The following is a 247,808-nucleotide window of genomic DNA, read 5'->3' as shown; positions in this document are numbered from 1 at the left end:
ATGTCACTTAATATGTAAGAGTGATGCACCTATATACCTGTACATGGAAGGAAATGAAGTGTGTTTCTGTGTGAGGCGGCTAGGAGTGGGTGAAATCTATAATCATTTCTGTAAACTGTTATGTTTGGTCTCAGTGGGGAACAGGAAAGCTGGATGTCAGAGAATTTTCTGCTGCAGTGGTGTGATATTAACTTTCAGAATCAGTGTAGTTCTCAGACACTGTCTCCATCTACACACACACGCACAACAAAGTCTCTTTATGCTGTTTTTTATTTTCCTGTTAGTTTAAATTAAAGTAGATAACAATTAAATAAAAAGGTTAATCTAACTTGTTTCCTGTATCAGACGAATAAGGTTTTTTAAATTATGAAAGCGTCAGTGTTTGAAACGGTGTCATAAAGAAAGGAATGTGGTGCTCTGTTTGGGTTTTGGTGGTTTAGTGCAGGCTGTAGTCTGGTAAGAGTGAGCATGGCTGACCATTAGCAGCCTTTTACATTCCTACTCTGTGTGTGTCTCTGTGTGTGTGTGTGTGTCTCCGTCTGTGCATCTGTGTGTGTGTGTGTGTTTGTCTGTCTGTCTGTCTGTCTGTCTGTGTGTCTGTCTGTCTGTGTGTCTGTCTTGTCTGTGTGTCTGTCTGTCTCTCTCTTCTCACTGTCAGAGCAATTAATATTAAGTGTTACCTCTGGAAAATATGACTTGGAATTTTCTTATAGCTTCTATACGTTTTCCAAATAACCATAATGTCTAATGGTAAGAATGAACACCACATTCCTTTCTTTATGACATGATTTCAAACACTAATGCTTTTGACATGGAAAAAAAATAACTGATAAAGATTTGTCTGATAAAGGAAATGAGTCAACACTTAATTCAATTAGATATCAAAGTGAAAACATTCAACTAAATGAAAAATCACACTACACAGTTGATATAATTAGTGGAATAAATGTCAATAGTGCATGTAGTTTAATAGTTTGTTAGCGTTTCTACTTTTTGTTCTGTTTTATTCAGCTTTTAGATCTTAGGGGACACGCACACACACACACCTCCCTGCTGTTTCTTAATGATTATCTTCTAGTGATACATACAGTAACATTTACTGGGTAAGATTGTGTATATTCATGTGATAAATTTCTAAGTCTCAAGCCATTTGATTTGTCCTGCTGTGTGTAAATAATTGTTTTTACAGGGTAACACTTTTTAGGCAAGTTGATTTGTTTTTAGTGTCCATTATGAGAGAGGTGAGATGGGCAGACACTAACAGAGTATCCAGCAAGTGTTAGCTAGCTAGATTTTATTTTTGTTCAGTTTCTCTTCTTTTTCAATAAACTAGATAATATTAATCAGCGAGCTTGTTACTTTTGGCTCTGGGAGCTGCAGAGCTCCTATGCAGCAGTGATGAAGCTAAAAACTGTGTCATGAACCATAAAACCCCCCACAGCTCTAAGAAGTTTTAAATATCAGTTTGGCTTTCAATTTGACTTGACGAGCAAAAGCAAACAATGTTTGCATTCATTGTCTCTCCCTGAGCTCAGTTTACACCTCTGACCAGTCGACTGCTGTCTGCGCAATACAGCAGAATGTCGTGCAATCTTGCTGAGCTTTTGTTCCACTCAACACCTAGTTTACGTTTAGAAAAGCAAAATCTGATGTTCATTGTGGCTTGCTTTGGAATTGAACGTTTGTGAAAACAGCACAGTGAACAATGATAAATTAATAACATCTGACTTTCTTTACTACAAGCTCCGCCCAAAATTCTGCCTACTTATCAACATATATTTTTTTAAATTTATTATTCAAATTGTGCTGTGTTTGTGAGTAGCACAGACTGTTAGGTGTTTATCAGTTTCATAAGGCTGTGTTAGAACATGTACAATCGTGATTAAGACATTTTTAAAAATTGCTTTATAAAACATGAACCAAATTAATTGTGAAAAGTGAAAAATCACCCAGCGGTGATGTTTATTATGGAGCTCAGTGGGTTTCCAGCAGAAACATTGCACAGAACCTAGAATAATGAAAATCATTAAAGAACTTTAGCTCTTAATTAGAAAATAGTGACGATGTGACTCATCTCTAGCAGTAAGCAAGTGAAGATATTATCAGTTGCTTTGTAGCCTGTGTATCTGAAACATCTTGTTTGGCCAGTCCAGTGTTCAAGCCTAAAGGAAAGGATCGGTAAGTAATGAGGTGTCTTTTGTCTTGTTTGAGCAGGAGGTCTGTGACAGAGCACAGATTGTAGCTAATCTCTAATCCTTCAGCTAACTTCTCTGGTCTGGATGATGTAGTTTTGGCTGCTGTTCTATGATGGTCGGGCCAAAGCAAACAATAATAGATACAGGGTTTAGAAAAACCTCCATTAGGTTTGAAAGTTTATTCTAATGCATCCTGTGTGAGAAGCCTGATAAATTTAGCTGTTTGAAGTTGTATCTATTAAATTCTGATGTATAGCGTAGAACTGCATGAGAGATCAGTACACTGTTGAAATACAAGATTTAAAGACAGTAAGAAAATACAAATTGCAACAACTGAACTAGTTAACCACCTGATAATTATGCTTTATGCTTATTCCCCTGAGGCAATATGAGCACATTATTGTGTATCATTGTTAGAGGATAGTGTTTATTCTAAATGCGATGATTGCTTGAAACATAATTTCAATAAAAATCCAAACTTGAAACTTTTTGTTTAGGAACACACCAGCTGAAATTGTTGAAATATTAGACATTAAAATGTAAACCCACACCTTCTATATTAGCAACCAAGGACACTAATTTGACTTTGGGCTAACCCTGCATTCGCACGAGCAGGCAAAGCAACCAATAACCACAACGTGCTACACAAAGCAATTTCAGAGCCAACAGCAAAACAGCAGCTCAACAGCAGTTACTTTTTTCAGTCATGTACAACTCATTAAATGTGTATCGTGTCATGAAGAAAAATAAGTTTTGAAGGACAGTGCACACTCTCTACAAGCGAGATGAACCGCTTGTTAGTGGAAATGTTGGGTGTTTCTGCACATCACTAGGGAATTTCTCCAACAGTCTCATAACAGAAACAGCACCACAAAGAAAAGCTCAGTGTGTATTCCTCTACTGTGACATAGCTACATTTGAAAATAACCAGCATTAATTGCACACCAAATAGAATAACAACAAAACATACAGATCATGTCAGAAATTCCAAAACACTACATATAAGCTTTAGATATCTGTTACTGTGAGAGATTAGCAATCATTTGTGCTGTCAGTCTAAGTAGTCGGAGCACTCTTTAACTTGATCTCATGCTTGTGAGAGCTCTTCATGGCAAGGCTCCGGTTTCTTGCAGGGGGTTGTGTAAAAGCAGTCCTGAAAAGCCTTTGAGCATGCCTTTTTATAACCCTGTTCTAGTGACTCTATTTCCCTGTGCTGCTCTTTTTTAACCATTTTCATGTGCACTGCTCTTTGATACAGAATCTGGCAGACCATACTTTAAACAAACCGAACTCTGAAGGAACCAAGAACCTAATCCATCTGGTATGAGAGTATTTCCCTGAAACGGTTTTCTCTGACGGATTTGGTCCTCCGAGAGGAATGTGGAATGGTCAACACATTGAGGACGACTCTCTGTAGATTGATGCCTACACACACTCCCAGATAGAGAACCTACTTCTGTCTGTCAAGCTATCATTTCACATTAGATTGAAAATTTAAAAAATACATTTATTGGCTTACGTGGCTGCAAATATGTCCCACGTGTACTAAATGTAATAAATACCATATTTAGAGGCAATTTCTATGAATTTTTAGCCGTTTGGATTTTATTAGTTTATTATTTCCCAGACTCGGAAGCTAGACCCTGAGCTTTGTTGGAGAGTCTGGTGTGTTTCATCTATAAATGTCGCCAAGAACTGCATGCTTTCACAGGAAGGGGCAATTTGACCAACATGGGAAATGACTAACCACAGACCTTTTCCTGCAGCCCTTTGGCAAAAATGCAAGTTTATCTCATTTACGAACCAGCGCTTCATGCATATCCTTTGAAACCCTTTTAAATACTGCATTTTGTGATTTGATTTTTTTATTTTAAATTTTTTTTTTGAGCATGTCTTGCTCTATAAAGCTTGCTCTATAAAGCTTGCTACGGTGCAGTGTTCAGAGGTTTATTCTACAGCTGAAAACTGGTGAACAGAAGTGTTTTGACCTGTGTACAAAAAAATAGTAGTGAATTATTTTTTTCAGCCACCTTTACCTCTTTAAAAGTCATGTGCATAGAGATGATGTCTCTGTAGGTATTAGGCATATGTTTGCATTAATCACCTGAACATCTAATTGTGTTAAAGATGACGATAATACTTAAGTACTAAATATGTTCCACCAGAGCCCTTTATAAAGTCTCATGATGTTGTGCTTCAGTGATTCAGCCTGTGAATTGTTTATTCATGAACTGGATTTATAGACACTTTAATGCAAAGCGATTCAGAAAACCTAGACTGAAGTCAATGTAGGGAATGTTTTGGTGAACATTCTGAATAATTCTGCTCTACAAGGTGATATCCAGGAGAACCCCTAACCACCGGTTTCACCAAGCTGCTTATAGGATAAGGAAACTTTTCTGTCTACTGCTGTCAGGTTCTACAACAAGGAAACCTTCCAGGGCTCAATCCTGCCACCTGTCCATAAATTGGCAGAATGTAGCTGTAAAATTATTTACTTGCAGTACACCATCAGATACAGCTTTTTCTTTGGACAAAAAAAGTCAATTTTTCTTCACACTAAACCTATTGCCTCACATCCCCCACCACACCAAATGTCAGTTGTGTGAGCATGTTTCTGCAGTCTGTTTGAGTAAATGGGTGTATTTATTCTCTAGTTTATGTCCTGTTTTCAACTACTGTAGTTTAGTTCCTCTTTTTCCATGTGAGTGAAGTATTTCATTCTGTCTCTATCTGTTTAACTCCTGTTTTACAGGCTAGCTGTGGAAACCTACAGTTATCTTCTGCTAAAATCTATTTTGACCACTTGTAGATTCTCAGTCCAAGATTGTGGATTGTGTCCGGATTAAAACCAGATTGAATTTCAGATTTCTTTCTAAATTGCTGAATAGAGCTCTGGAAAGAGGTATGCAGCTGGAGCAAGACTCTCTGTAGATACTGGGTCTATAGGGCTATACATGCATATGTACATGCTGGAATTCTGTGTGCCAACAAACCAGCTGATTTTGTTTGGCCTCTGATGAACAGCCAATGAGGTCATGTACATGGGTAGCTGCCTCTCTATGTGCGTGTGCATGTGTGTGTTTGAATGTAAGCATATGCGTGCAAGAGTGAGTCAAAGAGCGTCTGATTCCAATTCAGAGGATTTCCTCTCAAGTGCTCTCTGATCTCATAGTTCTATAGTTTGGGATGAAGAGTGCTTTCATCTAATATATTTGACTTCAATATTCCATGTAAAAAGAAAAACAGTCCTTAATTCTGTAGGCTTCCAGACAAGGTGTTTGTATAGTCAAGCAATGCAAATTGACCTCAGTAAAGCAGCAGGCATGTGGTTTTGTCTTTTGGTTTGCGCCCAGGCCTGTGTGTGAGTGTGAGTGTGTGTGTGTGACTGGGTGGGGGAGTGTTTGCTTTGGAGTGTATTAAAGTGCAGTCATGTATTTTGTTGATTTGTATGATTTGCCACAGAACATCTGAGGAACAGCGATTCATATTTCTATAAAGAACATGTTGCATCTGTCAATATGTATTAAAGATAATATTAAATACGCTTAAATGAGTTTAACCTAAAAGGTCAACCCTGAACCCTGTGGTAAATTTGTACCATGCCAAAAATAATAATGTTAAGTAATAGGAGAAAGTTACAGTGTTTGTTTTGAGTTTAAAACCGACGTGGTGCCACTGGCATGGAGAATGGATAACATTTACCAGTTCAGGAAAGTGGACATTCTGAGTTGAATGGAAGAGAAAGCTTTTTACAAGCTGTGCATCAGGACCCTAGTTTTCTTTCATTCATCACTAACTGCTTTATACTCTTCAGGCCCAGGGTAGATTAGATTGCCTATAGTTTATATACTGTTGCACATGCCAGTAGTGTCATTTTATGTTTGAACGCAGCATCAATTTGTTCTTCCTTCAGCCTGTTTCTTAATTCTTCTTTCAACTAGGATGATTATCTATCGAGTTATCTGTTTGTCAATTGTCTTTTACTGCTTTTTACTTAAATTTACTTAAATTTACAGAGTGGATATATTTTTCTTCTGCAGTAAGTGTTTATAGGTTATGTTTTATAGTACAACATAGATCAGGCTTGCAGACCTTAATATTAACATCGTAGTTGGACTTTGTGCTGGAAATAATTTTATAAAACTGTTTAGGTTGAACTATTAATAATTAAACAGTTTTAAGTTGATGGTATCCTAAATAATAAACCTGGTGTCAGGATGTTGATTTTCTTCAACATGTACAGTATAGGTTCATCACGTATAGATTAATGATGTGAAAATTAAGCTATAATAATTATATAGCATATATACACCATATACAAACTGAAGGCTCTACCATCATCTGTCTTTAGTTTGTTGGAATGTCTCCCAGACTTTCCTTCCATCCTTAAAGCATGAGGGGATTTCCTCCATCAGGAACTTTAGACAAGAGCCAAGACTACCATTTCCCACATCCCTGCTTCTGGCCTTTTGCTCAAGAGACAGTAATATAGCACAAGATTTGCAGTGAATAAAGTGCTTGTTGACATTGTGTGGAATTGTAACCCAACACTCTTGAACCACTTTCTCTCGCCTGGGATGTTAGAATCAGTCTGTGTAACTCCTACAGCTGGAGAGCTCTTCAATTGAAGCCTGGGCTGTTGGTCCTGTCTTGGCTTGTTATGTTGGGTCTGTCAGAAACACTTTCCACTACATCAGTAATGCTCTTTTAGTTTTTCCTATGACAGTAAAGTTACTCATCCAATTACTGTGTCTGCAGCAGTCTTAGCTTTTCCTTTATCTGACCCAGCTGATAGTTAAAGTCCAAATACATTAAGCCCAACTGCCCTAGTTCTGCATTGTCCAGCAGACATTATGTACATTAGTTATGATGTTTATTTCTGCAGGTAGGTAACTGGACGTAGCTGAATATTTACACACATCTGTGATATAGAATGTACAAAACATTTACACAACACCACCCTGTAAAATCGCAATAAATGTAACTCGTCCTACCTGTACAATTAAATCACAACAGTACCCTACTGACTTGCATAACTTGTCACAACCGAAAATTGTATCTTCAAAAATACATGGAGATAAATGACAAATTAAAGAGCCATGTGTCCATTTCAGAATGAAATGCACTACAATCTACAGGATTATGAAAGTGCAGTGAACAACTTGAGTATGAAAATAATTTCAGCCATATCATGGAAATTTGATCAATAGGAAATTTTGGACTGTGGTGTTGGACTGAGTTCCAAAACCATTAAAATGTGAACTGGCATAATATTTTTTGGAAGAGTGGTGGTGATATCTCCAGTACAGTTCTTATGTGGTGCATCAAAGCTGTTCTGATGGTTGGTGGTGGCCTCATCAGAACACCTTTATGTGTATATAGATGTGTTTTATGTAGCTAGCATTCTATGTAATCTGTGGAAACGAAGAAGCATCAACATAATTTCTGTATGAAGGTCATAATTTACTGTGAAGCACTTTATAACATTACTAATTTCATTTCCCTGTAAAGGTGGCATGAAGTTAAATTACAAGCTGTGTGTGTGTCTTTAAACAATTGTCAGTGTTGGTTTTTCAGCACTGGATTTCTGTGTTTGCCTTTTATAAGCACTAAAGATCAGGGAGGAGAGAAAATGCCTTGGGAAAGAGGCTTTAATAAAACTGCAAGGAGGAACGTGTAAATATAACCAAGCAGACCTTCATTTGCTTCAGTATTAACCAAGCAGAAGAGTTAAAAATGAGTTACACATGATGTAGAGATACATGCCCTCAATTTACTGCTCCTAATGTACTGCTCTTAGATGTGTTTATAAGTGTGTGTCCTTGTACTTGTTTAATGCTCTGAATAGATCCACGTGCCATTTTGTCAAAGAATGAGTGGAAATGTCAACAATGTAGAGCTATTTAACTGTTTGATTAGATTCACTTTAATTTGATATTCCACCTTTAACACTCTACAGGGAACCCGTCGTCTTCTGGGTGATGCCGGATTGTAAAGATTCTCTGTTAAGACCTGGTCTGGGCTAGACAATAACATACAGTCAAAAACAAAAATAATTATTAAAAAATAATAAAAGACGGCTTCCGACTTATATAATAATAAATAAAAATCTCTGTAACTCAACATAAATACAACTCAGTTAACCTGACACAAAGAAAAGAAACATGCATACATTTTCCTCACTCCTTTCAACCAAACCTGACACAAAGAAAAGAAAAATACATACATTTTCCTCACGCCTTTCAACCAAACCTGACACAAAGAAAAGAAAAATACATACATTTTCCTCACGCCTTTCAACCAAAAACAACAAACAGAATAAACAAAACCTGGCTCCGACTTCCTACAAACCACCAAACAGGGTGTATTTACAATATTTACAGGGAAGCATATACAACAGAGCAAGAAAACACGAACGGCTTGGCACTCACCATCTCTATAACAAGCAGTGAATTAAGTCAACACGCAAGCCGAAGCCCTCAACATTTCAAAACACGGCACCAGCTCCAGGAATTAAACCGACGAGTACAATGTATTGAATGTGAGTGAATTAAAATGATGTTCATTATGAGCATATTGAAAATTAGTCCTGGGGTGAGCACAGGGAAAACTGTATGATTACAGCCACAGTCTTAAGTTCAATAGCATTTAGTACAAAAGTAAGATGTGTATGTACAGGTGCATCAATAAATTAGAATGTCATGGAAAAGTTCATTTATTTCAGTAATTCAACTGAAATAGTGAAACTTGTGTATTATATAAATTCAGTACACACAGAATGAAGTACTTTAAGTCATTGGTACTTTTAATTGTGATGATTGTGACTATGTATGTATGAAGTATGTTCATTTACTGTATATATACTCAATACTTGGTAGTGGCTCCTTTTGCTTTAATTAATGCCTCAATTCTGCATGGCATGGAGGTGATCAGTCTGTGGCACTGCTGAGGTGGTATGGAAGCCCAGGTCCTTCAGCTCATCTGCATTGTTTGGTCTCTTGTTTCCCCATTTTCTCTTGACCATACTGGTTCAGGTCTGGTGAGTTTGCTGGCCAGTCAAGCAACACCAACACCATGGTCATTTAACCAGCTTTTGGTGCTTTGGGTAGTGTGGGCAGGTGCCAAATCCTGCTGGAAAACGAAATCAGCATCTTTAAAGAGCTGATCAGCAAAAGGAAGCATGAAGTGGTCTAAAATTTCTTGGTAAACGCATGCAGTTACTTTGGTTTTCAAAAAACACAGTGGACCAACACCAGCAGATGACATTGCTCCCTAAAATTGTCACAGACTGTGGAAACTTAACACTGGACTTATAGCAACTTGGGCTATGAGCTTCTCCACCCTTTCTCCAGACTCTAGGACCTTGGTTTCCAAATGAAATACAAAACTTGCTCTCATCTGAAAAGAGGACTTTGGACCACTGGGCAACAGTCCAGTGCTTCTTCTCCTTAGCCCAGCTAAGATGCCTCTAACATTGTCTGTGGTTCAGGTGCGGCTTAACAAGAGGAATACGAAAACTGTAGACAAACTGACATGTCTGTGTGTGGTGGCTCTTGATGCCTTGACCCCAGCCTCAGTTCATTCCTTATGAAGTTCACCCAAATTCTTGAGTCGATTTTGCTTGACAAGCCTCTAAATGCTGCGGTTCTCTCTGTTGTTTGTGCATCTTTTTCTTCCACACTTTTTGGACTTTTCCATTACATTCTAATTTATTGACATGCACATGTGTGTGTGTGTGTGTGTGTGTGTGTATATAATATAATAACATGTACACACACATGTGCAGGTCAATAAATTAGAATGTAACAGTGTGACTCCACCGTCAGCAAACTCGAGTGAACCGGAAATCGCTGTGCCCATGAACTCCCTGGATATCACTGTTAATCAACAATTGTGTGTTAGAGATATAATTAATAGATTTTTTCATGCATATTCAAACATCCTGTACAGTCTTAGGCACATTGTTTGCTACCTAACATGTGCCTGTTTGCTTCATGTTTAGCAGGTAATGAACAGAGAATTATCTAATCATATAACAGCACATGGCTCCTATGTATTTCTGTAAAGAGTACTGTACAAGTTCTGTTCATTTTAATTTGACCTCTATAGCACTTTTAACAATGGACATGGACAATGGTGAAGGTGTAAGGGAAAAACTCCCCGAGATGACATGAAATCTTGATAGGAAACAATGCTCCAAAGCTCCATTCTCTAATTTTGTACTATATAGTCAAAAAGTGCAATTATTTAACTAGAAAATTTGTTGTAGTTTTAACATAAAGGCTATTTTGTTGAACTTGTTCGATCAGCTGTTCACTGATAGAGACGCAAATGGAGATGCAGCTGCAATTGCAGTCCCAACGCTATCATAGCAATTATAGTCCTAATCCATTGTCACAAAATCAATTGTTCAATGCGCATGCAATTGATTTCCTTTAAATTGCTTAAATACATTCTAAGGAATATTTCTCATTTCATTGAACAGTGCCTGAAATTATTATTGACACACATTGTTATTATTATCAATAAATCTAAAAATCTGTATTTAGGCAAATGATTAACTGGTAGATAACAACAACTAGAGCACTCAACATTTCTCTAATTAAGATATAGCCTGCAAAGACCAGGAGGTGAATCAAAGCATAGACTCCCAGATACCCAACCAACCAAAGGACACTAAGTGTTCTTTAAAAAAAAACCACATCTTTAAAAAATAAATAAATAAAAGCCCGAAAGCTTTTCAAAAATTGAAAGCTTTCTGTCAGTCTCTCTATGTGCTTGTTTGTCTACCTAAGGTACATTTGTCAATCTAGGAAACCCCATAACAGTTCTCTGTAGAAGTAGCGCTGTGAATGTGACCATAATATTCTGTGACATTGGTATAAGTGACAGATTTCATATTGGCATTGGCCTGATATTTACCAAAGAATCTATTTAGTTCTTACTGCCTAAAGCTCTCATTTTAAAAAGGTGAAACAGTCCTTCCATAACTGTCATGACTCTACGGTGTGCGACGATGTATGTGGCTCTGCATGGAAGAAAGAGATAGGATGAGTAAATGAGAGACACAAATACAGGGAACATGAATGCTTTGGCAATGATTTATATTGACTGAGAGATTATTGGCTTTAGTGTTAGGTTGAAAGGGTCAGCTGGAAAGGAAAAGGAGTCTATAGTAAAAACCATCAGTCACTCAGAGATGTACATAACATACATGAGTACATAAAGAGCAGTTCTATGTTGCTGTACATCACTTACAACGTTAATTGTTGTATGCTGTAATTTCTCTCTATTTTTTGTTCACTGTTTAGATTTATTGCTGGCTATAATGGGCTTCATTTTGTTATTCAGCATTTAAATGCATTCTGTTCTCCAGCAGCAGAGCGTGGCACTTTTGTGGCCTCCCTTTGTCTTTCATGTTGTATTGTTCTGAGGCTTTGTCGTGGTTTCAACCAGACGGACAGTAATTCAGGGTTTGTTATAGTTCCCACTCCAAGATCTCTGGAGGTCTTCCTGCTTTCTATGTCCTTCCAGAAGGCTTTTTCCCCTCCAGGATACACTTCCAGATGAACTCTGCCACAGTGAGGCCATCTGGTCCACAGGGAGAGGGCCAACTTTTACGAGCAGGTAACTTGAGTGCAATCACAGATCTAAGTTTACTGGCAGCTGCTGCAGCTTGCAGACAGTGGAGACGTAATTAGCGTTTGATCGGGCCTTTGATAAAGATATTACAGTCAGACGCAAGTGTGTGGCATCAAAGAGAATGTTTTGTAGGATAGAGAAATATAGGTGCATGCGAGTGGTGCTGTAATTGAAATGCATATTTTATTTTATTTTATTTTATTTATTTATTTTTAAGTATGAGGATTCTGTGAACTTGCTCTGTAAAATGTTGGTCCAGAGGTTAAAGGACTGAAAGCTTTAATAGGTTCAATCTTACAGTCTAATCTTTTGATGGATGGACATTCTTTAAAGAACAATGAAATAATTCTTAAAAGGCGTGGATGAATGGCAGGACAATAGGTCTTGAGCAATCCATCACCAGGCCATCAGAACACAGGAAACTGAGAGCAGGAATGACTTTGATTTGTGCTTGAAAGAAGTTGGACCTCCTCTTTGTGGCACATTAGGCACTCTCTGAGCTCTGCTGAGCTCAAATCTGTCTTTGTAAAATAAGCATTACCACATACAACATAGCATAGTAGTAATTTTAATTTTTTGTACATAATTTGTATATATGATCCATATATTTTCATATATTTTTTTTAGTAGATTTATTTATATATATATACTGTAGTTGTCACAAGCTCACATTTCAGACAGCATTATTCAGATGATCTGTATCAGAATATCTTCATTTCACATCTCTATTTTCCTTTCCCCCACTCCTTCTCTTCTGACTGATACCAGAGAAAATTTTGACATGAACTGAAGTTAAGAACATCACTATATATTAAACGTGGCATATATATATCCCACATTCCTTTGGTTTTGTGATTTGTCGATTTTTGCTGTTATCTTTTTAAAATAATGTTTTGTTTTTTGCCTGTTTGGTGATAAGTGCTTTAATACAGGCAAATCAACTTTCTACCTTTGTATTCCCAGGCACAGAAATCCATTTCTTTTCAGTGTAAATGTTGTTCTGATTGCAGGCTGGTTTCATGTAAATATTGTAGGAGTTGTGCTGATGGTCTGTCTTTCTGTCTTCTCACAGGTGCTGCGATTTTTCTGTGAGAGTTGCTCTGTGCCTATCTGTAGGGAATGCAGTGTGGGAAGACACGTGGGCCACAGTGTGTCCTACCTGCAGGACGTGCTGCATGACTCCAGAGCGCTCACCATTCAGCTGCTCGCAGATGCACAGCAGGGACGACAGGCCGTGCAGGTTAGTCAGCATACGCTTACAGCTAGGGATGGCTATTATTATTCTTATGTTCCTTGTTTTTTCCTCTATAATGTTCATTCAGTATCAAATTATCATCATTGTTCGATTTACTGTATAGAGTTGATGAGCATTTCTGTTTTACATTTTTAGACCCTCGTCGGACCCATTTGTAGCAGAAAAAATATGTTTTAAAGTTAATACACCCACTGACTGAGTCTTTAATCTATAGACTTAACTGACTTACCCTGCCTTTAATAAAGCACTCATTCAGTGGTATACTGGGTCTGAGAGTGACCAGTTAATGTCATACAAAGATTTAGGTTTCCAGGCTTCCCTATTTAATTGCTGTTCTGTATCATTTGGTTTGTGTGGCTGAAATAGTGTTTAAACAGTACTAATCTTCTGGAGTTTTTAATTTTTATACTTACATTAATGTCTGATTGGCAAGGCCTGATAAATTACAACGGGAACAACTTGGCGTTATTCACACAGATAGCTGGATTGTTGTGGAGTAATGCTAATGCTGAACTGAACAAAATCTTCCTCTTCAGTATTAATTTATTCATCTTTAGTAAGCCCTGGTCAAGGTGGTGTTGGATAGAGAGTCTGCCTGTAACACTTGTGTGAGATGGGAATACACACTGGATGGGTTACAGTTCATTGCAGGGCATCACCTACGGCAATTTTTTTAGTAAAAAAAATATTTTAAAAGATGGAGAAAAAAAAAAATCTCTCATATACTTATTTTATTTTTTTTTTCTAACGGCTGAAAAAAGTCTTTTAAAAGAAAGCAGTGGATCAGTGTTGCTCTTTTAGCAGGCTCTTGACCCCCAACTCTCATTTCCCCTCTGGCCCTGAATAAAGCAGGGCTGAGCGCCCTGCCTACCTGCCTCCTGCCTGCCTGCCCATATTCACAGCCCTGATGGCCTGAACAGGATCATTAGTCCAACACAGTGAAAATGTTTCCATCACTCACGCTTTTGCTATTAAACAAAAAAAAGCACAGTGGGGGGTTGAAGGCTTGGGGGTGGGGCTGTGTCTCTGTTCACATGCTGTGTGGTGACACTGAGCAGAGCTGATGGGCAGGAAGACAGCAGAGACAATTTAAGTGAAAGGCTGAATACAGTGATCCGGTTTGAGTGGCGATTCCCTTCTGCAACCTCTATCTGGTTCACTTAGCTCCTTTACATAGTACACAATGTTTCAAATGTTTTGGGATAATTTAATATGAATATAACATTCAATAATAATAATGTTTTAATATAATGTTTTTGCTATTGCTCATGCACAGATAATTAATTGACTACATCTAAAATGTCTTTTTAGCACTTAAATTGAAAGGTTAGCTAGAAAATCACTGCACAACTTCATCCCTGGCGTCTCAGAGCAGAGACCAGCCTTGCAGCTGTATGCGGTCAACTGGGCTGTTATATTTTGTCCTAATCCTATTACTACATGGTGTTAAATAGGAAGCCTCTAAGCATTTATGGACTTAAAAGCTCCAGGAGTGTTTTACATCATATTAAATGTGTTTTGACCATGAAGAGCTAGGGCCACCACAAACCCCTGGTCACTGTGACTAAATCAGCCCTATTTAATCCCATTTACCGGTTTTATGCAGTTCAGTTTGCAGACACATTTCCCACATAATTTCAAGGAGCAGTTAGGGGTCTCTGAAACTGTTTAGTTGCAACAAGGAAAATGTAGGAGGTGAAAATTTTGTTTTCTAATGCTTTTATTAACAGAGAATTTTATTTATTTGCTTATTTCTTTATTAATTTATTTGCTTAGCTTAATATTGGAAATGCACCAACTCTGTGAATCCGCTATTGTTCATGTACACTTGTGCGTTTATAATGTGCAGAATCTTTTTTAGGTTATTTATTATAAAACACTTCAAAGGCCTCAGGCAGCTTTTATGTGAAATGTAGAAATAATGAAAGTGCATATTTATGTCTTTGGGCAGAGAACTGAGTTGTTCAGATCCCCTGTCCCAGAGCATTGTACTGTTTGGACAGGGGTTAAGGGTCATGATGCTTCAATTTGACCTTGTTTTTCTCCTCTGTGTAACATCACAAAGGGAACTCTCATGCTTTCTTACATTTATTCCTGTTTACTGGGAGATATCCGCACGCATGTGTTTATGCTTGTAGAAGGTCTTAATATTGTGTCGTCTTATCCCAGATAACGCACTTACTGAACATGAATGAATGAATGAATGTATATTGGGGACCGCATTAGTATTCACCATCATGTAAACATATTCTGGTTGTGCGTAGGTTTGATTTTTGTTCTTATGTTTTTTGCTGTGTTACATTTTTCAAGTATCTCTGTATTATATCATTTACACATGCAAGTCACTGTATATCTAGTTTAATAAAGCTATTTTAATCAGATATTTGCTATAGATCTTTTTAAATTATAAACCATATGACTGAATGTTTTTCTCAGCTAAGCATTGAGAAAGCGCAAACAATTGCTGAGCAGGTGGAACTGAAGGCCAAGGTGGTGCAGTCAGAGGTGAAGACCACCACACTGCGTCACAAGAAAGCCCTGGAGGAGCGTGAGTGTGAGCTGCTGTGGAAGGTAAACAGGCACTTGGCTTTACCACTCTGTGAAGAAGGCTGATCACATAACAATTAGCATTAGCAACAGCGGCTTTGTTCACTTAATGGAAATTCTGCCTTGCCACTAAGGTTACACTAGTGCCAGGGCAGAACATTTTCTTATTTACACAAGCAATTCTTGGATATTAAGGATTGCCACTCTGCATATCACACATTCTTTGGGCATATAATGATATACAGATGATATACTTAGACCCTCAGTATTCATTCATCCAAACCATTGCATAACAATGTCATACATCATTTATAAATTGTATGGCTTTATGAGAATGGCATGCCATTTGTCTTTATAATAAATGCTGAAATACCAGTAAAGCCCAAAGTTCACTGGCTCTTACAGTGCAGTCCTAAATATCTGATGACCAACATTATGACCATTACCCATTTTAGTCATTGTAAAAATAACTTGAAATAATGTAGCTTTTTAAATTTGTTACTTAAAGGAACAATAGCATACAGTTTTTCCCCTTCACTGTTCCAACTGGTGCCATTTCCTTCCTGTCTGTATACAGTTGGAAAAGATCCGCCAAGTGAAGGCCAAGTCCCTGTACCTTCAGGTTGAGAAGCTTCACCAGAACCTCACCAAGCTGGACAGCACCATTGCCACAGTGACAAAAGTGCTGGAGGAAGGTCGCAACATAGACATCCTACTAGCACGTGAGCACATGCTGAATCAGCTGCAGGAGCTTAAAGCACTGCGCTGCATTCTGCAGCCCCAGGAGGATGACCGAATCATGTTCACACAGCCAGATCAGGCGCTTCTGATTGCCATCCAGTCCATGGGTCTGATAAGTAGTGGAGCCTTTGCATCAGCCACCAAAGCCAATGGAGAAGGTCTCAAGAGAGCGTTACAGGGAAAAGTAGCTTCCTTCACAGTAGTCGCATATGACCATGATGGAGAACCGAGGTTGTCTGGTGGAGATGGTGTATCAGTGGTCTTGATGAGTCCAGAGGGAAACCTCTCTAGTGCCGATGTGTCTGACCACCAAGATGGAACCTACACAGTTAGCTATTTGCCTAAGAGTGAAGGTGAGCATATTCTTTCTGTGCTCATCTGCAACCAGCACATTGAAGGAAGTCCTTTCAAAGTAGTGGTCAAATCTGGCCGCAGTTATGGAGGTATTGGGCTGCCTGTTGCATCCTTTGGTGCAGAGGGTGATGGGGATGGACAGCTATGTCGACCCTGGGGCATCTGTGTTGATAAGGAAGGATATGTAATTGTGGCTGACCGAAGCAACAATCGCATACAGATCTTTAAGCCATGTGGCACCTTTCACCACAAATTTGGCACTTTGGGTTCTCGACCTGGCCAGTTTGACCGACCTGCCGGGGTTGCCTGTGACAGCCAGAGAAGAATCATTGTGGCTGACAAGGACAATCACCGCATCCAGATCTTCACCTTTGATGGCCATTTCCTCCTAAAGTTTGGTGAAAAGGGAACCAAAAATGGGCAGTTCAACTACCCCTGGGATGTAGCTGTCAATTCAGAGGGAAAGATTCTGGTCTCAGACACGCGCAACCATCGAGTACAGCTGTTTGGCCCTGACGGGGTGTTCATCAACAAATATGGGTTCGAAGGTGCCCTATGGAAGCATTTTGACTCACCTCGAGGAGTCGCCTTCAACCAGGAAGGTCACCTAGTGGTGACTGACTTCAACAATCATCGGCTGCTTGTCATTAGGCCGGACTGCCAGTCTGCACGCTTTCTTGGCTCTGAGGGAACAGGTAACGGGCAGTTCTTGCGTCCACAAGGCGTAGCCGTGGACCAGGAGGATCGCATTATCGTGGCTGACTCCCGTAACCATCGTATTCAGGTGTTTGAACCCAATGGCAACTTCTTATGCAAGTTTGGGACTCAGGGTAGTGGCTTTGGGCAGATGGATCGCCCATCAGGTATAGCTGTTACCCCTGACGGAATGATTGTAGCTGTAGACTTTGGAAACAATCGAATCCTCATCTTTTGAGCTAGGGTTCAATGTTAGAAATATATGTTGGCTGAGGAGGAAAAAAGAAGGTTTAGGTACACGATTATCAGGAGCAAACATGGCTAAATGTGGCAGCAATGTGTAGATTCTTTTGTACTCATCTATATCTATTTATCCTGATTGTAGTATGATTTGCGCTGCTGGCGGAAGTGTTCATCTCGTGCACACGCCATTTATCAAAGAGAAGAGTAGAGCAAAAAGACTGGTTGCTAGGGGTGTTGCTATTTTGCTCTTGAGCGGAGTTTTGAAATCTTTATTTGTCCGATTTTTTTTCTCAGGGAATTTCCAGCATTCTTGAAACATTTCTCTCTCTCTCTCTGCATTATACCTACCTCATCTAGCTTGTGTATGAATGTATTCTCTTGTGTGTTGCAGTGTCTGTGAAGTTTTATAAAGATGTCTACCTCAGTGCTATTTTTATTTGTCAGAGTACATAACATAAGAAATGAAGCAATGTTTGGTTGATATTTGCACAGCTCGCACAAATTTCTCCTGATTGTTACTGTGCACATAACACCGGTAGGAATGTTTGATTACAGTGATGCAGTAAGGCCAGGACTGCATGTCTGCGAAAACATTTGGATAATGTTTGGATAAATCTACTGTTTTGTGTTATGATTTGGAATCTGTTTTCATTTGTCGTACCTCATCTAAACTTCTTACCTCATAACCTAAATGTACCTATGTGTACAAATGCCTCATTGTACATACCTCACTTTGTTGATTTCCTTTAAAGTTATGTAATTTTCTCAAAAATGTGTGTTGGCTTATAGGATGGCTAGTTTTTTCTGAATTACTGGTAGGTCTGTTAGTATAGATTCAAGCCAAGAGTTTGCGCAATGCAAGAATATATTGCTCCCTTTTCTGAAAATGTTTTACAAAGGATCTAGAAAAAGGGCAGAGATAGGTGTGTAAAGATTTGAATCTTTTTGGGGGACCTGGGATTGAATTGAATCGTCCCATTTTTGGTTATTTCTGTATGTCTTTGTATTTTTTTTTTTTCTATTATCATCTAGCACCATTCAAGATGAAGTGTTTATCAGAATGATTGGTTGGCATGTTGGTTTGTTGACTGGCTGTTGCTGCAAGCTTGGATGTAATCCAGACCCTAGAGGATGACATAGTTTACTTTGATAAAAAAAAAAAAAGAAGTCCTTTCTGAATGTCTGAAATCTATTTATTGGCCAAGAAAGAGCTCTAAAAGCACGAGCTGAATTAGATCTCCTCAAAGACCGTTTGCTCAGTCAAAGGAACACAGTTTGAAAACCTCAATAATCAACTGAGTATGGTCTAAAATAAGAGATTTTTTTTCTTAATTTGTGGGGGAACCACTTTAATTAATGGTTTTAATTGTTAGCTGCTTTTCCTGAATGTTGCTCAAAAAGATAGCATTTGCAAGCAACAAAAAAGATGAGCACTGACATCCTGACACGTAAATACCTTGTATCTACAGAGACATCATGTAATGAAAAACCCTTCTGAAACTACAAGGAAAGTTTTGAGAGACAGTAAAGAATGTACATTCTAGTCCCTGCCATATCCTGACTACATGCCCTGTTCAGGGCCTAAATCCCAAAGCTGATCTGTCAGGTGTTGCTCTTGTTTAGCTCCTCGTCTGGATGAAAATTTTCTATTTTTAAGCTGCTTCTGCAGGTGCAAACATTGAGAGCTCTTTTTTCCTGATTGTGTGTACATGTCCCAGGTAAAGACAGGTACACTCACAAGTTCGATGCTATGTGGCTTTACTTTATTATAGAGGCTCCGCTTGTGCATTCCATTTCACAGCAGAACATTCAAATTCAAAAATAACCCCAAATTAAAGCACAGCAACATTTTAACAACCATTTTAGTAATATTTTGCACCTGTTTGCTCAGTCAGATTTGTCTTTAAGCAGCACAGGAGTCTACAACTTGCCAAAAAGTAACCATTGGGAATGGTCAAGTGCCAAAAGCGAGTGTATCTGGGACACTTGCTCTGAGGCTGCTCATAAGATTGGTTTCTTATCGAATCAGTTCCTTAGTGCGACCTCACTTCTGTTTTACACTGCAGTACCTTAACATGTATATCAGCAGAGTCAAAGTATAACATTAACTGTGCTGTTGTATGTGAAGGGCCGTGTTTGGAAAGCAACATTTTCCAGCTTATGCATTGGTCCAAATGCAGTGATTGAGATCAGAGCAGAACCTGATTCAGCTGGTTGCAAGTTACAAAAAAACATTTACCAAGGAAAAAAAAACAAAAAATAAAATATTGAGTGCTAGGCCTGTTGTGGAACATGAACCATGTGAGCATTGGGCAGTAATGAAAGAATTTGCTGCTTCGAAATCTTCACACTAATTTCAGTATTAATGTCAGCTGTTTGATTTGTGTTTGACGTTTAGCTGCAACTCTGTCACCAGAGAACCAAAGAAATCTCTATAAGAGAAACATTTGCATGCTTTAAAAGCCCTTGTAGGTAATTTTATTTGAAATGGGGTGATGAAGAAGAAGCAGACACTTATTATTATATACCAAAAATGTTCCAATGTTGTGGTGGACGTCTTTGACTACAAGTTTTCTATTAGTCGTTGATGGATAGCTTTACAGAGCAAGGTACGAGAACGAGAAGGGAGAAAGGTTTAAATTCATATGCCTTAACACTGCTGCATTGTATTACAACTATTACTTTTCTTGTTTGGAATTTAATCAGACTGGAAACTGCCAAAGAGTTTGCTCTATTGCCTTTTATGTTCGTCGCCTTTTTTTTTTTTTTTAAATATATATATAAATCTCATCTCAAATCCCTCACTGATGATGTACTCACAGTTTGATATAACAATTAGACTGAGCTTCACTAAAATGAAATATGCGTAGTAACATCCCAGTACAGTTGAAATAGCAGTTGTGTTGAGTTGTGCTTGAGAAGAAATCTTTTCAGTCCTACCGAGGAGCCATCACATGTATAGGCCTCAACCGAGCAGCCACACAGAACTTGAGCATCCAGTATCTCATCAGTGTATTTACTATGTGTTTTGGTTATTAGGGAAATAAAGAAATCTAGTTTATATTAGAAGGATAGTTCCACTTCTTAGACAATATGGTGCCAGAACAATGCAGTAAATGGGTGCACATGTCTATAAGTTATTAATCAGACTCGAACATTGTTCATCAGAATGTCTAATCACAGCATTCTGTCTCATGTTTGGACTTCTGGTCAGTGTCTCTACGGGTTTCCCACCAGTTGTGGTGTATTCCAGCTTTTGATCTGTTTCCTAATCTTGGAAAAGCAGAAGGAATGTGTAAACAGTTCAGAAGTGCATGGTCTTTTTTATGATTGTATTACCTAAGAAGAAGAAAAATCCCAAATACTCAGGTAGCTTTATAGAGATTTGATTCAAAGTCAATATTTGTTTCTTACAATTGGATAGTAAATCCTTTGTTAGTACTCCATAGGATTTAGTATCTATTTTTTTGTGTGTGCTTTATTGTATTTATCTACAAAAATATCTTTGCTGTGTGTAAATTCAACAGGATCCTTTACAGCCAAATTTCACTATTTGTGTTCATTTTCAGACCCAGATTAAAAAAAAAAAACAAAACATTAAAATGTTCAGAAAAATGTTATTAAATCAGACAAATGGCACTAATGCAACAATGTGGAGATATTTTTGATAAGTGTAAGATTACATTGCTTACTTTATTAATGAAAGATATATAAATAATGTTCAATATATTACAAATATGACCTCTTTTCAAAATGTTTTGTTTGTTTGTTTTCGATAGCAACAATCCAACCATATATACTGTAGTTTTCATTACACTTACATTACAGTCATTATTCCCTGATCACATATTTGGCTGCGAGACAAATGGAAAGGGACATGTGGAGCGATTGCTGCCTGAACTCAGACCTGGCATCAGTTTTATCCTGTAAAAAGCTAATTATTAGTGTCGGATCTAAAATTGCATACGCAGATTCCAGGTCTGATGTCTTTTTAGGTGGATGTAACATTTAGTATCCTCCAAGATAAGCAGTATTTTCCATTCATAAAATCTGTCATAAATACTCCTGGATTTTGGTCTGATGCTGTACACAGAGGAGGCTGAATGTATTATTTGGTGATCTACAGTCTTGTGCTTTTGTCTTTGTTGACTTTAAACATTTTCCTATGCAGATTTCTTTGTTTTATGTTCAGCTCTTTATGCTTAAATAAACTTGTTGGGATCCTGAATTTATGGCTGATGTCTTTTGTGTTCGATTTTGCAGTTCAGTCGAAACATTTTGCTCACGCTGTTGGTGGTAGTGCTGTTTTTCCAGTTTTTTACATAGTAATTATCCTAATCTCATCTTTAGTAACGAATAAAAGAATGAACGAATGACATGCCTTACCATATTAAATCTAATTTTCTCATTTAACAAAACCCAGCAAACTTCCAGTGTAGCAGGAGGAACTGGTGTCCCTGCATACCAAAGGGTCAGAGGTCGTGGCAGAGCCCTGCCCAAAAGGTCAACAAAGCCCAGCTTCAAATTGCAGGATGGCCAGAATGACCAAGCAGATGGCCTCTTAAAATAACTGATTTAAACCACATATACTCTCACACACTTTTTTGCACCGTATTTTTTTTATGATTTAGGTGCTAAGAGCTTACTTGTTTAAAATATTTATTTAAATTTAAACAATGAGATACATACCTGATTAAAGAATTCTGTTGTATACGGGACAGAAAAAACCCTCAAAAACATCAAATCACATATAGCTGGTCTGGGTTTTTAAAACAGCCTTTATTTATAACCAGGTGTAGATTCTGGAGATTATAACTCCAAAATATCCTACTGCTGTTAGATATTGTGTTCACAAAGCAGTCACAAGCTCTAATGTTAAGTCAAATAATGAATCGGTGAATTTAGCAGTTTTATTGCTACATCGATTAGCTACTTCCCTCTACATGGGTCAATGCAAAGAAATTAAGGAATACGTTTGTGCTTTATATTTAATAGAAACATCTAGAGTTACAGTATGAGCACAGGCATTGTGCCCTAAGTAGCTGAGCTCCTTTTAAAGGTTGAACAAAGCCCTCACCCTCTCACTTTCTCTGGAAGATCATTGACAGGGCTTGTCAGAGGAGAGAGCTGGGAAACAATGCAGGGTGTTGGGGGAGGAGAGGAATGAACACAGGGGAGGTAAAGGGATTTAGCATGAGAAAAGAGCTGCCTACAGGGAAATGGGAACTTGGCCACCCTAAAGAGGGACACAGGCGAAAGGGAGGGACCACACATGAAAGAGAGAGGTGGTTCACCCATGGTAGACAGGTCCCAGTGCACGTCACCAATCAGAGCACATTCCACAGTGGCATTTTAAGATGTTCTTTTATTTCTTGAATTGTATTTTCTGTGGGATGAGACTTCTGAAAGCAAAACAAATCTGAGAAAGACAGATGTGAGAAATACAGGTACTAACTGCAGCAGTGATCCACAAATTGGGTTCTGTGGACACTCAGGAGCCTGTTTTTTATTTATTTATTTATTTATAATCAAAAATCACCAGCCCATCATTTCTGAAATTATTATTCATAATTAACTCCTTACAGTAATTATTCTGCTTTTTAGGTCACTTGAATTTAATGTGTTTAATTCAAACTTCATTAACAAACATAGACTTAGATATAATATAATCTTGGAGCTGTCATGTAGTAAGTTCGGTTGGAAATAAAGTGCTATGGCTCAAATAAACAGCTACATTATTACTGTTGAACATTAAACGATATATCTAATATTTGTATAGTTGTCTTTTCATTATCAAATTAGTCTGTAGTGTCTTTCCAGCTAATTTATTTCACAGTTAAAGGGGTAAAGAGGAGAATAAAACATAGCTTACACTAATGAGGAGTTATGATCGAGTCAAATGTTAGTGGAAACAATATCACATTATTCAGGGTTATTGTATTTACACGGTTGTTAAATCGTTTCAAAAGAAATACCATATTGTTTAATAATACACCAGTCACTGAATTTCAGAGAATGTAAGAGCCTGATTAGTGCAGCTGCCTTGTGTTATTGTCAGAGCTGTTGTTATAGAGAAATAATCAAATCTTCTGACCAATCAGATTCGATAATTATTTAACACATTCTGACCAATCAGATTCGATTATTATTTAACACATTCTGACCAATCAGATTCGATTATTATTTTACACATTCTGACCAATCAGATTCGATAATTATTTAATACATTCTGACCAATCAGATTCGATAATTATTTTACACATTCTGACCAATCAGATTCGATAATTATTTAACACATTCTGACCAATCAGATTCGATAATTATTTTACACATTCTGACCAATCAGATTCGATAATTATTTAATACATTCTGACCAATCAGATTCGATAATTATTCAACAGCTTCTGACCAATCAGATTCGATAATTATTCAACAGCGTTAATAAACAGGAATAAACTACGACGGAAGGCGTGAGAGATATATATGTATGCAGATATATAAATATATATACAGATAAACTCCCATAACTAGGACAGTAGATGGTAGAAAGTTTTACTTAAAGCGTAAAATGGCCGCCGCGAGGATCGTGCATTGTTTTGACGCGTTAAAGCGTGTAAATAGTACAGGGTGTAGAGAGACGTGTCAAATCACACGTTGTTCTAAGCAGTTTTTGGTATTATCATGAGTGGATTTCTATATTATTATTATTATTATTAGTGTTTGAAATGCCTTTTAAGTAACAATTATGTGTTGTAAATATTGTTAAACACGTTACATTTTGACTCTGCCATATTTGACATGTAAAACATTGTTATTGTTATTTGCTAAACATTTTACTGTTGAAGGCGTAGATATATTTTGGCTCTGACGTGCCATCTAGTGGTCATTTTGTACAAACTGAACGCGGATCACACGAGTTCAGTAACAAATTAAAACAAGATGCACAAATATTTTAGTTTCACAAGCAAATATTGGTTCACACACGTTTGGAACGCACAAATACGTGTTTTTGTTAATGGGCCCATGTGCATTTCCTCATCACGTGACAGGTTTTAACCCTGTGTTGTTACTTGTGGACGTCTGAAACATCTCGCTTTAATTTGTAAATTAATTCCTGTGTTTTTATCCTAACTGGGTCTAAATAAGCCAATCAGATTCCCAAGCAATCAGTTTAAGATTTACTATAGACTTACATTGAAATTGGATAAATGATATCATAGTAAATGGGGCTCGCATACACTGGTTATAATTAGATTGTAGTGGAGAATGGACAGTTTTCCAAATGCTGAATATCAGTTTCCCCACTTGGGGTTTCAGCTTGACTCACCTGACTTTCTCAGCCATTCATGAACGAAATTAAAGCGCTAAACAATTACTTTGGACACTTGGCCGACTTTTCTAAGAGATACTGGAGACATTTCAGTGGATTCAGATCTACAACTCCACACATCCAATTGTGCTAGAGTACAGAGGAACACCACGAAGTACAAGATGAATGAACCAAACTAAACAGCTCTTTTCACCAATATGGTAAGGTCCTAAACAGAATCATGTTTTAAACAGTCCCATAGTTTATACTTACATTACAGCACTTAACAGATTTGCCCTTTTATTGTCTAGTTCTTTAAATTTGTAACTGTTTTCAGAAACATTGTACATTTTTAGTTCCTAAATGATTTATCCTATTAAAAGATAGCAAATGTTAATTTAATTATATTAAAATACCCAACATTCTGGATGTTCAATTGTTCTTGTGAATTTGGCAAAATAGCACAAAACGCCCACATATAACAGTGCAGCAGTAACAATACTTTAAGTAGAAACCAGGCTGAAACTGTCCCTAGGTATGAATGTGTGTTTGAAGGCCACCATGATGAGCATAGGGAAAACACTGACACTGAGGTTTGCATCAATAACACAACATATTGAACAGGTTGTTACAAAGGTGTCCTAATGACTACTATAGTAGAAACATCTTTACAGGGACCACTTACTAAAACCGTATTAGAACATTAAAAACACTGAAACCACATGCTAGTAGTTAGATGTTTTAAAAACAACACACCACATATTAATGTAAATAAAATTTATTTAAGATGTCATAGACCCCAGATGATGTGAATATACATTTGTAAGAGATGAGCCACTCAGGAAGCTTCCTTGAACCTTTTCCTCTACATCCTGTCCTCCTCACAGCTAATTCCTTCATCCATCCAGACTGATGCAGGCCGATAGGCTCATAAATAAGTGTTAAAACTGTGGTTATGATATTGTAGAGTGTGTGCGTATCATTTGCGTTGTACTTGTGTGAAGGACGAGGGCATTTGTATAGGCTGGATGGGCTGCACAGGCTGTAATGGCTGAGGCTTCTGGCGCAGGTCCGGAGAGGACGAGGGCTTCACTGATGGGAGTAACTGATTCCTTTTGATGATCTGGAGAGCCAGCTGTGTGTTACCTGCAATCACATAAATCATTTATTGAACTGTTGACATGCACTACTGATCGCAAAACTCGATTATAAAAATTCAGAAAAGGGGGACATTTTTCCTGTAGTTTAACACTGTTTTCCTATACAGCGTGGTTATTTTGAGTAACATTAAATCAAACATAGCTGAACGTACCATTCTGTAGTTCTAGGTAGACTGCCAGTAAAATGGCTTCTGGTGGAATCTCTTTTGCACTGACCATAGAGGCTGCCTACAGAGACAAATATAAGGCAGAAACCTTTGAATTAGAGGAACAGGACCTAGTCCACTAAGTAGATTGATTGTATGGGGATGTTCATTACCTGATGAAGGCACTTGCGTGCTTTGTCATATTCACTCCTCAGACAATAAGCACTGCCCAGATTAAACAGCATCATGGCCCTGGCAGAGCTCAGACTACTGGGGTAACACTGAGGAGTTTGTTTCCCTGCTACACAAACAAATACATAAGCATTCAGGCCACTTCTGAATAAGCAAACCACAGATACACAACTATTTGCTGTAGTGTCAAGAGAGTGATTTTAATAGGAAGCTAATAACAGTTAATAATACTCACAGGATTCAACAGGCTCTAAATCTCCTTTATCTGACCCTGCAAATTCAAAACATACTAAAAAAAGTCCACATAGTAGAAACCACATAGAAAAAAATTCTTAAACTGTGCTTGTCTTGTGTGTATGTTGATGTGAATATGAATGTGTTTACCCTGGTCTTGTTCACTGGGCGACACACCTAGTGAAACGTCAGTAACATTCTCTGGGTTGAGGTGAGTTATGGCATCAGAGATTCGATCCAGAGAGATCAGAGCTTCAGCAGCATATAAATGACCCAAGAACCTGAGGACATCAACACCAGTTACTGACTGTGAAAAGGAGCATATAATTCACTACAAGGAAATTAACAAGCTGAGAATGTATGATTGTTTTCAGATATTAGAAAATAATATAAATAATTTATAGAAAAAAGTTTACACACACAAAAAAAAAAGGACAATTGTTTGGACAATTTCCAAGACCATTTATAGTGTGTCATAGTAGCAACATTAGCAACATGCAAAATTCACTGAAATTCACAAAATTCACTAAAATCAGTCTTTTATACAATACGGCAGTACTACAAAACTATATAATTTCCAAAGCCGCACAGTATTGCTCTGTATTGTTGCTTTGGACTATTAACTGAGATATTAGCCGTTTCAGACCTTTATATAAGTAAAATCTAAAAAAATCCTTGCAATATTTATTCAATCTTTCACAAGCCATTAAAGTGACAATTATTAACCCATCATTTAAAGTGTATGAAGTACAATGAAGTATGAAGCAAATTACTTGAGGGATCCTGACAACTTGGGCTGATGTAAGAGTTTATCTGCATGATTAAGTGCAATCAAGTTGTCCCCAAGGGCCAAAGCCACATAAGCACTACAGGCTAAAATGCAGCACCTGTGAGAAAGACAGAATCAAACAAACGAGATTCAAATACACATTTAATCTTAAAGATGCACATTTCATGCACAACTGCAAAAAAAAAAAAAAACATTTCAAAAGATAACACTGTAATGTAATTCAAATGGCCATGCTGTAACCAAACCCTTAAACAAGGGTAAATGTATTTATTCCAGGAATAAATCAGGCATGAGTGGGGCCTAATTTACAGCCAATGAAAGAGCAGAGGTATGTGCCAGACATCTGTGACTCATGGATAGTCATAGATACCAGACATAGTCAAGTCACCCGCTCATAAACACCAAATACTTTACAGTTTGTATACAGTCTAATGTTTAGCTACAGCATGTAAACTCTTTAAAATGGTAAAGACACTGTAAACAGGTGTATTTATTTTCGATAAAAGAAAAGAGACTTCATTAAGTTAAAAAGGACTTGTTTTGTTAGAAGCTTTTGCCTGGGCACAAAATGACTTGCACATGTTCCTCTGTGTGTACAGGATGCTTAGAGCAGGGGCTCTATATAAACTCAATCAATGCAAATGACCAGACAAAGTGACTAATACCCAGAAGAACTCAATAATATATCAAATATCTCTGATTACTTATGGGTTGTGATTTCTACCACTGTGATTAAAAAAGTACTAGCATTTCCTAAGCCTAATCATTAGGGGAGGTATTTTCAATTAAACTCTTCATAACCCTCCATCCTTGTTCTGTTTCCTGTTAGTGCCAGATCTACTACAAGCCGATCATTAAAGGGGTTAAGGGGGGGGGGAAGTGGGGAGAAAATGGAGCTGCAGGCTTCACAGCAGTTGGCTAGAACACAAAAGGCTTGCCAGATTCCGGGAAGCGAAACCTGAGTAGGTGGCTTGTGTGCTCATAAACATGTCACTGTACCAGAGTGTCAATCCCAGGTCACCCCTCAACCTGCCCACTCTTTCCTCCCTGCAGCCCTGTGTCTGGACCAACAGATAATGAAAATAAATGAAAAAATGCCCCAGGTAGACAGGAAAAGGTGGAGAGAGGGAATAAGAGCAGAAGCGGGGTGCACAGTGGACACTTTTTGGAGGTCTGCCTTTGATCTCACCTGAGGTTCTCAACTTCCTGTTTTCTAAGAGGTGATGAGGGGGCAGCAGGAATGAACTTGTCCCCCTCTTGGCTCTTCCCACTGTAAATCAAATCACAGGTTGGAAAGGTTACTGAAACATCCCACTCAGATGTTCAAAAATAAGTAAAGCAGCAAGTTCAAGTGGGTTTTTCTTAAGGATGAATCCAGACAGGAGGTCACTTATTGTGCTTCTCTTACTGTCCTCAACATATGTGTAGGTACAGGGAGTGAATGACTATTATAACATTGCTGTTCAAGTGCCTGTAAATGTGTGGATATTTACACTGGACTACACATACCTGCAGGCATCGCTGTTCTCACTGCCGCTCTCTGTGCTTCCTGATTGGCTGGAGTTTTTAGAGCTATTCTCTGGTTTGCCCTCATGTTGCTGGTGCTCAGGCAGCAGGAGCAATGCATTTCTCAAACAGATTGCAGCAAACTCCATACTTGCTACAGGGATTGCTGCTGACTGACCCTCACTGCACACACAAACACACACTTTTTCACAAAATTAAAAAGGTAAAAGGTTAACAGTGCCACTTGCTGGACAAAATAAAATGGCTCACAGAGCCACAGGGCAAAAAGTGCTTTCAAAATAGCCAACTTAAACTTAATGTTTTGCAAAACTTAACTTTAGGTTACACTGAACAAGTGCATTTGTTTTTTCATTATTTTTCCATTTTGAAACGACTTGATAGTAAAGCACACTTCTGCTTATTAAGAGTGAAATTAAATTGTAATATTTATGTACACGTAAAAAAATAAAAAGGAGAGAACACAAGTAGACCATCACACACAACTTGCCTTTAAACCAGAAACAGATTAGAACGTGATGGTGTTGAATTATATATTAATAAAATAAATACAGTAGGACAGCACACCTGTAGGTTGTGTTCTGTGTAGAATGTGATGCCAGGACAATCTTGCGATGATAACCCTGTCCTACAATGGACTGAACTATTCCCTTCTTACTGGGCAGACCTTTAGTTTCCTGCTCTGAACTCTGAAGAGAGGAGGAAAAAAACCCAGATTTTTTAAAATCCATGAGAAAAAAAAAGTTGTTAGCCCAAAGTCCAGAAACTGGTTACATAATTAACATGTTAACCTATAAGTTAACCTGTCTCACCCCTTTGTTGGCAGCGATGCAGCACTCAGCAAGCCGCAGCCAGAGACGAGGGTTCGAATGGTATACTTGCACTGCTTCCATTAAACATTCAAAGGCGGCCAGTGGCCGGCCGAGGTGCAGAAGCTGAATGCCGCAATTATAAAGCAGCTCGTAGCGCTTATTTGCCAGCAGAGCACACATGGGAATACCTGTGAACTTCTTAGCTGCAGGAAAGGAAAACAGATTTGATGCTTAATTGCATGTCTGTCAAAACATTATTCAAGCCTTATATAGTTAGAAAAAAATCCTGAGTAAAATTATCTTGAGTGGACATAGGAAAGTTACAGCTAGAGCATGCATAAATGTGAAAAGGTGCAGTTTTGGGAATCCAGTGTTGTAATGGAGAACTTTAATCCACATTTAAACAGAGCAGATTTCAGATGAAGTACCTGGGATACAACAGTAACAAATCAAACTAAATTAAGGCTGAACAGTGTTTATTTCTGCTTGTCAAGGCAACCCATTATTAAGGGCTGTTTTTGGTTTTCACATCTATTTTAGATCATACAGACTTATAGACTTGGCCTGCTCCAAAATTTGCACTATTAGGCCATCCTTAAAAATATTTTGGTTTGCAGTAACAGTAAAAAAAAAAAAAAAAAAAAAAGGGTCGGTAGGTAGGTCTATATCTTTTTTTCAAGTTTCAATGTAAAAAAAAAAGTACAATTTTGGTGATGGTGATTACGTAGGTATGACTTTAAACTAGGGCTGGGCGATAAAACGATAGCGATATGTATCGCGATAGACACGTGATCGATAGCGATATAAAATGTGCTCGATAAGACGTTCGATATTTTTTATTCTTCGTCGGAAGAAAACAGGTTACGAAGCAAGTTTGGTTGCATTAATAAAGGCACTCACTCTCTGGTAACCTAGCAACTTGGGGAGTAACACTAACAGGCAATCATGTAACAGTATCATGTTTGCGTGCGCCATATCGTTGTCTCGTGCTGGATTCCTCTTCAGTAACCGGCGACTGATGAGCAGAAAATGAGCCGCAGCGAGCGAGGAAATTGTAAATAAAAGAGGAAAAGTCAGCTCGCCAGTACGGCAGTTTTTTTTGGATATAACTAGGGCTGAAACGATTCCTCGAGTAACTGGATTACAAAAATTGTTCGAGGCAAATTCCTCTGCCTCGAAGCCTCTTTTAATTCATTTTAAACCTCACGTCACGTTCTTGTGCAATTATTTTGTGTGTGTATGTGCGCGCGCGTGTGACAACGTGCTTACGTAAAAGCGGAAGGAGACGCGAGGAGTTAGCGGTCTTTTGATTTGAGGGCGTGTGCGGGCTACAAAATGTAAGGGCGCGATAATGTCAAAGAGTAGAAAAAATCTGGAGAAAACGACAAAAAAGTCCAAGTTTTGGGACACTAACAGAGCGTCTGTTTTCAGCAGCAGTAAACATTTCTTCAAAGCGCAGGGCAAGCCTCAGTTCTGAGCATGTTGATGTTTACCTTTTTTCGTTGCAATCACATGCTCCTTTAAAGACTTTTAAAGCACACACACGTTGAGAGAGAGAGACTTTTACATTCCGATTAATATATATACACAATATATACTTAAAGCACTCGATGTGAAACCATGCATGGCCTCTAGGTCCAAGTTCCTGTTCATGTTTTTTGCCTCTTAAATACCACAAAGCATTCCAAATTAGACAGTAAAGGTTTGTTATGCCTGAGCTGAAGATTTAGAATCTTAGTTCTGAAAGTTAAGTTGCATGACTTAAAGGCAGTATTTTTGTATTATTATTACTATTTATTTTAATGTATGCCTTAGTTTTGATACTTTTATAATTTATTTTTTTGTTTTTGCATCTCAGAAAAGGGTTAATTTAAAACCCAGAATGTTTGGCACTTAAATGTACTTAATTCTTCTCAGTCAACTTTGTCATTGTTCACAGTACAAGTACAGACAGAGAAACAATGGGTAATATCTAAATGTTTATTTTTTATAGAAAATATTGTATGCATACTATTCATTAAAAAAATAAAAGTTAATTTTTCTAAAAAAGGAAACCAATTAGTTATTCATTTTAAGAGACCCGTCTTATTTTCTCTTGCATATTTAATATTGCTCTTTAATTAAGCAAAAATACATTTTATCAGATTACTCAATTAATCAATGAAATTTTTGGTAGAATACGCGATTACTAAAATATTCGATAGCTACAGCCCTAATTATAAGTCTACGAAAATATACTTGAATAGTTCAACTTGAGTAAGAATAACTTGTTACTTTTTCATATTCCTGCAGGTTTTATATTTCAAACAATGTTACTGTACTGTATCAGGTTTGTTTTTTATATTACAGATATACCTCAGTCTACCTCAGTTTTATTTATGTTTACAAAACACTGCACATATTTTAAAACACTTTATTCACCAGAAGGTGAACAGCTAGTGAACTTCCTAGCACTAAACTTGCAGTAAATTCTTAGGTTTCTCTATGTTTATATTTAACACTTTGCACTATTTTATTACACTTTATTAAGCATTTCTTACATTTTCTTTCATTTTGCACCTTAAATGTTAAGAGATAATTGTTAAGTGTTCATTGTGACTTTAGACTTATGTTTACATTATAATTATTTGAGTTTTCCTGGTTGTTGACATTTCTGTCTTAATAACTGAAGGGATTATGATAAGAGGAAGGTTTAGCCTAAAATAAAAATGTTTAAATGTAATATATTTTTCTCCTGGTCCTTATTTTAAATGGGCCATAAAAAGTTTAATAATTATCGATATTGATCGATATGAAACACTGATATCGTGATACAGTTTTCAGCCATATCGCCCAGCACTACTTTAAACAAAGTAGCATATCATGACGTCACTGACGTCTTAACGCAAATTTATAACCGGCAAGTCGGTTGGACTTAAAGCAAAAAAAATTTTTGAAAAATTGAGTCGGCCCTAAATTGACAGGGCCGGTCGGGTTACGGCAAACAAGAATATTTTTAAGGATGGCCTTAAGCAAAGACATTTCTAATGAATAAACATCTCTATATGGTCAATAGTATGTGAGCATGACTAGACCACCATATAACCACTATGCATATGCACATTTGATTTTAACACCTGTACAACATGAGCTTTACCCCAATCTTTTGTCCACAGTCAGAAACACACAACTGTCTATAATGTTTTTCAATTATGTAATATTATGATACCTGTTCCAGGATTACAGCGCATTTAGGTACAGAGCAACATCCATGAAGACACAGTGTCAAAACTAGTGGAAGAGTTTGAGTGGCCTGCACAGAACCCTGACCTCAACCTCACTGAACACCTTTAGGATTAAGTGGATGGCATTAGCCATGTTCCAAAATGTAGCGTATTCTGATGCTCACCCTGGTCGTTCTTGCCATCTCCTAGCTGCGCACATGTATGGTCGTTCTCTTGCAGGGCTTTCTTAAAGTAGAAGACTCCCAGGTTGTGCTTCCCCATAGCAAAGTGAATACAGCCCAGATTATTCCAGAACATGCAGCGCACACATTCACCTACACAAAGAGGGAAATGTTTGATCAGAAATCCAGCTAACTTGACAGAAAAATCTCTTTAGCTTAACTGATGAAGTAAAGGAAATGTTAAAATGGAAAGTACTTTGTTACTTGAAGAAATGTTAATTAAGAAATGTTAATTGAAAAGTATTTTCAATATTTGAAAATATTGTTTTGAAGTAAATAACTGGTTAGCTAATAGACATTACTGAGAAGATAAACACTAAGCACTGTGTAGATCTTCTGAATTATGTACCTGTTTTGAGGGGTCCAGGATGTTCAGCAATGTTAGAGCTATTGAGGAGTTTCACTGCTTTACGGTAATTTCCCCTCAGATACTCAAAATTGCTCTTCAGAAAGAGAGATGTGGCAGACTGTGTGTGAGAGAGAGAGAGAGACAGAGACAGAGAGAGAGAGACAGAGAGAGAGAGGCAGTCAGCTCCCAAGGGTAAAATATGCATCTTTTTTTGTTTGTCTTTCTATTCTCTTATATTGAACAAAATATTCAACAAGATGTTTTTATACTTTAGACAATAAAAATGCATTCCTCCATGCATATTGTAAACTAAACCAGCTGACAGATACATACTTTATGTGCAACACCATGCCTGATACTGGCACTGAGTAATAACTCACATTTCCAGCTGTGTTCATAACAGACTTGATCTCTCTTTTACAAGCCTTCAGGGATTTCATCTGAATGTAAGCCCGCACTTTATACTGCAAAACACATATGGGGAAAATTAGGAAAAGACACAGAAAATGAAGGTCTGTAATTCAACTTAAAATGCTGACAGGTAAGTTACTTTTAAGCACACAGACAGAGGATTCTGAATAAGATCCACAAGCATATAGTAAAACTAGTTTAAACTAGTGTAGTTTTGGCAATTTCATTTTTAAACCCAATTTTCTCTCATATCCATCCCAGCACCTTTACCTGAATCCCACAGGAACCAGAAAAGTAGAGTTTTCAATAAGAACCTATGGCCCTGGAGGTACTGGAGTGATTTTCTATAGAGAAGTGGTTTTAAAAAATTTTTTGGTATTCTCTAATCTTATCCAGCATTACAGGAGAAAACTCAATGCTGTTATGTTGGCAAAAAGAAGGCTGTACAAAGTACTACAGACCAACAGTAATGCTTTACAGTAAAACAGAAGTGCCAATATTTATACAAGTAAGTGTATCTTTGTACTTGGAAGTACAAAGATTTTTCAATAACCTTTTTAAACCTTTACCAAGGGTGTACATAATTGTAGAGATGACGGTACAGAGCTTGAGTACAAAATAGTTTAATCTTTAGAATTGGTGAACACACTACCTGGTGCATGCGGGACTTGGCTGCCTCAATCATGGCTGCAAGTTCAGCTTTCTGAGCAGCAGATTCTCTGGCTGTGTTACTCAGATCCTGATCCAAATAAAACAAAACCATAAGCAAACGGAAGCGAATTAAGCCACCAGTACTACACATAGGCCATGTACACACTGCAGGTAAAAGTGGCCCAAATCCGATTTTTTTGGGGTCAAGTGACCAGGTCAGACTTCTTCAGGAGTAGTGTGAACACACAACTTCCATATGTGGTCCTGAATCAGACCCAAATCTGATCTTTCCCATGTGGCCGCAGTGTGAACAGCCAAGGCGGATTTGATGCGACTTTTACGTCAATCTACATCGACATTCGTCACAATTATGCGCCGGCAAAAACTTTTTTTTTTTTTTTTTGCGCCGGCGAAAACGTGACACAAACGTGACTGGTAACGTGTGTGTTAAGAGTGTTATATAAAATGGTTACGTGAACCAGCTCATAATGTTTGCATTGAATACATCACATTATAGCATTACATGATATGTTTGCTTGCACCAGATGATACAATACTTCCTCCATACCCTCGCCAACTTTTTAGCGCAACGGCGTGATGCGTGTGACGTCATTGTTATTGTTCGTTTGCGCATGCGGGTCAGTTCGAAACAGCAAACAGTTCACACTGGTATCTGATATAGGCCACATTTTAAAAGGTAATGTGAACAGCCAAACAAAAAAAATCAGATCTGAGCAAAATATCCGAATTGAGCATTAAGACTTGCAGTGTGAACGCGGCCATATAGTATTTTAATCATCCTGTTTTAGCTTTTAACAATTATACATAGTACAATTCTGCAAAACACAGTAAATGCGTAAGTTACTATCTGGAACTTTGCCAGACTAAAAACCAACAACTTGCAGTTATCACAACTCAAGACTGCAGCTTTAGATTTGTTTCATCATTTAAAAACTTTTTGGAAAACATGTTTTCCAAATACCCAAGTGAAACAATAAAAGCTTTGCCTGTACATCATTGTAACACCCAAGTACACCGTTACCAAATCTAGAGGCTACACAGTCATGCAACAGACTTAGAGGAACACCAAAGAACAAAGAGAAAATAAGGACAAATAAGCAAAAATGCTTAAAAAAAATGGCTATTGAAATATTGTTTCTTACCTCTCCTTTGCCATTTTTATTGTTGCCTTGTACAGAGTGTTTCTCAAGTACTGCAAGGAGCTGTAGTGCTTTCTCTGGCTGGAAGGTGAGCAAGTAAAGATCCACCAACAGGAAGCACACCGCCTGAGCAAACTTCTCTTCTAGTACAAAAGAACACCCATCAAGCCATGCCACTTGACTTCACAGCACCAGTGCACAGCAAAGTGGAAGCACTCAGAATTTCAAATGCCTACTAAATCATTTAAAATCTGTAAGACATAAACTACTATACACTACTGAAACCACCAAAAATAAAAAACAGGACAGTTTTAGAGGTCAGGTAGCAGTGAAAGGTTTACTAGTAGGCTATAAGGAAGAAACCCAGAAAATCAGTGGGGATTTGAAAGTTCTGTTTATCTTGTCATAGCAAACAACTACTAGGAAATTGTTGTACTTGTATTAATACATGATTTGTTGCAGAACGTCTGCACATGTAAACATCAATTACTGAACTCATAAATGCTGATATGAAAAAAACTGGGTTTCACCTTCATACTTTTTCTGAGTTTATTTAGTTTTCCTGAATGCAGCACACAAAGCCTGTAGTATATAGTGCACATCAAACACACATTTAACGTCAAGAGAATTTCCACACTGTACTGCTTTTTTCCCTCATTTATTTATTTTTCATTTAATCTTTGTTTAGTTCAGGCTTTTCGACTGGTCATGAAATCACAACCTATATTACATTAATTCTATGTTATACAACTAAGCAGTTGAGGGTTAAGGGCCTTGTTCAAGGGTCCAGCAGTGTCAGCGGCGGTCTGAACCAAACTGACACTTCTGAACAATGATAAATGTGTCAAGGCATTCATTAGCCAGTGATGCAGATGGTGATTATCTGCAGTAACTGAAGCAGCTAAAAATACTAAAAAAAAATATATGCATCTGCAGTTTGCTTTTTCTCAGATCCAAACTTTGACTGACATTCACCACCATATTAAGGAAAAGTGTGATGAGATCAGGGAACTCTTGAAACTGCAAGGCCCCTAGATCCTCCCTATATTTAGAGGAGTTTAAAAAACCGCAATATGCAGGGGAATGTGTTTATTTTATTATGATAAATCTGTCAACCTTTCTATAATACTGCAAATCATACCAAAAGGTTCCAGAAACTGGTAGAGCTTCTCTCCAATGGCTATTGCTTCGGAATACTGCCGCATGTGGTAGTGAATGACAGCTTGATTGTAATAGAGAATGCTGTTTTCAACGCCATCTAAACCATCAATATCCTCCACAGCCGAATGCACCTGCAAACCAAAAATGCATTAATAACACTTGCCATTTAGCTAGATGAGGAACAGATCACAGCTTATCACAGAATCTCACCTGATTTTTTATCATTATTAAAGTTTGCTTCAAGGTGCTTGATGTTGTCTGACCACTTTTGTAAAACTCAGCAACAGCTTTGTTCATAGCAATCTTGTAGTCTTCTTTGTTCAGCTCTTGGAGGCTTTCCAGCTGCTTTAGGGCATCGTCATACTTGCCAGACTAAAGAGAAATCAGATGTTTTTAGGTAGACAGGCAAGACGACTATTTAAAACAACATGGATTGTCCAGTGTTGTACACAGTTAACAGCACATACAACAAAAAGAGCATATGAAATTTGCTTTATAGCAAATAAATACATAGATAAAAAGAAGAAGAAGAAAAAAAAGACTCAGAGACAAAGCACTAAAGGAATAAAAATGATACAACCACACAGATGAATAAAATGATCATTTGGGCAAGTGTGTGTCAGTCTTGATTAAAAAAATCCGAAGAGAGTGAGCACATATGATGGGAGCAAGAGGCTGTTCCACAACATATACACAGAACTGCATGGTCACACCAGGCTTTCAGCTGAGATTGTGGAAAAGCCAATAAAAACAACAGGTCTGAACGTAAGATCTGTAAGTACAGCAAGACCGTTAGGAGCTTTTTAGTGTGGCAAGTGTTTAAGTGTGGCAAATCTTGAAAATTGACCTCAAAAAAATCACTCCAAGCTGCTACTTTTTATTACCGAATTGACTGATGGCTCAAACCAAAGGTCACAGAAAACACCAAAACTTTTTACCTGTTGTCAAACATACTGTGGCAGAGCTCCTATGTTATTTAACAGCATATTAATAGTTGTTGATGTGCCACTCTATAAGCATTTAGGTCTTATTGTCATCAGTGCACAAAATGTAAAACTTTATCGAGCACACATGACAGGGTTTTAAAGAGAAATCAAGCTGAGTAACAGGTGCAGCAAAGAGAAGAGGCATTATATTTTCACATAAGGTTTCCCAAAGACAGCATGTACAGTGAAGCAATGACTCGCCCTAATACAGATCCATAGAAGGCAATAAACAATGGAGAAATGTTGCTGATATCTGAGGTTAAGTCCTGTGACTTCAGTACCAGTTCAACACGTTCTCCAGCAGGTCAGTCAGACTCACAAGGAGTTAAATGAGGATATCATGATTAATTATCACTGCATTTATATCTGCACTAAATCAGGTACATACCGTAAAGGCTTCAAGGGCATTTGTAGCCATCTCTTTTTCCTTGTCTGAAATCCCTGAAGAAACAGTGTTGTGTTTCATGTCAGTTACTTGGTCTGTGGGAGAAAAAAAAAACATCTGCAGTGAACGAGCTGCTCTGTTGCAGTCCACACGTATTAAGTTAGTAAAACATAGTGTGCTAAAACATTAAGTCAGACGATTTGACCACAGTTTTAAGAAACGTGAAAACGTGATGTGGGCGTGTCGCTCAGACACAGGCTGCTCTGCTAAACAAGCAAGAAATCATACATCCTTCAGCCATACAATCTGGCTAACCATGTGTCTGGTCCAGTTTTATGCATTTTTCAAATAGAATATAAAACAGCGAATGAACGGTTTAAATCAGTGTCCCACACAACAGGACTAACGGATCCGTTGACGGTTAACAGTTTGAGCTAACGGCCGTTAGCTTACAGCCCGCTGCTGTTGCTGGACATGTTAGCTAGGATGCTAATTGTAGTTTCTATCCTAGCGTTCATGTTCAACATACACGACCCGAGAACCGAGTACAGTTTATACACGGCGAAAATAACAACACCATCATCACAGAGTCCACTTTATAACCAGCACCTTCAGACAACCGATATTAAGTAGCAGACAGAACGCTTAGCCTTTGGTCTACTTAGCTAATAGCTAACGGCTAATTAGCTAATGATAAAAACACAGCTTACCAGAGTTAGTTTCGGCCATTTCTCAAAAGTTAACGGCGTTTGAAATGTTTATATATTGCAGCAACTAGTTACAACTCAGTGACGAGTTACGTTCACGAATATATAACTAAACCACAAAGGAATCGCTGAACTGATTTCGCTATTAACAGATTTCGCTGTACGCAGGACTTCGCCATTAAAATTACCCAGAGTCTCCCGGTAACGAGCAACCCTCTTCTGTGAGCGCCTCATGTCGGTGTGGAGAGGATACAGCTTTCTTTAAAACTCAACTCAACAACAACCACTAGATGCCGACAGCTGCTAGTAAACGGCTCTACAAACACCACCACAGTAAATGCTCTCCAACCTGAGGATCACACAGAGCAAAGACAGATCAGAATGAGAATCAGAATCAGAAAGATCTATTTGTTTTAGTGACAGAAGCTCCACAGTGTAACAGGATGACATTGACAAGACACAAACACATATATAATATAGACAGTTTGTATGTACAGTGGAAAAAAAATGTGCAATTGAAATATAAATAAGTAATTATGTGCTTTAAGTATATATTATGTAAGAATAGTGTTGCGTGATTCGTGTATGTCAAGTGTTTATCAGATGTGCTGGATTCGAGTTTCCCCTGGATTTGAGCTGAGTTTCCAGCTGGGTGCTGGATTTGAGTTTCCCCAGTCGCACTAGCTGCTGCCTATCTGTCAGAAAGCTGGTGAAATCGACGCAGAATCAACGATTTATATCATGAACACCAAACAACATTTGAAATAGGCTTATTGTATGAATTTGCATAAAATAATGACATATATTTTCAGTCTTTCTATGGATCTTTTGAAATTTGAATTTGCATAAAAGTATTAAATAATGATATGTTTTTTATATAATTATATGCTGTATATATTTTCAGTCTTTCTATGGATCTTTTGAAATAGGCTTATTATTTGAATTTGCATTTAAATAATTATATATATTTTCAATCTTTTTATGGATCTTTTTCTTAAGGTTTGTTTCTGCTTACCATGGTATGATCATAAAGAATGATTATTTGAGTTACAGACTTCCTGAAGGTAGAGACCAGACTCTAAAGACTGCTGTGTATAAAACACAAGATCAGGAGTTTCTAAAAAAAAAAAAAAAACTCAAACAAGCCTGCTTGGCATCAACAGCCATATCATGGGAGAACACTGAGATCATTAAAAAAAAATAATTATGTGAAGCTCTTGACTTGTGTCTTGGTTTTTATTGAATTGTGCTGCTAACTGCTTAAATGGGAAAGTATGTTTAGGTATACTTGCTATGATCTGAGTTTGAATCATACACATTCAACTAGTTAAAAAGGCAAACACAGTAATACGACTGATAACAGTGGGCTGTAATTTCCTCACTAGCACCAAATTATTAATGTATGCATCATATCATCGCATTGCATTCATGTTTCTGTGACAGCCTACATCTCTATGCTTTGACACTTGGGAACTTTATGTCCCATTTTGCCTAATCAGAGCTTTAAGCTAGTGTAAGAAGATAATGCTAATCAGTCTGATCAGGCAAATTGCAAACAGGATATGTTTATATGTGCAGGTTTTCAAATACTTAAATATTCTAAAAAGGCCAGAGGATATTCTTATGCAGACTAATTCATCAAATGACAAATTTGTTTACTTTTGTTTACAGATTAATAGATTTTAGACCAACTATTATGACTTGAAAGACATTTGAGACATTGACATATTTGAAAAACTGCTACAAATATGGATACTGTTAAGGAATAATCTTGTAACTATTTGTCTTTAAATAGATCTTCAATTATTATGCAAACCACACAACTGTGATCCTATACGTTAAAGCTGTTACTAAATCATTAGACTTCTTTCTGTGATCGAAGGCTTAAACATTCCTGGAAAAAGATGTAATGTTTGCCATAGAATTTCAGTCATAAAGCATTACCAATGCTCTATTCATGTGGGTAAAAAAAAAACTGTGCTCAAGGCTTTCTAAGATTACCTTCAGATCAAATTCATGTTTGTTTGATTTTTATTTTTGGTAAAATACTGTAATTGTACTATTCAAAGGCTGGACTGATAAGTAATATGTTAATTAATGTTTACCAATTGTAAAAATTTAACAAAAAATCAAGTAAAGGTTTATTTCCGAATCATTTTAATTAATTATTAAACAAAATAAGCTGATACATTTTTGTAAACAAAGTCATCATCTCTGCAGTCTTCAGTTAAGTGGATTTATTTGTTTTATTGTATTTTTTTTCTGTCAAAATAGAAGCATAATTCAAGATCACTTTAGTTTAATAGCATGACAGACAGGAGCATGTTCAGTGACAGATAGAGCTGTGAAATACACATTGTGGTACAGATACATGGTATATGTAACCCTATATATAACCCTAACCCTAACCCATATATATATATATATATGTGTGTGTATATATATATATATATGTATGTATATATATATTTCACTAGTTTAAATTATTTTAATGTCAGCAGAAAGCAGAAATTTTGAATGTTTAATGATTTCAAATGTAATATTTGTTTAAATTCTGTATTTGTCATAACCAAAAGTGAGACTTGAACAGGCTCTTCCTGATGGCTCTCTCCATCTTCCTGATGGCCCTCCTGCAAACCTGCAACACCTCCCAGTGTTAATTTGCCACTGTGACTTACAGTAAATGAGTGTAATTGATCCAGCTTCCAAATGTCATAATAACTAACTGAAGAGAAACTGAAATTGAGAAGAAGAGAGCTGATTGACTGCCTGAGCAGTTCTGACTATTTCAATTCTGAACAACCATGATAGTGCAATCTCTTTATTTCTACTGGGAATTAGAGCATTTTGTTCAGATATAACCAGCTAACTTGGTCTGACCATGACAGAAATCGCAGACACAACGAAAGGATCTAAATGACCCCAAAAGACACAATTTGCTGAGTTTATTTGCTGAGATAACATGATGTATGAAATGCCTCAGGTGGTCCAATAAACACTTCCACTGTGATTAGGACCAGTTTACACATTTCTCTCTGTCAAGATTTCATTAGATGGAAAATGTGAAGCAGGCACCTGGGAGAAGAGAAGAGAAAGTGGCAGCTCTCTTAACAATTTAGTGTGCAGAGTTTAAAATAACGATTGAAAATGCACTGCAGGGAGCCAGATCCAGAGTCATCCATTTTTCGAGGACTGCAGTATTGCACAGTTTGATATCTTCTCTTCTTTAACACACACCATACAATTCATCAAGTCATCAAACCTCTGTTATTTGACATTTTTCTGATATTTACTGGCTTTAATGCTCTACCTTTATCTAATTTAAACAAGATCCATTGCAAAATACTTACTTTTATGTTAGATGTAGTTTTAAAAGATGTCTGATGATATTGAACACCACCCATCTGCTGTTTTAGACTTAATCTCTAACCTAGTTCTCATTTATGTTTGGGGGCTGTGCCTTCATAGCTTGTATTATATAGTTGAGGCAATTAAGCTGAATGATTGGTATTTGCAGTAGACAAGGATGTCTTAACTGAATAAATGCAAAGCCTTTATTGGGCTCAGAGGGCACAGTGAGAGCAAAAACAAATAAGCACAAAGAGATCAGACCTTAGCTGTGAGGAGAAATTGTTCTATTAAATACACAGCTGCTTGGAGACGAACAGAATCGCTCATGTGCCACAGCTACTGTCGGTGTGTAAATCATGTTCAGCTGAAGCATAGGGACAACAGAGATACGTAAACAGTTTGAACCGGATGTAACACATGGCTACACATGGGTAGTATTGATTATACTCTATATTTTTGTTTTCTTCTATATGCTCATAATTGAGAATTATAGCATTAAAAATTAGGCATGTAAAAGTTTATTACATAATCCATTTAGTTAGGATTAGTCAGAAATCTTAGACAGTACTTAATCAAATCTTATCAAATCCAACCTTGGTAGGAATAATATCAAATTAGAATATGGGACATACTTTATGTTTTTGACCATATCGCAAAAAAATGTTTCCTTTTCTGGACCATAAGCTCTGACAAGAGTGGCAGCTATAAATCAAATGACATGTTTATATTAATGCACATTTTACATTAATACCTTACTGTATCTAAAGTAATAGATCATTCACGATGACATGTGTGACAAACAGTCCACTATAAAATAATACTTATGCATAAGATTAAAAACTTGTTGCTGTTTAATGTAAAATAAAATAAAATAAAAAATACATATAGTCATTAATATGGTTAAGCTTTTTATAAGGACATGTTTGTTTACCATTTATGGATTGAGTCTCTGTGTTTATAACCATCAGTATATCAAATGCTGAAGGAATCTAACAACCTTTTCTACTTTATAACCTTTAATACAATTGGTTACAATTAATTATGAATGAAGCAATTCGAGTAAAAGAACTATTCTTTTACTCGAAATAAAATAATAAAAGAACTATTTTAGGTTAAATCATAAAATAGGATCACACAAATATACAGAATGTGAGGAAATGTATTTTCTCAATGATTAGAAGTCAATTTGATCAGCTCACTGTTGGTTAATTGGGTTTTGAGCCAATTATCAAAATAAACCAGCTCAATCAAGTAAAAATAAATCATAACTGTTTCAGCCATACTGACCCAAACCAGGAAACTTGAACATAGCAGTAATTCGCTCAGTAGGCAGATACATCTCCTGCTTCTATTTCTACTACACTCTTGTCCCTTGTGGTGACCTGACCAGTATATTGGAGATGGAAAACAAATCACTGGTTCTCAACTGTATTTATTCTCTTCTCTCAGACCTTCATGTCCTCCTCTTCACCCCTTCTTCAGTCTCCAAGATCTTTATGATGTTTCCCATGAATGAACCTTTCATGTTAATTCATTACATGAAATATTATACCAGATGAAGAGTAATATTGAATTATTGTGTTATATTGTGACAGTTTTTAATGTTGCCATTTATTGACAAACTAAATATTTACTGAACAGTGAATGTTAATAGGACTCTGAAGACTCCAAATTAATTGCAAGTGCAAAGGCGGGAAGAACAATTGAATGACAAGTGCTAGGTCTCTATATAAATTCCACCCACTGATAATGGCATGTTATGAATTATGTATTGACACTGGCTCATGAATCATAAGAGGAATGGCTACAGAACTTGCTCTAGGCACAAAAATATTCAGAAATGCTTCAGAAAAGTTACCCAAAGGAACATAGTCACACTTTAAAAAATATCGTAAACAGTTGAAAAAGCGTTGATGCTCTTCATCACACAAATCCACTGGTAGTTGAGAGTAGAGTTTCTGCATAATAGTTTTCAACATAAGTTTTTAACAGCATGATAAGTGATTCTGTTTCTGTGCATATCAATTTGACCTTTGCTCCCTAGTCAATTAGAGAACATTTTGCCATACGGAATGAAAATTGAGCCATATCCACATCACCCACACAGCTAAAACAACTGGTAGATTTCTTTTTACACTGTTAAAACAGACTACCAGCATCTCAGTCTAGTCCCAGAATAACACTGCATGGGTTATTGCATTTTAAGGGTAGAGTTATGCGAATGACTAATCAGTAATTACATGGCCTTTTCCAGTATTAGCATGAAATTTGTTTTATATTTCACTGACATTTTAATAACTTCTTTCTCACATACATTTCCTCCTAATAGGACAGTAGTCTGTAATGGTAAATGTCAAAATCTGAACACATAATGGCTTGAATTATCATAGGAGTTATTAATTGTGTAACGGTTTTTAGCAGGTGCCTGCAAAGTAAGACTTAGGAGATGGTACATTTTGCTTGCATACATTTTTTCATTTTAAAATAATACATATATAATTTAGAATCACTTTATTCATAAAGAGTTGTAAGAAAGTTAAAGTGTGGTATACAGTTTATAATCTGATAAACACAGGATTGAGCTGTGTTCAGCTAAAAAATGAACGGGTTTCATTTAGTTCCTACATAAAGTCTCGTCTCAAATGATTTCCATTACAGTAAAATACTACTAAAGTGCCATATTGTTTTACACTACTTAACTGTTTTGATATAATCTCATTTAGCTTTACATGTAGATATATAGTGTTTAGAATGTCTATTGCAACAATGCATCAAGACTACATTGGAAAAAACAAGTTTAGATACATGATTAATCAAAGTAACTCTAATTTGTGTAAGTGATCTATGTTATGCTGTGTGAAGAAGCAGTGTTCTTCTTGTAAACTTTCAAAAACAACCCTTGCTGTATAATATTAAAAAGTTTAAATGAGCCTTAGATGGTGATAAGTGGATTTTTTTTTGTTTGAACAAAACAAAGCAAACAAACAAATTAGCATTTAAAATGTTTGCAAATTAATTATTTATAAGTCATTATTTTCCAAGTCCTATTTCCTGTTGGGCCGCAAAACTATTATTAATCATGTGCTTACAAAAAGGTCGTAATTGATTTTTAAAAATAAGAATGGCCAAGAGGTGGTGTTAGGATGCCTAGGCTCTTTCCAATCTTTAGAATACCCAGATGTTCAGTCCTTGAATCTTCTTCAGCTGTGTACAATTCCATTTATGCAGGTGTGACTATAACATTACTTACATTGATATTTTAAGTAACTTTATACCCATGCTAATCTCCTGTTTAACCATATATGGATAAGGAACAGTAGTTGGCCCGCTGCAGCAGCTGCGTCTTGAAGAAGCCATCTCTCCAGTTTGATGTCACTGATTTGAATTGAATGTTGAGTGCAACATTATACTACTAATGGATGTCTGAATCACCAAGATAAAAAATAGGAGTGTGTGTCTTCATGTATAAGGAACTTTATGCAGTAAAGCTAGCTCATAATATCATAATGGTAATCAGTGACAGTCAGTCAAATAATTAGTTTCATTTTACATTTATTGCCATCTGGGATATACATTAAATAACAACAAAATACATAAAATTCAGCTGATCATTCATATCAATCATTTGGAAGCAGCACAGTGTATAAAACTATAGAAATAAAGCTCAAGAGCTTCACTCCTTTCCAAATACTATTATGGGGGAAAATGTGATTTCAGTGACACTGGTGAGGATTGCAAAACATTACATGGTCCTTTCTGAATCTTCACCTGACCAGTTTCAGTTAGTACGTGTCTGCTATAGTTCTAAGATTCCTGTTATTTTTTGGAAATCGTGGAACCCAATTAATCATTCACCTCAAAGTTTGATGTGTTGAACATTCTGAGATGCTTTTCTGCTCACCACAGTTGAAAAGAGTAGTGATTTGAGATACTGTAAATTTTATTTTTATTTTTTAAAATGTACTGTACATAAAGTTTTGTAGTCCATTTTGTTCAATTCAATTACAATTACAATTTTCATTTTTCAGTAGGTAAGCATTAAATTACAATCACAACTTGGTCTTTCCTTTAGGTCAGATACACAGATTGTATTGCATTGTAACTATTAATAGTAGCTAATGTATCATCTATCATTTGACATATCTATTTTTTTTAACAATTCACAGCTGTCTGCAGTTCAATCTAAAAGAAATAGTATTAAAGGAGATTACAGTCTAGTGTTAAATGTTTAAAATTATCCATAGTTGTATGAAGCCCTAATCCTGACATGTGAAGCACTAGGTAAAATAAATTCTTTATGTGTACTGTGTCCTGAAGTCCATGACCCATGAGCATCATGAACAAACAGCTATATTTGCTTTGAAGTTGTCATATCACTTAATGAGGTTAGCCAGCATCCATGAATCATAAAGTAAATATGTAACTTTGGGTCATTCAGCAGGCAGGGAATCACTCCTCTCAGAGAGCAGCTGTTAGTGTGTGATGCTTGATAGGCTACAGTGATGCAGATCTGCATTTGATTCCATTGCATAAATTGCCTTGTTAGAATGTTTAGAATAAACAACAGAAACATTTTCTATAATTTCAGAAAGTCATAATTTATTCATTCATTCATTTACAAGCCACCAATTATGTTTAAAACACCAGCCAGACATTTGGTTTTTAATCATATGTGCAAATCATATTAGAATACACAGTAGTATATTATAATATTGCAAAAATTGCATAAGGAAAAAGTCCAATAACATCATCATTTTCTTGGGAAAACGATTCTTACAACTAAAATAAGTCGAATTACATCCAGTGTCCAATTCTAGACAAAAAGTCTTATTCAATAGATGCAGCCTCTGTCTACTTTCATGCTATAAATGACCTGCTTCTCCGGGTTATATGCAAGATCTGTATGCAAGAGAGCTCACTGAATACTGTTGTTATATACTGTGGTCATAGGAGATATGAGATAAATACAGACATAAAGATCATGTATTATTCTTCCAAATGAAATTCATATATTTTTTCTCCAGGGTTGGTGGAATGTTGAACTTTTCATATTTCTTTTGTTATACATTATTATTGATACAAACCTCAAATATACTGGGCATAAAAGTATGATATATTCCAAAATATTTTAACATACTCTGAAATTCCAGACAAGTTCTTGGTTAAGAAGGTCAGATAGCTTAACCGAATTTCACACTGGCTATATAAAAGATAACAGGAAAAGCAAATACGTGCTAAGAAGTACAATAAAACAGACAGCGTAAAGATTTCATCATTGACCAGAAAATCGGATACTTCATTGTTAATCTAGAGATTTACATCCATAATCTTAGACATCAAAAGACATCAAAGTCCACCCTCTGCAGATCCCATGGGCTTTGCAGTGCAGACACGTTTGGATTCTTCCCTCTGATCTAAAAATTGAGTGAAGACTCTCAACTATCTTCTCTGTGACTTCTTTAAAATCCATCAAAAGCACTTTTTATTTATTTATTCATTTATTTACATCTGGTACACTCGTTTAATTAAAAAAAGCCATCTTTTAAACCATTACTTCAGTAGCTCCACAACAGTATTTTGCAAATTATTACTAAATGCCTTTAGTCATTAGTCTTCATCTTGCTTGACTTCCACATTGTGAATAATCATTTGAGCTGTTGAGCATGAAGAAGTGAGAATTCTTTTTGTTTTTATTCTTTTTCAAGGTCAGTTGTATTACATATAGTTAACTTTAAACTTCTTCAGCAGTCATTTCATTCTCATTCAATGATCCATTTACAAGGGCTCAATCTTTTTGACTAATCTTGACTGAGTATTTTACATCTACTGAGTGCCAGTCTATTTCTGACTAAATAGGCTGCCAACTTTGTTGAGCAAGTCTAATCATTTCCAAGTTTGAATGCTGCCACTTCTTATTATCTGCTCTTCTGATTAGTTATTATGAGCTGTTGTTTCTCTACAAAGCATCCATTAGCTCATTGTGCCTGTAAAGTAAAAAATATAGTAAGCACTCTGTTGTCCTTTCTTATTTCTACAACAAATCATGTTTCATATTGATTCTGAAATGTGAGTGAAAATTTGTCAGTGGAAAGTTAGATTGGTTAATTAACAATTCAAGATGAACACAAAGTTAGTAACAAATATGTTCATTGATCTGGTCCTACAACAAAATGTAGTATATCTACAGTGTTGTGGAAAATATGGGCACTCATTGTGTGCTCAGTGCTCTTCTATCTTTCTGTTGCTCTTTGTGGCTGTGTGAGAAATGAGTCTGGTGGTGCAGGTGTTAAATTGTGAGCAAAAGCACAGGGAGTAATCCAGTAGGTTTCAGTTTTACAGCTGCCCATGCAGATTTTTTTTTAAATCCTTTGCCTCATTAAGGTGACAAGTTTTCCTCAGAACCAAACAAATCAAGCAGAACCGGTGCGTATATAAGGCCAATTTGCTGAATTTATTCATTCTTTCAATGTGTGAAATCTAAAGGCTAGATCACAGACTACATTTTAAAGAATATCCACTTTTAAATTAGCTTTAGGAACATTAGCCACTTAACAGATTGAAATTCTATACGTGTAATCCTCCCTTAAATATTAGAAGACGCTTGTCCCAAAATGCAAGCAGAATCATAATGTCTAGACAAAAAAGGAAAAGAAAAGAAAACAGAATATTTTAACTTGAAACAATAGGATTTGAAAAGATTCATGACATGAAATACACACACCCATGTGTTTGACTTTTAAATCTATGGTGGGAATCCCTCATACAATATTTATTAGGGTTGGTCAGGACAGAGATGCCGTAATGACCCTTAATTGAATCTCTTTCAAAGGATCTCAGAAAAACTTCCCCTCCCTTGTGGGACAAAGAAAACGTGCTTGTTTTACCAGGAGCCTGTAATGTGTGTAATGTCAGTAAGATGCATGCACTCATATGTGGCGTGCCCGGTACTGTATTGATCTTGTAGATCCTGTTTGCAGTAATTGTGGGTGGTGATTAATATTTTATTGAATATTTACACCCCATTGTGCTCTCATCAACTTCCCTTTCAGAACCCACACTAGTGTTTTACTGCAGGTATTATTTGATATCATATCGCATAAAGAATGACATGTTCCAGTGATAGCTTCCTATCTGGACCTACATTGAGCTTTGGATTGATTTTAAATTGCTTATGGTAATGTGTAACAGAGATGGCTGCTTGTGTTGTTTGAACAGTGATACACAGGTGTTTACTTTCAGTGCTAAGAACATATGCATGTGGTTTATCACTGCCATGGTAAATTTACAAAGATAATTAGTTCAAGCTTCTACTACAATAGAGATTTTTTTAATATCAGTTAAAGGTATAAATTAAACGAATACTGTATAAAGATTATCATATCTTATACTTTACATGGAAAGTGCACTACACAAAATTGATATTGTTCTTCATTTTCTATATATTGATATGCTGCATTCTGTAGCTGTAATTGAGAGGCTTGCATCCCGTGGAAAAATCATTCTTCTTTAATTCATTCATCTTCTGGGTAACACTTGAGGTGAATCCAAAGACTATTCTAGGGACACTAGCCTTGAAGAGATCATATATCATGGGTGATAGGGCAAACACATATTTACTTACTTATTCACACATTTTAGTGCTAATCCCCCTAATAGCATGTTTTGGGAAGGTGGGGTGAAATTGGAGACCCTGAATGAAATCTACATGGATATTTGGGAGAACATGCAGAGAAACCCCACAGACACTTACCTCGAGTTCCGGATAACATTCTAAAGCTGTACGTTAAAGCTGTTGTTGGAGAAACACTGCCTGTTCCTCCACTGTGCTGCCCCAGTTTTTCTCTCTTTCCATTGTCTTAAAGTACATATGACAGCAGAATAGATTTTAGTGACATAATTCATACAGGCAGTGAGTGCTGTGATGCATTTGCTCTTCTGCATCATTCGGATGTAGTTATTTTGGGCCTCTAGTCAAAGGAATCTCATAAATGAGTGCTGAATGCACATAGTAATTCAAGACAAATTCTAGGATGAATTGATAATCAGCATTAATTATATCAGTCATACTCATGTATATAAATATGCATGCTATTGGTAGCTACAGTATGTATAAACTACCTGTGCGTGGTGTTTTATGAATCAAATTAAGAGTGTGTTTATTAGATCGAGGGGAACACAAAAGATCAATAACAACAAGCATCTTGACAGCTATTATGGATATTACCTGTTGCATTTCTAGTTAGTGAGTTCTAGTTAGTAAAGCCTATGCACCAGATTTAATTTCATAATAACTTGACCATTTATGTGTATAAATTCAAGCAGCTGCACGGCCAGCATCACTGTAACTGTGTGACAAAAAACAGCATTTCAGACATCAGGTTAAGCAAAGGGAATCTCAGGGTTAAAAATACACATTGGTTTATCCTCTGAACAAAAATACAGTTAAAATGACCTCCAGAAAAGTGCAATAATTATGATAGGAAAAGAGTCTCATTAAAGAGTATGTGGGTACAGAAGATTTTGTTGTGTATTACTGTGCCTTTGTGGCTGAGGTCTGTAAGCTAAAACACACACAGTGAATGACTCCTTTATAAGAATGGATACTTGTAGTTTTTGTTGAAGCCTAAATAAAACCATGTGACATATGTCACTGTGTAGTATCAGAGATCGCTGTGCCGTCATACGGCAGTCTCTTATTGTTGCTGACGTTTTGACGTTTGTATTCTAAATACACTCACGTTGACTGAAGCTCCTCAGTGACGTGTCAGTTTCTTGGCTATGACTATTCTCAGAGCATCAATCTATTCTCAGACAGACAAAGAACAATCTTAAAAGCAGTAGAAAACTCATCTTAATATCTCTGAACCTTTTTTTAGTATTGCGTATTAAGGACAGTATGTCCAGCTATAGACATTCTCTAAAAGCTGCTAGAGCTGAGCAAACTAATAAAAAAACCCAAAACAATCCCAGGTTCCTATTCAGCACAGTGGCGAGATTAACAAAAAAACAGAGATCTGAACACACTATTCCATCACAGTTCAGTAGTGAGGACTTCATAAGATTCTTCACTGATAAAATTGAAAGTATCAGGAACAAAATAGTCGAGGGTCAACATATGAGAGCACCTCATGACCCAGTCTCACCTAAAGCTCTACACTCACAACTACAGTGCTTTACAAGTAAAGGGCAGGAAGAGTTAGATAAGTCAACAACTTGTTCATTAGACCCCATTCCAACAAAATTACTGAAAGAAGTATTACATAAAGCTAATGAGCCTCTTCTTAATATTATTAACTCCAGTGTTGTAATGTAACGGAGTACAAATACTTCATTACTGTACTTAAGTAGAAATTTCACGTATCTGTACTTTACTATTCGCTATTTAAATTTATGTCAACTTTCACTTTTACTCCACTACATTTCCTAGATAAAATGTATACTTTTACTCCGTTATATTTCCACTAAGCATCTTTGTTACTCGTTACTACAAAATAAAATCAGAAGAAATGTGTACGACTGCAATAAGGGAGGTTTGGCGAATCACTGCTCCTAGATTGCATTACGCAGCTCCGCACGCTCTGTTTCAGCGTAATGTTGCTAAAGGAGGCGGAAGCACAACTGAAACCGCCATGGGAGCACCTACTGGAGGACCTCCTGTTATCGTAGACCAGGGGTGGCCACCAGTCAGAGACCAAGGGCCACATTTTTTTACTGTGCCACATCATACACATGGGCACACATGAACATCACCTTATTTTCCTGCCATTTTGAGAGCGAACTTGACACAAATTGTTTACTGAAATGAACTTGCTCCTACTGGGAAACTTTGAGGTATTTTCATCCCACTCACATGGGCGTTTGACAAAATTACCGTATTGAACTCAAGTGAAGCAAACACGCATATTAAAAAGACACAAATACAAACTTCGATATGAACGTAAGAGCCGAATGAAACCGGGCAAAGAGCCGCGGGTTGGTCACCCCGTCGTAGACAACCACCCCGACGATAGTGGTGAACAGGGTGAAGAAGATAACGTTCTACACCCATGGACGTATTTGCAAGAAATGCTTCTGTACATTGGAATGAAAGATTCTTCCTACCGGATGAAGTGCCTCCTATGCCTACCGAAAATCACAGAAATTTTACTTTTTACTTTTACTTCAAATACTTAAGTACATTAAATATCAGAAAATTACTTTTGATACTTAAGTACAGTATATATCAGATACTTTAAGACTTTTACTTGAGTAATATTCTAAAAGGTAACTTTCACTTCTACCAAAGTCTTTTTCTAGTACGATACTTGTATTTTTACAAGTATTGCTTTCTAGTACTTTATACAACACTGATTAACTCCCCGCTATCTTTAGGATACGTCCCTAAATCTTTCAAGTTGGCAGTTATTAGGCCGATCATTAAGAAACCTAATTTAGATCCCAATGAACTATCAAATTACAGACCTATTTCACACCTTCTGATTATGTCTTAAATACTAGAAAAGGTTGTGTCTGTTCAACTGAGCTCCTTCTTACAGGGGAACAATATCTTTGAAGAGTTTCAATCAAATTTCAAGCCCCATCATAGCACAGAAACTGCACTTGTGAAAGTTACAAATGTATTGTTGCTTTAGATCTTACCTGTCTGATCGATACCATTTTGTAGAATTAAATGGCAAATCCTCTAGTTTATTGCCAGTTAATTATGGGGTCCCTCCAGGATCAGTTCGAGGATCTCTGCTTTCTCGATATACATGCTTCCCTTTGGGAACATCATTAGAAGGCATGGGATTAGTTTCCACTGTTATGCTGACGATACACAGTTAGATATTTCATCAAAACCAGATGAAATAGCTAAATTGTCAAAACTAACTGAGTGTGTTAAAGAGATAAAAGACTGGATGACCTGTTAAACTCTAAGACAGAAATACTACTTATCGGTCCAAAAACCAGTACACAGAAGCTCTCACAATTCAACTTCCATTTAGAGGGATGTACTGTTACTAGTAGCTTGACAGTGAAAGACCTGGTGTTCTATTAGACAGCAACTTGTCTTTTGAAAATCATATCGCCCATATTACAAAAACAGCCTTCTTCCACCTTAGAAATATTGCCAAGCTAAGAATTATCCGATCTGTACCTGATGCTGAGAAGCTAGTTCGTGCATTCATGACCTCTAGACTGGATTATTGTAATGCATTACTTGGTGGTTGTCCTGCATCTTTAATACTGTAAATAGGCTACAGTTAGTCCAAAATGCAGCTGCAAGAGTTCTTACCAGGACAAGAAAATATGATCATATAACCCCAATTTTATCATCTCTACCCTGGCTACCTGATAAGTTTAGAATTAATTACAAATTGCTGCTACTTGTGTACAAGGCTCTTAATGGTTTAGCTCCCATGTATCTAACTAGTCTTCTAACATGTTACAATCCTTTGTGCTCCCTGAGATCACAAAACTCAGGACTTCTGGTAGTTCCCAGAATACCTAAGTTTACTAAAGGTGGTAGAGTGTTTTCGTATTTAGTTCCCAAACTTTGGAATAGTCTTCCCGATAGTGCTCGGGGCTCAGACACACTTTCCCAGTTTAAATGTAGATTAAAAACTCATCTCTTTAGTCAGGCATACACATAATACATCCCATAATATTGTGCTCTATTACATCTGACCAAATGCACATTAGCATCTAGTGCTTGCTAATATTATGAACAGCAGATATGTTAATCCCTCTCCACTGCTTCTCTCTTTCTACCCATCCTGAGGCATCCAGAATAATTTCCAGCTCTGATTGTCTTCCATGCGATGAAGATTTTGGACCTCCACTGAGATGAGGCAGACTCTGTGAGAATCCAAAGGCATCTAGAGATCTACCAGCTCAAGTTAGACTCTGCGATACTGCAGAGGAGATGCCAACTCCATGTGGTCTTTTGCATTAATACATTAAAACATTTTTTCAGACTGTATTTATATAATCACACCCTCCAGTGTCACCCATATGAGGATGAGGTTCCCCTTTGAGTCTGGTTCCTCTCAAGGTTTCTTCCTTCCATTCAAGGGAGTTTTTCCTCCCCACAGTCACCTGAGTCACCTCAGACTTGCTCATTGGGGATAAATACAAACACATTTAAATCTATATCTTAAATCTATATCTAATATTAGTCTTGAATTTTGTATTCTATTAATCTTTATATTATTCGTTATAATAACCTTTTGTTCTATGTTTATGTTCTGTAAAGCTGCTTTTAGTCAATTATAAAAAGCGCTATACAAATAACCTTGAATTGAATTGAATTGAATTGAACGTTTACATCCCAGTTTGTTGGAAGTTAGTGTTGCTGTTTAATCCCTTAGAAAGGACTTACAGCTTCAGATATAGATGTCAGTCATCTGTCAGTTCCATAGTAATTGCTGCACATGGGAGTGAGTGGTGAAAAGGGCTGTGGGAATCACTGACATTGTGCCATAATTGCTTCAACTGCTGATGATGTCATTAACTGAATAAAGAGGCTCTCCTCTGTTTTTTTTTTTTTAGCAATCATTGACAAGGCTCTGTGTACTAGACTGGTGATGAGTTTGTCACATAATTACTGCACTTGCAGCCTTTCATATGCGATATGTCCTCTCAAATTAACGCTGAGACAAATGTTATTGTTAATAATAGTGTCAGAGCAGATACTAAATCACAGTGCAGGATTTAGGACAGTTCAAACCAGGAGATATGCATTTACACACATGAACATGGGTGTAGAGAAAGGCCCTTATAACCTACAGATACAGTATATAACTGTATATACAGTACCACATAAAGGGAGAAAATATATATATTGTTTCTTCTTATCAACTTACAAAATGCAAAATGAGTAAACAGAAGAAAAATCAAATAAATATTTGGTGTGACTACCCTTTGGCTTCAAACTAGCATCGTGCACACTTGTGCACAACTTGAGGGATTTTGTAGGATCAGCGTTAGGTGTATGATTAACCAATTATACCATGCAGGTGCAAACGATCATGAACACAGTCATTAACTGAAACAGAAACAGCTGTGTAGGACCTTAAACCTGAATGATTAACAGCCAAACTCTGCTACTAAGGTCAGGTTGTGAAAGTTTCATGTCACAGGTCATACACCATGGCAAGAATGAACACAGCAACAAGACACATGGCAGTTCTACTGCATCAGCAATGTATCTCCCAGGCAAAGATTTTAAAGCAGACTGGGTTTTTTTTTTTAAAAAAGATGTGCTGTTTAAATTCTTTTGAAGGAGCACAAAGCATAATTTTGCTCTTAATTGGTTTCCGTTTTTTTTTTTTTTTTTGCATTTTTTTTTTTGCATTTTTTAATTTAATTTTTAATTACATTCAATGTAATGTTATAGCAAATCATGTCCTCAAGTACTGTAATAAGAGAGCATGTAAAACATAATTTTCAACTCAGCTCTGTCCCACTTATCTATTCATGTTTTACTACCACTTAGAAGAATCCGCCTCTAAAAAAATCAACTCCATATAAACTCCCAGAAACCATCAGGAGGTCCAAATGCCTACATTTGTTGTTGATTACACTGTACTAAATAATTCATGATAATTACTCAAAAATATGCTTTAAGGTGAATGACTGAATAACAATTAGAGAATTAATGGGACTTATGTTTCTGAAGAAAGAAAACAAAGTACATTCTTTCATCAAAATGAGTTTTGTAGACTTTGGCAGCCATGTTTGTAGGCATTATGGTGTCTTTTTTATTAGAGGTAATTTACATACACTCATCAAAAAGTGTAAATGACCGTATATGGTTGTGTCACTTTAAATTTTTCTTGAGGATGTTATATGTTTCAGCGTGTTTTTTGTTAGGTTATGCAGTAGAGAGAGAAACGAAAAGGTAATTAGATCAGCGGAGAGAGAGAAGCGAGGATTCATGTTCCTGTACAGTCTATGTGCATATATGTGTTTTCCAGTGAGCAGAGACTAAATTTTGCTTAATTTCATCTTAGTGCCCTTTGGTAAAGCGGAGCGAGGTATGTGATGTCGACATACGTTACGTGTTATAGTTTATTTCAAAGTCCTATGAGCCTGTTAGCATCCATCCATCCATCCATTTTCTACCGCTTATCCGGGGCCGGGTCGCGGGGGCAGCAGTCTAAGCAAGGACGCCCAGACACTTCCTCCAGCTCTTCCGGGGGAATACCGAGGCGTTCCCAGGCCAGCCGAGAGACATAGTCCTTCCAGCGTGTCCTAGGTCTTCCCCGGGGCCTCCTCCCGGTTGGACATGCCCGGAACACCTCCCCAGGGAGGCGTCCAGGAGGCATCCGGAACAGATGCCCGAGCCACCTTAGCTGATTCCTCTCGATGTGGAGGAGCAGCGGCTCTACTCTGAGCTCCTCCCGGGTGACCGAGCTCCTCACCCTGTCTCTAAGGGAGCGTCCAGCCACCCTGCGGAGGAAACTCATTTCGGCAGCCTGTTAGCATGTACATGTTAATCATTGAGCTCTTTTTGTTAATTAATCATTTCATATTGTCTTCATTTATATCATTGATATTTTATGTTTCTCTGCAAACGTGAACTTTATTTATTGTATTTTTTTGTATATGAGTCGTATTTATTTGTTATGTTGTTTCTTTGTGTAGTTTCACGGTGCTACGCAAACTAAACTTTAATGGCGCACTTCGCGAGCGAAATAAAGAAAGAGGCACCCGTCGGTTTGTTTATTTATTATTAATTGATTAAAATTAAATGAATAATAATCTATGTTATTGATGGTATTATATTATTAATATTAGTAACTGATTTCTGCACACATTTCTAGATGTACAATCATGGAGCATCATGCTCACTGCCCCATAAAGTTTTAGTGATATTATAATTACAAGGTATAAGATTCTTACACTTAGCGGTCAGAAGGACACAACATGTTGGCTAATTGGGTTGGTTTAAAAATACTCTGGGCAGCCATCTTGTTTTCTATCAAATAGCTGGAATTAAATAAAGTGCAGACAGTGTCTATGATGTACATTATAATTTCTATTTGCAAGATATATTGCAAAAAAAGGAAGAAAATGGGAGAGGGATTATGAAGCGAAGAATGTCTCTACATCAGAAATGTTTGTGTACCACAATTATCTTCCCATGAAAAGACTATGGAAAAAAGAAGAAATGTGTGTCTCACCTCTCTAATGCATGAATTTCTTTTTCAGGTCTTTTATGTAGATTTTGAGATGTAGTTGTCTAGAAATTGTACTGAAATCTTGCAATCCTGATTAATGACATTAGCATTTCTGTGCATGCCTCAGTGTATTGAACACAATTGAACAAAGATGATGGAAGACTCTAGTATATTACAAAGTTCTGCTAAAAATGGACTAAACAGTAGCCTATAGCATAAGCCAAGTGTGATAGTCTTATCATATTATTATTGTTTTGAGGATATGCCATTACTAATGATGTCAGGATAAACTGAATAATGAAAAAAACGAGCTTTTGTTTAAAAAAAAAACAAAAACTCAGCACCCTAATGGACTCAGCTTCTTTATTTTTATATGGAAGCTCTTCCCTATTGTTCACACTTACATTTATATCATCTGTCTCCTTGCAATATTACTCTATAACAATGATATGTGTGTCTCTAAACACCACTCTCTTGCCCTTGGGAGGCAATTTGCTTGCTGTCTCTTTGGTGTCCAGTGCTTCATTACACACTCTGTGCTCCATGTACCTGTTACTGAGCTGAGCGTGTACTGCAGGGCACATGCTGCTGTGGATAACTGATTCAACTGTAGTCCACTTCTCTTTTTGACTCTCTTTGACTCTCATACTCTTCTAGTTGTTCACTTAATCACTTGCTCTCTCACTCTTAGTCTCTTTGTGTTTCTTTTCATTCAAAATAGATAGATAGATAGATAGATAGATAGATAGATAGATAGATAGATTGCTAATTGTTGAAAGAGACATTACTATAAGAATGAAATGTAGAAATAGATGAACATACCACACAGTCAACATCCTGCTGGATAAAAGACTACAAAGTTATTTTAACCAACACTTTAACCTGTATTGTTTTCTTCCATTTGATCACAATAAGAAATAACCACTTCATTGCCTAATACTGTTGTGAAGGGTACAAGAGCAACTCACTACAAATTGACAACAGTTAAATACCACTCAGCACCTGCATATAGTGACCACTTGTGTATAAATGATAGATGATTCATAAACAAGGGTTTGCCCACATAGTGCGGGGGACAGCCTTCAGCATGTTTTTTGACAAAGTGATGAGTGGATGAACAATCCTCTGGCTAAACATTGCTAAGATAAATGTTGATGTTATGTTTACATAACATGTCCAGAGATTACTGCTGAAAAATGCTGTCTTTTTCTTTATGATGCATAGATAGAAGCCTTAGGAAGCCTTAGGAAGCCTTAAGCCTATTTAGGAAATAAAAGGTATATATATTTTTTTATTTGAACCTGATCCAGTTTAACATCATAATGTCCTGTTTCATTTGTGAAATATTATGAAAAATTATTTTTTTATTACTAAAACTAAAAATCTCCTTCAGTGTAGCCTTTTCTCTAGTACACATTAATAAAAAGCAGTTCTTAAACACTTTAATCAAACACCTAAACAGGACATGTATTAGCTCAGATTCAGTCTTCCCTTCACAGATAGGGTGAGCTTGAAGAAGCTGTTAAAAGCTTTCTTTGCCTTCGGCATGGAAGCAGATTATATTTCTAGTAACTCTGCCAACTGAGAGGTTTGCTAGAGGCCACTTATACCAAACTGTACAAAACAACCAAAAAAATTGTAAAACTGTGAAGTGGAAAATTAGGTGAGGAAAGGTGATGAAAGTCTATTGATCAGAATACTAGTGATAGAGTTTTGCTGGCAATTTCATATTAACTATTTGTTTCACTATATCAGGGCACTTTAAAATGCACCACTGTGCTACACTGCAGATACAATGAAATGCAGCCTGCTTTGCTACAGTGGCACAGGACTTACAGTGCCTCAAGGCACACTATTAAATCCAAGGTAGGTTTTGCTCAGGCATTATTTTTATTGCTCTCCTGTGTTTTTTCTTTCTTCATAAAATGATAAATCCCTTAGAACAGAACCATTATGCGGCAGCCATGGACATGCTGACTGACAAGGATTGAAATATAAAGCTGTTCCCTGAGAACTGTGCATGTCTATCCTGAACCAGGTAAAAATTAGGTAAAAAAATAAATAAATACCAAAGCCTGTGTGTATATTATATAGATAAAAAGACACAACAGAACAATGAGGTATGATTTCATAGTTTGAAACTAAGTAAAATAAAACATAAAAAACATTATTTTAATCAGTTTATTTTAGTTAATTTAAAAGTCTAGCTCATTTGACTCACTGGCATAATATTGTCAAGAAGAAAAAGCTTATCCTTGCACTGACTTTAATAATATTATACCATGTCATATTTTATAAATGATCACAAATTTGATAGCTGTTGAAATGGCTTTGTGTCTCAGACACAAAGACAGTCCTGGAACAGTAGATGCTCTTGTTTACACTATCAACCATTAAGATTTGGAAATGGCTTTTGTAGTATAACCCCTGACAAAAGTTGAGTATCATAGCAACTAACAAATAAAACAAAAAAACAAAAACAAATATCCCCATTTATCAAAGATAAATCTTGGAATAGTGCTGCATAAAAATCCTCTTCCATCATTAACTCAGCTTACACTAGTGTAAAGATTAGCAATATGATGGAGTAGCTGTGGTTTCACTGATGAATCAATAGGTCTTCTCCTCCATTGTTAACATCTCAGTTATTGCAGTCTGTTGTATCTGTTTCCTGTGTTTCCTGTGGATTGCTGTATTCTTAGTATTGTTGGACAACTCATTCTTTCCACTTCTATAAACTGAATATGGGTTTGCATTTCTAACAAATTTCTTAAACTTAGGGCCTACTGAAGCAGTGCCAAAATGACTACTAATTGTTGTTTATGCTATACATCTGATTGCTTTCTTGTAGGAAAAGATGGATGACAGACTTTATTTGTCAGATGTTTACTTTGCTACATAATGTACCATTCAGACATGTATCATTCAGACATGTATCATTCAGACATCTGGATAGTTATTAAAAAATGGCTGTAGGTAACACAACAGAGGAGATTTCTATTTATAATGGGGTAGTAATGGAGAAAAAGAAAGAGGGAAACTGCAAACTAATAATGGATAAAAAGAGATATATTGTGTTTTCTTTACTTTTATTTTTCAACAGCTTTCCTTCATTGTGAAAGTAGAAGCTTGGGACTGTCCTGTTTTAAATTCAAAGGGCTGCAGTGAAAATACATTTAAATGCATTATTTTCAAGAATCTCAAACCAGTTGAGCTAAAAAAAAAAAAAACAACAACATGAGAAACCAAGAACTGTTGGACATCAAACTCAAGTTGGAGGAGTGGATGGTTAGAGGGTATGCAGCATGTGGTCCTAATGTACACTGATCATCTAAGGTACTTGAAATCAGTAAAACACCTTACATCTTCCCATGCTATACAGGAGTTGCTTTTCTCCTGTTGCTAGTTCATGATCTTTGATTGGCTATGATCTAAGCAATTATTCATTATACATTTAATCACTTACATGCCTCCTTCCCAAGGCATGAGCACCACTTTGGTGGCCATTGGCAGATTTTAAAAATCTGAGTCTGAGGACAAGAGGACATCAGCTTTACCCCATTTGCTTTATTCCATCAGGCTTTCTTTGTTAAATTTCTTTGTATTATGTGAAACCAATTAATTGACTATATGCAGTGATTCTTCATATATTCATTAAATTCTGGGGCATTTGTAATATATGTTCCAAAAACAGTGAGGGTTTAGTATTTGGGAAACACCCTGCAACTGTGTCATTGACATGTTCCATTCTGCATAAAACATGGAAATTTAACCTTCCAAATTGCCCTGACAATCAACCAGCACAGAATCTAGTAGCATCTAAGAACATGGATGTATCCATATGGCAATAGCAATAGAGTGCTGTTGAAAAGGCTCCCACTTTTCTGACTCACACTCTCTAAGTAATTGCGACTCTCATGTGCCAGCATTTTCTACCCACTCCAAATGATGGGTTCTATAATTGGGTTATTTAATGATGTTATTTCCCCACACAGAGACACGCAGTTGCTCTTCATTGGACTTACCCTGATTGCTATTCACAAATTTTTTATTGTTATTATGAGTGAAAATATTGATTGGGCTAGGAGCTTCTTTAGGGAGTACTGACCTTCTCCACAAGTTAATCTGGGGAATCAGAGAAATATTGCAAAAAGAAGATGAGAGAAAGAAAGAGAAAATGGTTAAGCACAAATGATATGTCTGAGAAGCTTTGGTGAACAATTCACCTCAATTTTAAGCTGTCTGGTTTTCCTCAGCACTAAGATATTAAAGAGCAGTGTTAGCTACATAAATATCTACATTTATTTACAATCCTGCTAAATGTAGCTGCTAAATTAACATTAGAATATACTGTAATTGTGGTAATATTACACTAAACTATGTATGTTAAACGGAACTATAGTTTGTTTGTAAGTAACATAAAATGCATAAACTGCTTCCTAGACCTTTTATGATCTTTATGCTGAATATCAGTGACATGTAAATCATTGATATTAACTTTCTCTCATCTTCTTTTTGCAATATTTCTCTGATTCCCCAGATTAACTTGTGGAGAAGGTCAGTACTCCCTAAAGAAGCTCCTAGCCCAATCAATATTTTCACTCATAATAACAATAAAAAACTTCACACTTTTTGGCAATTGAACAATGTTTTTGTGAGAGAATATTGACTGTGTTTCCACAATATGAACATTTTTCCACTACAGAAAAGACATAGAACATTTACTTTCTACCTTAAATTGTTTATTAAAAGTTCTAAAACTTTCTGTTTACTACTTTTTAGTCCTCCTTAAAGATTATGTTTTCTAATCTGCAGAAGGGGACATTGTATTCCGTCATGTAAAACAGAGATCATGTTTTCTATAATCCATAAAACTTTTGTGGAAAACAGGCACAGTGTAATTTCACTTTCGTATACACAGTCTCTCAGATGTGTGAGTGACACAAATAAACTGAAAACACACAACAGAGAACTGACTGCTGTATTACATAAAATCATGGCTCTGTAATTAGGGTTTGTTCCTATGTTAATATGCTGGAGTAAATGAAGTCTATATTAATTGGTTAATTGTAATTGATAATGCACAATGGTGTAGTTCAGTACAGTGAAATATAATAGGTCATTGATGGATGATTATACCCTTGCAGTTTCAACCCCCCTTAACAAAAAGCTTTCAGACTGACAGAATTACAATTTTAAAAACTGTCCAATGAAGATGAGTGTTGAAAAGATTTAGCAAATTATGAATATGAATTGCCTTCTAACATCTACATCATTGCATCCATGAACATAAGCAACTAATAAAAGTTAACTGAAAGTTAAACATTATGAATTTCATTTGGATAATATTCATGAATTTATGATGAATGCATGAATATCATTCAAATTATTGAACAGCTTACTAAAACCATCCAACTCTAACCGAGTTCGAAAGGGCCTTGTGGCCAGTTTGAGTGCAAACACTGGCTCCAAATAAAAGTGTGCTTTGGTTCAAACCAAAAAACCTGATCCATACCTGAACAGCATGAGTGTCTCAAATCCTGTCCTCAAAAAAAAAGCTCAAGCTCAGTTTTTTAAAAGCAGAGACGAGTGTCTAGAATATAATGAGATATAAAAGAGAGCCATGGAAGCCTTTTATCCACTTTATTCCCCATTGACCTTTATTTTACTTGCTCCTACCCCCTTCCACCCTCCTCTTTTTTCACTCTTCTCTCTCTTTTTTTCTTAGATTTGTTTCCCTGAAAGTCATTTTAACATTTGGCCTATGGAATATATTAAAGAGTGCCTCCTACTGGTTCAGGTGGTATTTCTATTCACATCCTTGGTTCGATTTTTGCTATTGCAACACAAAGCCGATATTTTAAGCCACTGAATATTTTAGCATTTCTGTGCCTAGTGATGAAAAACAGAAGCTATAGTGTGAGGTGGACAGGTTGAGACAAGGCTATATTTGGGGTTGGCAAGGTGAGACACATAGCTATAGTGAGGGGTGGGCAGGGTAAAACACAGAGCTATTTTTTGGGTTGGCAGGGTGAGACACAGAGCTATAGTGAGGGGTTGGCAGGGTAAGACAGAGTTATAGTGAGGGGTTGGCAGGGTAAGACACAGAGCTATAGTGTGGGGTGGGCAGAGGGAGACACATAGCTATAGTGTGTGGTGAGCAGGGTGAGACAGAGCTATAGTGTGGGGTGGGCAGGGAGAGACACATAGCTATAGTGTGGGGTGGGCAGGGTGAGACAGCGCTATAGTGTGGGGTGGGCAGGGGGAGAGAGAGCTATAGTGAGCAGTGGGCAGGGTGAGAGAGAGCTATAGTGTGGGGTGGGCAGGGTGAGACACATAGCTATAGTGTGTGGTGAGCAGGGTGAGTGAGAGCTATAGTGTGGGGTGGGCAGGGTGAAACAGAGCTATAATGTGGAGTGGGCAGGGTGAGACACAGAGTTATAGTGTGGGGTGGGCAGGGTGAGACAGAGCTATAGCGTGGGGTGAGCAGGGTGAGACAGAGCTATGGTGTGGGGTGGGCAGGGTGAGACACATAGCTATAGTTTGGGGTGGGCAGGGTGAGAGAGAGCTATAGTGTGGGGTGGGCAGGATGAGACAGAGCTATAGTGTGGGGTGGGTAGGGTGAGACACATAGCTATAGTTTGGGGTGGGCAGGGTGAGAGAGAGCTATAGTGTGGGGTGGGCAGGGTGAGACACTTAGCTACAGTGTGGGGTGGGCAGGGTGAGACACAGAGCTATAGTGTGGGGTGGGCAGGGTGAGACACAGAGCTATAGTGTGGGGTGGGCAGGGTGAGACACAGAGCTATAGTGTGGGGTGGGCAGAGGGAGACACAGAGCTATAGCGTGGGGTGGGTAGGGTGAGACACAGAGCTATAGTGTGGGTTGGGCAGGGTGAGACAGAGCTATAGTGTGGGGTGGGCAGGGTGAGAGAGAGCTATAGTGAGCAGTGGGCAGGGTGAGAGAGAGCTATAGTGTGGGGTGGGCAGGGTGAGACACAGAGCTATAGTGTGGGGTGGGCAGGGTGAGACACAGAGCTATAGTGTGGGGTTGGCAGGGTGAGACAAAGAGCTATAGTGTGGGTTGGGCAGGGGCAGACAGAGCTATAATGTGGGGTGGGCAGGGTGAGTGAGAGCTAAAGTGTGGGGTGGGCAGGGTGAGACAGAGCTATAGTGTGGGGTGGGCAGGGTGAGAGAGAGCTATAGTGAGCAGTGGGCAGGGTGAGAGAGAGCTATAGTGTGGGGTGGGCAGGGTGAGACAGAGCTATAGTGTGGGGTGGGCAGGGTGAGAGAGAGCTATAGTGAGCAGTGGGCAGGGTGAGAGAGAGCTATAGTGTGGGGTGGGCAGGGTGAGACACAGAGCTATAGTGTGGGGTTGGCAGGGTGAGACAAAGAGCTATAGTGTGGGTTGGGCAGGGTGAGACACAGAGCTATAGCGTGGGGTGAGCAGGGTGAGACAGAGCTATAGTGTGGGGTGGGCAGGGTGAGTGAGAGCTAAAGTGTGGGGTGGGCAGGGTGAGAGAGAGCTATAGTGTGGGGTGGGCAGGGTGAGACACAGAGCTATAGTGTGGGGTGGGCAGGGTGAGACACAGAGCTATAGTGTGGGGTTGGCAGGGTGAGACAAAGAGCTATAGTGTGGGGTGGGCAGAGTGAGACACAGAGCTATAGTGTGGGGTGGGCAGAGTGAGACACAGAGCTATAGTGTGGGGTGGGCAGGGGGAGACAGAGCTATAGTGTGGGGTGGGCAGGGGGAGACAGAGCTATAATGTGGGGTGGGCATCATCAAGAAGAAAGTGGAAGAAATCACAACTTGATGCAGATCTTGATTCTTACCGAACACTCCTTGCCAAGTTCTCTTCAGATGTGACTTCTTTCTACAAGGAACAGCTTGAAGCTTCCTCACATGACCCTCGGAAATTCCACAACATCATCTCTTCTCTGCTCAACCCCCCGGCTCCACCTTCTTCATCCTCATTGACTGCAGAAGACTTTGCTTCTTTCTACCAGGAGAAGATTGAGGAAATCTGCCGGACCTTCACTTCAGCCCCAACTGCACTTACATCTCAGAGTATGGATTCCCCTACACCTTCATTGTCGCATTTCTCAACTGTAGCAGCAGAAGAGATTTTACAACTCATCCAGTCTTGCAATCCTACCACCTGCCCATTGGATCCACTCCCTTCCACTATGCTCCAGACCATCTCGCAAGACCTTCTGCCCTTCATTACCACTATCATCAATAGATCCTTAGCATCTGGTCAGGTACCAACTACTTACAAGAGAGCAAAGGTTATTCCCATCCTAAAGAAACCTGCTCTGGATCCATCAGACATCAGTAACTACAGACCGGTATCACTTCTCTCGTTTCTTTCAAAAATTCTTGAACGCATTGTCTATAATCAACTGTCTGTCTATCTCTCACAGAACAACCTCCAAGATCCCAACCAGTCTGGCTTTAAAGCAGCTCATTCCACATAGACAGCCCTTTTGGATCTCTCTGAGAAACTACATGCTGCTAGATCAGCCAAACTGTCATCCGTCCTTATCCTCTTTGACCTTTTAGCAGTGTTTGATACGGTCAACCACAAGACCCTCTTGTCCACCCTCAGGAGTCTTGGGATTTGCGGATCAGCTTGGGAATAGTTCGCTTGCTACCTGGAAGGACGCTCATATCAGGTAACATGGAGGGGAGTGACATCTGCTCCACGCAGACTCTCCACTCGTGTCCTACAGGGCCCAGTACTTGGCCCTCTTCTTTTCTCCCTGTATACTCACTCTCTTGGTGAAGTTATTTCCTCACATGGGTTCTCTTACCACTGTTATGCTGATGATACACAACTTATCTTCTCTTTCCCACCCTCAGATACCATAGCTTCTGACCGGATCTCAGCATGTCTGGCAGAAATTTCAACATGGATGACTGCTCATCAGTTAAAGCTCAATCCTAGCAAAACTGCTGTTCATCCCAGGTGATTCATCCCCAGGTCATGATCTTGCTATATCCTTGCACAACGATCTGATCTCCCCTTCAGCCACAGCTCGCAACCTTGGGGTAACCATGACAATCAACTGTCCTTTTCCTCTCATGTTGCTAATGTGACTCGCTCATGTCGATTTCTTCTCTACAACATTAGAAGGATTCGGCCATTTTTGTCCACACAGGCTGCTCAGGTACTTTTTCAGTCTCTTGTCATTTCTAGACTGGATTACTGCAACGCACTGCTGGCAGGTCTACCTATGAACACAATCCGTCCTCTGCAAATGATCCAAAATGCAGCTGTCTGGCTTGTCTTCAATCTGCCTAAGTTCTCGCATACAACCCCGCTGCTGCGATCCCTCCACTGGCTTCCGGTAGTTGCACGCATCAGATTCAAAACACTGATGCTGGCCTACAAAGCCTTAAATGGACCAGCTCCCTCTTACCTCAAAGCCCTCATCACTCCGCGCACTGCACCTTGCACCCTCCGATCTACCAGCCTTTTTCATTGTAGCTTTGAACAAATGTTTTAAACTGATGGTATCTTAAGTATGTAACCTAGTGAGCCAGCATTAATGTATTCAATGTTAGAGATTTAAGCAGTTATGTATGTCGCTCTGGATAAGGGTGTCTGCCAAATGCTGTAAATGTAAATGTAAATGGTAGGGTGAGACACATAGCTATAGTGTGGGGTGGGCAGGGTGAGACAGAGCTATAGTGTGGGGTGGGCAGGGTGAGTGAGAGCTATAGTGTGGGGTGGGCAGGGTGAGACACATAGCTATAGTGTGGGGTGGGCAGGGTGAGACAGAGCTATAGTGTGGGGTGGGCAGGGTGAGACACATAGCTATAGTGTGGGGTGGGCAGGGTGAGACAGAGCTATAGTGTGGGGTGGGCAGGGTGAGTGAGAGCTATACTGTGGGGTGGGCAGGGTGAGTGAGAGCTATAGTGTGGGGTGGGCAGGGTGAGTGAGAGCTATAGTGTGGGGTGGGCAGGGTGAGACACATAGCTATAGTGTGGGGTGGGCAGGGTGAGACAGAGCTATAGTGTGGGGTGGGCAGGGTGAGACACATAGCTATAGTGTGGGGTGGGCAGGGTGAGACAGAGCTATAGTGTGGGGTGGGCAGGGTGAGTGAGAGCTATAGTGTGGGGTGGGCAGGGTGAGACAGAGCTATAGTGTGGGGTGGGCAGGGTGAGTGAGAGCTATAGTGTGGGGTGGGCAGGGTGAGTGAGAGCTATAGTGTGGGGTGGGCAGGGTGAGTGAGAGCTATAGTGTGGGGTGGGCAGGGTGAGACAGCTGGTGCTCAAACCTCACAAGATCAATTCAGAACAGTCATTCTGCTCAAACAGCAATTATTTAGGATCGCTTCTGAAATTAAGCAGTTTAAGAAAAAATTCCTATGGCAGAGTAATAAATCTTATTAGGTTTACAGATGATTTAAAATACCAAGTGCACATGAATTTCAGAACTGCATAAGACACTGTATAAATAAAAACTCCAATAAGGAAGTTAAGCTAAACTAAAAACAGAATTAATTCTTATATGATAATTTAATGTAAATTTACTCCATATAACTTTCCTCATATAGCACTGGTTATCATAGCTGTTATTATTTTGTGGCTTCATGTCTTTGTTGTGCCTTTTGTGAAGCTATTAGTCTAAGGAGCAACACTGTGAAACACTGCATTAGCAACAACAAATATGTGTTTCTATCAGATCATTTCTATCATATTTTTGAAGTATGAGTTGTATACTCTGTACATTTAAAAATATAAGGACAGCCTCCTTTATCAACAATTGACAATGCAATTACGTGTATTTATAACTGAATAAGTCAATATTTAAAAAACCCAAGGAGTTTGGAGTGATATTTCAGGCCACCTCTTAACTCAGTTAACCCAATCTGTACTATAACTACTCTTGAACCTTATTATTGATTGGCTTTTTAAGTTTGTTATCCAGTTGCACAGTATTTTATACTAATTATTAGATGTCATTATGTTGAAAATGATTAAAATGTTTATGCCACCATTTTTTATCCTTTACTGGTTTTACTGAAAACATAAACAAAAATGTTTTTTGTTCAAATATACATTGTTAGTGTAGAAATAATATTATTGTCTCTTTGTATAAAAATATTGCAGTGGTTGTAAAATTGTCCTCTAAAGTTGTGTCATATTTTAGTTGACATTTATAGCAGTGGAATAGCTGTAGAGTCAGCTATGATAGAGGTGAATAAATAAAGTGTGCGTGTGTGTATGTGTGTGTGCTAGAGAGACACACTCCTGTGAGTGACAATGTCATAGTGTGTATCCTGTAAAAATAAAGTACGTCAGGCTTGCGCAAATGCACACACATGCACATGTACGTGTAGACACACACATACACACACACACACACACACAGTAGTGTGGCTGGTGCTGTGCGAGGCCACACAAAGCCAGCCCCCTGCAGAAGGATATATAAGGGCAGCTGTTTCACAGTGTGCTGAAGTTTTTCTCATTCATATTGGTTCAGCACAGCACATCTTCTTCTCACTCCATCTCCTGTCTTGCCTGCTGATCTTCTCTGCTGCACAGTCTCTGTCTCAGTGCAAGGTATTTCTTTTTCTGTCTTAATCTTTAAAATACTGTGTTGAATTAAGTTGAGACAACATCTGTTTCATTATTTTTTTTTAGTTCTTGCCAATATGATAAAAAATAATTTTTCATTTTTCTTTCTAGTCCAATTTAACATGACATTTGATTGGGCTAGAGTGGGAATATTCATTCTTATGATCTAATTTCCTGTATATTGTATAATTATTAAACTGAGTTTATTACGGACCTGTATTATAGAATGGCTCTGATCACAAGCTGATGCTGTTCAACTCTTTTTGAAAAAGCCCTTGGATTTATGGAATATTTTTCTATTTGTCTTTCTTTTAAACTCTGTATTTCACTATGCAAATACAATGCAAAAACTATTTATTTTTATAATGCAGAATCTCATCTGATTTATCTGTGCAATATAATAATAATAATAATAATAATAATAATAATAATAATAATAATAATAATATCTTTATATCTATTGGGATTATGAAAGGAAAAATAGGCTTTAGGGACATTGCCATTGGTTCTCATGCAGCGTGTATATTAAGAGCTGTCAATCCACATAATTAATATTTCATGCACAGACATTTCAGTAAATAATTTGCCTATTAGTCTGTATTGACTAAATCGAATTGTTACAGTTATGAGGTAATATTTCAGCTCATGTCATATGAACGAGTCAAGTTGGTGTTAATATTATGTAATCACTGTAAGCTTTATTTTAGTGCTGTAATGCTCAGGGGAAATATTTTATTACATTTATAACAAAATTACCTGTAAAATGACATTTTCTCTGAATATGTGCTTCAGGCATGAACACTGGATTCTCTGTGTTAGTGCTGCTGGTGACTCTCTCCAGCAGCGGCTGCTTCTCTCACCCCGCACATGTAGTGGAAGAAGGGCAGTCAGATGGAGGGTCTGTAGATGTACACACACGCCACACCCGTGCAGTGCTCCCCAGTGGCCAGCTCAACTTACTGTCTAAAACACAAGAAGAGAATGTGGAGGAGGACGCTGTGCGCAGGCTGAACGAACTGCTGGCTAAACTCATTTCCAGAAAAGGTTAGGTAGTGTCATCTTCTACATTCACCACTCATATTCTGATGATAGCCATGTTTTAAGTATTAAATAAATATCAACAGAGCATCAGGTAGCACCATACAGATTCTTATATGACCTTGTTATGTTTTATCATTGTTCTGCATAAACCATATTTAGATGTTGTATTGCCATTTCATAGCATGTTTTCATAGCATACATTGCATTTTATTGCAACTGGTAACCAGAGGATTGCCCCACCATCTCCTTGCAGGTTCATATCGCAGGAGCCCGTCCCTCAACAGCAGGTCCAACCACAGAATAAAGGACAGAGACTACCTGGGCTGGATGGATTTTGGCCGCCGGAGTGCTGAGGAGTATGAATACTCTTCGTAATATCCAATCACCCAATCACCATTTTTAAGGAACCAATCAATCAACCAACCATGTGTACAGAGAGATCCATTTTAAGCCTTTTCCCTGCCAGTCATGGCATTGTTGGAGTGGTCCTTTTACATCTTATTTCTGTTGTAAATTTGTATAACGAAGATGATGCAATCAATATATGAATATGTATGTGTAACTCATACGGATTTTACATGCACTTACATTTATGAGGGAACATGACAGGTAATGTGTTCTGTTTTATTTATTTTCTTGCGTATTTGATTTTGTTCTTGCATTAGAAATATGTTAGATGTTTGAAAATAAATCATTGTCTTAACTCATTCACCCAGCTGTATTTTCTCTGGTGTTCAGAAGTTTGGATGTTACTTTTACACTCATCCTTAATGAATTTCATATCACAAATTTATTCAAAAGCAAATGTGATGCCATGGAATAACTGATTAGATTAGACTCTGTTATCACGTGTGTTAGAGCAGAAGCTTTGACAGCTCTAGAGAAGGTTGCGATAAAGACTCAGATACTGGACACTTCTTCAATTCCGATGTTATTTATAAGATTTGAACCAAACCACTATGGAATGGCATATAAAATATTACTGAAGTGACAGTTTAAACTCCACCTATCCACATTGCAATGGAGCAGCATTTTTTTGACAAGAGCTTACAGTTAATGGCCACATAAACACACTCTCTTATTGATTATTCAAAATGGCAGTATGATTGTATGGGGCTTTTGACAACCTCTCACTAGGCAGCCTTTAGGGAAAGCTCACTGCATGAGCAATAAAAGGCTTGCATTTGCTTGCACAATCCCGGAAACAGACAGACTGGGACATAGCCTCATGCAGCCTATTATACACACCACTTGAGTTAACACATAATGGATGAATTGCAGGATGGCAAATGAGAGACAGCAATAGTTTATAGAGAACAAAAGGCACCATTATGCCACAGGTGTGCCTCAATGAGAGGGGTTTCATTCTGTTAAGACAATAAAAAGTGAACCAATAAACCCAGACAAGCACATGTACACCCACACATGCACAAACACATGCATGCACACACACTTATCCTGACATGAAAAGGCCTGCTGCCAGGGCACTTAGATGTTCCAGTGCAATTCAAACACTGCCTTTGCTTGTACTCACCCTAAGACACGCATATGACTATGGACTGAGTATCTATCTAAGATGCTGTAGAAACAACCCCAAGCATATCTACATGCTGAAGAACAGCTTCATGCAGTGTAACAGTTTGACGGAGATAAATAAGGCTTTACATGGCAGTGAATTCCTTGGGGATCTCATTAAGGCATCAAAACAAACTGAAATCAAGTCCCTAGCTATCCCTTTACCTTTTTGTCACTGAACCTCTTGGATCCAAAAAAGCTTAGGTGAGTGAACAGAGGTTATTACATTTTAATTGCTAAATTATTAGCAGGGGTGGAAAAAGTTCAGAGAAAAAATCTGTTAGAAATATGGAGCCAAAAATGTACTAACTATTATTAATGAGTCTTTTAAACAATCTGTCTGTCATTCAATTAATCAAACAATAATTAAAATACATACATATATATTCTGCTAAATCTAAGAATTTGGTTCGCTGGTTAGTTATTGATTAATGAATGCTGAGGAGGCATTAATAAAAAATAAACCTAGTTAGCAAATGTACTTACTTAAAGCTGGCATACCTAAACATGCATCTTTTGACAATTACTTCAAAGGTCAAAATGAAAATGTGTAAAAACAGGAAATAATATTCACAAATAATATTACAAATATTCAAGTCAATACTTTAAGTACAATGTTTGAAAAATACTTATAAAATGCAATAACTCAAGCATTTTCCACCCATAATCCTAATCATAAATTAAATCTGATTTAAAAAAGCAATATAAAAAGCAGGTTCTCTATAGGGGGTTCTTCAGATGAAACGTCATGGGTTTTTATCCATGTATTGAAACATACAGGCTTACAATATGAGAATAAACAGACCATTTATGTACATGTAATTCAATCTCCTTATGAATAGATGCTTTTCACTGTACGAAACACTATACTGTGGAATATATAAGTAGCTGCTACTCATAAGCATTAAGTGTTTATCACTCTGATGCCATCAGATCATAAGCCTCCAGTCACTGAACACAAAAAGAAGGATGAATGAAAGCTTTGAAGAGGGACGGATACTTAGTAGAAATTACCGATGCAATGATTGGTATAATTTTGACTCATTTATTAACCTTTTTCCTGTATTAATTCATAAAATAATCACTAGACGGACTCCAGAGTGAATATCACATCTATCTTATTTTATTCCTAGAGGAACTGAACATCCAGTGGCACAGGCTGATGTAATGCCTCTGATTTAGGTTAGTTTTTGGTGTGAGATATAAATTAAAGCTCATATCCAACTTAAAGCTAAAGAGCACTGATAGAACAAACGAGTCCTCTGTGACTGTGAAAACATGTAACATCCAATAAAATGTGTAGTGTGATGAATATTTTAACATGACAACTGAAAAAATTGTATGAATTTCTTTATTGTTGATGACCTCTGCATTCCTGAAAACAAATCAGGTTTTTTGACACTTTCCTTTATTTATTCAGTAATTTATGGCATTTTGTATAAAAACATATTTCTATCTTTACAATTTACAGTGTACAAGTGGCAAAATTTCCCTTTATGCAGTCTGAGGAAATAAAACTCATAACTGTAATGAACGTAGGACACCTTTGTGATTCTGCAATACATTCAAGTCAAGGTTAACTGCATACACCTCTTTAACGGAAAACCTTTTGTAGCAACGTGATTTTCCAACAAAAAAAAAGGGAGGAAAAAAGGAGGAAAAAAGATGGCTGTATGTGCTTGTAAGACATTTTGGATAAATTAAACATCCTTCATATATTATATTCAAAGCTGCATTGCAGAATTAAAAGCCACCCTTCTGTTAGGGGAACACAATCACCTTATTACAGTGTTAACACCAATGTATACTGAGGCAAAGACTTCAGAATGAAAGTCACTCAAAATAAGTTTCAATAATAAATTACTGACATCAGGCACCATGATATTGCTATCAAAGGACAAACTCACACAATGCAATTAAAGCTTACAGTTCAGTCTTTGGAGAGAAATGACCTCTCACAAAATACACACACTTTTAAATAGAACAGAACACTGGCCAGAGGCTTCTGAAGCATCTGCAGACTTACACTGTTTCTATCAGAACAGCTGGACACCATTATTATCCAGGAGGCTGAAATATTCTGCTTTTTTATTTTATGCCTAGTTAATTAATTACATTTATTTAAACACACACAAAATGGACATCAGTTCTGTACTGTCTTGTCTGGGATCAGCATAAGGATGTTATTAGTGTTTCAGCTGTCAACACACAAAGCAAGCCAGAGGTACTTTGAGCTTGGGAAGACCACATCAGTCAATCAAGATAACAGGGTTATGGTCTTTCAGCACAGTTATGCCAAAAATTCAAAATTAAAAAGTGCTTACAAACAGGCCTTATGCTACATTTTCTTGTAATGCAGAAGTGCAATTAAATTATTCCACAGTTTATACAGTAGGGGATTAAAGAATCAAAGTCATACTGTGGTCTCTCTGACTAAATTGCACTGTATGTGTGAAAAAAATAATAAAATGGTATTACAGTTACAGCTGCTATACAAAATAATCTATACAAATTTCTTTTACAGGCAGGCACAGATGCTCTGTCATAAGAATAATGTTTTTCACTAATGTATATACAGAGAATGACAGAGAGGTGACGCTCACTCCTCATGGAGGCTAGACTGTGTAGGAGGTCTGGGAGGCAGGAGCAAGTCTTCACTAGTTGGTCCCAATCCCTTCATTGCCATACTGGCCCCTACCATAACCGGGTAACTTCGGTTTCTCCGTATCCCAGTCAGTCCTGCTATGGGGCTGGGCAGCCCAGGTTGGGTTCCAAAAGAAGGCGTGGCTAAACCAAGCCCAGGACCCGGAGTTACAGCTCTAGGACCGAGGCTGAAGCGCTTCACCTTGTCCACAAGCCGCAGATTGTGTATGCTCATCTCTGTCTGGCACTCGGATTCCGTGCACAGCTTGGCCTCTGCTCCACGCATCTCTTTCAGAATGGAACTGGCGGGCCGCGAAGCGAGGAAGTTCTCGTAAGGTGGATCAGTGGGGCTGAAGTCTGCAGGCAGCACAGGGCAATTGGGTTTGGATTGGCTGGGGGAGTTTGGGGGATTCGAGGGCATTGTGTCTGGGCCAGTGGGGAATGTTCTTGAAACAGATTGTGATGTGTCAGGTGTTTTTTCAGCCCGGTCCCAGCTGTGAGGGTTGTAGACAGCTGCAGAAATCCCACGATCCTGTAGGAGTCGCACCAGGCCCAGAGAAGTGCTGGTGGTCTTGGTGTGCTCCCGCAGATTAGTAAAGCTCTCAACCAGGCTGAGACGACGTGGCGTGCAGGGGGTAGAGGCCGGAGTAGAGTGCACACTATGTATGCTCTTCACACAGGACACCAGAGAGGGACCTGCTACAATCACACTGAAGGAAAAAATAAATATATATATATATATATATATATACACAAACACATACATATATATATGACCTTAGATATAGACCTCAGTTTATATGCAAGAGAGGCTGCACTGTAATGTGGACAAGATTTGTGCTCTTCAGGCAGAAAAAGGCAGGCAGTAAACACTTGCACACAGGAGTCATGCATCACTCCTCAATGTCCTGTAGTCTTTAAAACAATGCTTATAATCTCAAACACATTAGTCAACACACTATATAACACTGAGCTGGAAAGGTAGTTTAAACCACAAATAACCTTCACACTGCCACTTAATGTTAAATGAGAAGTTAGAGGCACCTCCAGTGCCTCTAGTTACACTGGTTAAGTTTGGTTAGAAAGACATATGAACATCATGTCTGTGGCCCAACATGCTGGCATCATGAGACATGGCACCTCTCACACTGAGTGGGTGTGGCTCAGAGAATCTGCTCTAAGCCTGGCCCCAAAACAACATGGTAAAGTGCTGCTTCCCCTTCCTCCTCATCCTCACATGACCTGTGGAGAGTCAATGGTATATACCGTGTGGCCGCTATGAGACACATCGAGTGAAATGATCACACTAATCACTTAAAACCACTCACTGTTAGTGTGTGCATTATTACAACAACATTAATGTATAGTCATTTTTTATAATATATAAATTTTTAGAATATATAAAGTAATTCAAGTGACTGACTATTCCAAACCATTAATCAATTGCCACAAATTTTTTTTTTAGTTTTGCACTAGTAAAAACTCTTTCCTCCTTAGACAGTTGCTGAAAAATTGTAGTAAGTTTAGGCTGGAAGATTCTCAGGAATCAGAGTCTGAAAACCACCAACTGGTGCAGTAGGTATGACTGAAAAGGTCTACTGAGTCTTAAGCACCCTCTAGTGGTGAATAAATGTAATGCAGTGCTCACCTGGGAGTGACCCTGGTCAGCTCATCAGAGGGGTGGAGAATCCGGCAGGTAGTGAAAGTGTAGGTTGAGTTCGTGTGAGACATGCATTTACCAGGAAAATGCACTGGGAACAGCAAGAGTAATGCATTAGTATACATCTATAACACAGCCATACACACAGAACTAGAACAGAATTTGATTTAAAACTGCATCAGAAATTGAAAAACTTAACATGCAATACCTCCTCTAGTAATTGTTGCTATTTGGGAGTTGAAATTACACTTGAAACAAACTTGAAACTTGAGGTTAACAGATTTGCAACCTTTTTGAAACCTATTTTTAATTAGTAATTAAACCAGTAATTAGTTCAGACTTGTTAGAGTTATTCTGATACAGTTTTAAATAGATTCACACAATAGGACAAAAAGGATAGGCAAGAAGCAGGGTCATCAGGTATCATTTTCAGTTCATCACATACGGATAAAAACTGGAGCAATAATATGTCCAAAGAAAAAAGAAGCATGCACGTCTATGCTTGCAAGACAGAAAGTGAATATGCAACACTATAGTGTGTACACACGTATAGAACTACTGCTGTGGCCTGACCTGTGTATGTGTGTGTGTGTGTGTATGAGCATGACTGTGACCCACTAGCCTCTGAGAAATATTGCAGCTCGCTCTCAGGCATGTGCGTATGATCAGAGTGCACTCAGTTTTTAATAGAACATTGACACTTGACACTTGCACATTTTATTTGATGACATTTTCCTGGATGCCAGCCATGTTCTACGATTCACTTAGGGATGTGTGTGAGTATGTGTATCTGGCTGCATACATACGCTCACAATAAGTTCAATCTTTAAACATGTGTGTGTGCCCCTTTAGTTCTAGGAAAGAGCAAAGGAGCTATGAGTAACTAGATCACTGGAAAAGGATTGCTGTGAAGCAGGTACAAATTGCTGAGGCAAGATTCATGTGTAGCTGGTTGGTCACATTCATACTCACTAAAACTCAAAGTGAAGCAGAAGAGAAAAAGGAACTTGAGTAGATTAGGTAAATTAATTGGGCGTGTGCAGGAAATGAGAATGAAGCCCATGGTAGCAGCAGCAGAACGTGTATAATAAACTCTAATAAGCATCTGCAGCAACATCTCTCATACTACAATCATTAAGTTATAATATGTGGCAAAGACTGGAAACATAATTAATCCTCAAAATGAAGGTGGCTTAAAATATGTTTGTCTAAATTTCGTTCCTAGACCCCATTCTCGTTTCACAGCACAAAGAGAAAATAAAGATGACAAACACAAGGTATATATATGTAACAAAAAAAAAAACTATACTCGAAACCACTGTGACAGCACACTGCAGGCAGGGATGAGGTAGTTGTGAGCTCACTGTACGCTGTGTAACAGGAGAAGGATCACAGACATGAGACATGTGACAAACAGGCAAATGTCCCCAGCATGCTTCTACATTCCACTGGGATTTGCTGGGTGTGGGCAGTGGGTGGAGTTTGAAGTTAACCCTCAGGTCAACATTAAGATACTCCCTCACCAGATGCCATTTCCTTCTCTTCATCCTGTGCATCTCTACCCATCTCCTGAAGCTCTGGCTCTTCCCCTTGTCTCCCTCCTCTGTGCTGCTCCCCCTGAGGATGGAGGTTGGAGCTCGGTGAACAGGGCAGTGAACCCAGGCCTGAGGTGGAGTGAGTGGGCTGAGAGTTCTGGTGCTCTCCTGGCTCATCTTCCTCCAAGTCTGTGAACCTATAAACCTCCTCAAGGTCAAGCTGGAGATGGCGGAAGCCCTTGGTCACTACCCCTGGCCGAGGGTCCAGAATGCCACCAAGGTTTGGCTGGGCTAGCTGCTGCCATGCATGCAGAGTTGCTGACCCTGAGAGAAATCACAGTAAGACAAGCAGGGATCAGACACAGAACACTGTACTTCATGGCTGTGTGATCAGATCATCAGATTTGTTGATACTGATTAAGAAAGGAAGCAGTTAAAATGAATACTACTAGCATGTAAGACAGGGTGAACTTCTGAACATACTGTACACATACTGTGAGTAATAATAACCCCATATACGGATTATATGTAAGACGTGCTTGGAAAAAAATGATAAAATGTGATGCAAGCAAAAGCCTTCAAAAGTTTATAAGAAAATGGCTCACATTAGGTAAAGTGTTTTGCAAATGTCTGAGCAATAACAATTCAAATTAATAAAACTCAAAAGTTATAAACAATTAACATGATTAGGATGTGAAAAATTGGCAGATTAAAGCGAGGCTAATTTCCTTCACTAAACATCCCAGAACACTGCATAAAACAGAAGGATATTGCACTTTTAATATCCTTAATGACTGTAACCTCAGGAAATACACTAATTATTGTCTTTGAAAAGGCTTTTGGGTGACGTATGCAGCCTCTGCTGGCTATATAATAGGAGATGAAAAAATCTCAGACCAGAAATACCACATTTGATTTAACCAAACATTGAATACCAGGGACATTGCGATACCTTACATCAACTGATTTGAAATAGAAAGAATGTACTTCATAAATCAAAAAGATTGCCACAGACTGTCAATCCTGAAGTTGGTTTGATCATGCATGCATTGCTCTGAGGGTTAAGGAACAGACAGAGTGCTTGGGGGAAAAAAGAGAGAAGAGGAGAAATGTGAGAAAATAAGGGTAGAATTTATTGAATTTAAAAACATACTGAAATACAAGGTAAGACGATGGTTAAACTGCAAACTGAAGTGTGACTGAAGGATTATATAATATTGAAGAAAACAGGAAGAAAAGGGAGAAGAAAGAAAAAACTGTACCAAAACAACCAGAGAGCAAAGTCATGCTGAACGCTAACTGTGGCTGAATCAAATGAAAACATTATTTATACAGGGTGACACAGATATGTATCATTTTTGTACATAATCATCATTTCACTTCATAGAGAAATGAAGCTCCAACACTTCATTTGACTCAATTAGACTTAAATATACAATTACCAACTTGATTCCTAAATTGTTTTACATAAAGAGGGGAAAAATGATGGTGTGATACAACTACCAGCAGGTGGGAGTAGCGAGCTGAAATTGATAACTAGCCTTAAATGGCCTACTGCTCTCTTAAGAACTGATGATGTATTACTGGATATTATAAGAAACTATAGTATGAATTAAGACTAATACACACCTATCAACTAACAAGTATTTACACTGTCAAATATTAGATATTTTAATATTTCATAATGAAAGCTATAAAGTACTATATATATATAAAATGCACATTGCTGCACGTTACAGACATAAGGCCTTATAATAGTTGTGTGTGTGCATTTTCACAGAGTGTAGCTAAATCTCAAACCAGCAGCGTGGCTGAGTGTGTCTGAAATAGAAAGAGTGCTGTGTGGAGAGGTCGTCTGGGTGCTGGTGTATTAGAGCCCAGAGAGTATCTAAGAGATGCAGGGCCAAAGGCCTGCCTTTGTTCTGGTCACCTTCCAAAGGCTTGACGATCTGCAGCTTCTCTGGCAGGTAGGAGCGACTGCTGTACACAGAGTAGACCGAATGCAGGGTGCCTAGAGATAGGATGCTGTCTGCATGTGAGAGTGACCCTTCTCCATCACTGTCTCCACAACGCTCTCTATTCTCCTCGGCTAGTGCCAGCAGTTTGCGTTCCCTCTCCTCCTCAAAAAAACGCCGCTCACTCAGGTAGTTGTCACGGCGAAGCGAGAGCCGCCGTAGTGCTGCCTCCAGGTCGTGAGAACCAGGTGTACCAGGAGTACCAGGTTTCTTGTTGGAGTCTTCTGAACTGAAGGAACAAATGAGAGAAGGAACAAAAAGTTACATTTTCTCAGAGAAACCTGTGAGACAAGCATTCAAAATATATATTAAAAATCATCCTTACCACTCCTGTGGTGAGTGTGTCTCCAGCATCATGCTGTTTGTGCGGTTGTCCATAAAACTTCCTTCTCCCCCATAAACACTGGATCTGGGTGTGCTCAGACAGCTGGAACGCCTAGAATTCATGGAGGACGTCTGATTTGAGCCTGGGATGTTCATGGGAGAGGGGCAGAGTGAGCGCTGTCGAACCACCTGATTGATATTGCGCACTGTTTGGAAGACTCGCTTCGGGTGTAACCTGGAAAAATTCATTTGCGTGAGCAAACACACACACACACGCACACATTAAAAACACATTCCGAAAATCAAACTTACACCAATAATTATAAAAGAAATTAGATATGAGCACATTATAGTATAGTTAGTGACACCGATACCTCTGATCTTCCACTTCCGGGTCAGACATCTGAATCTCTTTTCTCATGGTCCCTTCGATTTCAGCAGCTAAGGAGTCCTGTTCCATATATTCAGTGTTAGCCACTGGGAATAGATATTTCTGGGTCTATTGTAATGGCCATCTACATCACCTAGCTGGCTAACCACAAGCACCAGAATAGTTTTGGAACTGTATATTCTCAGAACAACATAGAAAAAAAATCCACCCCCAAACTTTCCTCTCTGCATAATTAGACATATTTACATGGGTCCACAATAACATGCAAACTCACTAGGCATCTATGCAAAAGCAATGCTATAAATATTATTGATCTAGACTTAGACAAAAGCCATCAGTCTGGTGACATACAGTACTTCATACTGTAGCTGTACTATAAGCACAACGACAAGCATTGATTTCTGCTAATTTTGAAAGTCAGCACAAGAAAATTTATGTCGAGCAAAAGAGGTGGAGTTAACAAGGTGTGGACCTTGCTACTCTTGCATTTCAGTATTCAGTCAGCCTAATGTGGAACTTTCTCTCTCACCATGGGGAAAAAGCCGAGTGAGTGAAAGCGGCGTGGAGTGCTTTGTGGCACCGTCTTGTTCCTGAAGTTCTTTAACTCCTCTTGGGCTTCATGAAGCATCTCCATACACTCTGCATACTTATCCTCCAGTTCCCGTAACTGCAGAGTGAAAGAGAGGGCAAGTAATCTCTTGAGACTATTTGTCCACCTTTGAAAATCTTCTGAGGTTTGAATATGCAGATTATTCTATGTGACTAAAGTGCTGTGAGTTTCAAGATGACATTACCTCAGCGGTAAGCTGCCTTTGGGCATCCTTAGCAGCTCCCAGGTGCTGTGTGAGCTCCTCATTTTCTACTGCATACTGCAAAACACACATTCACACACAAACACCATCATCCATAGTCCTGTAAGATGCCCAAACAGAACTCAAAACACATGCAGGCTGACTGAGAAACAGAATATAACCCATCAATAAAGTTTGTACTTACACATTTAACCTTTTTCTGGAGGTCTACTATCTGAGAGAGCAAGTGTGTTATCTCTTCCTGCTGCCTGGAGGCATCTTCTGCCTTCTTTGCCAGCTCCTCTGCAAGTGACGATAGCTGTATGTTAGCATCTCCTACGAGAGAAGAAGAAATAATTTGTTTTATTTAACTTCTTTGCCGATAAAATCCTCACAAAATCTATATCTGATGTTTGAATATTTTGCTTACAAATTCACATTTCTGAAAGATATTGCACAGATAGATTCAGTAAGACAGTAATGCTTTAAAGGGAAAAGGAGTGATAAAAGGGGCAAACCTGTTGGAGTTCCCTGTGGCTAAACAAACAAATAAATAAATAAAGGGGAAATCTTTGAAAAATCTGGTTTTAGCTAAAATGTAACAAATATTTTTACCAAAAAGGAGTGGAACTGTTTTTATATACTAGCCCTAAAAGTTTACCTGCTAAAATCGTACTACAATCTAAGAAATAGCAAAAACAGTGGAGAACACAGCCAGTCTTTCTAAAGATGGCTAAAACTTAGCTAGCTATAGTTTGATCAAACTGTTGGACAGCTCTGTGCCATAGCCAAGTGGAAGCCCAATCAATTTAGTTTCTAAACAGATCACTTCAGGAAATCCTGTAGTTTTTAGAATTACAGTATAGCATCAATTGAATGGTTTTCCTACTAGATTTATACATCAAAATTTATACATACAACTTAAAACAAACCCAATCAAATGCAGCTCACGGTTTATTTTTACTTGAATCATGGTCTATGAAAAGATACTGAAAATAGTTCTGTGGATGTGTAACCTCAATTCTGACCTACTTACATTAACAGGACTGAGAGCATCAGCAACACACTGTACTAACGATGCCCTTACTAGTAATCAAAGAGACAAGAGAAAATAAGACAAAATAAACCTTTATTAATGCCTCAGGGGGAAATTAAAATGCTGTCACAGCATGATACGGCATTATATGAATAGTGAGGTCGAAAAAAAAAAGGAAATATGACCATAGCTTTGTCTTAATATGGTAAGTATACAGAAGAAGGATTTGGAACCGTTTCTGATTCAGAAGAGCTCAATGTGTAGATGGTAGTGACAGTGTAGGCAGGTGTACTCACTGAGCTCTTTCACACAGTCATTAACCAGCTGCTGTTCCTTCTCCTCATAAGAGATGGTCTCTGTCTCCAAGTGACATGCCTTCTCAAACATGTCAACATTAAGAAAAAGAGAGCTTGTGTTACCAGAGAGTATAATAGTGCCACCAGTTTGAACTTCAACACACCTACAAAGCCTATAGCGGAATCATCTCAGTACGACCTTTGAACATGTTATGGAAAGTTTCACCTTCTCATCGTGATAATAATAAATTCTTCTGCCAAAATATATTGTATTCTGAGAAAAATTATTTTATTGTCTGTGAATGTGTGTGCATTCAAGAGTATTTGGCCAGTATAGGATATAAAAATGAAATGCTGTCTAAAATTCTATTTGATTTATTTTAGTTCATTTGTAAACAAATGGTACACGATCCACTCAGTAATGTAGGAGAACGCATGCTGCGGTATATGAATAAAGAGGCAGGTTGTGGTAGACATTTTCTTACCATTTCATTTTCTTGTAATGTGAGCTGTGCATTGCTACATCAGGCTCTCACCTCAGATCGCAGAACAATGTTCTCTTCCTCCAGGTCTTTGAGTTTCTTCTGCAATGAGTCCAGAGGGAAGTAATTTGGCACAGACACTGAGGAGTCATTTCGTGGGATCCTGACAACATCATAACAAAAGAGAATGCAGGATTAGTCCATCAACTTGAGAGAGAAACTTCAGAGAGTAAAGAAATAAAGGTATACAAGGCATTTGGTTGCTATAAGAAATTAAGCAACAGCAGGGTGATGTGCTGCGGCCTGATGCAAAATAACGTTCCATAAATGTTCACAACATCTCCATACAGAAAGCTTAACAAAAGCAATGATCAATTGTTATTGGTCGTACAGAACACAGGACATATGGTGTAAAACAAATTGTACTGGCAACACTGTTTGAAATATTACATGAAACCCAGCTACTGAAATGCAATTAAAAGAAGCTAGAAAAGATGTCTGCCTAAATGCTTATACAACTACATATTAGCCACTAAAGCTAGCAACATCTTTTCTATAAAGTCAAAGCCTAAAGTAGCTTGTGATACATGAATGATAATCTGTAACAGAGCCAAGTATTTAAAGCTGTATTAAATCAGGAGTATTGAAACAATCGTTAAGGAAATAATAATTATTGTCATAATAGCAGAAAAGCATGAGTGTGAAGTAGAGGTTAAAAAATCAGAAAGGTGGAGGTTTAAAGACTCACGGTGTAGAAGTGACCGACTCTCCCTCGCTCTCCTCAGCAGCGCTAGTGTAGAACTGGAGCAGTTCATCTTTCATAGAAAGATCATGACGCAGCTGAGAAACCTGCACAAACAGTAAAGTATTCAGGGCCTTCAGGTCAGTGCAACAGCACAACACAGCAACTTAAACGGCAACAGCCACAACGTATTGCCAGGTCGAATGCAGATTAGAAACCAAGACTGAGTAATAACATGGCCATGGTACAGTTATAAACACAACCATATGGAGTTTTAAAGATCTTTTTAATTCATTTAGTAAAATTTAATAAGAATATTTAATTAATATTAAATGATTGATGAACTATTTCTGTGCTGTAAGCTCAGCAAGCTAAAACTGATCTAAAGATGGGGAAAATGGATGGACAAAAGAGATATCAAGGATCTCACCTCCTCTCGTATGTGCTCTACTTGCTCTTCCAGAAACTCATTTCTTTCACTCAAGGTTTTGTTTTTCTTCAATAGGGACTGGCCTATGCGTGCTGCTAACTCCAGATCCCGTTCTTTCTGCAGATAAGAGTGAAACATGGCTGTATTAAATCAACAAGACCATACTTATTTTTTAAACATTAATCCTTTAACCATATTATTAAACAGATTTCAGCTATAAGGAATGCTAACCTGCAGTTAAATTTGTTAGTTAATTTTTTACATTATTGTGGTTTATCAGTTGGATTCCGGCAGGGCTGCCCTTTGTCACCGGTCCTGTTCATTATTTATATGGACAGGATTTCTAGGCGCAGTCGGGGGCCGGATGGAGTCCGGTTTGGGGACCACAGGATTTTGTCTCTGCTTTTTGCAGATGATGTTGTCCTGTTGGCTTCTTCAAATCAGGACCTTCAGCGTGCACTGGGACGGTTTGCAGCCGAGTGTGAAGCGGCGGGGATGAGAATCAGCACCTCCAAGTCCGAGGCCATGGTTCTCAGCCAGAAAAGGGTGGCTTGTCCCCTTCAGGTTGGTGGAAAGCTCCTGCCTCAAGTGGAGGAGTTCAAGTATCTTGGGGTCTTGTTCACGAGTGAGGGAAGGATAGAGCGGGAGATCGACAGGCGGATCGGTGTATCTTCTGCAGTGATGCGGTCGATATACCGGTCTGTTGTGGTGAAGAAAGAGCTGAGCCGCAAGGCGAAGCTCTCTATTTACCAGTCGATCTACGTTCCTACCCTCACCTATGGTCATGAGCTTTGGGTCATGACCGAAAGGACAAGATCCCGGATACAGGCGGCCGAAATGAGTTTCCTCCACAGGGTGGCTGGGCGCGCCCTTAGAGATAGGGTGAGGAGCTCGGTCACTCGGTGCTCGGTGTTCCGGGCATGTCCAACCGGGAGGAGGCCCCAGGGAAGACCTAGGACACGCTGGAGGGACTATGTCTCTCGGCTGGCCTGGGAACGTCTCGGTATTCCCCCGGAGGAGCTGGAGGAAGTGTCTAGGGAGAGGGAAGTCTGGGTGTCCCTGCTCAGACTGCTGCCCCCGCGACCCGGCCCCGGATAAGCGGTAGAAGTTGGATGGATCGATGGATGGTTTATCAGTACAAATCATTTTTCTCCCTAGTTACTCAATCCAATAATATAACATCGTGCTTGACCTGTCTTCAGCCCACAGGTTGTCTTTAATATATTACTTGATCAAAGGGAGGAGAAAACCAGGAAAAAGAAAGATGCAAATGTTCCGCTCCATCTAGGAAAATCGTCCATCAACGCTACTTCCTTGTGGAGCTCTGGGTGCCTGGGCGGTTAAACAATAGTTGCCCATTAATTCAGCTTTATTTCTGTATTGCTTTAAATGGCAGACAATGTCACAATCTGCATCAGGATGTTTGTAATGCTGCTTTAAGATCCTTAAAGAACAATTCTGGTGCAACAGTGGTAAGGAAAGACCTTGAGATAGAGAAACCTTGAGAGGAACCAAACTCATGAGGGAACCCAACCTCTTCTGGGTGAGACAGTGACACTTTATATAGCAACAATGTAGGCTGATATTTATTACCACACTAGGACATGACTCTGTTTGAAATAAAATTTTATTTTTATCTACAGTCCAACTGAATCCAGTACTACAGCAGAGGTAGAGACATCATTAGCGAACATGGCAAAGGATACATTTTTCATGAGTTCTAACTTAAAACTTGAAAGCTCATCAGATGAGGATGAAAAGGAAGAAGGGAAGTTAAATTCACCTTTAACAGGAACGTACAAATCAATGTGAGATTGCTAACCAGCTAGCTGACAGGTTATCAGGATCCGTGTGTGTGTGAATAAAAAATAAACTAATTTGGCCGTATCGCATCCAAAACATTGCTCAGGATTGTTTTCTTATTCATATATATTCATTGTACCATACAAGAAACAGAAACCGGGCAAGAGCAATCACTACTGACCCTTCACACACTGAACACAACCTCTTTCAGCTTCTCCCTTATCTCAGGCACTACAGAACTTTACCAAAACTGCCAGACACAGGAACAGTTTCTTTCCCCAGGCAATCACCCTAATTACCAACTCACCATAATTAAATTCCCTGCTTTATAATCTATCAGAACTGTCAGTCATCACAACATTCGTATAGGTTACACACTACTGCTGCTGCACACTGCGCAAAAGCACAAAACTGCACAATACTGTTATTTGCACTGTCATGCACTTCTCACACTTGTACATGACTGATCTGTCATATATTCTGTATTCCTATTTAATACTCTTACCGTCTATGTCAGTGTTAATCATTGCGTGGCTCGCGAGCCTCCTGTGGCTCGCCAAGCTTTAATATGCGGCTCACATGGCAGTAAATAATACGATGATATGATCATATGGTTAAAATTTATTTTTCATTTAAATAACATTAAAAACAATCAGGGAAGCATAGAAAAACGAATGTGCTCTATTACAAATAATAATGTATATTTATATATTATTTGACTCGTCACTGACTCACTGCGTTCTGCGCAATAGCCAGTTTTTGGCGGCCTGCCAGAAGCTAGTTCGTGTTTCATGCTAGTTAACAACTTGTGTTTACTGTACACACGGACTAAAAAATGGATCGATTTCTTATCAAACAATCCCGTGCACAAAATGAACAGCAACAAAGCAATGTGACGGTGACAAAAGAGGTAACTGATGGGGAGCATGCATCATCCGCAACTCGAAGACTGAATAACTTGGCATACTTTGCGGTGAAAGTGGCTCTCCTATTGACTTTGTCCTATCAGTGTGGCTCACATGAAAAAAATAGTGAAGACCACTGGTCCATGTTGTCTCACATTATCTGTATTGTCTCACATTGTCTGTTTTGTCTTGTATAGTCCAAGCTAAATGTATAGTGTTATTTATGTCTGTACTTTTGAGAGTCACCAACAGCTGGAACCAAATTCCTTGTGTGTGTGAACACACTTGGCCAATAAACCTGATTAATAATTCGGATTCTGATTCCACACTCGCAACCACACTGTTGTACTGAATATCACTCAGTCTGTGATGACCTAAAGACAAATCACAGCTGTGCTGATATTCATTAAAACTGCTGTTACTGCTTGAACATAAAAAAAACAAGTTCTCACATCATTAAAACAATAGCAATGTGAGAGCTAGAGCACAAAATGGCTGCTGCTCTTCTATTTTTAACACTCATCGCTGTGAAAAACCTTTGCACCATCCTACACAAATCTGAATAAAGGCAGAACAGCAGTGAATAGCTTACCTCTTCAAGCAAACGTGTAACAGCATCTATGTCGTTGTACGTCTTAGTCATCTGGCCCACTCTTTCAGCACACAGAACTGCACAGAAAACAGAGAGAAAATGCACATATGATATGGAAACTATTACAATATCTCTAAAGTTCTTTAAATGAAAATGACAGTAGGGTAAAAGAAGAAAATTAAGGAAGACTAAGGATTATTGATTGAGTAACAAGCAAGTATACTTAATTAGTATAGGGGTGATACGGTAGCCTAATGGTTAAGGTGTTGGACCACCAATCAGAAGGTTGCTCAGTTGTATAAAAGGAGATGAAAATATAAGTCGCACTGGATACCAGATGCCAGAAATGAAGTGAATAAACTGAGTACGCACACAACCCTACATTGCAGTCCCAATATACAGATAGCTGTTGGTAATTTGAAGCTCCGAAAGTATAATATTTCTGAGGCTGAAGCTAATCACAATACAGACCAGCAAATACTCATTTACAGAATTAACACATATTTACAACGTGTTTAAGCATTACAGTGTTACATGCAATAAAAGCCATGTGGCTATACTACTTGCTTACATAGAGGAAATCTGAGCTTCTGAAACATTCAGGCCATCTATCTTAAACATTCATTGCAATGGACAAAGCTGATGTCCATACAACTGGATAGCACATAACAGGCACATATCTGAAAGTGAAAGTGACGTGACATACGGCTAAGTATGGTGACCCATACTCAGAATCTGTTCTCTGCATTTAACCCACCACACACAGCAGTGAACACACACACCGTGAACACAGCCATTTATGCTGCGGCGCCCGGGGAGCAGTTGGGGGGTTCGATGCCTTGCTGGGGCACCTCAGTCGTGGCTAGCCCGAGACTCGAACCCCCATCCTTAGGGTTAGGAGTCAGACTCTCTAACCATTAGACCACGACTTCCCCCAATGTTTTTATCTGTAACAAAGCTTAAACTTTACTTATGTGTCATACTCTGACTGACACATTCACAAGTAACTAAATACTTTCTATTGTTCTTCATTGCCTTTGGAAAGGAATCATTCTGATTCTCTGATGTCATGAGAAAGAAACTTAAGTTAGTTACCTGCATCTGTATGACTGTGTGCAATGAATTGCTGCAACATGATACGATAACTGCACGAACACAATGTCTTTCAGGATTTCCCAATAATTTTGATGGTAAGTGAGCTTTATTAAACACTAAAAATTTCTGCCAGTATGCAATGCTAACGAGGACAAATGCATTAGAGGGACAAAAAAAGCCATCAAATAGCTCAAAATCTTTCTGACACTGACCAGATGCAGCCACCACACCTGCTATCATTCATTCAGGCTTTATTTTTTAGAAATAATCAATAGAAATTAACCATCAGAAGACAAATTGTTTCTTTCATTGACAATATGTGCTGAAATGGGTTAAGTTATAGCTCAGTGGTTAAGGTGTTGGACTACTGATTGGAAGGTCTTGAGTTCAAATCCCCCACCTATTAAGCTGACAGTCCTGGGCCCCTATGCATGACCCCAACCCTCAATTGCTCAGCTACATAAATAAGATAAATGTAAGTCGCACCGGATAAGCGCATGTGCCAAATGCAATAAATGTAAAGTCAAACAGGCACCAGCAAACCTTTCTCAGGAACCACATAAACTAAAGATGGATGTTAAAAATAGGCTACTCAGGAATCATCAAGCCTTATCAATCAGATAAAAATCCAAAGCTGTGCCAATTTGGTTAATCATTGTTAATCATAGCTGATAACCATTAAATCTCAGGCTTCCACCCAATGTGGGAGTGGTGCAGATACCAGTGTGACTGAGTAACTAGTCTTACATAGAGTCATCACAGTGTCCTAATGTGGTCTAAAGAATTCAATTTAAATCAAATGGTACATCACGTCAAACCATATGATTTCAATGACATAAAAAGCGTGTACATTATACAGAGACTCCTAGAAAGCCAAACCTGCTCTGGTGTGCATGTTTGGATACCAGAAGATTAAACACTATACTGATAAATTCAGCTAGGAAGAGGTGTCTGCTTGAGGCAAAGTCATTTTCAGCATTAGAAATGAAACAGTACCTTCTTCCAAAGTATAAGGTTCCTCATCATCCTGTTCATCATCAGCATAGTTTGAACTGGTGAAACTAGACAGAGCTGAACAATCCAGCACCTCGGACGTGTCATGCTCGTAGCTTTCCTCAGCTAAGTTGTGAGGAGACAATTCCATGGTCTTAAAAGACTAGTGATACAATGCCAGGCCACTAGGCTGGAGGTCTCGAGCTTGCTGCAATGTTGTCATGTTTGTCCATTTATTTTCCTACAAGAAACAAACCTCTCAGATGTACACACAACACTGCCTAGTGCCAACACCTGCCAACAGGTTGTGACTCAGATGCAGGCCACAACCATTTACCTCTCTCTAAGGGAGTAGCACATATACTCTCATCTAAATAATATTAGTAAAGTTTAATTCAATGACTATGACTTAATGTTGAAAACATTTCTATAAGTATTTAAAATGGTAACACTTGCATAGCACATGTCTTTCAAAGAAGTCAGCCTTTACTTAACTAAATAAAAATTCAACACCCCCTTTTTAGAATCCAGAATGGTTTGTTCCATTAATACGCCATGGCAACCTGTTAAGGCGAAACAGAGTTATCTTTGGCTACACCTGTTGAGTAGGTGTGGCCACCTGATCTCCTCAGGTGAGTCTGTTTTCCTATGGCCATGCAAACACGAGAGGGAGAGGTGCAAACAGCCCTGTGTTAGCTCATTTATTAGCTTTATATGAATGCTAGTTAACTGCCAAGTGGATGACACGGAATATGCCTCACATTTTGCTGGATTAATAGGTCACTTGATTGCATTCTTTGCTCCTTCATATTTACACAATATTTGAAGAAGAGGTCACACTAACTGAAGTAAAAGACAAGCTGTGGAGTTTGTGCATCAGAAGTGCCTGTTTCTTTTTTTTGAAGCCTAAATGAAAGGAACTCTTTAACTGCTGCATTTTCTTCTGCATTTTACTTATGCTTAAGCTTCCAATTGAGATGTTATTTCACTGTTCCTATGGTCGATGAGCATTCACTTGTTGCTAGCTCCACATTTCTATGGAAACACAGCAGTCATGCGCTCCTGAAAAGCAGGGGGAAGCTGTGGCCATGGTGGTGAATCAGAATGCCTCACTTTTGTCTAGGCTCAACAAACAATCTATTCTAGTCATGCTCTCCACAGTTTCCCAAAAAAGAAAGAAACTATAGCTTGGAGATGAGAGCAGGAGGCTCTGCTGTGGGAAAGTCTCTGCAAGTCAAAAAGAGCCAGAGACAGCCCCAAATACAATGCAGATTAAAAACAATCCTCCAGTGTGGGTCAACAGCTTCATATGGGATCAATGAGGAGCGTTCTCCCACGCTTCACCATAATATATGCACACAGACACAATAAAACTTTAAACAATGCTGCACTATAAGGCGAATGAAGCTAAGTACAGCAGGTGTTTATGCAGATTAATAAAAACGGTTATTCTTTACTAGTTAGAGCACATTAAGTAAATAAATGTCCAAGTGAGACATGAACCAATAAATGTAAGATTCTATATATATTATTTCCCCCAAAGCCTAGCCAGTCAATATTTAAGCAAACCTACTTTGTAGGAGTGTTTCAGATGCAGAGATTTTATCTGATTTTTATTAATAATATAAGACAGCATTTCAGTCAGTTATTTGTAGTGTGTGGGTCGTTCTTAAGAATGATCTTGATAGCAGTTGAGTTTAAAAAAGGACAGAATTATAGTATTCATTGTGTACTAGAAAAGAAAAGTAGGTAACCAAAGTCACCAGAGGAAACAAAGGCAAAATAGTTCATTTCATTGGAACACAAGAACAGAAAGACTGAACAGGAATACACCTGCACCCTGAAAATGTCATTTTTAGTACATTAAGTCTATTGAATAAAAACACTCTGAATGTATTGAACTAAAATAATAATAATAATAATAATAGAAAAAATAAAAACCACTTAGGTCACCTGTGTAACCTGCTATTGTTTTTACATGACTCTTACCCAGATTTCCCCCTGGTTACTGTCAACATAGCATCACCTTCATTTATCTGAAACACAAAGTGAACTTGTAAAATAGAGCTGTGTGTTAGCAACTGCCTCAAACAAAACTTGAGCAGGCTACATTGTGTCTGATGCAATACATAGCTGTGAGGAGAGATGCTCACAGAGTGAGCATCCTCTGTGTTTGTCCTCTTGCACTCTATCAGCCAGCATTATCACCATCACTATCAGTTTAATGGTTTCGCTTTACATCTCTTTAAATCATTTTGACTCATTCATGCCATTATCATTTAATCACAGCTCCACACACTCTCTCTCCACTCTTTACCTCTCTACCACTCCATGTGCCTAATTTTTATTTCATATTCTCACAGCCAGCTGGCTCCATTACTCTTCAAGACAAGCAAATGACCATCTGCTCTTACCATCAGCGCATTCTTCATAACACCAGTCCAGCTCATAGTAGTCAGCCTCCACAAATCTCTGCATACTCAGTCTCCTTCAGCTGTGAGTCGCAGTTCCTCCTGTCCAGCCCCCGAGGTCACATATTCACATGCAGTATCCCAGCAGCCCATTCTCTCCAACACCAGAGAGCCTAATTTAAGTAATCGCTATCAAACTAAGCTGCCTGCAGCGTCCCATCCAGAGTGGGATACGGAGAGATGAGTGAATTATGAGGCTGCATTAATGATCAAAATTGCGCAGGAAGCCTTCTTACATGGTATGACTATAGTCAAGGTTGTATCATGCGCACTGAGGAGAGGCAACTTCCTAGTTGTGTAGCCAATCAGACTGTGTTACATCAGCCAGCGTCATTAGATGATCACCCACCCCCTTCTCTCCCTTCTGCCAGAGCTCTCTATTTCCATAGCACCTCCCTCTGGAGGGGTTGCCATAGCAACTGGCTCTGATTCCAGCCCGAGGTGGCATATGTTGCCTAAATTCTCTTCACTTCCTCAGACTTTTCAACTCACAATTTCTTTTGTGCATGCAATTCTACTCCAGTGTGTTGATGAACAGTTAGTCCAAGAGTGATCAGGCTGCCAAACTAAAAGCAACGAAAATTCATAGCTTTAAACAGTTAAGATATAGAATAAATTGTCTAATTATGAGTCTTGCAATATAATTTCTAAGCCGGGAGTGGCTGAGGAGATGACTCACCTACTGACACCTTACCAACTGGCAATGGAAGTAAAAGATGTAGCTCATATATGTAATCATTTGGCCAGCTTCTATTGTATAAGTGGTACAGATGAAACAATTAGTTTGGGGATCACATTTTACCACTAAATCCTAGATCCTAAATATTTGTAGGCAACCATTAAAAATAGATAAGTGTGTGTGTGCGTGTGTGTGTGTGTGTTAGAGAGAAATAAGAAATCTCACAGTGTTGCCATGTATTGCCAGCTAGCTAAAATACAGCATGAATAACAGAACAGCTGGACAGAAATCATACCTGCCATATTGGGTTGATTCCTATGTGTACAATTTTTATTACCTTTTAAAACTTAAAAAGACATACCTCAGTGAAAAAAATACACACACAGAGGGCAAGAAGCTGTGCCACTGCCAATATATCAAATTTGAAAAACACAAACACTTCCTTATAGATAATAGCATTAATTCTCTAGCAACACCAAATCAACTTGATAACAATGCAAACTGTAAGATCATACATCAGCTGAATATCATTCACTACATTACTGTACCTGTCCAACAAATTAGAGAACATATAATTGACTTGCCAGTTCAAAATCAAAAAGCTACAGACTAAACACAATCTTAAATCGTTTCAATCGTTGAATCATACTTTATCCTCTGACTCAGTGATCATGTTATTTTTATTTGGGACATCCATTTGCCAACCACTTAACCAAGTAGCATATTCAAGCAGCACAAGTTACCACAATTCTGAGCTGACAGGCACAATAACCGATTCATAAAGTAGCTATGAGTTTTGTTTAAAGACCAGACTGAGCAACACTATATAGCCAAATGTACTGCATGTCAGCACTTAACTATTACATGCTTGTTGAACATCCCAAAGCTATGGTCATTAGTAAGCAGTTAGTCCACTGTTTTCTGCTGTAACAGCCTCCACTCTTCAGGGAAGGATTTCTATGACTTTTGGAGTGTGGTTGTGAGGATTTGTGTCACAAGAGGATTGGATTGAGGTTGATTTGGAGTGAGGCTGAACATCAGCCGAGAATGCAGCAGAGAGAGAGAGAGAGAGAGATAGAAGGGAAAAGGGTGTATAAACACTTACGGAAGTATTTGAAGGTCTCCTCAATCTGCTCGACGGTCAGGTCGAGATTGATGTCAGGAGAAATGAGCGGCGTGTGGAGCCAGTCGTCGTGGTCATAACCGTATATAGTGTCTGCTCTCAGCTGATAGTGGGGGAGTTGCTCCTCCAGCAAACTGATGATTTCCACCTCTGGAAGATCAGTGCTGTTACACACATCTGTCACAAGACAAAGGAAAGGGAGAAGATTCAGGGTACCATAGAAGAGCAAAACAGGACATACCGTCTATCTCATACCTACAAGGAGAATGTAGAGTATTTGTCTTGTTATATTCATCAAAACAAAGTGGATTATAATCTAAGGCTGGGACAGAACAGGGTGTCTGAAGGTGTGACTTCGAATGTTATTAAAGACCAAAGATGTAGCTTAATATTAAAACATGACTGTGTACACAGCAGTAAATATAAAACACAACACTTGTTTGTGTACGTGACCCTGAATTCGTTTTGTGTATGATGACATGGTACAAATTAAATTCAGGTTTAGTACAATTGATGCCTTTAATTTATAAATTGTAACGACACAACCAAGTAAGCTCAAAGTTGAAATAAATAAATAAATAAATAAATAGATAAATAAACAAATAAGTCACTTTAACAAATACTGACTGACTCTTAACCTCTGTCATAAACGCTCACTGTTAAAACCAGTCTTATACAATCTAGCATTTCAATCTCTGTACCTCTACTGCATCACATCAGCACACTCCCACCTTGTGGATTTCCTGTAATGCTAGTTTTGCCTTGGTCATTAAGCATCTAATCTATGTCCGGATTCCTGAAAGCTGCTGTGTGACGACATCTATTGTTTAAAGTGCTGTTCAAAGAAAATGAATTGAAGTAGTTAAGCTGGCTAGATTAGTTTGGGGATAGATATGTCACGTGTAGCTCTGTAGTATTTAAAAACACAAAAGGGTTAATACTCTATCACATCTGTAATGTAGTTTGCATATGACAGCAGATTTACAAGGACAATTATGTTAAATGCCACTTATCACAGCAAGAAAAACAAAAAAATAATTATAATGTCAGGCTCTAAACTTGCGCAGTATTCTGATTTAAATTTGAAAATTAGAATTATAATTTAAAATTTTACCTCATGTGTTAAATGAGTATATCAGTACAATAATCACAACCCAGAAACACTACACTAGACTTCAGATTTAACCTGAATAAGTGTTTGTAATGAACATGTAGCTTTACCAAAAAGCTGATTAAAATGTAGAATGAAAGGAACAAAAGTGGTCCTTAATGCCCAGTTATATATCTCAAATCATTTATAAAGGTACGCTCTGTTCACAATTTTAGGAAAAGGTAGCAAGTACCAGGTAAAGATGTCCCATCTACAATAATAAAATGTAGTTTTTAGCCTATCAGAATAGTTAGACAGCGTATAATGACGACAGAATGACAACAGATATGAGCGTGGTGACCTCTAGTGGTCGAGTGCATAAATACAGTTCATTTCCTGCTATTTTAAACACCTTACCGTTATCTCATACTGCCAACATTTTTTCCACAATAAAGTCAAACCTGCTACAAGTATAAACAATGCTGTAAGAAACTCACAGACGTTGCAGTGCTGAGAAGGATCTGACCGGTGAAACCCAGAGGCAGTACTCCCTTATAAACCGTAAAAAGCCCAGATATAAAAACTGCCATTGTGTACTTTACCCTCAGTAAGTTTGACTTACTGTTTCATGTCAAATGTGGTGGGGAAAAGTCCAAAACAACAAATTAGTGATCAGCCAGTATTGATCAGCCAGTGCTCTTACTAATATTGATACTTTGAGTGCATTGATTCTGCTGTCTCATAAAATGAATAGAAACTGAATTCCTACTGAATACCTTTCACTTTAATTTATTTATAAAGCAGACTTAAACAACGGTTGTCAAACATGCTGTACAAATCAAGTATATTCTCCTAGTTTACATATCATTAAAGACAAGGGGTAGAAAAGTGTGTTGTAATCACGTTTTATTAGTAGATGGAGTTGAACATGTTCCGACATATTACATCTTGATGACGTAAAGGTACGGCCACCCCTACACTTTAATTAATAGTATATACTTTTTACAAATAGTAAAATATTATTTCTAAACATCAATGTCAATGTTAATAAGACTGCATGAATATCACTGGACATGTCACTTTGGGGTCTGCAGGGGATTTTTTTAATCATCATAACATGGGAGTGTACTGGTTACTCAGAAGAGTCCAGGAATTTAGAATAATGACGTTTTTTTATCTAGTTGAATAACGTAAGACATTACACAACTCTGGTAATACTGCAGTCAATCCATATCAAATAACTGGATTTAACTAGGACCTGAATTAATACAAAGAACCTTCGCAGTGTGTAAATAGTTTTACAGCAGTACAATAAGGGAATAATTAATATCCAAAGGACACAGAAAAAAAATTAGTTACAATTTTAGTTTCTCTGCTTTTGCTAAACGTTGTGTTGAACTGGCTTAAGAATGACCTGGTGCAGGTTTAAGATCTTAAAAAAAAAAAGAAAGAAAAAGGGGCAGTCATGGCCTAAAGGTTAGAGAGTCTGACTCGTAACCCGAAGGTTGTGGGTTCGAGTCTCGGGCCACGTCTGAGGTGCCCTTGAGCAAGCCACCGAACCCCCCCACCTGCTCCCCGGGCGCCGCAGCATAAATGGCTGCCCACTGCTCCGGGTGTGTGTTCACAGTGTGTGTGTTCACTGCTGTGTGTGTGCACGTTGGATGGGTTAAATGCAGAGAACAAATTCTGAGTATGGGTCACCATACTTAGCCGTATGTCACGTCACGTCATGTCACGTCAAGATCTCAAGCCATGAAACACTGTGCGGTTTACTAAAGTTAAAGTGAGCTCTAATATTTGCAGTGTACAACTGTAACATCTTGAATTAAGTGTTGAATTAAGTCATATGAAAAACCTACTGCCAGTGAATGAAATGACAGGAGACTGGATCACAAACCTAGTAGATAAAAACCAATCTCAGACAGCAGTACATGGGGCAGGCTTGATTTATTTATATGCATGTATTTTTCTTATTATTATTTAAACAAGATTATAGCCCAGGCTGACCATTGTGTTATTTAATCCTGGCATTAGCATTACACAAGAGAACACTACAAGCTAGAACTTGCTGCATGATGATAACACATACAGTACATAACTATCTAGTAAAATCAGGACAGATTTTGCAACTACATGCAGTGATGGACTGATGCAATACTGCACTTTAGTGCAAGTTACTAATACCTCAAATATGTTTAACTACAGCTGCAAAACATAAAACTACAGCCCTGTGACTTGAATCCAAAATTAGTGTGACAGGTTACATTGCATTTGTCCCTTGCTTGTGTCCAATCTAAAGGACAGATGAGTGAGTGTGAATGTTCTGTCTGGCTTGTGATTATTTTGGGGCTGTGTTTTAATGTGCATGCTCAACAGCGCTTCCCAGTCAAAGTGTTATTGTCCTATTTGTTCACATTGACCTCTGTGACATGACACCCTAAAACAAAATTCCCAGCAGTCTGACATCTGAGCACCACAGCTGGGATAGATCTCAAATAAGAAACAGCTGCTTTGTCAACATTTTGGAGAAAAAAAAAAAAAGTATTCAAGTAATCTGATATCCAAAGAAGACATGAGCAAACAGAATCCAGATTACAAACATTCATTGTAAAAAACAGAAGCAGTGAGCATTTTGCCTACATGTGTTGCTTTGTTTGACTTAAAACAGAAAGCCCATCAGCTGACAGGTCATGGTACAGAACAGGAAAAAAGACAACAATATACATTTTTAACAAGCTAGACAAAGGAAAAACACACAAAGTTCATTCCAAGTGAAACAGTGAAAGGAGCTACAAACAAAGGCAGCTTGACCTTAACCTTATCATGACTGTAGGTCAGCAGGGAAAAGTTCAACCAAAAGCGACACGTTGTCCAGAAATCTATCACTGTCCACTCTCAGAAAGAACTGAAGTATCTGAAAGTTTTAAATGTCCGGTCTCAGTACTTACTCATGATTCTGCAGCCACTGACTTGTTCTCCTCACGCCCAACTTACATTTTCCACTGCTTCAGAACAAGGGCTGGACGTCAAGAGAACATGTCCGGGGCAGAAAGAGAATGAGTGAGGGGAGGGAGAGAGGCAGAGTGGGAGGGAGGGAGAAGAGGAGTGAACGCCTAGTCATGTCTGGCATGCTGATGACACCAGTCACATGCCCCTCACTAAACATAGACTGGATTACAGTGCAAGCAGCAGCCTGTTGCACTCATTGTCCTCTTTCACAGGACTTTGAGGTTTGGATATACAGAATGAAAGTAGCTGGTTGGAGGGCAGTTTCTATGAACAGCTGGGGTAAGTGCATTAGAAATACAGGAAGTTAGAAAGCCCTCGGGGATTCACTGAAGAGAGAAAGTCAAAGCAGTTTAACTGCTGAAACCAAAAACATAACAACAACAAAAACAAAAAACACCACCAACAAAATCAACAACAGATAGGGGCAAGAGGAGAGCAACAGATAGGGGCAAGAAGAGAACACAATGAGGAAATGAAAATATAATGGTGAAACACACTCCCACACTTCAGTGTGTCATTAAAACACTCAAACACCCATCATGCTGTGAGAATATACAGCATCCATATACTGTACATCACTTAGCAAACAAACACTGGTAAGAAATCCTCATACCTCTCTGTATAGCACATTTAGAACAGCACTTTGACAGCTGTGAGATTAAGACATATTTAAAAAGGACACAGCAAATCCTACATCCTAAATATTACATCCCACAACTTTAACTACAGATTGATTAGACAATGTACAGAGCTTTATGTAATCTGCTGATAGGGAGACGGAATAAATATAATAAGTGAAGTGTATGAGGAAAGAACCACACAGAGAGTGAAGCTCGGTGAAGTCAGAATCGGCAAACATCCAGCGGACAGCGAACTATGTGATCTCCATCACCATGGAAATACGAAACACACACAAACACACACGGCTCTCTGCCTTGGAAACACTGAACAAAATCTTTTCTTCATGTGAGTCACACACCGAATGTGCAAAAGCTTTGGAAACCGACTAGACAAGTACTGATAATTCAGATTCTCACTCAGTCAATCTCTCTCTCTCTCTCTCTCTCTCTCTCTCTCTCTCTAACACACACACACACAAACACACACAAAGAAACAATGACTTGTACTGTCATACAATGAACAGACAGCAGACAAATAAACACTGTTTATAAACAAATAAACATTCATAACATAAACACAAACATCACTACTGGAAGAATATGCAAACTTATAGAGAAACATATTGAAGTATATGTTATAACATTTGATGAGGTATTATCATTACCTAGCTAAACCCTATTGGACATGGCACATGGCCACCAAGAAGACTGAAATGCCACAAGAATAACAAGATCCCTGTAGAAGTTTCTGAAGCACAGTATAATTCCCTGAACAGCCTAAAGATGGCAGACTTCATTAGTGAGCCATGTGAGGAGGCTGAATAATACACCAAACTGCAAAAGTTCTAATTCCTCACTTTATAAAACTAAATACACAGCGGGAGAGTATGTGGTGCCTTCTTTATTCAGACATGACGAAATCAGCGTTTAAATCTTTAGAGCAAAACTGAATCTAGATTCTTATCATTTCAGACGTCACTATAAGACTGAGAACGCAATCAAAATAAAATCAAAGTGTCCATTGTATTTCTTCAGGCTTCAAAGAGAATGACATACACAGACCCTGATCAGAGGTAAGCTCTAGAAGGTCTATTAAAATTCAGTGTGTCATGTTAAGCGACCCAGCCACAGGACTCAGGCTGTATGTAAATAATGGGAACAGATAAACAGGAGGACATGCAGACGGACGTTTCTACTATGTAAATGTGCTTAATTTGAATCTCTGATACCAACAGGAAATCACAGTTTGTACTGTTTGTAATAAATCACACAGGAAATATAAATAAAGGTTCAACAACACTAAGTAATTAAACTGGGATGCATTTCTTGTTCTGGCTCTGTACTAAAGAACACTACATTTAACAACGAAAACCCTGACAGCTTTAATTTCCGGCCCTGTCATCCATGTTCAGTGAACAGTTCTATAATTACAACCCTCTATCATGTAGGAGTCCAGATTTAGGGTTGTAATTGGTTATTAAGTGTTCAGTTGTTTTTTGGCCAGCCGCGCGCTGAATCATTAGCTCATGCACGAGAGCATCAATTTAAGACTTGATTTTAAATGTGTCATTTGCATCAGATTTGTGCATGCAAATTGTGAGAAATAAAATGCAAAAGAGAAAGACTATTACAAGTATGGAATGACATTTGATGAAGGGTCTTCAATGCTGTTTCTTCAAGGTCCCTTTTTTCTTATACATGTTCACAAATAGGTGATTTTATTGGAGGAGGAAACTACAATACTGCCTTTTCCAGCTGTTTCTAAGCAAGCCTGGTAAGTGAGTAATAACATCACAGGATTAGCTGAATGAATGTTCCTTCTAAACAAGTGTTGTTGCTGAAGTGCTCTCAGGTTTAATAAGAGAGCCTTGTTTTTTGTGGAGATAAATGTTTCTCTCTCTTGGAGGTTGTATCAACAAAAAAATGACCCTCAAATCGCCTGCATTTTGTTCTTCTGTAACCGTGTTACACAACCGAGCGCCACAAGAATGAAGAAGAGAAGAGTGTAGACTCGATGGGTCCCAAGCAGCAGGAGTAAAACTCACTACAGTGTCTTAAGTTTGGAGTTTAGTCAGTGCCAAACACTCAGTACTCAGCTCACTTCAGTCTGATGTTACAGTGAATCCATTCACTAAAGCATTTGTCAGCAAAAAAAAGCATAATTAATGTGCAATCCTAGCTGAAGAAACACAAACAGGAATAATGCACACATTAGTATCAGTAAAGAGTCCCTACAGGATTGTTGCAGCCAAAAATGCTTGATTTTGCAGTAGCTTTTTAAACAAAACTTCCAAATCCATGTTTTTGCGCTTTCTTTGGCAGTAAACTTAAATTTCCTAAATTGCAAGCACATGATTCTTCTTTTAATTTACTACCAGATAAGATGCATATGTAATTACTTTCTGTGATGGCTGTACTCATGATTGTCACATGTGAATGGAAGAGGGCTTTAGCTGAATGTGTTGTGACGATGTCACATTAAATATCTTGACCCAAATCTGTCGTAAATCATGGAAAGTTTGAAAAATTGCAAGATCCTCCATGTTGCAGTAACTGCTGCAACTGCACTATTGTGAAATCCTGGAGGGACTGTCTACACACTCCACATGTCTCCCATGAAAATGAATGACAAAGTTAACTTTGAGCCAAGTCCATGTTCAGCACATATGCACATACACATCCAACCTGAAGCAGGATCTGTGGTGAGGAAAAAAATAATGTTTTACCCATTTTTGTACATAACATCTTATTAGCAAGTCTAATTGTGTGAGATACAAATATACAAATCTTTCATGTTGCACATGTCTGAATTACAAATACTTCATGTCTGCATGTATGTATGGGTGCATGCATGCAGTGTATGTAGGTATGGCTAAAGTAAAGCTGCAGGATGTAAAGTAAAACACTGAGGAATTGTGATTAGAGCCTTTTACTGAGGGACAATGAGATTCCTCTCAGAGATTCTAACTACAAGATCCATTAGTGTGTAACCTCCACCACAGCCTCCTGCACCACCACCACAGGATCCACAGCCTCCTCCACCACCAATTCTAGACAATCTACACTTGGTGGTCTACCTTGTTACCAATTTGTAGGCCAGAACTACACTTAAAATAATCTATAAAATGCCCTAACAAAAAAAGTGAAGTAAGCTATTGAAGAAAAACTAATTAAGACAATTAACCTCATTGTGACCTTGACCCTGTCAAATTCAAAATCCACTGGTTCTATCAGCTGGTTAAAATGATAACTCAATATAAAATCCTACCAACATTCAACAACTCGTTCATGTCATATCAAACAAACAAGAATCTTGATTCTAGGACAGACACACACACTGATGCATACGTGAACCGACGGCCAAAATCATAGCTAGCCAAAAATGGGCCTCGAGTTCCTGGACATAAAATCCAAAGCCTTTGTATGGCACAAGAACAGGATGAAAGGTAGAGGCATAAAAAGGTCTAAAAATAAAAACTCTTTTATGTGAATGGTCTGCAGGTGATTTACCCTCATTTGCTTTCATGTGTTAAAAAAGGTGTCTAGGTCACAGTCTGTGCAATACCCAATAACATCTGATGATGGTACAAATACTGTTACTGTACAAATATTACAAATAAATATTTTTTATAGATTTTAAAGAAATAATTAAAACTATTTAACAAAACAAAATAATCCACTTAAAATGCAGTATTTATTCACTTACATAAAATCATAATGTGGGCAAAGAAATTGAAATAAAAACAGATGTATTGAATATAGCTTATAACCAAAGAAGAACACCTAGTTCATTCCAGAAAAAAATGTAAATATTTCGGTAATGTGGCTACTTTTTAATTACAAACTCTGCCAGCATACCTTCTGGATGAGGTTTATTTGCCAAGACAGTTATCACACAACACCTGCTATGCTAAGTCAGTTCTGAGGAATGACAACACTCACAACGACAAAACAGAATAATTCCAACTCAATCACACAGTCTGTGATAAGCTCACTGCCAAGTTACTCAATGGCAACAAACCAACACACTCAGTTAAGTTCACAAAATCTTACCAGTGATGGTTTCTGCATCCCTGTGAAGCTCATTGTCTAGGCTGGATGCTTCCTCGCTTACATACTGCTTCTCTTGGTGTGTGGGAGTGGTGCTAGCTGGGGATTGTGGGTGCTGTCTCTGAAGGTGTGGGGTCTGAGGATTGACTGAGGGGGGCAGGCCTGTGGCAGAGGCGGTGGGGGGCAAAGCTGTGGTGTCCAGCTTGGCTGATTTTCACACATCAGCTGCACAAGCCATAGGGCAGTGCCCACACACAGCTGAGCACAGTGGGCAGGAGCACAGCACACAAACTGGCAGCTAGTGATCAGTCAGTGCTGGAAACATGGGCCTAGAAAAGAGAAAGAGAAGTTTGGATACAGGGCAGTTAGTTAAATTCATCACTGGTGTTATTTTGTCCCCATTATACAGCATTTTAATGCATCTGCTTCAGACTTTTTACCTTAACGAACATGCCATATTAAAATTGTTGACCTGTCAAACGGAACCAGTTGGGACACAGATAGTAATGTAAACCAGACCAAATAATGCAAACACTGGCTTTGATGCCAATGCCATTAGTGTTTTGTCACAATTTCCTTCTCCCCTTATCCTTCTGGAGTCTGACTGCTGCAGAATTCTACAGTACAGTGGATGTTTGAGGAAAACCATGTGTCACCTCAGTGTCTGTGTGCTGGGTAGAAGCCATTAAAGCTACAGTCCCTAAACTCGGTGCCTTCTGTCAGGTTGATCAGTCCTAATCGTGGAACCCTTTCAGATGACTAATATTATAGCAGGTTTATCTGGTGAGTATTAAAAAAAAAATCTTATTATTTTTTAACATTATTAAAAAGCTCTATTATTTCTATTATAAGATACACACACACAAAATATACTCAATGTTAGTGAGCGTTGTGCGTTTTAGACATGCATTATGACTGATAGGTTTATATTAATATTATTAACTCATAAAAACCCACCCACACTCCAGTCACTCTCAGTGAAGCCATGCATACAGTACAAGGTCTGTTGTCCAATGAGCATTGATCTATTGTGCTCTTAAAACACACCTGAACACAGACACCTGACAGTTATCAATTGATGCACAGGCTTCACAGAGTGTCTATCAGCTTTATGTTAGAGGCTTCAAAGGAGATTTTCCACACAGGCTGCACTGTTCCTACAAAAGTATAATGGAGGGACAACACAATACTGCCATCTGTTCAGGTATCTGTTCATTTGATTCAATAAAATATTGAATTCCACCAAGACTAATGTATAATATACTGTAGATTCTTTTATAAACATTTCGGTGCAATGTTAGGGGAACCTGAGCTTCCAGTGTAGTCTAAAAGCAGTGTAAAACAAAACATATTATCGAATAAAACAGTATTAAGTACCTTGGTAAAGTTTCCCACTACAAGACACCAGAACCGCTAGGCTTTGGAATTGTATTGCAAGAATGAAATTCTTCTAAAGGATATTTATTTTGTGTAAGGTTATAACATATAAGATGTAGATGATTCACATCTTTTTTACATCATTCAATGACCCCTTGTTCCTTGATCTAGATGGAGACGTTGTTGTCTGGAAAACCACTCACTTGAAGATAGAAATGTTTCACTATACAATAAAGGTGATCAGGCAGAATAGCCACTGATTTATAGTGACTCTTTCCTCTAAGCCGAAAAGGTGAATCCAAATTTGCCAGCAAAAATGCCACTCAATATACAGTAAAAAATGGACAGCCTGTTTATCTGGAGTTGCTCTAACTACAGATTTCAGGCCAAGTTTTATCATAAATGGGTATCAACAGTACAAGAGGTCAAAGAAATCACAGCCAAAATACATTTACAGTATGCTTATGTCTTTTAATTAGCACAACTGGAAAATATGAAGGTTGTGATCAACTAGACCATAGTGAAATGGCTGCATTATATCTAGGCTTTCTGAATTGCCAGTGTTCAGAAGACTTCAGTATTGGCAATGCAGTCTCAACAAAAGTGTCAGCAAGTATGACTTTTTAAAACTAATTTTAAACAACAAAAGGGAAAAAATGATATCATTGCAAATATTGATTATATCATACCATTAGTGCTGTTACACAGTGAGTGCTCGAGCTGGGAAATCTGGATACTGCGGTCTATTCAGGCACATGTATAATCAATTAATAGCAAGGGGCATGACAGTCTTAGTTAGAGCATGTAATACCTACAGGGATTAGGGTAGGAATCCTAGACACACTGCTGTATGACTGTACTGAGCAAAAGGTGTTCTTTTTCCCCTTTGGGCTATGAGCACATACAATATCGGTTCTGTGTGTTCCTGACGGAAGGAACAAATGCCAGGCATGGTGTGAGAATCTCCAACCCTGCCAGTCTCACATTGTCCTCAGGCCCTGTGGTATTACTATAGCACAGACACATGATATTCCTCCAGCAAAGACACAGAATAGCTGAGCCAGGGTAATTTACTACTATGTCGCAGCACACTGGTGGTGGTGTGACTTTGAAGTGTCACTCGAGTGATCAGTGATAGGACATGTAGGTTCAGGAAAGACCACAGGGTTCGAAAGCTTTATTGTTATGATGCCTTAATTTTTTCAGCACAAGAAATGTAATAGTGATTTGAAATATTGGTCTAAAGTACAAATGATAGAGATACTGTATGTCTCATGCTTAAATAAACCTGTCTAATTCTCCTCCTTCTCTCTAGTTTGCTTTGGTCCTTCATTTGTTTTACAGTCAAACTAATCAAATTGGATCGAACCCATTCACACTCGGTTCAGCTATTAGCATACATAGATTATTACATGTATATCTTTTTCTTATGTATCTGGTCAAACAGATCACTGAAATGAGGTCACTACTGCTCCAAAGCTAGCCCTTAACCCATGGCATTCCTTGGTATATACACATAGCATCAGTGACCAGTCCAGCAAACAAAATTTATTGTCGCTGGATAGAAATTAAATGTATGAAATACTGAGACAACATGACCGGGTAAGGGCTCTCTAAAAAAATGACACCCCACAGCAAAGCACATCATCCTACACACTTCCCTGTGAAATGGCATTACAGAATGTGTCTTGTACAGAATACACACTTGTACACACTGGGAAACCTTAGAGACAGTAAAGAACTATCTTCCAGACAACTATCTTCCAGAAAACTAACCACCAATGTCTCTTCCAAATATAAACACACTCCCACACTCAAAAGAGATTGATCAAATTCTTTGTTGGATCGGAAATACAAACACAAACGACCTGAGGTTTAATTTTAATTGACAGTCTCCATACGTTGAGCCAAGGAGGCAAATTTCAAACAGTTTTATTACCATTTTTATTTCTATATGACATTGCCATAACTATTAAGACATGGAAAATACAACTGCAGATGGATTCTGCTTTTCCTATTTAAAACCTGACGCGTTACATTTGTGTGATTGAAGGTATACATAGAAATCCCCAATTTGCATTTTCATCTGAATTGTCACAATTGCAATGTGTTTTGAAAATTGTCCAGAAAATACCTCCACATGCTTTGGTAGCTGACACGAATAAGGTATTAATAAATGAAAAGCGAAGCACCTTTTGTTACACACATTCTGTGTTAAAGTCAGAGGGAACAGATTGGTCTGAAATCTAATCGATTACAGGTCTGGGTTATAAAAAAAAAAAAAAAGTACACAGTGAGGTGAAGGTGATCTTACAAAAAAGAAACCTTTCCAATCTAACACCTCTGCCATGAGAACAGGTTTATTTAAAGCATGGGAAATACAAGTAGACCTGCTGTAATGAAAATACCCAAAATACCCTAATGCATCCTGTGTAATGCCGTAATGCTCTCAGATTGACTCCAAGCATTAATTAAGTTTCCCTTCAGAGCACTGATTCTTTAGTAGCAACAACATTCTCCTTTTCGCTTATCATCAATGACTGAAATTTGTCTCGTGGTCCATCCTAAATACACCCACTGACCCTGAAGGAATAAGGTTTGATCATATAGACATATTGAGTGATAAAACAATGTTGTGTTAAATACTGTGAACATTCGATCAGCAAATACAAATGACTTTCTTGTCCATGAAGAGACAACAATAATTACTAAATTTGATGTTTACATTATAATCAGTTGTTGTGGACGTTGACACTGCATTCAGTTCAAACTCACTTAGACTCAGCTTTTGGAATAATTCCCTGGAGTCATATGGTCTCTGTTCTTAGATAAACATAGCCTGGGTTTTGAAGCATTCCCACATACAAACTTTCAGGAATCTTATGAACATCATTGGGAAAATTAATCTTTTTCTTTTAGCATGCAAATGGTAATGGATTAGAATTTTAGTTTTAGAACTAGGTTAAGTTCAAAAGGTTTTAGTTTTTTAAATGTTTTCAAACATAGGATAAGGCTTTGCTTCCGTAAAAGAAAATCTGTTTATAACAATGCCAAATTAAAAGCCTCAGATCAGTAGTGTAGGAATTGTCACTAACTAAGACACTAACAATTCTCCACATGCAGTTTGTTTTCTCTGCTTCGTGCTGAAATTAGGACACAGTTTGATGATAAATGTACTCAACAGACATATAAACAAGTGCGGAGTCACTCTCAGTGTCACACACACACACACACACACACACACACACACAACATTTCTGCTTTAAATAGCAGCCAGACAGGGGGCCTTAGCACACCTTCTTCTTTTACACATTCACCATCAAGATACAGACTCATTTTCTGCCACACAGATTACATATTCCACTAAGCCATAATTAATCAGCCAGTCATTAATACCTCTACAGGTGAAGTGAATAACATTGATTATCGCAACACAATCTCATCTCAAAAATGCATAAGAATATGGATCTGAGTGACTATGTCTAGGGCCAAATTGTGAAGATTAGAGCATCACTAAAATATTATGTGATGTGGGGCTTTCCTGGTATGCACTGGTTAGCACCTAACAAATGTAATCCAAGCAGTGCCACAGTGCAGAAATTCAGGGATGGTTTGACGAATACGTCATGCTGTAGCCTTCAAATTCCCCAGATATCTATTTAATCGCAAATCACTGAAATGTGCTGCACAAACAAGTCTGATCCATGGAGGTCCCATCTCCTGACTTACATGTTGGTACCAGAGACCACAGCACACCTTCAGAGATCACACTGAGCCGTGACTCAAAAGATCAGAGCTGTTTTGATGGCACAATATTAGGCAGGTGTTTTTAATGTTAACCAATAAAATCATGAAAGTCTGCATGTTTAATATTTGCTCTCTTGGCCTGTCATTTCATCGTGTGGTTGCACTTGCATATGACAGTAAGACAAGAATGAAAAAGAGAAATGGTGTAGCACAGAAATGTCTTAGCTGTCTTTTCTGTTGCAATCTCTGATCGCATCACTGCTCATGGCATTTCTTCACTGCTTAGAGACAAAGTTGGTGTGAATGTGTGGTGCTTACAGGCAATATGTCAAAGTCTGTGGCTAGTGGGTGAGCGACTGCGTGGAAGGCAGAAAGGAAGACAGTTAGCAGAAGAAGATATAGCAGTAGAGTAGCAGCTGTACTCCATGCACAAGTATTTGGAGGAGAAGAGGCTCTGGACAGAAGAATATTCAGCGAGTCTCTTAAGTGAAGAGATCTTTGGGGATGACAGGACGTTGATCAATGATAATGATTTCAGATGACAATTTCTGCCTGTTTTTCAAAGTCACAGTTCCATAATAGGCACAGCCAAGCAAAAAAACAATGAACAATGCAATGTGTAGAACATTAGGAAAGTCCTTACCAGTCCTTAGACAGGCCACACAAATGTATGCATAATCCTTTAACATTGTTAATTGTAAAATAATGTGGACTCATGATTATATACACGAAGTTAAGTGTCCAGGATAGACATTAGGAATTATCATTTTTTATTTAGAACTAAGTCAGAAACTGTGTCTTTTATAAACAGCATGAAGACAAAGTAAAGCTTTAAGAGAGAGGAACAGGAAGAGAGGTCTATTAATAGCATTGCTCTATGACTTACTGCACTGAGTTTTTGCAGGATGTCTATGGCCTCGACAAACGCTCATACTGAGTCAGACAAGGCAATAGTAGACAAGGCAATAGTTTTAGAATTAGAAGTAATAGATTAGAACTATGCACTTTACCTTATTAGAGTGGTCATACATTCAACAACACAAAGTGTACAGATCGAAAAACCAGTTCAATATTCTGCTAATCAGACACTTAGTCAATGAAGCACAGATGGCAAAGAGCTGCCTATTTCCCTGGGGAAATGAACCGTCAGCATCATTATATGACACCACTTCAGGTCTTCCCCAAACCCCATAAGAGAAAAGTTAATAAAAAATGGGGATGGGGTGGAGACAAACCAGCAAACCAATACTACCAGTATGACACTGAGCCACTGCCACAGCACATACTTCTTTTAGACACAGGAACTGAATTCAAAGTGCACAGCAAAACTGATAAACAGTCAAAGTAAGAGAGCCATAAAGTACGAAACAAAACAAATAAGTGTTCGATGTTCTGGGAACACTTCTGTAATGGAGTCTGAACAAAGAGAGTGAGGTAAAGTGAGTGTTTAAGTAAGACAAATCCTCTGCATCTGTTCAATATTAGACTCTGTGTCTGGTCTATAGACCTGAAGCCCATGCACACTAAAATACAATCAATAACAAATACATTAAGTGAAATGGGAACAGCCAAAGCATGTGCAGTAATGTCAAGACCATTAAAATAGATAACGTAATGAAAATAAATATACTAAAAAAGGGGGCAGAACAGTCCTAGGACACACAACACAACACAACACAACACAACACAGGGTGTCCTAGTATACACAACACGTGTCTCAGCAGAGAAAGCCACACATCTTTTGGAAAGGCACAAGACCTTGTTCAGCAGTTAGAAAAAACAGCTAACTGCCCTTTTCTTAGCAAATGTGTGTGTGTCATACTCTATAGGGCTGATACTCTGGTTTATATAGGTACAAAGCCTCTTTTTGCTGTTCAAAGTCCATTTAAAATAATTTCTGTCCAGAGTGAAATACATTTTTAAAAACATTAAAAAAAAATGCATTAAAAACGAACTATTTAACCAATGCAAATGATATAACTTCCTGAACCAGACTGCATCACGCCCAGCACAGGAAGGGAAACAACAGCTCTTTCAAAAAGAAAACGCAACAATAGTGAATAGATTAAAAGGTCACACCTAGTTTTCCATCAGTTACAGAGCAGCTGACTGACAAATAAAAACACTGCCACAGCTGCTGCAGTAACCAAGTACAGCAGATCATCTGTCTGCCTTAAACACACTACAGAGGGCTAGATGTGTATTATGTACATAAACCGTTATCGTTGGGTTATCATTAACCTTTTAGTATATATATATTTTTTTAATCGGGAAAGCTTAATATAGTGTGCTGTTAAAAGTCATTTATCATAATCATGATTTTTCCAGGTAATTGCTTGTAATTGTTTTCATGTTTTTGCAACTAAACCCATTGTAATTCCTAATCCTTACTGTAATCCATGTTGTCAACATCGCTGCTATATTGCCAAGCAAAGCAGTGAAAGCTAAGAAACTGCCTACTCTTAACTATTATTAATGTGGTCGCATGTCTGTGAGAGAGAAGGCGAGCTGGACTAGCAAAGTCTGGTTCATAAAACAACTTGGCATATCATTATTCATTCATTCATTCATCTTCTACCGCTTATCCGAACTACCTCGGGTCACGGGGAGCCTGTGCCTATCTCAGGCGTCATTGGGCATCAAGGCAGGAAACATCCTGGACGGAGTGCCAACCCATCGCAGGGCACACACACACACACACTCATTCACTCACGCAATCACACACTAGGGACAATTTTCCAGAGATGCCAATCAACCTACCATGCATGTCTTTGGACCGGGGGAGGAAACCGGAGTACCCGGAGGAAACCCCCGAGGCAACATGCAAACTCCACACACACAAGGTGGAGGTGGGAATCGAACCCCGACCCTGGAGGTGTGAGGCGAACGTGCTAACCACTAAGCCACCGTGCCCCCGGCATATCATTAAACAATGAATATTTTCAGCACAACTGACCAAAATATGTGAAGTATCACAGTACTCCATAATGCTCTGTGATTACAGGCCACAGACACATTTTAATAATTGAACATAGTCATATCACACATCTTAAGTTATGAAGTTATGAATATTAAACCAACTCCCACCATTAACATAAAAGAAATGCTGATTTTGACAAGAACTATACATTTTTGGGAAACTTTCGCCATAATAAACTGTCAAAGGTCAATTGTAGTGTTTGTGATGACTTCTAATTCTGATTTTCTCCAAACTGAAACGAACAATAAGTATATGAACGAGTGTGTTGTTAGTATTTTTCCCTCTATAATCACTTCACCTAATTAATTAGATAGTTGCAGTCAATTTGTTTGCATGGCTATAAATTTCAGTTTCTCAGTTGTCTCTTCATTAGATGTTACATCAAGCGTATGCCCCGGATTTATTTACATTTATTACACATCATACAGAAAGTGTAACTATAGATTGATTTCTCTTTCAGTTTTCCTCTTACACGAGGTACAGCAACCTCAAGACAGCCACATGACTGGCATGATAGCTTCAATATAAATAGAAATACAAGCTGTTGATGAAATCTCCATTTCCAGGTCTATTTCTAGTCTATGACAAGGTTTGGTTTTACACGAGCATCAGGTTTAACTTAAAGGCATCATGATTTCCTAGTTGTTAAAGTTACACTTTAACGACGTGACCAGGATTTAGAGAAAGAGGAACTTGAGAACAGAGAATGACTCAAAACCTCTAGATCAGGATTATTTAGAGGTGAAAGAAGATTTAATTGGATTAAGCAGATTAACAGGATCTGTAATCAGATTCATATTAATCTGCTTGAGATCTAGAAAAAGCTTATTAAAGAAATGACTGACTAATGCTGCACACTGTGACTTGTACAGTACATAAACAAGGAGTGAAAAATAAATACCCCACATGACACTTAACTCATGTGATGCACACAAACTAACCACAAAGCAGGTTGGACCTCATGAAAGCGTTTATACTGAGCAGCTACAAACATATAAATGACAGTTTATACATCAGACAGACAGACAGACAGACAGACAGAGAGTCAGTGAGTGAGACTCACCAGTAACAGAGGACAGTGTAGATCCCTGGTGATGTGCTTCAGCCCAACATCCATGTACACTGCAGTCCTTTTATTCTCTTCAAGTCCACAATGAACCTCGTGTTTCACAATGAACCTCAATTACAAGTCCACTGAAGTCCAGGATCTCCCCTGAAGTCCCTTAAAAAACCAGCACACTTCAACCCAGAGCTGAAAGACGTCTCAGGGCCATGAAACAGGTTCTCTTTTAAATCACCAGACGCCCAACGGAAAAACTAGACTGATGCGTTAAGTTTTCACTGAGCGTCCTTATTCATTTACTGCTGACAATTTACGTTCTTCTTTCTTGCCTGACAAAAAACGGGGAAAGTTGCTTTTCACCGCGAAAACATTATTAGGAAAACGCAAAGCCTAAAACCGTGTGGGGTGTTTAAAAAAAAAAGCCGGTGAGTGAAACAGAGCCGCTGCACAGCAGCACAAGCCGTTACCATACACCCCCCCTCCGACTGTGACGTCATCACGCCCCACCCCCCCAAACCGCCTGAGCTGAGACAGAAACAGCTAAAATATCTTAGAATCATTTTAACCATTTAAAATGCAATTAATAAGTAAATTGATCATTAATCGAAAACGTTAAAGTGTTACGTTTTTAATGGCAGCATGTGGAATTATACGAGCACCACCGCAGTACATTATTTATTTATTTATTAAAATAAAAAGTTAATAAATAGCATAATGAATAACATCATTAAAAGAAAAAATAAACACTGTGTTTATACACGCCTAAATAATGAAATATCTATGAATACTTAAGAAATGAAAGAAATAAATTAAGTTTTAAATTTAAGCTTATTTGATAATCACTGTGGAGGAGGCGGGGCATGTGTGGGCTTGCTTTCCTATTGGCTAAAAAAATAATCATTAAGCGTGAGCTAATGTTTAAAATATTTAAATGACTATAAAGATTTATTTATTTATTTATAATTTTATTTTCATTTATTTCTTTAATTAATTGTATTTATTTATTACTTTATTTTCTTTTATTTCTTTATTTAATTTCATTTATTTGTTTATTTATTATTTATCAATTTATTTTTATTTATTTTATTTTATTTATTATTTTTATTTATTTTATTTATTAATTTATTTTCTTTTTAAGGAGCTACAGTGATGGATGATCAGGTGACTTGTTCCATTTATTATAAGTCTTTAAATCTATAATAAGTCTTTAAAGGCGGGCATCAAATACGATATTAAATACTTAGTCTTTATTATTCACCTAAAGTCACAACACATATTATACTTTATTGTATTTAAACAGTAGACCGTTATAGAGAAGAAGAAGAAGAAGAAGAAGAAGAAGAAGAAGAAGAAGAAGAAGAAGAAGAAGGTATTTTAACATTATGTAGTTAATCTATTGTTCAGCGGCGCTTTACTCGTTTTTCCGCGCGTGCACAATGATCTGCTGCGACCGTTGAAATAAGTGTCATTCATTACTTGTTGTAATCGCGTGCTCCGCGGTAACCTAGCAACAAAGGGAGCTCTGAACAGTAGGGGTGCATGAACAGTGCGAAAAGACAGAAACAAATAAAACAAAAAAAGTTTAGCGAATTTCTAAACCTAAATTTTTTAAATATTAGATTTGTAAACAGGATTAGCACTAAAATATTTGTAAAAACAGGAATTTTAAGCAGATCTGTTGCAATTATCGAAGCAGACACCCCAAATTTGAAAGTGTATTGGTCCAGCTTTGTTTCCGTTTGACAGCTGTTGGTGCTCGCGCGGTTTATTAAACTGTTGTTTATTTGATTTACTTAGGTGAGAACAAATTCTTATGTAAAATTGTGGAATATTTGGGGTTAATTGTTTTTCTCCCGGTACCATTCGTATTACTGACTTTAAAAGAGTTTTATTATTGGGTTTAAACTTCTGTTTGAAGTTGGCTAGCATTGTAAGTACTGTAGTCGTTAGCAAATCTAACTAGCTTGCTAACTACAGGTGAGTACATGATGGTGTCATTATCGTTCTGTGCTAATGTTTTTGTATATTTACCACAGTAGGTGAACTAGTAACGTGTCATATATACAATGTCTGTAAATCTGATTAGTATCTAGTGTTTTACCATAAATGAGTATCACACAAATTAAAAAAATAAATAAATAAATGAATCTCTGCAGTGAAAATCTCAGATGGAAAACTTCATTTTGTACGAAGAAATTGGAAGAGGAAGCCGGTCTGTGGTTTACAAAGGCAGAAGGAAAGGAAGCATCTATTTTGTGGCAATTATTTGTAGCGAGAAATCCAAGAGGCTTAAGCTGACAAATCATGTGAGTAAAGTGGAAAATATTCCTGAAATAGATCAGAATATAAACATAAGGCTTTGAAGATTTCTTGCAATTTGATTAACATATGTTGTAATTAACAGTATATACTATAGCCATTGTTTTGATCTACATCTTTTCTGTGTGCTATACAATCATACTGTCTTCACTGTATTAACAGGTAAGACTTGCACATGATATGAAACATGATAATGTGGTCTCTTTCTATGAGTGGTATGAGACTAGTAATCATCTCTGGCTGGTGGTGGAGTTGTGCACAGGTAAGGGCTTTGAAACCTTTATATGATTTACTTGGATTATTGATATGGATTACTTACAAATCCATCAGTTCAGATTGCTGTTCTTACTCAGAATCAGAAACAGAATCAGGTTTATTGGCCAAGTGAGTTGACACACAAGGAAATTGGTTCCAGCTGTTTGTGACTCTCAAAAGTACAGATATAAATAACACTATGCTATACAAGATAATACAGACTATACAAGACAATGCAGATGTGATACAATAGACATTATGAGTATTAAATTTGAATACAGAATATCTGACTGATCAGTTATGTATATAAAGTGTGGGAAGTGCAAATAACAATATTGTGCAATATTATGCTTTTTGTAAAATATACGGCAGCAGTAGTGTGTGTAACATTCACAGATGATGTGATGACTGACAGTTCAGATAATGCAGTACTTATGCTATGAAGCAGGGAATATACTTAGGGTGAGTTGTTAATCAGGGTGATAAGGGGTCTGGGGAAAGAAACTGTTCCTGTGTCTGGCAGTTTTAGTAAACAAAGTTCTGTAGCACCTGCCAGAAGGGAGAAGCTGAAAGAAGTTGTGTCCAGGGTGCGAAGGGTCAGTGGTGATTTTTCACCACACAATTGTCTGAGCTCTTGCTGACATTCATGAGTTCAGCAAGTAGTGTTGTTCTGTCAGTCCAAGTATTGTAATGACTTATAATGAATCTGCAGTTGTTGGTCTTTAATAAGACCAACTTAGTATGTTCTAAATAAAAATACTTAGTATTAAAATAATATATTTCTTTAGGAGGATCACTAGAGGCAGTTATTTCCCAAGATGAATGCTTGTCTGATGATGTTGTGCGAGAATTTGCTATGGACTTACTTAAAGGTCTCAAGTACATGCACGACTCTGGCATAGTCTTCTCTGACTTCAGCCCTGCTAAGGTACAATGTCTATGCATCTGAAACAATGTTCCATAAAGAGCATTGTATTCATGTCTGTATAATATCAGTTCAGAATCTAGAATGTCGTTGCCTGAATGTAAGAATGAGTGTGATTACTCTGAATAAACAAGATTTTATGCCTGCAGATTTTACTGGATGGCCCAGGTACTCTGAAATACTCTAATTTCTGTCTGGCAAAAGCTCAAGGAGAAAGCCTAGAGGAGTATTTTGCACTTGTGATGTCAGAAGAGGGAGGAGAAAACAAAGAGTGTGCTATGTCTGGACAAAATATCAAGAACCGAATCCAAGGTTTTCACTTAAACATGGGCTATGGTTTCTTTCTTGTTACTTTCCCAGATCATACAGTTATTGCTCTAATGGCAGATGGCAATAGCAAATTATTTTCAAAATAATTAATTCTGTTTGGTCAAACATAGGCTAGTGCAATTCTATCCTAACAGATTTGTTTGAGATCAGACAGATTGTCCTCATAGTGCTTTGATCTGGCTTTCTTCAGGCTCTCCACTGTACTGTGCTCCAGAGGTGCTGAGAGGAGGGAGCACAAGCATCTCCAGTGATCTGTGGGGATTGGGCTGCATCCTTTATCAGATGTTTACAGGTCAGAACCTTTTGAACAGATCATTTCTCCTTTAATGTTAAAATGACTTCAGTTGTGAATTTTATAGTCATTACTTACAGTATTTTTTCTATATGATCTTTATGAATACTCCCTTTGAAATAATTCTAGATTATTAAAACAATACCCATCATATATAGTACTGCTGTAAACTGTTTCCTTTCTTGTTTCATTTTTCATTTAGGAAAGCCACCGTTCTTCTCTGAGACATTTAGTGAATTGGTTGAGCTCATTTTGCATGAAGATCCTCCACCTTTGGTGCAAAAAGGTTTATAAGCAGCGGTTGTCAGACATTTAGTAATGACCCTTTCAGATTTAAATCTAAACCTCTAATGCACCAATGTGCTTGTTCTTCCAGGTCCCAGCTGTTTAAAGTGTAGTCCTGAGTTCCAGAGCCTCGTATTAGGCCTGCTGCAGAAAGATCCTTCAAACAGGTTCATTTTAAGTATACTTGCATAGCTGAACATATAAAACATTATCCAGTGCCAGATAATAATCATTTGTGCTTTTCCTTATCCCTCTTTGCCTGCGTATCTCACCACAAAATAAAAATTGCATGGTGTTCTACTGATTTTCTCTTTTTATTGCAGTCATAATAAATGAATCAATCAGTTTTAGTGCTCTTACTCTGATGATTAAATAGCACTTAGAATAGTATTAAATGTGACCTATAGTGAAGTATGTGCCCTTTTCTATACCAGTCTTAACATGTGTGAGCTTTAGAAGAGGACACTTAACAATATTACTGTCCTATATTCTGTTCAGGCTAAACTGGGAACAGTTGTTGCTGCACCCATTTTGGAAGGGAGCATTTTTAATGGATTTTTCCTCAAGAGGAGATGCAGATGAAAATACCTCACTTCGCAGGTAATTGACATTGCTGTCACAGTGCTTTAGAGTGCTTCTTTGTGCTTTTTATTCTTTTATTTCTCTCTCTATCTTTGTATCTGTAAAGATATATTTCTGTCTCCTATACAAGAGAATTAAAACACATTTTTTTATGCCGTTTTCTTTTTTCTTTTTTTTCTTTTTTTTTTCTTTTATTAAATGACGTGTCATTTTTGAAGGTTTTTACATTATGAAATAGAGCATTTATGGGCCATTATTGTGCTACATAGAGTTACTTTTCTCTTTGCATATTGTGATGCTCTTTCTAACCAACAAAACCAGATAGTAAACCATAACTTTTTGTGTTGCTTGGGTGGTAATCTCAAGCGTACACCTTTTGTATACTACATAGCAAAAAGTATGTGGACAGTATTACCATCACACCCCAGTATATGGACTTTCACCCAACTGCTCCCACAAAGTGGGAATTGCACAACTGTCTCTCTATGCTGCAGTAATAAGGTTAATTTGGACATTGGACTTTGGCCTAAACCAAACCTGTTCCAGAATGACAATATCTCTGTGTACAAAACAAGTTCCATAAGACATGGTTTGCCTCTGTTGGAGTGGGAGAACTTGAGTGACCAGGACAGGGCCCTCACTTTAACCCCACTGAACATGTTTGAAATTGAACCAGACCGCTGACTGTGCACCAGGCCTCTTCATCTGACATCAGGACCTGATCTCACTAATGATCTTGTGGCTAAATGGGAAATTCCCACATCCATGCTCCAAAATCTAGCGGAAACCCTTCTCAGAACACTTAAGTAGCAAAGGGAACAATTTTGCACAGTATACTACATACATTTTTCCATGGCTCAATTTAGGCCATAACAGAGGTTCTGGTTGTTACCGAGCAACCTAACAAATAGTTTTTAAAAAATTCTTTAAGTTGAAATCACTAGAAATTTTTCCTTTTTCCAACAGTTTAAATGGAAGACATATGAATCAAAACATGCACAAAAACTGTATGTATGTGTGTCTGTGTGTTAGTGTACAATTGGAGTCAGGGCTTTCAGAAACCAGAGCTGATGCAAAGACAGTGGCCATTGGACCCAGTAATCCACACCTCAGCAAGTCCTTCACATTAGGTAAATCAGAAGGCACGAGACTCCATGTAAGCTACTCTACTTCCATGATACATATGTCTGTATTGTGAGTGTACAATGCTATATGTGTGTATACACCGCGACACAGTGAAAGGAAAGATCCAGAGTACTTTGTTTGTAGTTGCATGTGTCTTTAAGGTGGTAATGCACACACACACACACACACACACACACACACACTGCACAGTGTGATCAGAGTATAGTGCTCTGTAAGAGCTTCTGTATGCAGTTATATGTTTGCTATCCTCACCATGCATCTGCTATGTGGCTTTTCAAAATATTGCCTTGCTGTACATGAGTTTTTGCATGTATTCACACTCATGGATCATGCTGCAGATGTTGCAGCAGGGGAAAAAGGGATTATCTAATCTTGAATGATGTATTCAGGCAGCATCAGGACATGATGAACACTGAAAACTCATCCCTATTCCAGATTAGTTAGTAGTTAAGACTGATGGAGCAGCATGAGCACAAGTCTGCCATTATGGAAATACTGAGAAGACTGATTGAAAAGAACTGGTAATTGATTGGGTAGCAATGCGATGTGTAATAATTCATGAGCAGAATTAATGTATCACATACAGTAAGTTATATTGGAGTGTCCACATGTAGATATTTCAGTTTTTAAAAAATGTCATGATGCCATTAGTCATTATTATTATTATTATTATTATTATTATTATTCTTATTTGAAAAAGTATTTCTAAAAAGGATGTTCTGAAAACATCATAAATAATAACTTGTTTGAGTAGAAAAATAGAATTTTTATTATTAATTATTGGTAATACTTTATTTTCTCTAATCATTTTTGCTAATTTCATGAAGGATACTAATAATTAAAAAAAGATCTGTTTATCTGTCTTCCTATTTATTATTATTATTATTATTATTATTATTATTATTATTATTATTATTATTATTATTATTATTATTTTGCTGGGATATGCTTTTCACTTTGATGCTTCACATAAATATGATTTTATCTTTCATATCATAGATGATGTGATTGAGTTTAGACCCAAATCTCTATTGGTCACAGATGCCCAAGAGTCCATTTTCCTCCTCAGGTATGCTTTTTAATGCAGACTAATTTTATACTGAAGCTCATAATTATCAGAGATGGCAAGAATGTAATATATCAGTGCAAATAGAATCTTGTATTTGATAAAAGATTTATTAAACATGTTTTTCACTTAAAGATTCTCAAGTTTATTGAATGTGTTCTGACAGTTCACGTCCAACTCCAAGAACAAGTTGCTCTGCCAAAGAGGCAGAGAACAAAGAAATCAAGACTCAAGTGAGATATAATACACACAACACACTTAACCCTAAATTTATAGTCTAAGTATAGAAAAGTCTCTGTCATACCTGAATAATTTTTGTGTATACGATGTCTTATCATGGTACTACAACTCCATCTACTGGCTAATTAAATAATGTCTTTTCTAGATCTTGAATTATTAATACTTTGTATGGTATGCAGTGTGTATCCAAGGAAAAGCATTAAATGTAAACCCAAGAACAAGGGTTTGAAGTCACTAATACATCTGACTTTTTTAGTACATATATAGTTCCCTGAATTGGGTGTGTTGTGTATTTCAGGACAGCAGTGCATTAGAGGATTTGCATAATGATGCAGGCAGCTACATTAAAGATCTTTTATACACAGAATCAGATCTAACTGTCACTCCTATTATAGACAACCCAAAAGTAAGTATATAGCATAAAACTATGAGAGACTTTAAAATCTCAACAAATCTCCAGCTACTTGTCTTATTTTCTCAGGTTCTGAAAACTGCTCCTGTCCGATTTGACACCAAAACACTGTGCACATCAGCATATTCAGGTAAACATCGCTACAGTTTGAGTTCCTAGTAAATCTTTATAGGCTACTTATTTATTTAATTTTTTTATTCGTATCATTATTATTTTTAAAAAAAAGTTGGTACATTGTAATTCCGAACTGTGTGACTGTCTGTCTTTTGCTCCCACTTTCTCTGTGTTTGTAGTTGAGCGTTTAGCATGTCTGAGCCCGGGTGACTGGTCTGCTTTCCTGCAGCAGGTATGTGCTGTTCTTGAGTCGGTGGAAAAGGCTGGATCTGGAGCAACAACAGGACTACGTACAAAACTCAACCTACTCTGCTATCTGTGCTGTGTTTGTGGCCACAGAGATACTGCCACGCGCTTTATGCATTCCCCGCTGGTAAGCACTGTTTGGGTTCATATCACACATGCAGTTTTATTTTTTACCCAAAGCCTCTTGCAATTAAGACAGAATCCAGTCAAATGTTCAAACAAGTGCCGGTGACAGAGATGGAAAATAATGGTAAGAAGAAAAGCCACTGAACACACAGGAGTGCTACATGCACCAGTCATAAAGCTAACAGTATCCTGATGCATAAAATATCAATACACATTAATATTAATCATATTATTAGTAGCCATGTAGAACACAGGAAACTGTATTTATTACATGTTAAATGACAAATTATAATTCAATCCAATATGGTAGTATGATGATACAATGAATTTTTGATACAGCAAAAATAAACATTGCATGAATACAACGGAAGTCAACACATCCCTTCTAAAATGACAGGTTTTCGGGATGTAAAACAATAAACCAAGATAAATCATGTTTTCCACCCTATACAACGTATAGAAATTAAATTAAAAACAGAAACTGTGTTACAGAAAAGGAAAAGAAGACATTAGCTATATAATAGCAATAATCTAGTTACATAAGAATGTACACTTTTTGGTGAAGAGTTTCAGATTGGCAGCAATATTTTCCCATTTTTTCTTGCAAAAAAAAAAACATTCTATAGCAATCAAATTGTAAGGTCATCTTCTGTGCATAGCTCACGTTAAGTCACCTTACAGATTTTTGTTGTTAGACTCAGGTCTTGGCTCTGGTTAGGTCATTCACAAACATATGATATTCTTTTGTTTAAGACATTCCTTTGTTGATCCGGATGCATGCTTTGGGTCATTGTCGTGCTGAAAATTGAAATTCCTTTTCATCTTCAGTTTACTGGCAGATACCTGAAGGTTGTGCACTAAACCTGACTGGTATTTGTTGCCATTTATGATTCCCTCCTTTATTGTTAAAGTGAAGCATGAAGCTTAATGCTGCCACGACCATGCAGCACTGTGGCTTTGGTGTTCTTGATGATGTGATTTTTTGCAATGCAACTTACCTCTTGGTATTATGGAATTATTATACTTGAATTGGTTTTAGTTGAGATTTAGTTGAGCTTGGCTGTTTTTGTGGGAAAGGTTAATCAGATATTTTCTGCCGTCCCTTTAACACATTATACTGTATAAGGCCTTAAGTATGTTCAACTGCTGTTGATTCAAATCTGTGAAGGAGGGTAGAGTTACAGATTAGCAGAATTATTATACTCATGCTAATTTAAAGTAACTGTGGGTAAAATAAACCCTAACTGAATAAACTATAATAGTGTCAGGTGTTTACTAAAATGTATTGCAATAAAAAAAACTCCAACTGAAGATGGTATGTCTTCAGGGAAGTACAATAGACTGTTAGTTGAAGTTGCTTGCTATGTTCCTTTTAAACTTAGAATATGTTTCCTCTTTACATACTTTGGGAATACCCCAGTCATTATCTTTAAATAGCTTTGTAACTGTTTTGAAAATCAGATTACAAAAAAAAATAAATAATAAAAATTCAGTTTGTGATTAAATCAAGTTCGTCTTTGGCCACCAGGTGGCCACCTACAGCAGCAAGAGTATTTTACCCAGACTGAAGGCTACAAACACTCACTCACTCATTTTCACTCACTCATTTTCTACCGCTTATCCGAACTACCTCGGGTCACGGGGAGCCTGTGCCTATCTCAGGCTTCATCGGGCATCAAGGCAGGATACACCCTGGATGGAGTGACAACCCATCGCAGGGCACACACACACTCTCATTCACTCAACCTACCATGCCATGTCTTTGGACTGGGGGAGGAAACCGGAGTACCCGGAGGAAACCCCCGAGGCACGGGGAGAACATGCAAACTCCACACACACAAGGCGGAGGCGGGAATCGAACCCCCAACCCTGGAGGTGTGAGGCGAATGTGCTAAGCCACCGTGCCCCCGGCTACAAACACATAAATCACAATTCCACATAAAAACAAAAGGCATATAGGCTTCACAAATAATTGTCAATCAATCACACTCAAAGCTAACCTCCCCATTTCTCTCTCTCTCTCTCGCTCTCTCTCTCTATCCCTCTCTCTATCTCTCTCTCAGTTTCCAGTCTTGATCCAGCAACTGCGGCAGGCCCCTAACTGGGATATGTGAGTATGAAGCCTCGAAAGCAGCAGCAATCACTCCTGATATGTTTATTTTTGCTATCACACAGTTAGGTTTGTGCTGCATATTGGTTTAAGTAAAGTTGGATTCAGTGTACAATGTTGGATGTTACCAGTATTGTGACACACTGGACATGTCCTAAATTAGTCTTGTAACCAAGCAACAGCTTTGCATCTTGCATAAAACATTCAGTTTCATTATGAAAGCTGTATGTGAGCTGTATTATTATTATTTTTTTTTTTGCCTCAATGTGATCTGGTATTTAGACACATGCATTACTCTGAGATTGTGAAGCACTGTTATGAGAATTTTGATATACTCCTGTGTTGTTCATGCTTCACAAATAATCTCACAGGGTCATCTGAATTTTATGTTTGTCATTGTTCCTAGTACTGTACATGCTTTTTGCATCCATGTAACATTATCACATTTAAAAAGCTGACTGTGAATTTATCAATTGATTATCAATTTAAAAAATGTGTCCTTCAGGAAGACCAAAGTGATGAGAGTCATCGGTCTGCTGGCATGTCATAACACAGAGCTCAGAGAGGATGTTCCTGTCATAGAAGTGAGTTTGTTTGATTGTACACAGATTTCTGTTTCACACACTGCATACAAGTATTCAGTCTTGATCCTGAAGTATTCTTCTGCTTACACCAATTATGCCACACAGCACTTATGTAGCCTTAAAAACTGCTTCACCGGTATTTCCTTGTTGCCGTGAATTGCGTTTTCTTTTTTGTTCTTGGAGTTGGGTATATCCATTATATAAATGAATGACAGGAAAATGACAGGTTTATCGAAATAAAATTGTATAATAAATATGGTGTGTGGGAGAGAATTACTAGTACTGCATCACAGCAGAACTAGGTACCTTGCTCAGCTAATAATAAAGTGTACTTGAATAAGGTGTGCTAATATTGATTTGGAATTAGATATTTTGGGGATTTTTCTAGGAAAGACAGATAATTGGGTTAATGATGTGTCTGGCTTGTATATTGTAGAGAAAGATTATGGTAAGCTGTTCATCATGATCTACTCTGATGCCAGGTTACATGTGCTTGGATCCCTGTGGTGAACTGAAAGAATCACCAGCAGGTGTCAGTGTAGCACCTCTTTAGCATGCTCCTTCCAAACACTATCCTCCAGAAAACATTAGAAAAAAATTAAGTTATTTTCTTATAACTATGATATTAGAGCACATAGAAATCTGATAAATTGATACCAAAGGTGAATTTACTATGGCATGTACTATTCCAGAGTGCACCGAGGACATACCTCCTGCACAAACATGCTTACAAATGACGTCAACAAACCATCAAAAGCTTTGTGGTTTATGATATCAAAGACGGTGCTGTGATCGATGTCAAATAGGATGGCTTCAGCGTTAATCCTGAGTTCACATGGGCTTTACATGGGTTCCTGTACTGACATGCTAGCCTTTTTGTTCCTGAACAGTTCATGGGGACTGCACCACAAAATGGCTGGCACAAACATTCTAGCAAGGCTTAGGATTTAGCAGTGAGCAGCAGACACACGCTCACACATTTCAACACTCTCTTTGCTCTTACCATTGCTGACTCTGACCACCCGCCATTTTAGGCATGAGGAGCTGGTGCTGAGAAGCTAGAGACGTGTGCAGTGTCTCTACAGGGGTCCAGCGTCAGAGCGGACTGCTTCTGTCATGCCTATTTTTTCGCTTGGTTTCTCTTTGTTTGCAGTGAGAAAGTGCCACCAGTTTTGGATGTTTCCTTGTACACTGTCCAGTTCCTTTTGGTTGGCAGAAACTAGTCTGAGAACAGTTTTAGGGACTGCGTTCATATGTGGGCGATCAGTTGATGGTAGAAATAATTATGATGTCGGGTGTGTACTTCACTCTAATATAAAGTGGATGCTAATTATCTGTCTGTCATTATAGGTTTATGTTAGCTGAGCCTTGGACAGAAAGCAACAGCTGAAAGAAACTTTGCTTTAGGTTGTTGTCATGGCAACGATAAAAGCCTCTATAAATAGACATCATACTGGCTGCCTTGTGTTGAGAGGAAATTACAGAATCATGGGTATAAGAGGTTATATTGCCTATTAGTTTCTCTTTCTTCATCTCTTTCTGTCAGTGGTATGTGTTTCTGTTGTCTCTGGAATGTCTGTGGTCTTCATGTACATTTAAGCACTAGTCTAATGGAGTGGTAAATGAAACACTTCTCATTATGAATACATCCCTCATTAGTGCTACTATCTGTATTCTACCTAAATGCTTATCACCTCTCATATTAGACTGACAGCATTGACTTTCTAGCTTTAGCAATGGTTAAAAGTATTCAGCAATGTATGCAATGTAAAAGTATGCAATGTACTGAATGCATATTTAGTATGTATGTATGAATAGTGTGTGTGTGTTTTCAGAACACAGACTATATGAAAACAGTGACATTCTGCTACTAGTGTAGGCTTCCTCTACATCTAACATCAACTGCATGATATAACGACATATTGAGACAACATGTAAGACAACAACTTAAGGAGACAATTTGCACATACGGTGCGGTCCAAAACCTAAGAGCGTATTGCAAGTCTAAGATTTTATTTGGTTAGGTTTTTTTTTTTTTTTTTTTTAAAGAGAAATTTTGAAAATTATAAACAGCGAAAAGAAATGTTTAATATCTTCAGGATTCTACACTATTTTTAGGTCAGGATTTAAATAGTAAATTGACCATGTCAGGTTTTTTTTTTTTACAGAAAGTCAGTCTTATCCCTTCCATTGAGTGGATTTGATCTAACATAGATCATCAGGTTTTACACAAACTTGAAGCTCACGTGTATATTGTTGAAATAATAAACATACTAAATAATAATGAAATACGTGTAATATTTCTAAGATAAAATTTCATTCAAGCTATCGCTGATAATATCATTTGTAATGAAGCCGTTTGTATTAAATGAGAAAAAAATGCAAAATGGAAGCTTTTTTTTAGACATTTTTTAGACATTTGGACCCCACTGTTTTTGGGGGAATGACTATTGAATATTGCTCTGGATGGTTGTATACATCACAAAAAGATGCATGAAGTTGTACGTAGGAGGAGGTTTTAAAGAATCTGAGTGTGATTTTCATGTTCCTTGCTTATTTGGAATGAGGCTCAGGATTCAGCCTAAAAATCTATAATTTGTTTGTGTGAAGGCTTTGCCTTTTTACATCCACTGCTGCCTGAGGGAGTAAATATTTCATTGTACTATTGAAGAGTAATCAGCAACCATCAAGGTTACAATGGTATTGAGTTGAGATTTGAGTAAGTGTAGCTGGAGAAATTAGAACAACCTATCTTCATCACAGTGGCCTTCAAAAATGATTTTAACTATACTGTATTTGTTTGTATCTTGAACTGCCTTAAATTCACATATTAGTAATACAAATAGATAGTCCTTATTTCACATGCCAGGTTCAGATCTGTTTATGAAAAACCCTTAAAATCTTAAATCTGCATAGCTTTATAAGTCAACACCCACACAAACATGCAAATATCTTTCTGATTGCGCTTCAGATATGTCTCCGAACAAAATACTCTGCATGTCAACACAACAGAAATATATAATGTTTCTAAAGTGTTTTTTAAAAGGTTATTCAGATCAGCTCATCTAATTCTGCAGAGAGTAGACACACTGTTTCAAGCTAACCTGGAATCAGAATAAAGGCTGGTTTATATTTCTTAGATGATGCACATAAACATATTTACATTAAGATACAGAGATGAGGTTTGTGGGTAAATTTGGCTCACAGTGTAGCTGACATGCACACTTCTGAAATCTCAACCATGTGTCAAGTGTCTGTGCTGCTTTGTGTTAAATAAATGCTAATTTGGTTGAGTAGGGAAATGTATTCGGTACAACTGGAGTTGGAACGAGATCCAAACCAGAACTAGTGCAACATAAAAAATTGGAGAGCCATGTGGAGAAGATCAAGAGATGTGAATTAATATGGTAGGAAAAGGTTGACAAAGTAGAGACTACTAGAGTCTTCCTTAACACACCTGACACTATGTCACTTTGATTAGTAATCTCTTTGTTTTTATTTTATTTTGTTCATTTTTGCTCTGTTGTGCTATCTTCACTTATACATGTATGTATTATTTAAACACTTATACACATCTGTGTACATGGCCACACACATTCATAATTCTGAGTACAGCAAATTATAAAATTTGCTTTAGATCTTATTTCCAAATAGGTGTGAGGAATAAAATCTTAAGGTCCTAACCTGTACCTACTCACAAAGTCTACTACTATCAGTCACAGAGTTCAGTCCACCATTGGATGAGCCAGTTTTCTATACATAGATGGGAAGCAGAAAGAGTCCAGCAGTGTTGCTTAACACAGCCTAGCCTTATTCAGCCTGCACCCACTGCACTCTTTAAATTGTGTGTAGCATGCAATCATCAACACTTGCCTTTCATGGCTAAGGCTCATCAAACCCGGTCACCAGCATCTTCTCTGTGCAAAGTCATTACAGGCACGTTAGTATGGAGGCTCTATTAGCATAGCATCCTGCTGTGAGGGCTGAGAGAGAGCGAGAGTGAGAGAGGAAGGATAATTTTCATGTAAAGTGTGGCTGTAGGCAAGTTAGGCAATGTTATTTGCAGGTATATTTTTTTTAAATGGCAAAATGTATTTTCGTATTGATCTCACAAGCTCTTAATTTAGAGAAATGTAGCTTCAGCTACATGAGTTAGTTACTAGTCTTTTTTATTCCACAGGCAGTGGCCATGTTCACCGAGCTTCTCCGTGAGAACTTCAGGAACAGAAAGCTGAAGCAGTGCCTTCTGCCACCACTAGGAGAGCTCATGTACCTCATTGCTACTCAGGTAAAAGTAGTCAAAAATGGTGTTCAGGAAATACAGAAACAAACCCTTATAACGCCTCTTCAGTCATACATGCTGGTTTACTCATTTCTAGATGGTACAATACCAATTTTTCTTTTTCTGATATACACAATACAGAAACCTTGCATTATGGCTGGCATAAATATGTTTTTTTGTTTTTTTAAACTAATTGAAACACTTCAACTAAAATGGCCATCTAAATGGACCAAACACTCAAACTTAACAAATATTTCTAAATTTAAATAACCTCTATTAAGAAAAATATATACAGTTAAATGCTGTACTACAACAAACCTGCTGTTGTTATGGTAACTTAGATGGCTACGGTTATTATTGTGTGACCTACTTTGTCGCTTTATATTATGTTATGTTACATCACATATTTCAGCCTAGATTTGTTAGAGAATAAGATCAGATTTATTTTTTGCTTTTAGTATCTAGACCAGCAGTTTCTTCTGACATTAGCCTCATACAGAAACTGAATATAGGGCTGAAGTCCTTTCTACTTATAGCTCTTTAGTCACACTCAGTTCTCAGTCATGTATAGCTTCAGTGAAAAGTATAGAAATATATTAGTATAGATATATACAGTATACATTTGAATCCATCTCAATTAAGGTTATAATATGTGTAACGGCTTGGTCAACAGCATTTTTGCAAACACTGTAATACTAAATGTCTGAAATGATAAATGATAATACATTCATTCCTCTTCAAGAAAACCAACTGATTCCTTTGGAGAGCATTATACAGGCTCTCAGAGATAAAAGACAACTTATTTTTTCCATGTTTTGTAATCTATAGTTTCTGTAAATGATGCAACCATGAGTTTGGAGTTGTTGCATGAAACAAGCATGTATGAACTAAATGTTTGTTTTGTTTCTCTAAGAGTGTTGAAGGTTTCTAGACAGTGTAAGTGCAGCAGATGCAGATGAGACACTAATGTATGGGAGAAAGAATAATCTGTTATATAAGATTTATTTGTGCTGTATTTTTCCATTTCTTAGCTCTGCTGTTTGTTGAGGTCATAAAGTACAACTCACACACAGCCTTTATTGACATTATTGGCTTAGGGACCTCAGAGGCTTGGGTACTTATCTGCCCTTGTTCTAGTTAAAAGATTTTTCTTTTTTCTTTGTTCTCGCCATCCCTTCATTAAATTGGGGAGACTGGTTTGAATATCAACATGCGAGGCTTTTATAAGTTAATTGAACATCACAAACTCTCATCCATAAGTTCTGATGGATGGTGGGCAGGGCATTTGTACAAGGGCATGTGATGGATGGTGGGCAGGGAATTTTGTAGTTGGCAAGTCTTGGTTTACTTGAATGGATCTATACGGATATATATCATGTTGGGATATGCAGTGTGGTTATCGAAACCATATTAACATTTTAAAAAGGACCGCACATCAATGAGATCTGAGTTGTTTCATAGATCCAGAATGTAAGAGTTTGTTTCCTGAAATAGGATTTTGATTACTGTATGTTTAGTACTTGCACTAGAACCTCAGTATCAAATCAAATCAACTTCTCACATTGTCACAGTGCCTTTTTTTGTCTTGGGGTGAGTTGTGAAAGTCCTTCACAAACATTTTATACTAACTATGCTTAAAAGAAATATGTACACTGAAATATGTAGGGAGTAGCACATGAAGCAGACATGTTTACATGAAAAATATCCACATGACATACCATCTTAGTGCATTATTTTTGTATATCATCACAGTGTGGCGTGTTACTCTGTTTTTCTTTTTTTTTTCCCCAAAGTCTTTTGCCAACAATTACACTGTTTAAGTTATTAAAGTATGACATATCAACAATTTAACGGTTTACAGTTAGATTTAATGATGTGGAACATCTTCTGTACAAAAATAATACACACCTTCTGACAAGTCAAATTCAAGATTTCAAACGTTGTGTGATGAGTATCTGATTTGCATGAATACAGGTAGAGTTCATTTTAAAGTCTGGTTCTGACAAAGGTGAAACTTATCATTCAATGTCGTGTGAAAGAAATGCTGTCATCACAGATATTTTGACAGAACATATATAACTATTTAGGATTGTTTCTGTCAATATAGTAATCTAAAATTTAGATCAGTTTCTGACATTTAATGTGTAAAGAATTCCAAGATTTAGACATCCATATGTCAGAGAACAGGACTTGAATGCCAAGTGAACAAATAAGATTGTATTTAATGATTTTGAAATAAAGTTTCCAGTATATAGAAAGTGAATCCTATTCTAGACTTATGTATGTGAGTAAGCAAGAATAGGTGTATAAAAAAATTATAGTCAATATGGTGATTTAAACATTTGTTATAGTGGAAACTGCATAAAATGCATGTCAAAAATATCAGAAACCTTTTTTATTTTGGCATTTTGGCACTAAGACAAGACAAGATGGTGAGTGGATTAAATAGCCATCCAACATGCCACACTACATTTTAGTGAATTTCTGCTTTGGTTAGTTTTGTTATATATTTTACTGATTCTATTAATTGTTTGTTCCTATCAGCTCAATCAGTTGTTAATATAAACAAAACAGTCTCAGTGTAGCGAATAAGAACAATTTTTTTAATTAGTATTTGGATATAGTAGCTGATTTAGGTTAAAATGGAGTGACTAGGGATTGCTAATTAACAGGATTTCTAATCTTAAACTCAGTTAGAAAAACATGATTTTTGTATTAGCTTTACATTATGGGGGACGGTGGATATCACAAGTGAAGTTTCAGACCCAAGTGAGGACAAAAACATCTGGTTTACAGCAAACCAAGTTAGCAATAAGTTGACATTACACCAGCTTTGTTGTATTATTACTATTAATAGTAATAACCCTTTCTGCTAATTTTATTTAAGAAATTTGTATTTTTACCGAAGAGTTTTAGGCCTTTAATGATCACCGAGGCAGTTGTGGAGATACATTTTGACACTTAACAATATGTGCAGTTTGCTGTAAAAAATAGTCCTTGGATAAGATGATAATGCCACTTTTGCATTCTGGTTATGTTTATAGACTCTCAGTGTTTTTCCAGCCAAAGTTGACTGTGTTTTGGAATCTGCTTGGTCTAGAGTGGTTTATGCTTCTTTTTCTTGCTAATTGACACACTCTGTTTTTCAAGCATTTGCATCTACACTGCTTCTCTTACTTCCACCAGAGCTGGCAGTGTAAAGCAATAGAGTTGTCTGTGAAGTTGGTTTATTTCGCCTAATTATGATGGCTGCTGCTTTACACCACATTTAATTGTTCCCACAATGAAATGAGTCGCTGTTTACCAACCCCCCCCTTCTCTCTCTCTCTCTCTCTCTCTCTCTCTCTCTCTCTCTCTATCTCTCTCTCTCTCTCTCTTTATTTCCCATCTTTCTCTCACTCTTTCTTCCCTGCAGGAGGAAAAGAAAGAGCACCCAGGAGGATTGTGGGTCGTTCCTGCTGCCGCCTACACTGTGTTAATGAGGTGCCTTCGGGAAGGGGTAAGACTGCTGCGCTGTCCTCAGCATGGTGTGTGTGTGTGTGTGTGTGTGTTTTTTTGGGACTGGGGAGTGGGGGATCTGCGTGATAATGAACCCTCTGCAGCCCCTACAGGCATTGTTTGCTAGCCGCAAGTCAAGGGTGTATGGCAGACTCAGTCATCAGTCAGTGCTGTCATACTCACACAACGCACCTACAGCAGCATTTTCCAGTAATGTTTTTGCTTATCACCACAACACTGCTTAACACATCCTGTGCTGTCTAACTGGCTGCACAGACCATTTTATAGTGCTCAGTTAAGTGTCCCCAAAAATCTTGCTCTTTTCCACTCTCACATACACATGGGGAAGGTGCACTTCCATACAATTCTCTCAATATTCCAGATTGGCTATTTATTGACTAATCAGCAGGGGATGATTTCAAGGAATCATAGGAAGACAGGGGTAATAACTGACACAGCTGGTAGAGGCTTTTAAAATGAACAAATCTAGACAGAATTTGTTAGTAAAAACACACTGCAATGCTTCAGTATGAGGTAAAATTTTACAGTTATTTCCTCAGTTGATGGAAATCTCATTATTTGATTGATATCTTCAAGTACTGGTTCAGCAGCTGCCAATTTTTGTACTGCTAGCCTGTCAGTAGCTATCAAAAGTTGTTTGCTCTCTCACACTTTGTATAAGTGCCCAAATTTAACCCACTACATTGCTTTCATTATTCTGCAGAGTTTGTAGGATTGCTGTGGGGTAAATATTCCTAAAGTTGTGGCCTATAAGAAATGACTTTCTCATTACAGTGCTTGAGAAGTTCAAAGGTGAAACTAATGAAACTCTTACAGAAACTCACATTTAACACTCAGTAACTGTTTATTTGTCGAAAACGTAACCTGTGACTCCAGGCAATGAGAAGCATTTTTGCCAACTATTTTTTTCAAACTGAACACAGTTCAAGGCTTTGTATACGGCCTTTAAATGCTTACTGGTAGATTATTTTTAGTATTACCTCTTCTGCTTTGTGTCAGGGTGCGTGTGTGAGGTGCTGGGGAGGCGCCCTGCAAATAAGGTGATTTGTTTCGCTGTGTACCCAGCATGCCATAATGAGAACACTAGCTGTGTACCTCTCTGTGCCGTGCTGTAAAACCTTGACTAACTGTGTACTTGTGTTCCTGCAGGGGGAACAGAGTAGGACACTTCCGTTCCAGGACAACTGATAAACTAGTCCATCTCATTGCATTAATAGCTCCAAGTAACTAGCAATTATCATTTTTACACTTAGCAACAATCGTGTTTACTCACTTTTCTTGCGTCTTGCATTTTGTTAAGGGAAATTAGTTGTCTTAATGTTGACATCATAAGAAATGTTTGAAATTTTTAATGAACTTGTAATTTTGCTGGTTTTAAATAGGGAATTGGTGGCTCAGTAGTTAGTGGCTCAGAGCTGCTGTGTGGTTGTGTGTTCAAATCATGGCATTGTCAAACTGTTACTGTTCTGGAGCAAGGCTCTGTTCAGCTCAACTGTAAGTTGCTTTGGATAAAACTAAGGATATGTTGCTACTTATGCAGGTATTGGGTATTGTTCCGATACCCTAGTCATTTACTCAGTCATAAAAATGTGTTGATTCCAAAATCTGATTCCAGGTACTATGCTGAGTAAGTCTAGCATTGATTGTCACACTAATGAACAGATGACACAAAATACAACATGGCAGTGATCTGGATGTATTTTGTGTTGATTAATGATGACAATCAAAGCAAAACAGACTGATAACTGTGCTCTGTAAAAATATGAAGAGAAGGCACTACAAAATCGTTCTACAGTACAGTTCTGCAACTCGATCTTAGATGATCCAAAGTAACTAATATAGCTGGGTTTGCATCATCATATATTCAATTCAATTCAATTCAATTCAATTCAAATGTATTTCTATAGCACTTTTAACAATTGACATTGTCTCAAAGCAGCTTTACAGAACATAAACATAAAACAAAAGGTCATTATAAAGAATAATATAAAGATTAATATAATACAAAAATTCAAGATTAATATTAAATATATTTGAATGTGTTTGTATTTATCCAAAATGAGGCAAGTCTGAGGTGACTCGGGCGACTGTGGCAAAGAATAACTCCCTTAATGGTAAAGGAAGAAACCTTTAAGGGGAACTCATCCTCATTTGTGTGACGCTGGAGGGTGTGATTATAGATATACAGTCCGACAAATGTTGTATTGATGAGGAGGTTGTTGTCCTCAAAGATCACATGGAGTTGGCATCTGCTCTTTAGTATAGAGTCCAATTGGAGCTGGTAAATCTCTAGATGTTTCAGGATCCTCTCAGAGTCGCCCTCATGTCAGTGGAGGTCCAAACTCTTCATGGCACGGAAGACAATCCGTGGTACAATATATCAGGAATGTACATGTACACGTGCCATGAACACTAGGTAGACCAACGAAGCATGAACATTTTTAAATAAAATAAAACTTCTCAAATTTTTTTAATCCCAATTATGTTGCTTATTTCTGTATCGTTACTGAAAAGGACCAAGAACTTTTAACTGTAAGAAAAACTGCTCTTGATACATTCTTTGATGTATGAACTATGTATGTCAAATTAGTAAATGTATTAGTGCCAGTTGGCAATGGTGTGAAAACCTGTTCCTAAAGTACCTGGGCACATTTTGTTCCTGCTGTGACACACCCACTGTTAATTTTCTGATAAATAATAGGTGTGTTAAAGAACAACAAAACCTGTAGGTTAGGGAGACTCCAAGACAAAGGTTAGCGAAGTACTGTTGTACAGTAGAGTTCAATAGAAATTGAAAGATAAAAATGAGAGACAGACCTATTTCTTTATTGTGGGTATCTAAGAAGGTTGATGCAGACAGTTAATTGTAATGCCTATTAAAGGACCTGCTCTTTTTTTTTTTTTTTTTTTAAAAAGTGGATTTGCTCAGGAAATAGGACATGCAAGTTTTAAGAAATGTAAAGATGTAAAGAAATTCAGTATCATACAGTAAGTCTGTATTATTATGAACACAGTGTGTTTGAGGCTGGGATCGAGATAGAAAGACTTGTGATTTTAAGAAAAAAAGTGTGCTCAATCCACAGTGAATGTGTGTGTGTGTGTGTGTGTGTGTGTGTGTGTGTGTGTGTGTGTGTGTGTGTGTGTGTGTGTGTGTACATGATGAAAGGACTATATGCACTCATCCCTTAAGTGGCATGTATTAGAGCCCTAGGCTGAAACCAGGCATCACAGTATTTCTCCATTAAATATTTATAACACACCCACTCACACCGACAGTGTGAATATTCCATCTCCTGCTATCAGGCCTCTATGATATGATACCCATACACTGTGCTGACCCTGCTATGACTCGGTATAATTATCAGTTCTGGGCTGTGGTATAGACCGCTCGATCTGAGTTTCATCTGCTGTGTCATGTCATGCTATGGCACAAGCATCTTCACATTTTTAAAGAAGAGTCCCTGCTAAATCAGTCATCAGCATTGCAGTATACACAACATTAGGGCTTTTGATTTCAGAACAGATTGATACATGGTTGTGCAAGTTGCACTTTCTAATTACTGATTACACAGATGATTAGATCCTGTCTTTACAGAGTAGTACGCTTTAATTCATTTCAAAACATACATAGTTTAAATGTCTAGAATTTCATTAGCTAGCTTTAATGTAGATGTTTTTTAAGAAAGCTGATTTTAAAAAAGAATGATCTGTGCATATGCCATCTCATATCTGGTACATCTAAGGGTGAAGTTTTGAGGCCACATTAGTGGTAATGAAAGTGTGTTTGGTTGTGTGATTGGCTGTGAGCGAGGATTAATGGAGTCGAGAGAGAGAGAGAGAGAGAGAGAGAGAGAGAGACTAGACTAGTGCAGATGAAACATTGAGAGTAGTGTAATGAAAGCACTAGCTGGCGAGACTGATTTACATAGCTTTTTATTTAGGCCAGGTGTGCTGCTCCTTCAGATGGACACAATTGCAGTCTCTGTCTATCTCGCTTTGTGTGTGTGTGTGTGTGTGTGTGTGTGTGTATGTGTGTGTATTTGTTTCTCTCTCTCTCTCTCTCTCTCTCTCTCTCTCTCTCTCTCCGCTCTCCCTCTTAGACACCTAACACACACAAACACTCTATAGACCAACTCTAATGGATTTATTTACTCTGGTTCATTTTGTGTACCCACACATACATACACAAAATTGTCATGAATAGCACAAAGGTTTCGAATGGACTTGCTGCTGAATCTTGAGATAAACAATTTGCTAAAACAACTTAACTAACTGCATACTTAATGGTGTATTCGCCATAAATGCCAAACTGTGTTGTGTTGCTCAGTTTAATAATCACCTAACTTCTATTTTATGTCATCTGTAGCACAGTTTGAATTTGTACAGAATTGCTGTGTTGGAAATAATTGCAGATTGCCAAAATGTAGATAGGAATGAATAACTGGTGAAATACATATGGTTAAAGAGTTAATCTAGTGTCCCTAGTCTAGATTTCCTTGTATGCAGGTTGCCAGGCTGCAAATAGAGTTGTGAAATTAATGAAGCAGCTTCTTTTCCTAAGAGACACATTAAATATAATGAAAGCCATAAATAGTAATGAATAATTTTGCAACAATTAACCTGCACAAATCCTATATGTAAGGAATAAGCTTATGTATTATAGGTGTACACCTTACAAGAAAATAATCAATGATTGTTTGTTGAACATTTACCACCTAATTATTCTCCTGTAAAAATTTTCTTTAACAAAAAAACCTCTTTAGTTGTTTATAAATACATTTCAAGGTTATAAAGCTAGAGAGATTAGCTGCCTATTTAACTTAAGCATTTCAACACTGATCGGCTCTCAATGTATTTATTATGGTATATATCCTTTCTGGTAAAGTTATATGCTAGAAGCATTGTGACTTGTTATACGAATGTTATACGCATAGAAGCATTTTAAACTACTACTTGGTCTCATAACAGATAAGCCAGGAAGGTAGCTAGTTGGTATTTCTAGAAGGCAGCTAGGAGACTTTAAATAATTTAAAGTTTAGAGATGTGTGCAGTGTGCCCTGTAGACTGGCATCCCATCTAGGGTGTATTCCCACCTCATGCTCGGTGTTCCTGGGATAGGGTAATAGATCCACCATGACCCTGATCAGGACAAAGATGATTAAATGAATGAATGAAAAGCAAAGACACTACACTAACAGTTAGCACACTTTGACCTGATCTGCTCAGTCAAATTATTACACAGTGATGAAAAACATACTTTCTTTTATGACGCTAAAGGTTTGTGTAGAATCTGCTATAATTCAGCTGTGTACTTGCTGTAATATGTTAAGACATATTATGAGCAAAATACACAATCCAACTTGTAGTTTTTCTGAAATAAAAATAACCCATGATAAATAACCCTAACATTCAGTGGTCAATAAATTATTGTATTGTGTTTATAAATATATAAATGAGTCAAAATAATTAAAATATCATGTACACGACCTTCAGCTGTGGACTAGCACACAGGAATGCTGATTCTGTAGATATGAATTTTGGGGGAAATACATAATTCTGGTAAACTTTGGCTTGAACATGGCCCTGGGCTAAAGTACAGCTGGAATGCTGAGAAGGTGAGTGAGTGTGAGTGTGAGTGTGAGTGTGAGTGTGAGTGTGAGTGTGAGTGTGTGTGTGTGTGTGTGTGTGTGTGTGTGTGGGAGAGGGAGAGGGAGAGAGCTACAGAGGAAGTACCCTAGAGAATAGCTGTCCTCATCTTTTTTTCTCTTAATGTGTACTGTGTAACCCCAAACTCTGACACTGTATAGATTTGGGCTGTGCACTCACACGGGAGGTAGTGTATAAATAAACATATAGGCGACTCTCTATAGCGCTATGGTGCTTATGCTGTGTATGAGAAGTGGCTTTTTGCTTGCTTCCTCTCATACAATATGTTTATCCAGAGGATGGGACTTAAGCAGCAAGTCAAACTGAGTGTTGTTTGTGATTTGAATATTTGTTTTTGTGCACTATTAAATCTTATATGATCAGAGGAAAGCTTTGTTGTACACTCTGTAAATTATCCATCACACCCCTACTTAAAACTAATGGTCTTAAGGCAACATTATTTTTGAAGGGTTGTGGCATTTGGGTTAGAGTGTAAGAAGATCCGAACGGGTCATACTATGGAACGCTCCATTACTCCTCTGAGAGCACCCTTAAAGCATCTCATGTAGGCCGCACTACAAAGGCGTGCATGCTGCTGTTGTGCCACTGTATGCCGAGAATTGCCTCAGAATACATTTTGTTATGGAGGAACCTTGCATTTAAGAGTAGAGTTTTATTTTCTCTAGGTCCCACTTTTTCTGAAAAGGCAGATGTACCAAGAAAAAAATGCCTGCTCCACATCCCTGTTCCAAACTTGCCCTCCAGCAGGCTGTCAATCATTTTCTCTACGCTTTTCCTAAGCTTCAGCTCTAAAGTACCACTCTAACCTCTCCACAGAAACACTGAGTGGGCCAGAGTTAAAGCAGCAACTCTGGATGCAGCTTTCTTAGACTGTCTTTGCCCTTAACACATTAGTATTGCATTCGTGTGTTGTACTATACATGTGTGTTTTCAGCGCTCTGATGGGGCACTTTTATAAACTGACCTGAACCTAGTCTTTCCATCGAGACGAGATTTGCTGGTGTTATTGCCGTGAAAGCTGGCCGATTGCATCGGAATAATGCACAGAGTAACTGTGCCTCAAAGATATTTCCACATTGTGGTATTTTCCTTTATCCATGTGCTTGCTGCTTGTTGAATGCTCTTAAATCTTTAATTTCCACTCATTTCAGCCATGGAGAGATTTGCTCAAGGACAGAAGACTTAGAGACAAATACCAGCACAAATAAGTTTCTACTTGCTGGCCTTGGATTTGCTTAGAAAAGTTCAGGAATTTATTCACTGAGCTGATGTTTTTTGAGGGAGTATATTCCCAATGATGTAATTGCATGAAACCTGGAAGCTGCTATATCTGCTGCTTTTATATTTACATATTACAATAGAGAGGAATGAAATCCTACAGATTTGAATGTAATACGTTCTGTTTAGTTTTATTTTAGATCACGTTAGAGAACTGAGCCTGTTGTTGCCCTCAGATGAAACATCTGATATTGCTCTTAATCATGAGAATGTGTAGAATTAGTAGTGTTTTTCAATGAATGATTTAATAATAAAAATTCTTTGGGTTGTACAAATGGTTCTTTTAAACCTGATAAAGTAACGTGTAAAAGATGATGTATAAGAAGCTTCTAACGTTTCATACAGGAGGAACTGGTGGTTAACCACATGGCAGCAAAGATCATTGAGAATGTATGTAGCACGCAGTCTCGCTGTGCTCAGGGATTTATCACAGCAGAAGTGGGACCTGCCCTCTGGTATCTGTTCACTCACTCGACTCTGGATGCACTGCGGGTCAGTGCTATGTCAGTAAGTAACACACTTTTTACTTTCTCTCAATCCAGAGCACATTATAGAGTAATTTGTGTGGATTCTCAGGCCCACATTCATTAACAAGAGTGTTATTGTTTTCCCCACACTCAAGGCTCTGTGCAGAATAACCCGTCACTCAACAGCAGCATTCCAGAGTGTTATTGACAAGGTTGGATTACCCAGCATCCTCAGCTGCTTAGTGTCAGGAATCAGCCGTGTGCAGCAGCACATGCTCACCATGTTCGCCGCTATGTTGGCATCTGGAGCACACTTACACAGACTAACACAGGACAGAGTATGTATACGCACACACACACTGTTAAAGCTTCTAACTGTAAGTAGTGCTTATAATAATAACTAAACTGCAAGGAGTTTAGAATATTAACAGTTAGAGCTACACAATGTCAGTAAAGCTAAAACAAGATACATGTCAACTAAACAAACTAGTGAAATAACATTGTCCAGATTGTCCACAGTTTCACCCAACTCTTCTGTAGAGATTATTATTAAATTAATATGCATTAATATGCATTATGCTATCATAATTATTAATTCATATACATTTTTGTTAATTCAGTATGCATACTCAAAAGAAAGAGAGGCTGCTGCTTGGCAAAAATAATACACATTAATATTGCATTTATAGTATTTCAAACAGGAACAATTTGATGTCTGGTATTCATCAAGAAATTGTGTTGGTTAATATTTGATGTATGATATTCTTATCCAATATGGGAGGGTTTGGGTTTTGATTTGGAATGTGTGTGCATTGCATTTTAAATTTCATTAATGACTATTGGCTGTGTAGGTGCACTGGAAATCTGAGAGTTAGGAAAATGAAACCTTTGTGGGAAGATATTGACAGTGAAAAAGAAACTTACCCATTCTATCCAGAAGATCTCATACTGCGTCGTCTTGACATGGATTGCTGAGGCATCACCTTTTATTTATTTATTTATTATTATTATTTATTAATAACTTTTTAGTTGTAGTCAGCTTTGCTGAACACCTCAGTGCAATGCATGCTCAACTCATTGCAACACGAAGATTTCTGTAGTGTACCACTGACTATGAAATGGTTGAATTCAGGTTAGTACTTAATTTTCTTTTCTTAGGTATTTCAGAAATGACCAAAAACTAATAATCTTTGAAAGCACAGAATACATGAAATTTTTTTGCAGGCTTTGGAAAAGTACAATTACAAATCCACCTTTACATTTTTAATATCATTAACTTTATAATGGTTTCACTCACAAGTAGATTGCAAATCAAACAAAATAATCCCAAAAGTGAAAACCCCACACTGCTACTGGCTGTTGCCTCTCACAGTCTTCCTCACTTGCGCAGATGGCTAATTGGTCATTAGTACTGATACAGTTACTGCTTGGCTAGTCTGTTAAAAGAATGTTATCTACCACAGCTGGATGCAAACTCTTTTGCTTATTTATTGTCTCTGGTCATATATTAGCATGATGTTATTAAATTGATCTTGAGTTTTTTGAAGTAATAGTTGTTGGTCTATTAATTATGTCAACAGAAATTTTGAAATTAAAAATATTATGGCAATTGAAATTTTTAGTGGTTAGGGCATCTTATCATTAAAAGGTTGTAAAATCCATATTCTAAAGCCCATTTTCTGTTATGGTCTTCCCCTTGACAGTGCTATTAGAAATATTAAAATATATATTAGTGCTATTGAAATATATGCATATTAACATATTCTTTAAATTGCTTAAAAATGCCATTGGCATTTATTTATCAAAGTTGAACAAGCAATAATTTGAGGCCATGGAAAAAAGAATCTGCATCTGAAACATGAATTTGTCAAATGTCAAAAATGATGACAACTTTTAATTAGTACAAAAAAAACGATTTGAGACTTTTTATTAGAACATCAACAATTGACTAGAGATGATAAATTTTGTCCTTAAAGCAGTATAAGTATTTCACTGGGTCAAAGGTTTGCTTATTTATACCATGGGGAAAATCAAATTTCTTCTTAGGAACAAACAGATAAATGTACCACAAGAACCTATTCAAACACATGTATGCAAATATAACCATTTTAAACTTGACAAACAATACATTCCGTCTCAGTTATGATTGAGTGAACATTAATCTAAAAGTTGTTCAACTTTCAAATGGTTCAACTGAACCTCAAGATAACGCTAAATGAATTGGTGCAGGATTTGGGTATCAGATACCAAAGATTGTATATCTGCTATTAAGAGGAGCCCTAAATTGCCATGGCTTGAAAGACTATTGTGTAAGGAAAAAAACCTACTCCAAGATCAGCATAAATACAAAACAGACAAAGGTTTGCAGGTAATCATCAGCCCTTAAGAGGGTGGAGTGTTATGCGTTGAGATGAAACAGAAATGAATGTGTTTGGACATGATCAGTGCTATATATGGAGGAAAAGGCTTTTAATCTAATCTTTAATCTTTTTTATCTGAAGAATACTTTCCCAACAGGACCTTAAGCATATCTCTACAGTTGGCTAGTAAAAACAGAGAGAAACTACTTTGACCCAGTGAAAATCATATATAGAAATAAAAGCTAAAATAAATCTGACTTTTAGCTATTATTTTGAAAATACATCTTATGGAAATAAAGTAGATTTTCTAATTGACAGAAAACATGACAACATATAGCTTTGTTGAATAAGGACCCATTATATTTTCGAACATCATGTTTTCTACACTATTAAGTCATCAGTTAAGTCATTTTTCAGTTTGTCAAGATTGTCAGAAACACTAATCTGCCCTGTAGCTGTTCAGTGGTTCAGTGGCTCTATTCCCTTTGGGGGAAGGGGCTTTATATGCCAAGTTGATCTGGTACCTCCTATGGTATGACAACTGGCTTAATTCACATCGGAGGAGACATATATTCATATTTCTAAACCCACTTCAACATCTACACCATTGCAAAGGATCTATGACTGAGCAAATAAAAAAAGGGAGATAGATGTATGAGAAACAGGGATTCATTAGGAATGTGAAGATTTAAAGCCTCACTCTTCCACAGCAGTCACAGCGTTCTTCCAGTGTTCTCTACACAGACATAGATTTAGGATGAATATTATTTCTTCAATCACCTGTTGCAAATACGTCCTTGTTGGCTGATTCAAGCAACTCAAATTTACAGTGGATAGATAACAGTTGGTTTGATCGCTGTTTCAAGGTAACAATTCAGAAAAAGGAAGCAAAGCCAGCAGCTGGAGTTCAGAACTAACAAAATGATTTTGTTGGACCATGTTAAATGTGATGCAATGTGCATCACATTTTCTGGGTAATTTCAACCTTTTTAAGAAACTTAATAAATGCAGAAAGATGTAAAAGAAAGAAGAGAACAAGAAAGGAAAGTGCTAAGCATACAGAAATAATATTTCAGTAATGGTCAATAAAGTCATTCAAAAAATATGTGTAGGATGGACAAACTGTTGCCCTTCCACATTATGTACTGTATTTCTGTATAAAACTTTGTGTTCATGACTTACTCTGTGTTTAAAGACTGAAGGACAACCTTAGAGTGATTTCATTTGCTGAAGAAGCTGATCAATTGGAAAATGGGCTGTAGACATTGATTTAAACCCTACTATATAATGCCTTTGAGGCTGCCTGTGATGAACAGTGGTAATTTACTTTGACCTGCAGCCATTTGTATGTAAATTTCAAATTTGACCTGGGATTTAAAAAATACACAGGAGTGCATGTCTTTGGAGTGGAAAAAACTTACTGCTTCACTTCTGCACCAATTATAAATCGCTATAGATTTCTCTGCTTAATTCCCCTGACAAATAAAAGGCCAGTGCAGCCTGTGTTTATTCATGCATTGTATCGCCTAGAATTTAAATTTCAATGAAGCACCGGGCGACACAGCTAATTGGGTAAAGATGTCCAACAGTCTCCGAGTGCAGCTTGAAAATACTGTTGATGTATTACAATTCATTCAAGGCATTGATGATTTTGAAATTAATTAACTCCCATTCTTATATCATATTTAATCACAACGTGCAGAATGTTTTTCTTTTGACCATTGTATTCAATTAAGCAGATGGAGAAAGCTAATCAATTCTTCCTCGTTTGCTGCCACTAAATGCTGTGGAACTCATTAGCTTATTAACCTCTATTTTATGTCAAGTGTAGTTTGGGGACTTTGCAGTTCCTTCTAGCACCTTATAGTGTAAGTGATCTCACTCGTCAAATTGCTGTCCAACAATATGGCTTGTACACAAAGAAATGTCCAGAGACTTTCAGTCAAATAGCAGTATTTTTTAATGAAGCTCAGTTTAATGGCTTTACAGGACTTTGTTGTGAAGATAATCCGCTCTCTGGAGAGTCCATCTTCAGTCATCCGAGCCAAGGCCTTCCTGGTGCTCCTGCAAGTTCTCATGAATAACCGGGAGTTTCTACTGCTGTGCTGCAACTCCAGGTAATGAGCAGTTTTTGACAATTACAAGATATGTTGTGCATTTACTTTATAGTATATTAGTTGTTATTTGTTCTGGCTTTCTTGACTGACAGATCCCTAAATGTCCTTTTATCTGAAACCTATATAACTAAAGTATAACTATTATGTTCATAAAGTCCATAAAGAGATGAAAAGAGAAGAACCCAAATACACATTAATATCTATTCAGAAATGATAAAAGAATGATAATAAATATACCGGTCAGGCTTATTCTGCTATTAGACTTTCAACAGATTGCTTCTCGCATGAAATGTTCACATCCTGGGTAAAACAAACCTTTGTGTGGTTTTTAGTAATTGCTACCTGATTAGAATAATTGATAGGCTAACCTTTGGCTCTTCTGTATATTAGCAGGTTGAGCAAGGACTCAAGAGTTTCATTCTCTTCCACTTTATTTTCAAATTAGTTTGTCATGTTTTCAGAATTATGAACCGTTTTTGACTTTTTGCTGCTTTTGTCTTTGCTGCTATCCTTTAAAATATTTTGTATTATTTCCCTCAAGCACTTTTCCAAAAAAAACCCAAAAAACAACAGTGCGTTTCTTATTGATAAAAATAAACAGAGATGGTTTATTTTATACGCAATTAATTTGAACACATATACAGAACGTGTTGCTGTGTATGTTATCTGACCTCAATCCTGTCTAATAAGTAATGTAAATCATGACCAGCATCCATTATGTTTATGTAAGGAATAAAACATGAAGATGGAAGTAGTGCTGTCTTTACTAGGCTTATAGAAAGTTTAAGAGCTTGAATAGTTTTGTGTATGATTTCTCACTGCCTATGATTGCCAAGGCAAAGTAGGAAAAGTTCAACAGAGGCTCTAGATTTTATATGAAAGAAATCCTTAATGTTATTGATTTGGCCTTGGTTACAGAATGTGCTGTTATTGGACAATAATCCACAACGAAATGAATTATTTTAATATAACCACATCTTACAGTATTTTATTTCTCTTTATATCATGCCAAATTATCAATGAGTGAGTTATGAGTATTTGAGTTAACCTTATATGTTATGGAATGTCCATGAGACAAGTTTCTTTAAAAGCTATAAACAGTCTTTCCTCACTAACTTCGTTTTTGGTCTCTCTTGAAGTTAATAAGACGAAAAATGCAGCTTGTCATTTTACTGATAAACCGAAAAGCCCAAACTCCTCTTTCCTGAAGAGTAGCCTGCAGCATAAAATATACTGACTGCTACAAAGCGTTGACACTCAAGTCCCCTTGCATAAATGTTAAATAAATGTCTCTTAAAGAAAAAGCTTTAGCATATCAATGAATATACATGGTTCTCTTTATATCATGTAATGAAGTTTGCTTGATTTTGAATACATTTCTGTAAATGCACATCTACGCACAACACATCTAAAATCCTGGAGAGACTGAATAATGTGTTTTTTTTAACGCTGTTTATTATTATATTAGATTATGTAGAGTATCCACCATACATGTAACTGTGAAGGAGCTACAGTAGTGTTATAGAAAACAAATGTTATTGAAATCTAATCAACACTCTCTATCTAATTCGATCTAAAGATTTAGAAGTATTGTGGTATAAATCACCACATCATCTATACTTTTCTGGTTTGCCTGCCTGTTGTTTTCCTTTCCTTCCCCAAATTTCCACTCATCCCTGGTGCAGTGGGTTAGAGCTGACCCTGTTCTCAATCTCCCACAGTGATAGCAGCTTTCTTCTAACTTTCATAAACACTTCCCTAATTAGCTCGGCAATGTTGGCTACACTTTCTGCAGACGTGTCAGTCTGGATGCATTCTGCCCAGCATCTCCCTGCTCTGAGACAGATGAGTGTATTCAGAGCCAACTGAAATGTGTCTAATTTTTGGACAATCTGTGAAAATGGAAGTAGTGCTGTCTGTTCCGGGCTTATAGGAAGTTTAAGAGCTTGAATATTTTTGTGTGTCATCTATCACTGCCTGTGATGGCCAAAGCAAAGTAGGCCAAGTGCAACAGAAGCTCCAGATTTTAAGTGAAAGAAATCCTTAATGTTGTTGATTTGGCCTTGGTTAGCGAAAGCTTTGCTGTTGGCTTTTTATACCTAATCAGCCAAATTCCTTAGGGAAGAGTATTCTTTTTTTCTTTATTGCCATGTATAGCGTCTGAGGTATCAGTCAGGCATTTCCATCAATCTTAGTCATTGATGCTAGAGAATTCCTTTAGGATTCCAATTACAACTCCATGCCTGTTGAGCTGCCTGCATATGTCCCCGCACACAGGAAAAGTAATTTACTGTGAAGGTCCCTGTTCTTTCTCCTCATTTCGATGTTTTTTTGGTCAGGTGACGTAGTGTCCTCCAGGCAGTGTCTGACTAATAAAGGCCTGCTTGATCCTGATGTGTTACTATAATATCCATGAATTTTCATGTTCTCACTTTCTGCTTTCCATTTGATACTAAAACAGCCAGATGATAGCCTGCATTGTGCAACATAAATGCCTATTAGAATGGAGGGAATATTACCAAGGGCTAATTTAGTGCGCTTGTGGCATAAATAACATGTTCACTCCAGCCCTGTCACTATTTGAAGGATAGCAGTATTGTACTCTGCAAGGGCATGCAACAGTAATATTTCATTTGATCCTCTTATGCTTGTCATTGTAATTAGATTAAATTAAAGTCACTACTTACTGGGCTGGATAAACTTGTCCTAAAATTGTAGTGATCACATGGAGGTAGAGAAAACTGTGCATTCCATATTAATATGCAGTATTAGTATGGACTTGGAGAATAAAATAATGCACTAGCATTGGTTAACTGGGTTAACTGGCAATCAGTTAAAAATGACTTGAACCAAATCATCTTGAACAAAACACACTTTCTCTCTGAAGTACACACCAGATATTGAAATTGGAGCATTGTTTTGGGGTGTTTTGGGCCTGAACTCTAAAGTTCAGACTTAAAAAAATGTCAGTGACTTCCGGATCCATCCATCCAACAAAACATCCACCCATCAGAAAACCAAACCATCCATCCATCCGTCTTTTGTTTTGAACATTTGTTTATTACATTTCTAAGTTAAATATTTTTAAAGGTTTAGTAAGTTTATATTGTGTCAGGTCTAAAGATATACTACATTTTGTTGAGCCAATATAAATAGGACTTTTATGTGATTCCATTCCATTTTAGTTAATTAATTATTTTTTCATTAAATGTGTAGTTTTGCCTTTGTCTATAATGTGCTTTGAATCTGCACCAACATATTAGTTGTTTCGTTCTCACAGTTCGGTTCCAAGTTGTAATTACTTGGATGTCTCCCAAGCGTCCAAATTATTTCATCTTCGCCTGTTTTTTGTTTTTATGCCATTGCTCTATTATTTCCTCTTCGAGCACCTGACTCATGTTGAGTTTGTTAGTGCTATTATTTACAATATTTCCTTTAGTCTGTTTTTGCTAATCTTGTTGGTTTCTTAAACTTCTCCTCTCCTCTGTTCCATTTCAGTCTAATTTATTGCTGGATTCTCTTCACTGTGAGGCTCAAGCTACTCTGTGCAATTTTCTGTCTGATTGCATTTTCATCTGTGTCTAATTTGAAAGATGCATTTTATCACAACACTGTGTGTGTGTGTGTGTGTGTGTGTGAGTGTGTCGGAGACAGACAGTGAGACAGAGTGAATGTGAAGGCTGTGACTGTCTTGTCTGACAGGGAAAAGTTGAGGTACTTATTGAGTAGAAGTGTGCTGTGCTGGATGGGAACAAGCTAATTAACAGTTTCTCTTAATAAGTGTGAGCCTCTAGACTGCTGTAAACTGTCTGTTCTGGAGCTGTGATTCTCATAGGCTTCACTCAGCACATTCTCACCCCGGCCTTACATTCTCACCTTCCTAAAGAAAAATGGTTGCTGCAAAGCAGTCATCAACAGCCTGGATATTTTAATAAACTCATTATGATGTGCTGAAATGATGTGACAAGCACCTAACTTAAATCTGCTTGCAATCAAACATAAGCATTACCATATTTTAGCTCTATGATGTTTAATACTATTTTGTTTGCATTTATGAAGACAAACAGGTTGAAGCACAGTGATCCAGGATTTTTGTTGTTGGATTGTAAATTCTGGCTTTTTGGGAAATGGTCTATAAGTAAATTAGATGACTACAGTGTCATGTGGAATAATGTAACAAGTGGACTAAAATTTCTAGGTAGCAAAGTGAGGGTGGAGATAAGTGTAGATAGTTTTAGGTAGGCGGATAACGTGCAAATTATAAAAGTGAGTAGGTGGTGATATGCTACTGTAAATTATATTGAGATGTATCTGTGTGCCTACAATCCTTGACAACACCTGGTGTATGAGTGATACATGGCAGCAGGTTTTAATGATCTCCTGCATTGTATGATTCTGCTGTAGCACATTAGTTCTGGTGCTGCCAGTTGCCTTTAGATACTGCATAATTAATGTGTTCTGTTAGTATCATGTGAGCTCAATATAAATACTTGGAAGAGCTTAGCATTTCTTATAGCTCATACCTCGAACAAACAGCATCATGCAGACCAAGGAGCTATCCTAACAAGTCTGGGACAAAGTTCTGGAAAAGTATTAATCAGGGTTTTGTTGTAAAAATATATCAAACTTTGAACATCCCACTGAGCACCATTATATCCATTATTGTAAAATGAAAAGAATATGACACAATCACAATTCTGCCTAGAGTAGGTCAATGACTGGGTAAAGAGAGGAATAGTCAGAACCAACCAAGAGGCCAAGGGTAACTCTAAAGGAGCTGGCAAGATCCACTCAGATGGGAGATGTTGTTTATGGAACAACCAGCCTGGATACTACACGAAGCTAGGCCTTATTATGGAGGAGTGGAGAGAAGAGGGGGGAAAGCCTTATGAGTTTGCCAAAGGCATTTTGGAGAAAGCAAAAATGTGCAGGGGGATTCCTGATCTAATGAGACCAAAATTGAACATTTTGGCATAAAGCACTGTTTGGATAAAGCCCAAAACCATCCCCATAGTGAAGAATGGTGGTGGTAGCATTGTGTTGTGTGATGTATTGATCAACAGGGCCTGGGAAACTGATCAGGGTTGAGAGCAAGGTATATGAAGCCAAACACTTCATATAGCAGTCTTAGAAGAATTCATCTGGGTTGAGGGTGGACCTCAGATTCATATATTTACCTAAACTAGAGTGGTTCAAAACCAAGAACCTGAACGAAAACTCACACCTTAACTAATTTGAGGATCTGTGGCAAGATTTGAAAGTTACTGTTCACCAACATTGTTCATCCAGTCAGGCAAATTACAGTATGCAACTTTGCCAAAGTGAATGGGCAAAAATATGGGAAAACAGATGATCAGAGACATATCCCACATGATTTACAGCTTGGGAGTGAATATTTATGCAACCAAAGAGTGTCTGCTATTATATTAATTTGTTTAAACCTGTTCTTGGTCAGTTTTATTATTATAGAATACTTTCACATAGTCACTCTTTTATCACTGATGTTCTTTTTACTGTATTGACTCCAGAGACACCAAATGTTCATCTATAATATTGACCAAAGTGGTCTTTCCCAAAGTAGTGAAATACAGAGAAGGTAAAGTTTTTGACTTTCTTTTGTCCTTTCCACTTCAAACTAAATTAATACTTTCATATTAAGCATGTTCAGCGTTCAGGAACACAGACACACACACAGACACACACACATTTCACGTTATAATATTCCTCATTTCACAGTATACCTTGTTTATTTTCTATGAAGCTCTACTGACTCACTACCATCCCATTTCAATCCTGTCCTCTCTCAGGGCATAGAGTGTAATTGATGAAATGCATCTTCTGTGTTCGCAAGAATTATTCCATGGATGTGTGTCTCTGAATAATAATGTTGTTCTGACCATTCTCTTTTAGGTTAGTGATGTACATTGAGAGAGACACCCGAAAGGCCGCACAAGGGAAGGAGCAACAAAGTGGCAATGAATATCTGTCAAAATGCCTGGCCCTGTTCATCCGTCACACAGTGCAGGAGCTGCCAGCTATCCTTGGTAAATCAATCACATTACACCCAAAAAAGGAGAGCCAGGGAGAGGAAAGTAGGGAGAATGAAGATGAGATGGGGACAGGAAAGCAAGGCTACACAGGGAGCGGGTGGTGGTGAAATGCATGATGTGAGAAAAGGAATGACTGAAGGAGAACAAGTCAAGGGCAGATGAGGGTTGAAGAGAATGAGCATCAATTACTTCAGAGTCTAATTTGATCTGTCTCTCTTTTTAATTACCTTTCTGATTGTATTTGGGAGCACAAGGCCAAATATTGATCTTTTCCTGCAGTTTCATTTGTAAATCAGTGTTGTTACTTCCCTATAACTGCTTCAGACTGGTTTCTGTTGTACTAGAGGCAAGTTAAGCCGTGAGTAGGTGGATGTGGACACCACACATCTGCGAGACAGATGTCAACAGCAGGGCTCTTAGGAGGAGAGTCATTTGTCTTTTCAGTCTGCTGCTGCTTTGTAAGATTAGAAATTATGTCCTACCTTTGTTTTTCTTGGTTTTCTGCAGATGACATCCTGACAGCATTAGGGAGCATTGTGGGAAGGAGGCACCCCTCCAATGCCCAGACACGTCAGCTCAAACAAAACCTTCCAATGACTGCGGTAGTGCTGAACCTACTTTCCTCACAGGTGTGTGGAGCGATGGGAAAATTAATATTGATGCTCAGGTCACACACACTTTCTATGTGAGCCCTTAACATTCTGCTTTCATTTGGGACATGCCTCCATGATTTTTAATGTGTTTAATCGGTTTGTAGGTATTTTTTAACTAGATACACAAAACGTTGTATACGTCAATACTCACAATTCATTCTTAAATATGATTGGTCAAGTGTTGACTAAATTTCTATAACAGACGGCTCTGACAGTAGCGTTGGCTCTGATATTAAAACGCTTCTGTAGTAACATCAAATTCCGTTTCTGTAGTAACATCAAATTCATGTCGAAGTGTATAGAAAAGGCTCAAATAATTTGATCCTAAAAAACTGTACATGCTGCCATTTATGTAACATTTATATTTCAGTGGTTTGAGGTAAAGTTTTCTTTTGTCATATTCATCGTGGCAAAATTCTTCAGGATAGTTTTTTCATTTAGAGCAACTAGAGAAAAAACAAAGGGCGTTAATGAAACGAAATGGTAATGATAATGGGAACTAACATGCAGACATTACACAGCATTAAAGGCACATAAAAAATTATTAAATAAAGTATGTCGTTCTATAATAAATAAATTCAAAATAACTGACAAATTGTGGTATAAGTGGAATAATACACTTTAAGACATTATTGGAAAATAATAAATATTATGTGGTAATTGGCTGCATCAGACCAACCCGTCATTTATTTTGAGGGTTTTTTGTTTGTTTTTTGTTTTTTAAAAGTTCCAAGTGTGGTGTCCAGCATTAAAGGTTCACCTATATTTCTGCAGTCACACTCAAACACACTCATATTATGATTATGATTTAACTAATGGTGCAAAATTGGATTTATGGCTTACATACTCCATCAAGCTGAAATTAACATGAATGAATCTTTGTCTAACTCTGTGAGTTGTCACTTAGTGAGTCAATGAGTTGATTAAATCTGAATCTCTATTTGGCCATGATTTACCATTTTGACAGGACCTCAATAAACAGGCAAATTGTGTGGTTTATTTTTGGGGTTAATAGCTTGTCACACTGATGCAATTAGCTTATTTCAGGAGTTGACACTGTGACATCTATGAACAAAGAGCTACAGTTGTCATTAATGACAAGGTTTCTGTATGTGCCTGCCTGAATGGTGAGGGAGGTGGCATTGATGTAGAATTATTTATGTGTTTACACAAGTGTCTGATCGATCTGCATTAAATAATTTGCTGGTGGTGTTCATTGGCTCAGGGGCTTTGCTGACCTCTTTTTCCCTAAAGCACTGAGAAAAGATGCTACAGCCTTTATAATATGTGCGGGTGTTTGTGTGTTGAGTGGGTTTAGGGGGTGGGGGTTGATGTAGCTACATTTCATAAAAAAAAAAATAAATAAATAATAATAATAATAAGGTCACTTTTTTTGCCACAATCCACAACATTTAATGCAAATTTAAATCAAATGGTTAAAATTCATTTTAAATTAAATGGTTAACCAGCACAATGTCATAAATGAATACATTAATAGTTCTGTTTCAAAGAAAAAAATGAAAAGAATAAAAAGCAAATTGTATTATGAATGTACTTTTCTACAATATACAGTATAGGAAATGACAAGGCCAATTGTATTGTTTTTGATATACACTGAAGACACAAGGGTTTGAGATCAAAAGATGAACATGAGATCAGAATGTCAGCTTTATATTTCCTGATAGTTACATCTAGATGTTTTAAACAACTTGGAACATGGTACCTTTTATTTGATCAAGTAATCAAAACTATTGGAACATGTGACTGTCAGGAGTTGCTATTGCTCTCCAGGTGTGCTCTGTTAGATTGACTGCAAAGTTTACACTTGTTTTGAGCCCTGGCTTTCACTTGTGAAGACTGCATTTGTCGTTAAAATGGATAAACCAACATGAAGATTAGAGAGCTGTTTATTTGGGGGAAAAGCAAGCCATTTTGAAATTGAGAAAGGAGGGAAAATCTTTCAGGGCCACCAAACAAAATTGGGCATAATCAGTACAACAAATTGGAATGGCCAGGGAAAAAAAATACCACTGGTCAACTGTCAACCAGTCAGTGAGCAGGTCTGCCAGGGTATGCACAGCAGTTGAGGACAGAAACATTGTGAGAGCAGTGAAGAAATCTGTGAGATTACAAACCTCCAAAACTCCACAGGGCATCACAATTCACTGTTTGTAAAAGACTTCAAGAGCAGAAATATAGAGGCCATACCACAAAATACAAACACTCATCAGCAGTAAGATCAGAAGACAGATTGGAATTAACAAAAAAATTCAGGGATGTGCCACAAAGGTTCTGGAACGAAGACTAACCTACCTACCTATAAGCATTCGTTAAATCATACACAATTCTAACACTCAGAAGTGTACTATGATATCCTTTCACGGTTTTTATTTATAGTAAGATATGAGTAGCTATTATTTACTGTATAACTGTCTACTTTAACTAAAATGTTTCTCTTTTAGATCATTTGTTTTTCTTGTTGATTTGAATTGGATTATTATGCGAATAGTATCCATGTTAGTGAAAATTTGTGCTTACATTTGTCCGTCCATACATTCATGTCAGGGATCCAATCTCATCTGTCTCTCATCATCTCTGTGGACTGTTGCAAAGCTGACAGCAAAAACACAAAGCATTCATCAGTCGCTAGGGTCATACTGCAGGTCATCTGCGCTGTGACTAGCATACCACAAAGCTTCAATCTCTTACTGACAGCAGCTTGACTTCTTCTTCCCCTCAGCAGCCATGACCTTTCTACCTCTATCATCATCTCAATACTGCAAGTACACGCCTGAGCTCCCTCAGCCTTGTGTCTCACAGCACGCCTCCATCTCTGTCACACCAAATCCCTCACTGGAGCTTTGGCAGCATCTCAGAAGTGAGAATGTGTTGACTGTTAGATGACAGCACCATGAGGCATTATTAAGACTGTTCTTGATTCCTTATGACTGTTAGACTGGTGTTCCATAGGGAAGTTGAGCAAATTTAGACTCTGTAGAATAAGAATCTGCTAGTTATATAAGTAACATGTAATGTAATATCATCAAAAGTGGATCTCAATCAGGGAACTAGATTGATATAAGTTTTGTAGATTTGTTAGAACTTGATTTTATTCATTAGTTATTTATTTAACACTCTGAATCTGCAACCTTTGATTCACCAGTAGATATTGCTATGGTACAGGTGTCTAACTATCAGCTGATGGACTCAACTGTATTTTTTTATGATGCAGTTACTTCAGCTGGATGACTGAGACTTTATGCAGTCATAAAGATATTTTGTGTAATAGAGAATCATTGAAGGGGAGTTGCTATCTAATCTGAATGATTTGATTTGGCAGATCTTCAGGCCTCAGGTGGTGAATGAAGAGTTTCTTATCAAATTTGGAGCACTCCTGGTGAGTGCATATACTCATTAAAGAGGTGTGATCCACACATATACATGTACACCTTGTTAAGATGTGTTGTCATTCCTTCTATCTTTACTTTTTTGTTTTTGGAAAGAATCACATAACATCCATCGACTGCAATGAGACAAATTTGGGAAGTTCTGTTGGTAAGATTTTCATCTCATCTGTTATTAAATGAATACTTCTTTTGCTATAGGTGATGATATGATTAGCAGAAGTGTTCAATACTTTACCAATAAACTGACCTTTTCCTTTGTGCAGGGCCGACAGCTTCTGAGGATTTGATAAGAAACACCCTGTCAGCAGTAGAGGCCATTTCCCTGCACTCATCCCTTCTAAGTCGCTACCACTGCACTGTGAGTAACGTGTAGTATACAAACTCAGACACAGTGTAATGGGACCAAAACTACATTTTGCATACTCAAGTATCCAAGACCACAAACTCTACATTGCAATACTCAAATATAAAGTAGATATTTATTAATATATGTACTAGATAATAACTATTTATTATTCAATCATATTCAAACAAGTGTAGATAAAAAGAATAACTTTTTCTTTAAAAGGACTCAATGATTTTATCTTGGTGATCTTATGAAATCCATTTTTGTCACCCAACTGAAATATTGATGTTGAAGATTGTGATGAATAGCCTTGAAACTATTGAAGCGTTTAACAGCAAAGCTAGTATATGTAGATATAGTATAAAATATGAATAGGAAATGATATAGGAAATGTTCTGGGTCTGTAGAGTGATAGACTATACTAGCCATAGGTGTTTGTCTAATGAGTCTAGTATATCATTGATCATACTCAGTTGACTAAAGTGTCTATTATCTTTAGAGGAGACTGATTTCACTCACTGTACATAAGTAGTGAAATCTAGTTCAGTATTCAATGAACACTTCTGATGGTGGGAAAATTTTTAAGCCTTTTACAATTAAATGTGTTATAGTGTGATAGAGAGAAAACAACTGTCTGATACTTTGGTTCTGTTCTCAAAAAGCATCTTCCATGAACTTTAATTTTACATGTTAGATTTTGAGTTTATTAGGGGCTGCAAATTGTGAAAATAAAATGTTGAGCTGCTGTCATTATTTTAACTTAATATCATTATTCAGTGTAACTTTTTATGATTTCACAATGTCATTATAATTTTGTGCAGTATTTAGTAAGCTGTATTAATTAGAATCTATGAATTAATATCTTAATATCAAATTTTTCTCTAATATATAAGAAACATTTAAGTTGAAATAATGGCATTACCTTGAAATGCGTGTAGGTGACAACCGAGTACAGTAGGTAGCATTACTTCTCAGCTCCTGGTCCAGGGTTTGACTGTGAGCTCTGAGGTCTGTTTTCCCCTTAGGTTAAACATTTGCATAGGTTTACTTTGGGTTCTCTGGTTTCCAACCACTGTCTAACTAAACCTGCTGGTAAGTGAACTGACTATGGTAAATTGCCCTAATGGACTGTGATATCATATGGCATGAATTCATGTGCTTTACAGTCATTGTTGCTGGGATAGTTTTTGACATATGGAGATGCTGTTTAGTTCTATTTATTTAAACAAAAAGAAAGTTTCAAATATAAAGCATTCTTAGAGAAGTGCATTTTCCTTCAAAAATATTAAATACAATCAATATCAGTTAAGACCGGTCCATATTTTCTGCCCCTAAGCTTTAATGAAAGAACAATCTGATCAACAAAAGATGCAAGTACTCTTCTTACTTTTTATATAATTGAAGTAACCTTTTATTCATGCTGCTATGAACCTCCCTGGAAGTCATATTCTATAGAGCCACAACAATAAACACATTCACTGTACTGTACTCTCTTATGGGAGTGGGATAGGGCATTTATTTTTTTAGTTCTTTATTGTTCCAGTATGGAAGTAAGCATACTGTAGGATTCTTTTACACAGCGTACGATCTTCATAGCTGAGGGACCTAACACTGATTCCCAGCTTCCCACTGGCCAGCACAACTGTTCTTACTGACTGCAGACAACAGAAAATCACAATTTACACTGCAGTGGTCAGCAATGTGGAGTTTTTTTCTATCTGTCTGAGGCTTTATTTTAATGATGATATTCTTTTGGTAGAAGCAACACATTAGGAGCTTTGAGAGGAAGCAGTCTGCAGATACACTATGTATGATAGGAGAAGGTGCCTTAATTACAGAACGCCAGAAATCATTAAACCCCATTCCACACTGTCAGTGCTAGCTTTCATGGAGACACACAGTAAAGACTAAGCATGATGATTATTTGCAAAAGTTTGGCATAAACCTTAATTCTGTGTAAAATTACAGTAAATTAAAGCTACTTTATATGAATTATGGGCTGTTTGTTTTTGAAACCTGTGACTCATAACACTTTCTTTAGAAAGACTTTTTTATTTTAATGGATTTTCTTGCCATTTGTTTTTCATGGAATGGAAACCTTTGTATGAGAAATGCCCATAGCTATCCACGTTAAGCTACCTGTATGCAACCTTTGTTCCTATGGAGATGATTCTAGTTCGTAATGATCATAAACCCAATTGTAATTTTCAAAAATAGCTGGCGTAAGGCATTTCATTGTAATGGACTCTACATGATCAAAGGGGCATGAGCTGACATCACATTTCCATGCAAATTGGAGCTCCCCTGAGTTCTCTCACTTTTTGCCTCTAGCTGCTTTTGCCAGAATCACTGTGTGTGACTGTGAATATGAATTGTTAGACTATCTAGGTGAGCTTCTCTTGGTTTGGGAATAATGTGTTGCTTTTTCTCTGTCCAAGGTTGTGGATGCAATCCTACCGCCGTTGGCGTCTTTGGCATTTAGTAAGAATGGTGAGTTGTGCTGCCGCTAGCTCAGTAGACAGGCTAAAGGGTAACTCATAACACATGCAGGTCTTATTTTGAGCTTTCTACTCATGAGCCAAAGAAGAATTGTCTGGGATCATTTGTCAAAGATAAGCTGTGATTAGTCACTTTTTTATGCATCACTGATGTACGTAAATGCATCTAACTTTCACTTTTGAGACACTGGGAAATTAATTTGCTGTTGTTCCAGATTCCAAGCAAATGCACATTTCTCTTGTATGTGTTTCAGTGGAGTGGCGCATTGTGAGTTTACGGGTGCTGTCAGATATCACTCTGCTCTTGCTGAATCAGGAGGTGATGGAGGAAGAGGAGCAAAAAAAAGAAACATGTGATTTAGAGGGCAAATCCTCAAACACACGCCTGTTAACGCTGATCACTGAGGCGCTGCTGCCACAGTAAGATCCCCTCCTCAATCTTTTTATCTCAACAACAATCATTATTGTATTGCTTATTGTACAAGAGATGTTATTATAGATGACACTGAGTTTTATGGTGACCCATTCTTTAGGTACGAGTCTTTGCTTCTGGAGCCAGACCCAATTCCTGTCTATGCTCTCAAACTGCTGGGTTCCCTGACGGAGCACAGCAAGCCCATCAACAGGTATTCTGGTTCTCTGGCCCTCTAGTACTGACATACAGTATTCTTCATTGTTGGAATGATCTAGTCATTAAAAACCTTGTTACACTTACTGCTGCTACTGTGCTTTGAAAAAAATAGAACATGAAAGCATGCTGTTACCACCCAAAGTTGATTATTTTGCTTTAATATCATTATCATTATCGTTATTCTTCTTCTGTCACAGCAATTTGATTATTATTTTTAATTTATTAATGAATGACCGATCAGTGTGAGAAATTAGTTCTGTTTATCAAACTAACAGCAAAACATCATTTGTACTGAGGCCATAGCAGTCATATGTGTTTATTTGTTAAGTAACAAGACCTTTTTTAATCCATATTATTATTGGCTTAGCTTATTGCAATTTGTCCTCCATACAAATCACTGTGCAATCTGTTAATGCGACCTAACATGTTATCATTTCTACAGTAATATTAACCTGTGATCTGAACTACAACTGGAGATTCTGGCAGCTGCTGTTACGAAAAACTAGATAATTCCACCTGACCAATCCGATTTGAGTATTTGGCAGCGCTGTAATATAAACTGCCAATATTTAATGTTCTAAACAAAGTAGTTCAGCAGTTCTGAACATAGGGCAGGAAGGAAGGAAGGAAACAGGCAGCACAACAGATTTGACAATAAATGCATATAAAATAAAATATGTGGCTTTGAGAAAACTAAATAAAATTTTGTTAATATGATGTTTTTCTAAACATGCGTGTTGGTAACTTGTGCTACTCTCAGTTTTGCTTCTGCTACTGCCTGTGTTTTATACTCGTTATAAACACTAGATCCTCAATTCAATTCAATTCAAGTTTATTTGTATAGCGCTTTTTACAATGGACATTGTCTCAAAGCAGCTTTACAGAACGTAAACATAGAACAGAAGATAAGCATAAGGAGTAATATAGAGAATTAATATAATAAAAATTCAAAATTCAAAATATATATAGTTCACAGTGTGTGTATGTGTGTATGTATATGTGTTTATCCCCTATGAGCAAGTCTGAGGTGACTCAATGGAGCTTACCAGGCCTTCTTTCTTAGCTGCTGTGGCAGTTTACACACATACACTATCCTGTCTCATAGTCCTCAAAGTCTTCATTCTTTATCGATGGCCGAGGACTTGAAATTTCATTTTGAGCAGGATGGTGCAATGCTGTCGAACGATGTGGGCTGTTCACGTATGGAGTAATCATCTTTTGCAGACCATTGAGCATTTAAGAAACAACACATTCTGTAGCCTCTGCATTGGCCTTCATAAGAGATGAAATAAACGTTAATCACGCTCTTGTTGCTTCTGCATCTGGCCAGCTATGACTTTCATTCACCAGAAAGCTGTAGTGGTCTTGATCAACCTTGCGCCTTATTTTCCTGATTTTTGAACCTGGAAAAAAGAAGTAATTTGACAGTAAGGCTGGTGTATTTTTCTCTTTATTCAGGAAAAACTTTGTAGCATTTGAATTTATGTGGCATAAAAACGACAACTAATGAACTTTGAACAAATGTGACTAAGTTTGCCCAACTCACCTGAGGGGTGTTGCAGAGGTGTTGATTGTATGGTGTGGGCTGATTCACTTCCACTTACATGTCTTGTGTATCTGCGTCTTCAACCACCTCTGTAATCCAAAAGCAGACATAAAGGTTTTTAGAGGTGGAATCACATGTTATAACTTCAGTAGTTCCATGTTGTTTGTGTTTGCTAGCTAACCACAGGGTAGTTCAACTAAAGATGGGGGTGTGCTGTTAGGGTTTCTGTACTTGCACACTTCCATTCTGTAAGCCCATAAATAAAACAAACAAAAAAATGTTTCTTTACATATATTCTAATGCTGGAGGCATTTTCTGATAACAGAAAATATGAAATTATGAACAACTGAAATTAAGCTACTGAAAGTTTTGTGCTGGAACCGTATCCTAATCAATTCAAAGTGGAAAATGTTTGCGGTGTTGTTTTAAGAAAGACAGTAGGACTAGTTCAGATGTACCGAAACATATTCTAGTCGCAATATGGCTAGTGGGCTAATCACCTGTCTGAGTGTAGACAGTGCACTAAAGAAACAATAGTGTTCATGCCTACCTGGTGATGATAGTGATGAGGCCACACTCCTCCACTGTTTGGTTTGGCATTAGCTCCTGGAAGCCTACATCTACTCCACTTCCCTCAGTGCCTGAGAAATGGATGGGACCTAAAAGATCTTCGAGAGTGTCGAAATAAGGGCAGTCGACCGGGCTTACCCCAATACTACTATTGCTACTGCTGCTGCTCTGCCTTTTAGCTTCGAAAATTAGACTGCCGCAGGACTTTCCATCCACTCCGTGTATAACCTGCCAAGGCCATCTTATCTGACAACTTTCTAAACATGTCTCCGTTCCTGAATTTCCTCCCGTCGACAAGCTGAAGAATATTCAAATCTTTCATTTCTTCAAGCATTAAAGTTGTCTTACTATCGCTCCAAAAAATAAAGGGGAGAAAAAGTAAAGATAATCAGATTTCTCGTTTACATTTGCTAAATAACTCGATTAATGCGCAGAGGAGTGGGGTCCATTTGTAGCATTACAGACCAAAGCTGTCTGAAATTGTTTCCGACTTGAAATACAGCAGACTATTTTGCTCCATCGTTTTCTAGTGCTGTCTGATGTCTCGGAGGACAATCACATACACTGAGCACACAAATAGTGACAGTGTACAATTGATGCACACTCCTTCCATGCTCCACAATTCATTTTGTACACAAATTTATGTTTATTTATCTTTTTGAACAAACAAAATTATTTAGTCAGTCAATTGTGTAGCAGCAGTGCAACGCAGAAACACGTACAGTACAGATTAGGGTAATGTTCACATCCAGAATGTGGGAAAATTTTAACTCACTGATTTTGCCCACATTGTAGTTGTTGGTGCCAGATGGCTTGTTATTTCTATAACTCCTTATCTCCTGGGATTTTTAAACACAACAGTCTCAGAGTTTACTCCGAATAAAGAATGTAATAAAGAATAAAAACATTTTCTGAGCAGCATTTCTGCAGGGTCAGATTTTGGCACCCATAGCCTGAATCCATGAACCCAACCTGCCTTCTGTCAGTAGTCCAGGCTGGTGAAGTTGGTGCAATGGTGTGGGTCATGTTTTTTTTTTTATTTGGCACATTTTTTGCCTGTTACTTCCAATAAATCAGCACTTGAATGTCACAGTTTATTTGAGCATTGCTGGACATGTGCATCTCTTCATGGCCACAGTTTACCCATCTTCTAATGGCTACATCAAGCATGATAATGCACCATGTCACAATGCAAAATGGGTCTCTTGATCATGACAGTGAGTTCGGTGTGATTGGCCTTCGGAGTGGCCTTCCCAGTGACCGGATCTGAATCCAGTAGAACACATTTGGGATGTGGTACAACGGGAGATTCAGATCTGTGGCTGTTTTGAGAGTTAAGGACTGCCTACCCCGAATTAGTATAGTATTATAAAGTGCTTAGTGAGTGTACAGACACCATATTTTACAACAGGGCAAGCTAGCTGGCAAAGGCTTTTAAGTGCTAGACTCAGTGTTGAAGAAAAAGTAATTGCAGTTGTCGTATACCATGTAGCCAAACACAGGTTATGAAGCAGACAGGGTATTTGTCTGTAGTGAGAATTATATCAGGTGCAGTGCCATTTGATCTTTGATAATGCCTTTGGTGACTGCTTTATCCTGATGAGGGTTCATAGATTTTCAATACGTTGTGTCGTTAAATCAGAATTTGGCAAAACCAAAGAAAAAATAATACCAAACAGAATGTGCAACATGCACATCTTATATAAATAATAAACATGCAAATTGTCATTGCATTTTTTAATGCACATTAATGAATGCAACACAAAGTGTCTGTAATTCAAGATGGTGGTATCTTACTGCAGTGAACATTGGCATAACATAAAGTGCAAGTTAAATGTAGAAATGTGAGCGAGTGGAAATACAGCAGATCAACACAGGAAGCAGAAATTATTATTTACATCAATCACTGTCTGATTATTCTAATGGCGATTGTTAAGTGACATTTAGCTATTTTCTACATAAAGCTGAGTCACAGCTACACCCCACACACCAATCATGTGGAACAGACCTAATTACTCTTGAATTGTTCTGCCAACCCAGATGCTCATGCAGACATTTGTTAACCACTAACCATGACTCTGTCCCTGGTGTTTTTACTAGGGCCGGTGTGGATGCAGCTTGATCCGGTTCATTCCAACAAATCAGAAGCCACACCTGTGTCTATTGAAAGCCAAGATCAACTGAGTAAGCGGCTGGAATCAGGTGTGGCTCCTGCTTGTTTGGAATGAAAACCTGCACCCACACTGACCCTTCCTGGATAAGATTTGACACCCCTGTTCCATTCACTGAAAGATCTAGCATTAGGTACATTACAGTGTGAAACAGTGAATGCCTCATCATCATTTCATGCTATAGAAAGAGTACAGTTAGTTAACTGTTTATTGGCCAAATTATCCCCATGTGTAAATGCCATTGTAACAGTTACTTCCCTTGTTCAGAACCATTTTCATTCCCATCTTTATTTTGCTCACCTTTCTCCTTGCAAGCTGAAGAAGTGATGGATATTCTTTGCAGGAATGTGTGAGTGTGTGTTTTCCTTATCTCCTCCTTATCCCCCTGCTGTTTCTGTAATGGCTCTTCCCGACCTCTCCACACATTGTCTTTCTTGGTGCTGATAGAGCACGTTGTGCTGCTGAACTATTCAAATTGATGTCAGCAATTGAAGAACGTTTGTCTGTCGCCACCATCCACATTCCCACCCCCCACCCCAACCCTGGCATCTATGAGGAGCTATTATGCTCACAATGGTGAAATTAAATTGCGTTTCCACTGTTTGATAAAGTCCTAAAAAAGAGAAGACCTTCACTTGATGGTTTCCTGGCAAAATGGGATTGCAAATTAGAAACATTAGCAGGTTCTGTGCACAAGTATGGTCTTCCCTTCATTATCGACTAGCAGTTCAGATTTTCCAATTATCAAGAACTATTGGCTACTTTTGCCCTTATGCAGGCTGTTTAAATGTGTGGGTTAAAAAAGAATTAAAAAAAGAGTTATTTAGTGTTGCTTATAATTTGACAATGGTACACTGCTGGGGATAGTTAATGAGATGTTTATTTTCTTGTACATCAAAAATGTATTAATTTAATCATTATCTACGTGGCCAGTTCAGGTATAAAGCTCTATGGGTATTCCTCTGGGCTTTTGTAAGACAAGCGCTTGTGCACAGTGGCATACAGATTTGTGAAGACCGCCTGTTGAAGTCTTATTAGACTGGACAAGGTGTGTGTGGAACAGATTGCATCCATGGCGAGTAGGTTGTGGAGGTGTCACATCCTCTGTGTGTGTGTGTGTGTGTGTTGTGTGTGTGTGTGTGTGTGTGTGTGTGTGTGTGAGAGAGAGAGAGAGAGAGAAACAGAGACATTGAGAGTCTGTGCTGTGTGGTGTGAGACTGAACACTTTCATTGTGTGGTTTTGGCAGTTCTACCTGCCAACCTCTGATGGCAACACAGTAGCACTTGGCTGTAGTGTGATTGAAAATGGACAGTGGAAAAAGTGGAAAGGGAAATAATCACAGGAATACTTTTTATTTTTTTGCTTGGTGAAAGGTATGTGTAAATCATAAGACTTAGCAGAGCACTTTACACAGCAGCTTGGTTTTTGCTACGAATGAAAATCTCTTTAGTGTGCCATTACTTAATCAGATATACTAGGGAGACATTTGGCGCGCAACATTAGAAAAGCATAAAGCATGATACATAATCCACGTCTCAAAAGGTCTAAAATCTAAAATAGGGTGTTTGTCATTGTGTAAAGTTTAAATATAAATGTTTTTGTACTGCATGTCTACTTTTATAGTCATATTCTGTTTTTTTTGTGTTGTTATTTGTATTATAGCAATGGAATATGTCCAAACGTCACAAAACATGGACTGAATCAATGTCATGCCTAAATTCACAGGATTGTAAGATATAGAAAATAAAACATGCCCATTCTTAGGAATTTCAACAGCTATCTTTTTTCTGACATTTTACTTAGTTGGTTTTTTCAGCACAGAGGATACATGGATTTATACCATAAAAATTGCATTTGGAATGAATGGGCTGTAGAAGTTTGGACATCATACACTTCACATGTAAGCACCATAAAAATGTGACTGTTACTAAATGTCGTAGCTGTTATGTATTCTTACAACAATGGAAGTGGTAATCGTTTACTCACCGGCTTTTCTCCCCATCTGATTACCAATCCCATCAAAATGTTCTTTGCAGCCATAGAGATTGTGTTCATTTTCCTATTAGATGCTAGACAGTATTTGGGCTGACATTTACCTGTGTAAATGCCAATCCGTGCACAACGTGTTTCCATGAAAATGCTGCTCTACCATGTTGCACAGCTGAAATCAGGACTGGACCAAAGCAAATTTTAATAGAGGGGTTAATGGAAATGTGATGTACTCAGGATTGTAAGAACTACCAAGACACTGAACCCTAGCTTTATTTCAGTGATGTTAAAGAAAGAACAGGAGATTGAAACTGCCATGGCATGAATATGACAACTTTTTTTGTTATTTAGTGGTGTTTCACTTGTTATGGTATTAATATACAAATGACTGGTTGCTGAATGTATGAATTGTTGGCAAATTATCAATATTTAGACATCATCCAGAGACAACATCTAATCATCCAGTTATGACTAAAGGACACCTCCTCTATAAAACATATCAAATATATTCATATTGATATGATTTGCTTAGTGATGCTAGGGCTAATTTGTTGGTCGATGCTGTCTCCAAATGCATTTCGTAATCTCAAACATTAGGAATATCATTTAGACTTTGTTGTTACCAATCATGGAAACTTCCTATAGAGGCGCTATTGAGAGCATCCTGTCCAGCTGCATCACGGCATGGTTTGGAAACCGTTTTAATTTCGACAGGAAAACCCTGCAGCGCATAGTGAAGGCAGCTGGGAAGATCATTGGTGCCAATCTTCTCTCTTGGACATCTACAACTACCGCCTTGCCCGCAAAGCATGCAGCATTGTAGATGACTCCACCCATCCTTTTCATCAAAATTTCTTCAGTCTCTGTAAAAATATTCTTCAGTATCTGGGAGAAGATTCCAGAGAACATTTTCATCTATCAGGCAGTCAGGATGATAAACACACTCTCCTCACTCCCCTACCATTCAGCTGCCCAATAGAGTCTATATTGTAACCCAGTCAGGTACCTTGTTGGTAATATTTGTAAAAACTTGTTATACTTGTAATTAAATTTTATGTACACACACACACATACATATGTATTCGTATTTTCTACACACACACACACACACACACACATACATATATATTGTATACTATAAATATATACTGTATGTATAAACATGGTAGAAAATGTTATCATGGTAAATAATTTTTTTTTCTCCAGTTGTATATTTCTTGTTGCTGCATCGTAGGAATAAAATAAACACAGTTTCAGTCCTCTGTAGGTCCTATGTTCCATGTCATATTATTATTCATCACATTATTTCATCATAGAAGTAGTGAAGTGTAGGAAAGAAAAGTAGGACACTTTGATTAAAAGCTGAACCAAAAAATGGCCACTTAGAAGCTCATCATAATTTTGATATTTGTGCCAAAATGTTGTCTGAGCAATGTAGTGGGAAGATCATTGGGCTGAATGTTGTATACACATATAGCCTTTCATGTCACACCCTTTCACTTGACCTGTTTGCTTCTGTAAACATGCAGTTGTTGATCAAGATGGATAGACCTTGTGACTCCTGGGTTGCTTACCCTTTTAAGAACTAATGGAGTGCAATCAGACTATAGACAGGCATTCCGTATGTAGAGGAAAGTCTGCTATCAAGCTTTCCCTTCTCTCTCTGACAGGAAGATAAAGTAGTCCCATTCATCAGCTCTGCTGTCCTCTGTGTGTGTGGGTGAGTAATTGTGACTGTGTCCCTTGGTGTAAGTTGGTGCTAGTAAATGATGGTGTGTTATGGGAAGGATGGCAGATAGATGAGTTCTTTGGTTCAAACAAAAGAGAAAGGGCAGAGAGGAGCTCTCTACTATTAATCACCATATTCATTTCTTATTGACAGTTATGATACTCAGGTGTTGAGAGCTATTCCTTGTGTGGTGTATACTTAAGAAAAGCTTGCAAGTCAACTTTTTATATTTGTTTGTTTTCATGTTGTTGTTTTTTTTACATATTTAATTAATATATGCTAAAAGTTGAATATCAGTACAGATATAGATTCAATAAATATGGTAATCCATTGGTTAAATGTAGGGATAACATTTTGAAATTGGAATCAAAAGATTAAACTTTGCTTTTATTTTTTTTTTTAAGACGTTATTCTTTATATTGTATGCTGAGGTGCCAACATCTAGATTGCCCTTGCTATGCCAATACAGATGCAATCTGAAAGACAGTGGCAATATTCAGAAGCAATATCATGCTGTTAATATGTGTAAATTGGTGCTGTCGTATGATCTGACTATAGACAGGCATGGCTTGATTGGACTGGTGGTAACTGATAATCGGTTAAGTATGCAAAATCATAAGTATACAAACATGATTTTGTTATTATTTAAAACAAAAATATTATTTTGCATTCCAGGGTCAACAATAAAAGAACAAGATAGATTTATTTTTTCTTTTTACTATGTTGGCTAATGTATACTTTGCGTACATACTGATGATCAGATGCTTACAAAACATCATATAATCAGTAGTAAATATTTCTCACTAAAGCTGTAGGCAATTTATTATTCTTTTATTATACATTATTAATCAACATAATGTGGACATGGAATGGACTGTAGACTAGACATGCACTTTTGTAACAATAAAATAAGCTGATTCGCCGAGACATTTCTTTACAGTTAAATAAATATTTTTTTTGTCCTGAACGCTGACACATGCTGTGGTTTTTGTGGTATGATTCTGTTTTATTTTCTTAGCGCAGGCTTTGTATCAGGTGTTGATCTTTTTCTCTGTTTTGCCCTGTAGGCATTAGCCATTGTGGGCATTAGCCAGTGTGGGCATTAGCCAGTGTGGGCATTAGCCAGTATAGGCATTAGCCAGTGTGGGCAATATCCATTGCCAAACATGTGTCATGAGGAGAATGGACAATTGCTTCCCTGTCATGCAATATATCATTGTTTAGTGCAAAGCAAGCACCATGATTAATATTCTGAGAGTGACCCTTTAGCTAATTTCATTCATTCTAGTTCTCATTTGCACCCAGTATTGTGGGTTCCCCTTTGAGGGCCTTTACATACATATGGTAATAGGCTGTGAATCAAAGGCCTTAATCAATAACAGTGAGAGCAAAGTCATTTTCAATAAAGACCCACATTACTCCTCTGTGCCAAGCCATATAGAAAACTCTCCCCTGCCTCTCCTGCTTTTTTTTTTCACTTTATTTTTCTGTTCCGCTGCATTACTTGTTTCTTCCTTAATTTACTCTCATCTGCTCTTTGACCCATTCTTCCCTTATTTTACATACATTTCTCCTGAAGGTATTAGTCAAAGGTTATTTTATTAGATGGCTGATCTTTGTGTCTTAGAGCTTTCAGCCATTAGCAGCACATACATACAGTACCAAAGCCTAATACATGCATGAGTGTCACAGTAATGAAGACAGATTATGGACATGCCGTGTGTGTGTGTGTGTGTGTGTGTGTGTGTGTGTGTGTGTGTGTGTGTGTGTGTGTGTCCCTAATACAGGCTTGTGAGAGAGAGTCGTCTACTGCCTGCCATCTTTGAAGTCATAGCGGTAAGTGCTCACAGAGCCTCTAGGCTGAGTCCTCTCTCTGTTAGTGTGATTTATTTATTGCCTTGGGTCTCCCAAACCAGCTTTAGTAAAGAATAAAGCATCCAGAAAATTGTACACTTTATGGGAATCATACCTCACTACAGAAATTTAAAGTTTACCTTTATGTGAGTCTGAGGAGAGAGAGTCTCTCAATGTGGTTCAGATGAAACAGGGCATCATAGTGCTCCGCACTCTGTGAAGGGGATGTCTTTCAAAGAAGCACATGTTGTGAATGGTTCAGGGCATAAACAGATATTTTGGCTGTTGCATTAGTATAAAGTACAAAACACACACACTCTCTCTCTTTCTCTCTCTCTCTCTCTCTCTCTCTCTCTCTCTCTCTCTCTCTCTCTCTCTCTCTCTCTCCACACACACACACACACACACACACACACACACACACACACATCTAAGTGTATACAGTATATGTATCTATATACACATACATACAGGAAGAGAGAGATCAACTCAACTCAGCACTTCTGATGGTATACTAACGCTTCTGCTTTCAAAAAAAGCTTTTAAAAACTCCTAGATGAGTTGTTTGTTTAGTGTGCTATATAATTCAAGGGTGGATTATTAAATTTTAGTAATTAAACATTCATAGCCAGTACCAGCCTGGGGGAAATAAGGCACAAAAAAAATTCATATTTAACTATCAAACTATCATTGTATATTCTTAACTCATAAAGCACATAAAACACAATAGAAACTCAAACTTTTAATCATTTATTTTTCTTCTCATTTGAATGTCATTTTCCCTTTCCAGAAGACCATTAGACCAGTAGGTCTGCACTACTGTTTAAAAACAGGCCCTGTCAATTATTTCTGCTTTGTTCTAATTTACATAATTCCACCATATTAACTACATACAAGTGTAACGTCCATAAATCTATGAAGTGAGATAGTATATTGGCCCCGTGAGACTCTTTTTTTAGAGCAGGTGCTAAATAGTTGGATTCCCACCTTGAGCTGAGTTATTATGTAAATGAAGCAGTCAGGACTGACCCATAAAAAAATTTAATGTGTAATTGGCTTGCAGACTTAATGGAGTAGAGATGTGAGACGTCATGTGCAGAGGGTTTCATTCTCATTAGAGAAAAACTCGCAGTCTCTGTCAACAGTCAACCTCATCTGGCCTCAATCCACTGTTAGCAGTGCACATTTTAAGAGCAGTGCCCAAGCTGCTCCTTATCCAATATGCTACTGTGAAAACGGCACTTAAGTAGATGTGAATATCTCTGTGGAAGTCCGCTTTTATTACTTCCTGGCATTTTCTTCGTATGGGAATATTTGATGGATGTTCACTGCCAAATTAAATAACAGCAAAACAGACATAATGAATTTCAGGCTTGGTGTGGGGGTGATTATTTAAACTGAAAATTTGTCATTACAAAGAAAGAAAAAAAACCTGTGTATTAATGTAATCAACAGAGCAAGTTTTTTGCCTTTTTGAAATGAAATTTCAGCATACACACATTCAGTACATTTTTTTAATATAATTTATCTTCTACCCTTGACTGTGACTATAACATCTATCAGACTTTTTTGTAAGCTTTGTACACTCCATAGTAACATACTCTGCCTCTGTCTCTGTGTGCCTTGGGCTTCTGTTGAATCTGATGTCACCTGACAGTAGAGATCACTCTAAAGGAGTGTGAACACTGATGTGTCTACGAGCTGAGAAAAAAAGTGTAGCCACTTGCGCATACTTTTTGAGGAAGAAATAAAACTGCTTTTACTGTAGCTGTCAGTTTGAGGAGAATGCATATTCAACAGCGAATTGGGAGCTGAAGATAAGATTAATGTATTTAGTAGTTTTATGGAATAAAACACTGTCATGCATTTAAAATATTGCCTGTTTTTTTCACTGTTAAATAGGCCTGCGTCATGTAAAAAATGTGTATTCCACAACAAAGAAATAAACTACATAGATAAGGTAGTAGAAAGCAGGATAAATGTACTTTCTTATTTTGGGAATGTTTGAGAATAGATAAACCCATTTCTACAGTCTAGATTAGTGTGCAAGAAAATGCTTGGGGGAAAAGTTATTTTAACAGAATGTTATCATGAGGTCTGTAGTAGCTTAGGGGTTAGCATGTTTGCCTCGCACCTGCAGGGTTGGGAATGGGTGGAGTTTAGATAGGGGAGGAAACTGGAGTACTCAAAAGAAACCCCTGAAGCACAGAGACAACATGTAGAGACATGCATTAGAATTGGAATCTCGAAACTGTCCATAGTTTGTGAATGGGTGTGTGAGTATGTGTGCATTTGTGCCCTGTAATTGGTTGCCACCCCTTCCAGGGTGTAGGGCACAGGCCCCCGTATTATAAACACTAAAAATAGTGATGTCCTGATTCACTTTAACTTCTAACAAGTAATATTAACAAATCATAGTTGTGCAACACCTGGAGTGAAGATGGCAAGATGTTTAATATGAGTAATATAAATCACTGTCTGAAGTAAATTGTCTGTTTTATGTGATTTGGTGAAAATAGCACTTTGAATGTAACTTTAACATGAAAGTAATGAGTTTTTGATCGTTTTTTTTTAATTGATCTTCTCAATAGAAGAGCTTGTTTTTCTTGTGTGGGTTTATACCATGACGACTGTATTTAAATGTATTTACACTGGCTGGATACAGCAAATTTTTTTATTTCTTTTTTATGGACTATGGGTTTGATTACACATGAATAATAGATGGCTTTAACTGAAACATCACCTTAGTCCAGACACAAACTGAACAGGAACAACAGTAGTTTCTGAGCTGTAAAGACTCCTCTGCTACCGGTGTTTGGGGCTTTTCAGAGATTTTATTCCTGCTTCTGACTTTTAGACTTATTATGTTAAGTGCCCTCTTTTGCCCCCTCTACTATCTTTCTCTTGTCAGCCTCACATAGACCTCTAATTAAAACTTTAAATTGACTTTCCTCGATCTAGTTTCTTGCCTAGAATCTTTGTCTACTCATTTTGCTTCTAATCAGCTGTTGACCCCAAGCTTATTGCATGATCAGACCATCTATTCAATCTCATAAGGGTATAATTTCTTTGCATCTCCTGGCTTTTTCCTGAACTTTTAGTTCTGCTTTGGGTAAAGTTGAAAAGAAGTGGGGCAAGAATCATGGTAAAGCCAACTTCTCTTGGCTGGGCTGAATTAATTCTCCTCTGTATAATTATGAACTGGTAACTGTCATAAACTAGTCACTGCAATAACTCATATTTTTAAAGATTCTAATGCTTATGGTTTTTGAAGTCCATGACCAGGCAATGACAAATCCATGATGCACCAGTTGTTGTAAGGAAAATAATCTAGAAATACCTGACTCAGTATTTCCCTTACACTGTCATTCATTATCATGCTGGAATTCAATTATGTGCTTATTAAAATATTAAATTGAATGCTTCATCAGAACAATTTTAATTACTTATATTATTAATGTCATTAACTGCTTTTGCAGGGCCTTAGCTATTTTCCAGGAAGACCTGATTACCCCATTAATTGTTTCTATTTCTTTGAATAGGAGCATCAGAATAACATCCTTGGTGGCACTATGCAGAATGCTATAGCCATTCTTGCTAATCTGATTGGACTGAAGGACACAGACTTTCAGCTCTTCTACCAACAAGGTGATCTATTCCACTGCAACTGTTTGCCTCAGAAAAGGACATGGACATATAGTCCCCATCAGCATTATTTGAAACCTTCTTTTAAATGTCATATTTTGAGCTAAAAAATTTAGGTTGTATAGTATATTTTGTTGTTGTTTTCTTTTGTATTTGTCCGTGTGTGTTTTGACAGTCTTCCTCTTTTCCTCAATAAGGTTGGAGAAATTTGTAGACAGATCTTGGTCTTGGTCTTGGTCATGCAGAACAATTCTAGCTCCTTTATATTTTCAGTTCAGACCACAGGTTTCATTAGGGTCGTTTGAGTAGAATTTCCTTTATTTATTATTGCGTGTAATGTTTATTTATACATTCACTTTTGCTCATTTTTATGTGCCAGTATTTCCATTGGGCCATGTATACATGTGTATTTAGAGGGCTGCTCATGTTTTGCTTGCTTGAGTGTGTTTTCATTCCATTATTAGGCCCTTCTAACTCTTTCAGTGCTTTGTCTGTGTGTGACTCTCTCTCTCTCTCTCTGTGTGTGTGTGTGTGTGTGTGTGTGTGTGTGTGTGTGTGTGTGTGTGTGTGTGTGTGTGTGTGTGTGTGTATGAGTGAGTATGAGTGAATGCAGCGTGGGCTACTTTTCCTGGTTCTCAGTGATTGATGGTAAAGGGAGAAGGGTGAGGGTGTTCATCTGGATTTTTGAGGGCTACTGCCAGACAGCAGTCCTTTTATCAGTGTGCTTATGTGTGTGGGCATGGCCCGGCAGCCCGTATGTGAGTTGTTCAGCTCTCCCCCTCGACCTGTACTATGGCCTTAGACATGTGCTCTCTCTCTCTCGCTCTCTCTCTCTCGCTCTCTCTCGCTCTTTCTCGCTCCCCCCCCCTTCTGTCATCTAGTGCATTTTAACCAAATACTGAATAGTTCTCTTACTCTCTATCTATAGGCATTGAAATCTGATTCTTGTGCCTCACAGGTGTATTGTTATTTTGAACCACTGAATACCCAGCAAGCCCGGCCTCTGCTTCCCTGCATCCTGCTCCTTGCTCCCTGTGCTAAATTATTGAGTGATGGATTTCTTTAGCCATGCTCATGTTGACAGATTTGTGTGCCTCTGCTAGCAATAGGGCTTTGCTGGTTCTCCATTAGCCAGTTAGCGCTGCAATGGAGCAAGTCGGATGCTGAGATGTGTGCGTGTGTGTGTTCTATGTTTGTTCCAAGCATGAAGAGATGAGTCAGAGACTGACACACACACTCTACATTTAACACCCTGCAGAATGAGAGAAGCACCTTGGGAGGGGGCTTCAGCTTCAGCTAACATGCACAAAAACAGACAGGAAATTCTGCCAAGGCAGAGGGAGAGGCATAGTTGAATCATTACTCTACTGGTATTATTCCACTGAGACATTCACTGATGCATGCATTGATGAAGAATGGACATGAAGTCATGGGGGAAAATTTTTACCTCTCAGTGTGATTAGGTCATTGGAAAGGGAAAGGCGAAGGAAGAAGTGGAGAAATTTTGAGTTACTTCTTGTGAATGTCAAACAGTCCAAGGGGGCTTATTGTCATAAAGTAAAGATATTTATTTAAATGCCTTACAATACAAGCTCAGCACAATGGGAGGTTTAGATAAATGGATCTTGCCTGAAATATTATATATACTGTCAGTCTTCTGTGATTTCATCTTAGCAGTAGAACGATTTTATTAAATCAAAATAGAAGAAAAGCATAGGAAGCGGTATAAACCGCTTCAGAACACAGTGTGAATCCTGCATGAATTCGCACATATGCAAACCCCATCCACAAACCTTTCTTAGACTGTAATTGCCTGTTTTCTCATTTTGGTGTGTATAGAATGTTTCTCCACATCAGAAGCGACGCTTCAGTCCTCTTCCCCAGTGAGCACTTCTGTTAGGGGGGGCTGTCTCCACTCATTAGAGCGCAGGGTCACACGCAGGTCACCTCATTCCGCTACCGTCATTACGCACCTTATCAGCTCCCCCTCTTAGGAAGGCCTGACCCAGCACTAAATATAACCCTGACAATTAGCGCTATCTTGCGAACACTGGCTACTTTCCACAGTGCTGCTCAAGAAGGGGAGTAAGCAGAGGAAGCATGCTATAATTGGTCCTTTTAGGTGTGACTAGAAAGCTGTGGATGTGGGATGACGCCTTAAGAGAGGAAGCGAATTGAAGTGAAAGTGTGGTGAAGAAAGAAAAGAAAGCGACTAGAAGTGAGCGAGAGGAAGAAAATGGTAGAAAAGGAAGAACAACGTTAGTGGTGTGTTAGAACGAGAGGAAGGGGTAGGAGGGGGATAGTGAGGAAAGAAGGGAGGGAGACAGACCGAAAGGAAGATGAGTTTTATAATTGGTGAGATTTGCCTGTGTGAATGATAAGATCCTTGAGGGAGAGAAAGAAGGAATAGACAAGCTCTATAAGTCCAGCCTGCCTCTCTCCTTTTCCCTATTTCTAATGCAGGAGGGAAAACTGCTTTGTCGCTTCATTTAGAAACAACGAGTCAGGCTCCAGCCCTTTGATTTCCTAATGAAAATTGGGCTGGCAAAATGCCCCCTGAGCCATCGTTCACGCATTTATATATGACGTGCTGAGCTTCGCTTTTGTAGCCTGCATTCTTTTGACATATTTTTGCTCACGGACTGCAGTGCTGAGGAAAAATTGCTTTCCGGTGAATTGTGAACTGCTGACTTGTTTGTTTTGTATACCTCACGGAGTGTCTACAGCTTAACGTATCATTTGCATGAATCATTTGACAGGAAATACAGGCAGTAAATTAATGCCAGAAAATATTCTCAGATTCAATTTTACAACTGTAAGCATAAATATTTAGTGTTTTCAGGCTTGGTAGCCTTGTAAAGTAATTTTCTGCAGTTTCCATACAATGCTCTAGCATTTGTTGCTTTGTAACTTACTGTAACTTAATTGTGGATTCTTTGAGATGTAGTTTTTATTTTACGATAGTGTTTTCTGCACTAGCGAAGACACTGTCTACAACTGCTCAAGCAGCAGAAGCATCTACTACACTATATCATTTTTAAGAAAAGAAAAATAGGCTACAGTTTATACATGCTCAGTTCCTGGCTGAACAAACAGACTCAACAAACTCGTATATGAAGTTGTATATGAAACATATAGACAAACCTGTGCCTCACCTTTACTGCTGCTGAGCTGCAACTAAGCACACAGGCACACACAATCTGATTTGTAGATATACACTGCTATATATATATATGTGGATGGATTAAAACCATTTGAACAATGTACATACATGTACCATTCTGAGATGCCCCAAAGATTGTATTGAGTTTTTAGTTTCCTTCAGTTTAGTGTAATGTCACGTAATGTTTCATCAAAATCCATTTAACTTCCAGACTGTATCTAGTTGGCTTCCCTGATTTTGCATCTGAGCTGACAACTAGCAATGTTTCAACATAAATCTTTTTTGCCTGGAGGGTAGCTACTGTTCTAATGTAGCATCTTCTGATCTAACAGCTGCCCTTTCATTGAGTGGGTGAAGCCTCCTCATAAAGATCTTCCCAGCCTGTGGTCATGGAAGTGCTTCAGCTCTGCTCCTCTGGTCATGGGAATGTGGGTTGTGTGTGCACTCAGAATCATCGCAGTTCGGGTGCCACAGTTCAAGTGGCTCCCGTGATCCGAGGTGACAGCAGGAACGTAGCAGAGCATGAGATAGGAGAAGTTATTATTTCAAGATGAACAGATTATTCATGTGCTCTTAATATTTCAACAATGTCAGTGCGAGCAATAAAAAAAGCTACTAGGCAGAGAAAGCAGCAAAGGTTCCATATCCTATGATGAAAGATGATATCTTTCAGGAACCTTATAATTGGTTTGGAGGAAGAGGGAAAAGGCATGTTATGAGTTGTAGCCCAGTGTTATTGTATAGAGGACTGTTGAACAGAATTCATAGCTTTAAGATTTTATCTTGTACTTCATACTTTTTCATAAGTCATTATAGTTAGTGAGTGTGCAATTACAGTATGCTTGAAAGGTAAAAAAAAAAAAAAGGACTCTTTGTACTCTTTTTATAAACTAATAAAAGGCACCCCAGTGCCAGAATATCTAGCTGTTGTTGAGGTCTGCAGATGTAAGATGTTGTAGTGGTTCATTTTATTGCATGTTACACTTTATTGTTTCTGTCTTTACAGCTTTCTACAAATTGTTTTAGAAGTATTCACTTCTGCCATGAAGCTTTATCAGTAATTAATCAGAACTGTATTTGTATAGTTTTATAATAATAATAATAATAATAATAATAATAATAATAATAATAATAATAATAATAATAATAATAATAATAATAATAATAATAATAATAATAATAATAATAATAATAATAATAATAATAATAATAATAATAATAATAATAATAATAGGCACAGGCTCAGGCTCCCAGTGACCCGAGGTAGTCGGGTCGGATAAGCGGTAGAAGATGAATGAATTAATGAATAATAATAATAATAACCTTATTTGGTGTTTTCATATTTAATTTATGAATTTCTACTTTTGACATGAGAAGGTGAACACGATGCACTTGCCTTTCATGTTATGAGAACACTGTTGCTAGGCAACAGCTGGGCAAAACAGACGCCAAACAGGACAGCTAGCGAAATATTGTGGATAATAGTTTAGCTAGATAGCACATAGCTGTTAGACTGCAGAAAGCTGTAGTGGCAGTGGATAAGATAAATGTCAAAAGAAAGACTGCATGATCAAAATGACACTGTAATTACTAATAGTGAATTGATCAGAATTAACGAAACAATCACTTATTATTGATTAGAATTTATTATAAATAGAATATTATTAACTCATGAAATTTATTATAAATCAATTTATTAATTTAATTTATTATAAATCAATTGCTGTTGAAAAATAACCGACAACTGGTATTAAAAAAAAAAGTTACTTTTTTTAACTGATATGTAAGTAATTTAACAGATTAAGGCAATTTGCCTAAAACTCTGATCAGTGTTTTTCTCCACTCATCTTACATAAATTAATGGAAGGCTTGACCCAGATTCTGCACAAACTTGGTCACATATCAATCGCAGGCTGCTAAATTGTATTGTATTGCATGGTATCAGTTTCTGTGATATCTTCTAATATCAAATTGCAGTGTATTCATACATATTGTATTGCATGGGGTGGAAGACTAAGGTTTGCACAGCTAATAATTATACTTGGCAGTTTCACTTCCTTCATATTAAAAAAAAAACACGAACTTTGCTTCTCAACTTGTGAATTCAGACTAATATTAAAGTTCTGAAGTGTCTACATCAGTCTAGTCTGCATCAAGACTAGTCCATTCATATTGACCCTTTGCATGAATGGTTGAACTGCTTCGGTCCTGTGCGCGTGACAAGTATTTGTTCCCGTGTGACTTTACTTCAGGTATAATAGAGCTGGTCTGTGGCGTGTTCATGGAGGCCGCAGCAAGGTATGTGGAGAAAGAAGAGAGATGTATAGTGAAGAGCTGTTGTGCTCTGCTGCTGTCCCTGCTGGACATCATCCACTCCATGCTCAAACACCTCTCAGTCGTGGTCCGAATGGCTCTACAGGTAAGAGCACTCGCTTCCCAGCCTCTTACACACACCTACCTTCACTCTCGCACACAGTTTCTTTCTCTCTTCACTCTGACATGCCTTTCCCTCTTACTTTCTCTGATCAGTAAACATCTCTCACTCTGTTGCTGTCTAGCATCAGCTCTCCTTTCCCTCCTTTCTCTCTCTCTCTCTCTCTCTCTCTCTCTCTCTCGCTCTCTCTCTCTCTCTCTCTCTCTCTCTCTCTTTCTCTCTCTCTTTCACCCTTAGGGAAGTCTCTCTCTGCCTCTGTCGCCCTAGGCGTGCTGTTAGGGGGTTCATGTCTGGGTCCTCTCTTAGCTGACGATTACATTGTTATGCAATGACACCTGGCATGCAGATAAGACTAGAATAGAATTATCACCATGGTTGTCACGCTCCCACTTCGAGCTGCTGTTGTCAACCACTCCAGCTGTGAGAACGATACACCACATGTTAACAGACGAACCGTGCTTGCATATTACTAGGTGAGATATGCTTGTGTGTATTCATACATACAGATGTGCATGTGCATATGTTTATGCTCGGTCTTTATAGGTTGTTTTCTGTAGCTTAGATTGTACTGTGTGCACCTGTGCATGGTGTCTCCAGCAGTCACATGGGAAAAAGTACAGTGAAGTTGAACATCTAACACAGCACAATCATAAGGCCCCCTCCCCTCAGAGGGCCACCATGCCTTTCCCATTGGCCCTCATTACCCAGCTCTGGCTCTTTGTCTTCTGTCCTATGCTGTTCCATACATATTTATGCACGGACATTGCAAAAAAAAAAAAAAAAGGAGAATACGTAATGGAAATCAATTTTCCTGGAAAATGCAAAGCTCATTAAAAAGTGGCTGCAAATTCATTTGGGTGATGATGATAAAGAGAGAAGAGCAGTTTTATTACATCTCCCTCTCTCTCACTCTCCCTCTCTCTCTGTCTCTCTCTCCTTTCACTGTCCCACTCCCTTTTTTTCTCTTTCTCCTTCTCCCGCCTAGTTTCCTAGTCGCCGTCTTGAGCCGTCATTAATATTTGAAATGGATGAGGGAAATTTAATTGAGAAAGTGCTGCATTCGATATGACCAAGTGTCTGTTGGGAATAATCACATTGCCTGCAGACTGTCAGTCTCTGAGAGATTTCCAGAACACTTGGCAGAAATATGAGCGGCAATAAGACTCCGAAATTGGGCAGGAGAAAGCAGAAAGCTGAACTTTGCTGAACCAGACGCTTCACTCTCAGTTTAGCACCTCTCTCGCCGGCTGCTGCCGTACACATTTTCAGAGTGTTTTGTGTTGTCTGTGTCTATTTTAAACCACCACTTTTCCTTCTCTCTCTCTCCCTGCCTATGTCTTCCTGCTCATGAAACTTAAGTATGTCTTGCTGACAGCTCCTCTAATAGAGTAGGAGTTTGTTATTGTGTTGATGTGATTGGTGGTAGACTGTATGCTGCAAACATTTTAGTGTAACAGCAACTGCATTGGGCAGTGTAGAAAAAAAAATACAGTTCAGTAAAAAGTAGCATCCACTTCCATTATATACATATCCATGTATATATACAATTACTGTATATATGTTCAGTCTGTCTGTCCTTTCCTGAAGTCTGACAGTGATGGAGACACTGGAGAAGCAGAAGAGCTCCTGCACATCAACAAGCCACTCACTAATCTCAACAGCCTTCTTATTCAAATGGTCAGTGTGCATGTGTGTCTGTGTATGTTTGTTTTCTCTGTGTCTATGTGTGTCATATCTTTTATTAAACACTACACACATATACATTTGTGTTTAAAGTGAAGTAAACAAATATTTCCCTTGTTACGAAGGTTTTTCTTGGTTATGGGTTGATACAAGTTTAACCTTATTTTGTTAATACTCTGATCACTTTTTGTGAGTGTGCCAGTGTGTGTAAACATGCACAAACATATTTGTGGGGAAAAAGCAACTGCCAGAGAGCTGGGGAAAGAAAATGTAGTCCTCCAGTAAATATATTTATTTATTCAATAATTCAACAAAATAAAAAATTAAATAAAAACAGAGGTAGTGGAGTATAGTCACATCTCCCCTGGGTCCAAAACTCATTAACCTTTACTGATTAATATGGCTAGAGTGCTAATCTGACACCTTTTACTGGTAAAACGTGGAACAGAACAACACAGGAGGTAAAAAAATATAAATGGCCGTGCTAATAGCAATCAGATAATTAACTTTTTGTCAGTTGGAGGCCAGTTATGTCTGGGATAATGATTCAGCTTCAAAACCACCCTTTATGTTCATGACATCCTGACCTCCAAGTCAGTGTGCTTCTCAGGTGTTGCATCTTTTATGATGTATTTATTGTCAGACAGTTGATTAATCTAATCAGTAGTTGAAACAGGTTTCCTGTATTTGAAATTTTTGAAAACACCCACGTTAAAGCTTAGGTCAGTATTGGAAAAGGCCATGCTTAATTTCCACTGCCTTCCGTAATGCCTCAAGTGTCACAAGGAGCAAGGGAGAGAGCCATTGGCATGCTGCAGGCTGTTATGTCATGTGCTAGCGTTGCCAGAAACGATGGAGTAAAGCTGGTCCAATGGGCCCTGACAACCAACTGGCAGGACACATGACCATCCACGATCTGGTCAGCTGCTTTCATATTTAACTATGTTGAACACACCTTATTTACAGTATCAGATTCTGCAGGAATAAGAGAAATTATTCTATAAGTGCATATATATGAGTCAGAGGTGTAAAGCAGTGGTGGCTGCAAGACACTTTTACATGAGATAAGGAAGCATAAATAATTGATAGTTGCGTAAAGGTGCTATTTTTGTCCTACTACCTTTTCTCCTACTACTACATACAATGTATTACTGTCTGCAAAAGCATCTCCTAATTAAATAACCACATAAGATTTTGTCTATATTAATATATACTCCTGACTCTCACAACAGCCATTGATAGAGAAAAACCTATTTTAATATTCAGGACTTTATCGGGACACCTATATATAAAGCCCCTGGGTTTAATTTGTCAAATTTTTCCAGTGTAGCAGTTTCAGCATCACTACTGTTACATGTTCAAGGCAACATATACCCTTTGTCAGATGATCAAATCATGAGTCATTTAATTCTGTTCTTCATTTCAGAGTGCACCTCCTCCTGCTGAGATTTAGGCTTACTGAAACATTCTTAATGTAAAATCCATGTTCTGGTGATGATCCATATAGTTGTTGTAAGATTTATGACGGTGTGAACAGATTTTAAATACTAGTCATTTTAACTGCATTAACCACATCTTAGTGTGGCCTTTTTAATATAATCAATCTGAGGCATTCATTATTCATAATTATTACCCTTCATCCACTTAATGGAAAGTGCTAATACGTAGTAAAATAGATTGGCAATAATAAATGCTTAATGAATTTTGAATGGCTATTCATATTCCTTTTATAGTTGTGAAAGTGCATTGGCATAGATACCAAAAGTTAATGCTCAACTTGTGCAATAAGAGACTGGATGTTAAAACATACATGCAAAGATTTTTATAGGTATATATTTTATAGCACTGAATCAAGTGTTTGGCTATGTGTTCAGAAAACCGCTAAAGAGTGAAGTGAAAGAGCGAAAAAGAGTGCTTTTCAGAGGAGATAGCAATGAAGCACTCTGGTGTAATAACATTGCGCTGTACTGTATAAATCTCACAGATGGCATGAAGGAACAAGCCCACAGGGCAGCAGCGCTAAAGGTCAGTGTGGAGAAGGCACCGTCACCCACTCAGGGCAATGCATCATGGGCGATCTGTTTTACCCTCCATGTGCGTGCAGGGATGGTTGGAATCATACACCACTTTTCTAAACAACTCCTGCGGCCAAACTGGCTCTTTCAGCAGGGATATAACAACCAGCCATGAGCTTTTATACATATGCACTCAGCCCCACATTCATCCCATCACCACTAGGCATCCTCATATGTCTCTTAGTTGTAGAGGTGTGTGAGGACTGTGTGGAACAGTAAGGGCTTCCTGCTCTGCCTCTAAGTCACAGCCACTTCCAGTAAAAGAGGGCTCTGGACTCCCTGTGACGTTACCTCTGTTTGCTGCTTTGTGTGAAAACAAAGAGGATTATGCAGAACATGTGTGTGTATGTGTGTGCGTGAATGTGTGCATGAGTGTGTGTTCGAGAGTGGATGGTGCCCTAGGAACAGATGAACAGAATGACTCTCCAAGAGGGGGCAAACAGATTGCATTTTAAAGAGACCATGCCTAAGCCAGAACCTCAAGCTCATGCTTTGTTAAAGTGTGCCAAAAGTATTTTGATATATTTTATACGAATTCTACATTATAGTTTGTTTGTTTGGTAGTTTTGAAGTAGAGAGGTGCAGTGCCATATATTTAAAACATAGTTTTAAAGCCATAATCAACTTTAGCATTAACAAGGAAAGATGCTGAACTTCTGAAAGATTATTCTAATATGACTGATTATTTATGGTCCTCTCAAATTAAGAGCCTAAAGAATTCATGGACCACACTGTACATTAAACGGCCCTTGGCAAAAAAAAAAAAAGAAAAGAAAATTGGATTAATTTTATATGTTTTAGTATATATTTTTTTTAATGTCAAACCTCAGAAATAGTATTCTGTGTATAATAAGCTATTATGTTAAACCTTTAAGCCCATTATGGTTTACCTAATAGATATAAATAACTTGATTCAATCTGTCTAAACCTGCATTCTTATCTTTATCTTTATCTAGTCATTATTACATTTTGAATGTAATATTTTGATAGAAAGCAAAAGGACAAGACTGATACTGTTCAGTTACTACACTATACTTACTATAACACATTAGCCTTCCAATCCAGATGATTGTATTGGTGTAACTGTTCAAGCACTTTCTTCCTGAACTTTTAATTACAAATTTGTTTGTTTTTCGTATTCTGGAAAATCAAATAATCCCTGAGATGCAGGAAGGTGTGAGCTTTGTGCTTTCACATGAACACTACAAATTCAGACATAAGTATACAATTTGCATCTGAATATGAATTGACAAAACATGAAAATGTGACTTTCAGCTATACTGAATAGAGAGAGGTAATTGTTTTTGTATCTGAGAGCAAGAGATTGAAATGACACTTTACTTGTTTGCTTGATTCAGCTTGAGCTCACAAATTTCATTCAAGACTAAAAGGCTGAGTTCAGAGTTTTAGTGTTCAAAAATTATTATTCTTTACATCATTTATTCCTGCATGCTAGGAAGCTATTCAAACACCTCAGTCTCATATCTGCCATTTAAAAGGCCAAAATAAACATGAAATCTTCTCCACCAGTGTGGTGAATAGTAACTAGTGTAGAATATGGTTATAATAAGCATCCTTTATGTGAAATTCTGAAGGATTTGGACCAAAATGCTCTAGAAATCCAGCGTCTGACTCAAGATTGAGAGCACTCCTATCTTGCTACTCATTACATTATTATTAAGAGGAATTACTCAACTGAAAGTGTTATGGAAATTCATAGTGTAAATGTTGGTAGTTTCAGGATATTTTTGTTCTTACCAGAGATTACCTGCTGTGATTTCTTTGTCTAGAAAGCTCTGGATATCATGATATAATATACATCTCCATAGTGACACAAAGCTAAAAATGGCAACCTGACTCACTAGAAGAAAGAGCTTAAACTCAAAGTAGCCAACAGGCTAGCTTTATGTACAGATGCCTGCAGTAATGTGAGCAAGTTTCTTTTTTATATTTATATATACATACACACACACATATTGATGAGAGAAATCATCACATAACATTTAAAGCAATATGTTTGTCCTAGGCATGTCTTAAATTTTAGTGTAAGACGTAACCTCTCATAATCTACAGAATAAATGCAGTTTTATTAATAAGATTTAATGCTTTGTTAATAAGAAAACAGCTGATTTAAGATTTAGCCACATGGTTTTCTAAACTGGTCTAGTCTTCCACCCCATGGGTTTAAAATATGTGTGCTTTAGTGTATACCAAGAACTGTTTATAACACTGTGTAAGCACGTGTGCAAGGACAAAGTAGTGTGAAGAGTACTTATTGTCTGTCATGAAGCACACTTAGAGGTCATAAGAGGGCAGCAGTGCTACATGTCCCTGTAGGCCTCAGTAGAACACATTCTCTTTTTCTCCTGCAATCAGCCTTTCAGCACACACAGTGGCATTAACACACCCTAATCTCTCTGATTCCTGCCTGCTTTTCAGCCACCCATTCCCATTAGGCTCCTCTGCCCTATTTCCCTGGTGCATCCACTAGCTATGCTAAGTAAACATGGTGGTTTTATGAGCCTGGCTAAGCAGGTGTTAACTCTTGTTCTGCGCTGACTCTGTGCTGGCATGTGAACAATACTGGGCGAGTGAGCCCGTGCACACACACCAAAGGCTATTCAGCCTGGGGCTCTGGATCCTCTCCGCCCCTCGTCCAGGGCAGAGAGGCGGCGCTCTTTGGGGGCCATTGTTTGGGCCTTAAGCATTCCTCCCATTCTGGAGTGGCCGGCGGCATCACAAAGAGGGGGCAGGATTAGGCGCGGCCGGCGCTTGCCCCGTGGTCTCATGGGATTAGGTTTCTATAGAAGGGGGCAGCAACGGATCAGCACAGAAAAAGAAACCGGGATCCCAGAGCTCTCTCCACAGTCTTTGAGGGGAATAGTAGAGCTGCAGAGAAAATCCCAATGGCCTCATGATGCTGTCTCACTCTTTCTCTTTGGAAGGGCATTGACTAGTGCTGCTTTAAGAGGTCTCATTCACTATCCCTAAACCGATCCCCTGATGGGCGTGTTTAGCTCATAACTATGAATGTGTCAGTCTCTTAGGATCAGTGCCACACTCACCCAATTACGGCCATTTTAGGAATAATGTCTGTATCAACCTATCTTTTTAGCACACTACTGACCACAGAAGCTGACTAAGCTTTTATTATTGTTTTTATTAATATGAAACACTATATGCTAACACTACTTATCCATAAAATTAAATTCGCTCTATAGCATGGATACTACTTTAAGAATACTTTTTAGTATCAACCTACAATGAGTCAATGTACACACTCGCTGTTGTCATATTTTATATCATATTTAACAGTGACAATTTAAGAATTGATTGGTAAAGTTTCAAAGTTTCTTTTATTTACACTCAGAATACAGGGTTCCTGGACAAAAAATTAGTCACAAATGTAATTTCTTTCCTAATACATGGTTCCAACTCTCCTAGCCTTAATAACAGTACCAATCCTGTCAGGTAAGGAAGGCGCCAGTGTCTTACGAGAGTTCCTGTCAGATTTAGCCCACTCTTCCACTGACTGTGTGCACAATTCAGCTAGAGTTTGTGGAGCTTATTTTGGAGTTTCACCTGCTGTTCCAAATAATCCTAGAAGTTTTCTGTGGGATTGAGGTCCAGTGATTTTTGCAGGCCAGTGAAAGTGTCCCAGTGTTGCATCATGCTTACAAGTCACAAACAGATTTGGCCTGATATGCTCTACATTCAAAACATGAAAGCTTGTGTTGTGCTCTGGTTGGATAAGAAGCACAAAAGGTGGCAACCCAGGAACTTGCCAACAATTGGTTTTATGCTAAATAACGTTTGTCCTACCTAAAGACATTTTACGATAAAGCTCTACTAGTGGTGAATATGATGTTTTTACCTATTAAACTTTCAGATCTGTTTCCTAAATATTTCTCTATTTTCTTAGCTTCCATGTGGTGATGCGGAGGTGTATGAGGAAGCCAGTCAGTGTGTATCACTTCTAGCTCAACTGTACGGTGGGGATCCGGCTGATCATCTGACCCCCGAAGACCTGCTCAGTCTCGCACACACACTTCAATTACGCACAGAGCCCAGACAACAGAGACTGCTGCTCCGTGTCCTCAAACGTCTAGTGAGTGATCTTGTATATGTTGCTATACAGTAAGTCTGAAGTGCACATAATTCTTCATATTATAAACATGAAACCTGTTCCCAGAACAAAATTGACATTGAGTGAATTTTAGTGCTGGAAGTAGCATAATCGTAGCCTAATTGTAATCAGTATAATGTAGTAAAATCACAAACTCTATTCATAATGACTACTGATTTATAGAGAATAAACACTAGTCACAACTTTTATTATACACGCCTAGTAATTGCCTAGTCAGTTTATGTGATGTATAAATAAATTAGACAAACAAAGATTGGATATCTAAAGTGGACTTCCAATTTGCGACCCATCAACATTACACTGTAAAGACACTGTGTACCTTTCCTAGAAATGTTCTGCCTGGAGTGCAAGGCAACAGTAGACTTTTGTTAGCGTTATGTTCTCAGAGTGATCATCATTGTTTTAGCTGATTTATATTTGCTCTGAGAACACATCTTATTACTTAAATGAAATTAATATGCCTGGAAAAACAGCCAGTACAAGCAGTTTTGGCTTAATGTATTCACAGTAATGCTGGAAGGTAAGGCTCCAGTTATGCCATTACTACATTTTGAGGCATTGGGTCAGAAGTGAACAGTGCTTCTACATATGGGAGTAAACTCTTGACACTGCTGCCAGTTATCATTAATAAACATAATAGAACTAGTTGGAATGACAGTCCTGCTTGTTCATTCAACAGTATTCATCAGTATTCATACTAATGTGATGAAAAGAGCACTCTCTGTCTATCTGTCTGTTTATACTTGAACATTATATTCATATTCTGTTATAATGTCCAGATCAGTTTAACAGAACCACTATAACAACATACTAATTTTTTAAACCATTTTGACACACCTGTTTTGGCTAAATCTTATTTTTCTTATTTTTAGCCGTCACAGACAACTTTACTGGCAATGCCATTGGCACTTACTTGGACTTAATGTTGTGAGAACAACAGCCTGCTAAAGTTAGTCAGATCAATTAACCCGATAGGAACTGTTTCATTTCAAATCCAGTGGGCTAGAGTCAAAACCCGTTAATATCCAGTTACTTACAGACTGTACTGTATGTTTTCCTACTGTACATGCAATGGTTGTTTAAACTTTGGGGAAACAATGGACATTGAACAGAATCTAGAACAATGGTCATTCATTGGCAGACCATAGTCCAGATGCAGACTCAACAAAAGTATTTCAGCAGATTGAACTGAGTACTTTATATTGTCGCAAAAAACTGCCTATAGTTCAGTTTAGTTTTCAAAACCAGTGTGACATACTAATGAGACCAGCAAGTATTTACTTTGCTAGAGATTAGGTCAGAAAAGGGATTTTACATTTTGTTTTTAAAGAAATTATGGTGTAAACATAAACTTTAAGGCAAATGGGAAGAAAAATGTAAAATTGTAACCAAATGTCTCATCTATTCTGATAGTACTCCAAGATGGTGCCACGGATGGCTGCCACTTTATGTCTGTTGGTGCGCTTTATCCACGTCTATGGCTCTAGTCACAAGTAATGTGAAATATCACTATAAACCAAAACAACCACTTTAACTGGTCTAATTTACAGTTATAAAGTACAGTGATGCTGCATTCAGTGAAGTTGCTTCTCCAAACCTTTGTAATCAAGGAATGTTATGTAACTGGTATGTAACAAGGAATATTATGTCTGGTGTGAGGTAAAGACAAAGTGTCATCCATGTTTTGAATGTGTATCCAACAAACAAAAAATTCTCTTCAATATTGGATAAGTTGTGTAGCAGGAACTGTGCTGTTTGTGCTGCATGTTAGTGGGGAAGTGTGAAACATTGGGCTTTGCCCTGAAGGAAGAACAGGCGATCAATAACTCAAGGCTATGTGTGTTCTCCCCCACCTGACACACACACACACACACACACACACACACACACACACACAGTTTAAACCCAGTGCTAATTATAGTATTCATGGTATTAAGTGATTGTAGACATTCAATGATTGTATTTGTATGTATGTATATATATATATATATATATATATATATATATATATATATATATATATATATATATATATATATATATATATGTAATCTTAAGGGAGAAATATAAATGTGACATCCTTTTGCCAAGGGAGCAGACTGAGTTATAGCTGTGATGATCTCATCTGTGTTCAGGCACTGAATGTTTTTGGACAGTAGCTGTTGCTTCGTAAGGTGCAGTGAGAGCAGACCCTTCTCACGCTCACACATACCTTACACATTCTTCCCCTGTGTGCTCACCACAGCCTGTTTAGTTTGGTCTTTTAGAATTGTCTTTTTTTTTTTGCTTAAAATTAAAAATAATCATAATAATTCAAATGCCTAGACCTGTAATTGACATAGAATTTAAAGTATATTTGAGAAAAAACATTGTAATGCATTAAGTCTTAACTATTTTACTTAACTTTATTTTAGACAAAGACAACTTAAGTAGTTTAAACAGAGGCAGTAAAGTCAGATGGGGATGGAGAGACTGTTTTAAAATGATAAACTGCTTCTTATTACACTTTTTTATTAAACTAATTACGAACCATGTGATGAACCTCCAACCCTCTCGGGTTCTCTGATCTTAGAAGCCGAGTAGATAAGTTTATGAGCTTTTGCAACTATACCCGCTATTTTGAAGGAACAATCAAACCATGCCTTATGAAACACAAGAAAATCAAAAAGACTGAACTACTGAACATGATAAGGTAATTGACTGCTGCACACTTTAATCAAGCTAAAGATGTGAGGATCTTTTTCTTATCATAAAGCATTATGGGACAAAAAGATTATAGTAGAACATTTTGTATTAAAATGTTGGTTTAAAAGTCTCAACATGACTGATATGGCTGTGAAGTTAAGGTTCGCTTATTCATTTAATCTCATGGATTTGTTATATGTCAATTTATTATATTTAAATATATATGAATTATGGCTCTAATCAGCATACTGGCATAGCCTTAAGTAGGAACAGGTATGATTGTGTGTTTGCTGTTATAGATCTAGTAGCTGACTATGGGGTAATGTCTCGTCACTCTTTCACCAGCTCTTTTTCTGGCTTCTTATCATGTTCATTCAAATGTTGCCAACAGTGCAAAGGCTAATATCATAATACATCATGAACATCCATGATAAAGAGATGTTTCTTGCTTCCTCAGCCTTTGAAGTGTGTGCTTGCTTGTGTGTGCATGTGTTTGTGCATGTGCCTATTATTGCTGTGAAAAGGCTTTTAGTAACATGCTTGTCATAAGACTTATGTTGGGTATAAGTATGGCATATTCTCAATGAAGTATGGAATATTGTTATGTTTCCAGTAATGGTCCTTGTGTAATTCTGTCATCACTGTGATAATTGCACCTAAATAAGAACCTAAAAGGCGCTTAGGTTATTAAAAAAACGGTTATTATCTCTTACATATCTATCCATCTGCCTGTTCCTTTCACCATAAATTTTCATTGGCATCCCTTGATCCCCTTTCTGTATCTTGTTTATACTACAAATTTTAAATGTATGAATTATTTTATTTCCTGCAGCTGTCTGATCAGAGAAGCACAGCACTTGTGCAATTACAAAAGCTCTCTCCCATGACCGCTCTAAGTGTCTGCATTAGACTGAGCAGAATCATAAATCTCTCACTGGTAACTTAAAATTAATCTTCTGTTAACTGAATTCATTTAATACAAGAGTTAACTTAGTAACTAACACCTGTGATGTATTTAAACATTTATTGTATAATAATTAATGCAGTTATAAGTATAAAAATGTAAAATTAATTTGACAATGAACAAAATGAACAACACCATAATTAACAAGTTTGCGGTTGTTAACCAGAAGAATTAAGAATTAAATTTTATTGTATATTATTAACATGCTGGGTTTTTTTCTCTTTAATACAAGTTATTTTTGGTCATGGACTTCATAAATATTTATTTATTTAATACTCTTCGTAAAGTGCATGGTTTGTTGATGTTAACTAAAGCAATAGGTATTGCTGGTTAAGTAAGACTTAAAGTAGTAGCATTGCTTAAATAGGGTAATGCTTTACATTATGTCTTATCATCTAGCTGTAGTTACAGCATGGCTGTCAAGGTTGCCATGTGAGTAATTAAGAGGTTAGGTCTATTTAGGTCTTCAGGGAGTATGTTGCGCTGTCAAGATCTAGTTGCTGAGAAGGAAAAGTATAGCACTGTCCATCTGTCAAACTCTATATTCTACACAGTGGCTAAGGGAATATTGATCTGGATTTAAGAACTGGTAATAATGGGGAATGCCTGTCTGTCTGTAGGCATGTGGATCAAGGTCAGGGATATGAGTGTGTATGTTGGACATTGCACATGTTTAACAAATCAGGAGATTGACTGGCACTTCATTGATCTGCTATACCTAAAGGTTTATTTTAGCGTTCACGCCTCTGAAGTTTGGGTGATTGTTTACTGTGCATTTGTATTAATTGATGCCTGGCTGTCCCTTTTCTGTCTTACACTAAAAATGTGCATGTGCAAGGTCATCTGCACCCAATTAATGTGAAACTGAGCACATTTCTCTCACCTTGGAAAAATGTAATTATTGTACAGAACATGTCTATGTTAATTTTCATGTTAAGACACAACAGGTGCTAGCAAGCTAATTGCTCATGTACCAGACGATTAAAAGCAACAAAAAAGTTGCGCAAATATATCTACATTAATTATATATATATATAGTAGGCAGTTTAGTGTCATTAGATTTCATCTATACCAATCAGCAATAACAAAATCGATGCGCTAGAAGAAGAAAAATGGGCAAGCTTAAGGATCTGAGTCTGAGTGACTTTGACAAGGGCTTAAATGCAATGACTAGACGACTGGGTCAGTCTCCAAAATGGTGATATTCTCAGGATGCTGTTAGTACCTGCCAAAAGTGGTCCAAGGAAGGACAACCAGTGAATCAGTGACAGTGTCATGGGCACTCAAGGAGTAGTGATGAGTGTGAGGGTTGAAAGCTAGACTCATAGATAAAAGGGTGTCTCAATCATGATATATTAAATATATTCACACATTAATGCAAAAATAATAATTCTTTGTGTGATTATTTCAAGGGAAAGTGTAGTTATGTAGTAATTGTTTAATGTTTTAAGTAATTAGCAAGATTGCATATGATTGGAACACAAATGCCACACTAATCATGGAATCAGCTGTTTATTTTTTGTTCATCCATATTCTTAATGTCCAAAAAAGTTCTTCTTGGTCCCCTCTAAAAAGGAAACACTGTTTTATGGTTCTGAGTAGAAACCTAAATTGTTTCCCAAACTGAGCTATTAAGAAACACGTTATGGATCAAAGCTTTTCACGGTTCATTCAGAACTCTAGACGTCTGAGACAACTCTGTGTCCAAAACACTATTATTCCTCAGAATAAATGAGTCATGAGTTCACCATGGCCATCTTGTGACAATATTAGTTAGAACAGTTAGATTTGCCCTTTACAAATCATTGGCACATTGCTAGGGCAAAATGATCTTGCATAAAAAAAATCATTTTCTGATGGCATTATTATCACTATGTCAATGTGGTCATTTGCTCCAAATTGCACTTTAATGGTCTAGCTGTTCTCCATGACATTGAAGTGAACTCATTTCTGCTACTTTTCTGGGCTCAGAGAACGAGTGTACATGTCATCTAAATTGTGCACATTTTATGTCAAGTTTACTGAAAATGCATTCAGTGTGTGTGAAACCTGGCATACTCATCACTTTTGTGTGCATGCAACATTTATACAAGACCCCATGTCATATTAATGTTCTCAGCTCCTGCCCAGGCTCCAGGGCTACAGCAGAGCAATCAGCCTGTCAAAACTTTGAGACATGCACATGGGGTCCATCTTACCTTGCCACTGGACATGCTAGTAGATTTTAGGTTGGATTTCTCTAGTCAGTTCAATGTCAGATTTTTTTCTCTCTTACTTCTAAGTGTGTCATTATACTGAACATTATAAGAAACCGTAGGGTTTATATATTCGATATCTTAGCGGTCTGGGCAGCCATCCTTTTTTGTACTGTGGAAATCTTACTTAGTTAATGAGGAGAGATCTGTAAATTATCAATAAACCCTGTTTGCTGATATGTAATGTGCTAATGTGAGAAGGGGAGATTCAGACACTGTTTGGGGAATGAGTGGAAGTGATCGAAGGTGAGAGAGGCATATACACTTAGAGCACACACATACAGTGCTCCCAGGACAGGGGGCGAGTGGCTGTCTGTATTGAGTACATGAATTATGCAGAGGTAGGAGGAGGACAGCAGTTCTAGCAGACACTCACTCTCTCTTTCTCTTTCGCTCTCTCTCTCTCACACACACACTCACTCACACACACACACACACACACACACACACACACACACACACACACACACTCAATGTGCTCACACTCCTGGGATTGAGAGCTGTGCTCATTAGCTCAGTTCTGGCCACCCCTACAGCTTGCACCCCATCACAGCATGACAGCAGCAATGGTCCTCCTCTCTCACTCTGGCTGCTATATGACAGAGTATTGACCCAGGTACGGTACCATGGGCCAGCAGGTGAGGTTCACAACCACAGATTTGCACACTGTTTCACCAGCAGTAGACAGGAGCTTGTTTTAAAGAGGATTCTATATAGTTGAGCAGTATGCTGCTGGTAAAGGATGAGCACTGAGGTTTTTGTGTTTTGACTTGTTAATTGGGTTTATATGAGGTTCTGTTATGTGACTTTTCCTCGATTGGCAAGTTTTATACCTTTGTTAGGCTAATATGTAGTATAGGTTCAGGAAACTGGATTTTTATTTGATTGTGGTATTAGTTCTTAGTATCAGATGGCAATGTTAATAAGGCTTTTAATAAAACACTTTGACAGCACAACACCAAGGAAAGCTGCTGTAGTAGACCACAGAATATATATTTATATATACCCACATCTATCTATCTATCTATCTATCTATCTAGGAAATAAGTTGAGAAAAGCCAACTGAGATGAAATAACTTGAACTCTGTTCATAGTTGAAGCCATTTCATGTTACTAGTGCTGTATGTTCATAACTCCAACTTTGTACAGATTGGATTTTAGCAGTCATCTGTTTCAGTGCTGTTGCTTGTTCAAGCTTAAAAGTAGAACTAATGCCACAATATTCATCCACATATTTCCAGTCTTATCTCTTCTCCATCCTATCAGCCTGATCTATTCTGCATTGTGTTAGGAGGAAAACAATGCTATCTCCACATATCTGCATTAGTGTTCATCCAACTGCTTATCAGTAGTCAGAAACAGCACAGCCACTCAAATTCTGGCACTAACTTGCTGAGCTCTTTGTGGAACAGCGTTACCACTAAATGCTGGCTCAGGTGTGAATTGGGCCCTATTTGAAGGCGATAATATCATGTGGACTAAATTTGCCATCAAACATCAGTCATCTCTGGTAGTAGAGGAGAGAGGTTTATAATTTTCAACAGTTTCTGAACTGATTTCCGAAACAGTTTACATGGTTTGGCTTATTCAGTCACTGGCTAGAGTTCCTGGGTGTAGTTCTTACCTACTGAGCCTGGTAAAATCACAGATGACTTAAATTAGAAACACTAAAATAACAAGGCTAGAAAATGAGTCATTTTTTTTCTGTCTTCTGTCTAATGATAACTATGCTTAAAAATAGATAAAAAATCCAAAATCAAGAACCCGGTATTGACAGTTGTTGACAGTAGCCTTCTAATATTTTATCAGGTTTACCTTAGATTATGGGTTTGTTTCATTCCAGAAAGATTAGATATATTTTATAAAACTATGATGCAATGAGGCTGAGTCAAAATAGGGTCCTTTAAGCAAAATATTATTATAAAACCTATATGATTTTCCAAGAATATTTTCCATTAATATTATTAGACAAAGATCAGAAACAGAAATGCAATTATCATTGTGTATACACAAGAATATTTTTAAAGCATTGTTATTGCAGCACACCCGCAGAGATGCAGCTCTGTGCTTAGTGTGCAATTCACGTGAGTTACAGTATATGGAGCATCGGCTCATAAACTGCATGGAAGCATATTTCCTTTGTACAGAAATATGGAAGTAATGTGGTTTTATTTTGAAGCACAGTTAGGCTAAATGTGAATTGTTCAGCTCCCTTTAGTATAATGATAATGACCTTTTTTAATCTCTCTGAGCAGGCTGTTCAGGTTCTGTGTATAATGCTCACACAATGCGGATATACAGTATACCACAAGTTAGAAATTTTTCACTTGATTTTTTTTTTTTTTTTCAAAAAAAATAAAAGAAGAAGAAAATTATATTCTGCTTTTCCTATGCTCAAAATGTTTGGGGTAGTTTCAAGTCTAGTTTGTTTGCAACCCTCCTGGAAACCCTCCTTACAATCTGCTGATAACTGTTTTGAAGTAAAAACCATGCTTCAGGCTTATAATTACTGAGATGAATCCTAACAAAAACTTTAGTAAAGTTGATCATTTGAACTTAAAGTAGAAATGAAAGCAATCAAATTCTGGTGACAGGCATGTAGAAATCTGAAAATCATTATGCAGTCAATTTAAAATTATTTATACAGCCAACAATGACCTAATGTGATAAATTTACCTTCTCTGGTACAGTAATATAAATGCTGGTATCATGTGTAAATTATTTTGTACTGACTGTCAATAACCCTTAACATAACTGATTTAGTGATTGCAGCACATGCCTCAGTACCAAGAGGAAAACTGAAATCTGTTTCTTACAAGTTTAAATACTTCATCAAATTAAATTAATGAGAGTTGAGCGAAGAGTCTTGACTAAAAAGTTTTTGTGCTTTTGCACTTTTAGAAATGTTTCAATAGATCTTATTTTGGATCTGTTACTGGAAAGTTTCGTTATTTCGCTAGAAATGACAAACTAATAAAAGATAAGAAGATATGAAAGAGAACATTTCTGGTTGTGTAATATAATAATAATAAGGAACCCTCTGCATATAAGATTATTTACTAATTTTTATTCTTTTTTCAAAGCATGCTTCACTTTTTTCAAACTCTGGGAGGTGAGGGTGGGTAAATTTGGGCTTTTTTTTTTTTTTTTTTTTGATGATGAGGGGTTTGAAAGAAAGATAACTAGTTTTCATGTTCACAAAGATAACAATATTCTTCCGAGTTCTGATGGAGATAAAGATTTTGAGATCAAATAACAACTGCCTATTAATAGAGATATGAGATGTTGAGTGGTGAGGGGAAAAAGAACTATGTATATGTATGTATGTATGTATGTGTGAGTGCATGTGTGTGCGTGCGTGTGTGTGTGTGTGTAGGGGAAAATCATTGCTCTATCAAATGTGTCACCAATGTCAAGTAAACATCAGCCACAAACATTGGGTTATGTTTTAGATAACTGGTTGCAGCTGATTCATTTGTTCCATACTGCTTAAATTTCCCAAGACCTTAACTGATGATGTGAGGTAAGATTGGAAAGACAGATTTTGGTTGATGGTTGGTGGATAAAACAGTGTCTAGAATCCTACCTAGAACAACTCTGGGGCAGGACATTTGCTGTGTTCATTTCAAATACTAATCACTTGTATTTGTTTCATTGTTCATATATCAGCTACACTGTTAATCAGCTTCCTTCTCAAAATCAGACATTTCTTTTCATTAGCTCACTTGTTTTCTTGTTACACCTTAATCTAAATCTTCTGATATTTGACATCCGACTATCAGACAGTGTTCTTCGTGATATGACCATTATTAAAAACACCTCCACATTATTCACTATTCTTGAATACACGTTTTCTCATAAATTGTTCTTCTTTTTATTTGTGAATGCTGATTAGATAAACAATCAGAGTTTTGTTGCTTTTTCTTTCTTCTACTTTTGAGATATGGTTCATTAACTTGTATGGATCTGACACATGTTACAGCCTATGCAAATCAGCATTACGTTTATGCAAATCATGCAAATCAATTTATATTTTCCTCTTTCCCTAAACGACAAAGAGCACTTATCCACACGCGAATGCACAAGTGACAAAGGGTTTCAATTAAGCGATAGAAAACCAGACTCCCTCATCTTCCTCTCAATCCAGCCATCAACAAAGCTCTTTTAATTAGTATTCATTAATTGTCATGCTGTAAAATCTATTTATGCCGGTTTTTATCAAGCCATCAAAGAGCTCACTAATTGCCTCATAATATGAGAAATGGATCCAGTACGTGTTGGACCTGTTTTTAAAACAGCATTTCAAAGCCAACGGTCAATTTCTGTCTGGGATACAACAATACCCACATTTAATATTGGAGCAGAACACTGACTGAACCCTGCACTTTAATTTTAAATCATGAGATGAAACTTGATGTTTATTAGCACAAATCCCAAAAGCACAGTAGCTGTATATTTATTCTTGCATGATTTTCTTTGGGTTCCTGCGTTTTTTTTTGCTTAAACCCTTGTCTTACTTTGACATGTCTATCACGTTTACTGTTAGAACACGACTGCTTCCACTGCTGGCTTGTACATTTCTAAAAGAGCAATGAGAGCTCCTATATGCTTTTAAAATACTCCATTATATCATGACAGATTCCAGAGTTCTCGCTTCTGTTGTGAAATCACAAAATTAGGTGCTGTGTCCACGCCACATTCACACGTGAGTGAGCCAGAGAATGTTTGGCAACAAGTTAATTAAATGTCATGCCAGCCTTCTAGCACTGGCTTCAATGTGCTGTATGAAGTGTTATCATATGATCACTGTACTCACTTCAAATTCATTTAGTCTTGAAACAGTATGGAAAATGATTAAGGTCAATTAATGGTCAGAGAAACGAGAACTGTGTAATATGAGTCGCTGATTTGTAGTGTTTCACTGTGATAAGAATGAGCACGAGAGAGACACAGAGGGTTAAGTGTACAGGTTAATTTCTATATAATGCACAGGAGTTCATGTAATTCATGTTCTGTAGTACCATTTCTATCAGGTTTTATACAGGACCAGAGAATGTTTTAAGCTTAGTAATATGTTAAGAACCTTTTTTCCTATCAGATACTTCTTAATAATTAGACTAAAAACATAAGATATGTAGAGGTGCATTCATCAGCTGGAACCACCTCACTGAGTTGTATAAGGTTGCATTGATTCTCAGAGTGGAGTCTGCTAAGCATAGCTGTGGATTTCATGATTTCGTTTTGACTAACCAACCATTATCAGAGCTGTTCTATTTATTATGTAAGGAAAAACACAGGACAGGCTGCGTACTTATAAGAAAATACTGCATGCCGGGTTGATGAGAGAACAGCAATCCACTCCTCAAGTTCAATATTTTAATGTAATAGAATGGTCTAGAGCAGGAGTGTCCAATCATATCATGTATGAAAATGCTGTTGTGAGTGCAGGTTTTCATTCCAACCAAGTAGAAGCCACATCCTGAGTTTATTGAAAGCCAAGATCAACTGATTAAGCAGGTGGAATCAGGTTTGGATGTTGCTTGACTGGGATGAAAACCTGCACACACACTGACCCTTCCTGGTAAAGATTGGACACCCTGGTCTAGAGTGTGTTATTCTGTTTATTATTATTCAGTTATAGGCTTAAAACATGATATCATTAAACACAAGTAGCTCTATAAATGTTCTCAAGTTGGCCATAATGTGGTCGGCCATTGGAAAGTTCAGGGATCTAAAGATTTATATAATGTTAATGAAAAGAAAATCAGTTCTATGGAGGCAAAGGTTTAGGAACTCCAGCATTAGATTATTCAAGTTCATAAAAATGACAAGGATTTGAGCTTTGAGCAGCTGCCAGGGATTTGTTGTGGTCAGATAAAGCTGCATAGGTGTCGAGCTCCATATACACGTGTTGCAAACCATATTTCAAGCTTGTCATCTGGGACTGCACTACATTAGATTAACACTAGGATTTAGACTTTGTGTTCTTATAAGCAGCTTATTTTAAATCCACTATGTGTTTTCTGTAAGCATGTGCACAAGATACTAGGTTCAGTGTCTAGATCCTCTTGTCTCTGTCTTCATGTCATACCTGGTCAAGTTCATAGCAGATCCCCTACATAAACATCCATCTCAAGGGGACAATTGGATCTAAATCTATTGTATAAATGTGCTAGATTTTTTATTCCTTTGTGTGTGAAAAATGATGCTGGGAGTAGTTCTTTTCTCTTTGCATTTTTTAAATCAGCTTAGCTCTAATATACATGTTGACTACAGTCTCTTTCCTGAGCTTTTGATATTGTGCTTGCCATTGCAATATCCTTCTCAATCTGTATGCCTTTGCTCTCCACTCTCTATTTTTTTTCCTCCTGTATCGGGCCCCCAAGTATACAACACAAAATGGTATATTTTCAGTGATCCCTGACTCTACCTGATCAGTGTTTTGCAGTTGGTTGCTGGAAATCTGTCATTAGTAACTAAGTAATAAAAGTTTCATATCTTTCAGGCTAATAACTTCAACATAGAAGTAAATATTTTTCTCTGTACATTATCAAATATAATCTAAATTCTCTAATTAATTTGAATTCTGATGTTTTGGTTTTCTCTGTACAGTGTATGTTAAGTTCTTTTCTTAAAGAGTGCATGGCAGCTTACAAGGCATGTACTCTTACCATGAGATGTTTGCTAGTGTGCTCAAAATGCACATGCATGCATTATCTTATTTAAGCAAGTCACAGTAAGAAATAACAGCATGTTCAGGAGTCTTGTGGATCAGCCAGTATCAGTCATTGCACAGCTCCATGGTTCAGGGTCCAAGCCTGAGCTCAGGGGTATAAGTGATTATGTGATTTATGTTTGTGCTTCCTGTGGGTTTCCTCCCACTTTCCCAAATCATGCACGCAGCCTCACATCCAATGTTCCTGAGACAGGATCTGGCTTCATTATAACACTGATCATGACAGTGTGGCTAGTCAAAGATCCAATTGCTTACACAGAATGGCTATTTTCTGATTTTCATTACTTTATGGCTAATGATTGATGCAGAATGTGCACGTAGGAATCTGATTATTACAAAGAACCACCGTGTGTGTGTGTATATATACACTAGAGATCGAATGAAAGCAAAAGCAGTAAGAGTTGTGCACTGTATTAGGATAGAAGGGTTGAGTGGTATTGAGGACAGGAAGAAGTCGAAGCTGCGCATCTCCCCCAGGTCCATAACACTGTTGCCTAGTAACAGGTGCTTCGTGAGACAGGCTCGGGTGATGACATCAGAGATCAAAGCCACAAAGCCTCTGCACTGTCATAAGCTCTAATTACCCATTAAGTTCCTATACCCACGTAGTGTGTTTTTGTATACACACAAACATTTATGATAGAACTAAAAAAATTCAGAAAAGAAAAATATATATAAATTTTTTTGTAATGAGTACATGTTGATGAATTGATGGTCAATTTTGTGTTAATAACAAAATTGGTTATAGGTCTATTGTGTGGTGTTCTACTGAACGTTAAATGTAACACAGCCCAGTACTCAGGTCATTGAGCTAAGGCATAGTTAGTGGATCCCTTTGAGGGCTCTTCGCAAGATAAACAACATGGATGATTATTATTAGGCCTGCCAGTCACCTAGGGCTTCATATGCACTGAATCAATAAGGGGTGTTTTATTTACACTCTATACTTGCCTTGGCTGTTTCATACCAAGACACTGTTAGGTAAACATGGCTGCAAAAAGACAGGTGTGAAGATGACCATATTTATTTTTACATTTATTACAAATGAAATACAAATTAAATCACTATATAGCAGTTGATTTAACCAATCTGTGTTGGTGACTTTTAGTGCATTTGGAAAGGAATCCCAATCTTTAAATGCAATTTTCTCTCATTTTACTTTAGGAAGTAACCCAATTTTAGAAGACTAGAACTCTACTTGTAGTTGAGACATTTTAGTTCAGGTAGCCTGTAGTTTATAAACTTTATATAGTAGAAAATGTCAGATTAACCATGTGATGGAAACAAAGCATGTTGTTCTTTGTGATCGTTTAAAGTTTTCTTGTTTCATCTTTCCTTTCCCCCCCACACAGATGGGTACGGTGGACGGTGCAGGCTGGGCTACAGAAGGAGGTCAGAGCCTGGTGCAAGTGCTCCAAAAGCTGGCCCGTGGAAACAGGTGAGGTAGCACAGGGAAGCAAGCATTTCCCCCCCTCCTCCACCTTCCAGCGCTTCATCCCTTCTTTAGTTTCTCAGACACCTTGTGATTTGATCCTTTTTTGTCAGAGGCCAAGACACACTTGTGTGATGAGGGCTTCTTTGAGCTGTTGTCTCTCCCCGAGATTGATACAAGCCTATTGTTTGGACACTCTTGCCTCGCTCCATCCCCCACCCTTTCCTCTGCTATCCTTTTGAAGTTGTCTAACCGTGCTTTAGTTGCAATGAGGAAATATCTGAGATGCACTGTATTACTGACACAGTCAGTTCCAGTCACCATTCTTGTAATGAAGAATGAGTTATGTTAAAGCAGGTAGTAAAATAACTTAGAATTAACGGTCATATTCATGCTCAATTGATGCAACCTGATCCTTAGGCACCCAAACTAACTTGTCTGTCTTCAATTTAATTAAGACAAATCTTTTCTATAATAAATGTTTAGTAGAATACCTTTTATCTAAACTTAATGCTCTACTTTTTCTAGGTCTCAGCCGGACACTGCAGTAGGGTCACTATCTGCTGAGATTTTGAAAGGAGTTAAATGCCAAGATGGGACAGGAACCAAGAGTACTAGTGATCTTTCACAATGCACTTAATGTAACTTATTTTGTATTTGTCTTTTTTAGTGCCAGCATTTCAGTTCGATGTAATGGATACCGTTCGTTATATAAATAAATTATTAAACACTTGGTTTTTCAAAGTCTCAGGACTCAAGAAAGATCATTCAAGCTAAATATTTGTGTTGCTGTAAATCAATACATGCACATCAATATCGACCAAGCCTTTTTTCAGCTAGATCCTTGTATATTGTCAGTACCATTCACACCCTGGGTCCTGTAGAACCCCATCCTCCACATTTGTGTGTTTTGCCAGCTCTAACACTTACTCAATAAAGGGGGGTAAGTAAGATTGAGTTGGATCTGGTGTGTTAAATAAAACACCACAATCTCAACAGGACTGACATTCTCCAATAGAACTCATACAAAAGGTTGAAGAAGCTCTTAAATTACATTTTCAAGTCATTAAAAATATGAATTTTAGGAAGCTAAATTCAGTGGTTGGTCAAATTTACTAGACAATTGAAATGAAGTTTGTCCATTATTTTATTTAGCCACATCATAACCATGTCTCCAATAAACACAGCAGGCTACAATAATAAGGGGATCGTTTCAAAACCTTCTACAGCTACCATCAAAAGAGAACTTAAAAAAAAGAAAGAAAAAAGTACCCCCTTGATTGCAGACCCTTTTGCGACACCGGAAACAGTGATCTTGTTAAAGCAAGAAAGCCGAGTTTTGGACCATTTCTTCCATTCTTGGTTTTATACAAAAGCTACACAATGTTACACTTGATCAGAATACAATTCAATTAGTGTTCTACACCATAAACTTGATAAAATCTTAATTGATGGAGGATTACCACTATAATTTAACACTATGCAAGAGATTTGAAAAGAATACAAAAATTACTGCAAAATAAAAGACAAGTGTCAAAGCAAGCTAATTAAGTACCATTAGACTACAGAATCTTTAAAAAAAAAAAAAAAAAAAAGTAATGTTAAAATAAAAAAAAATTACAGGCAAGGCTAAGGTTTAAAATTCCATTTTATGATCCACTTCTTGAGCTTTCTTTGAGTAATCCGCCCACCGAAACTCCTCTGCGGTTAAAACACCCACCAGTGAGGACCAGAACAAAAAAATTTACTTGCTCGTGTTCCCATAGGAAACTCAGCTTGTATTAGTGTCAGGCACTTCCAGAGAAACTAGCCCACTCTCTTGAGACCGCTCAGAAACTCTTTAGGCCAAATCACAATGCAGGTTCATTCGGATCAGACAATACAGCTATGGGACAAAAGAAAGACTGTGATTAGTCAGGAACCACACACGTCATAGTGCCATAACTTCACGTTCAGATTAGTTGTGCTAACTGCATGCCTTGCATTGTGATACTTAAAGCACTGACCAAATCCAAAAAGCCATTCACATTGAAAGCATGTTTGGTTGTATTAGTGCCTCACCTAAAAAGTTCTTTATTTACAGATCAGTATCAAACCAAGCAAGCTGATTGCTATCGCCTGGGGGAAGGCCATCCATCAGGTCCTGGGTGTGCCCAAGGTCAGGCAGGCCATCCACAGGGTAGTCTGTGCCAGGGTGGTGCCCACCCATATCATGCTCCATCATGGGGTCCATGCCCATGGCATCTTGTGCATACCCTCCAGGGTGGTAGGAGCGGTAGCTGGGGTCTGTGGACAGGGGAAGCATGGAAAGGGAGTGTAGGGAATGGGGCGCACACAACTAGGTTAGAAGACGCATATTAAAACAGGCCACTCAACAGCAAACCTTATAAGCCCATATTCAGGAGTTTCAAGCTGCCACACTCAAGGTAGCTAGTTAAAGCATGCAACCAACCACAATGAGGTTATTTTTAGCCTTTTGTTTCACTGTAGGGCCAAATGGTTACAGCTGCTGCAGTGCCAGCACAGCCTTGTTAACCTGGTTATGTTCTCTTGCCATGTCGTGTGCTGCTCAAACACTCATGCACTGGTGACTGTGTCCCATGTGATAAAATCTTGAAGCCTAATGGCCTAATAACAATGCAAATTGACTATATTCAGCTAGTTACCAGCATTGCTAAATTAAATGTTAAAAAAGTGAAAACCACTTACTCACCTAATATAGATTACCTTAACCTAGATACAGATTATCTAAACCTTTGAGCTAGTATTCATCTGAAAAACAATGGCTGGTAACAGTCAAAAACTATTTACTGGAATAACATGACTAGTCTCAAACATTTTCCTCTAATTGTTTTTAAATTACATTTAAATTTTAAGTGCAAGACAAGTTTAATTCTAACTTCAACCAACAAGAAGCCTTCCAGACTTAAAAATGCTCTTGCCAAAATTCCGATAATGAACAGTTTTTACCCTTGCTTAGGACAAAGTTGCCCTTCAGTGGAAAAGAAGCTTTTTGGAGGAAAAGCTGTATACTCACCATCTGGCCTGTAGCCAAGAGGTTCTCCTGGTGCTGCAATATCCAGACCCAAGTCCCCAGTCTAGAGGGGATGAGAAAATTATATCAGTATAAACTTTAATTTAGCTATTTCTTTTTGATACTATGTGTGAGTTCTGCTCTGCTCTGAGCTATGTGTGAAAGCCTAGAAAATGACTCAACAATCATGTCAGTTTCAATGTCCCTTTTGGACTCTATGGTATTTGGGCTTTGACCCGAGATTCATTTTACACTGATAATCTTGCACGGGGATTTGGACAGGGTTTAGACCAGATGAGCTGCTCTACCTCGTTCCAGGTCATAGGCTCAGTCCTAAACAGGGAGCTGGTGAGTTCCACAGACAGTCTCTTCTTATAGTCCTGGGGTTTATCCTCTGACATGCGGAACAGCACTGCTGCAGCATATGTGGCTGTGAGGGAGAGATAGTGCCATCAGTACAGTCAGGCATTCAGTGTAGCCTAGCCAGTTTCATACAGATATCTGCTAATTAGGCCTACTTTTTCCAATTTTACTATACAATGAAAACTTCAAACACAGGAACAGTATGATTAAACATCATCTAACCGTATTTGATTATTATGAATGAACATTCATCTTTTAGGGCAAAGAGTACCTGTATTCTTTTACACAATTAAATGCAATTAAGCAGTATGCTAATTTAGGGACAAATTGGTGGATGATGTGCAGATCTTAAGTGTTTGTGGTGTCCTAGTTGAACAAGTCTAACTGCCAATTTCCTGCTATCATATGGCAACTCGAAGTAGACAATGGCAAAGTCCATCTTGATAGTCTATTCATAAGCACGGACTGAATTAGTGTGATTAAAAACTGTATTAAATCCTCACCAACGCCTTCATTTCGAGAGTGAAGCAGCTCTGTGAGTGGTGCAGTTGCTCCTTCTGCCTCAATGGCCTCAGCCGCCTCCTTATCCTGGGCTAACTCGCACAGGACACCTGCAGCTACACGTTGGATGTTCTCAATGGGAGAGTACAGCAGCTAGTGGGAGAAAAGATAAAGTTAAGAATCCTGCAACAGAAGCTAATACAAATGTAAAATGCCTTTCAGCTGTTTCACAATACTATATTGCTCAAATTATATGTATAATTTGCCAACATGAGCTAAACCTCAGACATACATCACAACCTGCATGAAAGAGATGCAACTAACCTGGACAAAGAGCGGAATGGTATTGAGTCCTCTGATGACAATCCTGTTGTGAATATCTCTTGCAAGAATATGCAGTGCTCCAGTGCATCCTTCTACAATCTCCTCCATACGAACTCCCTCCTGCAAGAATGCAGACAGTGAGCAGAGAAAAAAACTCTTCTCTTTCCTCTACTGCTACTGAAGAATAAGCCACGGGACTCACCACAAACTGTTGTTGTGTACCTCCCATGGAAGTTCGTCTCTGAGTATCTTGGTGGGCTCTGACAAGCAGTTGGACCAGTCGTGGGATGGCACCTTGTTCTCTAAGAGGGGCATGGTTGGCAGGGCACAGAGCCAAATTACGGATCAGGCCGACTGTAGCCTAGGAGCAAAACAATATTTTTAAAATGTCTGTCAGAAGTAGGAGTGTAAGAAAAAAATAATGTAAAAAAAGAAAACTGCAGAATAATGTAAATGGCCACAAAGTGTTACATGTTACCTTAATAAGAGGCCAATGTGAAGGGGGATGGAGAAGTTTAACCACCACTGGGAGGCCATAATGTAGCCGTACTGCATTCTGTGCCATTTCAGCATCCTGATGTCTGGATGTAAGGTGGCGAAGGGCACAGATAGCAGGCTCAGTAATGTCCTCCCGGTCTCCAGCACGCAGGACTGTACGCACTAGTGCCTCTATGCCACCCACCTGGCACACCATCATTTTGTTCTTGTAGTTGTTACAGGTAAGGTTGGACAGTATGCCAGCAGCACAGGTCACAACATTGATGTCATCAGAACCTAAAAGCTGCACCAGAGTTCCCAACAGGCCTTCCATGCCCTCCTGTAGGTGGAAAGTAACAAAACAATTTCTGTATAAGAAACTAATCTAAGCACACTGGAAAAAGGTAACACCAATCAAAAACATTAAGTAGTTATGGTAATGTGACATTTTAAAAAACAAAACAAAAAAAACATGTATTGCATGAGGTTTAATCCTATCACAACAACCACCACAAGATAAAGGACTCCACAACATTCCGCCACTATGCCAACCAGTGAGTAAAATGTGTGGCAGGCATTACAATCACATGTAGCATTTGTTCATGCGTTCATTTCATCATGGTTTTCCTTTAATGATAAACACCCTAACTTTTGGTAGGTCAGGTGTTGGCTACAACCCCATGACCCTCCACAGATAAAGGCAGGAATGACCATTACCTGCATCAGATCTACTTCAGCTAAGGAGGTCTTCTCCATGGAAAAGTGGGGAGACAAAAAGAGAGCTCTCATGTAGGAAGAACAGAGAAAAGTTTAAAAGAGGTGGAGGAACAACAAGACAAAATATTCAACCTGTTTGGTGGCAGCATCTGACAGGTTCCTTAGAGTCCATAGACAGTTCTGAACCAATCGCTGGCTGGGATCTGTAAGGTGGAGACCCAGTGCCTGCATACCACCTAAAGAGCACACAAATTAGGTTAGCAGTCTGCACAGTTAAGACGAAGTTATATAGATTCCAGTCTGTGTAAACATTAAGCAAATGGTCCAAGAACCTTTGCAAAAATGTTTGCTGACTTACCAGCCTCAACAATAGCAGGTTTGTTACTGGAACACACAGACAGCACTTTTAGCACACGACTAGTGGTCCACAACAACTTTTCATATGTATATGTCCTCATGATGTTGACCAGAGCCTGGGGACCCCCACTGGCCAGGATGATAAGCTAAGTGATAAGCATTAGGCAGTGTTAGATGGAAGAATAATGTGTCACAAATACAATTTAAAACGTAAAGAAACCGTCCGAACAATTAACATGCATTTAGCAAATTATGCATCTTACTTTGCTTTCTTGATTGCCATAAGCCAAGATCTGAAGGCAGTCTGTTGTGATTGCAAGGAATTTTACATTGGTTTTGTTCAACAATGCCACCATCTTCTGTAAACCTCCAGCCAGACGCACAGCCATTTTGGCCCCCTCCTGGTGCAGCAGCAGGTTGTGGAGAGTTGTGATGGCATAGAACAGTACAGAATCCACTGGGGAACTGCAGACAGATCAATTATAATGAGACAAGGAACCAGACTGTGGGAAAATAAGCTTACTCAAAATGACCAGGGATTATTCCTATGAGGTATTTATTCAACATCATTTAAAGTTGAACCAACATGGTTCATATTTATATAAAAAAAAAGTTAGCTAAAATATCAGGATGAAAGCTTAGGACTAACCCCAGCATTTTGACAAGAGCTGGGATGCCCCCTGATTTGAAGATAGCAAGCAGCCCCTCTCTGTGGTGGGAAAGATTATGAAGGGTGCCAGCTGTGCATCGGGCCGTCTCCACATCACTAGTGTTCTGCATGGTCCTCACGATGGCAGAAACCATTTGAGGAGAGCGCATGATGGCATGGCGTGAAGCCTCTTTCTTGGAGAGCTGATGCACCATGACTGCAGCTTTATTTACCACAACCTGGAAAACAAGGAGAGGAAAGCAATCAGCGGTATCATTTAGAAACAGAAGGTATGGCTGCTGTTAATCTTTAGATAATGACAATACATGAAAGTCACAAAGCAAAAGCACATACTGTATTTGAAACAGAAGTAATATTTTCCCTTCAGAAATTATATAAAAATTGATTTATATATAAGATATTTATTATTGTACAGTACCTGATCCTCATCATTTAATAGCTTTGTGAGTTCTGGGATGGCACGTGTAGCCAGTTCTGCATCATCCTGATAGTTGATGAGATTGACCACAGCATGCTTAAGCATCTGTGAGGGTTCAGCTAGGCGCTGCACATTGGTCGGGGTTGCACTGTCAAATTGTGTGGAAGGAATCTGCATGCCCTCATCAAGTGTTTCTGGAAACATGGCTGCCCTCACTCTCTGGGCTCTGGTCATGGCGTACTGGCCATCAATGTCTACAGAAGTTGCAAGAAAACAAATAAGCTAAAGTGCTACACAAATCTGCATGTTCGTTTTCATTTGATGTATTTTGCATTGGTTACGTTAATAATGGATTGGTTAGAAAGTTCTTTTTTAAACCATTCTAATTTGGTTATCTTTTTACAAAATAAATAAAATGTTTTTATTCATTAATCCTTATATAAATATGAGATAAATAGATAGATAGATAGATAGAGAGAGAGAGATAGAGATAGATAGATAGATAGATAGATAGAGAGAGAGAGAGAGAGAGAGAGAGAGAGAGAGAGAGAGAGAGAGAGTTTGAGCACATTTGTCTTTTAACGCCACATTGTGAATATACACAGTAGCAAAAAAGGCACACAGAAAAAAAGGCACTCAAAATAGAAGCTTGCAGAGAGCTTCAACACAGGTATGAGCACTCAGTGATCTAACCATTTCAGCACTAGACTAAATAACTTTATTCACATGTTTCTACTCATCCAAAATTAAGAAACATTTCAAAGTATCAGGGTTAATCTGCACCAATACAGTAAAAAACACAAACCTGCCACTTGGTCTTGACTGAAGTTCTGATTGAATCCTTGCTCCCACTCATACAGCACCTGGTTGTCCACATCCTCATCATCTGGATTTCCCTTACCACTTAGGGAGGGAGCAGTGGTGGTTGCTCCAGAATGGATACCCGAATCCAGGTACGACTGTTGCTGCCAGTTACTAACTGCAGCTTTACGGTCTGGCTCCATTGCCATGTCGAGCTCCATCAAATCAGCTGTAAATGAAAAGCACAGCACACAAAACCAGCTTTCAAACAATCTGTAATTTGCCCAAATGAACAGATATCATAATATTTAATAATAGTGATTACAACTAAAGAATAAAGTCAAGTAAATAAACACAACTGAGAAAGTCTGTAAATAATAAAGCATAATCAAAATTGTGGGGACGTGGTAGCCTAGTGGTTAAGGTGTTGGACTACTGATCGGAAGGTTTTGAGTTCATATCCCAGGGCCACCAGTACACTCCACCGCCTCCGCGGAAAAAGGCAGTAAGATATCCGAGCTGCTCCCGCTGCGCGCAAAGTAAGATGGCGTCAAACCATTAGAACGAGCCATTATAAAAACTCCTGCGGTCACGCCCGGGCCCCTGAGCAAGGCCCGTAACCTTCAATTGCTCAGCTGTATAAATGAGATAAACGTAAGTCGCTCTGGATAAGAGCGTCTGCCAAATGCCGTAAATGAAAAATTGTTTTTTTTTTTTGGTCAAAAAAGTTAGTACATATTACACATGAAAATTAATTATTGGAAATAAACCCTGAATCTACTGGAGTATAAGCAAAATACTTATACATTTCTGAAAAATTTGGTTAGTGCTGGACATAAAACTTACACTGGGTCGCCATGTTCCTCGCTCAGCCTGCCGCCAGCACAACTTTCTAATCTGAAACAAACAGTAAATACAGACACTTAATTCAGACAGACAGTGGTGACAATTCAAACATGAACTTTACTGCCTGCTCAATACATAGCAAATATCAGCACATGAGCATATTTTCAAAGAAGGATAAACTAGATCCTGTACAGTTATATTATATATAAATCTCTGTACAGTTATATTTATCAGTACAACAGGTCACAATGTTAATTTTACGGTCTCAGAATTTGTATAATTACCCGACAATGAAAATTAGAATTGTCTAATTTTATACTGATCAAATGAATAACCAAACGACTCATCCTACAAAGAGGTGTTTTCACATCACTAATTAAGGTAGGGCTGAGCACTTAGGCAAGGTCCACTTTGTGCCGTTAGAACAGTAAACTCCTACAGGGTCAATGTGTTCAAGCCATTTACTTCCTATTACCAATAAACAGCACTTAACACCTACTGAAACTCAATGGCATTCAGTTACATACTCCACAGGGGCCCAGTGTTGCTCGCCTCCTACACAATTACCATAACATAAGCCCCAATTGTGCATTCTCTATGAAAATAGAAAAAGTCCCAAGTTACTGAGCAAATTTTGGTATTCTGTGTATTCAAAGATTCTAACATTGTGGTGTGCGCGTGTGTGTGTGTATATATATATATATATATATATATATATATATATATATATATATATATATATATATATATATCTCAACAGTCCTCAGCTCTACACCTACGAAAGCCTGTGTTTGATGGAGCTGTGTGTATAAAATGCTACTCGGTCTCAGACTGCTGAGAGGAAACAGCAGCAAGCAAATGGCTCAACCTGCAGGTTCCAACATCTGGAATCAATTGTGGCAATAGTCAGCAGCATGGAGGCCTTACCCACTGAGTGGCATGACTTACACTCGCACGCAATGGGGTTTGAGCCAAAAAAAAAAATAATAATCTGTACAGCCTTAAACAAACGTCTTACTACAAGGAAAGCAGGATGCAGAATAGCATTTTAACAACAGCTAACGCTTTGTTTCTTTAGCAACACAGCTAAGCTTAACATACTGCAGCAAAAGTGGAAAAACATGAAGGTACTTGTAGCAACCTACACAAAAAAAAAAAAAAAAAAATCAATATCTACTCACATGGTTATTTTCTGCTGACTGGTCAGCATGGACAGAGCTTTTACATAGCTGTCTCTTATTAATGGGCCATTTTAATCGATGTAGTCTATATACACCTTGCTTCCAAATCACCAGAAAGATTTCACATTATTAATACAAAAATTCCATTAAAACACAGATGATTTTTTTCAGCACACAAAGAAAATTACTTCTGTAAAACAGGCCTAGTTGTGAGCTATGCTCCTGTCTCAGGTTAAATCCCATCCCAATTTTCCAACACGTACCACATAATACCAAGCAGAACACCACCAAGTAAGCAAATTAAAGGAAGGAAAAAAAAACAAAACAGTAAATGTAATGTGGAAATTCGTTTCAATAAAACAAATCTGGTTGCATTTTTCCATAAAAACATACAAAAGTGCCAACCACTAGGCACAGTTTAGGTTCCATGTGCTATAACGTACCTCTAACTCCCTGATTAAATCTCAGTACCTTCACTGGAATACACACACACTTTGTACAACTTGGCAACAAACATCAAATAACGTAGAAGAAAAAGGCTGAGGTTATAAATGTAAGAACACGATTCAGCTGCAGAGTAAAAATATATATAAACGTGATGAATGTTCAAGGTAAAATGGTGGAAAAATAAACCTGTTGGGTAAATGGACAGGTAAAGAAAAGTACACAATTTATATATAAAAATAAAATCTCTACAATTAAGTCTTGAAATGTTAATACACATTAAACGACAATACCAAAGAAACCCAATTTAGCTGAACTCTGAACACACACACACACTGATTACTGACCTGCAAAGCTGAAGTCAGTGTGTTTTAACAGTAATAAGGGTCCCTTATTTCCTAACAAGTCCCTGCACAATGCAGACAAAAATAAGCATCTAGTGCAGAATGTGTGTTCAGTGGAAATCCTGTGTGTTGGTCTAACTTCCGCCAGAGCCCCAGAGCTCCTGAGCTCCCACTGCTCATGGGGTCAGGTTTCACACTCAGGCTCCTCCTCGACTTCCTCCAACCACGGCGGCCAAAACTACACTTTAAACCCCTTTGTTTGTAACTGGGGGATGGTATATAGGAATGGAAATATTCTCTTTTTCTAACATTGTGTATGGAAATAATTTTATAGCCGAAACATCCCCACAATGCCGCATATGAAGAGTGTAACGTTTAGATTAAAGAAAAACAAACATAAGAAAACTAAAACAAACATCATAAATCTGTACATATGGCCCCACAAGTGAAGATGTAAAGGACAGAATATTATTAACGTTATGAATTCGGTGTGTAAAGTGGAGTAAGTGGAGGGAGTTGTTGTGGAGGTTCAGCTCCATGTCCGCTCGGGTCAAAGCAAAGTGTGGTTCAGGGGCAAAAAGTGGCAAATACAACGTTATGGCATAATGTTTAAACGTTCACTCAGAACCACTGGATTAAAAGTGTTCAAATATTAGCTGGATAAACACATTCACGTCAAATCTACTTTATTATAACCGTTAAAATGATTCGGAGCAGCAGGGAAGCGCGTTTTAACCCCCATAATCTACTAAACATAGCTGCTAGCAGGCGCACTAGCAGGCGGACCCGCTCGACAGGCTCGAAGCCACACCGCCTAAATAATCACGATAATTACACACACAAACACCATTATAAGCTAGTGTACGTGGGTGAATCAGCCGTACAGAACGGGACACTCGGGAATTTAGCCTTTTAGCTAACGCACTGCTGCGAGAACACACACACAGGACAAATCGGCTGGACTATAAAAAAAGACGGAACGGCTAAACGTTAGCTCACTAACCGACAACATTACATTACAATGACCGCTTTGCATCACGAAGCGACACGTACCTGCGTCAAAGGAGGCTTATTCCTTCTTCGGGTGTCAGTTTACAGTCAACAATTTACGCTACAATCCGGGGAAAAAGTGTGCAAACCACCCGCAGTACACTCCACCGCCTCCGCGGAAAAAGGAGTAAGATATCCGAGCTGCTCCCGCTGCGCGCAAAGTAAGATGGCGTCAAACCATTAGAACGAGCCATTATAAAAACTCCTGCGGCCACGATATCCCGTCGCCTTGATTAAAGTAGATCCCGCTCCGTTCTTTTTTTTTCCAATGATGACGAGTAGAGTAAAAATAGAGAAATAATGAACAAATAAGACGAGTTCAATATTTTTTCCTAAAATTATATCAGCCAAACATAAAATGTCAGGGTAAAAATCCTTTAGTGACGTAGACACGCTTCACACGTGCGTAGGAACACATGTGCTGTGAGCTGTAGTGCGGCAGACGGGACGCACCCCCTCATTAAGGTTTCTGCCTGTTTCAGTGTAGACAGTGAGGCGCGTCTCCGAGTCACACTTCACGGCTAGAGGTGGGTTTGTGCCACTCAAACCTGTCCGTCCGAAGAACGGTGTTTTTAAAAGTTTTATATATATATAGACAAATATATTAACATATAAATAACGTTCAATGTAACTGGAAATGTTTTATGTTTAAGGCAGTTTTAAATTATCTCTAATAAGATAGTTACAAATCCCTAGAATTTTCATTAATTTACTGGTTTGTTTCCTGCTTGTTTTAGTCTATCAGACAGTAAATATATTTACCTTCCATTGCCTTCTGTTTTTCCCACTATCCAGGAACAGGACTCTGATTTTGCCCTGAGAGATTAGGCAAAATAATACCATAAAACATGACAAAAACAAAGCTACATATCCTACATTAGCTTCATGAGGTTCCTTTGTAAATAAGACTTAGTGTTTTTTTTCTGCATCCAAACGGCTCTAGAGGTTAGTATATTAATATCAAGAGCTGTACAGAGGCACAACTGCGTATTTGTGGAAGACAGATATGTAACATTTCATTATTTAATCACCAAACTATTAAATTAAGACAGTTATATAACTAGATCTTGCCTAAATGAATACATGCACAAATTATAAATTAATACTCACATCCAAATCATTTTTATTATGAAAAGAAAAATTAATTTCATATATTTTACATTTATTACCTGTGTTTATAGGTGTCACTTTTTTCCTTTGTCTTCTTCTCATTTGTGTATCTTAGATTTAACGTTTAAATCACACTTTTTTTTTTTTTCCATTTTTATATCACTGGCTATAAGATCTAAAAATAAATAAATAAATAATGCCTTGGTATTTCACCTTAGTGGGGTTTAGAATTATACTGAACATATCTGACCTGGAGAAAACAACAGCAGCAGCAATAATAATAATAATAACAACAACAACAACCTCCACCACCACCATCATAATCATCATTATTATTAATGTTGTTGCCAATATACATGTTAAATGAATGGAACATTTGTTTAAATAACAATAATAATTCTTAATAATAATTCTTAATTCTTACGATTCTTCTTTTTTATTGACTTTAGCACAAGATAGATGGATAAGATGGATTTTTTCTCATTTAAATATTGTGTTAAAATAAGCTGTTTAAAAATCATATAGTAAATCATCTTAATAACAATACAAAATAATGACACACACTATTCATAACATTGCTTTCCATTTTATTGTGAATCACAGTAGAAATGCTTTAACAGGTTGACTGAATCCCTGAAAGCACAGCGGTCATCATGAAATCATAAACTGCTTATTTATTAACAGTAGCAAGACAAAAGCTGTACATAATTAAGCCCTGCTTTACTCCTAAGAAATATGTGCTCTATCTAAACCTAAATAAGGCTTTTGCAGTGTTAGCACATGGTAAATATTGTATATTAAGGGCATGTGGATAAAGAAAGAATGTTTGGAAAAGCATTGTAGTCTGTATCCCTCCCACAACACTGTAGGAAAAATCACATGAGTTATGACAAAGAGATAGAATGCAAGCTCAGAGATGCATGCACATACAAAACAGGATTACATATGCATAGGCTATTTTTCTCCCAGTTGGTTCAAGAGGAGACTAGAAGGTCATATGCATAGCCAGGAGTGGTAGTTTACCTAAAGAAAAAGCGAGGTCACATCCCACAAGGATGCAATGGGATGCATCGAGTTCCTTACTTACATTTGAGCAAAAGAGATGGAAAGAGAGGTGGTGGTGGTGGGATTTATTTGTGTGAAAAGCAGACTTTCCCCCTGGGAAGCAAGTGGAATTGATGCAGTGTACAGAGGGGAGGGGCACCTTTCTCTGTATGTGAAAGGAGGGGGCGAGCTAAAACCCACTTGTGTGCTCACACGATTGTGTACCCTGACCTTAACTTAGATAAAGGTTTCGAACCTACATCCTGGCATCCACAATAATGTCTGGCAAAGGACACAAACTCTTCCGTGAAGTGCCTGGGTCTTGCCCAGCATTATTGCACATGCCAGCACACAGTATACAGGCACGCAGCGATGTGCTTCTTGGAGCAGTCACAGATGCTCTTAGTCATGTTTGTGCATTTTTAAATTAAATAATGATTTATTGACCTTACTAATAATAATAAGTTTGTTTGATATTGCAGTATAATAAAGTGACTAAAGCCCTTTCATGAGGTGATGCATATTTGAGTATAAGATGCAAAAGCAACATATGGAGGTAGGGACAAAAAAAAGATTGGTATAATTTTATGATTTAATGATTTCTGATTTAAATTATTTATGCTGATAGAATTATTGTCATTTACATGCTACTAAATTGTGTTTAGGTTTTAAAATAGAGGACCTGAATATTATAGGATTATATCATTCATTCATTTCAACCCTTACTGAACCTTAATGCTTAAACCTTTAATGTTTTTGTTTTATTGGGTGAAATAATCAGAAATATAAAATCTGGAAATTCTAAATAATATGTGGTAATTGAGCTGACAGTGGGAAAGAATGCTTTACTTTCTTAAGTCATCTTTCTTGGGTTAAACATGACAGAAGAAAATTATATTTGTTCTGGGAATGTCACAACAAAAATGACTTCATACCTCATAATTAATAATCAATTTAAAATCCAATATTATCATGATTTATAAAATAATGCTGACATTTCCATTTTTTTTATTTTCTTATTTATATAACTACCATACATACTACTAACATAAATATTTCTATTACTAAAATACATAAAGTAATTAAAAAAATGCCTGAATTGAATTTACAGATTAAATTGACATGTTCTGCATCTCTTTCTATGTTTAAAAGGCTTTGCTATTTTAACACACAGACACCAGAAGCCCACTGAAGCGTAATCTTGCATAAACAAATACAAAACCCTCTTTTAAGCACCTCGACTCAAAATTCCCTTCAAAGTTCCTCTGCTTTGTAAGGCTACACAGGCAACAATATCCGACCGCAGGTCAGTCTCCTTTGTGTTCCACTTCATTGTAGGGTTCAAAAACTCAGATTAAAGAGTTGGTCAGCCACCCCTTCCACATTCATCGGCTCTGCTGTTATCCCGGTTGATGCCATAGAAATCCCTAATACCGAATAAAAGTTTGGGCTTTCCATCTCAACACAGAACGGCCTATTGTTACTCCAAAACAGAAAACACTAGAGCATTTAGAATTAACAAGACAGTCATCTTAAAGATTTCTGAAATGATGAGTGTTATCAGATGTCATTTAAATTGAAATTATTTAATCAAATTTTTTAACCAGACTTTTGTTGTATTTTTGTGTCTCAGAAAACTCCAAAATTTATCTGATACTGTCTTGTTATATTTATTTATTTATTCATCTATTTACTCATTCATTAATGTTTTGTAATTTCTTTTAAATTGTTGTAAACCAGCCTTCCCTATATCACAATAAGAAATTAAATCATAAATAATAATCACAGCTAAACCATTCACTGTGAAAAATCATCCAGCTGTGCATTTTTTATTTAAAACTTTGACCACAGCAAGGTTTTATTATTATTATTATTATTATTATTATTATTATTATTATTATTATTATTATTATTATTATTATTATTATTATTGAACACATCCTAAGAAAAGTTTAAAGAATTTAAATAAATTCAATAAATGTTCACCTAAACAAAGCTGTGTAACCTAATGCTGAGCTCAAAATTCTTTTTTTTATTACAATGATGCATGTATACTGATCTTTGTAAATGTGAGACTAGTGCTGAATGAAGTAGAGCTACATAAAAACAAGTGCAGTGATATATATTTTCCGCAATTTTTAGGACAGTTTAAATATAGGTAAAAATACATAGAGATATTATATGATCTAATTATTAATTATTTTGGTTTAATTGATTTTTCTTACATGAGATATAACAACATCTTTTATTCTTTCACATACATTTTAGCCTATTTAAAAGATAACCACAGCAAATAAATTACTTGGAATTATTTCAGTTTGTGTCTGTTATGAGTTGTTGTAATTGTTTTCATTTCGGTTGATAGTAAGGTCTTATTAGAGCATGTCAGGATTGTGGATAGCTGTAAAGACAAGGATGAACCTTTAACACATTGTGCATTTGAAACAAAAAAATATCCAAATCAAGTTTTTATTTGGTACGGTGGTGCATGTAGTATAATACGATAAGCTAGTAGTCAAACACTGACTGGCAGGCACAAACAATAAGCATCCTTCATCTGCACTGTAACATCCAAAACACCATTACATATCTATTCAATCCAGGGAGTCACATGCTTTGCGAGTGAAGCGAAATAGATGAAACAAAGCCAGCAAAAAGATTATAATGGCAATAAAACTGTACAATTTTGAAAAAGGGGGAGAGAGAGAGTATGGGAAGAAGAGCGAAAGCAGGAACGGCAGGAATATAATCTCATCACACAGTGTCCATGGTTCCTATTTACATCGGATGCAAAGAGGCCACGATCTCCTGAACATCCCTGCTGTGCAGAGTGAAAAGCATGAACAAATCAAAGACACAGCTCATCTGTGTTTATATTTTTACACAATGAAGAACTTTCTCTTTGTATGACATTACCCCTCCCCTTCTTTTATGGTGGTATAAAAAATATGGACACCCTTTATAAAAACACACACACACACACACACACAATTTTAGAATTATAAATGCCTTTTTTGTTACAGAATTTTTTATCTAGAATTTAGTTTCATCCTTGTCTCAGCTCATTTGACCTCCCTGCTTTTATTATTACTGCATCTTTTTCCCCACTATTGCTGCATAATATAAGCAGTTTTAGGTTTTCATTTGGTAGGTCTCAAATAAAAATGGGCTTTACTGTACATCTGCCACCTACCTTTCTGCTTGTCTATTTTTTCTGTCTGGCTTTTTGTCTTGTCTGTCTGCTTCCCTAGCTGCCTAAAGGAAAGAAGAATAGCTCGAGCTGATTGAACAATACATGGGGATCGACTGCCGTTCTTTCCACACAGACACAGGAATGGCGTTCATCTCCCCTCCCCCTCGATATTCAAAGTCTTTTCTTCGTTCTCTCATCCAAATCTATCCAAAATTCACATCATCTTTACCACAAGCAGGTATATAAATTCAGACTAGTATTGTACCTGTGTAATAAGAATCTTTCAGCTGAGTGAAACATATTTTTCAGAGACTGACAAAGTACAGAGCAGAGGTTGACTGACAGCTGCTCATCCCTTAGTGTATTTCTGTTTGTGAGTGTGTATGTGTATGTATGTGCATAAATAGAACCACTGTGTGTGTGTGTGTGTGTGTGTGTGTGTGTGTGTGTGTGTGTTTGTGTGTTTGGAGTGGAGGCAGTACCACCCGAGCCACTCGGTTGTGTATCCTCAACTTATCACTAGACATACGATACTGCCAATTTGAAGAGAAACACCGAGCGGTCGACTACTCAGTAAAATGCACTGCACTTGTAACTGTGCTTTGGTTAAGCATTGACTGAATTTGTCATCACGAGTAACCTAAAAGGTACTGACAACTTGACATCAAAACTAAACAAATTAGACCGAATCCCATTTTAATCTGCTTACTAACCAAAAGCCATTTTGAATTAGTAAAATATAACTATATTGCTATAATGTTTTGTGCATGTCAGTTTACTGCAATATTTTACTATCCTGGAAAAGAGCCTGCCATAGTAATAGCATGATTCATATCATTCAGCAGTAATGAATTCAGCAGTAATGAATATGTTGCTCACCTCTCTTAGACCATTCACGTCGACTTACCGCAAGCTATATGCAGACCCACGCCGCTCATTTCCCGTATTCCACACACAGTTACTCTACACAGCTAAAAATAACAAACAGTGATGAAAAAATAAACACAAACCCAAATAAACAGTGTGTGTTTGATATGAAACACTGATGTGCATACTATCCCCTGTGAGCTCAACTTTCATGTAAGCTGGCGACAGATGCTGCTTTTGGGTTTTTGTGGGGCTGCTCCCTGATATTTTAAGCCCAATTTTCTATGGTTTGATTTGGGCCGATGAGCTTGTTGCAGGGAAGCGGTGGGAGCAGGACTGCAGACTCAGCGGGGGCCATTAGACATGGTGTGGTGGCCGACATAAAACGAGTTCAAGAGCTCCCGCAAGAAACGGGAGGGGGGAACAGGCCCTGAGTCTCCAGGAAACTGCTACCAATGCAGTGCTGCTGTTCATAATAACTGTCATCTACTGACTAATGTTGTGTAAAGACACTAGCATTAGTTTGTGCTGTACAGCCTTAAAGCACCAAGACAATTTAGAATGAGGCGATGAAAAGCTGATTTGCAAACAATTAAGGGGTCAATTGTTTTTTTTCTCAAGCCATTTTTAAAGTGGTATTTACATAATTTAGAGAAAATACAATAGTACATTTTATATGTAGTACATTTACTGAGTGTGTCATGCATAGCTGTGCAGTCAACTCAACATAGCAAACGTTTTTCAACAGTGCTGCTGCTTCATCCATGCCGTGTTTGAATATATGAAACCAGTCATGTAGCACTGGTAATTTCTCTATTTAACCAGAACATTGACATACCTGTTCTCTTCTTGTCAATTTATTTACTGCACGATTGTATGAAAGAAACACATTTTACATTCCTGGTCTCATCATTGATTTGTTACACCTTGTTTTTCTACAGTAAAATTTATTAAATTCAATTGATTATTGAAGATGGGCTCTTCAAAATATATTATTCTTCTCAGCTGTGGCACAATATTAAATGGTTTATTATGTTGTTTATGCATGATACACTACACATTCAGAGTCTTTATATTTTTGTTCACTTTAAAAACAATAAAATAATATATGCAAACAAATTAAACAAGAAATAATCTTTTATAGATGAGGATATTTTATACACATTTACCCAAATTAGTTCCCAATACAAAATACGAGCAGTTTTCATTCGTTTTTAAACAGCCTGATATCATGTTAGGAAATGCTTGCCTCTTGATTCAACTGCCAAAATCATGTACAGTTATTCACAACCAAATTAACCCTTACCACTCTGACACCTCATTTGATTCAGGCCATCTCACCTGTAATTAAATAGCAATAAAAGTGTTTTACAAAGTGTGTATTTTATCCTCTTTTCAAAGATTAGGACCATAAACAACATGTGAATAGCCACGCAAACTCTGTATGGCAACTGTCATGATGGCTGATGAATAGGTAAGAGGATGCAGAATGTTCTAATTTTCTCTGCACAATTCACATTTATAAACTATAATTTTAACAACTTAATTTCACCTCGTAAGCTGACCTGAAGCTAGTCTTATAATATAAAGTTTATTATTACAGACGTAGAATGTAAACCTTTATATAGGATAGAATATTTCAGTATTGTATCAAATATATTTATCATTTAAAAATGATTCTGTAGCATGAGTAAATGCATAATGTGTACAATAATTTATTAAATGAATTATTTTGTTAGCATTGTTTCTCATGATTAAACTATTAGATACAGTGTATATACAAGGTAAACAAAGGGGGCATATTTAAAGGCATTGCTTAAATATACATTATAGAATCATATTATGTATATAATCACATATGATATATAAGTCATGAGATACCACTTTATGATAATATTAATAAATTGTGTATTTCCCAAAACATCCTCATCATTTTAACCTAATTTCATCTTCATTTAATATTTTCCTTAATTCATATTTTTAATAAAACCCTTTCTTAACATATTTTAGAATAGGCTATTTGATTTATTACACTGAAGAGTTCAATAACAACTGTTTTACACTCATACTAATTTTGTATGTCTTGGTCACAACACCTAACATTAAGTCTGTATGAATTGTATAGGAGATAACAGATCTATCAGGTATGTGATTTGCACTTATGGCTGGGAAGGCAGTTGGGGTGGCAGGGCTTATTTCAAAGGTGGCAGCTGTCACCTAGTGCCCTTCATGTAGCCACACCCCTTACAGTATGTTAACAGATATAAACAGGCCAACCAGGAGAGAAATAATGACCCTGTATTTTTCTAATCTATCTATATCTATCTATCTATCTATCTATCTATCTATCTATCTATCTATCTATCTATCTATCTATCTATCTATCTATCATGAATCCTAATCCTAGAGTCTTCATTAAGTATTGGTCCAAATAGGTAACCTATTGTTATAAATGTTATGTAACATTTATGTGTTTATTAAGTTTGACAGTTGCAGATATTAAAGGCCTTTCGTATTATGCCTCTAAAAGCAAGATGCTTTGCAAATTGCTTTACACAGTAATATTAATTTATCTTTGTGGAAACATCTCTTGCTCTATTTCATCCCTTTTGCACATCCTTCTTGGAAATCATTGCTTGCTTGACTGCATGGATAACTCCATACACATTCTCAGTACAATGTCAGTTCCCTTTTGCCTTTTCTGTCTTTAAAAACCTGCAATAAGATTTAGAAAATAATACAGCTTTTTTATTGTCTCATCCCAAAGCAAATGTTATTTCTGTTTAAGTTGTTGGCTATGCCTGTGTCTGTTGCCAATCATTTAAAAATATCATCTTTTGGCGTTTATTTATACACTTTTGATGCTGATGCTTCAATAGAATTTACCTTTGGACTGTTGATTGCTTGACAATATGGCCAAATTTAAAATGTACAAATCAGGAAACTGACAGGAAGCAGTTGAGAGAGGCCGTACATTTCATTTCGTAAGATCATATCAAATATTTTTTAGTAAAGTTCAACAAAAGCTGAAAGTAAAATGACATTCAAACACAAAAATGTCCATTATTAATTTCACAACGGCGAAGTGCATGACAGGACTGCCATTTAGTAATCCACCACCTTTTGCAAAAGTAAAGAAATATAGAAAATGAACAGCTCTACTTTGTGAAGCGCATTCCTTAGCCCTTAAAGATTTTAATGATGCCTCTCACTGTTGGTTTAGTTAATTCTTTATAACGTTTTTTGTTGTAAATGTTTTCGTTGTTGATGTGTGGGGTTTGTTTGAGCCTCAGTGCAGCTGTATATGTGTTGATTTGGACCTTTTGCTGTCTCTCGTCTCAGCAGGGGGCTCCCAATTATTCCACTGATTAAGATACCCTCACACGGGAAAAACTAATTGGCTTCTTGCTGGCTGAAGAGAACTGCTCTTTTTTACCACTGAGATAAAAATTTTGGAAAGAAAAAACATGATCACCATTGCTCAATTTGTTTTTACAGAGTCAGTGGTTATTTTGATAAATGTCATACAGAGAACAGCTTTGCCAGGCAGTTTTCTCTACCTGTTGCCTCCATGTTGTTTTTAGATATCAAGAAGGATGCTGATTCTGAACACACCCTCTGCATCATCTCTTATTGCCTTCAAATTTATGTTTGAATCTAGCACCTTTCTCCATGACAGCAACTAATGTAAATCACATGCTCTCCTGTCTTAGTTTTTCTGCTGGCTGTGGTGAATATGTTTCTCTCTTAAAGACGCCCTAAGAAATATAGTGAGGGATGTGCTTGGGCGGGGTGGAAATGGAAGATGGGCAGGCTGGCGTGCAATGGTGGTTGGGTTGGGGGTATATGGGGGGGCGGGGTGCTGGTGACATTTGTTCCTGGGTTTTGTAGAGGACTCCCTGCTGTTTTCTGCTGGGCTAAGCTTGAGCCTCAAAGTGAGTTAGCCAACCAGCCCTCCAGGAGCTCTAACATTATTCTGTTCCCCAGCTCCCTCATGCACACAACGTGCAAGAATATGTGGCACAACATACACATTTTTAGTTTAAATTTGTAGTTTATAAACCATGTTATATGCTTGTAGATTATTTTCACTCACAAATGTAGAATAATGTCCATGTCAAACATTGAGCAGATAATTTCATTTATTCAAAGCTCACCTACTCCAGAAATGAAATGTGACTTCAGGTCTTACTTCTAGAAAGAAGGCCACATAACCTTTACTGTAACAGGCCTGCTTTCATTGTGCATCAGCATTAATGGTACAGTAAGTGCTCTAGCACGTATTCATTGTCTGTCTGAAATATCTTCTTGAAGCCTTGCTGTATCTTATGCTTCAGATACTTTGTTTAAATATGTTAGTGATTCAGGTGATGACTGCATTATTTCTGTATTATTACAGAAATGATTAATGTGTGAGCAATGGAGAAATCAGACAGTGTCCATTTATTCTTTGTACTTTTTAAATGAATTGTGTGTGCTGAGAATCCTATCACATTTGCCTGGAATGGTCTTGTGTTAAATATTTAATCTATTTAAATATTAATCTATTTAAATAATAATACTTTTTTTCCCACTGAACTAATTACAAATTTCAAAGTAAACATACCAATTTATCATTGGTTTGAAATAAAGGTGATAACCGGGGCAGAAATGAGGGCAATGAGGAAGAGAAAATTAAAATGCTTAGTAAATAAAAATTCAGATATTATTTATGTCCTAGCCCTGCAGGGCAATTTAGAGAGGCACACTAACAGAATCCTTAAATAGGATTTCATGTGTGTTTATATAGAGGTAGTGACTATCTCAAGCTTTCAGTGCATGAACCCCTGGTGTGTTTTTAGTCATTCATTCATCTTTAGTAACTATTTATGCTGCTCAGGTTTGAGATGGATCTAAACATTCACACAGTCATTTATATCTCAGAGAGAAATTTAGCAGAGCCAATCCACCTATTAAATCTATGTTTTTGGGAGCTGGGAGGAAACCAGGGAACCTGGAGAAAACCCATGCAGACACAGGGCTCAGGATCGAAAGGGGATCCTGGTGCTGTGAGATTGTAACACTACCTGCTGTGCCAGCATGCCACCCCCTGATGCTTTTAATCAACAATGTAAGTGTGCCTAAGTCTGGTCAGCTTTTTTTTTTTTTGTCATTTTCTCCCTCTGTCTTATTGGTGCTACACTTTTGTTTTATGAGGTTTTTACACTTTTAATTTTCACGGTTAGCATTCTTCTGAGAATTTCTCAGCATGACAAAAGCCCGAAGGAGGAAAGCGATGATTAAATCTAGCTTTATGATGTGTGTAGCCAGTTCCAATCATGCAGGGTGTGATACTTTCCCCAGAGTTACATCAACAGATAAATTCTAAAATATCACACAGAGAATATTAATATCACCTATGGCATTGAACAAATGATGTCAGTCTTAAATTTTAAGATTACTTTTGTATATATGTGGTACATCAACTATAGCAATTGAAATGACACAGTAATACTTATCCTGAAAATGTATTTTAGAAATAATGTACAGAAGAGTTTCTACTTGCTAAAACATTAAATCCTTTTCCATATTGGTTCCATTGACAGAAGCTGCCGTGTCCTTGGGTTTAGTATGAAAGAATTCTGACCTTTAAGTGCACAAAGTGTGTATTGAATTAATCATCATGGCCAGGTTTGTGGTGGATCTGGACCCTATCCCAGCAAAAACCAGGAATTGACAGAACACCAATCCATAGCAGGACATCATACATGCAGGCCCCCCATCACCACCCCCCCCCCCACACACACACACACACACACACACACACACACACTCCATACACACATACACACACACACACAAAATTTTTTTAACATACCCAGTAATATTTATAGCTAAGAGGTGGGAAGCCACAGACTGTGTTTATGTGTATGTTTTGAATATTTAATTGATATATTTATAATTAATTTTAAAATTATTTTATTATATACATAAATAAATAAATAAATAAAATAAAAATTCCATCTTAGAGTTATAACTTTTATTTTCACTATTAAGACACTGACAAGGTAATGAGTGTGGTGCTGGTACAAGGCTATCAGATAGTACAGCATTGTTGGAATAATTTAAAACACCTCAGTGTCAAATGCTGGACAGAGAAGCAGTCCAACAACCAGAAGTACACATCCAACCACTATCATGGAGGTCATTGAAGAGTACAATTATTACAAATTGTACATACTGTAGACCATTGTACATAGACCAATGGTGTGCTAAAATTATATCTAAATAATATCCAGTCATATATCTATGGTGGTCCATTTTCACTGATAGGGTAGTGACTGGCAAATGTAGGTACAAATGGGTTATATTCAGTAACTGTACTTGTACAAAAGTGGACACTGAGTGTATCTATGAGGCAGATATGGCAATTACAGCCACTATTTTTATAATCATGGCATGAGAAGTTGAAAAGAACTTGTGATTGGGGTGTTGTGTATGGTCACTAGTGTAGGCAGTGACTTGGTGAAGATTGGTGTCATTCTAAAAGGTCAGTGAGTCAGAACTATAGAATGAATTCATCACAGATACTGCATTGTGAAATTTCAGACATATAACAAAAAAATTTCCTTTCCTTTAACATATTTATGATTTGAAATGTATGTTTGATTTTTGTGTGTGTACAAGTGAAAAAGAAATAGACACTGCATGTAAAATACACAGCAGTATGGACAGGGTTGTTAAACATGTGCTAGTTGCACGGTATGCAGAGGACGAGATCATGACAGGTTGGCTAGCAACCTACAATGAGTGTTTTCTATTGTCTTTTGAGAGAGTCATGAACATCATATTTATAGTGTGGATTTAGCATTTATTATATAGCATATCTTAATTCATTTGATGAGTTTTATAACTTGTTTTACTAATTCTGTATATGATGTTATGTGCATCAACGGTCTAATTCACACTTTATCAGCTGCAACAGAATTGTTTCTTTTTTTGGTATAAATAAAATAATTTAGTCAAGTGAAATATAAAAAATATGCACAATTGTCAATATAAAGTCTAGTTATGTTGAAGTGGAAATATACATATTTTCATCTATTTTCACCATATTTTGAAGAAGTATTTGTACAAATGTACTAGGCATATGTGTGAAGTAATCTGCCTTATAAAAAGCCTTATATAGTATCTTCTTTGGTACAAAGTGAGATACTGAACCTGGTGGTAATGAATTATATAATAATTTCCCCAATATTATAATTATAATTGTGCAACATGTCTCCTTTTCTATCTCAATTAGTTCTGCATCCACTACAAAAGAATAGTAAGGTAAACACATTTTATATGAACAAAAATAATAATAATGTAAAAAGAAAAAAATATTGCAAGTCCAAACACTGCCACAACATTGTGAGCTAAACTGGCATCATCTGTTACACAGGTACATTCCACAGACATTTTATAATCAAAATCAAAATATAATTCAAAATATATTAATCAAAATATGTTAGTGACATTTTATGTTAGACATTTGTGATTTAGACAAATATTACTTATATATTTACAATGTATACATGTTTAACTTGCAATCCAACTATATATTTGAAAATCAAATTTATATATATATGTTTATTTCACACACACACACACACACACACACACACACACACACACACACACACACATCACTTCACTCCGCTTGAACATAAAATTATGCAAACCTGCTTTTTGTCTCATCGAACAAAACCTCAAAATATTCCCTTTAAGCTGTGACTCAAAGGAGAGCTATAAAGCTCCTTAAAGAAAGCAAAACATTCATTTTTTTTTATTTTTTTAACATTGTAATTATGCTCATATGTTCAGTCTATGATCAAATTTTATGTTATCACCCTAAACAATAACCTACTGAATCCTACCTACTCCCAGATAGACAATTATTTCTAGCATAGTTTAAATTATTCCACTTCAGGCTAAATTTTGACAATGTAAGCATTTATAGAATACAAATATTTCATATGAATAAATTTTGCTACATGGGACCTAATAACTGAAAATAAAAATACAAAAGTGAGCATTTTGTGGTGATATGCATCTCATTTTATTAGGGTTCAATGTAGAATTATGGTAAAAATAAAATTACAAATTAAATATTTTGTACATTAAACACTCACACTTTACTTTCATGTTCAATGTAATCATTCATCTATAAATGAATATTTATAATTATCCTAACCTTCTCACAAACTCGTACAAAAAATAGTGATTTATATTTATATTAAACAAAACAAATTAAGTAATTCTTCATTACTAATTAGTATCATTGTTCATTATTAGCATTATTATAATGAACCAATATTAAGAATATTATTAAACATTCAAATAAATTGTTAATCACAAAAGTAGCACACTTTCTACATGTGCAGATCAGTGCACAATATGTATTGTTTTCTGCTTGTTTCACTGCAGTGGACTTCTAGCCTCATGGTTCCTTTCTTTTGATTATTGTCCCTAATCCCTAACAACTTGTCCTGTTACCCTGAACATTCACACTATGATGGAATAACACTCTAATTGGATGTCATATACACCGATCAGCCATAACATTAAAGCCACCTGCCTAGCATTGTGTCGGTCCCCCTTGTGCTGTCAAAACATCTCTGACCTATAGAGGCATGGACACCACAAGACCTTGGTATCTGACACCAGGATATTAGCAGTAGATCCTTTAAATCCATTCAACACCTTGAACTCTTTGTCATGTCTTGAAGAATTTGTGCAGTGTGGTGTATTATCCTGCTGAAAGAGGCTACTGCCATTAGGAAGTACCTTTCCATGAAGGTATGTACTTTGTTTGTGTAATATTTAGGTAGGTTATTATTTCAAAGTAACATCTACATGGATGCCAGAACCCAAGGTTTCCCAGCAGAACATTACTCTGAGCATCACACTGCCTCTGCTGGCTTGCCTTCTTCACATAGTGCATCCTAGTATCGTATAGTTCATCAGACTAGGCCACCATTTTCCCCTGATACATGGTTCAGTTCTGATGTTGAGTTATCCATTGTGAGGTTCCCATGTCCAGGTTACCAGTTGTTTTTTTGGACCACTTTTAGTAGCTACTAACCCCCGCATACCAGGAGCACGCTACAAGACCAGCCATTTTGGAGATGCTCTGACCCGGTCATCTAGTCATCACATTTTGGCCCTTGGCAAAGTCAGATCCTTATGCCTTCCCATTTTTTCATGCTTCCAACACATCAGCTACGAGAATGAACTGTTCACATGCTGCCTAATATATCACCCATGACAGGTCCCACTGTACCAAGATAATAAGTATTATTCACTTCTTCCACTGTCGGATCGATGTGTACTCTACGCTACAGTGTAAATATTAGTCCTGTAGTAAGCAGTAAGTACTATTCATTATGTTCTATTACATTGTTCCCTGAGTAAGCCTCATATTTCAACTACTAACACACGAATTATGGTTTGGTTTTTTTGGTCACATTAATGCCTGACATACTTTTTTCCTCCAAAACCACCAAGACTCAGCAATCACACTAAAGCAAGCACACATTTTACTTACATGATTTATAATGTAAATTTAATTTGAAAAATTAACTACTTATCTCTGCTGATGATTAATGATAGGATTTACTTAATTATATATGCTATAGTGTATTCATTATCTATTTATTTGTAAAAATATATGTCCTCTGTAGATACTCACGTAGTTAGCAATTAAATAAAACAGTCCTGTTCAAATAAAATTCATTCTGTGTCACTTTCTCATTGGTTTGATGAGGAAAACTAGACAAGAAGAGTGAAATGTTGTCTGATAATTAAACTAAAAACACAAATGTCTCTTTGGTCACAAGATGTCTAGTAGAGAACTTTAGGGGAACTGCATTTTAAATGTAGATAGCTGCAGATTACATTACCAACTTTAATTTTGATAGTTTCCATTGAATTGCAACGGGATTGTCATAGGATTGCTGTGACAAATTAAGCCACTTTCAGCTAAACTACCTGCCAAGGTGCCAATTTAGCAAACATTGAATATGGATAACAAACTGTTATTACTGTAATTACTGTTCACGTAACTGTGAATAAGTACATAGTTTGACAAGAGCATGAAGTGCTGTTTTAATTTGATGGTAGTAGGGTGCCAGACGAGGTTAAATGTAATTGTTGTGCCTTTCTGAAACGAAGGAATGAATTTGTGGTTGGATCATAGAACTACGGATTGCGTTGTTTAATAATCATACAATGCAGTTATTTTTATTCACAAATTGATAATGTACCTCATTTTTGCATGTCAGTGGTTCATGTTTGACTGCATTTATCATTATTAGACAAGGATTCTCTCTGCACATTTCTTTATGCTCTTAGTTCTAGTTCTTATTCCCCTCACCATACAACCATAACAGAAGTTTTTTTCTCAATTATAAAAAGTGTAATTGTATTGGACATTATGTCCAATGTCTCCAATGACTGTGAGATGGTGGGATTTTGATGGCACTTTGTTTTTTCCACATTTCCCCATTTTAGACATAGATGTAAAGGAGATTTCTGTGCCTGCTCTGTGCTAAATGATGCAGAATGGCTAGGCAGTGTACAGCTGGAGGGATAAATAAGCAGGATATTGAGGAGATGATTCTATGAATACAAATGAAAGCCGAAGAATGCTGAAATGCTGAAAGTTATTTTATGAACTTAGAGAACATGACTGCATTCCGACATATATGGAGAAATATTAATATTGAACCTCATGACCATAAACATTATTTTACAGGTTATTTAATATACATCCAATTGGAGTTTATTCTTCCAAAATAATTTTCTTATCTCCCGTGTCTGTTTTATACAGCATTGCATCATTAATATAGTTGGAAGTACATTAGAAGTTAGAGAAACTCCAGACAAGTCCAGTAAATTTTTCAGTTTTTGCTAAAAAAATTTTATTCTAATTATTAATAAATTATATCTCTGAGGTATAAAGGTAGCAATATGCCTATTCATTTATTTCCCACATAATAATCAGCAATAGCTAAAACAGTTTGATCATGGGTATTAGATCACCGTCATTTTTACTAGCCTGCCTTTTCTATTATTTATCTGTGTTGGGTATTTTTAATACATTTGTCTTGTTTTTACACACAATTCACAATGCATCACTACAGTCATCATTAGCATAAAACACAAAGAAGGTTTCCATTTGCCTGCGATTCTTCTGAATGGATATGACAAATGAAATTTTTTGGTTGGTCAGTTCATACACAGTCTTACACTAACTAAAATCTGTGTGTAAGGTGACATGCTAAAAAGTAATGAGCTACCATTATCTTTATGCACTATGTCACCCTGGTGAGTAAAATTGTCATGACGCTGGTTATAATTGGGTAGCCAAGTGGCTCTGTATGAGTGGCCCATCACACCATGCACTCATATATTGCATAATTTAGGAAGGAAAGGTATAACACAGTCAGGTAGCAATCCCCTATCACACCCCATTAGCTATCACTGATCTAGTGCAGGCATAGCACAGCCTGATCTATGGCACACTAATTATTTTTACATCAGTCACATTTTTTTCCTCTTACAAATGTGACAAGTAATACAGAATTAAGAGTTTGTGGGCTTCGGGTGTATATGAAAAAGTAGAAGATGGTATTTTTGTGAGAACTAAGTGATCAGATCTATTTACAACCCTAGCAGATGCACAGACAATGCCTGGGAGTTAAAACCAAGATTCCGAGATTAACACTGAGAATCCCATATACGAAGAGGTCGCGAGAGAGGATTTCATTTGTAATTACAGAACACTGCAGTCTACAATTTTGAAGTTGTATTAATATATACATATGTAATATATTATTCTTTTCTTATTAAAGTGAATAGAGATTCATTATAGAATATGTTTTTTTTTTATAACTCTTAAGAAAACTGTTTAATATCGAACAAGTGCAGTTCCCACATTCATGCTCTCTATGGTCAGAAAATTTAACACAAATTCGGACAACACCAGAACTTTAAAAGCACAAACTTACAATGATACGTATTCATAGCATAAAAAGCATTAGACATAAATAAAATGCCACACTACATTGCCAAACAAACCTACCTATAGTTGATTGAGTGTCATCTCACTGAGAATATAATTGGTAGAAAATGCCTAGGCCATCTTCCTCTGTCCAAAGTGTCTTCCTTTTGATGCCATCCTACGGAGAAAACAGTGTCCAAATATTCAGCATAAATTTTGCAGCGACAGGTAAAGCAAACTATTCTTCATGTGAGAGTTTAAGGGGAGGAAAGTATGGTATTCTGGTTGCTTGCCTTGTGATATTTCTGAGCCTTGAGCCTTGAAGAAGCCGCTTTTCTTTTCCCTAATTCTGTGGACTTGGAGCTTTGAAGCCCCCCAACTGTGCACAGTATGGTCTTTGAACCGGGAAAGAAATTCACAGATTAAAAAAAAAAACGGGAACCTACTGCTCAGCACATATTGCATTGTCTGCATTCATCTTGTTTGGTGCCTTGCTTCTTTTTGGATGCACTGAACATGCAAGATTTTGAGGAGTTCATTCATTCCAATCTCAAGAATAATACTGAGTGATGTCAGAGAAACTCAGTTGTTCACACTATTACTTTGCCTTGTTTTTTTTTTCAGTGTTATATTTGAAATTAAATCCCTCTTCACTAAAAATGAATGTTCCTTATTTTTAATCCAGAATTTATTTCATTGTTTATATTGACACGTCAGGACTAATTAGAATAATATCTGCATGAAACAGAATACAGAAATTAGGTTCAATTTACTTTGAATGATGAGCAATTCTAGGTATATTACAAAAAAATTAAGTAGGGAGCAAGAAAGAAGTTCTTTCTTAATGTGTCTGATCTATTATTGGCTAATAGGTAGTGAAAGCTCCATCTAAATCCGTACATTTTCAGACTGTGTGTTCAACATTAAGTACTAAAAAGAGGCAGACAACCTCTTTCTTATTTTAACGCCCTGTCAAGATTGTTCAGTCTTTCAGATAACAAAAACAAACAAGCACATTGACATTTTAGTGCTCTTTTCTACTGAATGCTACCAAAGCTGTGCAGCACTTTGTGAAAACCTAAACCAATGCCAGCATAATACACATTGTTGGCCCGCTGTAATGTTATGCAAATGTGCGTTTGTTGAGGGGCGGCTGCAGTGGATCTGGGCTTGTGCCTTTGATAACCTCCATTACCAAGGGATTAAGCAAATGCTGATGTGCTCTGTCTCTTTGCACACTAGTCCAGAACTAATCTGATGACCAAATTTTAACTGATGAAAGCGCAATTTACTTTATCTGTTGATTAATTTAAATTCCACAATTTTAGTCTGAGGCATATTTCTTTCTGTCAAATGTGTTTTTATGGGGAATGAACAAAATGTTAAATGTTGCTTTTAATTCTTTGTTTTTAATACAAAATTTTAATTTAAAAAAATGTTATTTTTTTGTCTCCTAGTAATTTCTTTCTTTCTTTTCTATAAACCTATGTAAAATATAAATAATATGAAACAGTTTTTGAGGCTTCAGTACACTATTCTCAATATAAATGTGCCCTCCTTATATTGCATTATTAGTAAATTACATAGGAGAGTATGTTCACTGTAACTGTAAAGTTGTGAACTATTTAAATACATTGTTTAAGCCTGAAAACTGTAGTATTTTAAACGAAGTATTTTAAAATGTAAATAAGTACAATTTAATGGGTTTTTTTAAAGGGTTGATGCTTTGTTTAGTTCTGAGATTTAAACTACTTTCCACTCAGCAGCCCCAAGATTTAATCACTTAGCCACTTCTGCCCTACACACTTGCCGTATTACAAGTATTTTGGTAAGGAAAACACCTTTAATGGTTCCTTAACCTTAACCTCCTAATTAATATTTGTTTTCATATCTGGATTACATAAAATATATGTTTATGCCCATGTTTCTTTTAGTATGCAAGTAATATTAGTAAATAAAATGTATCTGTATTTGTATTTGTATTTGTAACATTTTAAACGATAAGATGAATGAATTGGTATATTTGTGTTATCATTCACTTATATCTCTGTTTTATTTATTGATTTCTCTGTCCACCACAAAAGCCACATTGACTGAACCCATGGGAATTAAAATGATGCAAGAGAGCTGATTAAATCTACCCCAAGGTTGTCTTCAGGTCTTTTTTTTCAGTCCTTACTGCATTATGACCATTAGCTGTTCAGCAGGTAAAGCAATAATAGCCATTTTCAATATCTATCTGTCTAGTGTGCTTTTTCTCGACTCAATAATTTGATCACTAACAACCCTTTCCCAGTCCCCAAGTAATGCTGTCAGCACTCTGGTCTTCATGTAGTCACTGTGATTATTTGATTTTGTTGCTGATTTTCTGCTAGTCTGGGTAAACAGCCTATAGAAAGAAAGGTGATATACATGTCTTTAGACATCACTGTTCACTGTTGCTGTTCAATGGCTTAATTAACACAACACAATGGATTAGTGTATGTGATGCATAGTTTAGAAAACATTTTTTGTAATATTTATCTTTATTCTATGTTATTATTAGATGTTAGGGGGTATTTCAGTAGCTGTTTATCTATTCTGGTTTTCCAGTCCAAACAGCCAAGGAAAAAAAAATCCTGAAAGTGCTATACTACTAAAATAAAATAAAGCTCCTATTCATTATTTACAATATTGATGTATTTTTCTCTAGATAAGTAGCAAAAAAAGCTTAATATTGATCCTCAATTGGGTTATGATGCAGACTTTAGCTGTGATCTATTTAGGGAGCTTAAATATTTCTAAAACGAACAATGAACAGGAAAGACTCTAAAAGGACCTAAAAGGAGCTGCATTATTCAGTCAAATTCTTTTCAGAGACACTCGGTACTTCATCCATCTTGAAGATGATTTTGTTTAGATCACTTGCAATAGACATACAAAGTTTACAGAAAAAACTTTAATTAGGATAGAAAGTAAAACCTGTTCAGAGGATGTGTAAGTTAAGAGCTTGCACTATCATATCAGCTGGATGGATAACAAACTCAATCCAAAACACCAGAAGCTCCCTGAGCAGCACAGTGACATCAGGGAACTGGAACTTAGTTGCTGTTAAAGCTAGAGGGTATGAAAATGATGATATCCAGTTATAAATACAGTAGTTAATCCAGTAGCAAATTGAAAAGTGTATACACTTAACAGCCATAAAATTAAAACTACTGAAAGGTTAAGTGAATAACATTGATTACCTCAGTACAGTGGTACTTGTCATGGGTGGGATATACCAGGAAGCAAGTGAACAGTCTTTCTCTAAGTTAAGGTTGAATTGTTGAAGCGTTGAATACTGTAAGTAAAAATGGGCAAGTCTAGAATCTGAATGACTTTGACATGGGTCAGATTGTGGTGACTAAATGATTGGGTCAGAGCATCTCCAAAACAACAGGTCTTATTTGGTGTGCTCGGGATTGTAGTGGTGTGTACAGGCAAAATGTTCGAAGGAAGGACAACTGGGGAACCAGTGACAGAAGTATGGGCACTCAAGGCTTATTGATGTGCAAAGGGAGTGAAGGTTAGCCTGTCTGGTTGATCTCTCAGAAAAGCACAAAAAGTGCTGGGTATATAATGTGTCAGAGCACATAGTGCATTATAGTTTGTGTGTAGCTTATGTAGGTGCAGAGCGGCACCAGACTGCACTTTGGGGAGAAGGCAAGCCAACAGAGACAGTGTGATCCGAGAAATGTTCTGCCAAGAAACGTTGGGTTTTGGGACAAGATCACCCCTTCATAGCAACGGTATTCCCTAATGGCAGTGAAATCTTTCATCAGGATAATATACCCTGCCATGCTAAAAAAATGTTCAGGAATGGTTCGAGGAATATGACAATATTCCCCACATGTCAATCCAACTGAGCATCTGTGTGTTTTGCTGGACAAACAAGTCTGAACTATGGAGGCCCCACCTTGGCACTTACAGGGTTCAATGAACCTGCTGTTTAGATAGATCAATAGATTGTCCCTGGGATAGGCTCCTGGTTCCCTGTGACCCTTTGTAGGATACGTGGTAAAGAAAATGGATGGATATACAGTATATATACATACAGACACATACATTTTCAGTTTATTCACTATACATATTGTATAGTATTGTACATCACAATATTAAACACAATACATATTTCAGTCTTAAATTCAGTATGTATTTCAGTTTGTATCACTCCACTTGTCTGTGTTTGCTACATAAAATTCAAATTCTAGCTACAGTCATTCTGTGCATTACCATGGCAACACACAATGTTCTATGTAGCTGTTGTTCAATTACTTTCTTAACATAATATTTATTTTTTGTGTATAGAATCCTATTATTTTTTTCTATTTATAGCAAATTGTAAAGAAACAATAAGGGAAAAACAAACAATAAGGGAACTATTCTACTTATATCTGAGATCACCGTAGACATGCAGTTAGCAGTAGCACTAGAACATCCATTAGTGATGAAGCAATGCAGAGAATAGTGACAGATATTCATACAAAAATGTTTTATTTGCATAACACAAAATGTTCTGTCTAAATTGTGAAACAGCAGCCAGTCCTAGCTCTGCTACTCTATTGGACTTGAACATATTGAACATATTCTATATTCAGAAACTCTGTGCTACCCACCAGAGGGACCAATTTGAAGCCTCCTTCATAAGTTGCCACTGCATACCACACATACAAACATGCACACACAAACTCTGCAGCTCATTTCTGACAGGTGGGACTCTGAGTTTTAGCTCTTTCAGGGGGTCTCTCCTGGGACCATCTCTGGTCTCTCCCACACACCTCACACATTCATTCAGTTTACAAATTTGACAGGCCCCAGAAACAGTGGTTAAGCTTCAAAATTAACTGACCTTCGTTCGTTAAGACTCCGGAGTGGGTTTCACGTACCATATGCTAAGTCAAGGCCGATCTGTTTATAGCAATTTTTATAATTAATGCATTTAAAACAGAAACAAGCTCTTTGCACGTGTTTACAAGAGAAAATGAGCTGAATAAATGAAAGATGGTATCATTAGTGGGTTGATAGTTTACCCATAATTATTCAGTGTTCTGTATTATTTGCATAATCTGTTCTTTATATATAACTGAACAGAATGAATTAAATGATATATTGTATTACATAATACAACCTGTGTATGTAATTACTTGCAAGTGCAAGTTAAGTTAATTAGTTGGATTTAAGTTGAGAAAAGTGTATAACACAAAGAGAGGGGAAGAGCTGATGGGCAGAAATCCAGGATTTTTTTTATTTATGAACAAAATTTGAGAAACAAAGCATTACATATTTGACCAGGTTTATTTGAGCCTTAATCTGCATTTAAAACATACATTGACTTGAAGTGTCTGCAATCAATGGTAAAAAATCACTAACTTTTATTTCTTGGAAGAACTCCACCCATTCCTCCAGTTCCATATCGTCATTATAATCACTATCACTCTTAAGATATGCAAAGTGCAATGCTGATATATTGTAATGTCATAATAATGTATCTGTCTATATTGAAGTAATAGAATTAGCTAGGTGAAACTAAATTACATCCAAGCTTATGACCCTCATGGCAAAATATCAGAAGACATTTGTGGGTTTAAATAACTATGATCTCTATGTAAATGCAGGCTGGAGTGTACCTTATAGGGGAAAAAGTCAACATTTTTGTTTTGCCAAACAATTTTTTGTAGGCTGAAGAAATAATCAATGAAGTTATATATTTATTGGAATGAATAAAACATTTAACAGGACTAACAATGTTTTAGAATGCTCCCACATCTGAGGAAACATGACTAGGGGTTCATTTCCTTTAAGTTATGACAACCACCTATTAATTTCTACCGCTAAATTTTTAATGTCAAAGCTGCAAGTGAAGTGTGATCATATGTTTTGGAATATTACTACGTGTTTACTGGAGAAATTTAAAATGGAAGGAGATAAACATCATCTTTTACTCTTGTGCAGCTTTTTGTCAGTTTATATTTGCCATACCAACCTTTCAGTGTCATAATTTTGTAATTATCAATGCATTTGATAATAGTAGTAGGGCTCTAAACTCTTTTTTTTTTACACTGTACCTAATTAAGATAACAGTAAACTTATTCTATTACCAGACTAACACAATTAGATTATGTACTGCCATGGTTTTCTACAATCTTAAATGTAAAAAAAAGATTCAACTTAATATTCTTTAAAAGCCTTAAAAATTTAAGCTCAATTTGATAAGAAACTCAAAAAAGCTGTCTTTACCATTAGGCTAACATTCTCCAAATCACTTGTTTCTTAGTATAGTAGGAAGATACTACGTATATACTACTATAGAGGGAAAATAATTGCTGCAATAGGAATAAGATGCTACTTATTCTAAACTTATTCTATTTAATTTGTTCCTTAACATGTGAGTTCTGAACAGATTTTTCTTGTCTGTGTCATGAGTTGAGTGTATTTTGCATTCAAATATGATTTAAAATGCATCTATACAAAAAAGGGTCTTTTAAAATGAGCATTAATATAAAAAATATAATGTAGCAAATCTGTATCTTATGCTATATTTCATTTAAGCCATTTAAGCTTCACATAATTACTTTCAGCGGGTGGATTCTAGTGTATGTTGTGTTGTATGTTAAAATGTCACAGTCCGGGAGGAAGAAATATGCCAAAAACCCACTAAACAAAAATAATTACTGTATCTGTTAAGTAGCAGAATAGCAGGCTGACAACAATATTAGTCTTTCCAATCTCTCATGTCTCTCAGCACTCCTCATTTTTGTAGACTGTGTTGCAGTATAAAGACATCGCATTTTATGTAGTATGTTAAAGATGATTAAAATCACTCCAAGAGAAAAAGATAGACTTTTTTAGAATAGGGTTTCTCACATGCGCACTGTGCCTGTCCGCTACAAACACACAAAGTTATGACGCAATAGACTTTTTCAGACATATTTAGATAATATTACAGTACATTTTATAGTTAGGCATAAAACATTGTGGCTGACTAAATAATGTTTAAATAGTGTAAAAGTCTGCACAACCCTGAAAAACAACAGTTTTTGTGATGTAAGAAAATGAATCAAAGATAAATCATGACATTTCCATCGTTAATGCCCTTAACACCCTTGGATTACTTTAATTGAATTTGATTTCATTAAGGACCCTTTGATTTTATTACACCACTGTTCTGATAAGAGTCTCTCAGCTTGGCACATCTTAACTTAAGACGATATATTACATTACATAATACAACATCTTGTTGACGAAAATTTGACAAAAACGTTGCTGCCATTTCCAGCTCCCCCCATAGATTTTTATAGGTTTCAGATCTGGACTCTGACAAGCCATTCCAAAACATTTCTTTTCTTCAGTTGATTTGGATGTGTGGTTTGGATCACTGTCATGTTGAAAGGTGAAAGTACTGTTCATCTTCAGCTTTCTATGAGATGCAAGGTTCTGTGCCAAAATTCACTTGGAGCATTTATTTAGGGTCACTTCATCTGAAGAAAGGTGGGTACTATCTCACATGAACTTGATGATTGGTTGATCATCTGAACACTGCCACATATCCAGTTATAAAAGGGTGTGCACACCTTTTTTTTTTTTTTTTTTTTTTTTTTTTTATCTTTCTTCTCTAAAATGTGTCACAATAGTTTTCAATGGCATTGTTATAGTTTATAATTTTAACAATAAAGGTGTTTAATATGATTTAGCTTTGCCTAATTTTTACATCACAAAAATGTCATGTTTTAACAGGAATTTGTTTGAATTTGATTTACAGTACTGTGCATATGTCTTAAGCAGAATATATTTTTAAGTACATTAAAATAACAACAAAACTTAAAATATTAATAGAAAATGTTTTAGATTTCCAGCAAAAATGAAGTGTTACAGACAAATGTTTGTATTTTACAAAGCAATTTTCAGACAAAAAAAACATCATGATAGCTTCTGCAAGTGAAACAGTCAAAATCTTCAGAACTATGGCTGGTTTTGCAAGACGGCCAGAAAAAAAATCTTTCAGATTTGTGCATAGTACTAGATATCCATTGTACATCTACACAGAGTGCAATTACAGCAGTGATATACAAGAATTCTGAATTAATCTTCACCACAGTGTCAATTTTGAATCAAATATTTATTAAACTATGTGGTCTTTTCTCTGTATTAATTCATCTACATATTGGCAGGATTCTGTGAGAACAGTCCATTTATTATTCACAGTGTTTACAGCCCACTCCTGGCTTGTAATTCCCAAGCCAGTCTACCAATCAAGAAAGAGCAGAGAGCAGTGATATACAGAAACCAATAAAGTCTGATCACTGAACCTGAAACATGGCATCCAAACCATTGATGTGTGATGATTGGTACTCCCTTTACAAAAAGCTTCTGTTGTGAGCAGATCAGTTTAATTGGGTTCCAGTATTGTCCAGTACATTCTGTGATTTTTTTACTCTAATAAAAATGTGAAAAATAAATTGGATATTGGGAGCCTGTGCAAAACAGCAGGTAGTTTTACAGCTTGCTAGACTTACACTGATATGGCATATCAAATACAGAGCCAACTTTGCAGATATTTGAGTTAAGTTTATATGTTGAGTGGAATTCAAAAGATACTTATAAGCAAAGCATTTTAAATGAATGTAGTGAATTGAACAGACAGGATTATATCTATCTAGGTCCAAGAAGCCAATAAACAGGCTTTTTTATCTCAGTTCTGGTGATAGGCTTTATTTTGGAGCCTGTTTTCTTATCAGCCTGTTATCCTTCTCCAAGTAAATTATATTGTGCAAATGAGCTGCTCTGCATGTCCTCTCTTTAGTGATGTCCTGATTATCCCCCTCTGGCTTTCCTCCATACCTACTGTCTATGAGCTCCATGGTCTTGAACTTTGCGAACAAGAGATATCAAGCCATATTTAAATATTCCCTGATGGCTGCACACCACTTAACAAATGGTACGTGTTTATTTTCTCTGAATACCATTTACTCCTGCATTTACTTTACTCCACCAGATTGTTTTGAGTCACGGATACAAATGTTATCTTAAATATTAGATGTTATTTGTTATTCAATATAGGTGCATTGATTTGTTACGGACTACCTTACACTTCTTTCACCCTACCTTATCATTAACTTTTGAGTACATACAGTAGAGCTTGCAAAAACTGTCACAGCAGCACATTTCATGCATACCTCTGTGGAACCAAAAATTGAATTCAAAACTATATTTAAGCTAATATTGAACACAGACAGGCAGATGATGTTATATCAAAAGTATGAGTCTGTCATGTTACAGTGTGTAAATGTAGGATGTGTATAGAAAAAATCTTCAAATCAAGTTTTGGTATCTTTTAAAATGTAAAAATATAACATATTTCTATACTATTTATGTAATACCCACCACAGCTTTGGCCTGTGTTTTATTTGCATGTGTGCAGGCTTTAGTTGGGTGTGTGCAATATGCTGATAAATCAGGGACATGGGGGGCTGAGGGTCTTAATTGAAAAGCAGCTCAAAGAACTGCAATAATGCTAAAACCTTCTGGTGTGAGAAAATGGTTGTTGATTGTGTTATGAAGCCCAGTGGAGGAGTAGGGTGTAAATCTAAAGTGCCCTTAGGGGACAGATCTAGGTCTGTACAGCAGTGCAGTAGAAGCATGTTTACTGTTTTGCTCAGTGCTATAAATTTAAGCTATAGGCAATCAGAAAGGACTTTTGGTTGTTGGATAGTAAAATCATTAAAAAAATTTTTTTTACAGATCACACTAAGACTTTTAATGAGGGTAGGATAATTATGTTTTGGGATTTATTAGCTTTAGTAGGTAAAGGTTTTACTTAGAGTTTGTTGAACAGGGAGATAAGATTTAATACAGTAAGAACATTTTTAGTAGCAGCCCTTTTAAAAAGTGAGTATCCAGATAGGGTGTCATCTAATTAAAAAACCCTCTTAGATCGCATATTTCTCACTATAGAGATGCCCTGGGAACTTTGCATTAAATATCATCAGCACATCTCTTTCATATACAGTATATGGTTTACCCTGGCTGTAAGAGAGACTTGATATCAGACTTACCATTGCACAATCTCTCTGAAGGCTTTGATGGCATCTCATATACTCTCTGGGCTCGCTGGACTCTGTGATTGTTCAACATAGATACAGTAAGTATATATTTATAATAATTGAAATATATTTATTTGTGATGCCACCAACATAGAATAAAATGAAAAAAGTAGGTTAAAGTAAAGTAAAGACCTAAAATAAGATAAAGTTTCAGATACAACACTTAATGTAAATTATAAATAATGGTAATGGTGCTAATTATATTGTGATTCTATATTCTCTATTTGTTTATTTATTTATTTATTTGAACTGGTCAGTGCTCAAATATATTCAAAATTGATTTGCAAAGAAGAGATTATAATGAAAATGTACATTTGTTTTATTTTACTGTTAACTACACATTAATGCAGAACAACAACAACAAAAACATATTATCCAGCTGAGTTTTCATGATTGCTGCTGCTGGCAGTTCCTGACTACACCGCTGGTAATATTTCTATGCTCGCCCTTACACTTGAACCTGAAATGGTGGCTCATATTTCTGTATTGTTTTTTAGGCTGTCAGTTTTAAATAGCAGGGGAAATTTAGAAACTTACCTCCACCATATTTGTGAACTGTATCAATCCTCATCTGTGAAGTTACAGTGGTCAGATACCATCCTGGCATTCTGCTTCAAAATTACACTATGATAAAATCTATCTATGTTCTCCATTTTTTTTACAATTTAATTTCCCAATACCATTACTTGGTTAAAAAACAAACAAACAAAATAACTTCTTTTAACTGTAATGTGGAAGAGTTATGAAAATTTAGTTTTATTGTATTAATAATTCAATATTTAAAACATTAGATCTTTTCAACTGTTTGCACCCTAAAGAACAAAGAAAAAGAATAGTCATGTTTACTTTGCCACCAATTCACATAAGTTATCTGTTTAACTAAGCGTTTTTTTTTTTTTTTTGTATAAACCATACACAAATACTGAGTCTATGAAAACTGGGACACAGTGATTAAAATAAGTGTTTTTCACACTTTTAATTTTATTACCTATAAGGCAAATACTCGTGAACTTTTTGTGTCATTCTCTCAGTAACAAATATTCAACCCCATGACCTTGTGAATATTTAAACATGGATTGCACAGCATCTTTGCTCATGGACAGATGGTCTTATATTCTCCTGTAAAATATTTTGCTAATGAGCAAAATTTAGCCAGTAATGGCATACTGCCCAGGTTCTACTCTACAGTAAAGCTTTTGCAAACCTTGACATTTATGCCACCATATTTGTCTGTTTATACAATGTTATTACTGCTGTAAAAATGATGGGATCTCCATCCTTGATTTTTTCTTTATTTCTGTGCCAGTCCATAAATTGACTTCTCATAGACTAGGTTATCTTTGTTTTAGTTGCTGCCAAGTTTACTATGATTTGAAAAGCTAATTGTAGGTATACAGTTAAATTATGTGCCTGCACTCTATGATACTTTAGACAGCTTTATATAATATTTTTCCCCTAATCTTTTTAACTGCTCAAATTAATTTAATTGGGTAACACTCTCTGCTTTGTTCTAACTTATAGCTTTCTGGCAGCTACATAGTTTCCTACTGAGATTTCTTGTTTGAAATACAAATTATTACTATATACGCTGAAAAAAATATAATCACTTTAAAACGCTGATTTAAACTTTCATTCAAGTACCAGCAGGCATATACTTAGAGAGATGTTCCTGTAATTAGTGGTGACTTCTTAATGTTTAATAGACTTGAAAGCCTTTATTATGTTGGGAGAAATTAGTCTCAGAAATTAGGAAGACAAATCCTTTTATTGCATTTCCAAAGACAATTCCATAATTAACCTTTAATAGAAGGTAAAAGTGTCCTCTATACTTATATAGGCCTCTGACTATATAGCTGATGGGCTTCCCTCAAAGAGCTTGAAACAACTTCTCAGCAATAAAAAAACAAAGGATCAGAGAGGACACCCAATAAACCTGGGATCCCATAAAGACCAGCTTAGCATGATCTAAAAATGCCACGCTTACGAATACAGTAAACTATAGTAGATAGGGACCTGACTTGCTTGTTTTTCTGGCCTTTCCTTTATGGCTCCATTTATGCTGTGATTTCCCAGAAACCAATGCTAGGCCCTGGGGCCCTGCCCTTGGCCTATAATTATGAGAGTTTGGTTAGCCATACACTATCGTTCACTGCCACGATTCCTCACAAACCCATCATTTACTGCACGCCCTGTATGTGGACCTAGCAACCACACCCCAGCAGCAGAGTGAGCACAGATGTCAGGGTTGGTGTAGGCCAGGCCCCTGGTGATGGTGCTCCAATCAGGGTGGAACCTAAAGAAGCTTCCTGCTGGCAGCTAGCCTGTTGAACACAAGCTTCTCCTGACCCTGTGGAAAAAATAAACAAGCTGTCCCCATGAGTCCAGCAGAGAGCCTGGTTCACAACTAGAAGCTGAAAACAAAAAAGTAGTAATTATTTCTAGCTGTCAGCAAGCAAGAGCAGCTACAAATCAGCAAGCAGTGCTTGACAGATCATGTTGTGTTTTTTTAATGTATCACAAAGTTCAGGTTCACCCATACCCACATTTTACTCTGTGCAGTTAACCCAGTACAACATATACAGCTGTTAGAATGCAATAAAAATGATTTGTTCTAAAACCATTTTCAAATAATACAATGTGAAGTTTTTTCTTTTTCTTGTCCTGCTTCAGAAATAGTGCAAACATGACTGAATGAATTAGCCATGTGATTCTAACCTTTTTTTAATTGAAATGGCACAATACTCATTCATTCCAGAAGACTTGATTATTTTTTCTTGGATCTTGTAATATGTGGTTCTTTTGGGAGTAAAATCAAGGACATGTTTATTGTGGTGGGAGACCTGGTTAAAAAATAATAACATTATAATTACAACTTGAAACTGTAATTAAAATTAATTCAGTCACTGGACACATAATATCTTTGCCTCCTCAGGTTTAAATAATTACAGAAGGCCTGTAATGGAACACTGTCCTACATAAAACATCTAATGCATATGTCTCTTTGTATTATTCATATTGTTTGCTATAATACAAGGCTGAGAAATCATCAAAAGAAGTGGTTGAAGGAACATTTTCTATATCTCCTGTATCCGATGTGTGTGTGTGTGTGTGTGTGTGTGTGTGTGTGTGTGTGTGTGTGTGTGTGTGTGTGTGTGCGTGTGTGTGTGTGCGAATGGGAACAGGTGGGTTCAGTATGTTTGCTCCAGCACAACGTCTGCATTGAGGGACCTTCCCTCTCATCTGAGCAGATGGGACACAAGTCTGACAGACTCTGCTGAAAGCATTTCAGGTTTTGTCCATGCCTCCACTGCTGCTTCTGAACCAAATTCACTAATGAAATCTGACCATATTTAGTCAGTCCATTGCTACTTCCAGATCAGTGGATGGATGCCTGCCATGGCCAGACAAGGGTGTAGCATCTGAGCCATGACCAGAGGGCCTGTGTCTCAGCCGGGTTTAATCCTATGTTGTTATGGTGAACACTTTTAAAATTGTGGACACAGACGTGAAAGAGAAATAGCTCAGGCACAGAACACCACATTTGTGCCAGAGCAAAATGCGAATAGGTTTAGGTAAATTATGGGGATTAATAATTTTTTTTTTTTTTTTTTTTTAAATGATGGCAACATGTCCTTTTTATGTCCTGTCATTTATGTCCTAATTTCCACAGTGTTAGTCTGACAACATTGTATGTTTAAAACGTTTTTTTTTTTTTTTTTTTTTTTTTTTTTTGTGATTTCTGAGTCCATCAAAGTAGCAAGGACGTCAGAGAAGTTAAGCCTAATATAAAAATGCTGATATATATGAACAGATACTGAGAAGGAATGCATGATATCTTTGCTAGGATGTGGTGTCTACTGATGTCACTGCTATAGATTAGGGTATCTGGAGATGGAGGCCTGGCTTGATAGAAGAGCAGTTCAACCAGAATTCAGATCAAACCATTTATTTTGTGTACCACTAACATGTGCCTTTCTCACCCTACCCCTTACCAACAACACCGATCCTAATGCACCTCATTTAATATTTAACCATGTTAAGAATACAGTTTTCTTAAAAAGATTCAGTCAGGATAGATTCTGGACACTGAACAGACAGTTTCAGAAGATCCTCTTCTGCAGAAAACAATATGATAACAATCAGTCTACTTCTTCCCTGGCCGATGTTTGGCTGCATTGTTTGCATGCAAGCCACCACTGTACATCTACACAGCAGCAGATGGAAAAGCCTGATAAAATAATAGTGCAGATTATTGTACAATCAATACAAGAACAATAGGCTCTCAGTCTGGTTCATGTAGTTTGTACAAGATTAATACTGAAGAAAGGGTCTTTAGCTACAGTTATTCTGGTTTAAAGCAGGAAAAATATTAAACTCTACCAGTTTAAAAGTATATTCTGTAACTTGCAACTTTTGATGTTTGCAAGTTATAGAAAGTCATGTTTGATGACTGAGACTTGCATTGAACTAGTATCACATATGAAGTGATACTGATGGCATCCTACACATCAAAATGCTGCAGATTAGGAAGCACAGAGATACAAAGCTAGTCTGATCTAGTGATACATTAACCAGAATCAAACAGCATATATTTGTTAGTGTGTAATGTCATGACTTGTAAGATACATTTGTTCTAGATGTATCCATAGAGTAAAGTTTGGGCTTATACACTATATTATTTTGGAATGTTATTGGATTCTGAGGCATTTAAAAGGACTATAGAGTGGGACTAATTAATTTAAATTATACTGTGCTGGTGGCATATCTTTTGACAGAATGACTACATTAGCATTTTTATATTAGACTAACCCTATACATCACATTTTGTACATATCATTTTCCTACTCCATTATAGCCTTGTATTATAGAATGAAATACAATGTGACAGGAGTTGCATTACCACTGTGGAATTGATTTTTTTTTTTTTTTAGCAGCAGATACCAAAACATTTCAGAATGATTTGCCAAAAATATATACTTACATATTATTTATTAAAATCTTTTGCCCATGTATAGTTTTGGGACATCTGTTAAACAAGTTACAGTAGTTCCTGTTATTTTATATAACAGCTTAAATAGCCATTCATTTCAAATTCAAATTTATTTGCTTTCCCCCCCTTCTCTCTCTCTCTCTCTCTCTCTCTCTCTCTCTCTCTCTGTCTCTCTCTCCCTCTCTCTCTCTCTCTCTCTCTCTCTCTCTCTCTCTCTCTCTCTGTCTCTCTCTCTCTCTCTCTCTCTCTCTCTCTCTCTGTCTCTCTCTCTCTCTCTCTCTCTCTCTCTCTCTCTCTCTCTCTCGCCCCCCCTCATTCTCTAAAAGAAATGTAATCTCTCTCAAAAAACTTTGCAAGTTACAATATCGAAATCACAAAGTTCATAGACCACGATGCTAAAGGCTTTGTTAAATAAATAAATTAAACAAATATTCACAAATGAACAGTGCAACAGAAAAGCAGAGGGTGAGAGAAAGATTGCTAAAGCCTGAGTGGAATGGATAGCGTTTCTTGCTATCTCTTTTCAATCAAATCTTCACTGGCCAATCACAGGTGTGAGAGCATTTATGTCAGATTGTGATTTTTGTTGTAAAGCACAACATGAGCAGAAGGGTTAAAAAGATGGCTTCACTTGAGGTGACTGTGGCGAGGAAAAAACTCCTTTAGATGGAAGAGTAAGAAACCTTGAGAGGAACCGGACTCAAAGGGGAACCTCATCCTCATTTGGGTGACACTGGAGAGTGTGATTATAAACTGTTATAAACAAAAAGACAGCGTTATTACAAATAACTTTCTTCAATCAAATACACTTCGACAATTGTGGATTGATTAGGAGATTGTTGTCGTCAGAGACCACATGTAGTTTGTAACTTCTCTTTGAATGTTCACAATCTTCACATAAGCAGAACATAACTGGAGCTGGCACAATCACTGGATGCCTCGGGATGGGTAGAAAAAAAAGCAAGCTAAGAGGAATTAATATTAATATCAACCAGAACTAGATAATAATGTGAGTGAGAGGCTAGTGAAAGAAAATTTGGTAGGTGTTTTACAAATTAACCTAAATAATCTTAACCACAATAAGAATTATACACAATGTTTGTCAAGTTAGTTAATATTTAAATAATAACATATTAGATATAGCAATTAATATTAGAAATATTAAAAATATCATATAAATTGTGTTTGATATTTACCCTTTCTCAGAAGCAAAAGATTTGTTTAATTCAATAACCACTTGATATTTGACCTGTGAATCAATACATAAAAGGTTGTGTTAGATTGCTATCTGCACAATTGTATGTTTTATCAGAGGGCATTATAGCTCATGGGTATTTACAATGAACGTAAATTCATCATGGTGTCATTTAATAAGGTCACCATTATTGCAGGTGTTGACTGTGTCGTGCTTTGGGCTGTCATGGTAATGATAAAGTGCCACAATGCATTACGAACAAGATAAAAATGTATGTGCTACACTGAAATTGGACTTGATTGCAGTCAGTCAATACTACTACAATGCCTTTGTAGATAACCTGGCTGACAAACCATTATAGGACTTGCTTGTACAAGAAAATGTCAGTTTGTAAACATGACTGATGTAGAAGTCTGATATGTGCGAAATCTGATCAGCTAGTGCATCTGAAATAATCTAAAATCATTTACATTGTATAAACCAAACACTGTTGACAATGGTATGCTAAACATTATGTTCCATAAATACCAATGGATGTACACATTATTTCCATGTTTCAGTAGTACATGAAGTAAAACAGTTCCTGTAATTATGTGAATGAATCTGAAAAACTTGGCATTATGTGACAAAAGCTATTTTTATTTGTAATAAACATGAATTAAACCTTTACAGTGCTTGTGACCATGCTTATGCAGAAAAGGGTTTTTAGCAGACTATAGGAAGAGCTCGTTGATGAGTAAAATGTGTGAAGGTTGTGTGAGGTTGCTGATGATAAGTTCAGTGACAGTTCCGTGGTGGCCAGAAGGAAGCTGGGCTTGATATTATCTCCCAGTCACAGGTGCATTCTGTGGCCACAGGGCCATGAGCCAGGCGCTTGGGGAACAAGCACAGGTGGCTGAGAGCAAGATGCAGAGCCCAGGGCAGCAGGCTAGCATGTGGCACTGATCCAGACTCTACACAACATATGCTGTCAGAGTGTGGGAAGAACATGGGCTAGATTTCATGTGTCTGTGTGTGTGTGTCTGTGTGAGTGTGTGAGAAAGACAGAGAGAGAGAGAGAGAGAGAGAGAGAGAGAGAGAGAGAGAGAAATAGAGTGAAATCAAAAGTAAGTTTGCATTTGTAAAGTTTGGAGAAACAGTGAATGAGAGGGTGATTTTGGTTATTCTGTGTACAAGGTGCAGTCTATAAGTCCACATTGCTGGATCTGAAATGAACAATATCTCTACTACAAGAACCTTGCTTGCCATTGACATCTCTTTCAATATTCTGTCGATTATAGATAAATAAAAAAATTACAAAAGAATTCACAAAAGCTATTCAACAGTCATGATACAAACTGCACCGATTCCCAAAAAGTGGGGCTGCCATTGCCATCAAGAGAGGCTTTCTGTCAAACCTGGCCATACTCCCCTATCTTCCTCTCTCTCTCTCTCTCTCTCTCTCTCTCTCTCCCTCTCTCTCTCTCTCTCTCTCTCTCTCTCTCTCACTTATATCTGCCAAGGCTGTTGGACTCACCTGGGCACAGCTCCCTGGATGATGCTTCAACCCACAACGCCAACGCCAGCTTGCATTATTATCATATTTCATCAATTATGTAAACATTGTCCTGCTGAGCAGAGCTGCCATAGAGCAGCATCAGGTCCCGCCCCTAAATGCATGCAAATGAGTATGCCTGCAGGCATTAGCTGACCTCCGCCTCGCCTCTTCTCTAGCTCTCACTGTGATTCGCTCCCGCATGTGTCAGACAGTGCTGAACTGCAGTCCCAGAGAGCCTGGCAGCACACAGCCCCAGGGCCCTGGGAATGTTAGCACATACACACTCAAGTATTTCTAGGCAAGATTTTGATCCCTGCCACATTCATAAAAATTAAAATTCCTCAACGTGAACTTGCTCTTGGAGCCAGAAAGCAAATCTTTTAGTGTGAAATAGCTTTACATAGCTCATGTAGCTCAAGCCTGAGTTATTAAACTAATGTTTAATAAGCATTATTTTTGCAAGAGCAAAGCTTGACAATGGTACATGCCACTGATGACCAAGCCTGCAGCTAAAAAAAGAATCAGGGACTGTAGGACCACCTACATGCTATTGTGCTATGTTGTCATACCCAGGTTAAGTGAGGTCATTATGCTCACATCACTGTATTCAAGGCCTATTTTTCCATTATATTTCACTTATTTTGTTGCCAGTTACCAATTACAATAAGTTTAATTTTGTAGAACCAGTAAAATCTTGTTCTTTCATGTCAAAGCAAAAGGCAAAGGCTGCCCTCAGTCTAAAGCCAGAGAGTTATTTACTAAACATGGCTGAATTCCATTAAGCAGAGACTATCGAGGATTAAGAGATATGAAAGGAACCAATGTTGTTTCTGCATTCAGTAAAATGTTAGATCTGTTGCCTTTTCCCCCCATGTCAGTTTACTGATGCATAGCAAGACCAGATAAAGATCACTGCCAAGAAGCTTTTGTCTTTATTTTTTTTACACCATTCTCTGTGGATCATAATGTTGGCAAAATTTCATTGTATTTTTTGAGCAAATGTTGTAAAATGTGAGCTATGTTGGTCTATGTGATCAGCTATGAACTTTGTTCACTGAGTATATTCACAATATTAGCACAGGCTTTCATCTACTTAATGTTATTGTTTTTATTAAGCCATTTAGCTGGAATGATTCTATAGAATAGTGTACAGAAAATGACAGTGTCAGAATATGCACAAAACTGAATTCAATATTGTGTGTGTGTGTGTGTGTGTGTGTGTGTGTGTGTGTGTGTGTGTGTGTGTGTGTGTGTGTGTGTGTGTGTGGCAGAGAGAATGACACTGTTATCTATGCAGGAGAAAACATACCCAGTGAGGTCTTGGCTCACAGCGCCCGCTCTCAGCAGGGTGCTCCTCTGACTGCCTGATTGCACAAGATAACTGCAAATTACTGTTAACACTCATAAACAACACCTAGTAACAACAGATATATCTGTTAAAGGCCAAACAGCTTTAACTTTTAATAGCTAAATGAATATTTAAATTTAAATTTTGAATAGTATATATTTTAATTGTTGTATTTTATTCATTGTTTAATAGTTGTCTCATTGTCAGTCTCTTCTCAGGGGTGAATCTGACATTAGTATTCAGTTTACTGAGGCTGTAGTAAAGTGTGTCTGGGATTGGTTACTATAAACCCTGTGAACCATAATAAAGCCTATAAACCCTATAAACCCTCCGCATGAGCTAGTTTTGTACAAAGCTGCGGTGTACAGTATGTGGTCAACAATAATTCTACAAAGTAAATGTAAATTCAGTAAGAGAAAGATAATTGGTCGATAACTTATCTTCTGTAAACAAGAGGACTCTCATATAGGAACGCATAGACTAAATGGGGTGTAGAGCATTAACTTGGCTCAAATAGGTTCTAAAATAGTCCTGTATTATAACACATTTTGGAAATAATAAATAATATTTGAATGGATATATAAAAATCTGTGTCAGCAGTCCAAAAGTGTCAGTATCTCAGGAAGTGGACAAAAACCTGGACCGTCCAAAGTTTAGTAAATAAAATATTCACCAAATTTTTTTTCTGTTGACTTTGCATTTTTGGCATGATTCTCAAACAAATGCTAATGTTTGAATGAGAGAAGCACATGAACTGTCTGTTTAGGCTGGTATGGAGTTTCATATATAATATGCAAGATTTCTTTGCACATAAGCAGCCAATTTTACCTAAAATTCTGAACCACCTAGTACATCTAAACATTGTACTCTCTGTTCACTTTGTACACAGCACACAGCAATTCACCCTCTCATTCACCATGTTTCTCCAAACTTTACAAATGCAAACTTACTTTTGATTTTATTCTCCCTCTCTCTCTCTCTCTCTCTCTCTCTCTCTCTCTCTCTCTCTATCTATCTATCTATCTATCTTAGTTTTCCTCTTTTTCTTAGCCAAATTCTGTACAGTCCAGTTTAAAACATGTAATGCAGTTATGACCTATGATTTTTTTTTTTTTTTATGCCAATAAATAATAGTTTTTGCTTTGGTATGTTATTTAACTATAATATTGTAAAACCATAGAACAATATTGATTTTACATAATGCCACATAAAAGCTTGAATGGACATGAAATTGTACAAAATATGTGCAATATAGCATTATTTCAAATACTGTGTATATACGCCAAGTTTGTGGATTGTGACTTAAAAGCACTGTTAATTTTTTACATTGGAAATGCTTGATGGCCTCAGGTCTGTTTCTTGTGTATTGTATAGGGTTAATTGATGAGTTTTAAAGATGACTGCCAGTGTTACTCTTGCTCAAGCCTTTTGTCTCTGTCTCTGTCTCTGTTTCTCTCTCTCTCTCTCTCTCTCTCTCTCTCTCTCTCTCTCTCTCTCTCATTCTCTCTCTCTCTCACACACACACACACACACACACACACACACACACACACACACACTTTCCCCGTCTGTGCTCGATGGTGGATTTTAATTATTGAGAGGTAACTTTATATACCTAGGTGTTCTAGGTGTAAGTGCTTGTTATGTCTTATCAAAGTTTCATTTAATGCAGATTTGTAATTACAACAATTTTGTATATAATTTACTATTC

General features: G+C 37.4%; 6 protein-coding genes across 17 annotated transcripts in view; 3 read left to right on the top strand and 3 right to left on the bottom strand.

Annotated features, from left to right (window-relative positions):
* trim71 (tripartite motif containing 71, E3 ubiquitin protein ligase) overlaps positions 1–21,904 on the top strand; it is a 25,860-nt gene extending 3,956 nt beyond the window's left edge. The window contains exons 3-5 of the mRNA XM_060870135.1: positions 12,913–13,080; positions 15,532–15,666; positions 16,220–21,904. Of these exons, the coding sequence (XP_060726118.1) occupies positions 12,913–13,080; positions 15,532–15,666; positions 16,220–17,671 (1,755 nt within the window). The 3' untranslated portion in view covers positions 17,672–21,904. The remainder of the gene's footprint in view (positions 1–12,912; positions 13,081–15,531; positions 15,667–16,219) is intronic.
* A 3,843-nt stretch (positions 21,905–25,747) lies between these two features.
* Positions 25,748–39,322, bottom strand: cnot10 (CCR4-NOT transcription complex, subunit 10). Of its 4 annotated transcripts, none has more exons than XM_060870134.1 (19): positions 39,287–39,322; positions 38,395–38,486; positions 37,231–37,392; positions 37,001–37,151; positions 35,863–36,002; positions 34,701–34,787; positions 34,018–34,101; positions 33,638–33,755; positions 33,232–33,381; positions 29,844–30,046; positions 29,599–29,720; positions 29,017–29,196; positions 28,697–28,777; positions 27,491–27,604; positions 26,868–26,998; positions 26,719–26,754; positions 26,465–26,592; positions 26,298–26,373; positions 25,748–26,131 (listed from the first exon to the last, which is right to left on the bottom strand). In XM_060870134.1, the coding sequence occupies exons 2-19, from the start codon at positions 38,470–38,472 to the stop codon at positions 25,965–25,967; spliced, it is 2,208 nt and encodes a 735-aa protein (XP_060726117.1). In that variant the 5' UTR covers positions 38,473–38,486; positions 39,287–39,322; the 3' UTR covers positions 25,748–25,964. The 4 variants fall into 4 exon arrangements, with proteins under 4 accessions (XP_060726117.1, XP_060726113.1, XP_060726116.1 ...); XM_060870130.1 differs by lacking the exon at positions 39,287–39,322 and adding an exon at positions 39,102–39,280; XM_060870133.1 differs by lacking the exon at positions 39,287–39,322 and adding an exon at positions 39,102–39,280 and having other exon boundaries at positions 26,465–26,589.
* A 29,768-nt stretch (positions 39,323–69,090) lies between these two features.
* Positions 69,091–70,948, top strand: ccka (cholecystokinin a). Its single transcript, XM_060869246.1, has 3 exons — positions 69,091–69,181; positions 69,989–70,240; positions 70,491–70,948. The coding sequence occupies exons 2-3, from the start codon at positions 69,991–69,993 to the stop codon at positions 70,610–70,612; spliced, it is 372 nt and encodes a 123-aa protein (XP_060725229.1). The 5' UTR covers positions 69,091–69,181; positions 69,989–69,990; the 3' UTR covers positions 70,613–70,948.
* Positions 70,949–73,145: 2,197 nt separating this feature from the next.
* Positions 73,146–112,167, bottom strand: trak1a (trafficking protein, kinesin binding 1a). Of its 6 annotated transcripts, none has more exons than XM_060870128.1 (17): positions 111,755–112,167; positions 93,801–93,995; positions 91,535–91,581; positions 87,458–87,534; positions 84,158–84,274; positions 83,734–83,834; positions 83,040–83,148; positions 82,504–82,582; positions 81,377–81,507; positions 81,175–81,249; positions 80,910–81,047; positions 80,364–80,440; positions 79,991–80,224; positions 79,581–79,894; positions 77,639–77,974; positions 76,104–76,206; positions 73,146–75,165 (listed from the first exon to the last, which is right to left on the bottom strand). In XM_060870128.1, exons 4-17 carry the CDS (start codon positions 87,506–87,508, stop codon positions 74,412–74,414), a joined length of 2,619 nt encoding a protein of 872 aa, XP_060726111.1. In that variant the 5' UTR covers positions 87,509–87,534; positions 91,535–91,581; positions 93,801–93,995; positions 111,755–112,167; the 3' UTR covers positions 73,146–74,411. The 6 variants fall into 6 exon arrangements, 5 of the variants coding, with proteins under 5 accessions (XP_060726111.1, XP_060726110.1, XP_060726112.1 ...); XR_009648450.1 differs by lacking the exons at positions 91,535–91,581; positions 111,755–112,167 and adding exons at positions 77,425–77,485; positions 97,857–97,956 and having other exon boundaries at positions 75,026–75,165; XM_060870127.1 differs by lacking the exon at positions 91,535–91,581.
* Positions 112,168–113,448: 1,281 nt separating this feature from the next.
* Positions 113,449–197,956, top strand: ulk4 (unc-51 like kinase 4). 3 transcript variants are annotated; one of them, XM_060870121.1, is made up of 37 exons: positions 113,449–113,551; positions 113,911–114,060; positions 114,236–114,335; positions 115,117–115,256; positions 115,403–115,565; positions 115,774–115,875; positions 116,078–116,161; positions 116,252–116,327; positions 116,659–116,760; positions 117,775–117,872; positions 118,888–118,957; positions 119,121–119,187; positions 119,493–119,600; positions 119,676–119,736; positions 119,900–120,093; positions 122,156–122,202; positions 122,708–122,786; positions 126,967–127,074; positions 130,484–130,567; positions 137,878–138,039; positions 138,155–138,337; positions 142,349–142,476; positions 148,387–148,520; positions 149,034–149,155; positions 152,520–152,576; positions 152,683–152,734; positions 152,850–152,944; positions 155,371–155,422; positions 155,685–155,850; positions 155,964–156,056; positions 165,855–165,903; positions 169,464–169,569; positions 174,982–175,148; positions 176,751–176,840; positions 182,844–183,029; positions 197,061–197,146; positions 197,669–197,956. In XM_060870121.1, exons 2-37 carry the CDS (start codon positions 113,923–113,925, stop codon positions 197,778–197,780), a joined length of 3,861 nt encoding a protein of 1,286 aa, XP_060726104.1. In that variant the 5' UTR covers positions 113,449–113,551; positions 113,911–113,922; the 3' UTR covers positions 197,781–197,956. The 3 variants fall into 3 exon arrangements, with proteins under 3 accessions (XP_060726104.1, XP_060726102.1, XP_060726103.1); XM_060870119.1 differs by having other exon boundaries at positions 113,498–113,731; positions 113,923–114,060; XM_060870120.1 differs by having other exon boundaries at positions 113,498–113,731.
* A 770-nt stretch (positions 197,957–198,726) lies between these two features.
* On the bottom strand, positions 198,727–208,847 carry ctnnb1 (catenin (cadherin-associated protein), beta 1). 2 transcript variants are annotated; one of them, XM_060870123.1, is made up of 17 exons: positions 208,671–208,847; positions 205,649–205,699; positions 204,807–205,031; positions 204,002–204,255; positions 203,563–203,801; positions 203,177–203,378; positions 202,915–203,059; positions 202,689–202,792; positions 202,557–202,586; positions 201,841–202,179; positions 201,565–201,723; positions 201,363–201,482; positions 201,041–201,191; positions 200,483–200,604; positions 200,178–200,238; positions 199,202–199,426; positions 198,727–199,025 (listed from the first exon to the last, which is right to left on the bottom strand). In XM_060870123.1, the coding sequence occupies exons 2-16, from the start codon at positions 205,659–205,661 to the stop codon at positions 199,218–199,220; spliced, it is 2,373 nt and encodes a 790-aa protein (XP_060726106.1). In that variant the 5' UTR covers positions 205,662–205,699; positions 208,671–208,847; the 3' UTR covers positions 198,727–199,025; positions 199,202–199,217. The 2 variants fall into 2 exon arrangements, with proteins under 2 accessions (XP_060726106.1, XP_060726107.1); XM_060870124.1 differs by lacking the exon at positions 202,557–202,586 and having other exon boundaries at positions 208,671–208,846.
* Between the last annotated feature and the right edge of the window lie 38,961 nt (positions 208,848–247,808).

This window comes from Tachysurus vachellii, chromosome 5 (genome assembly GCF_030014155.1).
Source record: "Tachysurus vachellii isolate PV-2020 chromosome 5, HZAU_Pvac_v1, whole genome shotgun sequence".
In the NCBI taxonomy this organism is placed as follows: domain Eukaryota; kingdom Metazoa; phylum Chordata; class Actinopteri; order Siluriformes; family Bagridae; genus Tachysurus; species Tachysurus vachellii.
The sequence above is the reverse complement of the archived record's forward strand: the minus strand, read 5'-3'. Positions and strand labels throughout refer to the sequence as shown.

Excerpts from the sequence above, each read along its gene's own strand:
- cnot10 (XM_060870130.1), bottom strand. Across the intron at positions 29,721-29,843 it reads GCATCGCTGCCAACAAAGGG|AGTTCAGAGCAGGAAACTAA; the intron begins GTGAGACAGGTT and ends TCCTCTCTTCAG. Across the intron at positions 29,197-29,598 it reads ACACAGAACACAACCTACAG|TGAGGGTCAGTCAGCAGCAA; the intron begins GTGTGCTGTCCT and ends TTGTGTGTGCAG.
- ccka (XM_060869246.1), top strand. The coding sequence starts at position 69,991 with ATGAACACTGGATTCTCTGTGTTAGTGCTGCTGGTGACTCTCTCCAGC. Across the intron at positions 70,241-70,490 it reads TAAACTCATTTCCAGAAAAG|GTTCATATCGCAGGAGCCCG; the intron begins GTTAGGTAGTGT and ends ATCTCCTTGCAG.
- trak1a (XM_060870125.1), bottom strand. Across the intron at positions 83,149-83,733 it reads GAGTCGGTCACTTCTACACC|GATCCCACGAAATGACTCCT; the intron begins GTGAGTCTTTAA and ends TGATGTTGTCAG. Across the intron at positions 75,166-76,103 it reads CTGACCAGGGTCACTCCCAG|TGTGATTGTAGCAGGTCCCT; the intron begins GTGAGCACTGCA and ends TTTTTCCTTCAG.
- ulk4 (XM_060870121.1), top strand. The coding sequence starts at position 113,923 with ATGGAAAACTTCATTTTGTACGAAGAAATTGGAAGAGGAAGCCGGTCT. Across the intron at positions 119,737-119,899 it reads GTGCACATCAGCATATTCAG|TTGAGCGTTTAGCATGTCTG; the intron begins GTAAACATCGCT and ends CTGTGTTTGTAG. Across the intron at positions 169,570-174,981 it reads TCAGCTCTTCTACCAACAAG|GTATAATAGAGCTGGTCTGT; the intron begins GTGATCTATTCC and ends ACTTTACTTCAG.
- ctnnb1 (XM_060870123.1), bottom strand. Across the intron at positions 203,379-203,562 it reads GCTCTTGTCAAAATGCTGGG|TTCCCCAGTGGATTCTGTAC; the intron begins GTTAGTCCTAAG and ends ATCTGTCTGCAG. Across the intron at positions 202,587-202,688 it reads CAGATGCTGCCACCAAACAG|ACCTCCTTAGCTGAAGTAGA; the intron begins GTTGAATATTTT and ends TCCATGGAGAAG.